Below are 288,358 nucleotides of genomic sequence, written 5' to 3' on the forward strand. Positions count from 1 at the left end.
TTCCTTTAGTCTAAATTAGGGACGGCTTGCACAGATAGCTCTCGTGTAACTTTGCGCGAAATTCAAAAACAAACAAACACGGTAGTTTGCACGTAATATATGTCAGGACCATGCACGTGGAAAGTTCCTGTCAATCACCACCAGGTTATGAACTGACACAGCTGTTCGTTATTCGCTAGTATTCAACGTTATTGTAGTGTTTGTTTCAGTTTCAGAGATGACCTCTTTATTATTACTACGTCTTCGGACGAATAATAAAGCACCTGAATTATAAAACAATGGGAAACACGGAAACACACTCATACAAAAGTCCCTGGACATTGACAGAGTTAGATTTGTAGACAACGTAAACATTATATTGTTCTGTCACTTTAAAGCTTCTTTTGTCTGGTTGATCCTGCACCAGGTGGATCTACAGTGGGTTACGTATGTTACATTAAACCGAGGTTGAAGACTCACCATATTCATGTGGCCACATCCAGTAATGTTCAATCTGATCACACTCGCATCTTCACGAAATCACCTTCTATCTTTGCTCACCACAGTTGGATTACGATTTGCTGCAGACCTTTTCCTGAATGATTCTGGTGATTTCGGTTTATCTACTTTCCTTTCTTCTACAATGGTATTAAATAGAAGGGCTATACATTGCTCGGAAATTTTTAAAACCCCAAACTCAGTATATCCTCATGGTCTAATGTGAGGGCATTTTTGGTTGCAATGAATTGATACTTATTTCTCTTAAAAAATATATTTTCCTAAAATGTTCCGTGTAATCATACTACGTACCTAACTCCAAGTAATGTCAAAATATAATTCTTATACATGCCGTTCCACAGGGACTTTATATCAACTGTGCATGCCACGTGACTTCTTGATTTGTTTATTCAAAATAATTTTACTATAATGTACTAAAATCCGCATTTCTCATTGTTATCTTGCCCAGGGACGGTAAACTATTATAAATTATTTATAAATATCTCAAATTTAAATTGCCTCCGATTGACTGTAAAGTGTTTCGCTTTTGTTTTTTTGTGGTTTAATCTTATTTCTTCCTTGCAACAAAAGTATTCAAACTTACAGCAACAGTTTTCACCTTGGATACAAAGTTCAGTTTTGGATTTTCTTTTCACATTCATTTACTTCGTGATATTTCCTAGTGTGTTGTATTGATGAATATTTTAATTCTACGCTTTAAGATATATTCGCCATACTTGGGGAAGATTATGAGTTCAGTTTTAAAACATACTTTACATTAATTTGAGTATTTAATACTGACTTAGAATACGATGATGGTTGAGTATTTAAGTACACAAACAAAGCTATTAGTGGTTGGGCTCTTATTCATGACGTTACATCCAACTAGTCATGATGACTTCAGTGAGCACAGAATTGTAGATATTAACAATAACAAATGAATTAAAATCAAAACATTATTACAGTCGAGTAGTTCAATTTTTTGAATCCTCGTTACACCAAATATATCGCCCTTTCAGCCGTGGGGGCGTTATAAAGTTACGGTCAATCCCACTATTCGTTGGTAAAAGAGTAGTCCAAGAGTTGGCGGTGGGTGGTGATGACTAGCTGCCTTCCCTCTAGTTTTACACTGCTAAATTAGGGACGGCTAGCGCAGATTGCCTGTGTCTAGCTTTGCGCGAAATTCAAAATAAAACAAACAAGTTCAGTTTTTAAGGCCCGTTCTTATTATTTAAAACCCTTGGCAAGTGGGTAATTCATATGCCATTCTGATAGAAATAAGAGAATAGACAACGTAGAGTAACTTACAGTAAAAAGCTAGTTTTTGACAACTCTTTTTGGGAGTCTATTTTCATAATGAAGTTACCAAGTATACCACATATACTACCCCTTAGTTGGTGTCTGCAGGGATGATATATATATATATATATATATAGATTAACCTGGCAATACCCCAGGTTCCGTACTTTCATTTCTCGTTTTTTTATTCCAATTCCTAGTTTGTTGAGCATGCGGCATGAAATTCATTGCAAAACACAAGTGTTGTTTTTGTTTTCTTGTTTACGTTACTGGCTGTGAAGTCATTCGAAGACATAATGAGAAATTTGGACGTTGGATTAAAATTAAAGGTATCGAGAATTCATGAAGCTAGAACATAAACATTAGTTGAGTCATAGAACTTTATCTAGGAATGTCATTGCGTGTTCGAGGTAAAACAGTGAATATTGGAAATTACCACTATAGTTAATAAGATAAGGAATGTAGCTTTTGAAAGCTGTGTTGGAAGAAAGACAATGTTTTTTATCGTTCCACTAATTTGTGTAAAATGTTCATCACTAAAGGAATGAATCATATTTATCACGAGTTTCTTGTGTACTATGTTCATTATCTGTTCTATTTTATTTTAACAGTAAGTACATGGGTTCGACAAATGTATCTTGGGTCGTAAGGTACTCAGACATTTCCATCAGGTACTCATTCTTGTTCCTTGAAACACAAAAATATAAACAATGTGCAGATATTATTGTGTATTTGTGACTCACACACGTTATGAGATGAGGGAGATAAAGTAGCTGTGAACGACGTGTTTCAAGATTTCAGTACAACGTAATGTCTTTGACCATCGACACAACAAACTGTTAAAAACGCTCAGCTAAGAAATGGGAAATGAAATAACCTTAAAATAGAAAGAAATAAGAGATGTATGCCAAATGTAACAGCTATTAGTCAGTTAGAAACTTTGGCAGTACTAACATACTTCTGATAATAGAATAAATTAATAACATTTTTATTGGAACAAAAATATTATAGATCTAAGTCGTATTTACCATGAGTGACATGGTTAAAGTATGGTGTGACGGAAGCCTAAGAAGGAGAATTGAACCGTGAAGTAATATTTCATCGCCCCTATTCTCCATCACTTCAAGCTAACGAATGTAATAACTACCACCAGAAAACGGATTTATTAAATACGAGTGACTATCTTACCATATTTCCTATGATCCTTCAAATACCAAACAATTTGGTCAACCTTGCACAGAGCGATTTCAAACAAACTTAATGTATAACATGATTAGGCTTAACAGATCAGAGATGAAGAAAAAGAAAGACAGTCTGTAAATAATCAACATATTATTTTCAACACAGATATGTACCTTATTCACATAGAGATATTCTTCACTTCACTGGTGCTGTTGAAATAAAATATTATTGAAAAATGTTTTGTTATTTTTAATGTACCTAACGAAACCGAGCGTGTTAAGGCGTGCGACTCGTAATCTGAGGGTCGCGGGTTCGCATCCCAGTCGCGCCAAACTTGCTAGACCTTTCAGCCGTGGGGGTGTTATAATGTGACAGTCAATTCCACTATTCGTTGGTAAAAGAGTAGCCCAAGAGTTGGCGGTGGGTGGTGATGACTAGCTGCCTTCCCTCTAGTCTTACACTGCTAAATTAGGGACGGCTAGCACAGATAGCCCTCGAGTAGCTTTGTGCGAAATTCAAAAACAAACAAACAAACCTAACGAAACTGTTATTTTAACGTCATCTAACAAAAATGTTTTATTATTTTAATGGTTTGATAATTTTGAATTACGCTCAAAGCTATTCAAAGGCTATCTACGCTAGTTGTCCCTAACTTAGCAGTGTAGAACTAGAGGAAAGGCAGCTAGTCATCACCACCCACCGCCAACTCTTGGGCTACTATTTTACCAACGAATAGTGGGATTGATCGTAACATTATAGCTCCCCCACCACTGAAAGGGCAAGCATGGTTCGTATGATGGGAGATTCGAACCAACGACGCTCGAATCAAGAATCGAGTGCCTTAACCACCTAGCCATTTGAATAGTACATAACGACAGTGTTTTGTTATTGTTCATGTTACTTATCGTACTTGATTGATTTTAATGTTAGCTAACAAAATTGTTTGATTGATTTTATTGTTAGCTAACAAAATTGTTTGATTGATATTATTGCTAGCTAACAAAATTGTTTGATTGATTTTATTGTTAGCTAAGAAAATTGTGTGATTGATTTTATTGTTAGCTAACAAAATTGTTTGATTGATTTTATTGTTAGCTAACAAAATTGTTTGATTGATTTTAATGTTAGCTAAGAAAATTGTTTTATTGATTTTAATGTTAGCTAAGAAAATTGTTTTATTGATTTTATTGTTAGCTAAGAAAATTGTTTTATTTTAATATTACCTAAATACATAATGTTATCAAAATTGTTAAATACCAAACTAGATATAGAAACTTGTATACAGAAAGAAGCACATTATACTAACAAAATAAGAAGTCGACTGAGAATGATTCGTAAGCACAATGATAATATCTTATGGTGAGAACACAGTACATGTTTTTGTGTAATATTGGTTTGTCTTCTTCTTCTATATGGCCCGGCATGACCAAGTGGTTAAGGCCCGCGACCCTCAGATTAGGAGTCAAGTACCTTAATCACTTGGCCATACTGAAAGGGCGTTATAAAGTTACGATTAATTCCACAATTTGTTGGTAAAAGAAACTCATTACGTTTATTAATCGTCAATTCATTATCGAATCAGCAGAACGACGAATCAGTCTATTCGTTCGTTATATCCGGTTAAGAAGCAAGTATGGTGAAACTACAACGTAATGTATACGTTTGCCATATAATCGATTCCTCCTTTCAATTCAATCCAACTTTTAAACTACCAAAAGAATCGCGCGAGAAGTGTTTTCGGTTCATTTTTGTAAAGACGAATGACAGAAGGTAGAAGTTCAATATTGGCACTGGAACATCTGTTATACTCAGAGTGATGACACATGGGGGCAGAACGTAGAGTACATTTCAGTCTTGCATATGGTACAGGTCAGAAGTATTAACTAGGTCTTCGCTATTGAAATGAGTTGTTCACAGTGAAAAGTTGCTTTAACCCTCGCCTAAGGAGAAATAGGAAGTTAGAACCTCTATAAGGTAAGACGTAAGTGATATATTCATATGTTTTTGTGACGGAATATTTGATTGGTGCGGACTATTTCATTATTGTTTAAAATCTTTCATAAAATTTGTTTGTTTGATTTTCAATTTCGCGCCAAGCTACTCAAGGGCTATCTGCGCTAGCCGTCCCTAATTTAGCATTGTAAGACTAGAAGGAAGGCAGCTAGTCATCATCACCCACCGCCAACTCCTGAGCTACTCTTTTATCAACGAATTGTGGGATTAACCGTAAATTATAACGCTCCCACGGCTAAAAGGGTGAGCATGTTTAATGCGACGGGGATTCGAGCCCGCAAATATAGTTATTCATCTGAATCAAGAAAACCTAAACCAAAATATATTTCAAAAGAAATAAGTTAGCCCTGCGTTTTCTGTTATTTTTGGTTTTCTTTAAGACATTCAAACCGTTACCATAAACTATTGTTCAGAGAACACTAGCGTCTCTTGTGAGGAAAACATTTCTCATTCGTTAACAGAAAGTTAAAAAGCAATTTATACAATCGTACACTCACAACCATACGAGAATCGTTAGAGATAAAAAAAAAAAAAACAACACGGAAAGCCATACACTCACGATCATAAAGAGGTTTACTATTTTCAAAATATTAAGGGTCGTGAGCGGTCCAGTGATTAGTGTGGTGCACTTTGGATACAAGAGTCCATGATTCGTGCCCTGCGCCCCAGAAAAATGTGTATTGCACTTTGGGTGCATTATAGGTGAGACAGTAAAACCTACTATTTGGAGGTCTATCCTTTTAACTATCTGCTCACATTTTTGAATAGTTAGCGCACATAGCCTTCGCGTAGCTTTGCTCAGATGTCCAAAACAAAGATATTCTTTTGAATTCAAGACTTTATGTTACGTTGTTAACGTTAGTAAGAGTTCTAGTAAAATAATTAGTTATTTAACATGATTAGAGTATAAGGAATATTTCTGTTTCTATACTCTATCCTTGAACACAAATCAACTTAATTATTTTGGATTCACATTTATTTCTGTAGAATATTCTAGTTCATAACTTTGAACCAATAGAAACATTTCACGGTGCACAATTATTTCGTATGTTCCAAATACTATGCGGAATTATCGTCTGTCAATTTTTAACCTGGCATATCCACTGATTTTGGCCCGACATGGCTCGACTCGTAATCTGAGGGTTGCGAGTTCAAATCCCCGTCATACCAAACATGCTCGCCCTTTCAGCCGTGGGGGTGTTATTATGTGACGGTCAATCCCACGATTTGTTAGTAAAAGAGTAACCCAAGAGTTGGCGGTGGGTGGTGATGACTAGCTGCCTTTCCTCTAGTCTTACACTGCTACATTAGAGATGGCTAGCGCAGATAGCCATCGTGTAGTTTTGCGCGAAATTAAAAAAACAAACAAACCACTGACTTTGTTAAATGTGTTGATATTCTAGTGACGTTTGAATGTGATATTGACCTCACGAAATCATCGAATATTTTCCCACACGTTATCTCTTTCCATGATGTATTGTTAATACAAGCCTCAGAAAAAAAACACCGAAAAAATGGACCGGCTTTGGAAGGAAATCATAAATTGTTTTAAAGATACATTACTTGTTTGTCGTATATTCAATAGTCGGCTTTTATAACTAACAGTTCTCGTTGTTCTATAACAATATTTATAAATTTCTTTAATAATCCACAGTTATAATCTTTAAAACATGAAACACTGAACAAGTACAATAAGAAATATACATCTGAAAGAAATATACCTAGCCTACAATGTACGTACTGTTCTCACAGTTTCGCCAAATATACTTACCCGACATCGTAAAATGATCGTAAACATTTCTTATACGATAAAAGATTAATGTGAGTGGTCAAAAGAAATGTTATGTACATTTTCCGAGCTTGAGGTTTGTAAAGATTAATGTCTTTTGTGGCTGAGGGTTAAATATATTGATAATTTACCAGTTCTTCAACTGTCATCAGGATTTTCCTGAGTGTATTCTTTAATATGTTTTTTTTTTTTTTTTTACGTGAGAAGTGAAAGGTATGTAGAAGAAAAATAGATTACAAATTAGTTGATATATCTGTATCTGTAATACTCAGAATCTTACCGAAAATTACTGGGGGGAAGGGGGGCTTATGCCCGAATATCAATTTCTAGTTTTTCAGTAGATGGTTGTTCGTTCGAATAGCCTTCCGCTAGTACAACGATAAGTCTTTGGATTTACAACGCTAAAATTAGCGGTTTGATTCCCGTCGATGGGCTCAGCAAATAGCCTGATGTTGCTGTGCTATAAAAAACACACACACATACACATTCTCGTTTGAATAATCAGTGCTGTACTTTTGTTTTTCCAACATCTAGTATATCATTTACTGGTTGTCAGTTGAGGTGAAGAGAAATATAGATAAACTTATTTTTATAACGACAAACAACAAACTTCAGTTTCAATCCTTCCCAATAAGTTGTCTGAATGTAATTTTTCAGGTCTTGGAGGGTAGTGGTCATAAGGCCATCTTTCGCTTTAAGATTTCACTTTTTAGCCTACACGTTGTATCATGAGAACTTTATGACTGAATATCGTCTGAGTATTCTTCAGTTTAAGATTTCTCTTCTTAATCGGCTCGCTAGTCCTTGAGAACCCTCTTCACTGGATATCGTCTGACTATTCTTCAATTTCAATAGGTCAGTTCTTGAGAACTTGACGTTAAATCAAGTCATGGCATGACAATTTAACATTCATAATAGTATCTTATTCCTAATAAACGATACCCACGAAACATCCAAATACAAACATATTTTAACGGTAATTCGTAATGTTTCTCAGATGAAGTGTTTGCTTGAAGTTGTGTAGTCAAGTGTTTTGAAACATTATGAGTTTGTCCACTTTTCGTGCATTGCTGCATCAGAGTTAGTTGCGCTAACCGTTTCTAATTTTGAAGTGATACAGAAGAAGGGAGAGAAATAGCATCATCCACCGCCAACACGTGGGCTACTTTTTTATCAGCTATCAACTGAATTGACCATTATATTACAGTGAGAGTACAATCGGCGAAGGGTTTCGATCTCACAGAACTAAAATTTGCAGTTAGGCGATGAGAATAAATGCACATTAACGTTAACATCTCTGAGGCCAAAGTATTGTTTGTTTGTTTTGAATTTTCGCACAAAGCTACTCGAGGGCTAACTATGCTAGCCGTCCCTAATTTTGCAGTGTAAGACTAGAGGGAAGGCAGCTAGTCATCACCACTCACCGCCAACTCTTGGGCTACTCTTTTACCAACGAAAAGTGGGATTGATTGTCACATTATAACGCCCCCACGGCTGGGAGGGCGAGCATGTTTAGAGCGACTCGGATGCGAACCCGCGACCCTCAGATTACGAGCACATGCCTTAACGCGCTCGGCCATGCCGGGCCGAGGCCAAAGTAACATTTAACCATTTGCATCTGTCCCGGAAAATTCGTAAATATTTTTTAAATGTTCTAGATATCTACAGTTGTCCAGTTGACACAAGCTAATTATTTCTTACAGAATTAACGTACTGTAAACCTAGTGTCATTCTTGAGAAGTAAAAGCCGTAAATTATCAGATATTTAAATTATTATCATTCCACACTCTACAAATTACCACCATTCTTGTAACTCACAATAATTAAAATCTACTCTAGAGCACGTTGTAGAACAAAGCATTTCCTTTCTTCTACAAGTAACCGCATTCATTCCTTGGCCATTCATTGCAGGCTCTTATGGAGAGATGTCTAGCTCATAATGTTAAGTCATGCACGATTAATTGTTCGAGAAACAATACTATTTATTCAATACTTTTATTTTCATTCAGAAAGTCAAATCTTAATGGTTTCGGTTGGCAGTTTATCCAAGGGAATATTAATAAACATTAATAATTTTGTTTGTTTCTTATTAAGTACAAAGCTACACAATAGGCTCTCTGTGATGTGCCCACTGAGAGCATCAAAAGCCGTTTTCTAACATTATAAGCCCGCAACTTTACTGCTGAGCTATGGATGAGATTAACAGTAATAACTGGCAGGAAGAAACCAAGTTCTGGGAACTATACTACGCCAAAAATTCAAAGAATTAAATATTTCATGTTACCTGGTAAATTATAACTGTATTCAATATCACAAATCGTTATTTATTAGCCATTTATTATTATTATTTATGCTCGTGGTTCTCATGTCTTGTTGTGAATGGTCGCAGCTGTTTCGATGCTTTCTGCATATACCACCCGTTTTAGAAACAGTCACTACTTCCAGGTGGCTTTCCTGTTTTTTCCCTTCCCACCCATCCCAGTGACACAGCAGCAAGTAATGGACTCATAACGTTAAAAACCGGGTCTTTACACCCATGGTTAGCACAGCATACAAAGCCCATTGTGTAGCTTTGCACTTAACTAAAAACAAACAACCAAACCAATTCTGTCATTAGTTTATTTTCTGTTCTAGTAACTTTTTAGACCACGGTTATGTTTTCCATGTACTTGTGTAAAATGTCTGTAGTTGACACGCAAAATATTTTGACAGTAGTACAGCTGTTAAAGCTGTTCGAATTTTAGAACTTCTACAAACACAAAAACAAGTTCTAAGTTGTTTTGTGAATCCAAGTCCGCAGTGACCACCACGAACCCGGAGAGGCCAACCATGCCAAATAGCTTCTCAACATGGTAGTAAATCATCAGTCCACTCAGAGTTGAAATACAACGGTTGTAGTTGGATTGTTCATAAAACGAAGCCATAAAGTTCATTCATTGGTTATTATCTAAATTACATTGAACACATCCAGGACAACATCCCTGAATGTGGTATTCAACAACGCTTTCACCCATGGATACCATGATGTCAGAAATACTGGCGTTGCGCTGACTTACAGAGAGGACACCAGTTTACGAAACATTCTGTACTGACCAATAAGATGGCGTTGTGTTGACTGACAGAGAAAACAGCAGCTTACAAAACGTCCTATACTGACTAATAAGAAATTTTGTGTTACAGAACCCTGGTAGGTACTTTCTCTGCTGTGCTCCTATTTTAACTGAATGTGACTCTTTTTGACCCGTAGAGTTATTCATATTTTAATTCTCACCACATTAATGATCAACGTATTTATTATCTTTGTTGTGGCTGTAGTTAATGATACATTTATGAAATTACCTTATCAGCTATATTATCTAAACAAATGATGGACTTGAAACCTAATATTGTGTTTTGTTGTTCACAGGATTAAACATCTTTAAATTTTAATATTTTAAAGTATTTTATCTAAATAAATATACACGATTATTACTATCCACTGAATACAGTAGAACAAGTATGCATGAAACTTCTGTTGAAAACACTCGCTCTTAAGCTAAATTCGTGATAATGTAGAAGTGGAAAGTCCTCAACTTCGGACTGTGTTACTGCCAATCAGAACGAAAGTTTAAGAGAGCATATAGCGCTTCAAATTGTTTTATTGAGGATGTTAAACCAACTCTAACTCTTCATTAAACATTATGTGAACAATATTAAATTGTAAATACCGTTGTTTCTCGTGGACTTTCTGTAATTCTTAAGTTCTTGCGTTGTTATTAAAACCACAGCTTGTAAATTTATTATGTTATTTTACAAAATAATTTAAACTACTTTTTTTTTCTAAACGAGGTCGACATAGATATAAGCGTCACGGCACATCAAACAGAATTATACACTTACAACCGACAGACATAGAAAATTATATAGAGCATACATAATAGCTAATAACGCATGTATATTATAGGAGACGAATTACTTACAATGTACGATTTGACAGTTGATTGAACTAGCACAACAAAAACTAGGCTTTTCGACATTACCTGTTTCTGGTACAACAGGAAAAATCGTGGTATAGATTTGATAACTTTGAACAACAGCATGAACGATAATTTGAAACGACTGCAGTAGTGACGTCATGAACCACGATAACGATTTATAATAGGAATCGCAAGGAATGTAAAAGAACCCTAATAAAACGTTCGGGCAAAAAAGCATATTAAACAGTATAGATTTAGTTTAAACAACACTTTAAAACCTTTACTATCGACCGCTATGTCTGTACACATATAGAAATGCATAAAACAACACTCATGTTAGACTTACAAAAAAAAGGAAATCCACTCAAAATGGATTGCTTGTAGTTCTTACCATTCTCCTTTCAGCGTACAACAAAAACAGTTTGGTATACTGAAGCTACACTTTTTATAGAACACTAAATAAGCTATTACAAAAGTTGTGAGCGTATTGGAAAGTCGATTTGTTTCTTCTATATTCTAAATAAACTAAAAACATTACACTTCTACGTAAATGATCTTATCACTACCCTTTTAAGTTAGCTTTTTTACAAATATATTGTTCTTTTAAAAAAACAACTTAAATAAAGGGTACAGGAATTACCAGCTGATGATAGATGAATATCAGATGACTGTGATGCGTAGATACTCAATGCTCTGTATTCTGTACAATCAGCGTATGTAAGGAACCAATCTCTATATTATGTATGAAGCGAAGAAGTACAATACAAATCAATACACATAATATTCAATTTTATTATATATATTCGTAGAAAAATAACTTTAAAAGACACGATGATTTACTTAAAACAATGCTTCAGACGTATATGTTTTATCTGAAAAGGCTGCTTGTCTACTGGTGATATTTTACACGTTTTTACTGATTGTTGTATGTTAGTCTAGGCATACATTTGTCCATTATTATGCATTATATATACAAAATTTATTAATACAGACACTATAAACACTCACTATATTCTCAAACAAATTTTTGTGACAACTTTTAGATGCAGCTTAACATTTTACATCGAGAACTAATGCGATCAAATAGTTAATAGCTGTAGTAAATCATCATGAACAGTATCAGTTAGCTACCAGATATGTTTATTATCATTGCAATTTATAAAGTTAGCTACCATGTCAAGTAATATTTTGCCTATAGTTGAGCATAAAGTAGCCAGCAAACAAGATAAATAAGGAAACTGGGAATTTAAAACCTGCAAATAGGGATCGTAAAAAATATATATAAGGAAACAAGGTTGGAGATACAGTGGACATTAGTTACTCAACCTAAAAAACCCTATTTTTGACTCTGTAAAACGTGGGGCTAAAATAAGGGTTTGTAGCTGAGTAAATAATGTTTACAGTATCACCAGTCTTGTTTCCCTAATTTTTTGACAATCCCAATTTGTAGGTTTTTACATTTCCATTTTTTTAATTACCTTATATCATTTAATTGTAATTCTATACAATTATGGTCTGTAAACAGTCACAACTAATACACAAACACAACAAGTATAAACGAATAAAGGTTTAACACTTCCCTTTTGCTAAATGAATTGTTGTTGTCGTTGTTTTAAGCTCTTAATCTACAAAGAATACGTTTCATCAACACATTATAACACTTTAAAGTACTTAATGTTACACAAACACTTAAGATACACATACACTTAAGATACACATACACTAATGATGTTATTAAGTGTAGGGTATCAAGGACATTAGCACAGAAGAAATAGAATTAAATGTTTTCAGATACGGGTCTCACTGGAAAATTATAATACGCTGGCTAAGAATAGTGTGAATTAATGCATTATTGTTCTTACTAATTGTTATACTTACCCACCCAAACGTTCCACGCCCTAAGGATTGTGTCATAAACGACTTTATAAATATTGCTTAAACGTGTATTAATGTTATGATTCAGAAGGCACTGTAGCGAGAATTCTCATTGTTTAATAGTAAGTAAAATTTAACATCAAATCTTACAAACTATTCTCAACAAGGCCACTTTCAAGAAAAGTCGTTTGAACGTCCAACTACAAAAAAAAAAAACACTTGTAAACTCTTAACAAAACTACAACTTGTGGTGAAGCGCTAAAGTCAAACTTTAGTTACGATCCACTTCGGATTAACAAATACGAGGCTCTCGTGAAGTCTAAATCTATATTTATCCGCGAATTTGTTCACCTTGACTGACCTAATGTGGCCAAAGATTAGCTTTTAGACCTCTCTTTCAATTGTAACCTAATCTTGTACTAATTAACTGATATATTGCTCACTTATTCAATCTGGCGTAAGGCTTATGGAAATCTGTTTCCAGTTGTGGTTTGTCCAGCGATCTAGACTCTAGTGGCTAATTCTGGAAATATGAGTTCCATAAACGTTATACGTATTACTTAACACTTCAACACGAGCCCTTATCGGATGAAAAGAAAATGAATATTTAATCGTGTTGCACGTATCGGTTATGAACCGTTCTGTTCTATATATAGGCCGAACTTTCCCTTTAAAGTGATCAACACAAGGCTACAACAACAGATCCTGGTATGCTCTGCTTAACATACCAAAACGAATTTTCTAAAAAAGTTTTTTTTTTATGTTTGAAATTCTTAAATTTAATTAATAACATTTCGACTCCATATTTGGCACGAGTTAAGTACACATGTACAAAGTTTATATACAGCTCTAGAAATTCAACAGAGTTAAGACAGGTTACGAAATTTCTGAACACTCTAAATCAATACTGAATGAGAGTTAAACTGAAGTTAAATTAGAAACGACAAGCATCGCTCACGCCCTCACAAAAACTAGACACTAGGCGAATAAACTTCACATGTGAGCCAAGCCAAGTTCATTGATATTGATAGTTTATATCACCCAAAAGTAATTACAAAAAATAAAAAATAATAAACATTGTAAACAGTAATTTATTAAACATTTCATTAAACCTGAATCATCAAAAACTCTGTATCTTGAGCTGATTTATAGAAGTATTATTAAGAAATGAGCTATAATGTAGATTAAAACTTGTAACACCAATTTATTGTGTAAGACAAATTATACACAGTTGTTGAAGATTATTCACAAATATCGCAAGTTCCTATAGAAAAAGTTCTTTAAACCAAATGTAAAAGAAACACATAAAAAAACACTATAAACTACAATATATCCTAGCCGTTCATGCTTCAGGTTTCATATTCCATTATTTCAATTCTAGGACTAATTTGCATGCGAAGTTGATATATCGCTGCTGTGTGTGTATATATATATATTTATACACACACAGAATTAATAAGATTGGTGAAACAAATGCACCACAACTATAATACGTTAAAAGCTATATTTAACTACGTTTGAAAAGCTAATAAATAACATAAGAGATACCAAGAGTAACACTTGAATGCTGTGATGTTATTTTACTGCCCACTAATGACGTACATTTGACACACGGCATTAAATGGAATAGGAAGTGATATATTCATTTGGGAAGTCTCAGCACAACACAACCATTACGTAGTGACTTCTACGCAATGAGTACAGAGAGTTGACTACGTTATATGAAAGTGAAACAGAAGGTTCGAATAATCGAATCACATGACTAAAGCAGATATAAAGGGAATGTGGAAGCTTGTTCCGACACAATATATTCATTGAAAACAACTTGTTTGTTTAGAATTAAGCACAAAGCTACGAAATAGGCTATCTGTACTTTGCCCACTACGGGTATCAAAATTCTGTTTTTAGCAGTGTGAGCCCGCAAGCATGCCGCTGAACCACTGGGGGCCATTGAAAAATGAGCATGAATGAGCTCAGGGTCTAGAACCATTTAAAAAGAGTTTGATTTGTTTGGAATTTCGTGTAAAGTTATACGAGGGTTCTCTTCGCTAGCTATCCCTAAGTTAGTAGTGAAAGACTAGATGGAAGGCAGCTAGTCATAACTACCCACCATCAACTCTTGGACTACTCTTTTACCAACGAATAATGGATTTGATCGTAACATTATAAAAACCCCAAGGCTGAAAGAACGAGCATGATTAGTGAGATGGGGATTCGAACTTGCGATTCGTAGATTGAGAGCCAAGCGCATTTACTACCTGGCTATGTCGTGCCTTTGAAAAGAGAACCGCAACAAGTTGTATCATAGCAATAGCTAGTAAATTATGACGTCTTCTAACAGCAAATTAGGAACACAAAGACCAGTGGCAAAAGTCGCTCGCGTTCCCAAGGTAACAATAACTAACATTATAAAAAAATCTCCATGTGGAAACGTGATAAAACTCACATGTACACAAACTGTTTTCATGAAAGAACTTGGAAAGGAAGACGAACTGTAGTATAATACAGTGTATTATATGTTTATTTCCACTTTCATTAACAGCGTTGGTTGTATTGCAATAGGTAGAATACCGAATGTTCTTACATTTTTATCTATTGTTTATTACTATACTTTTATTAAAGATTGTTTTGTATTTTAGCTTAAAATATGTACTTAGGACTAACTTTAATCTCATAAGCCAGCTAAACTTTAAAGGATATTACTGGGATTATGGCCGAAAATATCGCTAACAGCTCTCTGTTAAACTAGTTAAACAATTCATTCTATTTTTCGTGATAAGTAGCGTAAGAAAAATGTATTTAATCATCTATACTGATGGCCAGGTTTATTTTGAGTTTAGTGTTAAGTAAATATATTATTTTGACCAGAAGATAGTGTTATTTATGATCGCCATCTAGTCAGAAAAAATAGCAATACATGGCGAAAATCGATGAAGTTTGTACGTACCTTGAATCCATACCACCATCGAAAATGAAGACATTCCAAGTCAGTAAAGGTGATTAAACCTCCATAACCCAACCAGGAATGTTGCTGGTTTCATGGACCAAGATAATAACAAAGAGAGAGACACAGGGATGCCACCATCAATGGTGGTCAAGCAACCAGTATTTAAGAAGTTAAAGGAAACAATTGAAAAGCAGTAAAGTTTTTTACAATACCACTTTCTGTTATCAATAACTACCTAACACAAAAACAAATCCTCATCTTCAGGTGGCATTGTCAAAGTATGTATACACATTGGACCAAAGAATATGCTCTTGGTAAAAGGAAGAAAGAACAGTTGCAATGAGAACTACAATTCCGTCGTGGCTTGCATAAGAAGTATGCTGTTTGCAGATTGAGCTGACAGATACAAAAAATACCTGAGATATGATCAGGGTGATGGCTGCTGCCAATTGTAAAACAACTGCCATGCTAAAGGATATACTCATGGCTCTGAAGTTAGGGCATACAAGTTGAATATTGGGTAAAACTGTATGTGTTGTATGTTTTTAATTTAAGTGTTGTCAGTTTTATCTGTATCTCCGTGCTTTGTTATTACGTTGTTTTTGGTACGTGTACTAAACACATAACTAGTCAGAGTGTGCACACATTTGCCCACTATAATATTATATTTATGTACTGTGATTGTAAACTAATTTAGTTCCTAGTGTTGTGCATACATTTCAGAGGTTTTAGGACTGCTCTTGTATCAATGTTGAAAGTTTTAGTTTTTTATATTTTGTGTATTTTGTTAGTTATAATACTGATCAGTGTACACGGGTTTATATTGTGGTATCTTATATGGATCTTTTGCAATTTGGCTTAAGGTTTGACAATTTTTTTGTGTATTACGTCATTAAACTGGCTAACTAGTATTAAAAGATATTTTCTAAATGGCATGACTTTATGTCTAAGGACTTACAATGCTAGAAATCAGGTTTCAATATCCATGGTGGTCAGAGCATAGATAAGTTTGTGCTTAATTATCAACAAAGAAAGCTAAAGGTTATATTTCTGATTTGAAATTGAAGTTTTCTTTCCTTATTAACAAGGTTACTTAATAATGTAGCCTGTGAATTTATGGCATTGTTAAACGAATTTAACATGTTCTTATTTTGAATGATGTTAAAATGTTTCGGTCTGATATTGTGTTGTATAATACGTTGAAAGGCAATTTTAGGTTCTGATTGTGTTAAATTGTAATTGAATTGCACATTATTGTTAAAGTGTTTGTGACAATGTATTGGCTATATTTGTTAAAGTTTCATCAGGGTTAACATATTTGTGTTACATGTAAGTGTTTAGTGAAGCAAGATTAGATCACCATACTTCCTGTCCAAGACACGTGATACATAAACATACCATGCATTTCCTATCTCTTTATATTAATATACTAATATCCTGAATTTATCAATTTTTATAATTATTTGCAGTTTCCACACGACATGTGGTCAAGAAAGTTATGTAATTAAATTGGTTCTAGCTCCCGTTCTTCTTTGGCATCTTACTGACGTCACACTTCTTCTGTGATAGGAATGGCAATAACGCTGCTACTATAATGTAACATCAAATTTAAACTGAGTAATTAGCCATTTTCACGTTATATGTCTTTCGAAACTGAAGGGGTTGTAACATTGTACAGTGTTAGGGTCTAAGAAATTATCACTTTGAAAAATAATAAAGTCTAGTAAAAATACAATACACTATCCGAAGAAAGCACATACAATGAGTTTGTGTTTTTGATTATAATAGAGATTGTGATTTTGTGTTTTACATTATATACAGTCTCTTTATTCATTCACACTAATTCAGGCATTCAGAGCAACACGGTATTCTTCTGTACGTATCCTTTTACGCCTTCTGTTATTCATTATATCTATCTCATAGCTATAGGGCTAATCATCTTTACCTGAATGTTGTGCATAACATAATACATTATTTGTGTTAAACACATATATAATGTGTATAATTTAATTAATTAATAACCTAAATAAATAGATATACTTTATACATGTGGTGTGTATAATTCTTTTTTTTATCAAGATCATTAAACTCCATTGTCTATATTGGTGTTTTAGTTTTAGATAACTGAGTTACATTATTATGATCTATAGTCCGTTATAGCTTTAGGCCTAAATTGAAATACATCTACATGTAATAATTACTGTATGTTCAAACTAGAATAATCTGTTGGACGTATAATATACGTAGAATGTAGTAGCTAGTTTATCTAGTTAAGTTAAACTGCATAGAATGTACTATTACTGTATGATACATGGATCGATCGATTGGTACTGTATGAAATTACAGATACGTATAATGTATGTAGAGCGTAACAGATAGATTACTAAGTATATTGTGTTATAATTAATAACATATGTAAATGTTGTTGATGCGTATTTAAACTGTAGTATTTTAAGTTACATAGAAACCAGAAAATATAACAAACATGCATCAATACTGCATATGCACAGAAACCGACTCAATTATTTGGTATATATGGTAACAATGTGATAACACTTGACAGTTAAGCCTATATTTTTATAACATTCGATGTCTATTTAATATATCGAGACACTTCGCTGTTTTAAACCAAAACTTCAGGATAGGATAGTCTTAGGTTGTTTTAATGGTCCACCGCTAGGAGGCGGTTTACCTTCTTAGGTTTTCGGCTCATCATTGTTCCATGGTAGTATAATATGCAATAGTCATTTTATTTCTCTTGTGAAATTAATGGGCTTTAGAAAAGTGTCTCTTATATGCTCTACCTTCACTTGTGTCTGTTAATCTTTGTTTATGTTTCAGCCTTTATATGGCGAACAATATTGTCTAGTCTGCGTATAGTTAAATGGACTTTGTCTCAATGTTACATTTGTGCTAGTCACGTTTCGTGGTGTTAAGTGACATTATTCTGATGTCTAACTTACGTATTTTTGATAAGTGTAGAGTGTCACTTCAAATTTAATAAGCGCATGGTATCATGACAATCAAAATATATACAGATCAACAGATAAATACGTTTCGTAATACAGGGTGTTCGGAAAGTCACTGTGCACTTATATATTTATTAACATACAAAACTGCACAGTGACTTTCCGAACACCCTGTATTATAAATACATAGATCTGATAGTTATGTTTTATAACAATATAAATACATACAAAGAGTTGCTTAGTTTTGAATTTCAAGAAAAGCTACACAAGTACTATCTGCACTAGCCGTCCATAATTTAGCAGTGGAAAACTAGAGGGAAGGCAATTTTAGTCATCACCACCTACCGCCAACTCTTTACTCTTTTACCAACGAATAATGGGGTTAATCGTTACATTATAACGCCCCGATGGCTGAAAGGGCGAGTATATTTGGTGTGAAGGGTATTCGAACCCGATGCCGTGAGATCACGAGTCAAGGGCCCTAACCACCTGGAGATGCCGGGCTAGTTAGAAGTAGGAAATATATTTTATAACAGTATAAATATGTTCTATAACAATATACATGCACAGTTACTCTTTTACCAACGAATAGTGGGGTTGAACCTCATATTATAACAACCCACGGCTGAAAGGGCAATCATGATTAGTACGACCGGGATTCGAACCCGCGAACCTCGGAGTACGAGTCGAACGCCTTAACCCACGTAGTCATGCTGGGCCCATATAAATAAACACTGGTATGAACAGCATAAATGCATACAACTGAATAACTTATTAAGTACGTAACAAATCATTTAAAAGTCGTATATAACAACTGATCACATTAAATATTTATTCATAGCAAGAAGTGTAATGGAGTTAAAAAGGACTGATAACCGTGTGTAAATAACATTTAAGGTTATTTAAGTATGTGTCCAAATACTATAGAAACATGTGGATTTAATGACGGATGTGAATACATGGACATGTCTCATTAGTTATTCAGCACCGTTAAACAAGTTAAACTGAGAATATAATACATATATAAGTATCATAGAAATCATCTCTAACATAAAATTAAAAATTTCATTCATATGGAAACAGTATTCGTACTTCATGTGATAAAACAATTAAGTATTTCACATGTCCTACTTAATATTTCGTAACGGTTTTCTCTGAAAGGTTTAATTTGGATCCATACGAACAAAAAAGGAATATCTTTTATTACCTAACTGTGTTTTTGGGAAAATTTACAAAAATAATTATGTTTGTGAAGTGTACTTGTCCTTACACGTCGATGGCCCGGCATGGCCAGGTGGGTTAAGGCATTCGACTCGTAATCTGAGGGTCGCGGGTCAGTATCCCGGTCGTATCAAACATGCTCGCCTTTTCAGCTGTGGATGCGTTATAATGTGACGGTCAATCCCACTATTTGTTGGTAAAAAGAGTAGCCCAAGAGTTGGCGTTGGGTGGTGATGACTAGCTGCCTTCCCTCTAGTCTTACACTGCTAAATTAGGGACGGCTAGCGCAGTTAGCCCTTGCTTTGCGCGAAATTAAAAAAAAACAAACTTACAAGTGGTTTCTGTACACCTTAACCTTACAGTTTTCGTCGTTGTTTTAATCTCGTATTTGGTACCCACTTGCTTACAGTAAGTGTCTGTTGATGTTACTTTTTAGGGTGTTTTAACGATAGCTTATCTGATGAATGTTGTTGGATATAAGACAAATAGAACGTCGCTTTAATATCAATCAGGCCTGTCTCTCAAAGTGTATTTTAACGACGATAAGAAACACAAAATATTAGGTTTAATCTGATTGAAACGGTGGTGGGGATCAATGAGATGTGAAATGACTAAACATTTTTTTTATTCGTTAACTGTTGGCTAGAAATTGTCGATGTCAACTGTTTAGCTTACTACATTGCTGTGCTAAATCACAAATCACACAGGACGTCAGTATAGAAAAACGTGTTATTGTTCCGACCTTTCATTGCCCTGCGTTGTTAAATATCCGTCTTAAACTCATTTTTGTTTTATAATACGCCATCAAAATTTATATCAAAATTTCCAATTATACTTAAACATTACCACACAATCTCTCTTCACTCTTGGTATTATACTAGCAAGTTATAACACAATCTCTCTCCACTCTTGGTGTTATACACATTAGTTATCACGCAGTCTCTCTTCAGTCTTGGTGCTATACAAATATGCTATAACACAATCTCTCTCCACCCTTGGTGTTATAATTACAAGTTATAACACAATATCTGTCCAATATTGATGTTATACACATAAGTTATAACACATTCTCTCTTCACTTTTGGTGTTATACTTAGAAGTTATAACAGAATCTCTCTCAACTTTTGGTATAATACTTACAAGTTATAAAAGAATATCTCTCCACTCTTGGTATTATAGTTAGAAGTTTTAACACAATCTCTCCCCACTCTTGATATCATGCTTACAAGGTATAACAATCTCCCTCCACTCTTGGGATTATACTTTGAAGTTTTAATGCATCTTACTCCACATGAGGACGTCTATTGTTATGAACATCAAATATATTTCGGTATTAAAGCCCAGATAATTCCTGGTACCTAGTTGATTATAATATAAGCATTTTATATATATGTATACACGGATTTTAACATTTTCCATGATTTGCCCAAAAAAGCTGATCTTTTTATGATTCAATTTAAGCTATATTTTTGGGTGTTGAAAATATTTGTAATGGTATATTATAACAATGTATGAGAAAGTTTCACAAGTAGTATCAGGCCCAAAACGTTTTGAGAGTATACCTTTTTTTAATGCGTGTATTTAATATAATTATTTAACATTTCTCATGGTAATGACAGTTACTGGTACTGTATTGTAAAGACAGGTGGGAAAAATATTTTTGAAAAGTTTCCTTTTGAGTTATCAATAGAAGTAAATTCACGTTTTATTTTCAGCCAGATATAACTTGATTAATATGGATAAAAGCTAATAATTGGTCTAAATTCAAAGCAAAGTTTCAAACAACACTCTCAACTAAGGTGTTACTCAGTTGCTAATGTTTAAACTACTCAATGCGACCAGGCACAAGTTAAAATAGTTTATTTTATACTTTACAGTTCACTTCTCGTCAAAATAAATTTGTTATACCACATTTTGAAGGAACTGGAAAGCAGTCTGAAAATTATAATTTTGAAAAAACAAACAAACTTAAAGAAACTTCCTTAGGTTCCAGTTAAAAGATGGTTATTTTCTTTTAAACGACATGATAAATGTCTAGAATTAATTTCCAGCGACAGTAATGGAGGCGAACACTTTACAAGAGTTTTAAAAGAAGAATAAATGGTTTTGAGAAAAATAAAGAGTGGGTTTTAATTTTGACTTATTCCCAGGGTAGTTAAGGTTACAGGTACAGCCTTGGAAAACATAATGGCTCTTTGTCATTATGTTGTTTTGTTTTTGAATTTTGCGCAAAGCTACACGAGGACTACCTGCGCTAGCCGTCCCTAATTTAGCAGTGTAAGACTAGAGGGAAGGCAGCTAGTTATCACCACCCACCGCCAACTCTTGGGTGACTCTATTACCAACGAACAATGGGATTGACCTTCAAATTACAGCGCCACCACGGCTGAAAGGGCGAGCATTTTTGGTGTGACGGGGATTCGAACCGGTGACTCTTAGATTACGAGTCGAGTGCCTTAACCACCTGGCCATGACGGGCCTAGTAATGTTATATTGTGCACAGCTGTAGTTTCACTACATAAGATAGCATATTAACTTACTGGAAAGCGCTTAGAGAAGAACCACTAGATGGATGGAATAGAGAGCTTAAGATCATCTCTTAACTTCTGTTTTTTCTTGAGAGAAGTAGGGTAAGAAGTGATATTGGAGTAGTTTACTTGGCGCTTTTCGAGGGATCGGTATGATAACGGACATGAAACAGTTTTTCCTGAATTATGAAGACAAGATAATGGGATAACACTTATTTAACCTTACTATGTATACTATTCTTATTTAAAGGCCTCTTCTTCCATATATGAAAGTTTAACATAGTTTTACAAGTTCTTACGAATGTTTTATAATTTTCCAAGCGAGCTAAAGTTACTCCAATATGTCTTGAAATAAAACAGTGTTGCCCAAACCGTATTATTGTTTTGTTTGTTTGTTTTTCGAATTTCGCGCAATGCTACACCAGGGCTATCTGCTCCAGCCGTCCCTAATTTAGTAGTGTAAGACTAGAAAGAAGGAAGCTAGGCATTACCACCCACCGCCAACTCTTGGGGTACTCATTTACCAACTAATAGTGGGATTGACCGTCACATTAAAATGCCTTCACGGCTGAAAGGGCACGCATGTTTGGTACGACGGGGGTACTAACCCGCGACCCTCGGATTACGAGTCGAGTACCCTAACCCCTGGTTATGTCGGGCCAAATTGTGTTGTACCCAGACAAAAGAGTCAAGAAGACTACAATTTAACTACAACAATCTGGCTATACCCCTGTATAACTGATATATATATATATATATGGACGCTATACTACTATATAACTGCTATAGAAACGTTGGCATCAGTGGTAATATATCTGAAATACTCTCAGTGAGTTTCACCCCAAATCTTACGCTCCACTTGTATTTTGATTGACAGTTTATATCAGTTCGCCACATGGTGGGTGAACATAATAGAAAGTGGTTAATACATATTCTTGTCAATGAGTTTTCAACCACGCGCGTCGTTGGCTAACCAACTTACTGATCGAATCTGCGCTTATTAGCAATTGCAACAATCTGATACTTGTTAGGGAAAACACAACAAATTAAAATGGTTGAGTATCCCCAGTTAATGATGATATATTCTTGTCTCGATGACAGGTCACATCTCTTCCTGAATGGTTACATTTGACTTCATCAATTCTGGGTGGTGAAACAGCTAATGTTTGTGAACAATTCATTTGAATAATCGAGGCGTGACTAATTTGTAGACTATATTTTAATATCTGGGAATATATCATTCTAAAGTTACACCAACATTCAGAGAGATTTCCTCGAAGTTAATGACAAAGACAATAAAGTTTTGAGTCTTCCAAGTCCTCATTACAACGTTTCTAATACTAGAACAAATTAATTTAAAATCTAGATTTATGGTGGGCTCAGCAGGGTTAGCAGCTCAATGTATAGCTTAATTAATAACATTAATAACCATAATAACTTAATTATGTATATGGACTAATTAATCTATACATTAATCAGTTTGAATGTAAACTATATTACAAATTGACATATTTCTTTTGAAAAAATAAAGATATTTTTAGTTGTAATTACATATAAACTTGTAATTTCATATTTTGTGCATTTCAATTTTTATGGGCGTTTTTGCGTTTCCTTACGGTTACATATAAACGAAGCAACTTTTAATGTACTTTTATTAATCATGAATTTACATAAATTCCGTTCTGGTGACGGGTAATCGTGTTAGTGCAGTAATAATATTGTATCTTACGAAATATGTTGATGAAAGTTTTCCTAATATGTCTGTGATATAAGTGTAAGGTTATATATTTATTATGCTCACGATGTTTTCATGGAGTCCAGAGGGAGTAGGACCAACAATCCTGCATAGAAATAACAGTTTATAACATAATAGGCTCTCACACTTTAATCATGTAAGTTTAAGTTTTTATTTAATGATTACGACAGAAAGGAAGTATTTTACCTATAACGGTTCACTTGCATATAACAATACTCCATTATAGACTGATACAAGGCAAGAAGATAACGTGTCAATAATATCACCGCCACTTCTGGGATTCATTTTATTTGAAAGTAGCTACTCAATGATATCCACCATCAATACATCTATTCCTTTTGTCTGGGGACAACTAGTCAATGGTATCTACCACCAATTCATTGATTACTTTTGTCTGAAGACAGGTAGTCAATGGTATCTACCACCAAACCATTCAATTCTTTTGTCTGAAGACAGCTAGTCAATGGTATCCACCACAAATTTATCGATTCTTTTTGTCTGAAGATAGCTAGTCAATGGTATCCACCACCAATTCATTGACTCCTTTTTCTAAAGATAGCTAGTCAATGGTATCCACCACCAATTCATTGACTCCTTTTTCTAAAGATAGCTAGTCAATGGTATCCACAACCAATCCATTCAAATCAATTGTCTGAAGACAGCTAGTCAAGGGTATCCACCACAAATTTATCGATTCTTTTTGTCTGAAGATAGCTAGTGTATGGTATCCACCATCAATACATCGATTCCTTTTGTCTGAAGACAAGTAGTCAATGGTATCTACCACCAATTCATTGATTACTTTTGTTTCAAAACAGCTAGTCAACGGTATCCACTACCAATTCATTGATTCCTTTTCTCTGAGGACAGTTAGTGTATGGTATCCACCATCAATTCATCGATTTCTTTTGTCTGAAGAGAGCTAGTCAATGGTATCCACCACCAATTGATCGATTACTTTTGTTTGAAGACAAGTAGGCAATGGTATTTACCATCAATTTATCGATTCCTTTTGTCTGAAGACTGCTAGTCAATGGTATTTACCATCAATTTATCGATTCCTTTTGTCTGAAGACTGCTAGTCAATGGTATTTACCATCAATTTATCGATTCCATTTGTCTGGAGACAGCTAGTCAACGGTATCCACTACCAATTCATTGATTCCTTTTCTCTGAGGACAGTTAGTGTATGGTATCCACCATCAATTCATCGATTTCTTTTGTCTGAAGACAGCTACTCGATAGTATTTACCATCAATTCATCGATTCCTTTTGTTTGAAGACAAGTAGGCAATGGTATTTACCATCAATTTATCGATTCCTTTTGTCTGAAGACTGCTAGTCAATGGTATTTACCATCAATTTATCGATTCCATTTGTCTGGAGACAGCTAGTCAATGGTATCTACCACCAATTCATTGATTCCCTTTGTTTGAAGACAGATAGTCAATGGTATCTACCACTAATTCATAGATTCTTTTTATTTGAAAATAGCTAATCAATAGTATCGCCACCAATCCATCGATTACGTCTGACTGAAGACAGCTCGTCAATGATATCCACCATCAATACATCTATTCCTTTTGTCTGAAAACAGCTAGTTAATGGTATCCACCACTAATTCGTCGATTACTTTTGTTTCAAGACAAGTAGTCAATGGTATCTACCACTAATTCATAGATTCTTTTTATTTGAAAATAGCTAGTCAATAGTATCGCCACCAATCCATCGATTACGTCTGACTGAAGACAGCTCGTCAATGATATCCACCATCAATACATCTATTCCTTTTGTCTGAAGACAGCTAGTCAAGGTATCCACCACCAATTCATTGATTCCCTTTGTCTGGAGACAGCTAGTCAATGGTATCTCTCATCAATTCATTGATTACTTTCATCTGAAGATAGCTAGTCAATGGTATCCACCACCAATTCATCGATTTATTTTGTTTGAAGACAAGTAGTCAATGGTATTTTCCATCAATTTATCGATTCCTTTTGTCTGAAGACAGCTAGTCAAAGTATCTACCACCAATTCATTGATTCCCTTTGTCTGGAGACAGCTAGTCAATGGTATCTATCACCAATTCATTGATTTCTTTCATCTGAAGACAGCTAGTCAATGGTATCCACCACCAATCCATTCAATTCTTTTGTCTGAAGACAGATAGTCAATGCTCCACCACAAATTCATCGATTCTTTTTGTTTGAAGACAACTAGTCAATGGTATTCAACATCAATTCATCGATTTCTTTTGTCTGGAGACAGCTAGTCAATGGTATCCACCACCAATCCATTCAATTCTTTTGTCTGAAAACAGATAGTCAATGGTATCTACCACTAATTCATGGATTCCTTTTATTTGAAGATAGCTAGTCAATAGTATCGCCACCAATCCATCGATTACGTTTGACTGAAGACAGCTTGTCAATGATATCCACCATCAATACATCTATTCCTTTTGTCTGGGGACAACTAGTCAATGGTATCCACCACCAATTCATCGATTCCTTTTGTCTGAAAACAGCTAGTTAATGGTATCCACCACCAATTCATCGATTCCTTTTGTCTGAAAACAGCTAGTCAATGGTATCCACCACCAATCCATTCAATTATTTTGTCTGAAGACAAGTAGTCAATTTTCCACCACAAATTCATCGATTCCTTTTGTTTGAAGACAACTAGTCAGTGGTATTCACCATCAATTCCTCGATTTCTTTTGTCTGGAGACAGCTAGTCAATGGTATCCACCATCAATTCATCGATTCCTTTTGTCTGAAGACAGCTAGTCAATGGTATCCACCAAAAATTTATCGATTCTTTTTGTCTGAAGATAGCTAGGCAATGGTACCCAACACCAATTCATCGATTCCTGTTGTTTGAAGACAACTTGTCAATGGCATTCACCATCAATTAATCGATTACTTTTGTCTGAAGACAGCTAGTCAATGGTATCTATCACCAATTCATTGATTACTTTTGTTTCAAGACAGTTAGTCAATAGTATTCACCACAAATTCATCGATTCCTTTTGTCTGAAGATAGCTAGTCAATGGTATCCAACACCAATTCATCGATTCCTGTTGTTTGAAGACAACTAGTCAATGGCATTCACCATCAATTAATCGATTACTTTTGTCTGAAGACAGCTAGTCAATGGTATCCACAACCAATTCATGGATTTCTTTTGACTGGAGACAGCTAGTCAATCGTATCCACCACCAATTCATTGATTCCTTTTGTCTGAAGACAGCTAGTCATAGGTATCCACTACCAATTTTTTGATTACCTTTATCTGAAGACAGCTAGTCAATGGTATCTACCACCAATTCATCGATTCCTTTTGTCAAAAGACAGTTAGTTAATGCTATCCACCACCAATTCATTGATTACTTTTATCTGAAGACAGCTAGTTAATGGTATCCACCACCAATTCATCGATTCCTTTTGTCTGAAAACAGCTAGTTAATGGTATCCACCACTAATTCATCGATTACTTTTGTTTCAAGACAAGTAGTCAATGGTATCCACCACCAATCCATTCAATTATTTTGTCTGAAGACAAGTAGTCAATGGTCCACCACAAATTCATCGATTCCTTTTGTTTGAAGACAACTAGTCAGTGGTATTCACCATCAATTCCTCGATTTCTTTTGTCTGGAGACAGCTAGTCAATGGTATCCACCATCAATTCATCGATTCCTTTTGTCTGAAGAGAGCTAGTCAATGGTGGTATCTACCACCAATTCATTGATTACTTTTGTCTGAATACAGGTAGTCAATGGTATCTACCACCAATTCATTGATTACTTTTGTCTGAATACAGGTAGTCAATGGTATCTACCACCAATTCATTGATTACTTTTGTCTGAATACAGGTAGTCAATGGTATCTACCACCAATTCATTGATTACTTTTGTTTCAAGACAGTTAGTCAATAGTATTCACCACAAATTCATCGATTCCTTTTGTCTGAAGACAGCTAGTCAATGGTATCCACCAAAAATTTATCGATTCTTTTTGTCTGAAGATAGCTAGGCAATGGTACCCAACACCAATTCATCGATTCCTGTTGTTTGAAGACAACTTGTCAATGGCATTCACCATCAATTAATCGATTACTTTTGTCTGAAGACAGCTAGTCAATGGTATCCACCACCAATTCATTGATTCCTTTTGTCTGAAGACAGCTAGTCATAGGTATCCACTACCAATTTTTTGATTACCTTTATCTGAAGACTGCTAGTCAATGGTATCTACCACCAATTCATCGATTCTTTTGTCAAAAGACAGTTAGTCAATGCTATCCACCACCAATTCATTGATTACTTTTATCTGAAGACAGCGAGTTAATGGTATCCACCATCAATCCATTCAATTCTTTTGTCTGAAGACAGATATTCAATGGTATCTACCACTAATTCATGGATTCCTTTTATTTGAAGATAGCTAGTCAATGATATCCACCATCAATACAACTATTCCTTTTGTCTGGGGACAGCTAGTCAACGGTATCTATCACCAATTCATTGATTACTTTTGTCTGAAGACAGATAGTCAATGGTATCTACCACCAATTCATTGATTACTTTTGTTTCAGGTCAGCTAGTCAATAGTATTCACCACCAAACCATTCAATTCTTTTGTCTGAATACAGCTAGTCAATGGTATCCACCACCAATTTATTGATTCCTTTTTCTAAAGATAGCTAGTCAATGGTATCCACCACCAATTCATCGATTCCTTTTGTCTGAAGACAGCTAGTAAATGGTATCCACCACCACTTCATCGATTCCCTTTGTCTGAAAACAGCTAGTCAATGGTATCCACCACCAATTCATCGATTCCTTTTATCTGAAGACAGCTATTGAATAATATCCGCCACCAATTTTTGGGTTTCTCTTGTCTGACCGAATAATAATATTTGACCAGAAACCAATCTCATATCACACACATGGTAAAAATGCGGAGCACCTTTTTGTTGAAACAAATTGTGAATCACGAATCTTTAGATTTATTTTCTGGGCACATTAATTATTAATTAAGAAAGGAATTATAGTAGTGCATGACAGTATCTTTGAAAACATTTCTTGTCATTAATTCGTGATTGAATGAATATCTAATCTAATTTACATTTCTAAATGGGGAATATACTGAAAAACAGGAGAGAAACTTCAAAAGTTTAAGATACTCTGATAGATGAGTTAGCTACTCTCGCTGTTTGCGATGTTTTTTGGACTTAATGTTGTTTTCATTCCAATTTCTATAATCGACATCTTATGCAAATCTCAAATAAATTGAAACGCCACTTTTTCAATGTGCATATGATTAAAAGGAGCAAAGAGTTAGAATAACTGCTTAATAAATATTTAACAAACAAACAAATATTGCCCAACCCTAAAACGACGATGTGTTCTACGCTAACTTTGTCAGGACGAAAAGTTTGTATAACTACATTAATAACTTACATACGGCCCGGCATGGCCAGGTGGGTTAAGGCGTTCGACTCGTAATCTGAGGGTCGTGGGTTCTAATCCCCGTCGCACTAAACATGATCTCCCTTTCAGCCGTGGGGGCGTTATAAGTGACGATGAATACCACTATTCGTTGGTAAAAGAGTAGCCCAAGAGTTGGCGGTGGGTGGTGATGACTAGCTACCTTCCCTCTAGTCTTACACTACTAAATTAGGGACGGCTAGCGCAGATAGTCCTCGTGTATCTTTGCGCGAAATTCAAGACAAAGAAACACATGCTTTATAAACCCTTTGGTGTGCTTATGACTAGATGTTGGAAGAAGAATGCAAATTATTGGTATTATATAAGTCAGAACTGAAGTTTAGCTTTTTGTGCTGAGTCCCCCCGTCAAGTTTATGAAACTACAACGCTAAAATCTGGGGTTCGGTTCCCCTCAGTAATATCACATGTATCACACTGTGCCTTTGATCTAAAACTAATCCTGTAGCAGAAGATGACGTAGATCACCAGAACATATATAATCTCTGTAGGTTTGGATCATGTCCTTAATCAATTATTTTACTTGTGAAACTACTAATTCTCCAATTATTTTAATTGTGCAATAATTTTAACAATGTAATTATTTTAATTGTGCAGTTATTTTAACAATGTAATTATTTTAATTATACATGCTCCACCAAAGGCACAGCAGTATATCTGCGGACTTAACAACGCTAGAAAATGAATTTCAATACCCGTGGTGAGCAGACGACAGATAGCCTGTTGTGTAGCTTTGTGCTTAACTTAATAACAAAATAAACCTTAACTGTACACAGATCTCATTAGTGTTTATAGATGAATTAAAATTAAGAATAAATATTAAATAATTGCAATAAATTAACTATCAAGCAAACTAATTTAATGCTGTATATCTTTCTATAAACTAAATGTATTATTAAAAGGAATACAGTTTGTTTCTAAAAGGTACAAAGAAAGTAATGTTAAATGCATTTGGCGTTTCGGAAACAGTCGTTTCTTCTGAAACAGCCAGTATAGAGGGAGTGCAAAAATTGATTAGACCTATCTTTACATTGCATTTCTTGGTTGAGCCAAATATTGAATTAGAAAGTTTACCTCCTAGTAGAATAAATAATTTCTGACTGTAAAACTCATTGAAATGACAAATTAAAGTAAATTAAGCCCATCTTCACGCTTGATTTAGATACTTAGAATCCATCACTTTGAATAGAATTATAGTGGACAACTAAAAAACAACTTGATTAAGCATATTTAAGAGATAAATATATACATGTTTTTGCACTTAATTGAGTGGGAATTTATTCGAAGCCTTATACATCTGGTTTCTTATTTCTTACAAAAAAATACAACTCTTCTTTGAATACTTCATAATAATATTTTTAAGTAGAGCAAATTCAATTAATTTCATAATTAATTAATTAATTAATTTTCAAATAATATTTAAATGTTACATACCTATGACAACTTGATTTAAGGCTTTTAATAATACAAATAGATCGCAATTTCTACTTACGCTAAAAAGATAGGCCTAACGTCGTTGTTGGTATTGCTAACATATATAGAGAAAATTCCTGGATACACGATAATGTTAGTTACTTTATTCATGCCTCAAAGGCCAAAATATTTTTCTTCTGGTATTTAGTTGGCATTAAATGACTTTATATAAATTACATTATATTATTCTGGCGCTTTATTGTCAATAAAGGACTTTACATGGATTACTGCACTTCCCTCTGGTGTTTCGTAAGCAAAAAAGCTATTTTATATGAAATATATTATGAAAAATTAATATTTCTCTATTGAAAGTATTAAAATAATTCTTGAAATAAATCATTCAATTGTACTAAGCAATTATTCTGTAAAAAGTGAAATATTGGAACTCTTTAGATTCTTATATAAACCTGCATTTTGGGAACTTGTGATGGTCTGTGATACTCTAATGGAAACTTCTGAGAAAAGACGGACATAGGAACATAGAAGAAGCATTTATTTTAATTTCTTAGAACTTGAATATGCAAATTAATAAACTTACGAAAAGAACTTTTATTAATTCTAGTGGTTATCCAGGAAAAAACAACCTTGTCAGTTGTTATGTCTTAATTATTCATTTTAACTACGTAGAAAGTTTTAGGAATGCAGACTTCAGAATTATTTGATTCAAGTGATATCGTTCATATAAAACTACATGAGAAAGACATGTGAAATAGAATTAGCAAGTAGCTCCTAGTCCATTTTACTCAAATTTCACCCCGCTTAAACTGAATTACAACATATTCAAAAGTACAAGGACTGAATTATTCGAGTTTCGAAATGCGTTCAGAAAGGTTTGTAAGGACATTAATGTTGATCGCTTCATTATCTTGATGCTTTCTTCGTGAGAGAAATGTAAGTGTTGAACGTACTTCTAACGTAACAGAAGGGCCAGTGTTCGCCTATGCCCTCAAGTTATCAATCTTTGTCCTTGAACACAAAGGAAACACAAGTAACCTGTGACGTATATTTCACCAACTGTATCTCTATTCGCGACGGCACTGTAATTTGTATTTTTTTCTTATAGCAAAACCACTTCGGATTATCTGCGTTGTAAATCCATAGGGGGCGGCACCGTAATATGGTCGGGAACGTCCTTTCTTTCACTTCAGTGTATTTATTTGTATTTATATCATTGTGTTTATGGCAAAGCTATTAAAACTATTTGCTGCAGTCACTAACTGTGAACTATGGACCAGAAAAAAATAAGAAGACAAACATTCAGCGGCAACCTACTGACCATACTACGAGATTGACTGTTACTCTTATAACTTACATACTGCTTAAAATACACGAAATATTTTATGGTATCGCATAGATTCAAGCTCGACTCGCCTGCTACGAAACCCAGAGGCCAATCATAGAACCAGTTTTCACCCGGGTTTTAAAGATGTTTTTGAAACATGTTGTTTATAACACCCACAATTCGCATCTGCAACAACACCCTTCTATACTAATACAACAGGCCTGGCATGGCAAAGCGCGTAAGGCGTGCGACTCGTAATCCGAGGGTCGCGGGTTCGCGCCCGCGTCGCGCTAAACATTCTCGCCCTCCCAGCCGTGTGGACGTTATAGTGTTACGGTCAATCCCACTATTCGTTGGTAAAAGAGTAGCCCAAGAGTTGGCGGTGGGTGGTGATGACTAGCTGCCTTCCCTCTAGTCTTACACTGCTAAATTAGGGACGGCTAGCACAGATAGCCCTCGAGTAGCTTTGTGTGAAATTCCAAAAACAAAAAACAAACAAGCTAATATAACAACACCCTTCTATACTAATATAACAACACCCTTCTATACTAATATCTCCAAGTCTTCTTATCTGGTGCAATTAAACCTCGATTATTGAAAGAGGTTCATTCTGATGTTTCTACGATATTGTGTTTTGTTATTAATTCTGCCTGAAAGTAAATATGTTGTTTTTATATAAAAGTATGAGATATTTATCCGAAATACCTACTCATATAAAGTACAAACTTTTTATTTTTAATTTGGAGTTAAATTAAAAAAAACAACTAAACTGTACAGTACCCACTAGGGGTGTGTATCAAAAACCGGTTGTTTGCATTACAATCCTTCAGTCTAACCACTATGCTACTATGGGGAAGTACAAGCGTAAGGTAAAATATTTAAGTTTTTCTAAATGCTCAACAGAATCTACTCTCACTTCAAAAGACCATTAGGGCGACAGTTTAGAATTACGTGTGATAGGAAGGCATTCCGTTGACTATTTACACTGAATACTGTATCTATTTTTCTTTGATAGGTAATCGAATCATGTAACTGAAGCGTTAAAGTTTTTAATTTTCATCTATGGTAAAACAGTTGTTTATAAACAGATACGGAATATCTATGGTACGATTGTTAATCAATAGTGGCGATTAACTTCGCTCTCTAATGTCCCTTCCGCAGTAATTAAGAATGGTCTGATGTTTCTTCAAGCGTTTAACAAAGTTGAGAAACTTAGTTATGTGCAATATAAAGTTTAATGAGAACCAATTGTTTCGCAGGAGTTGTTTATAAAATTAGCCATCAGAATCTAATAGCATATCCTCTTTGATTATATCATTCTACAGTTACCATTTCGTAAGCGACAGGTCTCTTGGAAACAAACATAAAAGACGATGCTCTCGAATACGAGCCACGTCACGAGATTTGCTGATATAAAACAGACAAGAAGTGTGACAGAACACAACAAATATCTTTACATAATGTACTCTAACATCTGCGCTAGATAGCTCAAAAGGCCAATCCCAGCGTTCCTTTTTCTTTCGCTTTCTTTTACATAAGGACTACCGACATTATATTTTCATTCGTTCATTCTTCTACGTAATCTAAAGGCCTATCGGTATTCTATTTTCCTTTTAGTTAACCCCAAGGCCTACCTGTATTCTATTTTCCTTCTAGTTAATCTTAAGGCCCACCGGTATTCTTCTTTTATTATTCTGCTTAACCTAAAGTTCGTAATTAATTAATTAATTATTAATTCAGTTTATTTTTCTCTTTTTTATTTTTAAAATTAAATTTCAAGGTATAAACAGATTTATTTGCCTTTTATTATGAATCGAAGTTCAGTAATATTCATAATTCTTTTCTTCTGTGTAAACGTTAGATCAATACCAATATTATTTATCTTTTCTCTTTCTCTATATAATCGTAAGATAACAACAAGTATCAATTTTCTATTAATTCCTTTGCACGTGACCCCAGGGTAAAACAAAATATACACCTTCCATTCTGCACCGTTTTATGCATTAAAGATATGTATCACTCAAAAATTATCTAATTGTGCTTCATAAAATCAAAGGAAACCCACGGAATAATAATGTTATGTTTATATTCTGCATGCAGGAATCAAAATAATAAGTGACCTTACTTGAATTCATTACTAAGAGGATAAAAGAAAGTCTAGAAGAACATGGAATGCACTGTGAATACTAATAGCTACTCTTGTGGCTTTCGATAGACTTTTACGACATAATTTTGCAGTTTCTTTGATTAAATAGTGTCTTATTCCTAAACAATTGTGACTAAAAAACTTTTCCTCACTGCGGGTTGTTAGATTGAAGTTCATCACAATCTATAGTATTTCTCCTTGTTCTTCTAAGTAACATTAACAATTTTTAATACTTTTCCCTATTCTTCTAAGTAACAATAAGAATCTTTAGTACTTCTTAATGACGAGAAACCACTTGAAATAAAAATGTATCTCAGAATGGCTGGTATGGATATTAACACTTTTACTGATAAGGAGAGAACAACGTTTTGACCTTCTTCAAGTTACCAAAGAAAGAGTTTAAATGTCATCGTTGACAGACACATGTCCCAGGGACGAGAGTATAAACGGGTACAGGATTGTAGGGGGCGTTGAAGGTGGATGTTAGGCTATTAATTAGTATAGGTATAAAGGTGTTCATTTATATTGGTTTAATTTTGGTTTTAGTTGATGTGTAAGTAGGGATTCTCTGATTTTGCATATGCTTATATTTGTTTCCCTACTTAAAATATGGGTGTTTCCTATAGTTATGTTGTGTTTATTTGATTTGCCGTTTTCAAAAACATATGAAGATGTTTAATTGTGTGTTATTTCAATCTGGTTTCCACTTTTCTGCTTGTTTATCCAATATAGAAGTCCAGCTTTGATGTCATAAACTTATTTCCTTAAACTCCTTGTCAAGAAGGAAACCAGTTTACTGTAGAAATTATTCACAAGATCCCAAACGATACTCAACATAAACAGGAACATATTTATTCCCTTTCAATACGCAAATTGGTATTCTCTTCATTTACACGGACTTGCCATTGGAATTATGGAATAGTGGTGTTGACCGTTACATTATAACGTCGGCACGGCTGAAAGGGCTAGCATGTTTGGTACCACTGGGTATTGGAATTATATTGTCAGGCACTTTGGCCACTCTGTTCTTTTATATCACACAGAACTGCATGCCATAATCACATCTACATACAACTGTGCATTTTAGTTTGGATGTGTAGATGACGTCTTTTGCTGCTTTATTTGTCATGATGAACAAAAAACAGTTTTCACATCAATAATCTACATAAATACATTTCGCAGTGGAAAATGAAAACAACTACACGTTATATATTTTTAAAGTTAGTATGACACGAAACACATAACGTTTCACCACTAAAATTCATAGACAAAACACGTACAGCGAGAATTACATAAACTGGTTTTCTAATCATGTAATTCAACAGAAGCTAGGGGCTCTTAAAACTCTCCTAAATTAGAATACGCTATATGAACTACGGTAATCATCAATGAAGAAGTTATACATTTAAATGAATGTTTCACTAATGTTAACCAGTTTTCTACTAAAGTAGTTATATAAACTGTTTGTAAATTTACAAAAACACAAACAAGAAGTGTTTAGCAAGCAAACAAGCTCAAACACTCCAGAAAACAAAGAAAAGATAACTACTTACACCATCATATGTATAAAGAATATTAACGAACCTCTGTCAGAAATTTCAAAGAGACTAGCACATAAACATAACTTTAACACCTATATCCATTTTCATCCCTGGAATAAAGAATAAACATATGTTAAGAAAAGATTTACTAAGTACAATGTAACAGTTGTCCAGTTTTTTTTTTTACATTGGGGAAACAGGGTTTGGTTTGTTTTGAATTTCGCGCAAACCTACACGAGGACTAGCCGTCCCTAATTTAGTAGTTTAAGACTAGAGTGAAGGCAGCTAGTCAATATCACCCACCGCCAATTCTTGGGATACTCTTTTACCAAAGAATAGTGGGATTGACTGTCACATTATAACACCCCCACGGCGGAAAGGGCGAGCATGTTTCGTGCGACGGGGATTCGAAAACGCGACCCTCTAATTACGAGGTCGAATGCCTTATCCACCTGGCCATGCCGGGCCAGTAAAACAGGACATAACTTGAAGATCAGGTCATTAAAACACGAAAAAATTCCTCTGGCCCATGAGTATACGAATAAAAACAAACAGTTTTTCTGAACAGAATGAAGTGAAACATGAGCCTGACACTAACAGAATAAAAATCAGAGAAGTTTTATTAATAAAATGAGACAACCCACAATTAACAAATACCCGAGCACATCTATATATATCTATAAACATCGTTACTTCCCCACACAAGTTATGCAAATATTTTGCATAAAATATTCTATAGTTTTCTATGTTTATTTACCTTTCTACTGTTTTTTTGTTTAGCCACACATATTGCTGTTTGTTTATTTTTGTATTTTGCGCAAAGCTACAAGAGGGCTATCTGTGCTAGCCGTTCCTAATTTAACAGTGTAAGACTAGAGGGAAGGCAGCTAGTCATCACCACCCACAGCCAATTCTTGGAATACTCTTTTATCAACGAATAGTGGGATTGACCGTTACATTATGACGTCAGCACGGCTGAAAGGGCGTTTGGTACCACGGGGTATCGAACTCGCGACACTCGGGTTAAGAGTCGAGCGTCTTAACCCCCTGGCCATGCCGGGCCTTGCCATACATACATAATTTGCAAAATTGATGTGTGTCGACATTTAAATAAATAAGTAACTACAATCAATTCTAGAATTAAATACGTTATTGTATTTTGTACGTTGATTTGGATACCAAAATGTTCTTCACTATAAAACTTGTGTACTTGATAATGATCGAAACGTCGTACCTGTTCTAAAAATTAATCTTACTGTTTAAGTTGTAAGATGTAGTAGAATATAATCTATCAGTCAGTAAACTCAGTAAACCCAGTTATTGTTCATTCTACACAAACGTTATCTACAGTAGATGTACAACGGTAAATATAAACCCACTGATTGTTTAGTCCACACACATACATATTACCAATAGTGGATGTACCGTAATGAGAATAAACCCAGAGACAGAAAACTGGAAAATAAAAACAGATAGTAAGACATAAAAAACAGGCATCCAAACACAACAACAACAAAAAACAACAGAAAGTAAGCAACAAGAAATAAGAAACTAAAATCAGAGAAATTCATCCATTTCAACTGAAGAATTGTTAATAAATTACAGTGTTTAACACAAATGGGTTTATGTTAGATTAACTTTTATGATGGTGTTTTGTGCAACTTTCGTAATTTTGCACGAAAGCAGAACATTTCGATAAATTTTATAAAACCAATTGAAGCGAGTTAGCAATTTACATAGAAGAGGCCTAGATTTCCTCGAATCATTGACCTTTTCTAGGTAATAACAATATCCCAACAAAGAGATGCGTAAACGCACCATCAATAAGAAAATGAGTGTGTTTGTGTGTTTTTCTTATATCAAAGCCACATCAGGCTATCTGCTGAGTCCACCGAGGAAGAAAATGAGAGACGAAATGGTGTTCTACCAGGTCTATGACACATGCAGTTAACAGTATTTATTTATAAAATAAAATATCTAAGAACATTTCTATGGATAAAACTTTTATATATATGTTTCAGTTATCCAGAGAGAAGACCAAGGTGTTTGATATTAATTTGGTAATGATTCTGTTGCCTCGGCTTTGTATATCATGTGTTAGTTTATTAATGAATAAATATAGCTCGTGAAATCAAAACAAAAAAACTCATGCCATTGTGTTGAAGTGGAACGTGCGCAGGTAAGCAAAGTAACAAAGTAACACGTTTTCAACAAACAAACAGGTACCTAAGATTTCACACGTTTATACTAGCAATAGGAATTAGACACTCACCAAACAGATTAAGTGTTTGCGAACCTCTAATTACGTAAAGATTTACTTATACAAACAAGAAACAGTTTATCACGTGTCGATGATACAACGTATAGACATACTTACACAGGCAGCAAAAACTGTTTCGATGATACAACGTATAGACATACACAGGCAGCAAAAACTGTTTCGATGATACAACGCCTTGTCAAGTCAACAAGTTGGGTTAGTAACAAACAGAAATACGATTAAAATAATCAAATAATAATAACCACTGCCATTCTAAATGTTCTCTGCAAGTTAAGGCCCTTACTGGAGATCAAGAAGGACATATCAAGCTTTTTTAGGAGCGTATAGTTTATGAAAGAAAATATATGTAAGATATTAAGTTGATATCTTTTGTTGCATTATATCATTGAAGAGTTAGTACATTATAAAGATGGTATAAAAGATAAATGTTCTTCGTTACGCAAAACTTGAAGTTAAAGGTGCATTACAATTTACGAATACATCGTAGCATTGCGTTAGGTCAGTTGTGTAAGAATAAGTAATCATAATGCTAACTAGACCAGTCAAAATTGATTCCTACGTGTGTCTAGGAATACACTTGTATAGCTTGGTGTGTGTGTGTGTCTTTCTTACAACAAAGCCACACTGGGCTAACTGCTGAGTCCACTAAGGGGAATCAAACCTCTGATTTTTGCGATATAGCTTGGTGATCATGTTGTTAACTAGTGCTAGTTAAAATTGATTCCTACGTGTATCTATGAATATGCTTGTGTAGTTTTATAATCTTGATACTAACTAAACAAGTTTAAATCGATTTCCATGTGTGTTTCTTAATCCGCTTGTCACATAAAAGTTTTTTTTCCTACATGAGTTTATGTAGTAAAAGTTAACTTTCGAAGAGGTAACCATTGCTACCATCCATATACATGGACAGAGATTTGGACTTGCACGAGATAGTGAGATAGTTAGATTAAGAAGACGGAACTGGCGTGAAAGTTAATACTTGAAACCTCACTTTGTTTCTGATATCACTTTAGAAATTATACAAGAACAAAAAAGCCCCACAATTCGATTAAGGTGGGTGAAAGGTTTGTGAAATGAACACATTGTCATTTCAACGTTTCGAAAGCTGTACTACACATAAAGAAAACACAACACTATGAGTGATTTCAAATCCCAGTCTGCTGGAACTATATCTGTGAGAACCATATATATCTCTACAAGTGCCTCTTAGGGCCGGATCCTTCTGGAACAAGAGCAACTTCCTCTGCCGGACTTTTTAAAAATCCTCTTGGGTACTGTAAAGGTTTGACTCCGCGTGATAAGATCAATAAGCCGCCAGTCACTCTGACTGATTACTGTTGTAACAAATGGTGAACCACACTCAGCAGGAAATGAGAAACGCGTTAGGTAACGGCGAAGGGAAATTCGCTGGAAATACAACCAGTAAGGAATTTGTAACGTGTTTATTTCCGTGTACACGATATTTATTATGGGCTGTATTGTTATTTAGTGAAAGATTTATGCTATACAATGCGTAGTTTGGTAACTGCTCAAAGGACTGACGTGTCATTGCTGACGGTAAACCACGTGATACCGGGCCAGCGAAATTTCGCTCGGATGTCTGGGTTGTGTCTCAATCTTTTTTCTTAAGTGCCATTTATTTATGCAAAGTAGAGGGTTAAATACGACGAAAATATCTATTCATTTCTTTAATTATACATTGGAGTCAGTGGTCAAATTACCTGTTTACAATACGCAACACTTCGTGCTTCGTTACGTTAGGTATTTGCTGGATCACTTAGTTAAAGGAACTTGTTTAACTGCAAACGTGAGCAATTTGAAATGGATTAAAATGACAGCTGCGTATCATGTGATAAAGTATCGATAGTTTCTCGAACACCTTCCCAGAGGGAGTCCTATCCTGTGTCAGGAAGAATTTTTAAATAATCAGAAATAGCGAAATAAAGTAAATAGAGGGAAGTGTCTTATTGTGAAACATTCATAAAAAACTGATGTATAAAGTTGCTATACAATAATTATATCATTTAACTTAATGAAGAATCAGTTTAGAGTATATTTGATTAAATGACCTGTCACACCTCCATACAATTTAATTGTCCAAGTTTCTTCAGCTATGTCCATGATAATTTTAATTACATTTCACATCTTCAAACAAACCGCTTGAAATGTGCTCTGTGAACTTGTGCTCTAGAAAGCTTCACTCGTTTCAGCGATAACATAATATTACAGCTTAATCTTAAACCTTTTTCCAATTCGTTTTTTTTTTCTTTTAAATTCTTGTAAGGTTTTCTTTGTGCTTTACCATCATATGTCTCACATGTCTCGTGTTCTGTGTTTAATCTTGACACATACAGGCTACATATACATTTTTCAGATGATTTTAATTGATAGCATTTTCTTAACGACTTTAAGTTTATTAAAACACACGCGCCTTTTGGAATTTTCATTCTGTCCAACATAACGTTTGTTCGTTATATCAGTAATAAAACGGTAAACTGTGGACTCGTACAATTGTTTGAAATACATATCTAGAGATTCTTGGTATCGAATATTGTAATAAGTTAGCCAGCCATCGACACCAAACGTAGTTACTGATTCTGGGATGAGTACAATAAACATGAAAAACGCACACAAAAAAAAACGAAGGGAATTTTTGTGGAGTTCGAGTCGATATAAGATTGGAATACTAACTGGAACTGAGACCCGGCCTGGACAGGAGGTTAAAGCACTCGACTCGTAATCCGAGCGTCGCGGGTTCGAATCCACGTCACACCAAACATGTTGGCCCTTTAAGCCGTGGGGGCGTTATAATGTGACGGTCAATCCCACTATTGATTGGTAAAAGAGTAGACCTAGAGTAGGCGGTGAGTGGTGATGACTAGCTGCCTTTCCTCTAGTCTTACATTAGTAAATTAGAGACGGCTAGCGTAGATAGCCCTCGTGTAGCTTTGCGCAAAATTCAAAATCAAACAAAGGAAACTGGAACTGAAAGTTCCATAAATCTAGGTAGTTTTAAGTTTTGACAATTTAACTTTTCTGTTCCTTGAAATAAGAGTTTGAGGTCATTGGGGTGTTAGATATGACAATCGAGCTATTTCCTCTGTGATTCGTGTCACAAAACGGGAAGTTCTTTACAGAGAGCATGAAACATCCAGATGTGCATGACGCGATTCGACTTACACTTGGCTGTGTGGGTGGATGCACAACTTGCGTTCGAGGCTACTTTGTGACGCTAGCTCCGCCTTAATCGCCAGGAAAGCACCATGGGAAAAACTTCAAATGTTGGGTCAGAGGGGTGGTAAAAAAAAAGCAATGAGAAAGGGAACTTGAAGAAAACGACAAACATCTCACCTGCACGTGCGAAAGTTCTATCGTTTGTAGAGAGGCGCGTCAATAAGCAGTGCTAATTAGAGAGCTCTGTAAATATGACAACTCGTGATGGATGTGACATATACAGATAAAGGTATAGTTTTACCGCCTTTTAACCTTCTTTTATTTCGTTTATAAAATTAATTTCGAGGTCGGAATTAATTTAGTGATATAAGTTAAATAACCTCTTGGTAAGTTTTATTTTAAAACCAGTTTTATTTTATAACCAGTTTTATTTTTATTGCTTTGCTCCTTTACAGTATTCGTTATTATTGTCAGTTCTACAATGGACATACTATGTTATTCAGTTACAAATACTAAGTATTTTTCTTGAAGTATTAATTTAGAGTGTAATATCTTAATCAAAGAACAAGCTGTGAATTCGCAGTTAGAGTTTACGTCGCTGTGTTGACGTGTTTTAAAATCTATTTGGTGAATCTAATGATATTCAACTTTTGTTATTCACTTCACTAGAGTTTTTGTTATGTAACCACTTGTGTTTTTTATGGAAATAGTTCTTATTTATTTCATTTACATGGTCATCTCCTAACATTACTAAACGTACCCAAAGGTATAATAAAAAACCTATTATAATGGACTGATAGTTGTAAACTACACCCTTAAGTGCAATGATCGAATTAATAAAATGCGTATAATACTCCACGCATATAATGATCTAACATAAATGTGAAACATATCCATAAATGTAATAGTCCCCGTTATATCATTTAAGTGCATTAAATCGTTTGTATTGAACGTACAGAATATTTTGCGACATTTATTATAAGATATCCAAAATAGTAGCCCCTTCCAATGGCACAGCGGAATATCTGCGGATTTACAACGCTGTCATCCAGGTTCCGATACTCGTGGTGGGCAGAGCACAAATAGCCCATTGCGTAGCTTTGTGCTTAACTTCAAACAAACAAATCAGAACATTAATTACTTCTTAAAAAATTAAAATTACCAAATTTCCAGAAATTTGATTTCAGTTTCCATACCACATGTTTGGATTAAGTGTAGAACACTATTTTTGTTTTCGTTTCGTTTTTTTCGGAGAATGTTAGAATATATTTCTAGCATTTCCCATCGCTATATATATATATATATATATATGTATATCTTAATACTTCAAATCATGAGCTGTGTTACTAAGCTTTTATTCCATGCTGTATTTAACTGTCAAAGTTGATGTTATCTTCGTTCGTTACATTTTCGCAATTGGAAATGAAGTGTTAGCGCGATTAGCTTCTGGTTAGGAGCTGGTTTTCTTAGTTTAATTGTAAGACATTATAAGTTGGGATTCTTTCCGCAAAGGGAAGATGACCCAGAATAAACTGAGGCTAGGCACACTCTACTACTAAAACCTACAATACCAGTAATGTTATCAATAACTGTCAAAGCTAAAATATCTCACTATTAAACTAAGAAATCCATCTCTTAAAAGACGAGTCCAGCGCCACTTTACCTTCAATCTCAAAATATTAATAAATATCAGAACTGAAAATGATGGTGTAGTTAACGTTTAAAATTCAAATAGTAAAATACAAAAAAATATTGAATAAACTGTTGGTAGTTCATAGTTGAAAGCAGTTGAAAAATATAATGAATTGTCATTCGTATTTTAATTAAAGTTGTAGTTTTAGAAGCCACGTCTCGAAGCTGTGATGTTTTAAGTACTTCAATATATAAGAAACATCTTACTATTTAAACCGTAAAAATATGCCACTGTACTACTGGTCTACTTTCTGTATAACGAAAGTTAGCTCATTAGGTGGACGGAATTGAAATAAGACACGTGCCTACATTAGTTTTCAAGCTATCATAAATATATATATAATCACACACACACATGTATGGATAAATAAATATAAAAAAAAAACGTACTGACTTTGATCTTGCACAGACCGTACCTTGTGCTTACGTATTTCGTTCTACATTAGTATTCTTGGACTTATTTTACTTGGAAAATACACCAAAGTGCTACTTTAAGTTCTCTCGATGTTAACGTTTCGAACTCAACTCACAATTTTAACCAAAATTTTAAGTCAAAGAAAATATAGCCATCTTCCATAACTTCAGTGTTCAGATATGTTGATTAATACGAATCAGCTATGTTATATTAACCAAATAGATAATATATCAGTCGGTCTGTATATATTTATTAAAATCAGGTTCTGTGTGAAACTCTTTTCACTTGTAGGCCCACGTGCTTTAGTATCCATGATACCAGCTTTAACACTAATAATCTTTCATTGGATGCATGAGTTACATGGAAGGTTGAAGTACATTTTGGGATCAGCTCTTGCAAGTTCCCAGAACTGCTTTTGTTCTGTTGCCACACTTAAAAAACAGAGTCACTTCCTGTTAAACAGCCGTGTTTTAAAGATCGATACATAACAAATATTTAAATATTAGATAACACATAACAAAACAAGAAGAGTAGAAAGAACCGAAACTCAAACAAACTCGCCAATAGAAAACGCAGTATTGTTTTATTGTAGTCTCTCTTTCATTTGAATATTTTGCTGATCTGATAAACACGTAGAGCTCTGGTTAATTATACACGGACAGTAAAGCCGAAGTGAAATATGAAACTTGTGATTGTGAATGAGGTTGGGTGTAAAATCCAAGATTGTCACTGTCATGACAACATCAGTTCTAGTTATTTCATTTATACGGCCATCCCAGTGGCATAGCAGTATGTTTGTGGAGTTACAACGCAAGAAATCAAGTTTTGATACCCGTGGTGGGCAAAGCACAGATAGCAAATTGTGTAGCTTTGTGCTTAACTTAAAAGCAACAACCAAATAATTTAAACAGTTTTCCTGATGGAACACTGGTAAATTTTGCTGGCGTGCAACGTTAAAATTTTGGGTTTGATTTTCGTGATATTTTCAGCAAATAGAACAATGTCAAGATTGCTTTGAAACAACAACAAAAATAAAAGAAACAGGAAAACGATGTTTGAAGATTCCACAAATATTTTATATACAAACGAGTAAGAAGAATTTGGATCTACCGCAATGTGAAAGTTATTACAACAACAATCTAGACAAATATTTCATGGAGGCTTTAGGATCTTATTCGGAGAATTTGGGGCATTTTATTCGATCCATTTCACATACTTTTATCGACTTCTGTTATTTTTACAGTTATCCAAGAAGTTAAACGAACAATAATTGACACAAAAAGACAATCTGAAAACATATTGATGATAATGGTCCCTGATTTGAACGATCTTTTAGATATGTTTTATGCTACATATATCTCAAAACCTCATGAAAAGAAACTGTAATATTACCAAACAATAATATAAAATATATATCAAAATAATTTAAATGAAGTAATCAATGAAAGTTTAAAGTTTAAGGCACATATAATACAAAATGTTTTACTTCATCTTGACAACAAATTATTATGAGTAAAAGTATTAAAAACAACAACCTAGAACTTTGATACACATTTTATTGAAGAAATGTCAACGTGAAATGAGGTGGTAAACTACGACAACTAGTGTGGGGTTTTTTAACCTTTACAAAATGTCATAATTGTGATGTCATTACTTGTAATACCTATTTAAAAGTGATTAAAGTGATGATCATGAATGTTTAGATAAGTTGTGTTAATATTCCCTTGCCTCTGGTCGACATGGCCACGTGGTTCAGGCGCTCGATTCGTAATCTGAGGGTCGCGGTTTCGAATCCCTGTCACACCAAACATGCTTGCCCTTTCAGCCTTGGGGGCATTATAATGTGACGGTCAATCCCACTATTCGTTAGCACAAAAGTAGCCCAAAAATTGGTGGTGGGTGGTGATGACTAGTTGCCTTTCTTCTAGTCTTACACTGCTAATTAGGGACGGCTAGCGCAGATAACCCTCGTATAACTTTCCGTAAAAGTCAAAACAAATCAAACTTTTGTCTCTATACAAGTATTTATTTACTTACTGTTAATTGTTATTTTGACTTTATGTCAACTAAAATATTCAGACTTCTTTAAGTAATAACACCTTACTAACATTGTATATCATTTGAAAATCATACATTATCCAAATACTGTAAAACTGCATATCTGATAAAAACGATAAAGTATTAAGTTATTAGTAATGTTTTATAGCTGAGCTTATAGGTTATTTACTAATTTTGTTAACAATTGTATCAGACCACTAAATCTAGTATGTTGTATTGTATAATAAATGGTCAAAATATAAAGACAAATTTGAGCTGTATGCTAAGTTTAGTATGCTATGTTGGATAGCATAAATAAATGGTCAAAATATAAAGATAAACTACAGCTGTATGCTAAATCTAATATGATGTGTTGTATAATAAATGGTCAATATATAAAGAGAAACTTCAGCCGTATGCTAAATCTGGTATGATGTGTTGTATAGTAAATGGTCAAAAATATAAAGTGAAACTACAGCTGTATGCTAAATCTAGTATGTTGTGTTGTATAATAAATGGCCAAAATATAAAGATAAACTACAGCCGTATGCTAAACTTACTATGATGAAAGAATCGTCAAGACGAATACATATCTGACAAGCATTTCCAAAATAAATGTTTTCTTTGAAATTGAAGTTGATAATTTCGACACTTAATAAGATTACATCTGTAATCCTTGTGATTTTTCAGTAAAAATACGTTTGTTCCATTTATAAATGGAATTACGAATTGAATAGGTCTAAATATACGAATATTATAGTTTAACGTGTGAAGAGATTTAAGTAATAGTGGACTTAAAAATTGTTTTCACGGTTTCGAGAAAAAAAGTCCTTAAATTATTAGTGTCTAATTATCTTTATCTTCCCACAATAGTCATCGTTAGATAATAACCACACATAATACGGACTTTAACGTTTGTACGACCATAAAAGGGTTAAGAATAGTATTTCACTGACTGTCAAGTCAATTCGTACATGTGCAACCAGATGTTGTAAACGGTACAGTCGAAGAGCCAAACTGTAGATAACCTATAAAATCAAATATAGAAAAACTAAATACTAAACAATAAATAATATACAACCTTTCAATACACTTAATGAAGGTGAATTGTTTAAACTGTAGTATAGTAACATTATACTAAGATAAACCTTTGGCACTGACTAAATGAGCTTGAAATGAAACAGTTATTTCTTGAAAAATAGTTCCATCTGTTCTATATTGATATTATTGTCTAAATACATGGAGTAGTTCTTGAGTAAATATTTGAGTAGTAACAGAGAAGATAACGTATGATCAGACCAACATGTACCAGTTGTTATTCTGGTCTGCTTAAGCTATTTTGAACATTTGTTCGTCAAACAACACATACACACCTGTTTTGTATAAAAGTGTGTTTTCGATATAATATTTTTAGAATCAGATCGACGTTTTGTTCAGACAATTTCTCTGTACTTGGTATAGAGTCATGCCTTGTCACTTGCCAGAAGTTACAGGGCATGAAACTGTTTTGATTGTTCAGAAACAGTATGAAGGAAACAGACATTTCCAAAACAATAGATACCTCAAATGCACTTTATCCATAATTCTGAAGCGTCATCGAATTATAGGAAACATTGTTCCAGAAGAGCCAACTGGTAAGTGTCGAAAAAATACTGCCAGAAATGTGTTTTTATCAGGTCATCAGGTCAAGGTTTAAAGTCTTGCAACATTTTGCTACAGGAATGGCATGAGAAAGTTCAATCCAGGGTGTCCAGAAAAACAGTAAATAAGATACTGACCAAACAAGGTCATTTTGCAAGAAAGGACATCTTCAAACTAAATTCATTGCCGTCACTGTGTTACTTGTACAAGACAGCATGCCACCTTACAGTTAGGGCACTGGTGACACGTCATCTTTTCATTATTGTCCTATTGTTAAAGCTAAAGGTAGGATTCGTGTTTGTCGTTTGCCCGTAGAACAGATGAAGGAAGGCTGGCTTTCCTGCAGGGAACACTCAGGAGATGGTGAAGTACATGTTTTGGCAGCCATTTGTCATAATGGAAAAAACATTCTACCTATAGGCATCACATTGGAAGGGATATATCTGTGATAAGCTAATACAAGGTTTGACAATAACTTGTATTTCAAGATAAAAATGTAGATAAACTCTAAAACCAAATATGGAAAAATAAACACCAGAAATAAAAAATATATAACCTTTCAATACACTTAACGAAGGTAAACTGATTTATTTAAACTGTAGTAACATAACGTTATATTACGAAAAATCTTCGGCACTGACTGAATTAGCTTAGAAATAACAGTTATTTCTTGAAAATACTTTCATTGATAATATTGTCTAAATCTATGGCGTAGTTATTGTACTCGCATTGTACATGATTGTCTCGATCAGGAGAACGTTATGGGATTGCCATGGCCAGCAAAGTCTGAAGATTATAATTTCATTGTAAACTATTGGGCAAAACTGAAACAGAAAATTGCTAACCACAGCTCTAAATCAGCTTCTGTAGCTGAGCTGCAGCGCCTTCTAGTGACAAATTGGGATGAAATCAGGGTGGTTGCATCAATAACCTTATCCCAACGGCCATGTCATCTTGCAGAGGTTATTATAAAATGAGGAGGACCAACTTCTTACTGAATGTTCAATGCGAACTGATATAAGGCTACAGACACTATTTATAATAATTTGATGTTATATTTTGTTATTATATACGTTTTGGTAAGGTTTCATCGTGATAGTTGAAATGCTAAATTAAGCATCTTTCTTCATATGTCTGATAAAATTGGTTTTTTTAATAAATCGTTCATGATTCTATAGAACCATTCTTATTATACAAATTACACATGTAGATGTTTGATATAACACGTATTTTTTAGTTTGACAACGCTAAGTTTATTGGTATACCATCTTAATAAAAATGACTTTCTCTATTGCAAAATATGAAAGCATCTTTGGCTAAAACGATGTATCAGAGTTGACTACTTATAGAAAAATGATGAAATGTTAAAGTGAACTTATAAGTTTCCGTTGAATGCTATCTTTATGTAAAATGTTAAGTAACATAAGGCTATATATTTAGTATCTTGCATAATTTCATTCTAAAAACAGAAAATTTACCAAGCATTAACGACCATATCAAAGAAGAAAAGAATTGAAAATTGTCGACTTATTCAAACAGAATCATGCGAAACAACTGATGATATGGTTATTTTATCTCGATACAAATGTGTTCATACCACAATAATAATATTATATAAACACTTTTGTAACCATTAAGATTCTAATTAGCCATCCTAGTCCTATGTTTGTAAAGACAAACTAGCACTTATTAATCATGAGAATCCAAGCTAACCATCCTAACTCTGTTTGTTGTAAATAGACTTTCATTAATCAAATGAATATTTTGGTTAACACTTATACCCTAAGTACCAATTCTAGTCCAACATCTCACAAATAAACACTTTGGTTAATCACTGGGACCACAGATACCTATTATAAACCCATGTCTCGTACGTAAACACTTTGGTTAATCACTAGGACAACAGGTACCTATTATATACCCATGTCTCGTAAATAAACATTTTGGTAAATATTTATACTTTAAGTACCAGTTCTTGTTCAACGTCTCGTAAATGAACACTTTGGTTAATTAGTAGGACCATAGATACCCATTATAAACCCATGTCGTAAGTAAACACTTTGACTAATCACTGGGACCCTAAGAAACAAAATGTTCTACTTGGAAACACTTCTTTGTACTTTTTCTAGAGAAACTTGACCTTGTAAGTTTGTGGTCGAGATTCTTTCAGTCTCTTAAATATATATAATGTTTTAATTAACTTTGTTTTGTTTCATTTTAAATCGGTTTCTGTAAACTACATTGCTCCACTTCACAAAAACTGAAATAACTCTAAAAATGTGTTTGATACATTATTTACACATTACAATGTGCAAGCAACACTTACAAATGTGAAAACAAACAATTCACATTTATTACAGTATCTACCTACGAAACTTTCATAACAATATGGTAGGAAGACATGTTAAATTTCCAAGAACAAAATAATATAATGTAAGGTTTCCATGCATCTAAACTGGAGTCGCGGAATGTGTAGTGGAAACGAACAAAAAACGATTTGAGAAATCCAGTGGTTTCTCGTCACAAATTGAAGACTTTGGAATTAAGTGAAATAAATTGACGAAAATGACGTCTTTGTAATCAAGCAGTCTACGTCACACGTACAATATTCGACTTGTAGATAGTTTTATATTACGATGATACAATAGTTACAATCCGATAGTTTTCTATACACTTCTGAATTGTCTTACAAACGTTTGAATCCGACATTTTCACAAAATTTAAGGTTGTTGTTCGTAATCGTTTATTATTCCATAAGAAATAGATATAAGATGTAGAGATAATAAATATCTGAAACTTCAGCCTGTGTGTAACGCTATAAAACTATTTTATAGTTCGGAGAAACACACTATGTATTAGAAACGCGTTCAATAATTCTTAAGGGTGGTCGCATGAAAAACATGAAGACAACGTTTATGTTTGAAATATTTCTGACTGCAATTTCGTAACTAAACTTCGTAGAATATCTCTTAACTTTGAAATTGGTCAAACTTGCTTCTGAAAAGTGCCCAGCAAGGATATGTGGCTAGGGCACTCGGCTTGTAATTTGAGGGATACGAGTTTGAATCCCGTTACACTAAACATGCTCGCTCTATCAGCTGTGAGAGTGTTAGAATGTGACGCTCAATTCCACTATTTGTTGATAAAAGGGTATCCCAAGAGTTGGCGGTGGGTTGTGATGACTAGCTGCCTCCTCTCCAATCTTACAGTGCTAAATTAGGGACGGTTAGCATAGATAGCCCTCGTGTAGCTTTGCGCGAAATTCGAAACAAACCGTTTGAAAAGTAACTTTTGTATAAAGTTTTCTTCAGATATGATTTCCAGTATGAAAGATTGCTTCTTGAATATCGCATTAAACTTAATTTGTAGACCAATATTTTTTAATAGCGTATTAAGTATTGTTTTATTGTTGCAGAAGATGAATACAGTCAGTGATGGGTTTTATGCTTCCTAAAAAATAAATTTTAGTGGGAAGGGCGTCCGCATTGTGGAATGGTTATCAGTACTATTGGAAGGATATCAGTGCTATAAGAAAGGTGTCAGCAGTGTGAAAAGGTATTAGCATTAAGAGAAAGGTACAGTTACTACGGGAAGGATGTCAATACTTTGCAAAGGTTATCGGTACTATGGGAAGGGTATTGGTATTGCGGGAAGAGTATCAGCACAATGAAAACGGTGTTAGTTCTGTTAGAAAGGTACAAGTACTACTGGAGGGGTATAAACACTATGGAAAGGGTACAAGCACTACTGGAGGAGGATCGGCACTGTGGAAAGAGTATTAGTATTGTTGGAAGGGTACACGCACTAGTGGAGGGTTATCAGCATTACGGGAACGGTATTAGTATTGTTGGAAGGGAACTGGAGGGGTATTAGTATTGTGGGAAGGGGATCAGCACTGTGGAAAGAGTATTAGTATTGTGGGAAGGGTACACGCACTAGTGGAGGGTTATCAGCATTACGGGAAGGGTATTAGTATTGTGGGAAGGGTACACGCACTACTGGAAGGGTATTAGCACTATGGAAAGGATACAAGAACTATGAAAGGGGTATCAACACTATGGAAAGGGTATTAGTATTGTGAGAAAGGTACAAGCACTACGAGAGGGGTATCAACTCTCAAATAGCTTTGAGCAAAATTCAAAACAAACCAATCGAAGTTCTTCACAAAACAACCCTATTCCAATGTTAGTTTTTTTAGCGACGAACTTTTTCAACGAAAGCAATTTAACTATAAATTTTCTTACGCTTCATTTTTCATGCCCATTGATATATTCCTTCCCAAGAGAGACATAATGCTCTATATAACACATTTTGCAAACACCCGCTTCCCAGGAGATATGTCATTATTCATATAACACTTTTTTAACAACTATATTGCAGTTTTTAAACCTTCTTATTTTCCACACGTGCTTTCCACGCGCACTTCGCTTTTCCAGTGTAATTTTCAGTACATGACCATTTTACTCGAAACAGATGATGTTTAAAAATAACTATAATTCAGATGTTTTCAATCACTTCTGCTACTAGATTTGACATATAATGGAAAAGTAACAAAATCGTATTGAAACTCTGTATGATTATATCAACAGTTCATTTTTTAGCATTGAAATTAAGATTTTATAAATCGAATTTCTTGTTAAATTAAGAGGTTATAAATTGTATATATTGTTAACTCAAGAGGTTATAGGTTGGAAATTTTGTTAAATTAAGATGTTATAGACAGAATATATCATTAAACTAAGAGGTTTTCGTTTGTTTGTTTTGTTTGTTTTGGAATTTCGCACAAAGCTATTCGAGAGCTATCAGAGGTTTTAGACGAGAAATATTGTTAAACTAAGAAATTGTAGGCTGATGGCATTTTAAATTAATATAAATGGAAAATATTCTTACATTATGAGGTTATAGGCTGAAAACTTTATTAAGACGTCATAGGGTTCAGCGTGACCAACTGGTTAGGGCGCTCGACTCGTAATCTGAGGGTCGCGAGTTCGAATCTTCGTTACCCCAAACAAGCTCCTCCTTTCAGCCATAGGGGTAATATAATGTGATGACCAATCACACTATTTGTTGGTAAAAGGGTAGTTCAAGAGTTGGCGGTGGGTTGTAATGACTAGCTGCCTTCCTTTTAGTCTTACACTGCTAAATTACGAACGGCTAGCGCAGATAACTTTCACGTACCTATGCATGAAATTCAAAAGAAGCAAATAGATGTTACAGGTCAGAACTACTGTCGAATTAAAAAGTTAGAGATTATAAATATCTTCGTTAAAATATCTGAACCAAAAACTCGTCTCACATTTCAAAATATCTAATACCTTTTGTGCTTTTGTAATTTAAAAAACACATTTTTATATCACATGATTAACAAAATTAAAGCTTGCATTTTTAGAAATATTCTAAAAATACACTAGGCAGTACAAAATAACAAGAGAAGCACAAAACAAATAAATATAGGCTGTTGTTACTCGCCAGAGGGAAAATGTATACATATACAAGTTAAAGAATATGTAGTATTGATGCAACTTTATTATTAATCTGGATTATTCACAATAGAAGCTGTTGAAGGTAAAACTGACTTATCTGTTAAAAGTACACATAATTGTGAAATACACTCAAAATGTGACAAGTCTACATGAAGAGAAGATTATGAGATTAACGAATCTCCGGCATGGTTAGACGAAGTTAACTGAACTTCTATGTTGAAGGTTTAAAAGGATTCATGAAACTCCGACATGGTTAGACGAAGTTAACGGAACTTCTATGTTGAAGGTTTAAAAGGAAACTTATTGGATAGTTTCAACAGATTAGACTACAGTAATTAAAGTTTAATTCACACATATAATCCCAATAATGTCTAGTGATGATAACTTTGGTGAGACAGCTGTTCTTGAATTGGTCTGTTTATAATGTAGACATTACGTAATGTGTCTATTTTATATTCTAGTAATAAGAATTTAGTTACAAAGTCCCTTTATAACTGGTCTGTTTATACAGTAGACATTATGTAAGGCGTCTCTTGAATATTCTAGTAATAAGAACCTTGGCGACACAGGCCTTTTATAACTGGTATGTTTATAGAATAGACATTACGTAATGTGTGTCTTTTGATAATTTGATTAGTCACGTAGCACATGAGATAATTAAACTTCAAAATGTCCGATGAAAGAAAAATGTTGATAAATGGAGTATCATATATTGTAATTAAAACTTAGTCAACAGTTTTCTATACAGAGTATTAACTTAGAAAAAGACATCTTTTATCTACCCAACATTAAACTTCTAGAGAACGTTATATTGCAAGATTAATGTTTTTGAAGCTTTATTGGTTAGGAAACAATATAGATGATCTGTGTAAAAATCTTTCTATAGTTGTGCAACGTTTAATAGCGCATTACAATAATTATCTATATATACATTTGCTGAAATAGTTTCACAACGGATTGCAGTGAAAAAACATATTCATAGGGCTTTTAAGCTGAACTAAGCAGTCGAGATACAAAATGGCCGAATCACTTATTCTAAATTTTGTGTGATTCTTCAAAGTATTAAAAGAAAAGAAAAAACGTATTAGAGGTATGACGTAGACTGTTGTGATACGAGATTTCTAGTCTAACTTATGTCATTTCGGAAAATTATTGATTTTATTGGTTAAGCTCATGTTGCCGAAGATATATCGGCATGTCTTTGAAGACATATCATACTGTTGAAGTTCCAATGTTTTGTTGTTCAAAATATGCCACCATGTCGTTGAAACTATACCCCATGTCATTCAAGATGCATTATTATATTGTTGAAAATATGTCATTTAGGTGTTGAAGCTATATTATTATGTTGTTGAAAATACACCATCACGTTCTTAAAAATATACCATTATCAAGCTGTCGACCGAAGAAGCAAATACAGGCAGTCTTGATAAATCTTGAAATATAACCTAGATTATTTCTTTATGTATTACACGTACGTGAATGTATTTACACAGTAAAGGATGGACTCAGTTTTAGGATTTAATTAATCAAACCAGAGACTGTTTAAACAATCAATAACGATAACCGCGCAAACTTCTGCGCAATAGCAACCCATCATTATATAAGAAATTACTTCTGTTTGATTTGTATTAATCGATATGATAGTTTCTTTGGTCGTGTTTAGTTCGAAATATGAGGTAATATTATTACTATTATCATGGGCTCACCAGTTAATTTTATTAGCGCACAGCATCGAGATGATATGTAATATAGTAAATAAACATTAATTGATTTTAACCAAAAAACACCACTTTGCCATTAAATATATAACATTTAGCACAGTCTATCGAATTTTTCTATCAGTTAATTTTCTTTGTGATAAAACAGTTGTTGACATTTGAGATTCTAAGTACGTCAGGGTTATATTTAAACCCCCTTGACAGTTGTTAATGTGAATATCATGAATTTTATCACTTGAAGCAAACATTGTGAGAAAGGTATATTACTAATATTCTTCAAATATATGAAAACTTGCTAGTATCCATTTTTACTTCAAGGCTTTAGGGGGGTTTATAATCACGTCTGCACAGCTTTAGGTGTATCCAGTCACGTTTCTTAACCCCCTGGTGACATTTTCACAGTAATTGCTTTGGTTGACAAAAACGCCGTTTAAAATAATAGATATTTACCTTTTTTGCATGTTATTTGAAAACTCTCGTATATTTACTATATACAGTTTTCTGCGGAGTAAAGTTCATCTACCTAAACTGACATAAGTCATACAGTTAAGAATACGGCAACACTATTTTTTTTTAAATCAGAAATAAAGACGTTTTAAAAGTTATAAACTCTCGTTATCCTTAAAACTACTCAAACAGTTTTGATGCAAGCATTCACTTTGCATAATTTTTTTTAGTTTTAATAGCACGTATATGCAAAACGGTCAGGTCAGAGACCAAAGGATACAGATGTTGCTTCTCCTGATTCTAAACTACGCAGAATTCCTAATTTTTGAAGTGAATGATGGGATGACGGACCAATTTTTTAATGTGCACACAGCTAAATTTGAGGAGCATGTTCAGTGACTTCTCTTCTCCAATCTTGACCTCATGGAACCAGAGTTTAATTAACCCACGATTTTTATAATTTTGTTACATATTCGTTAAAAGATCTCGATTATTCATTTTTTTGAAGAGCTCGTGAAAAAACCTTTTTATAACAGCTCTTAACATAATCTGAGGGTCGCGGGTTCGAATCCCGGTAGCACCAAACATGCTTACCTTCCCAGCCGTGGTGGTGTTATAATGTTACGGTCAATCCCACTATTCGTTGGTAAAAGAGTAGCCCAAGAGTTGGCGGTGGATGGTGATGACTAGCTGCCCTTCCTCTAGTCTTACACTGCTAAATTAGGAACGGCTAGCGCAGATAGCCTTCGAGTATCTTTGCTGAAAGGGTAAGCATGTTTGGTGCGACTGGGATTTGAACCCGCTACCTTCGGATTTCGAGTCGAACTCCTTAACCCACCTGTCCATGCCGGGCCTCTTACCAACTCTCCTATGAAAAAGTCACAACGCTGCTGTATCTGACATTATATTATGCATGTAATAAAATGTGTACGTTAACACGAAAAGTTGTTCAAAGGTATTGACATAGTAGCCGATCGGCGTAGGTGTTGAAACTGAGAGCGAATGAAATTTTATTTTAAAATGATAGATTAAAGCCAAAGTTCTAATGCTGAAATGCACACTTAGAAAAAGAAGTGGGAAATTTCTTTCAACATTGTTCTAGCGTAGGAGATAATATTCAGTTCTGTTTTAAAAACTGATTTATTGGTGACTAGAAACTTGAGTCGAGAGATCTGTTTTTGTATTTATAGTTTCTAGAAGCAAAAATAAACAAGTTTATTTTCCAAACGCTAGAAAGAAAATCAATAACAAAGACACAAATTAGATGGAATCCACGAGCTTCTGAACTAATGGTATATTCACCGATACGCTAGATTCCTGCCTTTGGATGCTTGAATTGAACTTTGTTTCTAAGACACCATGACGTCGTACGATCCTTCAAAATTGATCTATAGCTGAGCTACACAGACCAAACTCGTTATGAGTTTCTACACAACCTTTATTCTCTAGAGAATAATAAATAATTAAAGTTAGCGAAAGGATTCTCTTGAATTCCTGTTTTTCTCGCACTACTACAGAGATGGTTTCGAATGTTCCTCCCTTCCCCATTAACAATGACATTATCAAAGTTCTTTGTTTTCCCTTACGATAATAATTCAACTCTACGTTTCCAGGGAATAATTTATAAACACTGCCAGTAGTTCTTCCCACTTATCCATGTTTTACGTGTGATAATCTCTTGCTAAATTTTATTTGTGAGAATCCAGCAAAGGTTTGTTTGTTTGTTTTTTAAATTTCTCGCAGACCTACACGAGGGCCATCTGCGTTAGGTTTCCTAATTTAGCAATGTAAGACTAAATGGAAGACAGATAGTCATCACCACCTACTGCCATCTCTCGGGCTACTCTTTTACCAACGAATAGTGGGATTTACCATCACATTATATATAATGCCCACGCGACTGAAAGGAGAAGCATGTTTGGTGTGACAGGGATTCAAGCCCGAGACCTTCAGATTGCGAGTCGAGCGCTCTAACCTTCTGGTCATACTGGTCCACCAGCAAAGGTGTTTGGCAATAAATGGCTCCAACAGTAACAACTAGGGGGAGGGATACATCCTCACTCAATAATAATGATATAAATGAGGAGTAGGCCCACTATTACTACATAAATTACCAATAGTGAACCCAACAAAAAAGACAGGACCAATTTACAATAATAATTGTTCGCATTTATTAAGTTTGGTTTAAATTTCGCGTAAAGCTACACGAGAACTATCTGCGCTTGACGTCTCTAAGTTTGCACTGTAAGACTAAAGGGAAGGCAGCTAGTCATCATCACCCCGTGCCAACTCTTGGACTACACTTTTACCAACGAATAGTGGGATTGACCGTCACATTATAAGACAGCTAGTCATCATCACCCACTGCCAACTCTTGGGCTACTCTTTTACCAACGAATAGTGGAATTGACCGTCACATTATAAAGCCTCCACGGTTGAAAGGGCGAGCATATTTGGTGTGGTGGGGATTCGAACCCTCGACCCTCGGATTACGAGTCGAGTGCCTTAACCACCTGGCCATGCCGGGCCAATCATTTATTAAATCACAATAAGAATAGTTTTACGGTGATATTATTTACACAGTTATTTATCTAAGAATATTTACATGAATATTAATTTAACAATATTTACACAATTATTAATCTAAGAATATTTATACAATTATTTCCCTCTAGTCTTACACTGCTAAATTAGGGACGGCTAGCACAGATAGCCCTCGAGTAGCTTTGTGCGAAATTCCAAAACAAACAAACAAACAAACCGTCACCCACAATTCCACCTTTTCTTAAAGCTCGAGCGTGATGACTTTTGGTAGTCAGTTCAGTCTCTGCCGAAGGTACTAACTTCACATTACCATTAACGACATTTATATATCATCATAGAACACTAGAATCTTCCGCACGTGAGTGCCATCACATCCTCTCTGGAAAGTTCTATTCTAGCAAGTTCGCTGAGCTCCAATCTGCATTCCAGGAAGTTTCAGTACTTTATAGATTTCCAGAATATTCAATAAGCTTCAGTAATTAAGGAATATTCAGTGATAATCAGTGATATTAATTATGGTAAGAATTCTGACCAGGTATTAAGTTCGATATTAAGATTCACGTTTAATCGTTAGAGAATTATTATTTACTATTAGGACTATTACTTAACACCCACCCTCACTTAACGGTAAGGATATAAATGGGAGAATGGGCCAATTGTTTTTCAACTCTAAATGTATAAATAGGGGATTGGGACCACCTTTTCTCAACGGTAAGGATATAAATGGGAGAATGGGCCAATTGTTTTTCAACTCTAAATGTATAAATAGGGGATTGGGACCACCTTTTCTCAACGGTAAGGATATAAATGGGAGAATGGGCCAATTGTTTTTCAACTCTAAATGTATAAATAGGGGATTGGGACCACCTTTTCTCAACAGTAATGATATAAATGGGAGTGGGCCTACATTTCCTTCCACTATTTTGAGAAGTGGCACACGAATTTCTCGTTCGATACAAAAATACCCGTGCTTAAGTTGAATCCATAAGGTCCCTACAACAACAGACAGACAGATAGACAAACGTACTCTACGTAATATAGATAACATTTAACTATAAAACATATATAACCTATGTCACTAGAGTGTTATTTTCATACACCATAATTTATGCTGTCTAAGAGCGTGCATACCAAAAATAGAATTGTGACTTAATTTACATTAGAAATTATTAGTTGTTTTTCTTATATACAGAATAAATAGTGCCTTAATAATTCTTCTGCTTAAGGAACCTTAATTCTTTTCAACGATGACATAAGATTACAGCTTACTTTAAGCCGTTCTGTAATCCGTTTTTTTCCTAAATTCTTTGATGGTTTTCCTCGCGGTTATCACCAACTTCATCTTGTCTCACATGTCTCGTGCTCTGCCTTTCTTCGTGACCCGGACAAACCGCATGTACATATGTCAGATAATTTTAATTGGTAGCATTCTTTCAGCGACTTTGAGTTATTCACAAGACCTTCGTTATTACATCTTAAATCTGTCCAGTGAAACAATTGGTTCGTTATGTCAGTAAAGAAATCGTAAACTATGGATCCGTAAAAATGCTTGAAATACATTTATAGGATTCTCTCTATCGAATATCGTAATAAATTGTTCCAAAGAACAAAGATATTAAATCGTCACTCAGTTAGAACAGTTCGTGGCTTTCAGTCCCGCTGAGAATATTCAAAATAAATTGGAACGTCTCATTTGTTATCTGAATCCTTTACATACATCTGTGAACGAACTAAGTAAATGTTTAAAACTGAGTAAGAGAACATTTGGAAACTTGTAAAGGTTGTGTATTGCCAAGTTCCAAGTTCGAACCTATATTTCAAAAAAATAAACTCAGCCGACTATCAGGTCTGTGTTTAAAGATAAGAGTATTCATTCAGTTTCTGTATGGATTATTATAAATTATTTATAGAAGACGTATTAATACTGGACATAAGCTGATTTAGCTGTCGTCGTTGTTTTACTTAACTTGACATTCAACCTTTCGCTTCTTCATAAGCGTTTCATTAACGTAATTTATTTTTAGAATTACAACTTTCTCTTTGAAAGCGTCATGGCATATGGTATTTCAAGTGTTTTCCTCTCTGGTTGCTTATAACGTTAAAATTCGTTTTCTTATACCGGTGGTGGATAGAAAGCAGGTAATCCATTGTGTAATTTTATAGTGAACAACAGAAAACTCAAGTGTTCTGTAATTAATTTATTTCTCAATAAACATTAATATCAGGCCTATTATATTTTAAACAGTGCATTCTATATCTAGTCCCTTAGTAAAGTGTACAATGAACATATTCCAACCGTTTTTCGTATTCATTACCGACGATGCATTTTGCTTAATCCAGAGGTTATTAGTCTAGAAGAAGCACAACAAACACAGATAGTGATGATAACCCTATAAAACCCATTTGTTACAATACGAAAGAATCATCGAAAACTGGTATGAGGAACGTTGGAATGTTGCTATTTTACATCCCTCTAAATCTTGAAATTCAATAAAGGTCTACATATAGAATGAAGCTTGGTAAAGCTATTTAACATGCACTATTAACTGCCAACAACCATAATTATTCTTTTTATTTTTTTATAATTCATACCATAGATCAATGAAAGTCAACTTTCTAACAAATTTTTGTATTTATAAAAACAAATGTGATTAGAAATGTCGGGACCACAGCTTGAACCTAGGTTCCTTGTATAGCAGGGTTAATACTCTATCCAATGGAGCTATCTAATTCTTTTTGTAACTATTTATACAGGTCGATGTTATTAAAGTCCAGTATCCAATGGGTTGATTTACCATCAACTAACGAAATCATAGGAGCCAAATAGATTCACATGTTTATTTTTATTCCTATTATCTGGTTAATACTGTGTATCCATCACTCTAAACTTTATAAGAAACATTATAGTAATTGATAAAGCCGATAAGTGAAAAGAAATGCCGGGATTGAACCAAGGATATTTGGTTAACAAGGCCAGTGATTCTTTTGACTTTTTGCTTTATAGATTTTAGCATTGTTTCTAAACAGCATTTACTGTTTTGATATAATTGTGCATTCCTTGTCTGCGACGTATCATTTTCTTCAGAACCAAATACGTCTATCGACAAAGAATCCTAAAAAAAAAACATCCACTTCGATCAGTAGTAAACAGAGGGAGTTCTTTACTTTGTCGAATGTTTGCAAATAAGAATGTGGCGAATTTCAGTAATGTTTAATATTTTATTTCTGTACTTCGATCTCTGAGTTCGCTACAAGTAATGTAGTGCTACGTGTTATCCGCACTGAAGGTACTTGCTAGAATTAGTATAGCATTACTTAATTTCTTATTAAATGTTCAGTAAATATATTTGTAGTATGTTTACAAGTAATGTAGTGTCGCTAGTCCTAACTCTCTCACGATCACAAGCGTCGCCTGTTCGAGAGTTTGCTAGGTTGACCCGTTTGACTATCTCAGTGATGTATTACGTAGTGTTCGCAAAAAGTAGTAATAACCCAAAAGTTATATACTTACTTCCTTATATGGTCTTAACAAAAAGCAGCCTTTACTTTCTGGTTCTGTACCATATATGTGTATCTTAACACAACATTTCTTCCCTTCTGGTTCTGTATCAGACACTTGTATCTAAATAAAAGACAGCTTTTCTCTTTTGGTCCTGTACCATATGCTTATACCCTCACAAAGAAAGCTCTCCCTTTATGATTCTTCACTTAATACTTCTATCCTAATAAAATAGCTCTTTCTTTCTGGTTCTGTATTATATAGTTGTCTTGTTACACTATCGGAAATCTAACACTAAACTTTGCTTGACCAATCGTTCAAAAGGGTCACGTATGAAAATACAAATTATCCTAAAAATAATAACCCGATTTTGAAAACTCAGAGCAAAGCTACTGATCAGCAGCCTCTGTGTCTTCGACAAGTGCACGTCGTGTAGTTAATCAAGGAATGTCAAAGCACTGACTTCTAGGCCTGATGAATCAGTAATAACCAAGTATGAATATTTTACGATAACAGTTACAAAAATCCTCTGATGGCTTTCTGAGGTTAAAACTAAAGTCACAAGTGTTTTATTAGAATATTAAGTGTACGTTTTAGCTCACACTAATCATCTCTTCTCTGTTTTTTATCTTACAGATATCCAAGTCGATCGAATAATATATTTGTTTTTTTCTTCACAATTTAGGAAATTATCAGTGAAAGCCAATCTTTAGCCTAGTTATTAAACTTCTTGCACCAGGTTCGCTGTAGCTATACTGATGAAGTGTCATTTTTTTTGTACAACTTTTACCAGATTTCTTAAACATAAAAACATGTAAAAATATTATTTATTTGAAGAAGTTGAAAGAGCTAATATGTTAGTACTCTTATCTAGTGTGGCTAGTTATTGGTCATCAACATCTGATCGCTTCTGGTCATCATGTAAAACTCAGCCCTGATCGAAACTGAATAGTATTTATGATGATCTGATTTACTTAGTCTAAGATAAAACAATTAACTGTGAAGTAGCTGATCCGACCATGACCAAAGTGAACAGCTATTCGATAAATCCCAAGTAACTGACATAATTGGTTTGGTTTGTTCTGAATTTCGCGCAAAGCTACACGAGAGCTATCTGCGCTAGCTGTCCCTAATTTAGCAGTGTAAGACTAGAGGGAAAGCAGGTAGTCATCACCACCCACCGCCAGCTCTTGGGGTACTCTTTTGCTAACGAATAGTGGGATTGACCGTAACCTTATAACGCTCCCACGGCTGAAAGAGCGAGCATGTTTGGTTGTGACGGAGTTTGAACCCGCGACCCTTGGATTACGAGTCGAGTGCCTTAACCAGACCGACTGACATAATGAACGGACTTATTTACTGTAACATAAATTAATAATAGGATACATATGAACTTATTAAAAATGTTTTCATATAACCTTGATAATATTTGTTATTTTTGTCCTTACAAAATATGTTTATTTTAATCAAATAAAAATGTTCTTCTGAAGGCAGTACGAGTCTGGAACTTATAAGTTTGAATTTCATTTGTATGTGTTTGTTACATCTATAACGTACATTAAATTTAGATAAGGTTTAAGAAAATAAACTTTGTTTTATGTTTAAATTATTCTGTGGTGTTTGAAATAGCCTTCAGATGTCAAATGGTGTGTCCAATATTTTGATAGCTCTTTCCATTGAAACATCTATATTCACACATTACTAGGTAAAAAGCAAATGTGTGTTTTTTTTACAGAAAAGCCACATCAGGTTATCTGCTAAGTCCACCGAGGGTAATCGACTCTCTGATTTTAGCGTTGTAAATCTGTAGTCTTATCGCTGTACGAGCGAGAAAATGAAAAGTAATCAAATAAAAAACTTCTTTACCCTCAATAAATCTACCAATAAAGTGTTGCGTTGAAATAATATTGTAGTCAGACATTAAATACTAAGACATAACCATGTCAAGGTTTTCAGAATATCATCAAATTCCTTGCTTTCTGTTAATTTACTATCAAACGACCATTTACTTGGAGTTTAGGAGTAATGCATTGTAATCGTTTATATGAATCAGGATGAAGGAATTTGTATACATTTAATCTCCTGCTATTGCAGCTGTTCACTTATGAACCGATGCGTCTGACCCAGATTACCAAATCAGCCTCGTAATACAATCAGTGATGTCGAGAAACCCACTTGTTGAGAAATTTATATGCAAAAACGGCTCGTAATACAGTTGAAACCTAAGATAAATTTTGCCCCTGGGAAAAGACCAAGACATCTTTTTCGTTTGGTCTTGAAGTTTACACCCCACGACCGATAAAATAAATAATAAATTAGTATGACACTTTTCAATTTGGGGCGGTTATAGAGTTATGACCAAACCTTACTATTTCATTAGAGTAACCCAATAGTTAACGGTGAAAGGTGTTGACTATAGTTGTTTCCCCTCTATTGCTTAAAAGTCAATGACATCTAATGTGGATAGCCCTTGTGTAGCCTTGGACAAAATCCGACAAAAATAAAACAATATTTCGCAGCCGATATGAATCTGAAAATCTTAGCTGATTCCTTAGACTCATAGCAACTTAAGCATCTAAAGAAAATATGTTTTGTAACTATAGTTTCTGAGTCATGTGATGTCGATTTACTTAGTTATTTATCAGCTTCAATGCCTTGAGTCTGTGAGTCTCGTACGTATAATACCACATCGTAGGCGGCTTACTAGTTTGTTTTTGTTTGTTTTTTTAATTTCGCTAATAGCTACTCGATGGCTATCTGCGCTAGCCGTCACTAATTTAACAGTGTAAGACTAGGGGAAGACAGCTTGTCTTCACCCCCCGCCGCCAACTCTTGGGCTACTCTTTTACCAACTGTGAAGTAGCTGATTTGATCGTGACCAAAGTGATCAGCTAGTTATTCGACAAATCTCAAGTAACTGACATAATGAACTGACCTATTTACTGAAACTTATATTAATAATAGCATAGATATGAACTTATTAAAAATGTTTTGATATAACCTTGGTAATATTTATTATTCTTGTCCTTACGAAATATGTTTCTTGTAATCAAAGAAAAACGTTTCTCTGAAGGCAGTATGAGATACTTATAAGTTTGAATTTCTTTTTCACATGTTTTTGTCTGGTAATTCTTAATTTGTAAGTATTTTTCAAGTTTTTGTTTGTTTGTTTAAAGTTAAGCTCATAGCTTCGAAATGGGTTATTTGTGGTCTACCCATCACGGGTATCGAAGCAAAATTTTTACTGTTGTTAGTCCATACACATACCACTGTGCCATTCAAGCACTAGTCTGGTACATCACAACTTGTCTCTGTTTGTTTTTCAAGTTTGGGTGTGGTACACTTAAGTTTGAGCCTAGTACTTCCATATTTGCGTTTGTTTTTTCTTTCAAGTTTTGGTGTGGTATTTTCACATTTGTGTCTGTTTTTTTCTTCAAGTTTGGATATGGTACTCTCATATTTGAGTCTGGTACTTCCATATTTGAGTCTGTTTTTTCTTCAAGGATAGGTCTGGGACTTATAAGTTTGAGTCTGGTACTTACATGTTTGAGCCGGATACAATAATTTTAAAAACAAAAGATAAATGTTCCTAATTTTTATTATGAAGTATTTATATGTATCGACTTATGAAATATACGGTCGACAAAATATACGTATTCAGTAAATATGTAGCACTGAAAATCTTGAAATATAACCTGAATAACGTAATACTTGCACGTAACTCCTACTGTGTTCGGTAACAATTTATTGTGTAGGATGTGAGTAACTTAATATTTTAGTATAAACGCTATTGAATGTAGGTGTATTAATATTAGTACTTAACAACTTCCAGGCCCGGCATGACCAGGTGGTTGAGGTACTCGACTCGTAATCTGCGGGTTCGAATTTCAGTCACACCGAAGTTCTCGCCTTTTCAGCTGTGGGGGCGTTATAATATGACGGTCAATCCCACTATTCGTTGATGAAAGAGTAGCCCAAGAATTGGCGGTGGGTGGCGATGACTAGCTACCTTTTCTCTAGTCTTACACTGCTAAAGTAGGGACGGCTAGCGAAGATAACCCTCGTGTAGCTATGCGCGAAATTAAAAAAACAAAGAAATAACTTTTAAGCGGGACCTAGATAACGTAATGTTTTGAGTACAACTATACGGGATCTGTCTAGAGATATCGACCAATCTGTACAGTTAGAACTGCTTACAAAGAACTGTTTAACTTGATGCTTCTTTCAGTCTTCTGTCTCACATTATTTTGATAAAGGGTTAATTAGTATTTTATAAAAGTTGAATCTGATTTCTTTCAGAATCAATGTCATTTTTATTGTTTTAATCGAAATCAGTTTTCAAGCGAAAATGTGGCAAATGTAGGAGGTTTAATAGTTTTCACGGGTACTATAATGTTGGTTTGTTATTAGTTAACTTTGAGTAGATTCTTTTTGGTTTTCAACTTTCAAAAAATAATGAACTTAAACGTTTCTTTTGAAATTCACGCAAAGCTATAAGAGGGCTATCTGCGCAGAAGTTAAACGTTCTAGGAACATATAATGCATTTAAAAAAATCACTCTAATTGATTTTGTGTTATTGATCAGAAAAAAAGAAAGCACATTAGTAAGAAAAATAAAGATCGAAGAAGTGGTGTCTCTGACGTTATGAGTTACTTATTTAGTTTATGGTATTCGTGGCTCGTTAATGTCCCAGTTTCTAGTCAATGACAGCTTTGTTAACTCTTTAAACGCGAAAGATTGAAGTAACCGACTTACAACACATCGAATATACGCATGCGTAACAAAGCATTTTACAAATGATACATTAATTAATGTGGTTTCTTAGTTTGAAAGTTATTTTTAAGATAATTCCACAGAACATTGTATTGTACTTTAAAATTGTTTTATCAGTAAAGTAACAGTAACCGGGTAGTTATTGATAATTTTAGGGTAAAGCGATATATTTGTCATAATGTCAATCAGTAACGTGTTGGAGTATACTTCTTCAATTAAAACAAGAGAAAAAGATTAAATCTGAAAATATATTTAAAAAAGTAGTGTAACTAGCGCATGCTATTGTTTAAAATTTGAAGCTTTCCATCTTGCCCACGTGGCTGTTTGTTCTAATGGTCTTAATATAGATTCGAATATAATAAATAAAATATCATCTTAGCAGAAGACTTTCTGTCTCTATTAGAACAATTCACCACTTAACATTAGATTATACATCGATTCTAGAATTATCTGTTATGCTTTTTTAACGAAATCGTCGAATTATTTTCTAAAGGATAAACGACTAGGCTATCAGCCCCCCACAGTATTGTGGTAAGTCTACGGATTTACAACGCTAAAATCAGGGCTTCGATTCCATTCGGTAGGCTCAGAAGCTAGTCTGCTGTGGCTTAGCTATAAGAAACACATACACACACTAAGCTATAAAACGTATGAAATGAAATTTTACAGTTTTTGGATTGGTTGTAGCTACAATGATTTATTTGTGGTTTAATAATAATTATTCGGAAAGTGGGGACAATGGAAAGTCAATATCCATTCACTGAATTAAGTTTCACTGCTTTTCCACACGAGTTTCTAGTCAAAACTCATCAGTGTTTGTGATTAAAAGAAAATTTAAAAATCTTCAAAATAAACTGTACTTTTTCAACCTAATCAGTGTAATTATTGTTAATATTAGCTGTAATATACGTAACGATTAAAAAACAAACTGTATTCAGTGGGATAAAGACTAGAAGGAGAGGAAAGAAAGTCTAGTTCTAGTTGCTGAAAGACAGCCCCAGATAGCAGTAATCAGGCACGTGAGTTCCTTTCAGTTGTCGCGTGCTCCTTCTAGGATTGGATAATTGTGATGAAATTATTAGCTGTAAAAGCGACATTGTTTTCTGTCACGATGTGTTGAACGACGGTTCGACGCATTCTCGGGTTCTATTAGAGTGTGTTCCTTTTGTGCAGACAGTCAGCCACCTGGTGATGGATCCTATATTTTTTTCGCGTGGAAATGACACAAATATGTAAGCGACAAGTTATCAATTATTCTTGGAATAATTATGTTTATAGAAACTAATTTTCCTTTCTAAACCATTTTAATATACACATTTAATTTTAATTTGTACATAAGCTCTGCATCGAAGAGATATGGACTGATTTATTCACTTTTATATTTTTTATTAAAAATTTTCCGTGAACTTTATTCGTAGACAAGCTTTGACTAGAAGAGATAGGAGAGAACAGGACTGGTTTACTCCCTTCTATATCTTTTAATAAAAGTCACCTGTGAACCTCAAGATAAGAATTTTATAAAACAACATAGAATAGACATTTCGTTCAACTAATAACAAGAACAACTACTTTCCGCTTTGCCACTTTTCTCAGAAATGAAATTAATAAAAGAGAGGGCGCTGTATGTCTACCTACCCCGAGTAGAGGACAAGTTGATGCCCTCTCTGGGATAAGTTGACATGGATGAAATTAAATCACAAACCTTACATTTGCATCAGCATATTTATTGCAGATTTAAGCAAATAAAATTAAAAACACTTTAACTGTTTCTCGCCATATTGTCACCAAACATAGATCGAAATTCAAAGTTAAGAAAAATATCACAAGAAAATAATATAAAAGGAACAGCCCAATGAGGAGTTTTTAACTCTTTCAATATAAAAAAAAAACAGCCCAATTAGGAATTTTCAAGTCTTTCAATTAATTTTTTCAACATTTTTATTTCTAATTAAAATTTACCAAATTGTATATAAATATTTTTGTACTGCATTTATCTGTTTTAAGAATACAAAAGTAATGCAAATCTTTGTTGTGGGGTTGTTGTTAATATGCGTCAAGTGAAATGTGTCAACTTGCCCCAAATTGTCCCAGTCATGGTTATCAAACAAACTTAAGTACCATTATGTAGCCGAAGGAATCCACTTTCAAACAGACTGTAATATAATATTTCTTATCAAAGTGCCCCCATTAGTACAGCGGTAAGTCTTCGGATTTACAAGGCTAAAATCAGGGGTTTGATTCCCTTCAGTGGACTCAGCAGATAACCCGATGTGGCTTTGCTATAAGAATACACAAATACAAACTTATCAATCTGTGAATCGCGAGTTCCAATCCCCATCATAACAAATAGGCACTATAATATGCGGTCAATCACACTTTTTGTTAGTAATTAAAAACATAGTTCTAGAATTGGAGGTAGGTGGTGTTGAGCAGCGTAGTGAATCACTGCTAACTTAAGAACAGCAGATAACCCTCGTGTAACCTTGTGAGAAATTCCAAACGAAAAGAAACTTCTTAGAGTGTTTTATATAACATAAAAATCTTTCTAGTGAAAAACATGTACCTACGTATGCAAAAATATCACTTTTTACCACGACCGTAGCTTCACACCACAATAAAATTACGACTGCAAGTGACGGGTGTTCGAACTCTACCATGGCTACCAACTTGAGCCTATGAAAGTTTTCGGCAATATGTCAACATACTCCTGTGAACAACCGTCCAAGGTTTCCTCTGCTAGTTCCTTCAAATATATTAACACTGGTTTCATTGGTACTTTACAAAAGCTTTCGTCCAACTGTTGAAACTTATAAGTAGTCGTTTTTTTTCTGCATTTTACGAATATGAATGACAATTTAACTATCATTAACTTCGTTAAGCTTCAATAAAATTTTAATTAACTCATAATACGAAATGCAATTAGCTAGTTTGAATCCATGCTGGTTCTTCCTATTGGTTTAATAAATAAGTAAAAAGATTTTAACAGTTAGAGCCATTCAAATCAAAGCAGAGTGGCGCCTAGTGAGATTGATGCGAATGACAAAAAGAACGAAAATTTTGTATCAGACAAAAAATGGGTAAATGGAGTTATTATGAAAAAAAAAGAACAGTTGTTAGTAAAATATTTATATATTAACAAAGAACCAACAAAAACCTATGAAACATAAACACTGAAAGTGCCACAATGTTCCAATGGGATAATGGAGTTTTTCATGTTCAATTGACAGGAGTGAATTACCTAACCAATAGGAATAGCAACAAAGAAAACTACTAAAGTTGTAGATACATAGCTTTAGCTTTAACTGTAACTCACCAGACCATTACAACATCATTTTCCTAGTTCTTTCAATAAAGATAGTAAAAGACCATACGTTTTTCAGCAAACACTATAGCAAATGAAAGAGGACCAGTGACTGGGTATAACCGTGGTTATCTAAGTAGTTTAGGTATTTCGCGATTGATGTATATAAAGCTACTTAGAGGAAAACATATTTCTATCATAGACAAAATATTAAATAACATGTACTGCGATACGTGTGTGTCAAAACACTGAGTACAGATGATATTAAAGTGTCGTAGAATAGTTATTCAGTTAATTTTATAAATGAAAACTAAAAAGAAATATCTTTAAGCTTTCTTTTTGGTAAAGTCTATGGAATCTGAAATCTACATTACGCATTTTTCTCTTGGCTATTACGGTCTATGTTGGAGTCTAACAGTGAAGCATGTAGAATTAAATAGAAAACATTAGATGCAGTATAAGCTGCTTTCTACACATAAATCTGGAAAATGGGTGAGTATCATGTTTCAAAATTAACATGGGTGTTTCTTCAAAAACATAGAACATGATGCGTTATAAGCTTTGAATTGGTATATGCAATCTGCTCATTACTTCTTGCAGTAATGTTCTACCTTCTCAAGTCCTGAAGAAGTAGTTGATCAAACCACACGTGAAGGTTGAACCCATTGTTTTCAGAAACAGCTTCCAAGTAATTAGGCCCTGAAAATCTTTACAGTTTGTCGATACTAGATTTTTTCTATATTATTTATGGTTAATAGCTCAGTAAATATATTTCTACAATAAGAATACAGATAAAATATTTAGAGTTAACAAGTATATGGACTTTATATAATTTTTTGAAACCTTCTGTTGTTTTTTTTTATAATTCAAGGGAGTATCACAATCAATGTTTCAGTGAAAGATACCAATAGGGTTATATTATTAACCTTGGTGCAGTTGGTCCTCTGTCCATAAATGATAATATGGATACTGTTGGTCCTCTGTCCATAAATGATAATATCGATATTGTTGGTCCTCTGTCCATAAATGATAACCTTGGTACAGCTGGTCCTCTGTCCATAAATGATAACATGGATACTGCTGGTCCTCTGTCCATAAATGATAACATGGATACTGCTGGTTCTCTGTTCATAAATGATAACATGGATACAGCTGGTCCTCTGTCCATAAATAACCTTGATATCGCTTATCCTATGCTCATAAATGATAACCTTGATACAGCTGGCCTTCTGTCCATAAACGTAAAAAGAAAGTAGCTTCATTAAGTATGGGCACAAGTTTATTAATTTCTTAGTAATTGATCACTGTGTTTTCAGCTAAATAATTGATATGATAATTCAGAGCACTTGGAATTATCAACATAGAGCAAGAAAACAACTTTGAAAAACAGTTGTTTTAAAGTTTTGTGAAGTAGAGAATGTAATGGGAACGTTTAATTCACATCAGTTTCAGTCTGAGAATGTGACTGAATAAGTGATAAAGAATAATATAAATGTATTTCGCGTGTGAGAAAAACTACAAAATGTAGAAGGCAAAAAATTATTTGTTACTAATATTAAAGCCCGTCAAATATGATGGGAAACTTTCGGAAACCAATAGTATTCCGTATAAATTTAGTAATGCTCAAACGAAATAAATAAAAAAATTAGATTTTCTTACTCGGAAAAAATGCTATATATATTGTTCCTAAATCCACTAAGTATAACTGAGATGCTAATAAGACTTACTACGTTTCTGTTCTTTAAGCAAACAGACAAGGATAAGTAAGTACTGAATGTCATATTGACATATCATGTAGTTGAGCAACAATCGACTAGTTGGTCTTCAGGTCTTCTCATGTTTGGACAAAAATTACAGCTCTCACTTAATCTGATGCAGATGTACTACAATGTTTACAGAAAATCGTGAAGGACGTTATTCTGCAACAACTAACACACGTAGTAACTGGTGACTGTTTATGTCTGTATACATCTGCACTAAGTAACGAAGTTGTGGCTGATCAGTCCACGTTTTTGTATGCCAGTGGCTCTAATGTTAGGGTTAATATGAGCTGTGGCAGTCCTATGCCCATAAATGCCAATGAGGACAGTGATTAGAAAATCTCAAAAGCTCTATCTTCATGTTACCGATTGCTTCTTGTTCCAGAAATCAAAGGCTCAGTAAGAAATAGGTTTTGGCAATAAGACCACTGAGTTATACGTTTCCAATTCCATCTGATGTGGTAAAGATGCTATATATACATATTTGACACTCCAGATGAGAAAACACAGTAACGGCTGTTATGGTTAGTAAATTTACCAGAATTACGTTTTAATAGATTTGACTGAGAATAAATGTGTTACTTACAGTTCCGATAATTGGAAGTTGTAGCCCTTACTTTCTGAGATGTTGGGTAGTGTTTTTGTTTTCAGAAAGCTAGTCTGATATACTCCATTATCACTTAATATATCTTGAGATTTTTAATGGCATATTCATGGTTTAGACCATGTGATACCAGATTAATGAAGCTAGAACAAATGTGGTCGTTCACATAAGATCCTAGAAAATTCTAAGCTAACTTTGACCGTTGATACTTTTCTCGAACCTAGTATATGATTAAAGTGAAATAGTTTTGCAATTCAAGTATTGGCAGACGTTTGTTTGCAGAAACTTTTTTGAGCGGCTTTATGCTTTGCTTATTTGTTGTTGAGAGCAAAGCTACACAATGAGCTATCTGCATTGTGCCAAATATGGGTATCGATACCCGAAGTTTAGCCTTATAAGTCCTCAGACTTACAGCTGAGCTACTGGGGAGGTAACCAGCAAGAGCTTGTGTTGAGTTTTTGTAAAGATCATTCATGTACGTCTGGCATATTTAATACTACTGGAAAAATTAGTAAAGTAACTGTGTTATAGCACAAAATGATAAATTGAAATGGACTTTATAACACTTGGCAAAATGTGTATAATTGTAAAATATTTTTTACTAGAGTAAAAGCCTGTCAAAAACGACGGAAAATCTCTGGCAATACACAAAGGAAATAACTTAAATAAATATAAATTTCATTTCTCAGAAACATGAACATGTTACATATTGTTCCTGAATTCAATACATGTAACTGAGCAACCATGATACATAGTTATGCCTTTGGATAAATGATTAAAACATTTAGTTATCACGTGATTACATATATGCTTGTTCTTTTCATGAAGAAAAGTCGTCCTCTTCCCTACAGATAATTGGTATCTTTAGTAAATTTTAAGAAAGTTTTTTACGCAGTAGTTCCCAAGCATGAATTTGCGCAATTTTATTTCGTTCTTACTTAGCCTAACAATGTGGATGATGTAGTATCACACATATAATACTAAGCCTGATCTAGTCTTTGAAGCTCCCTCCATGACAAACTTTTAATCAACAGAAATGTGCCGAAAGTTAGGAAACATTTCCACTTATTTTAGCAAATAAATACAACTAAAATAAAAGCAGATTTTCAAAATAGGAAGTATTATAGGAGAAAAGGTATAAATGGGCACGTGTAACTTAAATTCGTGACCGATTGACTGAACGACTAACACATGGCTTTTGTGAGTATCCTGTTTGCTTGTTTTCTATTTATTTGATGTAGTGAGTTTCGAACTCCTAGGAGGCAGAAATAGCATAAAGTTTATGGTTACTTGAGCTTGGTTTAATGGTAAAATGAAAAAATAATTCTAGTGTTGTCTCTTGTTCTATTACGTCAGATTTTGTGTGAATTCATGTAAAAATATAAAAGGTAAACCTGTTGATCGATTATGGCAGAAATCATTTGTAGTTACTTCAAAACTGGATTATATTTTATAACTTATTATGAGATAATTTGTGTATTAGCTATGTGTATTTCAGGATTCAATTTCAAGATCCGATATGCATTTTTTTTAGTTTTGTTTGACTTGTTTTGCTAGGGAAGTAGATGCTATGAACGTACAACTAGTAAAACTTTCTGAGTTAGCAGTAATGGTCACTGCTTGTAAACTTGATTTCAACGACGAATGTACGGAACCACTTTTCGTTCTCTTCTCCGTTGGAACTTGAGGCTTGCCTTAACAGTCAGGCAATTATTAAATAAATTGAAGTGTATGTGTGTATGAAATGACTATTCTTGCTTTCTCACGGCAGCATTGTTAGAGAATCAAAGCAGTTGCAAGTATCTTTATTATAAGCATAGCATGGACGTTTGATTGACTGGATATTCACAAGTGCTTGGAGCAGAGCATTCATGTTGTACAAACCAACAAATTTACTATACGGAAATTAGTGAATTTTCTCTTAAAATGCACCTTCTCAATACGATTGGTTATGAAATTTAACCATTCTTTGTCAACTACACTTACAAGATTTAGTTCCTATCTATCTATTTAAAAATTGCTTGAATTTCTTCCGAGATGAATGGAGATAAAGACCTCAGTAACTCTTAATCCAGTGACTCTTAAAGATGGCTTGAGTGGCTGAACAAAGAGGACTACAATTCTAGAACTGGCTATTCCTCCAGAAAAGGTAGAGCTGGACTAGGCTAGGCCCACTCCAGACCATTTGATGCCAGGATTCTGATGTCAACTTCCACACCGGAGTATCAGTCCAAGACAGCAGTTGGAGTTCCAGCCATTAACCTTTTCAAGAATGGTGAGGCTGTCAGTTTTACAGTAACATTCTAAAAATTTTACAACTTGGAAATGATTTAAATGCGAGTAAAAATTTTTGTATCAGGATTCATGCAATTTAGCTAATTATTTTCTCTGTGTGGACATGAAAGCTTTCAGTTGCTCTTAGTATGTACGAAATTCAGAAAGGGTCTTCATATCTTCCCTTTGTTTACACCTGATTTGGAGTCCTGGTGTCTTTTAAGTCATGTAATGTGTAAATAAGTTATAGATTGGAACCACGAGTATGTTATTCAACTTCTTAATACCACCCATTAGGATATTGATTGTAGCAGTTGAGAGCTACTGTATTTCGTTGCTATAAATATCGTTATTCAAGTAATTTTTAAAAATATTTTAGTATAGCTATTTTACAGCTATTTCACATCATTGTATACAGCTTGTTGGTGGCCATTGTATTAATTCTCACTTGTCGCTAAGATGCCATACTACAGTGGACATTCCATAGAACCTATAGCTGGCTAGTCATGCTCTGAGCTCACCATCACTATGGTGTTGCTTTGCACCAGATGTAGGGAGGATACAGAGATTTGTACAAGTCAGTATGAGCATGTAGTTAATCCCTCCTTTAATGCACTAAATTATAAGTATTACTAATATAGATGATCTACGATTGTGGAATATTATTGATGACCTTTTGATGATTTGAGTTGTGTAGACACACTATACAATCAGTTTTCGTTCATTGCAGAAGTCACACGTTTTTCTTCTTATACATAAGGGCTCAGCATGGCCAGATGGTTAAGGAACTCGGCTCGTAATCTGAAAGTCGTGGGTTTGAATTCCCGTCACACCAAACATGCTTGTCTTTTCATCTGTGGGGGATGTGATAATGTGACGGTCAATCCCACCATTCGTTGTTAAAAGAGTAGCCCAAGAGTTGGCGGTGGGTAATGATGACTAGCTGCCTTTCCTCTAGTCTTACACTGCTAAATTAGGGACGGCTAGCGCAGATAGCCTTCGTGTAGCTTTGCACGAAATTAAAAAACAAACAAACAAACTTGTTTAATACATGAGAAGTTATTTTTAAGCTTAGAAGCTCTCAATATGGAACTAAAAGGACCCCATCAGGTTTGTCTAAGAAATATAAATTGTCATTTGTTGTTTCTTTTGCACATACCCGCAGTGGGACAGTGAAAAGTCTACGGACTTAATCACTAAACTCTAGGGTTCGATTCCTCGTAGTAAACAGAGTCTAATGTGGCTTTGTTCTTAAAAATAGTTGCACGTTTGTTTAGGTGCTTTTTTCCCTCTGTTCATTTTATTTTCTCACAAATAAGTCTCTTCAATCGTTCCAATATTCCGTTCTCCCAACCCTACCTGCAAATTTCACACTGCGTCAAAACATTTGACAGGTATGTGATCGAATAGGAATAACTCCTGTGTTTCCAATGTATCAGCAATTTTCTCTTAAGAAAGGAAAAAGAAACAGTCGTTGATTTCTAGGTGTGGCTGAAAACGTGTGAACTTTTGGTTTATGATCATGTCTTGATCATCTTCAAATCTTTCTTTGTTATTTTAGAAACTTGGAAGTAAAGTGCCCAGTCTTCTCCACCACAATGGCTTTTGTATTGGAAGATTCTGTTGTGCTGCCAAACATTCACTTTGCAGATGAGAACGTTCAGTTACGATAATATTCGATTAAATTCTGTAAATTTATCTATTGTTTACTTGCTTGTTGTCTCGTAAAAAGGAGATTTAAAACAGCCAAAAGAAATGGTTAATAAGACAATGATTTCATTGCGGAAATAGTCTATTGTTTAGTTTAAATGATTTTGTAGTTTTCTAACAGGTGAAATTATCAAGTTAAAAACTATTGAAAAGTTTGATACACACGCACACACATACACACATTCTTTATAAGTAAAATCTTCTTATAAGTGTATGTAGTTCGGAGAGCATCGTTGTCCCATACACTGCTATGTGAGCTTCCTCACTTCGACAGAGAATACTGGAGTCTTCCTTCTTCGAAATATGTTTTACTTGGTCAGATTGTTCAAGTATCTCTATGGCCCGGCATGGCCAGGTCGTTAAAGCGCTAGAATCGTAATCTGGGGATCACGGGTTCGAATCCTCGTCGCATCAAACATACTCGCCCTTTCAGCCGTGGGTGCGTTATAAATGTGACGGTCAATCCCACTCTTCATTGGTAAAAAGAGTAGCCTAAGTATTGGCTGTGGGTAATGGTGACTAGCTGCTTTCCCTATAGTCTTAAACTGCTAAATTAGGGACGGCTAGCGCAGATAGCCATCGTGTAGCTTTGCTCGAAATTCAAACAAAACAAACAATTTCTGTATAAAAAATACTCTTCTTTAGAAATATTATAAGACAACTGAAAGGACTAATCATAGCCCCAAATAATTTCTATGATGTGAAATTACATCTGTTCACATTTACACTTGACTGTGTTAAAACTATTGAAACGTTTGATATACATAAACACACATTATAAGTAAACACTATCGCCAGTTAAAAACTCGTCATGTTATTCAGAAGTTGATAGTGAGGTTACAGTAACATTCTGAAAATTTCGCAACTTGGAAATAATTTAAATGCAACGGTAAGCAAAGCTGTGTGTAACACTGCGAGAATTCATAACTTCGCCATAAAACGTTCGCAATTTCTACAAAATACCGGGGTATTTATTCTGGTTTCCTCAAGCATGGATAGTATGTTATCTGATACGAAACAGAGGCCATTACCAGAGTATTAGGCTTCACATAGCACCTAATACAAATATGTCGGTCCTACGAGCAAATAACGTCTACTTAAGTTTCGCTATGTCAGGACAAATAGCGACGATTATAAATGTGTACTTAAAGAGTTCCTGGCTGGTCCTCTATTTGCATTTACCACAATCCAATAAAATCGTCTGGTAATTGTTTACTGCAAACAGAGTGACGGGTTTTAGTCGGAAAGCTTCTAATAAAATGCGCTAAGTTTGTAAAATAACACCTTGATAAAATCATTTAAATATGTACATTCTATCTTTCAAAATGATTGATTTGGTTTGAGTTTTGAGCAAAGTTACATAAGAGATATCTGAGCTAGCCGTTCTTAATTTAGCAGTGAAGAATAGAGGGAATACAGTTATTCATCAACCACCCACCGCCAACTCTCGGTTTACCTTTTTACCACAAATATTGAAATTGACCGTCATGTTACGGTTGAAAGACGAGCATGTTTGGTATGATGAGAGTTCGAACTCGCGACCCTCAGATTGCGAGCCGAGTACCCGAACCACTTGGCCCCGAACTTTCTTAAAATGTTTAACGTTAATTATTAAGATAACATTATAAATTTATTTTTGATAGTAGTAAGTATGGTAAAGTTTAGCCCTATCTAAACCAAAGGAAAAAATGTACACAAATTACAGTGTTAATTTATCTCTTTATCGAATAACAGGCAGTAATTAATAAAAGCTCAACTAATGTTAACCCTAAGACAAGTAGACTTAGATATTTCGGTGTCTGCGATTAGAATTCTTTAGTATTATTTTAGAAGTACTGTGTTTAAAGAGGTATTGCTAAAATAAATATACTAATTAGACCATAAACGTTTGGTGGACCTCTTTTAGTTTTGTTAAGTTAATAAATAACTGTTTGTTTTTGGAATTTCGCGCAAGCTCTATCTGTCGCTAATTTAACAGTAAAGAACTTAAAGGAAGGAAACTAGTCATCACTACCCACCGTCAGCTCTTGGACTAACCTTTTACCAACGAATACTGGGATTGACCGTCATTGTATATCGCCCCACTGTATATCTGTGATGGGAATTTGAACTCGCAACCCTCAGATTGAGAGTCGATCGCCCTAATCGCCTGGCTATGTCAAACCTGTTAAGGGAAAAAAAGAAATGATTGGATATCAACAACATCTTGACACTTAGATAAGCATTTTGAAATGCTCAGTTAAAGTTTAAATAACGTATTTGTGCTGGCCATCTGACAATACATGAGGCTTTCAGCTTCTAAAAAGACTGTTTATCTATGAAGTCTTCTGTAAAACCGACCATTTCTAGTTCCGTTTCAAAACGCTTTTTGCTCTTTATTTTCAACAGAGCTGTCTCCGAGAGAACTGATTTATTTAACCAAAGTTTTCTACCTTCTTTCCGAATAAACTCCTTAATATCTTTAAGGACAGTAGTAACCGTTGAAACGTATTATAATTCCCGTTTGAATCGTTTCTACGAACGATGTATTATAACTGCTCTACGGGGAAGAATAGAGTCCAAAAGCGACTGCAGGTCTTAATATTCTGACTGATATTGCCTAAAGTCCCGAGAAAGTTCAATTACGATGACATTTGTGTATATTCTGTTCGTTTATCCATTGTTTACACTGTTGTTGTTTCGTAAAGAGAACATTTAAACAACGGTTAAGAAGAAAATTGTTTTACTGCGGAAATAGTAATTATTTAGTTTAAATGTTATTTAAAAATAATAAAAAAAACTAGGTGGAAATAAACCAACAGAAAATCTTATCCACATAAGTCGTCGGTTTCGGAGTAAGCTTCAGAATACAGGAATCTATAATGGTGTGAAAATAGAAACATGTCCGGATCTGTGATCATTAGACTTGTTGTAAGCTTAAAATACAAGGATCTATACTGGTGTGAAAATAGAAACATTTCCGGATCTGTGATCATTAGACTTGTTGTAAGCTAATAAACACAGGGATCTATAATGGTGTGAAAATAGAAACATTTCCGGATCTGTGATCATTAGACTTGATGTAAGCTTAAAATACAGGGATCTATAATAGTGTGAAAATAGAAACATTTCCGGATCTGTGACCATTAGACTTGATGTAAGCTTAAAATACAGAGATCTATAATAGTGTGAAAATAGAAACATTTCCGGATCTGTGATCATTAGACTTGTTGTAAGCTTAAAAACAGGGATCTATAATTTATGAAATTATAAACATCTTCAGATTTGTGACCATTAGACTTGTGGTAAGCTTTAAAACACAAATTTTATAACAGTGTGAAAATATAAAAAATTCCAGTTCTGTGACTATTAGACTTGTTGTGAGCTTCCAACACAACATGAATCTATAATAGTGTAAAAATATAAACTTCTTAAAATCTGTGACCTTATAGGTGATCACAATAATGATTGTTTTTTTATCCAAGCCTTCTGTGATAAATTATTAACACACACTAATTATTAAATGTAAACAGCTCACCGATATGTCAAAAGACAATCGCGTACATGTAGATCCTAGGGGGTTCGTTTGACCCAATTCACGAATGGTACACTTTTTAAACGTATAAAATTAAAATTTTGTTTACTAAGAGTTCCATTTGGTGATATTTAGTCCCAACCCATACAGGTCGACTTGTAAGATACACAAAGAGTTTTTGATACACATTTGTAGTCTTTGAGACCCCATACGAGTGATTACACGATTTAATAGGAAAAGTAAATAGTGGTTTTATTTCAGTTATGTTATATTTTAGGGTATTGTCTTACATGTGCGACATTAGTAGAGTTAAGTCCTCTTTGGTCACTTCTTTCTTATAAGCACAGTTCGCCACGTTGTGAAAGGTATCAACTCTTAGATGACTATAATGACCTCTGACTTGTATTCACGTATTACTAGATACACTGACACACACGAACTAGTAAGAGTATATATATATATATATATTGTGAAATGGATCATTTTACAGTGCAAACGAACATAACGACATTTTACAAGAGTACCCTTACTCTCTAGTGACGCAGGAGTAAGTGTGAAGGCTTATAATAAAAATAACAAGATTTCGATAACTGTATTGGGCACGGAACAAATTGGCCTTTGAGTTTAACGACAATACAAACAAATGAGTTCATAAATTTTAGATGTGAAATAAGAAAACAAAATTGTCTTTCTTACAATTTTAAAAACTTAACCTAAATTTCTCCTGATGCACAAACAGCTGTTGGAAACAAAATATTTGATTTATTTTTAAATCTGTTGACCTTTCAGTTGAAGCCTAAGGATTGTGTAAGAATTACACAGTTAAAAATAAGGAAATGTCACCCCGCTGGTACAGCGGTAAAGTCTACGGATTTACATCGCTAAAATTAGGGGTTTGATTCCCCTCAATGGACTCAGCAGATAGTCCAATGTGGCTTTGTTATAAGAAAATACAATACAAAAAAGGATATTTAAACAGAAGCAGTGAGAGACGTTTAGTTAAGTCCGTCACGATCAGTGATGTAGTTGGTTTTCAGTTGATTTCTCTATATAAAACTATATTTAATAATATCTACATTATTTATAGGTTTGCACTCGTAGACATCATCTGATAGAAAAACAATTGTGATATTTTCTGTTGTATAACTCCCAGTGTTATTATTTTATGTAAAAAATACAATATATTCACATAAATTAAGAAATAAATTAGTTATCTCAGTGTTTAGATACACCAACCAATACTGTTCTGTACCTTTTTAGCTCAATCAACGTTAACAGGAGAAAACCGAATGAAAATGTAACCTGATCAAAAGCCATCCTCAGATAGGCTTCACAAGTCCACACTTCATTCTGGCGGAAAAAGTTTCTCTCTCTCTCCTCATCTTCACGGCTGAGTGAGTCTAGTTTTAAAGTAATATATCCTTCCACATCCAGATCTAATAGGTTTCACGGCTGATCAACACTACCACACGGAATAGTCCGCTCCACAGGGGGAGCTGTTAGCGGCGCCTTGCCCGTCTGAGCAAAGAAGGAGGAGCAAATATAACATCGAATTTGTTTGAGGATAAGCGGACGTGCCGGAAGGCTGACACTTCACTAACTTTGTTTCTCCTTCTCACTACAGCGTTTGAAAGTGGAGCGTCAGACTGCGCTAAGAAATCGGCCGTCATCAAACAACGGTCTGCCTCTTCTCGTGTTTGTCACACACAGAAGATGAGTGAAGAGTTTGAAAGCTTCATGAAGCCATGAGAAGTGCTAGTTTAACATGTTAATTCCAGTTTAAGTGTTTATTCTATTTCATCCTGGCTCTAATTTTCTGTTTTTGTTTTGTGGAGCATGACAACAACCTTCCATTTGAACGTAACTGACTGCATGTCGTCAAACGCCTACAGCGTTCTGCCAAACTTTTCGCTGTTTCTAAACTGTACTGTACCCAGTAATGTCGAAGATGCTCGTCTGGAATTTCCGAACTATATCCGGACAGTGGCTACTGTTCTTTGTGCTGTGTTATTAGCTGTTGGAACCACTGGCAATATTCTCGTGCCCGTTGTCGTCTGTCGGACTAAAGACCTGAGAAACTCTACCAACTTCTTTCTCATTAACCTAAGTGTGGCTGACCTTCTAGTGTTACTGGTCTGCATGCCCACTGTGTTAATAGAGCTTCATTCGAAACCGGAAGTCTGGCTTCTAGGGGAAGGAATGTGTAAGTAACCATTTTTTTTCGTTAAAAGGCTTTTGAAATATTTCTTAACTGAATTGTTGAAAATTAGTATATCTTATTTTTGTCCTGCCATGACCAAATTACTTGTTATAGGTTAAGAATTTTCGAATTTGACGAAACTTTTTTGATGTGTTTTTTCTATAATACATATTTAATTTAGGTAACGTTATGTTGTAACTACAGATCGCAAAATTATATTTAACAATAGACTTTTGATATGATTACCTTTATTAAAAATAGGTTTAATAATAGAATTTGGTCGAGATTACATTTGGTAAAAATAAGTTTAACGAAAGAATTTTCTCGTGATTACATTTAGTAGAAAATAGGTTTAACGATAGACTTTTGTCGTGATTAAATTTAGTAAAATTAGATTTAATAGTACGAATTGACCGATATCATATTTAGTGAAAATAGGTTTGACGATTGATTTTTATTGTGATTAGATTTAGAAAATATACATTTAACAATAGAGTTTTGTCATGGTTACATTTAGTAAAAGTAGACTCAACAATAGACTTCTGTCGTGATTATAGTTAATACAAATAGGCTTAACAATAGAATTTGACTGTGATTACATTTAGTAACAATAGGCTTAACGATAGACTTCTGTCGTGATTATAGTTAATAAAAATAGGCTTAACAATAGAATTTGACCGTGATTACAGTCAGTAAAGATTGGTTTTAGGTCAATATTTATTTTATAAAGTTTCGAATAATTATAGAATTTTTCGACAACGTAGGGAACACCATTATATCCTAAGTAACGTTTCTTATAATAAATCAAAGAAAGTTTACTGAAATTTTCCAACCTACGCGATATAAATATTAAAGGGAAAGCCCTCTCCAACTCGCTTACTTTCTTGTTAAAAGTATTTCGCCGTGTTTAGTTTTTATAAAGGATAAACACAAAAATATTTACAACAGAAAAATATCTCCTCACATCATTATGTGTAACAATAAACATAGAGTAGATGAAATCTCTACTAATATATTGATCATTGTTAACATTCAACACAATGCTCTATGAAAAATAATTATATGTTATATTCCACAGAATTTACTTTAAAGATATACAACTAGATCTTAATCGTAAAAAACTCTCTTTTGTGATGTATTTCTGTATATAAATTTATAAAAGTTTCAATGAAGACTAATTTTTTTTAAAATAAGTATTTGTTAACTGTTGTCAATTTGACTTTTATTAAAAAAGGCTTGAAGTAAAAGATAGATACAATGAACAAATTATTGTAAATATGTTGTGTATGTTTGTGCTTTTACAATTTTTACTGGTAGCGCTCATGCATATCACAGTTAACGTATTTCTTTATCCTGAAACTTAACGCAGTGTTTCCTTTGCCACTGGTGTGAACATAGATACTAAATTAATTATACAATCATAAGAAATATATATAATACAGGTATACATTATCCTTAAGCTTACTATTTGTTCTGTTTCTGCATCGGTTATACTTGATAAAAAAAGTGTTTGAAAAGTTATTACAAAATCTAGGATAAACGTGATGTTTCTCTTTCTTTAGTAACAAATTTTTCTTCCTTGTAAAAAGAGAAAAATGTTATTATGAAATAACTTATAACATTCAAAAGAATATTTTTGCATATATCCATGTCGTCCTTCACTTTCGATATTCTGGTGTTGGCCATATTATTTTTTTATATTTTATCTTTTGTTGCTGATACGATAATATAACCGTACTAAACTATGTTACCGTTCCAATCTTCACTTTAGTTGTTGATACGATAATATAACTGTACTAAACTATGTTACCGTTCCAATCTTCAGTTTAGTTGTTGATACGATAATATAACTCTACTAAACTGTGTTACCGTTCCAATCTTCACGTTAGTTGTTGATACGATAATATAACTCTACTAAACTGTGTTACCGTTCCAATCTTCACTTTAGTTGTTGATACGATAATATAACTCTACTAAACTGTGTTACCGTTCCAATCTTCACTTTAGTTGTTGATACGATAATATAACTCAACTAAACTGTGTTACCGTTCCAATCTTCAGTTTAGTTGTTGATACGATAATATAACTCTACTAAACTGTATTACCGTTCCAATCTTCACTTTAGTTGTTGATACGATAATATAACTCTACTAAACTGTGTTACCGTTCCAATCTTCAGTTTAGTTGTTGATACGATAATATAACTTTACTAAACTGTGTTACCGTTCCAATCTTCAGTTTAGTTGTTGATACGATAATATAACTGTACTAAACTATGTTACCGTTCCAACCTTCAGTTTAGTTGTTGATACGATAATATAACTCTACTAAACTGTGTTATCGTTCCAATCTTCACTTTAGTTGTTGATGCAATAATATAACTCTGCTAAACTGTGTTACCGTTCCAATCTTCACTTTAGTTGTTGATACGATAATATAATTGTGTTACCGTTTTAATTACCATAACTGTTCAGTTGAATTACCTTTACACAATTCCTACATAATAGTAATTACCATAACTAGTTCAGTTGAAATACCTTTATATGGCTTCCATATAATAATAATTACCATAAGTAGTTCAGTTGAGATTCCACTTTAGTAATTAGAAAAACGAATACATAAAAGTATCATAAATAGCTTCAGTTGAAATGAATATTCATGATGTGCAAGATTTAAATATAACGACAATTAGTTCATATTTAATACATTTGTTTAATTTACAATAAATCTAGATCATAATTTTTAATCCTTAATGTGACAATATTTTTAAACTTTTCAAAATTTTTTATTATTATGAATAATCTATAAAAATGCTTTTACATATTTCTATAAAATAGAACTGTCACAGCTATTCAATAAGAATTACTCTTTCAGATTTCTTTCCAGTAGAATTTTCATAACTATTCTATAAAAATTAGTTTAACATATTTCTTTCAAATAGTATTTTCATAACTATTATATAATAATCACTTTTGCAGATTTCATTACTAGTTTTGGAATACATTAACAGCTCTTCCTAGAAAACAGGAATTACAGTAACTATTCCATATGGAATACTTTCCCTAAAGTGGTTTACGTAAAAATGAACATAAGTTGTAAATTAAGTTTTCTATTCGTTAAAAAAACAAATCACAGAACTAGTTCAGTCGAAATAACATTTCCTTATTTCTGTAAAATATAAATTACTATATGTGGCACTGTATTTATTTGTACTGTCATTGTATGAAATAGAAACCACTGTAAGTGGTACTTTATCAGTTGTACTGGCATTGCAAGACTTGAGGAGATGGAATTATTATATCTGTTTCCATACCTTAAAATATACGTCTGAGAATACACATAACCACAGCATTATGTTTTCCCATAATACAAAATGTGACTGAGAATACACAAACTTTCAGCACATTTTCCCACAATACACAATGCTATTGAGAATACACATACCTATAGCATGACATTTTCCCACAATACACAATGCTATTGAGAATACACATACTTATAGCATGACATTTTCCCACAATACACAATGCTATTGAGAATACACATATCTATAGCATGACATTTTTCCATAATACACAATGCTATTGAGAATACACATATCTATAGCATGACATTTTCCCATAATACAAAATGCTACCACGCATCAATTGCGATGCTTCTTCCTTTTCATTAACTTCCATTTATGGATAAACCAATTATTGGTAAAGAAGCTTTTAAACTTATTAAATGTTTGTATTAAATGCGTTGTGAAATAACTTTTGCATATTACTTTCTGTCTCTTCTATATGACAGATACACAGTGAAAGAAGAACTATCTACTTCGTTATATAATGTAGTAATAGCTGAAACGCAGTAAAAGTAAACCCCTTGTATTACATAACTTACAGTACTTTAAAAGTTGAAATACGGAAAAGCTGATATGCTATGTTATATCTGTACTGGACAGATATGCTATGTTATATCTGTACTGGACAGATATGCTATGCTATACTCCTTATGCTTCGCCATCTATTATAAAAGTTGACGATGAGGAAACCCACGACACTCTGTTAGAGACGTGCTGGACAGGACTCACATATTAAATTGTTTTTTGTTCTTATTATACCATCTGCTATAAAGATTGACTCGCAACAGCTACAGAAAACATTCATATTCAGTTTACCTATTGTGGAAGGCCTAATTTGTCGATAACGATGAACCATGACTTTGTTGTCGTTTTAGTCATTACTTTATCGGATTTCTCTTTCTCTGACTTCACGGCATAACTTGGAATACTTAAGCATGTCACTCCCGTTATTTCCCAGCATTCTCCCTGTGAGAGTCAAGTAGGAATTATGACTTCACGGCATAACTTGGAATACTTAAGTATGTCACTCCCGTTATTTCCCACCATTCTCCCTGTGAGAGTCAAGTAGGAATTAGAAAGTATATTATTTAATTTTTTTATATTCGCGAAATATTATTCATAGAACATTAATAATAACAAAGTTTATTATTAGAACACCACACTTTCTCTGTCTGTTTTTTCTCTTTTTTTCCTCGATGTCTTGGTATTAATATGAATGGAAACCTAACTTGTCTCTCGACTTTTATTAACGTATGCCATTTTTAAGTAATGTTAATTTAATAATATGTTTTTCAAATATTTCACATATTCAGATTTATATACATAGCCATACTTCTAGTTAAAGCAGATAGAATTGATTACCTATCCGTAGTAAGAGTACTTACTTGAAACGGAGGAAGAAAACTACAACATATCCACAGCAAGACATGCCAAGCCTCAATTACTGTGTACTAATTCAATGTGTCAAAGTTGGTTGCTCCAGTTATGTTCTAAGTTGTTGTTGTTCTTTGTAATTAAGCTCAAAGCTGCACAATGAGTTATCTGTGCTCTGCCCACCACGGACATTGAAACTAAGTAGCATGTTAAAATGTTTCCGGATTCTTGAAGATTGCAATGTCAACCGAACCACAAATTTACTTCTATATAGAAGCCAATAAAGGGTTCAGGGTATGAACTCTTCTTTCAGCTCTGATTTTGTAATGTATTAAGAATGCCAAGGCTGACCGGAGGACTTGTAGTCCCACAGAGAAGACAGACTGGGAGAGAAAAGCAGATTCGGCTCTCAACTTAGAGATGTTGTTTATAATCTGTAAAACCAGGGGGATTGGTCTGGCACGTGCTGTTGCAGCCTTACCCGCTGTTTTGTTTTCCATGATGTGGACGTTTTCATAATTCAAGTACTCATCCAGATTCAATTCGTTCATGTGTAGGGTTTGAGGTGTTATGCACAATAAACAACTTTAGAAGGGAAACTCTTCTTTTTCATACACTTCAAACTAAAGATTTATTTTCTTTACTGTGACGTAGAGACCTAAAGTATTCTTTGATTGGTTGTATCCTCTGCTACGAGCTGCATTTTTGCCTATTCAAGGATTACTAGCTCAACTTTATAATTAAGATTTATTTATTCTATTGTACTTGAACAAAAATGTACTCATTTTACGCTGAAAAGATTTCACCCGAATATTTCCATTCTACATTTCCATGGAACTTGTAACTGTTGTTATAGAGTCACGTATTTAATAAGAGCACCCTATTTATTTATCTGAATACGTACCCTTATATCAACTAGGTGCACTTGTAAGGAACAGAGCTTGCAATATCGAAAAACTAACATTTATATTTGCTCTTGAATTTATGTAACAAATTAAAGCTTCTAGTCGGATGGTTCATGAAGTTCATTATCACAGTCTCTGTACTAAACGCTACGTCTGATATATACGAACAATAAATATGGGAAGTACTCTTCTTCTAATTACACTCAGATGCACGAACACATAAATAACACAAAATCTTGCTTTTGTTCTTCAGGTGACAAGCTGGATAACTTTATTACCAATTTCTGGAGATGTGATGTGTGCAAACCATATGTCTGTGATGTAAAGATTTTGATATTTGGCATCAAACGATAGCAAAACGATGACATTGGTTGTTATATTATGACCCGGGCATCAGTGTTTAGATTGAACTTTGGTTACAAATCCGGTTGACACTCTTAGACCTTGAAGTCTTTCGTCCACTTGTCTACAATAACAACTGGTGAGCAATTCTGAGAAGAAGTCGAAAGGTTATTAAAGAAGTCCAGTCAAACTAAAGCCTCGTTAGTTCGTGAGGTGGCTCATAGGTGAATGCATGGGTCTTTTGGTTTTTTCTTATTTGCACTGATTATATTGATATGGATATAATTAGTAAATCAGTCAACTCTGCTCATTGTATTGATAGGGGCAAATTATTAAATTAGTTAACTTTGCTGATTGTATTGATAGGGGCATAATTAGTGCTCTAATGATGATTTTGAGAGGGGTATAAATAGTAAATTAATAGTTTGCTGATAATATTGAACTATTAGATATTTGTAGTTGTATTCATAATGTTGAGGTGTTACAAATTAACTTAAACCAATTTGTAATTTGGAGAAATGTTTAATGAATGATTTTTAATTATAGAAAGTGCCATGTAATGCACTTGGATTGCACATGGATGTGAATCTACGAAATAGCACATCTAACGAAAAGATCTTGGTGTAATAGTGGACCAGTCACTCTAGCTGTATAAGTAGTGATGCATTTAAAGCTAAAATAATATTAAGGTGTAATTATAGATACGTGGATTATAAACTAAAACAAGTAATTATTTCTACAGAAATCAACACTTAGTCCTCACTTGGTTTTCTTTTCTCTCTCTCTTTTTTAAGATAAGATATCAACTTATTGGAAAACCTTAAGAGGAGGGATATTAAGGCGATTCCAGGGACCGACGGTTTATTTTAAATAACCATTGAAGATAGTTTAACCTTATTTTTGTAGCTGGCTTGGCTTTACTGTGGTTTCACTACTGTAACTGGTGGCCTATGGAATGAGTTGTAGAGTACAATAGAGGAGGCCACCAGTTTAAAGGAGTGTAAGAGGAGTAAGGGTGGATTTCCTAAATGAACTTTAATATTTTTACAAAATGAACTTTAATCTTTCTACAGAATGAACTTTAATCTTTTCTTTTCTGAAGGCTGCGAAAACAGCTCTGAAAGACCAAATGGCTTCTTAGTGGCCCAGTATTGTGTCATGTTAAGGTTGTGTCACATATTTGACAGCTAGTTACTGTGTATTAGTTGAGCACTCAACTGCTTTTGTGACTGTGTAAGAACCTTGGCCCAATCTGGACTAATGCTGAACCAAATCCAATATTCAACGATTTTCTTCAACTTTAAGCACGTACACGTAAAGAGTTACGTGGTTGCTATAGAGGTAATACCTATTATTAAAGGAAGAGCATAATAACAGAATTAAATACGTATTTAAACGAACGGTCTGAGTTAAATGAATGCTATAACACTATGCTGACTAAAATATGTATATTCTGTACTGTCAACACGAGCCCAATTTCGTATTAGAATACTAAAAACTAAACAACTTTCAAATATCCCATGCTATATTAGAAACGAAAAACTTTTGTGACAATGTTAAGAGAGAAGGCCACTTTTATTTGAGGCGTTAAGAAAGAATACGTTATATAACTTGTTCCACATGAACCAGGTTCGTCAAATGTAACACAAATCATATCTTTCACAGTAGTTATTATACTTCCACATCAAGCTTTCTTTACCTTTAATGCTGCCCATAAGTTAATTTACTTACAGCCTAACATGTAAATGTGATTGAGGCACTCGACTTCTAATCCGAATGTCGCGGGTTCGAATTGCCGTCACACAAAACATGCTCGCTCTTTCAGCCGTGGGAGCGTTCTAATGTGATGGTCAATCCGACTATTCGTTGGTAAAAGAGTAGCCCAAGAGTTGGCGGTGGATGGTGGTGATGACTAGCTTCCTTTCCTCTAGCCTTACATTCCTAAATTAGGAACGGCTAGCGCATATAGCCCTTGTGTAGCTTTGCGCGAAATTCAAACCAAACCAATCTCTTACTTGCTACGTAACAAAGATATATTCTTAGATAACGGTTGTTGTAGGGCTATGGCTACAACCGTCGCTTTTATTTATTATAGCCTTATATTCTTATGGTTGACTTGTTTTGTTTTGTGTTATATACCTGTACGTTTACTTACTATACGACCTTATATCCTTACACTACTTTTATCTTGCATTTAGTGCTTTAAAGTCAGTACTTTTACTTACATACAAACTTAGATTATTTTATTACTTTTATCTTGTGTTTTAGTGCTTTATGTTCACATTTTTACTCACTATACAACCTTAGATCCTTAAATTACTTTTGTATTGTGTTTAGTGCTTTAAAACCAGTGTTTTAGTTTCCTCTGTATGATGTTACGTTCCAAGCTATTCTGGCGGAACTCTGAATCCCAACTATCCGGTAGGCTACACAGTTTATGTGATTTGTGCTATGATATACCAACACAATAGAAATATAGAACCTATTTGGTAAAAACTATACGCTTCTACGTCGGTTGGTAAAAGAGTAGCCCAAGAGTTGGCGGTGGGTGGTGATGACTAGCTGCCTTCCCTCTAGTCTTACACTGCTAAATTAGGGACGGCTAGCACAGATAGCCCTCGAGTAGCTTTGTGCGAAATTCCAAAAACAAACAAACAAACAAACAAACAATTCTACGTCGGAGATGCAATTTTGTGCATGGCCGATTGAAGCCGTGGAATTTGAGATGATTGTTTGTTTATTAAGGTAATTTTATCACAGTTTCTAGAAGACAATCAGATATTTTTTTTTTTTTCTCCAGTGAAATTTCGATATTGTGTACAATTTCTCTGGTTGGGTTCCATTTCGTAACGAGAATAAAATCGTTTATAATATGTTCATATTCTATAGCGTCACTACAGTAGATTGATTTATAATCTGATATTTGGCGTTCAAGAATTACTTTGACGTAACAATATCCCTTTTCTATCAATTAATTACTGCTAAAAAAACAAAAAAATAAAATATATTGAAAGTTTTATTATTTTGTATATTATTTAAAGCCCTCGCGTTCACAATTAATACGAAGCGAGAAATATTGCGTTCTTGGATTGTGAAGTTTTTTTGCAAACTCTTTCACCAATTGAAGGTATAGAAAGAAACGTAGAAATATCTTAAAGCATTTAAATCATGTATTCGTTTCTTACACGTGTACTAACTGAAGTATCCGTTCAACAAACACGTGGGGAGAAACAGAGTCGCCCGAGTCACCTAGGGATTTTAGATCCAAAAGCAGACTCTATAGTTATTCGCAGAGTTTGATAATAATCGATCTAACAGTTCACCAGTAATAGGCGCGCGCTCACACACACGCACACAGAAACTTTTGTTAGATAATGATTCGATTAAGAAGATAAACAAATTTTTGCGTATGAGTCAGTCATTCGCCATTTCTTATTATTGGTATTTAGGTTCTTTGGGTGTACTTGAGAGGGTCGGGTACAATTTTGACCTCTTTTGTGTTGAACTTCGCGTAAAGGTACAACAGTACTATCTTCGCTAGCTGTGCCTAATTTTCCAGTGCAAGACTAGAGGGAAAGCAGCTAGTCATCATTACCCACCGTCAACTCTGTGGCTACTCTTTTACCAATGAACAGTGAGATTGACTGTAATATTATAACGACCCCAAGGGGTACGGTCACTTCGTAAACAACCATTTCTAAATTTTAATTTTGAACAATATTTACGACATCTTCAGAAATAAGAAAATTCCTGCTTTGATATATAACTGTTTCATACAAACGATTATTAGGAAGTTATTGACTTAAGTACATTTCGTCCAGAAATAGTTTGATATCAAGAAGAGAAGATTTCTTTTTGTTTACTGTATTGTCATGGTTTAGATTTTTTAAGTGAAGTTGATTTCTTTTAAGACTGGGCACTCGAGAGCAAGACGGTTGAAGTATCTATAACTTGTTCTTTTGTTGGTCTTTTGAATTTCGCGACCCTCGGATTACGAGTCGAGTGTCTTAACCACCTGGCCATGCCGGGCCGTCGCGCAAAACTACACAAGGGCTATCTGCGCTAGCCGTCCCTAATTTAGCAGTGTAAGACTAGAGGGAATGCAGCTAGTCATTACCACCCACTGCCAACTCTTGGATTCCTCTTTTACGAATGAATAGTGGGATTTACCGTCTCATTAAAACATCATTACAGCTGAAAGAGCGAGCATGTTTGGTATGACAGGGATTCGAACCCGCGTCCCTCAGATTACGAGTCGAGTGCATTAACATGCGTGTGTTCGTGTGCGTGTTTTCTTATAGCAAAGCCACATCGGGCTATCTGCTGAGCCCACCGAAGGGAATCGAACCCCTAATTTTAGCGTTTCAAGTCCATAGACTTAGACTTACCGCTGTACTAGCGGGGGGCGTGTGCATTAACAACCTGTCCATGTCGGGCCCATCTATAGCTTGACAGCTGTTAAATACGAAACGTCTGATATTGTAAAGACTGAGTAGTAGTAGTTTAGTTTGTTTGGAATTAAGCATAAGTCTACACAATGGGCTATTTGTGCTCTGTCCACCACGGGTATCGAAATCCGGAGATTTTAGCGGTATGAGTCCGCAGACATACAGCTGTGCCACTGGGAGGCGAGCAATAGTGGAATGAAAAAATGTTTGAAACTTGGCATCTGTTGAGCGCGAAACGATAAATGCTGTAAAGACTGAGCAAGATTTAATAGTAATAAAGTACGTTCAGCGTTGTTTACATTAACCAACCACTTGGTAGAAAAAGTGGTCTGTGAAACAACTTAAATATTACTATTTACCGTGTTGCCTCATTTCATTGTTTCTGTTATTTTTTGTCTATTTGAGAAATGTAAAAGATGGAACTCTCACAGATTATATATTTTCTTGTAAGATAGTGGATAAGATTAATAGAAAAGTTCATGTTTAAAATATATAATAAAATAATCCAGAGCTTTTTTATATACCGAAATATTATTCGTAGTACACTGGATCGAACCTGATTAAGTATCTAGAGCTGCTTATGTTAAACGTGAACAAAATTATAAATCAGAATTCTGTACTGCATCTAATCTAATTAAGCATCTAGAGCTGCTTACGTTAAACATGAACAAAATTATAAATCAGAGTTCTGTACTGCATCTAATCTAATTAAGTATCTAGAGCTGCTTACGTTAAACATGAACAAAATTATAAATCAGAATTCTGTACTGCATCTAATCTAATTAAGCATCTAGAGCTGCTTACGTTAAACATGAACAAAATTATAAATCAGAGTTCTGTACTGCATCTAATCTAATTAAGTATCCAGAGCTGCTTACGTTAAACGTGATCAAAATTATAAATCAGAATTCTGTACTGCATCTAATCTAATTAAGCATCTAGAACTATCTACGATAGTGAAACTTGCATGAGTGTTATGTTTGCGAGTTGTTATATTTTAGCGCCATTTCGTAACACTAAAAGTCGGAATGTTAATAAGCAGTGCAGACTAACGTTACAAAGAACCGTTAATAGTAATTGGCTTAATTCCAGTTCTTTAAGATTCATAAGACCAAGTTGCTACTGACAACGTCCTATGTTGCAAAGGGAACTAAAAATGTGACGCTTTCTACAAAGAAATGTGGTTTGTGATAAATTCCTGGCTTCTATTTTTGGAACCGTTGTATGACGCTTAAAAGAAAAGAAATAAGTTGGTGATTATTAAACCATGGAAGCGCTTAGTGAGACTACAACCCTGTCGTCATTGATTTCGTCATTTGGCACGTGATTAGTTGCATTTGGAAGCACGTGCCTCAATCTACTGTCTTTCGTATTGAATAATATCTTTTTAAAAATAATATACTTTTAGTTAGGTTATTCGAATATATATTTATATATATTTATTTTCTGAAAGCAAATAACTTAGATGTCACTATTATCGCTTTACCAATATTCTCAGTGTATTGACATTCGTGTAATGAGGAAATATTTCAGTTACTCCAATTATTTGTATATAAAAAAACATGACTTCACAAAAGTTTTATTGGATTTTACGAGAATGTGAAAGTGCTTTGTAACATTTAAGCGTTTTCTCTTCATTCTTTTGTTCGATTTCTTTTTAGATTTACAAAAGTCAAAAGCTACTTCTAAACACGCACACATGTATATATGTAATTTTTAAAATTATTAGATATGTTAAGTAATTGGTTTTATACGATTTTTAAATGTAAAATAATTACGTATTCTACTTTAAATATATATTTTGGTATTTTAACTCGAATCTCTGAATAAATAATTTGGCAAAATAGGAAACTCGAGGCACTACACCTCACTACAATTTCAAACTAAGTAACATATAAAGGAACACTTTAGGAGAACGCTAAGGTAAGTCCACCAGTAACAATATAACGGGATAACTTCAAAGAGAGTTAGTTATTATATGGGGGTCACCTATAGAGATACTAAGGGTGAGGTCACAAGTAACCGTATGGGGAACATTTGTAAGGAATATCACAAGTAAAAAGAACAACTTTTGTTTTGTTTTATCTTCCGATAAATCATGCCATCTATTCACACTATTGAATGTTTACTGCTCTAGTGTTGTTTAACATCCCCTATAATTTATTTGTTTGGTTTATGAATTTCGCGCAAAGCTACACAAGAGCTATCTACGCTGAAAGAGCGAACATATTTGGAGTAACGGGGATTTGAGCCCCGCGACCCTCAGTTACGAGTCCAGCGTTTCAACCTCCTGGCCATGTCGAAGCCCGTTCACTATAAAAGTAGGGTTTTGGTGATTATGACTTTTCACTTTTACACGATAGTGTGTGTGTGTGTGTTTTCTTATAGCAAATCCACATCGGGCTACACGATAGTATTTACACACATTTCGTTAATGTAATAAAGTAGCTATGTAAGAAACCACGTGGAGTTAAATTACACACTAACATCAAGCTGTTACCACATGGTTCCAGTCACAGCTGGTGAAGATAACTACGGATATTTTCGTTCAAGTTGTTTTTCTGAAGGGTTTCTTCACGTTTCTGTTGAAGATTTTATCATCTTTATTGTTTGTGGTATATATTATTTACGCATTATTCTGTGGACGTAGGACATACTGTTATAAAGTGAGAACTGTTCATACAGAGATATAACGTTTATGTATACGTACATATATATAGTTAGGTACACTATGATAGTAATTTGTTTGTTCAGAGTTAAGCACAAAGCTACACAATGGACTGTCTGTACTCTGCCCGCCACGGGTATCGAAACTCAGTTTCTAGCGGTGTGAGTCCGCAGACATTCCGCTGTGCCATTAAAGGACATATGTTTTTAAACGTATATAAACATTTTACTTTTACGACAACGATTTAAGAGCTGTTTATGGAGTATTCGTCGGTCAAACGTGAATTTCAGTTTTTTACAATTTATATATGATAATTCTTCAGGACCCACATGTTCTGTTCTGTTTAAGTGTCGGTAGTTAATCTACTGATAGATTTTTCTTTCGCAATTCAGCTGTAACTTCTTTTATAAAAAAGCTTGGTGCCATTTGTTATATAATTTAATGAAACAAAAGCTGGCTACAAACAAGTATATCAAGGTATATTAACTCTTCCAACCTATCGTACTAGTATCCCAAATTCTGCATTCTTTAAATATTATAACTTGACACATCGGAAATATAAATGGTGTTATCTTTAAAATTATAGACTATTAGTTGATAATTGAGCGCCACTCCACTCAAGCGATGATTTCCCGATGAATATTGTAACATATTTGCAGTTATAAGTTTATTATAATACCTACGCTTGTGTCTGTATAGTTTTTCTTTTTTGCCTCTGACGTATATTGTTCGCTGTGTATTGCGCAAGTCCTGCCTGTTCTCGGAATTTGTAGAATGTTCTTGAAAGTAAAAATCAACAATGTACTAGATGTGTAGGTAATATTAATGGCAGAAAGTATTATTGCCAAGCGAATTTTCGAGAAACTCGCATGATTTGTATAAAAGCAACGTGCCAAAACAAGATATTATTATTACTGGTCAGCTACATACAGTATGTTATAGACCGAGAAAGCTATAATTGTAATTAACGCATATTAATCGGAAAACTACTGAACTACTGATTGTTAATATACAACCGTTTTACAAACTTACAGAAAATACTGAGTCTTATATCTGGTTTAAAACTGGCTATTTTACAGATGACCCAGGTCTGAGACGCGAGAATTAATTTTGAGTTGATATTGTTAGCGTTTGTTTAAACTAGCTAGTACCAATAACTGTTATTATAAATTGTACTGCTTTATGCTTGTGTATTAAAATATATTTGTTAAAAATTTCATGTATCAATCTTGTTGGTAAATATCGTAAACTTGATATATATTTACATTTAATTATTCTTCCAAATTCAAATTTCCGATTATTTAAAATGGTAATACGTAAACATACGAAACATAATAAATCAGAGACTCGTCCGAAATAAGTTATAATACGTAACAATACATCTTCGCAATGTGTACTTTACCTGAAATGGTCATTTTGAAAGTATTTCATTTGTACGTCAATTTGTGAAATATGTAAATAAAAGTAAAAAAAAACAACTTATTATTATCAATGCATTAAAGTGCATCACTAGATGGCAGCACAGTTATACTTATTTTTCAGTTATAACTCTGGATAGAAAACGGATCACCACGCTTATGTTTCTTTTCCCCTTTTCACAAAGTTTTATGTTCGATGTTCGCGTTAGGTAAATAAACAATGTATTAATTAAGAAGCACGTTTAACTAGGAGATTTTAGTTAACCGTTAAAGTCACGTAAGAGTTTTTATGATATTTTCAAACTAAATAAGTAGCTAATTAGACTTTTTCCATATTCTGTGGTCCCTAGGTGGAATTGTAGCGAGTCTACGGACTTACAACGATAAAATCCGGGGTCCGATTCCCGTCGACAAACACAGCAGATAGTCCTATGTGACTTTTTTCTAAAACAACCAAACGAACCGTAATGTACACATTACTTTATACACATAGGTAAAGCTACATTCATACTGAGGGTGATAGGAGAAAGCTTTTCAAGCCAAGCAATGGTAACTTTCTTTTGTATTAGTTTTTAACGTTGAGTTTCAAAGATTATTTGCCGAAGTTTTAAATGGCCACTTAATAAGCTTATGTGATCATTTCTGTAACATGAAATATGTCGAACATTACTTAAAGAAACCTTCCAACGTTTACTATCCCTCCTTCCTTTGATTTCCTTCGGTGGACACAGCAGATAATTCAATGTGGCGTTGCTCCGTTGTTTAATTGTATCTATTAAAACCATGTTGTAAGGAAAAACTGAGTTTCCGGTGGAATACAAATAGTCGTATATTTTAATTTAAACTTAATTGTGTAAAAAGTTTTCTCTTGACTTTAAGTGTCAAAAAACTTACAACAGTTTGTGAAATTTCTTTTAAATCTTTGGTTTTCTTCACCATTATTCAAGTTTCCGCTCTTATTCTCAAATTTAGTTAAAACACGATTGTATATTATTTCATAAAGAAATAATTATTCTTTCCACAACAAGTAAAAATGTTTGGCGATTAGAAACAACCAATTATTGTCACTGAGTATTTAAATGTTGAATAGATCATGCAAGGAATGGACATCAATCTCAACCACCTGACATGTAATAAGTGTAAAATGTTGGTATAAAGTCAAACAATTCCTGTGAGATGCTTTCGTTGGTTGCTTTTAATCATTATATTAAACACTGGTTTTCATTATAAGTCTTTTTTCTTTCACAAGTTACATTACACTTTGAACTGCTGCTAGAAGGGTGCTATCGGTCCTTATTCGGTTCTGCCACAACATAAGACTGACTAATTCGTTATACTTCTGATACACAACAGAGCCAAGAGCTCTAATTGTCTAATTTCTAAAAAATTCTCTGAAACTGGTATACGACAACTTGGTGGAAAGGGAAAGCTTCTTTATAATGGGTGTTGCTTTACGTACAGTTTTAATTCAACCATTTCTTCGAGGACATAACTACACGAAACAGAGATCTCATTAAAAACGTGAGTACAAGAGCATGAAACAAGTGACTGTACTGTGAAATAGGTTATATCTGAGATTAAAACACTCGGTGAGAATGTTAGTATGATGGAAGCTTGATCGGAACTTCAGAGGTTATATAATATTTATATGTATATTTGTGTGCGTGTAAAGAAATATAGATATAAATACACGACATTATTTCAGTATATCATGGCAACTACCAATAATAAAATCCTAAGCTGAAATAAACACATATATTCGCAAGTTTCACCATGTTAATTATCTAGTAAAATGAATGTGTATTCTATAAAAAACACATGTTGGTTCTTACTGGTCTTAATCCGCCGGCCTGCCATGGTTAGGGCGCTTAATTCGAAATTTGAGGGTCACTGGTTCGAATCCATGTCACATCAAATATATTTGCCCTTTCAGCCGTGAAGGCGTTATAATATGATGGTCAATCCTACTATTTCTGAGTAAAAGAGTAGCTTAAAAGTTGGCGGTTGGTGGTGATGACTACTTGCCTTCCCTCTTGTCTTTAACTGCAAAATTAGGGACGGCTAGAGCAGATAGCCCTCGTGTAGCTTTGCTCGAAATTCAAAAGAAATACGTAACGCTAAAATTCAGGGTTTGATTCCGCAAAGCAGGAAGTCCAATGTGGCTTCGCTATACCACAGACACACACTAAATGAATTATGCAATTAAGTTTCTGTTCAGCGCAACATGAAGAACAGAAAATAAAAATGATGAAAATTCAATTAAATACAAATATAGATACTTTCATGTAACAAAATAGTAACATGATGAGATGTAATCCTGGCGTGTTCACATCCATCCGACACTGTAAGTATTAATTGCTGGCACCAAAGCTTTATTACTACATTTAGTCCGATACTAGCAGAGCGGTTTTAAAAAACTAATAGCAGTAACAGCTGACAGAGTGAGTGAGGTAATGTCGTCCCTCCCATTTAGGGTAGTTAATGAGATTGAACGTTCTTATTAAAAATGATAATAAAACCTCCATGTGATACTTCGTATCATATTTGCTTTCTGCATTGCTGGAGTCTAATCACGGATTTTAGTGATATAAGTTTCTATATTTATCGCTGAACCTCTAAGGCACATTTAGATTGTCTAGTAACAGTTTGTTAAGTAAATGAAAAAAGAACAACAGAAAACAGGGAAAAGACGTGTTTTTAGGTTTTATCACCACATCATTTTCATGTTTCTCATAACACGTGAATCTCACAAAAGCTGACAAGGCGTAGTGAATGCCAACACGCAAAAATACGCGAAGAAACTCCCATTGACTCTATCAATATTCATCGCGTTTCCTTATGTGTATACTCTGATGCCACATTGGACGGGTTCAGAGGTTTCTGTTGTTACTGATATAAAGCGATTTGGCATTAGTATTCAATTTCTAGTAACAGAACAACTTTACTTACAGTTGATGAACCATATATTACTTTACTTACAGTCGATGTATCATATGCTACTTTATTTACTTTTGTTATATCATTTATTACTTTACTTACAGCGACTGATAAATCAGGTACAACCTTATTTACAATTGGAGGTCATGCGCTAATATATTTACAATTAGTTTAAGAGATCGTGTATTACCTTGTTTAATGTATGTGTACGGTGTCATATAACAAGTCTCATTTGCAACTACTTTGAGGAAAAGTCTATTACTGTACTTCTTTTTAGTTAATGGATTAAATATTACCTTATATACCTCAATACTAAGGGCCCCATACTATCTAATTTATCGTTAATTTAACTGAGCACATATAGAGACTAGACGGAAACAGACGAAAGAGCAAGGCCATCACAATTCTGTCATAGACTTGAAGAGCACCGAGCACGTGTGAAACATCCCCCACTGACCCCACGAAGACGTTCCAGGATTTTCCAGATATAGGCTGAAATTCTACAGACAAAGCCACGAACGTATAACTTGACTCATATTTAGCTTGTGCTACGTATTGTTCTAGAATGAACTGGTGTTCTTTAAAAAACGAATGTTTATTTATTCATACAAAATATCTGTGTTTATTTTTAACCACTAAACTAAAGATCATAGACACTATTTGCTGTTGATGGAAAAAATGTTGTTTTATTTCTCTTTTACCATTAATTTAAGGGGTGATATTTTAAATTGTTTGCTGTTAATTTATGGAATATTATAATTTATTTACCATTAGTGCCCTCTAGCGGCTTAACCCTAAGCATAAAATCGTAATTTCGATACGTAAACATTTTTATTTATCACTGGTTTAATGAAATATATTTGTTAATGGAGAATCGTATCATAACTATAAAAGCAAAACGTCGGTCCATCAATCATTCGGTAACGCTCAATTTCTCCAAATTTTAAGAGTTAAGCGATTCCGACTTCATTTTTTAAAATAATAATTTATCTTTAGATTTTCTGTTCCTATTTTAGTTGAATTCAATAGCTAACATAGATATAAATAACTCCTAAAGTTTGTAACTTTTTCTGCTTTATAAAAGCCTGTCAAAGAGAGAGTTCCCAGGACTAGATTATCCATGGCATTACGTATGTGACACCACATCATTATGACGTCAGGCTAGGTAAGACCTAAATAGGAAAGCTGAGAAGACTTCCTTGATCGAAGACACGAAACTGCATTTGCATCCTATCAATGCCTGTGAAAAATCAGTAAAACATTAACGTAAATGCTTGGGAATTATTACAAAAATAAGTATTAAAATAGATTGAAGTTATCGATTACCTGTAGGGAATAGAAAGACTTGTCTTAAAAAACACACAAAAAACAGGTGTGTGTGTAATCATATGGTTATCGTACGTTTTAATCTTTTATCCAAAGGCACCAATGTGTATCATGTTTGCTTAGTTATATGTAGCGGATTCGGAAACAATACGTTGCATGTTCATATTCCTGAGATAGTAAATTTATATTTCTTCTGTGTACTGCTGGTTTTATACGGAATATTTTTTGGATTCCAGACGGTTGTCGTCGTTTATGACGGCTTTTACACTAGTGTATATATATATATATATATATACAGTATAATTTACAGTACACAATGTACTTCTGAAAGCGGTTAATCAGGATGGTATGTCATTTTTGAAAAATAGAACAGTTACAATTAAAATACATTGTATAAAAAATACGTTAAGCATGAGCCAATTTTTCTGAACCAATGAACATTACACTATGATTGATCATGTGAAGTTTTATCATTTCACGCAGTTCTTACGGAAAGAAAAAAATACGAGGTCTAGGGATGAGTGATGACGGTGGTCAGTTGACAAGAAAAAATGAAATAAACTCTTTACATACGTAAAAAAAATGATATTTTTTAATTTCTAAACTGACAAATACTGCGTTATTTAAGTTGCTACCTAATCTATCCTATTATTTATTTCTTAAATTCGGGAATATTATGCTTTCGGAGATGACCACCTTTCGGTACAGAGGTAAGCCTGAAGTCCTACAACGATAAAATTTGGAGTTCGTTCCCTTGGGTTGGCACAGTACAAATAGCCCATTGTGCCTTATAAGAAACAAATAAACAAACACTCGAAAAGGGGTTTTCACACGACGTACAAATTCTTTATATTTACAAATAACTGAACACCTACATACATGACTTATTTAATATATAATTTATTGAATAATATATAATAAAAACATTTCTTCTTTCCTTTCGTTTGGTATGCATGACGCGAGAACTAAATAAAATTTAATATTTTCAGAAAAAAATCAAGAATTCCATTTCTTTTTTCATGTACTTATATCAATACTGCATCCTTAACACACTGCTTAATTATAAACCCTAAAATTAACCATCCTACACGCATAGAAACGGTTCAGTACAAATATATCTTAAAACGGCTGGTACGGATATTAAAACTTTTATTAAAATAAAGTAGAGAAGTAATAAAGAAGATCGAAACGTTGTTTTCTACTTATCAATCAAAGTTTTAACACCCACACAAGCCGTCTTGAGATACATTTTTACTTCAAATGGGTTTCTCGTCATCACGAAAGGTTCAGTAGTTTTTGTTAGAAGTTTGAATATCCAAACAAACAAGTTCGAATATTTACTTTTGTTTTGTGTTTTGAAATTCGCGCAAAGCTACACGAAGGTTATCTCCCCTAGCTGTCCCTAATTTAGCAATGCAAGACTAGATGGAAGGCAGGTAGTCATCACCACCCACGCCAGCTCTTGGGCTATTCTTTTACCAATGAATAGTAGGAGTAACTGTAACATTATAACACCCCCACAGCTGAAAGGGCGAGCATGTTTGGTATGACGGGGATTCCAACCCCTGGTTTTAGTCTTGTATTATTTAGTAAGACAAGAAATACTACGAACGTTTATCTATTATTAAGTGAGTAAAGAAAAACTACAAATGTTTAACTATTATTTAATTAAAATATTATAGTTAAACCATTGATTATGGAAAAGAAAAACTGCCAACGTTTAGCTATCTTGTAGTAAGAAAATAAGCAACAAAAACTGCCAATTTGATGTTGTTACTTTCTGAAACATATTTTCCAATAGATAATTGAATTTATTCTTCATTATATAGTAATTATAGTGTAAGTATTATGTAATATTTAACTTTCTTTTGTTGAAAAGTCTGAGGTTCCTTTTTCCGATTTAAATAGTTTCTCTAACACTTAGTTTAATTATATCTCACTTATTAATCGTTAATTATGAAGATGGTGTCATAGGACACCGAAATATGTGAAGAGTCTTATATTATAGCAAGTCCCTACTTTGACAACTATTTATAGTGTACGAATTTTAACGCTGTATTTCTTTTAATTGAATATATACATGTTTTAAACTAGTGTCGTTTCAAATTATTTACTTCTAACTAGGCCCAGCACGCTCAGGTGGTTAAGGCACTCAACTCGTAATTTGGGGGTCGCGGGTTCGAACCCCCTTCACACCAAACATGTTCTCCCTTTCAGCCCTGTGGGCGTTATAATGGGAGGTCAATCCCACTATTCGTTGGTAAAAGAATAGCCCAAGAGTTGGTGAGGGGTGGACATGACTATCTTGCCTTCTTTCTAGTCTTACACTGCTAAATTAGGCACAATTATCGCATATAGCTCTTCTGTAACTTTGCGCGAAATTCCAAAACAAACAATCTGTAAACAATAAGCAAAAATTTGTTCCCCGCTGGTACAGCGAGAAGTCTACGGATTTTCAACGCTAAAATCAAGGATTCTATTCTTCTCGGTGGACTCAACAGATAGCCTGATGTGGCTTTGCTATAAGAAAAATACACACAAAAGTAAAAACATATACTGATTGATGTTATGACTCGGACATAAATTTTTGGTTAAGACATAAGCATTTAGGTGGAAATAAGAATAATAAATTCCAATAATAAACATTTCCTAGATGGATGTACGATTTGATCAGAAAGTATATTTTTGAGTGAGATAAAACAACAGCTGGATAGCGTTTGTTTTACAGCTATTATATGTAGCTGACTTTATGCTATTCTTTAACCTTAAAAATGTTTTTATAATAAAAGATAAATGAATAACAATCAAATATTTTTTTCTGATTACTTGACTGATTGTTGAGCTCAATTTATCCTCACAGTTCCATTTACTTGCTGGAGCAAAATATACAATGATAAAAGTCTCTCTAAATGGTAGCACTAATTGTATCCTAACAGGGTTCCTCTAGCTAATAAAGCTAAATGTATTCTGACAAGATTCTCACTAACTACAAGATCTAACTATATCCTAATGGTTTCTCTCTAAATGATAGAGCTAACTCTAACCTAATGGATTTCCTTCTAAATGCTACTGCTAATTGTATCCCAACGGGGATCCCTCTAACTACTATAGTTAAATGCATCCTGACAGAGTTTCTTATAACTTCCAGAGTTAAACTTATCCTTACGGGATCCTCTCTAACTACGAGGGTTAAATTTACCCTGACGGAATTAACTCCAGCATGTGATACAAGATGCAAACATGAGACTAAGCTTGCAACGTGCACGTGTGTTTTGTTTAACTCTCAAACAATGGCCATCATCAATTGATGCTACAATCTACAATATTCCCGCCGTTTAAGGGTTAATAAATTTAAATTTAATTTGAATTACAGTAAGCGCACGTTAGTGACGGGTCTTTAATTAGTAATTTATAGATCAATATCAGAATATAAGTCAGAATCTGTGATTCAGAGTTATTTACTGCGTCTTGTTTAATTATTGTAAGAATAAAACAGTTTCGGATAAATAGAAGAGGAAACATCAGACGCAAAGATATTGGAATGAAAAATTAACAACCTTGAAAATGTGATAAAAGAGGACAGGGTCAGCTATTTGTTATGTTTTCAGAAGCGAAGTACTAGATTTATAAGTGTAGAAGATAACCAAATCATTTTAAAATGAGGTTCTATTGTCCAATGCAAACCCATAAACAATAGTGACAATTCTTTTATTTACTACCTATAAGTTTGTGTAAATTAGATAATTAACTATTTTTGATAAGGCATTAAGACATAGAGTTTCAGACCTTTAAAGAGTTGTATATGAATATTCTGTTTCGTTATTATTTGTCAAACACACAACATACAGAAATGGGCTACCAAGTTTACGCTGGTTTGTAATTAAATTTCTAGAACTGTAATATATAACACTATTAGTTTTAAATCATGGCTGCCAAGATGTTAAAATTCTTGGGTAAAATATTCAATCAAGAACTTTAAAAACTTGAAAGCCATCAATAGTAGTGACTATTAATTTAACAACATTGTGCATGTTAGCCAGAAAACCCGAAAGTGACAGTCAGATAATATAGTTTGTGCAATTTTTAAATGAAAAGTGAAAAAACACGATAAGCATATTAGATAGGTTGGTTCTTTGTTGTTGTTTCATTGTTTCCTACTGGCGGCCGGGCATGGCCAGGTGGTTAAGGCACGTAACTCGTAATCTGAGGGTCGCGGGTTCGAATCCCCGTCACACCAAACATGCTTGCTCTTTCAGCAATGCGAGCGTTATGATGGTACGGTAAATACCCATATTCGTTGATAAAAGAGTAGCTCAAGAGCGTGGCGGGGACTAGTGATGACTATCTGCCTTCCCTCTACTCTTACAGTACTAAATTAGGGACGGCTAGCGCAGATAGCCCCAGTGTAGCTTTGCGTGAAATTCAAAACAAACAAACTGACACGATTACTGTTTTCAAGTTACCATAAATTATGCCAAAAGCGGGTGGTTTAATCCTTTATCTATTTATTCAAACCTGTTTTATTCTTCCAATTATTTATTTGGTTTTTGAATTTCGCGCAAAGCTACACGAGGATTATCTACGCTAGCCATCTCTAATTTAGCCCCTTGGACTACTATTTTCTTAACGAATAGTGGGAATGATCACCACATTATAACACCTTCACGGTTGAAAGGATGAGCCTGTTTAATATGATGTGGATTCGAACCCGTAACCCTCAGATTATGACTCGACCACCCTAACCATCTAGCCATGCCGAGCCAACTTCCTTGGGTATAAATAGCATCCATCACAAACAGGTTATAAAGGCACTTTACATGATGTGTTTGTGATTAGAATTGTTTTTTCCTACCTCGTGTTCTTTTGTCTGTTTGCTTTGAAATTTCCCGTTAAAGAAAGGTTAGCTTTGAGAAAAGTTTTGGATTTTACAAACAGTTCATGAGTTTAATGTCAATCAAAAATTATGTCTAATTATCAATAAATTATTTGTTTGTTGTTAAGCACAAAGCTCCATAATGAACTATTCATGCTGAGTCTACCATGGGCATCGAAACCTGTTTTTTCAACGTAATTAACCATCATACTAACACTAAGTCGTTGGGGTAAGTTATTGAAAAAAAATATCTCCTTTTTATCAACTGATAGGTAGGGTCTTTAATCAAACTCCATTTGGAGAAGTGGTATTTATTTATCTATTAATCTTTGTTGAATAACTGTCGTTTTTTATTAAGTGGAAAGATACACGAAGGGCTGTGTTCTGCTAACCACGAGTATTAAAACCCGGTTTCTAGTATTATAAGCTTAAATAGAATTCCGTACTCTCTTTATTATCAAGAAAAATAATTGTTGGCTTCGATAGCTGTTGTGATTCATAAAAATGTTCCTGACAAAGTAAAAATCATTAATTACTTATCTGAAAATTATTGTTTTGAGTGTTTCAAACTCAAAATTATTTATTTTCTTGATAAAAAATCTGCAAAATTTTATTGATTATGTTGGAACTGAATATTTTTATTGACGGTTCAGGATGGGCAAATTAATTCTATGCTAATACACATGTACACTTCTCTTGACAGGAAAGAAGCTAGCTTTTTCACATGTGAGGTTTCCCGACGAAAGTATCCGAGGTCCTCGTAGAAATACTAACGTCCTAAATTAACTCACTGAAATTTGTAAAGTTTGAAATCTATAAACGTTCTTGGTCAAATATCTGTAGTTTTCCGATTAATAGGCTTTTATCACAATTACAGCTTACGAAGTTTATACAATACTGACTGTAACGAACCAACGATATATCACTGTCTCTCCGCGTTGCGTTAGCTACCTTTTATAAGCTTTAACACGAGGTTCTTGACCTTCCAGTTGATGAAAATACTGGCAATCACTCGTATTTTAAATACAAACATAATATATTATTGATTCTTAAGGTCGAGAATATTCTACAAATTTAGAGCCTAGGCAGGATTTTCGCATTACACATTTACCAGTATAAGCTACACGTATTTCTAAATGTATATTAAACTGAAATAAACATCAATATTAAAATAAATGTATATTAGTAAATCCATTAGACAGTCTTCTGGACAGAAGGAAAACTGCTACTGGTCTCAAGCATGAGATAAACGATCATGTACCAAATGAAATAAAAATTTTCTCATCTACAGTATCAACGAGAATGGAATATTTGATCATTAAGCAATTAAAAAAAAAAAAACCTTTGCTTCGATCTCCAAATTCTGTCAAGGACTGAAATTTGCTAAAAAGTACAAAAACTGGACTGTTGATAATTATAAAAGTGTGTTATGGACGGATGATACCAAGTTTGAAATATTTGGTTTAAATTGTAGGCTGTATGTCTGGCGAAAGAAAGGTGTAAGATACCTCAGTGCTAACACCTACCATGAAACATACGGGAGGTAGAGTGATGGTTTGGAAGTATTTGTCTGCTGAGACAACAGAAGATATTTGCAAAATAGATGTACCAATGGACGAGCGCAAATACCATCAGATACTTATGCTTCATGGTATACTCAGTGGTCCTCGTATTATTTGTTAATAAAGGATTCTACTACCAAGAAGTTAATGACCCCAAACACTCATCCAACCTAGGCAGAAATTACTTAGCTAAGAAAAAAACCTGCTGGAGTCATTCAAATATGGCAATGGTCCCCACAGAGCCATGATGTCAATCTATTTTAACAAATTTTAGATTTTATAGATTAGAAACTTGACCAATCGAAAGTTACATTCAAAGAAATTTTATGGAGTGTGTTAGAGACATTTGCAACAAAATCCCAAAGGACAATTTGATTCGGCCAGGTGGTCAGGAAGCTTACCTCGCAATCTGAGGGTCGTGGGTTCGAATCCAAGTTGCACCAAGCATGCTCGTGGGACCCTTATAATTTGACGGTCAATCCCATTATTCGTTGGTAAAAGAGTAGCCCAAGAGTTGCCTGTGGGTGTTGATGGCTAGCTGCCTTCCCTCTAGTCTTACACTCCCAAATTAGGGACGGCTAACGCAGACAACTCTTATGTAGCTATGCGCGAAATTAAAAACAAACAAACAAAGAGAAACTTTGATTAACTGTGTTGTACCAATATCAGAAAGACTGTCTGCAGTTATTAAAACAAAAGAGGGACAGGGGGACACACAAAATATTAACTGTTTGTTGAACTCAAGCACTTCCAGTGAGATTCTGTTGTACCAAATAACGAATATTAATAATATTTTGATGTTTCACCCGTGATTTGTCTTAAGTTACTTTTTGAAAGTAGCCTAAAATATACTTTCGACTTTGGTTTATTATTTTTCCACAGTACTGTAGTTTTTCCTCACAGTGACTATAAACTACGTTCACACCAATAGTATATACATATATGTATATATTATAGCTTGCATTGATTAGAAATTATTGATAAATTATGACCATAAAAGTAAATATGTTTTACTGCAATTGATGGATTACCAACTTAGGATATAAATTAGATAATTAGCCACTTGCAGGCACTGTACTCGAAAAACAAACAAATATTATAATTTAGGCTTGTGCTAAGATTATTGAAACAACTTTCAAAACGTGTACAGCAGCAAATAACTTTTTCGCATCGGTTATTGTAGCCTGAAAATGAAAGAAAAGTGAGTCTTATAACGCTGAGTAACAATCACATTAGGGTAAACACGATAGTATGATTTTATTTACGAGAGGACTGTCGTTTAAACTTTGTATGTTGTTTTGATATTAATGAAAAACGTAAACTTAAAAATCTCTAATCAGTTATAATTTTGTAAATATCTTACAAAATTTCACGAAACGATATACCATGTGATTAATTTTATTCACTTTCTGTCTGTTTTTTTTTTTTTCTTTGGTTACGATAAAGAAGTCTAGGTTACGTTAGTTGCAATTTTAACGAGCGGGGTGGTGATTCCTGAACTTTATAATTTCTTTAACTTTCCAAGTACTCATATGAGGGCATTAATTTCGCTCTTGTTGAAGTGCAACTTTATAAGGATGGAGAAAAGTACTCAAAAATTAAGTACAAGGCATTCTTTATATATATGAGTATGATTAGTTGGCGTATGCTGAGAGGTTAATGAATAGAAGCAACTTAATATATATAGCTGTTGCCGTGTGTGTTAGGCTTAGAACTGAGGCAAGTAATGGAATTCTTAGTACTGACGTTATACATCACGGAAGAACATGTGGTGATGACAGTCGGAAGAAATTATTAGATCGAAGGTAATAAATCAATCCTTATATTTATGCCTAATACTTAGTTACACAAACAAAAAGTTATTTATTTATATAAAATATGGGATAGCAGGGAGGGAAAAAGGTCACTTCCCTGTAGCTGTAAGTGTGTCTTCTCCAATCCATTTAGCCCCCTAGTGGCTCAGCGGTATGTCTGCGGACTTACAACGCTAAAAACCGGGTTTCGATACCCGTGGTGGGCAGAGCACAGATAACCCCTTGTGTAGCTTTGTGCTTAATTCAAAACAACAACCAATCCATTTAGTTTTTAAAGATACACTAACATTTCATAATATTTTAATATTGATATTACCCAGTTTTATGACACCATTCATAATATTAACCTGTAAAATTATATTACTATTAGATTAATAGATACATTTCATAATATTCTAATAATAGTACTACCCTAATTAAACCTTCCACACATGTAGACAACTTTCATAATAATATTATTCTACTTAAATCATCCAGACTTATAGGTATCTTTCTTAGTATTCTGATTTTTAATATAAACCTGCTTAAGCCTCCCAAGTTTACAGATATTTTTATAGTATTCTGATTTTAATATAAATCTGCTTGAATTTTTCAGACTTGTACACATTTTTTATAATATTCTGATTTTAATATTACCCCACTTAAGCCTGTCACACTCAGAATTATTTTTTAGCATGTTTACGCTAATATTACCGTTATTAAATCTCTATGACCTACAGACACTTTTCTTAATGATATGATTATAATATTATCTTGATAAAACTTTCGATGCCTTAAGACATTGTTTCATAATACTCTAATGTTAATAGTACCCTGTTAAAATCTTCCAAACCTCCTATGAATTAATGTATTTTACATGAGAAACCCATAAAATTAATATCTGATGTTAACTACATATATAATAAAACTATTGAGGCAACTGTTTTATATTCACATATACTTCAACCCAGGAATTCATTTCAGATTTCCATCGAAAACAAAATCTTTGCATCTGTAAAATACTAAATCATTAATAGCATAACGTATAAGCGGTGTTACTTGTAACAGAAAATAGCAGAATATCAATTACAAAGTTAGATTGCTTTAGTGAAGCAAAACGTAAATCAAAGAACGTTATATTTGTGAAATAAAACTCGACCATAGTGAGAGGAAAATGTTTTTACTAAAAAGGGTATAATCTGTGACAGATTTTACTTGGCGCTACCTACATGTGGATAATCTGTCATTGTATTATATAGATTTTATACATAACAATATCTGCCAACACTTCGACACTGTATTACCAATCCTGTTGAATATATATTCTATGATTTACCATCAATTTCTTGTACGATTTTTTAATGGCGGCAATCTTTGATGATTAGATTTATTGAAAATTTGTAAGCTTATGAATTTTGATCCTTCAAATCATTGTTTATGATGCTACTAGTATCAGGATAATTTTGATCCTTCAAATCATTGTTTATGATGCTACTAGTATCAGGATAATTTTGATCCTTGAAATCATTGTTTATGATGCTACTAGTATCAGGATAATTTTGATCCTTCAAATCGTTGTTTATGATGCTACTAGTATCAGGATAATTTTGATCCTTCAAATCATTGTCTTTGATGATACTAGTATCAGGATAATTTTGATCCTTCAAATCGTTGTTTATGATGCTACTAGTATCAGGATAATTTTGATCCTTCAAATCATTGTTTATGATGCTACTAGTATCAGGAGAATTTTGATCCTTCAAATCGTTGTTCATGATGCTACTAGTATCAGGAGAATTTTGATCCTTCAAATCGTTGTTTATGATGCTACTAGTATCAGGAGATGCATAGTCCTATTGCAGTTCTTTTGTGGTCGAAGGGTTTTCTTTTGCAATTTTCACAGATGAAGACTTTACTCTGGAGTGTTGTTATTATACGTTGTTAGGATTTCTTCATTTTGTTTCCCAGTGTCACAGTGGTATGTATGCGGACTTACATCACAATAAACCGAATTTCAATACTATTGGTGAGCAGAGCACAGATAGCTCTTATACAGCTTTGAGCTTAATAACAAACGAAACTGATTTTCATTTATGTGGAGAAAACTGAAAGCTTCCTTGTTTGATATTATCATTTTGCTCAGTACTATTTAATAATCTCGCTCTAAGAATATTTTTCATCAAGTAGTTTTTTTTATATATTTCTTCATCCATATGTTTATATCCCTGAATGCCTTTAGGGATATAAAAATGTTGAATGGTCGAGAGTCCGCATTGGTGCCTCTGTGTATATCTGTGACAGATTTTCAGTTTCATTAATAAAAGCAAGTTGTTCAATTGAAGTATAGTTCACCGTTTTGAATAATTTAATACATATTTATTCATTATTATCCATTATACTTATCTATCAAACGTGGCAAGTATAAAAAATGTTGTGATACTTCAGAAGATTTGAAGTACAATGTAACAATCATACTGTAATGTAACTCTTGCTTACATGATACTAAAAAAGAACGTTTTTTATTACGCGATATGCAGTCCCCAACTTCGCGAAATTTCTATCCTGCGTGCATGTAGATTTGCAATAGGGGTCACGATTTTCCCGTTTCGCCTCCGTTTCCTGTCATGGAGATCTTTATTTTTCTCCATTCTCAGATGCAGATATAACGCCATGAATACGTCACACGCAGACCTAATACACTAGCGCCAAGGGTAATGTGCTAGTAAAGATAATTAAGTTTTTAATTACAAAGAAAGTATGTCGAGTATTGGGTTAGGAATGAAAATATTGAATAAAAATGGTAGTTATCACTATGTATATATGTTTATAGTTTCAATTAAGTTCGGCCCAGCATGCCAGGTGGTTACAGCGCTTGAGTCGTAATATGAGGGTCGCGAGTTCGAATCCCACTTACACCAAACAAGTTTGCCCTTTAAGTCGTGGAGGCGTTATTTTTAACGGTCAATCCAATTATTCGTTGGTAAAAGGATAGCCCAAGATTTGGTGGTGGGTGGTGATGATTAGCTGCCTTCCCTCTAGTCTTGCACTGCTAAATTAGGAATGGCTCTGGAGTAGCTTTGCTCGAAATTAAAAAAAAGTAACTTGATTAAATCCAGTTTATGGCGTTAAAAGGGTTAAAGTTGGCAAACAAGTGTAGAAATAAAACCGAGGGTTCAGTAAGTTAGATTAGACTCTTGATTGAAATTTCCCCCTTAAAAGTGAAAAGTACACTAATTGTAGCTGTTGAAAGCAACTGTAGGATCTTGGCACCGACAAGTGTTGTCTACATGGTTAAAAACCAACTAAAACTTCGCTATTTTTATGTATGCCGAAGAAACTTCCAACTTTTAGTGATTAATGAAATGTTGTTTGTCCAGTTGAGACTTAACTAACGACGAGTCGATGAAAGCGAAAGTTGGAAAAGCAAATCACAAAGTTATTTGATGACGTATTTACAAACTAACGTGGCAGATGTCTTATCCTAACATTCAAACGTGTGATATAAGAAAGAAAAAAAATCATAATACGCGCCTACTTGACAAAGAGTATATATAGCATTGAATGACAGGTCAGCGCTCACTATAGTCGACTCCATCTGTTGGCTGTCTTTGTCATGAGCTTTGTCGAACGTAATTTGTCCTGGAATGTTTTAAACAAATTATAGAGGATTAGAAATAACTTTTGCGAAGTACTAATTTATCAAACAGTGACACATCACTCGTAATTAGAGGAGTTATTCCTGTAATTATAATTAAAAAAAGACATTATATTCAGCCATCCAGGAGGAATTCACTATATGTGAACCTTATATAAACTTCTCGTTAAACTTTTCATTGGTAGAATTCCTTTATTGTCGCTTTAGGCCTAGAGAAAATTATATTAGTTACGCTTTCATCTTTATTTCTGGCTTGATGTGTGGCACGCCATAAGAAACTGACGAAAAGTTTTAAAATAACAGTAAAGGAGAAATAGAAAACTAGAAGATAAAACCACATTCACATTTTGTGAAGCGATAGGTAACTTTAAGCCTTCTATACGATATAGTTTATGAAAGCACAAAATATGTTGTTTTTTGAACTTCTGCTGTTGTACAGGATATTTCAAACAATACATTATTTATTTAGTTGATGCTTCAGAAAATTATTAACTTATAAAACTGCCAGAAGGTTTTGTACATTGGTAACAATCTCGTGATGTAAGTAGTATGTCATTACATTTCTCAGCCTTTATCTGTGCAGAATATCTGCGATCAGACTGCCTTCTTCTGGCATAATTTATGGTAACTTGAAAACTGTAATTGTGTCGGTTTGTTTGTTGGCTTTGAATTTCACGCAAAGCTTCACGAGGGCTATTTGCGCTCGCCGTCCCTAATTTAGCATTGTAAAAGTACAGGGAAAGCAGTTAGCCATCACCACCCACCGTCACATTCTTGGACTACTCTTTTACCAATCAATAGTGGGATTAACCACAACTTTATAACGCCCTCACGGCTGAAGTGGCGAGCATGTTTGGTGTGACGGGGATTCGAACCCGCGACCTTTGTTTTTTTTAGATAAAATTAGCTAAATATGAGTTTTCCATTTTTTACAACTCAGGCAATGCACATCAACTCTTTAATCTTTGCCTTCAGTGATTGATGTTAAAAACATAATGCTAATTACACATTTAGCGATAACATCTAATCACATTTTATTTTTGTTCATAGAAGTTTACTGTCTTTTCATTCCATTCTTATGGACGTCAATCAAACGATCCAACCAATCATAGCTATGCAAGCACGTAATGCGTGAACTGAGTTAGTGAAAAGCTATTTTCCTGACATATGGAAGCTGTATTAGCAATATTTACACAAGGCAAAAGAATTAAGTTCTTTCTAAATGTCATAAATTTGATTCTAAGTAATAAAGTCGACTCCAGTCTTCCTAGCTGTTATTTCTATAATATATCGAAGGGAAATGGATTTGTTCACTATATCTATATATACATGTATATATGTACTGTTGCTTGTCTGTAAATTATTGCCTTTCCTCTGGCTAAACTTAGTGGATATAATATCCTTCCATGTTATTCTACGTTAGAAGTTTTGTTTTAAAGGAATCAGTAACTTTGAAACAAATTCAAGTTACAAAATCTGTGTTTTGCAGTAAATGTTTATAACCATAACACATACACCTAAAAGTTAACGAAATAACTCATGATATGGAAACTATTAAGAAGCAACAAAACGATCTTTCAAAATGTTGTCACTGTGGTTTTTATGTTTTTTTCTGTGATGATTGATGGAAACAAAACCATGAAAAATAGAGATAATAAAATAAGATAGAGAAAATAAGGTAGTAATGAAAGTCAGACGTGTGGCTCAGAACTTTGTAAAAGACACGTAGATAAATATATAGGTGGTTTAAGAACCAGACGTATTTAGGATATGGAATAGAATTGATATTAGGCTTAAGATTCACTTGTCATAATCATACTACAATAATAGTTTATTGGAAGCACAGAGCTGCTAAATAAGATAATTGTGTCCTGCCCTTCAAAGGTATCGAAACCCGGTTTCTAACGTCTTAAGTCGGCAGCCACACCGCTTTACCACTTGGGATGGAGCGCTACCGTAATTTTTTCTAGTATAAGTCATGTAAAGAACATATTATAATAAACTGTATGATTTCATTAATAATTAGATAACTTGATCAAATCGCTCCAGTAATACAAACAAGTATTGTATGTCCGTTAGAACGAAAGCCCTAAAATGGGAATTCTACGTTTGTAAAGAAACGTGAATCTTTTTTACAAACTCCCTTGACGTCAGTGTACATAGTAAGAAAATTAATTATGCAATGACTACATGTTTTTTTTTCAGATACAAAGTTTAGTATTAGCGACGTCCTCTAGACAAGTTGAAATTTATCGTTTTTGCTTATCTTTAACCTGTTTTCCAGCAGAAAGTTACACAAACTAGAACATGCTAATAAATGAAGGTTGCCTTGGTGCCACTCAGACCTTGTGTTTGAAGGAAGTGTTAGCTCGTGAAGCTAACCAATAATTCATTATGGAAGGCTTGCCAAAGTAAAGGGCCTTTCATTCGGTAGTGTGCAAACCCACACACTTCTTTCAAAAAGGATCAGGTTTGGAAGTAGGTTAAAACCATAAACGCACTGAGTAGGAGAAAAAACTAAGATTTGATGGCAATAAAATCATGGATTTTATTTGTTGTTTTTATCATTTCTGTTTAAGGATGCAGAACGCGTTCGTTATTTTGACAAACGAAAAGTGCACTGGGATATTTTCCACATCGAATAGCGGTGTTTAAATGGAGTTTTATTAGATGGAATAGCGTATCTCATCTCATAAATAGAACGAATTCATTCGTTGCCAAGACTATTTTAGTTCTCTATTTTAAATTAATATCTGACCCTTTTCTAGGGATACTACTCATTACAAATCAATATGAGACCCTCTTTTTGGCACACTTTTCATTAAAAAAATAATATATGACCCTTTTGTAGGCTCAATTTCCATTACAAATGAATATCAAACCTTTTTCTAGGCTCACATTCCATTACAAGTTAATATGACTTTTTTTCTAGAGCCATTTCCCGTTGGAAAGTAACATCATACCCTTTTATGGGCTCATTCATCATTACAAATTAATATCTGACCCTTTTCAAGGCTCATTTCTCATTAAAATTAATATTTCACCCTTTTATATGTTCATTTTCCATTACAAGCTAGGATGGGATCCTTTTCTAGATCAGTTTTCCATTGTAATTTAATATAATACCCTTTTCTAAGCTCATTTCCCATTATAAATTAACACCTGACCGACTTACAGCCACATTTTCCAGTATCATTATGGTGTTGGTTTAGTGCTAAACCGCACTTAACATATGTTTTATTTATGAATATAAATGAAGTATTGCTGTTCGAAGAACAATATAAATATAAAAATTTACAACCCAGTTGCTAGCAATCTTTAATGATCTTTATTTATTAATTTTTTGGTACGGTAAATGTAAGCTATCTTTTAATCTATTATGATCCAATTACAAAATTGACTGTTATTTGTGAATTCATTTGATTTATATATCGCACTAGAAAATCTCAAAGTTTTGGGATATAAATGCATAAGGTTGGGAATTCTACTTTTACTTGATTATGGTTTTGTTTGTCGTTCATTTATTATTCCTTTTATCGTTTAGTTTATCAATGAATTTTTAGTTACATTACAACTCTAACTCTCCTTCAAGCTGATTACATTTATTTTGAGTAAATACTAAGTAATAAGAAACCGACACCTAGCGGTGACGTAGTATATTAATAATGGTACAAAATTTTATGTAATTTTATGATCAAATGAGATGTACTTTTTTTAATTATACTGCAAAAACGTATGTAAATTTATTATCATAACGTGACGTAACATAAAGTGTGACGAGATAGTTAGAGAAAACGAATTGCTGTTGTTCAACATGTTAAATTATTATTAATACGGCGAGGTAATTTTAAAACATTTTGTTTCTTCCTTCTCTTTTTGTTGATTTGATTATTTAAAATAATTAATATTGATACTTAAGATTAATTGTACATTAAAGTTAGTTTCAAATGAACATTAGATGACATAATATGCAAAATACTCAACGCTTTGCACACTATACAATCAGTGTCTTCAAGGAGCCAACCTCTATATATATATACATACGCACTTTTAAGCTATGCCTGGTATAGCGAGGTGGTTAAGGCACTCGACTTGTAAACTGAGGGTTGCAGGTTCGAATCACCGTCACACCAAACATGTTCGCCTTTTCAGCTGTGGGGGCATTATAATGTGACGGTCATTTCCATTATTTTTGGTAAAAGAGTAGCCCCAGAGTTGGCGGTGAGTGGTGATGACTATCTGCTTTCCCTCTAGTCTTACACTGCTAAATTAGTGAGGGCTAGCGCAGATAGCCCTTGTGCAGCTTTGCGCGAAATTGAGAAACAAACGTTTCAGCTATCCAGAACGTTCCAAAGTCGAAAACAGGTGAATAATCAAAACCAAGATTCTAGTTTTTATTCACCACAATCGCTTTTCAACAGGCCTAGTGCTTACCTGGTTCTTGTACCAATTATAATTTTATTGCCACTTGATAGAAAAAAAACCCAACAGTTTTCATCATCTTTAATCTATTGTTTTTCTATGAAATATTTATACAGCTTTATAATACACTGTTTAACCACTTCCAAGTGAAGTTGAGACGGTTTGGTGTGCTATGTGTGCTGGGTCAGCTGACACGTCCATTTCTATTTCTATCTTGTGTGGTTCCTTTATTAAAGTTGAGAAGTCAACTCTATAGAGCAAAAAATTAGCGATAATTTTTTTTAAAATTACACTTTTAACAAGGTTGTTCTAGGAAATGTTTTTGCGTTAAAATTGTTTCATTTATTGCAGTTTATCGCACTTCTGATGGTTTGATAACACAATTTTCATCGTATCCAACTTATGCTTAGGATAGCGAAGTCCAACTAATACCGTCTTTGTGAATTTTCTAAATATCCTTCAATGTACGAGAGTGTTCCCGTCTATAATCTCTTAAACAGATCACAGTCATAAAGATTAATATCTGGCGAAAACAGCTGTTGATATAATACAAAGTACAGCAAGTCTATCTTGTAGTTCGCTTGAAATACATTTCAACATTTCACAGTTCCTAAAAAACCTTCATAAAAAATTAACACATTGCAAGTTTACCCTCTTATCATATATGATTTGTTTATTTTTGATAACTTAGAATTTATTATTGAATCTTATCGATGGATTCTGTAATTTATTAAAAACATTGGAGGACTTATCACGTGGCCCAACATGGCCAGGTGGTTAAGGCACTCGACTCGTAATCCGATGGTCGTGGGTTCGTACCCATCATACCAAACATGCTCGTCCTTTCATCCGTGGGGGCATTATAATGTGACAGTCAATCCCACTATTCGTTGGTAAAAGAGTAGCCCAAGAGTTGGCGGTAGGTAGGGATGGCTAGCGCATATAGCCCTCGTGTAGCTTAGCGCGAAATTAAAAACAAACCAAACCAAACGTGTCTCATCCAACAGAAGTTCGTTACTTGGCAAAGAAATCCGACAGATGGGGTTGATTCTTGTTGTCTCTGATCTACGTTTCGTCGCTGCTCTTGTCGAGTTGCCACATGCTGTAAGCATTTTCTTGTAACCCTTTTCTGAAAAGTTTGTATAAAGGTATGTCATACGTGTTAGTAATGTACCATTCAGCCAACAAGATCTGAAAAGTTTGTATAAAAGTATGTCATACGTGTTAGTAATGTACCATTCAGCCAACAAGATCGTTTCTCTTCATGCTTGTATTTACGCCGTTAGCTTCAGCAAATTACCGTCAATCAATCATTATTGTTCTGATGTTTGCTGGCTATTATAATTAAGAGTTACATTTTACGTAACTTCTAATCACACATTTGGGACTATATGTCGCTGAAAAATCTTGACTTCGAAAAGCTGATGACAGTTAGAGGTTGTTTCCGTTTTCTTATAACAAATTCACGTTGGGCTATCGGCTGTGTCTATCGAGCTGAATCGAACCTCTTATTTTATCTTGTAAATCCGAAGACTTATCTGTCCCAGCGGGGTACTAAAGGCTGTTATCAAGTTTGAAATATTAGTTAAGGGGTTCGTGCACCTCAGAGTTCCTTACAACCACTATTTGAATCTTGTAATCTATATACACACGCAAAACAAATTGGTTAAACGAAGCTTGTTTAATAAAACTGTGAATTTAATTAAATCACAATTATCACCGCTTTGTGAAGCCTGTTTTATACAGCACTCTGTGTACACGCTTTGTGAAGCCTGTTTTATACAGCACTCTGTGTACACGCCTTATGAAGCCTGTTTTATACAGCACTCTGTGCAAACGCTTTGTGAAGCCTTGTATATACAGCACTATGTTTACACTTGTTGTTAAGCGTGTTTTAAATCACTCTGTGTATTCTCTTTGTCAAGTCTGTTTTATAGAACACTTTGTGTACTCTTTGTCAAATTTGTTTTGTAGAGGACTTTGTTCTGTGATAAACCATTCGTAACTTACAACTCTTCAAAGTATTATTTTACTAAATAAAATACGGTTGAGAAGTTTGTATAGAATAGTAGATAGTGCTTGAAAAATTAAGTATTTCAGGTGATTTATTTGACACTAGGAAGACAAAGGATGTCTCCATTAACAGAAAGAAGTTTTTTTTTTTTTTTTGTAGCAGGTTAACATTCCAAAAGCATCTACACACGTTTCTTTGTATCGTTATGTAGACAAATAAACGTTAATGTTTTGGAACTCGCTATAGACGTTATCAGAACTATTGATAAGAGTCTGTTTTCTTTCCTACTTTCATCTTATGAAATTCGAAATGGAATATTAGTCGCAAAAGCTACACATTTATTCGTTTATGTGCAAGGTTTTTATTTCACGTTATTTTTTTGTACACTTGTTTTGTGTCCTTTCATATTATAGTTTGCTTGTTGAATTTCGCATAAGGCTATTCGAGAGCTTCCTGCGCTAGCTGTCCCTAATTTAACAGTAACAGAAGAGAAAGAAGGGAGGTATGAATACTACCCATAACAAATTTTGGGCTAATATTTACCAGCAACTAAAACGGATTGACCGTTACATTATACATCCTACGAAAGAAAGGACGATCAATTATGGCGACTGGGCTCGAACCTGACACCGAATTGAGGCTGTTTTCATTGAACGTGATTAATGCGACAGAAGCAAAGATTTAATTTTAACAACTATCTTTATCTGAAATATAACATAACGCTTTGGGACAACATGGAAGTTATTGATCCATCTCGGATGCCCCTTCCTCTGAACTGAACCAAAACGTGAATCAATTATTATTTTTAAATATTAATTTCAGCCCTTATCATTCATATACTTATCAAGATTTCTCATAAACTCATTTAAACTTGCTGCTTCCACAACATCCGAAGGGAACCCATTAATTCCATGGTCCAACCACCTTAGAAAAATAAAACTGCCTTAGCTGAAGATGACTTCTACCAAAATTTATATTGGTATGCTAGTTCTGAGTAAAGTGAAAGGCAGCTTATACAAGATACGTATAGTGATTGAATCTTAAATGTTTTCATTGCTTGTTTTTTAACATTTTCTTCTTAAACCTAATCTTCGTAGTGTATATAAATCTTATAAAAAGATACTAAAATGTAGATAGAAATGTTATGCAAGAAAACATTTTAGCAAACATATTTTCAGTATTTTTATCTTAACATCAACGTTCTATTTGCAACTATACAATATTAAAAGTAGTATAACGTATTTATTTATATAGTTCCGGAACGTGTTGCTAGTTTTGAAGGATGGGAGTTAGTCATCTGAAAAATCTAAGCTGAAAATAATTACTGATGAATATCCTTCATTTTTTATCTAATTATTTTTATTCCCTATAAAAGATTAAAAGAAAACTATTATAGAGGTCGTGCCAAACGGAACGTTTTCAAAGGAGTTATAAAGGTTTTTCTACCTAAGCGCTTTCAAAGGGCGTAAGTTATAAAAGTCATCCTACTGAAATGTTCTCAGAGAGCATAAATTACAAAGGTCTTCGTACTGAAACGTTTTAAAAGGGGCGTAAATTATAAATGTGCTATCGAAATAATTTCAAAGGGCGTAAATTATAAAGGTCCTGCTACCGAAATGTTTTCAAAAGAACGTAAATATAAAAGTTGCGTAAAACTGGTCTCAAAAAAAAAAAGTTCAGATAAGTTTGTTTGGTTTTCGAGAAAATCTACATCGGGCTGTATGCTGTGTCCATCGGGGGAATACAACACCAGATATTAGCGTTGTAAGCTTCTAGACTTAACGCTATCCAACCAGTAGACGTTTATATAAGTCTTCTAAAAATGCGAAATCATTAGCTATTGTGAATGTAAGAATAATATTGCTTTTTTATCGCTTTACGCTACATTAGCGTAAATCTAATATCGAAATATGATCTATGACTAATTTTCTGAGTACGTGCCAACCACGAAAACCTTATCACTACAAAATTAACAGAGAGTTCAGTTCAGCAAACTGATGACGTTTGGTAATAATTAAACGGTAACGTTTCAGGATTTTCCTGCTGTCAACAACAAAATGGATTGACCGAAAGTCAACAAAATACATTTATGAAAGTATTCTTTTAGTTCTGGAAAGATTCAGAAATATGTGTTAAGAAACTTCTGAAATCATATTGACTATATATTAGTATTTGGAAAGTACTGAGAAATTATTTATTATGCCTGTAAGCTAAATATATTAAGGTACATTATGGTAAGAAAAGAAAGTCTTAAGCGGTCCTTGTGAAAATCATAATTTCTGGTTTTTTGCTGTCGTTCAGTGAAGCGGATTTGTTTGTTTTTGAAGTTCGCGCAAAGATACACGAGAGCTATCTGCGCTAGCCGTCCATAATTTAGCATTGTAAGACTAGAGGGAAGTCATCACCGCTAATCTCCAACTCTTGAGCTACTATTTTACCAATGAATAGTGGGATTGACCGTGACATTACAACACTACCAGGACTGAAAGGGGGAGTATGTTTGGGGGATTCGAATCCTCGAACCTCAGATTACGAGTCGAGTGTCCTAACCACCTGATCCCCGTCACACTAAGCATGCTCACCCACCCTTTCAGTCGTGGGAGGTGTTATAATGTTTCGGTCAATCCCACTATTCATAGGTAAAAGAGTAGCCCAAGAGTTGACTGTGGGTGGTGATAATTACCTGCCTTCCCTCTTGTCTTACATTGCTGAATTAGGGACGGCTAGTGCAGGTTGCTCTCATGTGGCTTTGCGCGAAATTCAAAATCCAAGGCAAGCCTAACCACCTGGCTATATCGGGCCACACTCATTTCAGAGTAGTGGGTGAGTTATAAGAGTGATTGGCAAATTCTACTATCCATTTATCCCATTAACCAGTCTTCTTCAGTGTTTGTCTTAACGTTTTTCTTTTACTTCATTATGCGATGTTAGAAATTCTATTATTTTTATGGACGGTTGTTCTCCTCATCGATGAATTTTCCACAAGACCGAATTTCAATCAGTTTGTAGTTTTATGCGAATGACGCCACACATCATAGGCCTTTAAGGCTGTATCGTTTATAGCTTTACTTGAATTTGATTGGATGAGAAGGAAATAACGACCAGCTTATTTCGGAAGGCTTAAGGAAAATTTCATTAACGATGCGTTTTCCCTCCATGGTGTTTGATGGAGTATGACTAATACAGACTTTTAAAACTACATATATGTTTGAGACTTCAACTCATATTCGCCAGGTCAATAAATATAAAAAAAAACTGTTTGTTCATTTGATATTTACAATAAAAAAGGCCAAAGCAGAAATTGCTGTTAATATATGTGAATACATTTTTTCGTTCTTTCTGTTATGTTGCTCCATAGGAATACGCTATAAATCCACAATAAAACTCAGGTGTAGTTTAAATTAAACTGAATGAATTAACAAGAGGAATCCACTGACTTTGTTAAATGACTTAACTCAGAACGTTATTGTTTAAGAAATCTCCGTTTTGTAAACTATCTTAACACTTTATTGCCATGTTATTCCTCTTGCTACTTCAGGTGGACTGAGTTTATGTTTTTAACCTTTGTCTGTTTGTCAGTAAGATTTCTCGAAAATGGCTGAATGGATTTGGACGAAAGTTGGTTCCGTCAGATCACAAGTAGGTTTATTGATTTGCCACATCAGAAATCGTGCTAGCATTTCGTTCACAGTAGCAACTATGCAAATATTACGTCCATGTTGTAATTTAGGCATGTGCGCGACCTACGTCAGACGTTGTGCTAAATATTTTATCCGTATCAGTTATATAAACATTTAGTTCAAATCAAAACTTGTGCTTTAGTATTCAAGGAACTCAAAGCATAAAACTTAACTGTAGATTTATTCAAGACCAGTCAAATTATTTCATATGTATATAATAACACCTTTGAAAAGATAGCGAATGTATGCATTTCTCACGCCGTACATGCACGCATGATAACTCGCATGGAAATCCAATATTTCTATTGGCTAATTATATAGTGATACTTTGTTAATTTACACGAGTGCAAAAATTAACAGTTTGATTTGTTTTGAATTTTGCGCAAAGCTACACGAGGGCTGTCTGCGCTAGCCATTCCTAATTTAGCAGTGTAAGACTAGAGGGAATGCAGCTAGTCATCACTACCCACCGCTAAGTTTTGAGCTACTCTTTTGCCAACGAATAGTGGGATTAACCGCACATTATGACGCCGTCACAGCTAAAAAGGCGAGCATGTTTGGTATAAGGGGAATTCAATCTGCGGCCGTGTATAGTATTCCACTTACAAATGCTGTATATGTGAGAAAAAAACAACTTTTGTTGTGGTTTATGTGGCACAGCATACGTTTTGTATGCACGAATTCATTCCTTTCTATATCATTTTTTTTTGTACCGAGATCTCTACTTTCTTCTCTAATTGCTCATGTACAGGGCCCGGCATGGCCAAGCGCGTAAGGCGTGCGACTCGTAATCCGAGGGTCGCGGGTTCGCGCCCGCGTCGCGCTAAACATGCTCGCCCTCCCAGCCGTGGGGATGTATAATGTGACGGTCAATCCCACTATTCGTTGGTAAAAGAGTAGCCCAAGAGTTGGAGGTGATGACTAGCTGCCTTCCCTCTAGTCTTACACTGCCTAATTAGGGACGGCTAGCACAGATAGCCCTCGAGTAGCTTTGTGCGAAATTCCCAAACAAACAAATGCTCATGTACTAACAATCTGCACGCGGATCATCCCACCTCTTCCTAGCTGGGCGTGGCCTAGTATTTGACTTGATGGGACTGTGGACCTTAAAGTGTTTGCATCCTGCTGCTATAAAAAGGAAACAAAAAGCGATCAGCAGTTTGGAGTTAAGGTGCGAAATAACTGCGACAGTCAAATCCTGCTATTCGGTCAGACAAGTGTAACTCACGTATTGGCGATGTGTGCTGTTGACTTGTCCCTTTATTTAGTCTATCAACTTAAAGTTAGGGACGTTTAGACGCAGATAACTCGTCTATATCTTTGTTCAAAAATTCGAACCAACAAACATACGAACTGTCTCTTCTATCAGGTAATCATTCTTTAGTTGTATATTTAGTTGTATGGTAGGGTCAGTTATGTTTCCATGGGGAGCCTTGACAGCGATGGAGACAGAGGAATTTATGGCCAGCAACGTGGCAAACGGACACACGTGTCTTGGAAGTTAGGAGTCTCGTGTGTATTGCAGTGTTTACTCTAATAAATCTCCTTTCGGTCCTGTAAAACTTGCTGTAACTTGGTTTAACGCCATGAAAAAAAAGTTTTAAATTATTGACTGAAGTAATAATAATAATTTTTAATTATAAGTTCAATGGTTTAATATTTAAACGGGCAAAAAAGTGACAGGGCGACTTTCTTAAGCAATCTATTTCAATGTCTCCTCGTTTGGTACTTCCAATTTAAATAATTTGCTTTCGTCTAAGAGTTTTTCATGCATATATTGTCAGAAATTTTAACATATAATTAGACAGAAATCCTAAGTGACTGGAAATTCGAACCCGTTCACAATAAACCAAAAAAAAAAAGTGTTATTCACTTTCAAGACCTTCGATAAGCTTTATTGCTTAAAATCATAACCATCGGCTTCGATCTCGGGAGGGCACCGTCCATTGTGTAGCTGCGTGCTTGAAAATTAAATAAAGTATGTAATCAGCATCACATATTTTAAAATATTTTTACAGCTCCTAAATTGACACAGCGATAAGTCTGAAGGTTTATAACAACAAAATCCATGTTTCGATACTCGTGGTAGCCTTGCGCTTAACGACAAAGAAACACTCAAATATTTTAAACTGAAACAAATACCTGAGAAAAACGATTTAGATTTGAACTGGATAGATTTGGAATCTCAATGTGCATATTCAACAGTTTGAATGACGACGTGTTTAATATTCTTTCTTAAAATGTGTTGGCTATGAGTATCATAGTGGGAAATAGACATCACCAGAAACATGTTACAAAGCAGCAACTTTTTTATGGCCAATTTAGGCATAACAAAAAAAAAACTAAATGTATAGAGAGTGTCTTCGTTTGTTGTTTTTTTGTTGCAAACAACAATTTTTAAGGCCTTATTTCTGCAAGTGGCAAAGTTGTGGAGGACCTTAATATTCTGTTATCCTATAATGATTATTTTTTCCTCATTTCTTATTTTTCTTTTTCAAGAAAAAACAACGGTGCCAAATGGCCCTTGGAAATTGCATTTCAGTTTCATAATTTTAATATGAATAACTTATCCTTCTAGTTTGACAAGTTTTAATTTATTGTTTTTTAATTAGGAAAATTCAGATACAGCCAATCGTGAAGCTTCGTAATCACCTGACTAGCTCGTGCTTAGTCTTATAAATTAATCAGCATCGCTACATTTGTAGTCCAGAATATGTTCATGATATGGAATATTGCTTAGGAATTATGGGTAAATATCGCCAACATGCAACATCGTAGTTTAAGACTGCAAAGACAACTTTTATTTTTGTATATTGTGAGAGTTTTATGTATGTATATGGGCAGGATTCTTCACAGTGAGTGTCTTTGGATTGTTGGCGATAAATTTGAACAATAAACAGGCAGTAAACAGTCCACTTGTTTTAAAATAATATATTCAAAAACAAGTCAAGCAAATATATAAATATTCATTATACAGTAAATCACCATTGTTGTATCCTGAACTTTAAATAACTCTCATGTATGTCAAACGTTCGCGCAGACTGATTCAACTATTTTAGAATCCAATTGGAAATGCAACTTATTCCCTATATCTCTGTTACTACAATACAATCTGCTATTTTACCCTTTAAAATCACCACTATATATTCTTTATTGTTAAACATATAGACACAGTCTAAATATATTTAACGACATATCTTACTAATTTGCCTTACTTCTATCTTTTACTAACGCTATTATACATGTGAAAAGCAGATTGCATTTTCTCAAAACAATTGTGTATGTCAATGCAGGTACTATACATTGCTACTCTGTGGTTATGGGCGTTCAGTTATTTAGATATCTATTGAAATAGTCATCACATAGACACGAGTGTTTGTGGATATGACAATGGACTGCAGTGCACGCACCTAGGATACGTCAAACACTGAAATTGTGTACATGTTTATGGACAGAACAATACAACCTCGAGGAAAAAAGAAGGTAGGAAATCAATGTTTGTTGTCATCTTCAGACAAGTAAACGTGTCTTCAATATTAATACTATACTTTTACTATATATAGATAAATGTTTGGAAGGAACCTTATTGGTTCATACCACAAGACTGACTTCTGGATATTAATAAGTCGAACTTAACAATGAAAGTATCTTAAAACTGCTTTCAGTATTCAAGAACTACTAAACTTATGCCATTATATCTTCATGATGGCCTCAATTTTGTACAATTTATGGAACTTAGACTGAGATGATTGCAGTTGATGTCTCCTCTGTGGGTATCATATATTTGTCTTTGTTTGCACATTTCCAGCGACAGTTCAGAACCTTAAAATGGTGTTCCAGTTCACCAAGAATTGATACTAGGAATATATTTATCCTTCTATAAGGAAGTGCTGTTTTTCTATCATATAGTTAATAGAAATGGAGAGTTCACTCCAAGGATGTCGTGCAAAGGATACAGCAGTCAAGGTCTTGCCTCTAACTTATAACTTCTAGGTTTTTCATCATATTATTTATAGCCTGTGGCCATTTTATCCAATATCTATGTTGTCTGGGCTTTTATGAAAAACAATAGTGAAGATGCATATCCTAGTTGAAACGTCAAAACAATAGTGAAGATGCATATCCTAGTTGAAACGTCAAAACAATAGTGAAGATGCATATCCTAGTTGAAACGTCAAAACAATAGTGAAGATGCATATCCTAGTTGAAACGTCAAAACAATAGTGAAGATGCATATCCTAGTTGAAACGTCAATATGAGCTTATCTTTCATAATATTTTTCAATCATTTTGCATCAGACAGTAACAACAACAGACTGCATCAGTATTGCACCTAAAAAATATCTTGCACATTATGTGGAATTACTACATCTCTTATGAAGCAAACATATTAAGTACAATATTTTTGGACCCAGTTTTGTTGGCACAAGATCATTGTAAAAATTCAATTTATCTGTTGCATAATGAAGGCTAATTCTTATTTAAATTTTATTTGTTAGACATAAAATGTTTATATATTTTTTAAATAAATTCTCTTGTAATTAGAGATTTTTAAAAAAAGAGGCCAATGGAAGACTCAAAAACAGCTTTTTTATTATCTATGTTTATTTCCTTGATACAAAACTTTATATTCACTGAAATAAATAAGAATTCTTTGATTAGTCATTATTGAATGCGAAGTTAATTAAGACTCTAAGACAGATTACTTCGTAGTGGAAATTACTTTCTATACATTATGAGTTTCTATTGAACTTTACTGTAAGACACATATTTTTACTCACCCACGTTAAATTCCTGATGAATGTTTAAAATGTACATACTTATCCCATTGGACATTACTGTCTCTTGCACGTATTTACTTGCTAGATACCAGGAAATTAAGTTAACAGAAGTAACAACTTCTGGTAAAGTTAACAACCAAATACACGAAAACTTATGGGTGTTATTGTAGTTTACTTGCTAAACACCAGGCGTTTCTCTTTCCACAAATGAAGTCGACTGAAATTTGTGACTGTTATTCTCGCGTAATAATTTGCTCATTAAGAAAGGAAAATAAAATATATTAGATGTTTTAGTTGATTTAAATAGGATTATCTGGGACTAGAAGTGTGAAAAAATCCAACTAAATTAAGACTTCAGTTAGCTGGATATTACAAAGTTTATATGCCAGACACAGTAAATTTCTAATTTCTTAAGCAAAACCTCCCAGATTTCTACTTGTCAAAATTAAAACTATTGAAATGAAAGTTAGTAAACTAAATTCAAATTAAGACTTTTATCATTTGTTTCCTTTGCAAGGTTTACTTGTTAAAACAATAGATGTTTCTATGTTCTTAATTAAAATATCCTATAATTAAATGTTATTGACAATCCATACAAAATAAATACTCTCAACTAGTTGCCTGTTACATTTCTCAAGTTAGTTGTTATTGAATGAAGATTAGAATAACAGATTGGTTATACGTTAATACAGGTTGCTTGTTAAACGTCAGATATTTCTGCATCATAAAATTAAATGAACAACAACTTTTTGAAGTGAGGATAACAAATAAAGATTTAATTAAGAACCACAACAGGCAGTTTTCTTTTTCTGAAGTTAAGTTATTATCTCCTTAAAGTTCTGTAAAAATAAATACAATATCAATAGGTTAGAGATTATTAAAAATTTTCTTTGCCGACTGAACAATGCTGGAGTTCATTTAGAAACTACACGTTTCTATTCAACTAGTCTAAAATTCTGGGATAAGAAAGAAATATATATATATTATGTTAAACGTTGAATATATCTTCTCACTTAAATTCAGTTTTATAGATTAGAGTATATATTCCACAAACACCAAACCGAATAAGCGGTTCTGCATTACTGAACATTATTTCGTAAAAAATTATATTAAATTTATTTTATTTTGTAAAATGTTTTATGGATTTTTGTACATAATTTTTAATATGTAGCAAGTTTATTTGTGGTTTGCTATTTAACGTTCTTGTTTGTTTCGTATTGAATAAAATAAAAAAGAATAATAATAATAAAAATACGACGGTTTGAAATTAATATAAATAAGCATTATTAATAAGTTTTCACATTCCTCAAACCTGTCTTTGATTTTCTGATTGATCCGTTTTGTTCCATAACACGTAAACTGATCCAATCAGATAAAACTAATACATGAACTTGGCTCAACCTCAAACAATCAGATATACAAACTGTTTTGTTTTTTACTCACCTTCAAACTTTACAATCTATTGCATCATTCTGCCTTATCCATTGTGAAGATCAGTTATCATGTCGAAAACGATAAACTTTTATGGTGTTTTGTATCCGAATCTGATTCTGTTTCATCCTAAATGCTTTTAAACTGACAAGAACTAATAAATAAATTTCTTTTAGTGACCTTTGGTTCAACAACTTTTAATTTGGCGAGAAAAACGCCTAGAAAGTCAATATCAGTATCACCCCACAGATAAAATAGTTCTAGTGTAATAATCAATACTCTCTGGAGTTTTTACTTGAGCGATGAAAAATTTCTTCTCAATATTAGTGAGAATTCAACCAGTTAAGAATCTTAATTACGAATTGAATAATTATCACAAACCCCGAAATTTTAATTTTGTTATGTAGGAAAGCGTAGCGTCTGTGAAATTAACTTATGTGCAACTCTGTCGATTGAATTTTATTTGAAATAAATTTCTAACGAATAGGACTTTATATGTGGGCGAATAAAAACGTCTGATATTTAATAAGTAAATTTAAGAAAGACCTAACCTAATCTAATCAAAGCACATCCAGATAAAGGCTCTAATTTAGTATGTATTTAATCTATATTCTCTAAAACTTTTACTTGAACGAATAGAAACGATTAATAATTAGTAAGTGAATATTAGTAATATTTAGGCGTCTGATAATCTTAAATGACCCTTCGTTTAATAACGTTTATTCCCAGAAGTTCTTGCATGAATGAACAGCTAAAGCTTTCAAATTCCAGAAGGTTTAACGTTTAAGTAGAATCGTTTTGTGCCTAATAAGTAATATACTGCAATACAATGCCGGCATAGTCACTTCTTTTAATAAACCTTGATACCAATGCTTTGTGTCTATGGTAGCGTGTAAAGGGTTAGTAACAAAAGAATAGAAATCTCTAAAAGGAGAAACGTAATCTTATAGTAAATTAGTCGTGCATTAAATTATTTTATATCACTGAATTTAACTGTCTCGAATAGACCATGTCTTCATGTCAAGATTAAAAAATGTCAAGCTATCAAAGTCTGTCAGATTTCCAAAGTATATGAATTCTCAGTCGCATGAACATCTAAAATAATGAATGCCTATTTCGGATTACTGTCAAACATGATTGATATCAATATGGATATCCAAAAATAGGAACATATCAGTCAAGTATAACAGTGGTTGATAAAGTAGGTTGACATATTGTGAGAGACAAGATTAACACGAATAGTGACGAAAACAAAAAAACGAAGCTTTCATATAACGTTTCCTCCAATAACCAGTCTCTGTCAGAATCACTTCATTGACATTTCACCATGGGGTTACCTTGGTAGACAAGTCTCTAAGAAATTGTTAATAACTCTATTAAACACAAAATTTACTTAAAACATAATACCATGAATGAAGATTAGTGAAGAACGTGGTTTTATTAGATGAATCATCGTTTATTATATTTTTATTTTATCCAGCGAACGTGTTTACTTGAGTGAAAACGAAAGGAAATTTAAAACCATGGATGTTTAGTTCCATAAGTTAAATATTGGATGGAATCTGTGATTGTATGATTAGTTTATCCTTGGAAGAGTTTAAGGCATATGATCTCACTGGAAGATTAAGTGAAACATGTCTAGATTCACTCCATTTCGAGCATTTTAAATGCAAACTAAGCCACTTGTTTTCAAAACAAAATTGCACCAATTCTTATTTCTTATAACTTGTTAAAAATTGGTTCAACGAATAGGAGGAAGAGCTTTGGCACGTGATCTTGTCGTCATAGTCACCAGATGCTCGTGTTACTATTCTTCAAATCAGACTTCCAAGTTGATTTCAGTCTCTTTAACCATCAGATGAAACGGTACCTATTAATGGTATAGAATATCAATGTCTTATGCACAACACCTCGTCGCTTAAATTTTTCGCTGTTTTAATATTGTGTTGTCTACTAGAGATGGAAGAGGAATATTAGTAAATAAAATGTAGATATTAATATGTTATTCTATTATTTCGTTCAACTCTTAAGAAATTCAAGAGTACCCACATGATTTATTTTATAAAATTTAATAGACTCTACTCCTCCTTTTATGAAGAATTATCTGCATCACCTGAATATTATCTCTAACACTGTTACGACAAATTATTAACTGGGTGAGTAAAAATATCTGCAATCGAAGAAGTAAACTCCAGTATCGTACAGCTAGTTAAACAGCTTAATTTCGAAGTTATTGAATAATTTCTAATTTCTGAAGTTTGTGTTGAGTGGGTAAAAAAGGTCCAATATGTATTGCGTATGTTTAAATAAGAATTTATTGGGTGACAGCTCTGATTTGGTCTATTTCAGTTACAAGTAGTTAAAGGAATTTTTGTTTGGACGCTAATTAAAGTTTAGTGTCCATCAAACAAATTTCGACGCACATTTGACTGAATGTTTTAATCTAACAATGTTTTATCAAACGCTAACTCCAGAAGTTTTTGACTGGATAAGTGGAAATGTTGGACATAGAGCAAATAAGTTAAAGATCCAAATAAATGAGATTTTTAATTTCTTCTCTGTTTATTTGAACTTAAGCACAAATCAACACAATAGATTATCTGCGTTCTGCCCACTGTGCGTATCGAAACTCGAATTCTAGCGTCTTCTTTCTTTAATAATCATTGGATAATTATAAGCAAACATATTATGCGCAGCAATAGAACTTTAATATAATCTAGTCCGTTAAGTTTAAATTTGACTTTTTCTGACAGTTCCAGGGATTTCATGCCTAATAAATAAATTCAGTACCAATCCAACTTATTGTCTTTATTGAATGAGCTTTATAGTAGGGTTTTAAGGGGTATATTGAAACGTGTGGATTTGCGCTAAAGATAACAGGACCAACTGAAAAAAATAAAGGAGTGTGTTTGTGTTATAGCAAAGCCACATCGGGCTATCTGCTGTGTTCACCAAGGGGAATCGAACCCCTGATTTTAGTGTTGTAAATTCGAAGACTTACCGCTGTTCCAGCGGGAGACGAACGAAACTAAATGTCTAAAATAAGGAAGTTCCAGTTTTTTTTTCTTTTTGTGCTAAACGCAAAGCTCCCGAAGGATCTATCCGTACTTTAACTACCTAAGGGTTCGTGTGTGTGTGTGTTTTCTTATAGCAAAGCTACATGAGTTGTCTGCTGTGCCCACAAAAAAGAAACTCAAAGTTCGAACCAGAACATTTGGCGCTGTGCACATTAAAGCTTACCACTGAGGCATGAAGAGAAAAGGCGAAATATGTAACATAAAAAATAAATATTAGTGGTATTCAAAAGAAGAAAATTAAAATTTAACTGACATAAATTATGATAAATGTATAAGATAATTGATAATAAATAGAACCAGCATTGAAGCAATAAGGGTTATTACTATTAACCCTAGAATTGCTTCGAAATTAAATATTATATCTGCTACTCTGTGGCTATACAATATGCTGAACTCAGTAGTGGCCTATCCAGTTTATAGATTTTTCTCACCCTTTCAGCCGTGGGGTTTATAAAGTGACGGTCATTCCCACTATTCGTTGGTAAAAGAGTAACCAAAGAGTTGGCGGTGGTTGGTGATGACTAGCTGCCTGCCCTCTAGTCTTACACTACTAAATTAGGGATGGCTAGCGCAGATAGCCCTCGTGTAGCTTTGCGCGAAATTCCGAAACAAAGCAAAAACTAACAAGCAGACTGGGAAAATTACTTGAAAAATATCATAAGTAATATACTCATAAACTGCTTTGAAGCTAAATCGATACTCCTGGAAATACAAAACTGCTTTCGAAAAACAAGACAAACAGCAGAGCACCTCATAAGCTTTAAAAGAAGAAATAAAGCTCGTCTTTAATAAAAATAACGTACAGTCGCATGCTTCTTGATTGTTGAAAAAAACATTCGCTAACGTATGGCACAACGGACCCAGGTATAAACTGTAAAAACATGGGGCTTCCAATAGAAGTTATTCGTTGTGTTTCTAATTTCCTGGTAGACACTAGCATCAGAGTAAATGTTGAAGGTACCCACTCCAAAGGCGGACGTTCCTCAAGGAGGAATACTTAGCCCTACACTCTTTATCATGTATGTAAACGGCATGCCTCTCACAGATCGAAACCACACTTTTACACTTTTTGACTGAGTTATCAGATGATGTTGTGTAGAAACCCAGTGTTTGTAAACAATTATTCAAACATGCCAACTATATCAGACAGACCTCTGGTTAACTCACTTCAAGATTATGTGTTTCCTTATAGCAAAGCCTCATTGGTTATCTGCTGTGTCTAATGAGGGGAATCGAACCTCTGATTTTAGCGTTATAAATCTATAGACTTACCGCTGTCCTACCAGGGGACCTTCAAGATTATAAGAAAAACATTAATAAAGATGAATTGATTAATAAACTAGAGATACATAATACATGGTGAACCAAGCCCTTAAAACCTTTCCCCTCTAAATATTATACGTAAGAAGAAACTTATAGGCCAAACAGAGCTAGACTAACCAAACCCTAGACATAAACGTAGGATTATTTTAAAACAGTTTTGTATGGAAACATTGTATTATGTGTGTTTATGTATGTGATTGCTAAGTGGAACTTTATCGCGATCACGGACAAAGTTAATATTGCCTTCTGAATTGGACGTGGCACGAAAAGGGTGTGTTATTGAAACTGTGGACAATGGACAAAGTGTAACAATGCGTAACAAAGGTTGTTACCCATGGTTCAGTCACAGTGCAAACAACAATTCCAAAAATGGAGGAAGAGTTCAACGCTGAACCTGGCCCCACCTGGTCCAAAACGTGGACCTAATGCCGATGAAGATGAAAAGATCGCTTAATATTTATGTAAAAACGGCTCGTTTGGGTTGAGAAAATTTTTTCCGTATACTGAAGGCCGCGGCTTCAAATGTATACATAATGTATACATAAATAATTTACAGGTATAATACGAAGCTCATGTTCATTATTAGTGTACAAAGATACTAAATGTAGTGTAGTGAAATTGGTGTTGTTATTAATTTAACTAAAGTATAGCTACCCACTGGCACAGCAGTATGTCTGCAGACTAATAATTTACAGGTATAATATGAAGCTCATGTTCATTATTAGTGTACAAAGATACTGAATGTAGTGTAGTGAAATTGGTGTTGTTATTAATTTAACTAAGTATAGCTACCCTCTGGCACAGCAGTATGTCTGCAAACTTACAATGCTAAAATCAGGTTTCAGTATCCATAATAGGCAGAGCAGTGATAACCTATTGTGCAGCTTTGTGCTTAATTCCAAACAAACTGGGGGTAACTATAATGTTCAATCCTTGTTAAACATTAGTATATAAAGATACTGGTTTTATGGCTAATGTCACGAAACAGCTTAGATATAAAATTTAAATCATATCCAGACATAACCAATGAACAGTTTTAAGCTGACCCACAAAAAAAACAATAACACGATAAACAGAACACTGGTGATCTTTCACAATAGCTCCATGCGTTATCATTATTTAAGACCCTCCTCTCTGTCGCGAAAAACATTAGGGGAAAAAAACAACGTCAGAACTAAAAAACGGATTGGAGAAAGCAAGGTTATTATATTGATTCTGAAAAATTATGGAAACGCTGAAACCTCTAAAACCATCACTGCTACATACCGCTGTATCGTGTTTCATACTTTATGGATTTCAAATCTGAAAAAAAGATTCCGAATACTAGAATTAAGTAGTATATTTTTACCAATAAGCACATTCCTGGGACATAATATTTGAAAATTTGGCAAGAGCCTAAACGGGTCGGTTTTTCTTGACCGGGGATTTTCAATTAGACCTTGAATTAACAATATCTTGGCGTTTATGTATTGTAGTATGAGTAGAACTTTGGTGTCTTGCAACAATAGGTCTACAAGAGCAACATAAATGCTCAGTAAATGGTTCGTATACATTCTTTGATACGCATTTTAGTACTATTTTGGCGTTTATTTATTTTAAGTAAAATATGACATTTGCTTCTAATCAGAGTAAATTAACTAAATAATCTGTTCCCAGCCTCTTAAGCTTATCACTTATACATTTGAACAAAATATTAATCTTTGTTTCACATATTTATTGTTATCAATGTTTCCAAATTAAATGTTTCATAATCTTTATGCAAGAAAACATTTCTTAAAATAAACGCATCATGTTCCATTTATCATCACGCATTGTTGGCCTCTCTCAGTATTAGCAGGTTTGCTGATTGGACGGTAAGATAACCTCTTCTCAGCAGAAATATTTTATTATTTTGAACCTACTGTTTCATATATTTAACCCATTAATATTGTGAACTCGATGCACTCTACCACCGTTTACTGACGCAATCTTCGTTATCTGATTCATTCATTCCTGTAATGACATCATGGTTTTCTTTTACTTATCTGATAATGGTGACCAAAATGATAATGAATATTATTATAACGCTGTTCCAATTGCACGTCTTTGGACTGTTTCCTATAATTTACGTATCATTAATATGTGCACTTCGTAAATGTTTCAGTGGGTCCCTTGACGGCTCAGCGTTACCTTGATGGGGATTACACAACTAAAATGCATGTTTCGATCCCTGTAATTAACTTATCCTGTAGCTTCATTTTAAACAAACAACCCGATTATATTTCTTTGATGTATAGTTTCCCAGATCGTATGTGTTTATGTCGTAAGCATTATGACTTCAAAATATTACACACAGTTACCATCACCAATGCCACAACGGCTCAATGGTAAGTTTGAGGGCTTATGACGTTAAAAATTCAGTTTCAATACTTTTTGTGTGAGGAGCATAGATAGCTTATTGTGTGGCCTTATGCTTAACAACAACGTTAAAAAATATTGGCAAAAAATTTTGTAAAAGTTACTAAATTATAAACAAGTATTTATACAATAAACAGATTATTTTAAAATATTAGATACACTGATTAATTATCAGAGAAATTCGTTGGTAATACTGAAATAATCAAGAGTATGTTTTCGTAGGACATGTCCATACAAATTTGTTTGCTTTGATGTTTAAATATATTTTTAAGCATTCCAAAGGAATAAAGTAGTTTGTTACACAATTATCTTTATATTCGTGTTCGGTAAATAATTTAATATACATTCAAATTATTGTTTCTTATTTTACTTAATTGATGGACACTTTAAATAAACGGAATTTAAATACAATAAACACATTAGATAACAAAACCGATACCAAGAGCAGCTGAAAACTTAAATTTTCATTCAGTAGTGGTTTAAATTCAGCGATTTTGTAACATTTGTATATATCGACAAAGATTAATAACACTATTACATAACTGTTAAGTAAATACATTCTAGTCACTGACACGTTTGTTAAATATACACAACTGCTTATTTTAATATTTATACAATAGTATTATTTATTTTATATTTGCGAACTTTAGAATGAGTTATTTTTAGGGGCGAGAGTTATAGCAAGTTTGCTGACGTAATTGTTTTTACGAATTAATTTTTGTGTAATTCTGTTGTTGTGAATTGACATCACTTTCTGAATATTTGTCGTTGCTTTTAAGTGACTATTCTAAAGTTTCCTTACATCATCATATCTCGTAGTTTGTAGAAAGTTCTAGGCCTTTGTTGGGAATATATATGTATATAGGCGACCATGTTAGTGCAAGAAAGTAGGTGAAAGTGAAATCAAAAGTAAAAAAAAAAGTGAGTTAGATTGTGACAACTGTCATAAAGAGCTACGGTGACGATTTCTAAAATTAAAGTATCACAGCTTATATTATAATAACAGAAATAGAGAAGAAAAATTCGTCGTGACATTTGTGTTCCAAGGTAACTGAAACAGACTGTGTGATCTTTTGACGTAAAAGAGAATTATTTAAGGCTCTGGATACAACTGTGGTGATTATCTGTATAGACGTTTGATTTGTTTAGAATATTTTATTTAAAAACTCGTAGTAGATTGTGTGCTGTTCTTATTGTTCAGATTTATCGCCAACAAGTCACAGGTACTTACTGTAAAGACTCCTGCCCTCACGTACGTAAAAACTGACAGTATTGTGAAAATCAGTCACTTGCCGAACACTTGAATTAAATTTTTGTTGTCTGAGTACAGTGCTGCACAGTAAGCTACATGCGTTCTATCCGCCAGGGGAATCAAATCTTTTCAGTACTTTTACAATTAGAAAGCGTTTATATTAAATATACAAAAGTTACTGGCGACATTAAAATTCAAGAAATTATCTCATCATGTCCCTTAATATTTAGTTTTCTTTATGCAGATCACAATATTTTGCTGGATTAAAACGGTGAATGATATTTATGAGTGTTAGGACTAAAAAAGTTCTAAAATTTACTCGTATATTCATAAAAAAATTGCAGAAGCTAGGCCAAGTGGTAAAGGCGCTTGATTCACATTCTGAGGGTCAAAGGTTCTATCCTCGTTCCGCTAAACATGCTCTCTCCATTGGAGAATTATAATATTACATTCAATCTTGCTATGACGTTAAAAATCTGGCTTCAATACTCGCAGTGAGCAAAGCATAGATAACTCATTATGTAGTTTTGTTCGTAATAATAAGGCCTGGCATGGCCAAGCGCGTAAGGCGTGCGACTCATAATCCGAGGGTCGCGGGTTCGCGCCCGCGTCGCGCTAAACATGCTCGCCCTCCCAGCCGTGGGGGTGTATAATGTGACTATTCGTTGGTAAAAGAGTAGCCCAAGAGTTGGCGGTGGGTGGTGATAACTAGCTGCCTTCCCTCCAGTCTTAAACTGCTAAATTAGGGACGGCTAGCACAGATAGCCCTCGTGTAGCTTTGTGCGAAATTCCAAAACAAACACTCGTAATAATAAACAAAGAGTGGAAAATAACACTAACTACGTAGTCATAACATAGTCCAAGAGTTAGCAGTGATAACTAGCAGCTTGTCCTTTCGTCTTTCAATGTTGAATTAGAGACGGCTAACGCAGATAACCCTCGTATAGCCTTGCGCGAAATTCACAACTTATTTTTTCTTTTTTAAATCGAGGCAAAATACTGGTGTTAAAGAGAAACTGGTTCAACGCCTATGTTTATGACTATGTAGTTAATGTTATTTCCCACCCAACTCTTTGCTTATTATTAAGAACAAAACTACATAATGAGTTATCTGTGCTTTGCTCATTGCGAGTATTGAAGCCAGAGTTTTGACGTCATAGACCCTTCGACATAGCGCTAAGCCTTGTAGGAAGGGGGGTGTCAACAATCAAGAACATTTAAAACTGTGGTTGAAATACGGTTCTCGTTGGAAGATGGGTAGCATAACTAATATTTAGACACGTCTAAGAATAATACGTTTATTTACTCCACACTAGAATACGGTCTCCAAAAATACGTCGGAAGTGTATTACTTTAGAACTGTTTAAACTATGTGCTTTACATTGTTAGAAGGACTGTTGATACAAAATCAACAAAAAACGTATGAATATATTTGTAAATAACAAGTGTTAGCAGCGTATGAAATTAGAAGTGCTAAGAATGTGAAACAACTCAGAAGCGTAAAAGTGTTAACAAGGTCTAAAAAAAATAACGTTCAAAACATGTAACGTTTTAACACTTTAAGAACACAGTCCCATTAAAGTGTCAACAACACGTTTCTGTAAGTTTTTTTTCCAAAGCATTTTAAGTCTTCGTGTCAAGCTCTTTATCTTTCCACAGTGAATAATAATAACTGTCAAAATTGTATTCGTACATTTTTCAACAAGGATTAATAACATTTACTTCAAACAACACAAAATCCAATTATATGATGTTGTTTGTATCCTGGAAACGTTCGTTTTACGCAGTAAATAATGTAGGAAAATTTATGTAGTTGCTCATACAAATCCAGGCAGAAGGTTCGCAGATGAATAAGGGTTAAACAAGTCACCCTAATTAGGCATGAATAATATCAGTAACTGACAGATGGATTGCTCGCTTGCCCATATAACTTCATACAGAAGATTCTCAGGTAAATAAGGGTTAAACAAAATACCCTAATTAGGCATGAATAATATCAGTAACTGACAATTGGATTGCTAGCTTATATAATTTCATACAGAGACTTCCAGATTCACAGGTGAATGAGGGTTAAACAAATTACCCTAATTAGGCATGAATAATATCAGTAACTGACAGCTGGATTTCTCGCTCGCTCATATAATTTCGTACAGAAGATTCACAGATATATAAGGGTTAAACGAATTACCCTAATTAGGCAACAATAAATACGAGTAACTGACAGCTGTAGTTTCCACGATCGATTATTTAGCCGAGACACACTGATCAGATAAAAAACTCTCTAATAACAGCTAGTTACAATCCTATCTTTAAAACGTTGTTTGTTTTGCTGGGTTCTCACCCACATCTCCCGCTGACTGCTTTCAACAACAAACAATATTTTGATATTGTTCAGATATCGAACTATCAAAATGTTGTTGATTTTACTTTTTCTATACTTCGTTCACTAGTGACTCTTTTTCTATAAGGATATTTTGATGTTAAAATATCAAACAACGTTACGAGCTTATTCTCGTGAAATTACTTACGCAATGACATTAGCTTACGTCAGAAAGCAATAATCACAACAAATAAAATATCCTAACCGATATGATGACATCTAGTGTTAGCTACAACTGCTTCTTTTCATAACTCGATCAATACATGAGCTATTTATCCAGCTCCGAACTAATAATCTAACTATTTTCGTATCAATTATAAGATCTAGTCATTCTTAACCTGTTGGAAGTAATCGTTTCGTAACGTCAATAATTAAGATAAATTAAAACACATTTTATTGGACGTAAGTAGGTCTGTCACTTTCAAAAAGTTTTAGGTCAAAATGTAGCCACTTAATGAATTTTTATATATGTAACTTGTTTATCGTGTCATTTAGGTTAGACTTTTTTGTTCATACGTTCTATCCGTGGGTATAGAACAACATTAGGGCTACGGAGATAACGTGTTCTGTTGTATCTTGAGTGTCTTTTCTAAATTTGTGATTGAACTTTTACAATTACAAAATTACCCATTTTGGGTCACTTATATGTGGTAACATTTGAGTGTCTTCAAAACGTTGTTTGTTTTGCTGGGTTCTCACTCACGTTTCCCACTGACTGCTTTCAACAACAAACAGTATTTTTATGTGTGGTAACATTTCAGTGTCCACAATAAATTTGTTATAACATTTAGCCACGACGCATTGGAACCGTGCTCTCCATGAACAAACATTTCTACATTAAAAGCTAGCCCGCTCAGTAGTAAGTCACAAGGCTTACTACAAATATCAAAATTTGATTTTTAGTGTTAATACTTGTGATGAGCACAGAGCAAATAGCCCATTATGTAGCATTGTGGTTAACTACAAAAAAGAAACATTAAAATAAGGTAATATTACATATATCACAGATTCATATGCCCATTATTTGTCATTTTTGGCTTCCCATAGGCTTAGTTTTAAGCCTAAAAACTTATAAAACTAAAATCTGTTCTGTGTTTGAATTTCCTTTATATGGACAACATAAATTACACATGTAGCTTTGTGCTTAACAACAAACAAACAAAATATTATTCTTTGTTTTTAGTTCTTCCATAACCACCTACATTTGCAATTTATTTCAAAAACTTTTGTGAAGTTTATTTTTATTAAGACTTAAATATTGACGATTATATAAAAACTTGTACTAGAAGACTTACTAAAATTCTTAAGTAATGACATTATTACAAGTAATAATAAATAGCTTTGATTATGAGTACAAGGAAAATTACAACTATCTTCTATGACCCTAGGTTGTCAGTTGGGCATCCTCGGTGCTAACGATACTTTCGGGCCTAAAACCAAGAACTACTTAGTAAGATAACCAAACACCGAAGAATAATTTACATGTATTAAACGTAATGTTCCATGACTATTATATTTGACCAATAAAGTTATTGCTATTCAAGAAATGTAATGTTATATATTGATCCAGCTACTTTAATAAGTAACCAAAATACATATTGAATTATTTAAGTCTAATGCTAGAAATTGCTCTAAATTACAGAAACACCTACGAATTTGCGCTTTATTTATTATGTGGTAAGTTCCAGCTTAATGTCCACAGAACAATTGCACATCTGATCACTTTTATTTATCTTAATCTAACACATCGTTTACCTTACTAGAGAAAGTTTGACCAATAGTCAGGTCATAAGGGAACAAATAAAAAGGGATTAATTATTAAAAGCAGAAAGATAGTTTAAGAAAAGTCGGAAAAAACTGTTACAGTTTTAAATATTTTAGTGGGATTCTTTGAACTAGCTTTGGAGTGTATATATATGAATTCGTTAAGAAGTATTCAAATTGTTTGAGTATAATTTAGATTTTCAAGTATTCAAAGTGTTCAGACGGTTGAGAACTATTCACATTGAGCAGTATTCAAACAGTATTATGTGTAGAGTTGCACAGGTGTAAGATTAGCACATCTTTGTTGATGAAATGTTCTCACTACAGAGTACGAACAAGCTTTTCGGAGAATAAGGCTTTTTTGTTTGTTTTTTTAATTTTGCTCAAAGCTACTCAAGGGCTATCTGCGCTAGCCGTCCCTAATTTCGAAGTGTAAGACTAGAGGGAAGGCAGCTAGTTACTACAGCCTACCGACAACTCTTGGGCTACTCTTTTACCAACGAATAGTGGGATTCAACGTCACATTATAACGCCTCCACGGCTGAAAGGGCGAGCATGTTTGGTATGGCGGGGTTTCGAACCCACGACCCTCAGATTATGAGTCGACCGCCTTAACCCACCTGGCCATGCCGGGCCTTCGGAGAAAAAGATAGAAATTTAAGTTATACAATGTGCAAATTTACACATCTAGTTTTAGGTTTCACGAAATTTGGAATATTCTGAAGAATAGCGTATACAGAGTTACGTATTTAACGATTTAATAAACTGACTTTTGTTTGCTTCTTATGTTGAACAGCAGCACAATCAGCTGTTTATGCTCTGCCAATCACGGGTATCGAAATCCAGTTCCTACTAGTACTGTGGGTCGGCAGACCTTCCACTGTGGCATTAGGAGGCATGACTTGAATTTCGAGCTTTTTTTCTCGTAAGCTTCCTTACAAAAATACAGTTACAATATATCAACTGTTCGTTTTAGTTCACAGACGGAAGGTGTCTGCGATATACTCACGGTGTTGCCAAAATGTCTAACAATATTGATTTTGTTAACACGAAACTCGCTTCACTAAACATTTCTCTCAAAAGTTAAAAAAATACTAAACAAAAATTATAGTTTCTCGTCATTTTTTTAATTTGCTAGAAATTCTCTATCAGATTAATGAGTTAGGTCTGCACGAACACACAATCAAAAATTCGACAACTACGCATTTAGCGCGCAGCTTTTAATATTATTACGACTGATTTTCTTGTTTTTTGTTTTGGCTTTGTTGAACTATTTTTACCAGTAGACGGCGCAGCTGGGAGTAATAACAAAAGCAGAAGTGGCGACCTCGGTACTTACGTCATTACGACTGAGTGGTTTAGTGTAACGTACCGGGAGACGTGTTGAAGTAGCTATTTCCTGGAGAACATTTTGTGTAATGTTTTTCAGATGGCAAAGTAAAGTATTTATCAACTAAACTGTGAACATTACAAATAATTAGACTGAAATTAGGTTAAAACGAAAACTGAGATATTGACGAAAATTTAAAATTAGACTACGCACGAAAGATTAAATACTACTACTACTACTAATAATAATAATACTGCCAATTCGTTAAAAATGCCTGATATTTTTGCGTATTTTTTTCTCTCTCACTTTCCAAGTCTGGACAACTGCTATGTTAGAATGTATCTGTTTTTTTGGTTGTTTTTTTTTTGTGGGGAGGAAAATATGGCCGTAAACCCGACTTAAAAAATCAATAACTGTATTTAAAACTAAGACTCACGTGTGTGATCGAATCTTACAGTCGATTGTTTGTGTTCAGTTTCTCGTTAAGCTACACGAGGACTATCTGCACTAGCCGTCCGTAATTTTGCAGTGTAAGACTAGAGGGAAGGCAACAAGTCATCATCACCCACCGCCAACTCTTGGGCTACTCTTTTATCAATGAATAGTGGTATTGACCATCACAATGCCCCCAAGTGAAGAATTTGGTGGGACGGGGATTTCAATTTACGATCCACAGATTGCAAGTCGAGCGTTCAAACTACCTGACCACATTTAATACAGACGATGTTAAACATTAGTGACATATTAAGTACTTGGTTTAAACAGGACACTGCTCAGAATAAGCTTTGATATGTCATTTTACATGCTGCAGGTTTCTAATTTTCAATAGACAATGGAAGGGAATTATGGAAAACAAAAAATAAAACAGCTACAGTTAACGCCATTTTAATTTTCATCACGTCACGAAAATATATTTATGTTTTTGATGGTTTGCTAGCATTTTACGTTTTGGGCCTGTTTCGTTTTTAAATGCTAAGTTCTTGATCTAATCCCTAATGGATTTTCAAGAATCAGAATAGTATAATAACATTATTACAACCGTACTATAATTATGATATCCATTGCCAACGATGTGTTTCGCTCAATTCAAAACACTTCAGTCAGGCTGGAATACAACAAATACAGCAGCCATTGGAAAACTATACATACATATATATATATATATATAAGGAATGCAATAGAGCAGCTTTGTAATCATTCTTCACCGCTTGTAAAAGGCGTACACACCATAATAATGGTAACATTCAAAAGTTCTTACAAGGTTTCTTAGCTGTTTAAATGTCATTAAAATGGACAGTATTCATCATAACAAAGTTTTAGTGGATATACCAATGAGACCGCGAAGAACACGAATTTGTGATAAATGGAATTGGAGTCAGTAAGGGCTGTATTCTCGGGAGGATTGATATATTGCTTACATAAAATGCCCAATACTTATCATGCTATCGGATGTCATCTGTCACGTTTTTTAACGTAACAGGTATTCCACAATTCACGATTAGCATTAGATGTAGCAATATATCTATATATTTCGACATAAAATAAGGCCAAAATCAAAATTAGATGGTGAAAGGTATTAACTTGAGGCAGCGATATATCAGTGGGGTCGCGACCGTCTGCCCTTTTCTTCCTGCTGACTCCGGTCCTGCCATTTATTGTCATGTAATCTCAAGAAATAAAGACTTCTTTTACTCGAATGATGACTACAATACACACATTTTAACGCCTTATTCTGGCCTTGGACTCATTTTTCACATGAACTCTGGTCTTTCCATCAAGCAGTATTACTGTATAATGAATAATATTCATCTTAGTTATGTTGAAACAAGACAAGAAATTCCATGTTTATTATTTTTGTCCATATGCTATTAAGTACTCTTTGTGTCTATAAGTATGTTGAAATATTTCAACTCATCATGAAAATCTTTTATAGGCTTAACTCTTCCTGAATTAAGTCACTTATTGTAACTTTATAAACTTATTCATAGTTTTGTATGATAGTTTGAACTTAAGCCTTATTTTTATAGAGATCAGTTTAAAGTTTTGATAAGTTCGTGTTAGATTTTGTTATTGACAAAGAGGATGAAGCAGTTAGATATGTGTGGATATCAAATCAAAATAAAACTGGATATTAATGGACGGTATAAGTTTGGGAAGTAAGGACATCTCAAAGAGGCCAGCCTCTCTGGTGTCTCTCGTCACTGAAGGCTCTATTTATAATAAAGTATTTTTCTGAATTCACAGTTAACATTGTTATCATAATTTTTTGTTAATAATCTGAAATAAATTTCAAATTAAACGATACAAGTTCAGTCCTTATAGCATATAAACAAGTTAAACGATATTTATCACAAAATACTCCAGTGAAAAACGTATTTCTGTGTCACGGACCAAAAAAATTACTAAATAAACATTCGACAGTGTTTGTTTGTTTGTGTGTGACGGAGTAGGCAATAACTTAAGATCTTTGTCTTCAAAGGAATTGTCTGCGAGACAAATTACTCCAGACATTGACTCTTACGGTTAGTTTCATTACATCTTTATTACTCTAGTGAAACAACATTTTACGTGTTTATGATACTAGAGAACCCACGGTTTATGTGCTTATGGTACTAGTAAATCCATCTTTTACATGCTTATGGTAATAGTGAACCCCTTTTACATTATGAAACAAACTTTTCACGTGTTTGTGGCACTAGAGAACCCAGCTTTTATATGGTTACTAGATAATTTACATTTTACATTGTGAAACAATATTTCACGTGTTTATCAATTCAGTGAAATAAGGTTTATATTGTGTTTTTCAGTGAAACTTAGGTATAGTAATATTGTAGGTTCGAGAACCTTTTGATGGATTCTGATAAAAAGATAGAGATGATGTTTCAGCTTCTATAGTCTGGAATTCATGGCCGAGTGTTTACTAACGGCACTGATCTCAGAATCTGAGGGTCGTGGGATTCAATCCCGTCCCACGAAACACGTTTACCCTTTCAGCCGTGGGGGCGTTATAATGTCACGGTCAATCCCACTATACGTTGGTAAAAGAGTAGCCCCACTGCCTTCCATTATACACTAAATTAGGGACGGGTAGCGCAGATAGCCCTCGTGTGGCTTTGCGCGAAACTTAAAAATAAACAAACAAACAAGATCCTACCGTACATAGTAAGTTGTTGCACCAGTAGTGAGTGATGAGTTGAGATTCTCCAATTTGCACGCTGAACTCACAGTCCGAGGGTTGTGGGATTGAATCCTGTCCCACGAAACATGGTCGCCCTTTCAGCCGTGAGGGCGTTATAATGTACGGTCAATCCTACTATTCGTTGGTAAAAGAGTAACCCAAGAGTTGGTGGTGGGTGGTGGTGACTAGCTGCCTTACCTGTAGTCTTACACTGCTAAATTAAGGACGGCTAGCGCAGATAGCCCTTGCGTAGCTTTGCGCGAAATTCAAAAAACAAACTGAATTGGGGACGGCTAGTGCAGATGGCTCTCGTGTAGCTTTTCTCAAAACTCAAAAACAAAGTAGGCTTTCTCCATGTTTTATATTTTGATGTATCTGGGTATAGTAGGAGAACCTTTTAATGTTTTATTGTTCTAGGGAAGTAACCCCTTACTTGTTTAAAGATCTAATGAATCAAGCTTTTTGTTGTTTATAGAAGCAGTAAAATATATTTCACGTATATCTAGTAAAGCAGCATTAAGCTGGAAAAACTGCGTATTTATGGATGTTGTGTTTAAGGATCTAGTGATAAGAATTTATGTGTGAGTTTACAGTTCTAAAATGATACAGCCTTATATGTGAGTTTATTGTTTTAAAATTATTACTGACACAGTCTTATCGGTGGATTTACTGTTCTAGAATGAGTTAGCAACACAGCCTTAGATGTATGTTTAGTGTTCCAGGCTTATTTATTAATATAGCTGTATGCATGAGTGTACTGTTATACATTAAGTTAGTAACACAGCTGATTTGTGCTGATTTATTGATACAGCTTTATGTATTAGTTTACCGTTCTAGAATGATTTATTGATACAGCTATATGCATGAGGGTACTGTTGTATACTAATCTAGTAGCACAACCTTATCTGAGAGTTTAGTGTTCTAGGACGAAAGTTCACTAATAAAAAGTGATTATTGATGGTTATAATTATACGTTGATTTGTGTTTTGAATTTTAATGTCTGGAAACATGCTACTAGCAAAAAACAAAACGCCCGTTTCTAGCTGCGGTATAGTAGCTCATGAGGTTTTGTTATTATTGGTTATTTTTTCATTCGAAACTTTAGTTCATAGCTTCATCTTCTGACTGACTTGAAATCCAGCAACAGCCGTGGCTACTGAAGTATCCCCCTTGTTTACTTGCAGCCATAATAGTCATTCAAGCTAGAATTACCAGGTGTTTCCTCATTTAAATCTTTGGTACATAAATAGTTAAAACAGTTTTATTTTGGCATTACCCAAATCGTATGAATATCAGTATACCTAAAACGCATCATGAACAATAGAATAGAAACCTAGCATCGTTGATAATACACCAAGTGACGTGATAGAGGTTTCGTGGGTATAATTAATTTGCCAACATCCACTACTACGTTTCGACCGATATCTTGCGGTCAGTGTCCCTTTTAAGCTCAAACCAATCAAATCAAATGTCTGTTTCGGTATTTCAGTCGCAACTTTATTGGGGGGGGGATCAGTTTCGTTTTTTGACCTCTTCTCCCTTCTTTAGAGTTGTTTATTTGTTCCATCCTCAGTAATGGTGGGGATCTCAACACATTGACGGCCTTAATGACCCTGGCAGTGGATAGGCCTAAAGACCAAGTAATTAACTGGTAGCATTGCAAAGCGACCCCTTCCTTCCTTTTGTCCTACTAATGGTGCACGTGAAAAAAATTCATTCCGAACATGGATTGCAGAAACTTTACAGGGAACATTACTTGCAGTATCAGTTCTCAGTAGTATTTAACAAGTTGAAATACAATTTGATTTTTTTTCAGGTATTTATTATATACCTATCTATCTCTGGGTTTTAGTAATAAGATGACTAGTTTTCAGTAACGATGCATAGTTCAGTAAAGACCATACAAGAAAACTATCTTTTGTGTCTTCAAGAAATGGACACTGGGAGTTATTGCTTGTTGAGAAACTTACAATGAACCAACCAAGAAAAACAATCGTTTTTATAATGTTATAAATAACGAAAATGTGATGTTGTTTCATAATCTTGTAAAATTAATGTTTAAAAAAGTCAGTAACGTGTATTTTATTAAATTAATCTTATGTTTGCTTATAGTAAAAAACTGTAATAGTAGGAATTCGCATTAATTAAAATAATATATTTACAGGCAAAGCTGTTCCATTTGTGGAGCTGACAGTAGCTCACGGGTCCATCCTCACCATCCTGGCCATCAGCTTTGAACGTTACTACGCTATTTGTAAACCACTAAAGGCCGGCTACAAGTGTACCAAGATGAGGGCCCTCATCATCATTGTTGTTGTGTGGGTGGTGTCTATTATGATCACCAGCCCTATTCTAGCCATTGCCGAGTACACGTACGTGGAATACGTTGACGGCTCGACTGTTCCCGTGTGTCTGACATTGGTCCAAACGTTTTGGCAGCGACTGTATTTTATCTCAATTGTTGGTATATTCTTTGGAATTCCTTTCTTTATATTGGTCACTGTGTACTCTTTCATTGCCAAACACCTGATGGTAGACGGTGGAGTAGTGTCTTCGAACACAGAACAGTCACAAGCCAAAGCACGTCGTCAAGTCGTAATGATGCTAGTGGCTGTAGTTCTTAGTTTCTTTTTATGTCTTCTTCCATTTCGTGTGTTTACTTTGTGGATTATTGTGGCTGACCCAACTGACGTCAGAAAGCTAGGAATGGAAGTCTACTACAATCTACTCTACTTCTGCCGGCTTATGCTATATACTAATTCTGCTATCAACCCTATTCTCTACAACCTTATTTCTTCCAAGTTCCGCGACGCTTTTCTCAGATCATTGGGTTGTAGGAAAAGTCGGCGACTTCTCCGACAGGTGACCTTCACTCCCACCTCCCTAACACTCCAGAGCAGCCTGAAGAGTCGTTCAAGCCACTCCAGTGGAACCTACAACACAGTGATTCAATCCCGAACTTTCGTAGCCAAAGGTCTAAACAAGATGTTGTAATATTAACACAATGAGTTTTATAAACAAATATTTTCAAGTTACTACCATAGCCGCATTGATATCTGAACAACGATCTCAATAGAATTATCTAGACTACCTTTTATTAAGTACCTTTTGTTTTAATTAGGCTTGAGAAATGACTTGCAACAACGCATTTGCTTTAATGTTGTATATTTTTTGCTTCTAAAGAAGTAACCGTAAATGGATATTCTAACCGACTTCAAACGCTTATCCCGTCAAGAATAGCATACTACTACCAAAACATTCCGACCTATAAAAAAGACCAAGTGTCAAAGCTTGTAAATTATTTAGGGGTAGAAATAAAACAAATGCGAGAGAAAATCTCAGGTTAATGTTATTTTCTCAGAAGTAATATTCTCAAATTATTATGCATTACTAACTGACGAAGCTGTTCGTGAGTCCAAGTACGTAGCTATTATTAGAATAACAAAGAGAAGTGCATGTTCGCGTGTGGTGTATGCTCGTGCACTTTTACTGTGTTTCTCAGTTAAAAGGTATGTATGTTCGTTGCATTAAGCACACGTTCGTACATAGGTTTGGTTAGAATCACCTACATTATTACGTCATGAAACCACAAAACGTAGGTATCCAAAGTTGTCATGTGCAAGATCTTCGTTCGAGTACGTCTGTTTTCACCGCAACGGTTTTAATACACAAAACTATCGAAGAAACTGTTTAAATGGAGCGAATAAGAATACTGCGCAACTACGTAGGAACAAACATTAACACAATGAAGGTATTGTTTTAGTAATGGAGACATTAATCCAAAGACTCCTGTTTCAGTTCCCCACTGAAATCTTCGGATTTACAACGCTAAAATCAGGAGTTCGATTCCCCTCGGTGGACATAACAGATAGCCATAAGAAAACACACACACACATCTGTTTCAACGTATAAGGAAGTAATATATCCAAGATTTATCATACAGATCACGCTAACTGCATAATTTTCCCCCCTCTCTACACATTTGCCATAATTTGTCCATTTTGGTTTCAAAATCAGGAGCGTATAAAAATAGCATTTCATACCTATGTTTTGCTTTTTACGACTTATACCCTGTTTCTAAGAAAGTTATATTTCTACTCAAATTATTATAACTAGTTTGCATTACCTTGCCTTTATTATTATAGTTAAAAATTATTCAAACTCAATGCTTTTAAAACTTAGCAATATCCTCGTAACAGTCAGCAACACTCAATACGTTAATACAACCATCAGATTTAAACATCTTATTTAATACTATTAATCAAATAGAGCAGTTCTATTATTAAGCCTTGAAATATCTCAGGTTGACAAAACGGATTTGAAACAGTCCTCTTGATCCTTGTCTCTAGTCATCTGCAACCATAAACATAATTAAAGACAGATTTAGAACACGGTAAGTAACGTGATGTACTTAGATCGTGAAATTATTTGGGTAATTTGGGAAAGCTACGTTAGACTTGTCAATTGTTTGTATAGTTTCAATGGTGTTAGTGGTCTACGAGGCTTAATATTCTTAAAAACGTTCTTTAATGTTTTGAGCATAATCCAAATTCTAGGTGGGTTAGGCCTTGGATTTTATAAATGTTTTTCCTAATTAAGCATATTTAAACTAAATTAACTTAACAAACAATCCTTAAAGTCAGCCCGTATCATTCATATACTTATCAAACTTTATCTTAAACTCGTTTAAGTTTACTGCATCTACAATATCTGAAGCAACCCATTCCAAACGCCAACCACCCCGTTAGGAAAAATAAAACTGTCTTAGCAGAAGATTGCTCCTACCTTCCTAACATTTCCCACAGTCTACACTTCTCTTTATCTGTTACCTCTACTTTAATTATGATAGCCTACAACTTATAAGAAATTTGCAAAAGGTTAACTTTTCAACGTCCTTCCTTTTCAGTCGCGCCCTCCATACATCCTGTGTTAAGGTGTAACAATTTAAAATGAGCACACCGCTACAATCAGGGTTAAAGAACAAAAACATATATGAGACAAAAAGTAAAGGTCAGGTTAGGTATGCTTGGGAATCTCATGTAAGTTTCATCATACACACATATATATTTATTTTTATTTACATTTTTAAGACACTAGGCCTGGCAATGCGACAGGATTGCGCTATTGAAAGGAGAAGGACTTGTGCTAAACTGTTCTAGCGTTTAAGCCAATCAAACAACGTTAAAGGTGAATTTTACAGAAAAAAGAAAACTTCGCAGTCAAAAGAACTACTCACACTGATTAATTGTGCAGGTTCACATTTTTTATAAAACATATGTACTAATAAATAAAACATAAAACTTGGTGCAGAAAGAGCCCTTTCCCAGCGGCAATCCGAACGTTTTAGTTTTTACGTTTGCCGCTAGGAAAAGTACTGTGACGTAATAGTTGCCAAACAAACCGTCAACGCCAGCGCGTTGAATGTAAATAAACATGGCCAGTGCATACGGAGAAACAGAGGTGGAGTCTGTTTTGGCTTTGTGTTCTGAACAATGTCTAGTAGCGCCATATCAATTCGAACCTACTCTGAACGAACCTAGAACAGGTACTTTTGACACAGATCTGACAAGTTCTAGTGATGAGGACAGTTCCACGAGCGAAACTAGCGGAACTGTGAGTGATACTGAAGAAATAAGATTATATATTAAAACAACATGTTTTATGAGGCTTATGAGATTTACATTTAATATGACAATGTCAAAGTACTGTGTTAAGATTAATTTTATTATGATGAGTTATGGAAATATGTTATGGAGTTTATATTTGATTGTTTACAAGTCTATAATGTTTTTTTTTAAATACATAACATGTACGTAATTACTTCAACATGTCCAAGACATAGTCTTATTTCAATTTATCTTGAAATGTTAAATTTGAAAAATGGTATTCCTCAAACTTTTCCATATGTAAAAATGATACAAAAACATCAACAGAATGATCTACCAACTTTTAAACTTGGAATATAATCTATTTGGGATAGATTTGTCCACTGTCTAGACTAGGAAATCAAGGTTTCACTGACTTTCAGGTGCCACAAATGCAAAACACGCTCATGAATGTAAAATGTGTATGTCTATTTACATTCTTCAAAAACTTATACTTTTTAAATTATTACATTATACTAGTTATTGTTTATCGCTTTATGCTGCACACATACCTTTAAGTTTGTTCTATTCGTGATGGCAAGGGATGGCCTCAGAGGGGTGGAACCTGTACGCTGCAGACTGAGATCAGTTCTCAGCTCTACACGAGGAAAGATGGTGGAGTCCCCACCATAGTCCATCCAGGTTAGTCCATTCTGTCTAGTGCCGATGGTTTTTAGTCTCAACCTGTCTGGCTTGAAACCCACGGAATCCAAAACAGTGAGATCCGACACAAAACATGAGCGTTCAAAGTGATCTTGACAAAGCTTTGCATGGTGTGAAGAAGTCCAGTTTTTCATATTGACCATCCGCACCCACTGTCGCCACCTTGTCGGTTTCTTCTCCTTGCACGGAAACGAAAAGAAGCTTTTTCCCGATGCCGAATCGTTTTTACAGCCATAAGCAACGTAGTAAACCATGTTATCATAAAACAAACATAAAGTAGCAATATCAAGACAAAAAATAGTCTCACAAAGTATGTAATCCGAAAAACGCACCGATAGATTCACATAAAACACGAGCATTGAAAGGAACAAAATGATCAGCGCGCAACGAAGCGTGTTTGGCAACTATTACGTCATAGTTGTAAAACGTCACGGAAACAGCCGAACGACCGAAAGGAACTTGAGTTCGAGGACCCGCATATTTTGTTTCATTTTTTACTCAAAAACTAAAATGTTTAAAAATATGGCAACCACACTGGAATTATACCTAACCAAAGTACAGTTTATAAGGCAATTATTAAATTTGTTGAAAATTCACCTTTAAAATAGTCTCTAGGCCAACGTAAGGAGTTTAAGCTCACGCAGTAAGTACTAATCACATGATTATGTAAACATTTATTTACATAGTTACCAAATGCTAAGTTTTTGGTGCAAATAATATATTTCTTGTTTTCAATTCAAGTACAGACTAGAAAGTTGCATGTAGGCTTAGTTTCAAGCGTAGAGTTGGTTTTGTTTTGTTTTGCTACATACGATGTTACCGTGTATTTAGTTCCAGGTATGGTGCAGCGTTACTATGTGTTGATTGTAGCTCTTGAGTTTAATTTTAACTTCATTAGCTTTACTGTTAGTACAATTACTGAATTACTGAACGTTTGATGGTGTTTGGTTTTAGTAGGTGTTCAACCTTGAGACACCTTGGATCTACAAGTTGATTCAATGTTTAAAATATAGATCAAGAAATCTTTACCATACGATAATACTAGAGGCTGGAAACAACATGGATATGTCTATTTACTAATTCTATCCAGGTCCTGCACCAGAAAGGCTTCTTGGTGGTAGGTGGGCATATTTATACCATACTTGCTAAGTGCATCCATTTCAAGAATGGCGGCCCTATTCTAACAAACTGCTACTAGTCCACCATTATTCATCTGTCTTATTATGGTAGATAGGGCAATGAATTCAGAATAATGAGCGGTTAATATACTACCTATGAACAATAATGCATGAAAATGCAAAATCAACTCATGCACTTGATTGTTCATCGGAAGAAGGAGAACATAGGCATTAAGGCTTGAACACCAAGCTGTTAAATATTGCATACGTAAAACATTGCACCATACTAAGTCAGTATCACATTTTGATAGCTTGTTGGAATATCACGGATATTAAGAAAAATAAATTCTGAGAAACTCATTATATTTTATGACGTTATACTGTTAAAGAAACTAAATTGTTAGACCTTCAGGTGTCCATTACTTTTAATTTAACTTTATATCACATTTGATTGGCTAATAGGTATTTCATGAGACAACCGTCGGATATCTGCTGTACAGTCAGATAATATATCACCAAATTTCATATATCCCCATGTGGAATAAACATCTAGTGGCACTGGGATCTGTGAAAATCAAGTCATAGAAAATGTAGAGGTATGGCAGGAAAAGCACCCATTTAAAGACCATGGGTGATGTCTTTCGTCGTCATAGCCACAGACACTGATAGAACTAGTGAAATAATTAAATTTCCCTTTGGCATCGTAAGAATGGAGCTGATGCCATAAAAGATGATCTTTTTCAAGTTGCAGAAAGCAATAAACAGGAAATAGAAAGTGCAAGAAGTGTACGTAATGTTTGTGGCTGATTCTCAAAACGCATTGTGTAAAATTCAGAGTGATTGCTCACCCCCCCCCCTTCCAGATAGATAGCAGAAAGCAAATCAACAGTATGATAAGACCATAGATGAATTATGTTATACCAGTTAGGAGTAAAGCTGAATAGCAAGCTGACAACAGAAGGCTCTGTATTAAAATCAGCATAACTCTATAGGTAGGAAATTGACCTCATCTGGCTCAGGAAGACACATAAAGCAGTCATGGAAAGTCTTCATCGGATTTTAGAGGGAATGAGACTTCTATGAAGCAAATTACTGTATGGTTTGGCTTGGAACATCAAATAAGAGTAATTACATAATAGTAAAATTTTGATCTGGAAATTCCCTAGTAATATAAGTATAGGAGATCTCTCCTACCTCCTGCGAGGCAGCTAGCCTCCACATGAAGGATCAGCACCTGTTGTTACAACACCTGGGATTGTCATTTAGTAATCAACTCAAGAATAACTCAACTCTGTTTTGGTATTAATCTCTCCCTCAATTCTTACAAATCATATGCTATCTTTTACATTTATCAAATATCTTTATTTTGGTTTTAACAATTATGATTTCCTGCCAATTATTATTTTACCCTTTGCTTTGTACCAATTATTATTTTACCTTTTACTTTGTACCAGTTATTATTTTACCTTTTACTCTGTACCAGTTATTATTTTACCTTTTATATCTATAAAATATCAGTATAACTTTCTACTTATACAAAGTACCACTCTAACTTCTGGATTTACCAGTTATCTCTGTACTTTCTACTTCTGTAAGATATCACTGTATCATTCACTTCTAATAAGAGTAAATCTGATTCCTGATTTTACAATTTAGAACTCGAACAAATTCTGCTCTAGATTCGATTCTACCAAATACAGATCAGCTTTCGGCACCAACGAAAGCTATTCGAATCCATTTACGCTCCCGTATACTTGTCGGAAACTCAGAGTTTTGTTATTATTATTGCTTATAGTTTTACCCGCTACAGAAAAACGGCTATGGCGCTTCACTGAAACTTGGTAATGAATGCGGTATTATGTATGACTTTCTTTTTTGTATCCTTCTTTCTTCACCACGTTAAGGATTCATCATTTCTTGAGTTTGCTGCTGTACTTTGTCTCTACGTGATTTTCTGCTACTATTTCATGAGTTTTCTAACATTAACAATCACCATGCTAGATTTCTCTATCATTGTGTGTGGTGATATATATTACTGGGCTATGTTTAGGACGTACTTTACTATTATTTTATTCTTGTTATTAATATTTTTGTTTTACATGCCTACAGCAAAATCAACTGGATATTTTGCCTCAAAACCTAGACAGATATATAATATAACGTACATGACTTTTTAAAAATATTGATCATTTTTTTACTTGAAAGTTGATTTACATGGCTATAAATATACAGAGTATATGCGATATTGTTATGAGCGACTACTTTTGTACTCGACGCTCGTTAAGCACGTGCTTTTACAAAGCTTCAGACACAATATCATCTGATTCAGTAAATAATGACTGGGTGGGATAAAAAAAAGGCATTGTAGCAGTAAAATTTTGTAAAACATGTGACATTTAGCAGAATGTATATACACGTATGTACATTAGCATTTATTATCCACAAATGAACGTAGAAAAACAACTTACGAAACGAGATAATTAAAAAAAATGTTTATTTAAAGATGGGAAGAAAGAGTAGTAATTGTTTGTTTAGGAAATTAAAAAAATAAAAGCTGGGCAAGATATAAACGCTATATATATATATATACTGATATATAAACGCTATATCTTGCTATAGAAATAGTGTCTACATTGTTCCCAACGTATTTTGTTTATTTAAAGTCTTAGTTGTAGGCTAGAGAAAATAATCTTTACAATTTGATTCAGCTTCTTTCTATTCATTTTAGACTATCCTTATTCCCCATTTTTAACTTTACAATTTTTAATTATTTTGTGCTTTCTGTGATTAGGTATTACCAATTCTGTATTTTAGTGCTAACGAGTATCTTTCTACCTTGAAACATGTATCATTTTATTTTTCAGTTACACCAACTATCAAACAAGTTCCAAATACTATCGTGCTTTATTATACATTTTATTTATACAAAGTATCATGATATGTTAAGGCTTTAAGTATCATTTGTCAGTTCCCTTATCTGCTGCTTCTAATAAATAGTCTTCTAGTTCTGATAATTGTCATTCCACTTGCTCTTTTCTACTGAATATTTGCTTCCCCAGTGGCACAGCGGGATGTCTACCGACTTCCATCACTAAAATCCGGATTTCTACATCCGTAATGGACAGAGCACAAGTATCCCACGGTGTAGCTTTGAGCTTAATTACCAACAAACATACTGAGTATTAATTACTTTATATGTATGTTAATAAACAAACTTCCTTCCACTTTTACCAAGTATCAGCCGAGCTTTTACATCTAAGAAGTAAAAGTGTAGTCTTCGTTAGTTCTAACATACATAAGAATGTGTTGTTTTTTAGTGCATATCGGACGTCTTCCATTTTGTACAAATAAAATGATTTCTATATGAATTACTGCAGACATTAGTTCGAATATGAATAGTATTCTATCGTTTATCTATTATAATGTAAAGAAATTCCTTGCTCTTCTTATACGTGATGAGTAATTCTTCTGTGTCCCTGAGGTGTAATGACAACTCTAAGGGCAACCAATAATAGCATAAAAAACATACTGATGACTGCTCTAAGTGCAACCAACAACAGCATAAAAACATACTGTGTAATGCAGTTTTGATATTTTATTTTTTTTACGTATGGAAATACATCGTTTACTTAGTACAGACACACACACACACACACATGTGTATATGGTTGGGAACTTTTTTTTTCAAATCTAGATATTAGCTAATCCATTAGTGAGCTGTAATTTTAGAGAGTTAAACATAGTACATACGTATATGCTAGTGAACTGTAAAACATTATGTTTATCAAAGTCTCTGTGCAGAAAGTCCCTTCGGCATTTCTTTCCATTTGGGTGATTAAAATACCAAGCGGAAATGTTTATTTCTAGAAGAAAAGCTTGCTATATTGAGCTTTCACGATAAAAGTTAATAAAATGAATCAACTCATTACGCATGAGACAAATATGCAGTAGGATTTAAAATAAAAAAGTATGTCCACGAATTTCTCAAAGCTAGATATTTAAAAATCTTCTCAGTGTTTATTGATTAGTAATAAATATAGATATTGTTTTACTGTCACACATTCGTTTGATCTCTGACCAGTTACACTGGATGTATTTCACTGTTACGATCAAGCACTACCGTTGATAGATGACCTAGTGGGTCTCTTAACTGAACTTAGTGTACTGTTGACTTCACACACACTAGTAGTGACCTTTAACCTTCTGGATAGGATTGAATTAGAGCAATACTGCAATTAGGCGTGTGCATTGACCACTTTGTGCTGACCTCTGTAATTAAAATATTAAGTACTATATGTTTTGAATTATTTGTTTGTTTGTTTTTGAATTTCGCACAAAGCTACTCGAGGGCTATCTGTGCTAGCCGTCCCTAATTTAGCAGTATAATACTAGAGGGAAGGCAGCTAGTCATCATCACCCACCGCCAACTCTTGGGCTACTCTTTTACCAACAAATAGTGGGATTGACCGTCACATTATAACGCCCCCACGGCTGAGAGGGCGAGCATGTTTGGCGCGACGGGGATGCGAACCCGCGACCCTCAGATTACGAGTCGCACGCCTTAACACGCTTGGCCATGCCGGGCCACTACGTTTTGAAGTACACCTTAATATTTGTCCTTTAGGCTTCTATAGTTGGATTTAGTAAGTGCTGTCTACTGATGCAAAAGATGATCTTTGACCTTTATGCTTCTATAGTTACATTTAGTATGTCTACTGATGTAAAACTTGATCTTTGAACTTTTTCTTTCTTACACTGTCGTATCATGAAACCAAATGATTTATTTCTAACCATAATAAACTGGACATTAAGAAGATTTGAGACTTTTATGATATATTTGTTTTTAACGATGAAGAATAAATTTAACAAAATTGATAGAAGTAGACGTTTCACATTTCACGACGAATCTTATCTTTAAAAAATAAAGTTTGGATACGGCTTGAATTGTTAGTAAAAAACAAAGAAACTTTATTACAAATGTACGCCGTTTCGACAAGACTGTATCATCATTAGATATAACCTGTTAACACAGACGCAATAATGTATATCTACACTATGAAAGAAAGAGGCCACAAAACCGTAGATTGCTTAACAGCTTAGAAACATATATTGGAACCTTGGGGTATTGGTTCAGAGTAGAGTTATTTTGTTCAATTTAAAACAGCTTTCTTTATCTTATATTTGTTGATGTTTGATTCTTTGCCTAAAATTTTTTATAGATGTAATACTGGTAAGCTGTTTTATTGTTTTTGGTGAATCTGGTTTTTAATATTCTTCCGGGTTTGTCCGATATGCAATTCTGGACAAATATTGCACATTATTTTGCAAACGACGTTGGTATTGCATGATCTTATCGAATTTTTATTTAATAAAGATTTTAGCTTAGGGCTAGGTGTTTGAATTAATTATAAAACAACAGGAATTTTATGTTTAATGGGACTTTTTCTATAAGTGTTGGGTTATTTTTTTAACTAATTTCTGAAACGAACGGTAAACTGCAGTGTAATGTTATGTTTCTGTTTGGTGTCACAAATATCAAACAAGTCGTCAAGGTTTACCCATGTTCTGTTATGGTTTTCGCCGTTATTGGTCAACCCGACAAGTGCGTAATAATATGCATCTTATTCTGTTCTGTATGAAATGGATCCAGTTTTGACCAATGAGCATTCAAACGCTATAATCCTACTTCTACACATGAATCCTACCTTTAATTCATGCTTTTTGTGACCGGGCCATTCGATGCTGTGGAGAATGTGAGCCTCTGTTTGAGTGACCATTACATCACTTTACATCAGTTCTGACCTTTCTCTTTCCATTTTGCTGCCAGTACTTGTGTTTAACTTGGTGCCAACTGAGATGTAAATGGCCTCATAGAAAATGCCTTGAAAATTATGTGAATAACTACTCCGATGATTAATAGATCATCCAAAAATCATTATTTGTCATGACTGGTAATGTCTCCAAATGGCGTCATCACTGAAATATCATGTAAAAGGTTCATTGGTCAACTGGGATACTTGATGAAAGAGGGTGAACGTGTGGAAGTGAAGTGACCGCAAAAGTATATAAAAACGACATACTAATTAAATCAAACTGAATTTGTCGTTATTTATAAAAAGAACCTTGAAGAGGTTATGTAGAAATAGTAGTATTTAAATATTCATTTTTTTAAACACAAGTATTCAATGGGAATAGCGTGAGGGATGGGACCATGATACCTAGCGGTACACCGATGAACTTGCTGAGAGACAACTACACAATTGAAGAAAGGAAAGTCTGTGCTTTGGCTGAGTAAATTATTTACTAACACACGTGTAGAGTAATTGATATTCAGTAAAAAAGAGTGGAGTGATACCTAGAACTAGAAATCTATTTATTAGAAGCAGCAGGCAGGTGTGGCGACAAATGATACTTGAAGTCTTAACATATCATGATACTTTGTATAAATAAAAGGTATAATGAAGCACGATAGTACTTGGAACTTGGATGATAGTTTGTGTAAGTGAAAAATAAAATGATATTTGTTAGAAGGTAGAAAATACTCGCTAGCACTAAAATACAGAGTTGGTAATACCTAACACAGAAAGTACAAGATAAGTAAAAATTGTAAAGTTAAAATGCGGAATAAGGATAGTCTAAAATGAACAGAAACAAGCTGAATCAAGTTGTAAAGATTATTTTCTCTAGCCTACAACTAGGGACCCTAAATAAAGTAACCAAACTACGCTAGAAATAGTGTCTATATTATTCCCTCAAGCAACAAACCATGTATACAGTATTTATCAATTTTAGTGGAGTCAAAACAGATATTTGAAGCTTGAGAAAATAATGTGGACACTTTCCTTGAATAGTTTGTTTTTCTAAATCCCTATTTGTCGGCTTGAAAATATAATGTCCGTCTATTGATTCATCTTGGTTTTTTAACTTTTTTACTACTACTTTTTCCCATCTTTAGATAAACAATTTTTTAATCATCTCGTTTCTCAAGTTGTATTTTATGTCCATTTGTGAATAGTAAGCGTTAAGGTACATACGTGTATACACATTTAGTTACATGCTACAAGTTTTTCAACATTTTACTGCTACAATGCCTTTTTTCCACCCAGTCATTATTTACTGAATCAGATGATATTGTGCCTGAAGTTTCGTTTAAGCACGTGTTCAACGAGCGTCGAGTACAAAGGAAGTTCTTCATAACAATATCGCGTAGGCATCTAGTTATAGTGTATTTATAGCCACGTATATCGACTTTTAAAGAAAAATAATTAACATTTCAAATTGGTCGAGGAGATTGGCAATGTTTTATATTAAATGTCTGTTGGTTTTATGAAACAAACATATGAACAATTGTAATAAAATAATACTAAATAATACAGTTTCATCGAAGTACAAAAACATCTCTTTCATGAATCAACATAAAAATAGCTCTGTGACCTGTGCAGGAGATGTTTTAGTAGGATTTTTCAGATTTCAATGAAATATTTATAGGCTCTGTAGGCCTGTGATACAAAACTTATATGAAAAATAATAAGAACATGAAGGATGAATGGATGAATTTTGTCTAACTTAAAATAAACTTTATTCGATATTATTTTAGGTATAGTTTGAAAAGTCTGCTTTTCAAGATGTTTTTGCCAGTATGTTTCAGGCCCGGCATGGCCAGGTGGTTGAGGCACTCGACTCGTAATCCAAAAGTCGCGGGTTTAAATCCCTCTCACACTAAACATGCTCGCCCTTTCAGCCATTGGGGCGTTATAATGTGACGGTCAATCTCACTATTTGTTGGTAAAATAGTAGCCCAAGCGTTGGCGGTTGGTGGTGATAAGAAGCTGCCTTCCCTCTAGTCTTACACTGCTAAATTAGGGACGGCTAGCGCAGATAGCCCTCGAGTAGCGTTTCATCAAAATTGAGAATAAACCACAAGAAATTAAAGCTCAGTTCTATCACATTAACCATTACGTTGTGGAAGTCTGAATACTGTTTACACTAACAGAAGAGCAAGAGGAGGTTGTTTTACCATGTCTGGTTGGATATATGCCATGTGTGGTTACCAGTCTCATTTTTCGTAAGTATACATGACACAACCATTTCTTTATATAGCTAGATTTGCTGAAAAAGCTTATTCTAAAATCATGCCAATTGTAAAAAGGTTTTACTTCTTTACTTTATAGATTTAACATTCTCAGTCAAAGGCGATATATATATATATTTCTAGAGTTTCGTAACGTGCTTTGTCAGTTCCAGAGAAAATACGAACTGTGAAAGGGACTTAAGTGAACTACGAAATTTGACACTGGAAGGGCGAACCTTTTTACTGAATACTTGTCATATTTCTACTCCAGAGAATTATAGATAATATAGTACCACATGTCTTTTCCTCTCTCTTGGTTTAAGTTAGTTCTATTAAATAGCGAATTGTGACTACTTTCTGGTTTATAACCAGACATATTAATTTAATTTTTTTTCTAGTTCGTATAACTTATGAAGTATAAAATCTTATACTAAATGTTTTCTCCTTGATTTAACGTATGACAAGTCATAGAGCTTTCTTCCAACATGTCAAATCATCTAACATTTTTGTTATTGTGTTAATGAAGCATCTGTGTTTATCTCATTTTCGTGGCCTTAGGACAGACACTTCACACCACTTGAGTGAACATTTCACATGTTGTGGTACTAATAGTCAGTATCTAACCTTTGAAAAAGTACTAGTCGTTTAGTGTTTTTTCCTCCTTTCTTGTTTCGCGGCTTTGTGCGAAACTACCTGAGTAATTTCTTTTGTCACCAAGCAAATATATGGCAGAGAAAGGTAGAGTCATGGTGATATAGTAGTGAGATCAAAGAATAATGATGGACACAGTCAGAGTGGCCCAGTGTTTGCTGGTTAACTTTTGTGATATGATACGTGGTGCCAAGGATATCTTGGAATTCGATCAACTCGGTAGCTTTGAAGTTATGGGTGTGAACTTGGATCACCATTTTCAACCAGTAGAAAATAAAGCCACCTATCAAGGAGAATTGAAAGAACATAACTGTGTTCCCCATAAAGTTATTTTTTGCATACACTGATGGTTATGTGGATGATTTTTGTATAATAAAGCACTCTCTATCACAGAAATAATGAACAAAGGGAGGTTTGTGTGACTATTAGAAATAAGCTTTAAACTGAATACATGTTTTTGGATTGAAGCTCAACCAAGAAGCTAGAACAGCGAAAGTCTGTAACATTCATTTCAATGGCTCCACTAAAGATATAACCACAAAATCACTAATAACACATTATAAGAAACCTTAACAGCTTTTATCACACACCATACACCAAGTGATTACATGTTTTAACATCTTGCCTGAAAGTTAAAAAGAGTATCACAAACATAACAAGTTCTTGCTAAAATTCAGATTAGATTCCCATCGGTGGACTCAGCAGATAGCCCAATGTGGCTTCGCTATAAGAAAACACACACACACACCAAAATGTAGGTAAAATAAATTATTTACAGCTGTGAATATATTCATCACTGATGCCCTTTTCTTCTCTCTGAATGGAAACCCATGAGTCAATAACACAAAAACAAGCTACAAACTATATCAAGCTCACTCACTTAAAACTATTGATCTCAAGTTCGAGTATATTCATTTTTATGGATTTATCATTGTTCTCGAGTTTCGCGCAAAGCTAAACGAGGACTATCTGCGCTAGCCGTCTCTAATTTAGCAGTATAAGACTATAGGGAAGGCAGCTAGTTATCATCACCCACCGCCAACTCTTGGGCTACTCTTTTATCAACGAATGGTGGGATTGATTGCCACATCATAACGTTCTCACGACCGAAAGGGCAAGCATGTTTGGTGTGGTGGGGATTTGACCCCGCGACCCTCAGATTACGAGTTGAGCGCCCTAACCATTTGCATATGCCGGGCCAATTTATATGGAAGAGAGAAGTTATATGTCTGGTCTTACGGACACAATGGCTGGTTCAACATGTATTTGACGAAACATTATTTGGTATGTGTCTATAAAAATACATAGATGGAAAGTTGAATTTTTAGCTAATGCACGGGTAAGCACTTGAATTTGTGTTGTATTCCTCACAACTATGTAAACTAATTACAGACAGAAAAATCAAAATTATTTTTTATAAACACGATAGGCTTGCAAATTGGAGAATCTCAACTCATCACTCACTACTGGTGCAACAACTTATTATGTATGGTAGGATCTTGTTTATTTGTTTGTTTATTTTTAAGTTTCGCGCATAGGTGCATGAGGGCTATCTGCGCTACCCGTCCCTAATTTAGCAGAGTAAGACTAGAAGGAAAGCAGCTAGTCATCACCACCCACCGCCAACTCTTGGGCTACTCTTTTACCAAGAGACAGTGGGATTGAGCGTAGCGTTAACGCCCCCACGGCTGAAAGGGCGAGTATATTTGGTGTGACGGGGATTCAAACCCGCGACCCTCAAATTACGACTCGAGTGCCTTAACCACCTGGTCATATCGGGCAGGGAGAATTTTTATTCCAGCAGGTAGCATTCTATCTTTTGACACACAACAGATATAATAGTTAAACTGTCTTTTATGGTAAGACTATCATATGCCAACACGAAAATTATGTACAAAAATAGTGAATTGTGTGAATTTATATATGTCATTATGTTGCCTTTACACCTATTGCACAAGTACTGGTTTATGTTCCTGTTTTTGAACAATATTGAAGTTTAAACATTAGTTGATGATGTAACATTAGCAATGTTTAAAATACACTTTTTCTTGTCATCTCTCGGAAAGTACAACTGATTTCATTTGTCACTTTTTCATATTGTAACATTAAAGTTACAGGCTATAATAACTGTTAGTAAGGTGTGAAAATTAGAAATAACCAAAACTGGCAGCATTACTGATGTTATGTCTCCTGTATTACATTAGCATGGTCGCTAGTGTATCTGAGACCGTCTATTATTTTCAGAAAAAAAATTTAATACTATGTGTTGACTCTAATAAATAATAATTAAATATATACATTCTCCTATCGCAGAAAATTTTCAGATATAGGAAACTAGTAAATAAAAATAATTAGTTCGATATCTCAATAAAAACACTGACATACGTAAAGCTTGGTCTTAGACCTACCGGACGTGTAAGTGATAAAGAGTTTCCATTAAATCTTACGAGATCTATTTATTATCTCGTACGGTTTTGTTCTAGGTATATGTGACAACGCTTTAGTGGCATTAAACCAAGACATGGAGTCTTGTAGCAATATCTGTGCTATGTATTATTTCTTGCTGTTTCGTTCCGGTGTTTACGAATCCGTAGCATGTAACTTCGCTGCTATAGGTTTTCGTCCCTGTAATTCTGGCTCTCATAAGATTAATTACTTCTTCCAGTGAACTAATGCAATAAGAAAATTAAGCTTTCCTTTATCCCTCGAAGAGCACAAAGTGTTTCCAAGTTGGAAAGGCGTGTTTGATGACTTTTATTTATCCTAGAATGAACTTTTGTATTATCGAAACAAGTATAACTTTTATTCTGTATAAAACATTTTTCCCGTTTATATGCAGTTCTCTGTTGTCTTTACTTCTAATTTCTTCACACTATATATACAAATTTTCTTTCACTGTTTTAAGAGCTGAGTCGAGCTCCTTTTCTTAATTTAGTTCTTAAGTGGTCTCCCTTTTGCTTTACCTTGGCGGGAATTTCAGTTTTAAAACTATAAGTCTTTAAACTTGAAAAAAACTCGTCTAATCGGGGGTATTAAGAAAGATGTATTTATCTTAATCTTTACCCTTACTTTCTGAAGCGACACCTTGTTTCTCGAAAACCTTTTAATTCATGTTGGTATCTAAAGAGAAACATAAGGGATTTTTGCTATATTTCTGATCTTCTAACAGTAACACTAGAAAACTAGCATAACCTATGATTGTATGTATATTAAGGTGTACTTAGGTATTGTTAATTAAAATCTGGAACTGCATCGCATATAACGATGACACAAAGATGTCGTACTTTCATTTATTTAATTTTTTAATTTCGCGCAAAACTACACGAGGGCTATCTGCGCTATCCGTCCCTAATTTAGCAGTGTAAGACTAGAGGGAAGGCAACTAGTCATCACCACCCACCGCCAATGCTTGGGCTACTTTTTTACCAACAAATAGTGGGATTGACCGATCTTTATAATGCACCCACGATTGAAAGGGCGAGCATGTTTGGTATGACGGGGATTCGAACTCGCAACCCTCGGATTACGAGTCGAACACCTTAACCCACCTGGCCATGCCAGCCTCCTACTTTCATATCATTATACGAAATAAATAACACTTCGTTCCCCTTACAATCTTTGTTCATAAAGCATTGCGTTTCCTGCATCTATATGTATTATAAAATGATCTTCTCCTACTCATATTGTATCCAAATACTCTGCACTGACAACCAGTTCATTAATAAATGGAATTTCGTGAATCGTTCAAGAATATTCAGTCTTTATTCGTGTAAATAATAACGCCTTGTTTCACGATAATCAGAATGAGTCCAGATTGATCGAGTATGCCTTATTGTGCACACCTGAAGAAAGAACATGTCAGTCAATAGATACTTTTCCATCAACAGTTTACGTCATCCTACCCGCTGAAGCTTATAAGCACTTAAGCAGTAGAAGTGATATAGTTTCGGTTTTCGTGACATTCTCACTTTCGCCCCTTTTGTCTGCGAAGGAGTATTGGATATTATGCAGAAGCAAACAAAATTTTTTTAATGTTTTATACCGGAAGTAAAAAAATACCCGTGAGGGTCAGAGCGTAAATAGCCCATTGTGTAGCTTTGTGCTAAACTACAAACAAACTCAAGTACCAAAACTCATGTCCTCATGTTAGGATGGCAGTTCAGACGTAATTACGTAATACATTCTGACCTTATCTGTCAATGAGTTGTCGTTCACGATTCGTTTGTTGATAAATATTTTGATAAGTAAGGCTTTGCATCCAGGCAGTTTATGAAATTTCTTTTTGATTTGAAACAATCCCCCCCCCCAAGGACAGCAAGGATAGCTTGGCGTCGATGTTGCAAGTTTAAAAGTAAAGTGTTCATAAGGTCTTAAAGTATCTTCGATCACACCACCGGACACAGCTGTCTCCAGAAATTTCTACTGTCTGACGTCACACTAGGGTGTTTGTTAGCTTCACCAAGTGCATGAAATACACGATAGATAAGACAGGAACTTTTAGCTCACCAACTCGAGTTATCACTGTAGAAATTAGCGTTTTCGTCAGTTAAGCGGCTTATTGCATTAAAATATGAAGCACAAAGGGTATAAGGATATAATTTGTATAGCTTGTTTCATTAATAGTATCATTTCACAAAACATAGAAATGGTTGCTCATCTATTCCCGCGTTACACATCTACCACCATCAAATTCACCTTTTTTTTTTTTCTTTTGTTTCTATGGCTCCGGAGTTCCTCCAAATTGGCACGTGTTTCTAAAGAGACAACGATATTAAGAACGAATTTAAGATAAGAATGTTACTGTACTTTTATATCAGTCATCTAGATGTATTCTCCTAATAACCACAGCTGAAATTCCTTGTTTTTTATAAGAATGATCTTAATATATAGGTCAGACCTAGTCAAGTCTGTTTCTAACCGATTCTATATACACATGGCGTTCATTTAGGTTCCAAACATATGTTCCAGTCACTTTTAAACGTGTATTTGAAGTTAACGTATGTGTTTTGTTTTCTTTTGGGGTCATCGAATACGAGTGGTCGACTTACTTCCTTATTTTTCTTTCATCTTTGGATTTTTTAATTTTAATATATTTCTTCATTTCAGTTTGGTTTATACTACTTTACATCATGGATTATAAAATAATTTTAAGGAACAATTTGAAATAATATTCTTCAAAAGCTTTGTTTTTAACTAAAAATTTTGGTTTATTTTGAATTTCGCGCAAAGCTACATGAGGGCTATCTGCGCTAAAAAGTTTGAACACAAGTTTAAATAAACACATTTGCAGAAAGGAACAACACTGAGGTAGTGTGTGTGTGTTTTCTTACAGCAAATCCACACCAGGCTACTTGCAGAGTCCACCTGAGGGAAATCGAACCCTTTATTTTAGCGTTGTAAATCCGCAGTCTTACCGCTGTCCCAGCGGGGGATCGGCCCGGCATGGCTAGACAATTAAGGCACTCGACTCTTAATCCGGGCGGCTGTAGGTTCGAATCCCCGTCACACTAAATATGCTCGCCCTTTCAGCCCTGAAGGTTTTATAATGTTAAGGTCAATCCCACTATCCGTTGGTAAAAGAGTAACCCAAGAGTTGGCGGTGGGTGGTGATGACTATCTGCTTTCCCTCTATTCTTACACTGCTAAATTAGGGACGGCTAGCACAGATATCCCTTGTGTAGCTTTGCGCGAGATTCAAAAACAAAACCAACCCAATACAAGACCAATATATTATTATACTAAAATGGGAAAATAATTACGCCAGATAATATAATCTAAGAACTGAAATTACAAAAAATATGAAAAACCAGAAAGTAATTGAAAGTATAAAAAACAAACATTAAGATATTTCTTCTGTTAAAACATTTTCGTAAAGGAAAACAGAGTTGACTAATAATTGATTAGTTAAACAAAACCAATTTTTTTAAATTAATCTTCCAAATGTCATTAGCCGTATACATCACTAATTTATAACTTTTGTAAAATATGTGAGGAATCCTTAGACCAGGTAGGTAAAACGTATGTCCAGAGCGCAGATGAAACGTGACAAATGTGGCGTGAGTCATCTATCTATCTATATATACATACTAGGCTCAAAATACGATAAAGAACTCGTAGACTCGCCAGTAAATACCAATAATAGAACATAAGTTTGATGTTATACATTTCTTAACATTCTCCTCAGTTGAAAATAAAAATAAAATATAATGTTACTAAACTTTACGAAAATCTCAGAGAATATGATTATATTTATAGGATAAATGAATTTCGTTTGTTTGTTATATTCTGGAGATAACAGGTCGAAAGGATAAGAGCTGAAAAAGACAAGATAGGGTCCAGCTAGTGGCACGACGGTGTGTCTGCGGACTTACAACACTATAATACGGGTTTCGATGCCCATGGTTTTCAGAGCAGAGGTAGCCCATTGTTTAGTTTTGTGCTTAAGGACAAACAAGAACCAGTTAAGATAGTTTTTTTGTTTTTGACAGAGTTTGATAGAGACCGGGAATTTACAAGGGTTTAAAAAATTCCCTGAAAAATGGAAGCTGATTTTATTTTCTCAACGTGCTTGTGCTTGTTTGTTTTCTTATAGCAAATACACATTGAGCTATCTTCTGAGTCCACTGAGAGAAATCGAACCACTGTTTTAGCGTTGTAAATCCGTAGACTTACCGCTGTACTAGTGGGGAACAGGTGGTTGTGTAGGAACAGCCTTAAAATGCTATATGGTTCTTTGTTGTCCCTATAGTATTTCATATCGGACACAAAGTTAGCTCAGAAGACATTTTTAAACCTAGGGGTTTTGGTATGAAATAAGAAAAGACAAACATTACAATAAACACACGTTCATTCTTGTGGCTCAGCTTACCCCTGGTGGCTTATAATGCTAAAATTCGGGATTCAATACCTGTGGCAAGCACAGTACAGATAACTCATTATGTTGCTTTGTACTTGATAAAAAACAAACACACGCTCATTTGAGATAATATTAAGTCTAGTTATTAATATTATTTCTGATCCTAATGACGTAATCATATACATATTTATATATAAGGATTTGCATTATTCGATAATTGGTCAGTTGAGCTGGGCCATCATAAGTTCACATTTTACTGAAGTAACATTAACATTTTTATGGAAGGAAATCACTTTGGTGCTTTAGACGATCAGTTTCTATAGTTACCAGGACAGATAAGATACTGAAGTATAGAAAGGATAATTCGTTGAACACATAAATGGTTAGGCTTCGTTTGGAATATTGTTTTCTGTTTTGGTCTTCTCATGTAATTGTTGGAAGGGTTCAAAGGCCAACTACTAGAATGGTACATTGGGTGTAGAAGTTGTCATACGAAGAAAGGTTAAAAATTTTGAATTCTTTGTCTCATGCAAATGGGGACGTAGATGGAGTCAAATAAAGATGTTTAAGTTTACAAAGGAAACTTATTGTTGGTTTATTTAGTGTTCTATGTCACAAAGCAGCTAGGCTATCTGCGCCAAACGTCCGGTAAAAAGGTAAAAGTAAATTCAGTAAAGTTCATAAAAGGAAATTAAGATAAAACAAAACAAAGTTAAAAAATAAATAAATAGTATAAAACCAATGTTTACATCTTGTCTACAACGTCAAGAGAAAAACTACAGTAATTCAAGTTGTAAAGAACTTTCTGTAGCGTGACTGTAATTATCATAACTCACCTGGAAGATTAACAGGTAAGTATAAAAACCACTGTGAATCACCTGAAGTTGGCCTTTCCAGTCCTGGTTTCGAGCTACTTAATGTTACGGTCAGTTTCTAATTTCAAATCGAACTAGATGAACTGTGATTTTTAAAAGGGAGCCACATTAAAAAGTGCAAAGTATATTTTAAAAAATTAAATGGCATTAAAAAGTTTAATGGCCTTTAAAAAACTAAAAACATTACCAAGGTGGACAGTGTCACCATCACCAATAACACTGTCCAACGATATGGACAAACCTTGGGACAGAGAATGCTTAAAATGGTGCCGTCGTTGTGAATCATAACGATGACAAGAAAGTAAAATGTGGCTTATTGTGGCATAAACTACACATTGGTGCATCAGTTCCAGATAAAAGGAAACGATGATTTAAAAAACTGTGCCCAATGTGGAGTGTAGTTAGAGCAACTTCCTCTTTCCGATTCTTACGGTAACAAGATGGCCAAAGTCCAATACAGGGTTTTATTTGGAAAAGCTTGTTTTCGCGTTGCTCACTCCAACTCGACTGCCAGCTGGCACAGAGCCAAGCCTTGAATACACATCCATAGTCCATGTATGGAACAGGCACAGCGGTGATAGTGCCAGAACAGATGGATTTAGCTGCAGTGTCGGCGAGTTCGTTCCCGTGAATACCAACGTGGTCCGGTATCCAGACAAATTGGATAGAAGCAGATGTTGAATAGAAATGGGCCAGTCGGTTTCGAATATTGGCGAGAACAGGATGTGAACCAACGTGAAGCGATTCCAGGGCCAGTAGAGAACTAAGCGAGTCAGTATAAATCGTGCAATTAGAGTACCGCTCAGCTCTATGTGATCCAGGGCAAAAGAAATGGCATACAGTTCACCAATGAACATAGAAGCTGCAGAGGGGATTCTGCGCGCAACCACCGAACTACAACAAACCATGGCAGAGCCCACACAGTCACCTGATTTTGAACCATCTGTATAAATAGGAATGGAAGAATGGTTCGAAAGATGTTCAGCAAATAGCCGACAGTATTTCCCATCAGGAGTGTCTATTTTTCTCAGATAACTCAAAGATAGGTCAAATTGGGGACTACGAATTCAATGTGGGATGGGCTGACCAGTGGATAAACCAATGTTATCCAAGGACAGACCTAATTCATCTAACTGCGCCTGAATACGAAGGCCAAAAGGAACAATGACAGACTGTCTAGTCTGAAAAAGCATGGCCCATCGAGGAAGGAAAAACACAGTCCCAGGTAGGATGCTTTGATAAGGAATGAAGTTTTAAAGCATATAGTAAAGACAGTTACAAACAGCAGAGGTGCAAAGAATTTGTTTGTTTGTTTTTGAATTTCGCACAAAGCTACTCGAGGGCTATCTGTGCTAGCCGTCCCTAATTTAGCATTGTAAGACTAGAGGGAAGGCAGCTAGTCCTCACCACCCACCGCCAACTCTTGGGCTACTCTTTTACCAACGAATAGTGGGATTGACCGTCATATTATAACGCCCCCACGGCTGGGAGGACGAGCATGTTTGGCGCGACGCGGGCGCGAACCCGCGACCTTCGCATTACGTGTCGCACTCCTTACGCGCTTGGCCATGCCAGGCCAGGTGCAAAGAAGGTTCATGAGATTCTATGTATAAGCTCTGAACTTGTGAAGTGTGGAAAGTTCCAGTGCATTGCCGAAGTCCTTGATGATGAATAGGGTCTAGCATCTTTAAGGACAATGGTCTGACAGAGCCATAGACCAGTGATCCATAGTCGAGTTTCGATCAAATAAGAGCACGATATATCTTTAGCATAGAACGTCGATCCGCTCCCCGAGTGGTGGTAGAGAGGACATGGAGGATGTTCAGTGCTCTTGTACATTTTACCCTAGCTGCTTGATGTGTGGTATAAAGGTCAGCTTACAGTCAAAGATAAGCCCCAAGAATTTAGTCTCAGAGACCACAGGCAGCCCAACTTTACCGATATGGGGTTCAGGATCAGGGTGAATACCCCGTTGGCGGCAACAGTGCATGCAAACGGTTTTAGAGAGAGAGAAGGTAAAGCCGTTTGTCGTGGTCCACTTCAGTAAACAATTGAGGGCATTCTGTAGCTGCTGCTCAATATACCTCATGTTCGACAACTGACATGATATGTGAAATTCAGCGACATAGAGCCCGTTTACAACAGTGAAAGGGAGTTGTTTAGTGATGGCATTAATTTTCATACTGAAAAGTGTGACACTCACAATACAGCCCTGAGGGACTCCAAGTTCCTGTAGAAAAGAACGGGAAAGTGTCGAACCCACATAAACTCGGAATATCCACTCCATTAACCAATTTTTAATAAAAATGGGCAAATGGCCACCCAACCTATATATATGGAGGTATCGCAACATGCCATACCTCTATGTTGTATCATAAGCCTTCTCAATGTCAAAGAATATTGACACAAGATGTCGTTTGAGAAAGGCTTATCTGATTGACGTTTCAAGTCGAATCAGATGGTCCATGGTGGAGCACTGTCGTTGGAACCCACACTGAGTGGGCGAGAGGAGGTTGTTTGATTCGAGGAACCAAATAAGACGAGCATTAACCATCCTATCTAAGGTTTTACGGAGACAGCTCGACAAAGCAATTGGACAGTAGTTTGAAGGAATCTTGGGATCCTTCACAGACGTGGAGAAAGGCAGGACAATAGCCTTGCGCCAGGCATCAGGAAAAACGTTCTCCTGCCAGAGCCGGTAAAAAAACAACCAGAAGAATAACAAGAGAAGCAGGGGATAGATAGCGCAGCATCTCATAGTGTATATAATCAGGTCCAACCGATGTACTGCCAGACCGATGAAGGGCCAGTTTGAGTTCTACCAGTGTAAAGGGACGATTATAGTCATAGAGACAATCAGCTAGAAAAGAAAAAGGTGATTGCGCTGCCCGAGTCTTGATGGCTAAGAAGGTGGAAAAAGAGGCAGAAGTGCTAGATACCTGGCAAAAGCTTTCACCTAGAGTATCGGCGATGCTCTGGGTATCAGCTACTTCCTGGCCATCATAGAGCAAGATCGAGAGGAGGACAGAGTGATATTGCCCAATGACCTTTCGAATCTTGTCTCAAATGACTTTGGAACTGGGGGTAGAGGATATACTGGTTGTGAACTTGATCCAAGATTCCTTCTGGCTATGACGTCTTACCCATCGAGCATGTGCACGGGCCCGCTGGAAAGCGATGCGGTTCGAGAGCGTGGGATATCTAAGGAAAGTATCCCAGGCTCGTTTTAGAGCCTTCTGTGCCATGTGGCAGGCAGGATTCCACCATGGACGAAAATATAGTGGAAAATGTGTCGAGAAGCTGCTTGTATAATACAGTCAGTTACTGCTGCCACACAGTCGTCTATTGATGGCTTACAGACAATGGCAGGATCAAGTTCTTCGAGAGCAGTGAAATAGGGCCAGTTTGCTTGATCCAGCTTCCATCGGGACACGCGGGTCGGGTGGCATCGACCACAGCTAGTCTCTCTCAAGATTATAGGAAAATTGTCACTGCCTCGTAGATGCCATGAAAAATAGAAAATAATGAAGGGGAGCAAATTGAGAGATCAATAGCAATAAAGAAAATAAGTAGAAAAACCAGTATTGAATAGAAGGATGGTTGTGATCAGAAAGCATACGCTCTACAGAGCGACCCTTCCTATCAATATCAGCACTTCCCTAGAGGGATGATGTCCATTAAAGTCCCCCAGGATGAAAAAGGGAGACTGCAACTGCTCAATGAGGTGACAGATAGAGAGAACAAACAGTGATGGTATGACCCAAGGAAACACGGATGGCCACGGCCTCGAAGGGTGTGTCGAATGGCAAAGATAGGGTTGGCATATGCTGATCAACCAACAGTGTTAACCCTCCATGCACGCATCCATCACACAGCATGTCATTTCTGTATAAAGAAAACCGACGAAAGGTGACTGTATCAGCAGGTTTCAGAAATGTTTCCTGTAAGGAGAGAGAAACAGGATGGTAGGAAGCAATCAGCGTTTTGATGTCATCCAAATCAGAACGTAAACCTCGACAGTTGTATTGTATCAAGGTGGCCATTTTCATTTACGTGTAGGCGAATTGGACGGAGAACCCTTTTGTTTACGACTACGTCTTTTTTCCTTACTTTCCTTATTCGACGGAGGTCTATCGACCTCCATGGATCCTGCCCTGTGTCGATTGGGCAGGTCTTTGCTGTTGGAATGGGATTCCAGAGACTGAGAAGTGAATGAATGATTGTTTTGCATCTTGGGATGAGAGAGGAAGATGGATCCGAGAAAATGCTTGCACCTGGAACCAAAGGATGTGGATCTTGGGGTTTGATGGAATGTATATCAGGGACAGAGATAGGTGTCGAAGCTAATTCATCAACTTTTTTAACCATGGAGGTCAGAAGACATTTTACATTTGTTTGGAGAACGATTCTTTAGAAGGCACACAGAGATCTGCACTCTCACAGTAGTTGTGGAAAAAGGTGCAACAGCATACGTCCGAGATGAGGTGGTGGGCAGCAATTTTTGAGCCTCAGGATAGGTAATGTCATGAATCGTTTTCAAACGCTGCAACTCTTTTTCTTCCAACCATTTATGACAAGAATGAAAGTATGAAGGGTGAGAGCCATTGCAATTGATGCAATGAGGGTCCGTTTCACACTCATAGGCATCATGGTCCTTATCACTGCTACGAGAACACGTCAAGGAACCCTGACATGACGTCTTTGAGTGACTGAACCGTTGACACTGGAAACATCGGAGAAGGTTTGGAATGTATAGCCGTACCTTACAATTAAAATAACCTGCCTTGATGGTGGCAGGCGGATGTGGTGACGTAAATGTCAGAATGAGGACATTGATCGGCAACATAATTCCATCTTTGCGAGTGGAGATAAGCCTCACTGCAGAAACTCCTTGGGTGGAGAAACCAGCGAGAATATCCGACTCTGGGAAGTTTTTGAAATCCCTCTCAACAATAACTCCTCGTGATGAATTCAAAGTAGCATGAGGTGCAACCTCTATAGGTGTATCCCCAATTGCCTTTGAATGCAACAGGAGTTCATTGTGTTGAGATGTGGATGTTTCCACCAACATGTCACCAGATCGAAGCTTTTTTACTGACTTTGGAGAGCCAGCAAGTCCTTCTATTCCCTTCTGAATGAAAAAGGGAGACATTTGCCCTAAAGGTTTGTCTAAAAGTGAGTGCAATATAAGAAAATAAGGTACAACAGGTGGTATGGATGGTGAGGATTGCTGCTCAGAATCTTCAAGACGTGGTCGTTTACCTATAGACTGTATAGGTAAATCCACACCGAGGGGAAATTTGTTGTCAACCTAACGTCCATTTTCTATTTAATTGATAAAATATTAAGAGACACAAAATTAAATATTGGAAGAGATCTTCAGCTTAGAAAATTGTACTTTTATAAACGGACGGTTGGCCTTTGGAATTGGTTGCCTCCTGATGTGACTGGTGTGGTACATTTAAGGAAGCTCAAGGGAAAGCTCGAGTAGTATTTAAATTATTAGGATTTAATATCAGTTTACATATTATCTTGGTAGTGGATGGGACAACTTAGATATCTTAAATGTTGCTCTTTGTTAATATGAAGTTTACCACGTTTAATATTTATGTATTATAAAGAATATTCGTGATTATAATCTGTATCAATATATTATACATCATAATCCAGATCTCAAAGACCTGGCATAACCAAGTGGTTGCGGCACTCGACTTGTAATCCGAAGGTCACGGATTCGAATCCCCGTAACGCCAAACATTTCAGCCGTGGGAGCGTTATAATGTGACGTTCAATCCAACTAATCGTTGGTAAAAGAGTAGCTCAAGAATTCGTGGTGGGTGGTAATGACTAGCTGCCTTTCCTCTAGTCTTACACTGCTAAATTAGGGATAGCTAGCGCAGATAGCCCTCGTGTAGTTTTGCGCTAATCCAAAGCTAGATGTTTTAAGGTTGTAATTTTCTTTAATTTACCATAGTTATAGTGTATACAAAAAAGAACGAAAGAAAACAAACGGTAATCTGTGTTTGAAATTTGAATTTATTAAAAAAATATGTGTGAAATATGAGATTTTCACGTAAAAAAATCAATGATTTATTTATGATTTAATGACTTAGGCTTAGAAAAAATTGTAAGACCATGTAAAAGAAAACATTGTAAAAATAAACATTCTAATCAACAACATAATACTGTAATAAGTGAAACTGGCAATATTAAATCAACTCTTTTTGCAAAAATAACATGAAAACCATTAATATACTTATGGTTTTATAAATGCTAACAAAAGTATAACACATATGTTAATGACAGAATATTTAATAACGAGAAACACCAGCGAAGTTTTCAAATTAATGTCTTTAATTATCAGATTTCTTCTTCTTTTTATAATTTTCTCAAATCTAATGAGTAATTCATGTTTTTGTTGTTTTTACGAACAGTTTCTTTGAAGTGGGGATAGCTTTGTTCAAAAATTAGAGTAGCAGGCTAAATTAACATTAAATATTGACTTTCACTTATCTTCCTTATCAATAAGATGGACAAATAACTCTATTACAAATAGGAAACAAATAATTAGAGTAACAACGTCGTATTAAACCACTCCATTCCTCGAAGAACAGTTTTAAATACACATCTGTTAATTGTATCTGCTAACAATACACCGTGCATTTTATTTTGTACTAAATATTTAAATATTATTGTATCTCCTAACAATACTTCACACATTTCATCTGATACTAAACATATAAATATTATATCTGCTAACAATACTTCATACATTTCATCTGATATATAAATATTATTGTATCTGCTAACAATACTTCACACATCTGATACTAAACATATACATATTATTGTATTTGCTAACAATACATTGTACATTTTATCTGATACAAAACATAAATATTATTGTATCTGCTAACAAAACATCGTACACTTTAATCAATAATAAATATATTAACAAACTTAATATGAAAATTATTTTAAATGTTGAACATACTCGTCTCTTGGTTCTGTGGTAATTAACAATATTCAATTCGTAATTTATTTTTGTTGTTAGACAATAGTACAGTTCTTTTAACAAATACGAAGCAAAAAAAGTTCATACCTTTCAAACAACAACCCAATGGGTTAGAAGTTAGTTGATTGAATTACAGTGCTGAAATCCCATAGTAGACAGAGCATAAATAGCCTATTTGTGTAGCTTAACGCTAAAGCAAACAAATTTTTCAAAGTTATTAAAAATAAAACGAATTATAAAAGAATTGATAGGTAAAAAGTCTCAGCTTCTAGTATAATGTTTTTTTTATTGTATTTAACTTTGTATTTGATTTTATGTATTTTAAATGCTGTTGTTATACGGTTTAATTATTTCTGGATGACGAGAAACCCTAGTCTAGGTTTCTAGTGTTCAGTAACTCTACATAACCAGTGGTTCTCGTCTACAATAATTCTACAAAACCAGTGGCTCTAGTCTATATTAATTTTAATTAACCAGTGGTTCCCGTCTACAGTAACTCTACATAATAAGTAATTCTAGTCTACATTAACTCTGCATAGCCACTGGTTCTAGTCAATAGTAAACCTACATAATTAGTGGATCTCCTCTATTGTAACTTCACATGACAAGCGGTTCTGGTCGATAATAACTCCACATAACAAGTGGTTTTAGTCTACAGTAACTCTACATGACCAATGGTTTTCGTACACAGTACCTCAACATTAATAGTGGTTTTAATCTACGGTAACTCTATATGACCAGTGGTTCTCGTCTGCACTGTCTCCACATAACCAGTGGTTCTAATCTACGGTAACTCTATATAACCACTGGTTTTCATCTACAGTAATACTAGATAACCACTGATTCTATTGTACAATAACTCAACATAACCTGAGGTTGTAGTCTACAGTAACTCTATATAACCAGCAGTTTTATTCTACAGGAACTCAACCAGTGGTTCTAGTCCAGAGTAACTTTACATAACATGTGTTTCTAGTCTGCAGCAATTCAATATAACCAGTAGATCTAGTCTACAGTAACTCAACCAGTGGTTCTAGTGTATAGTAACTCTACATAACCAGTGGTTATAGTGTAGAGTAACTCAACTTAACCAGTTGTTCTAGTCTACAGTAACTCTACATAAAGAGCGGTTCTTGTCTGCAGTAATTCTACATAACCACTGGTTCTCGTGTACAGTATTTCTCATAATGAGTTTTTCTACTATACAATAATTCTAAATAAACAGTGTCTATAATCTACAGTAACTTAATATAACAAATGGTTCTATTCTATAGTAACTCTATAAAACCAGTGGCTTTAGCCTACAGTAACTCTATATAAACAGTATTTCTCATATACAGTAACACTATATAACCAATGGTTCTCGTCTATAGTAGCTCAATATGACCAGTAGTTCTCGTCTACAGTAATTCAACATAACAAGTGGTTCTAATCTACATTAACTCTACGTAAGCAGTGATTCTCATCTGAAGTATCTCTACATAACCACTGATTCTTTTGTACAGTAACTCAACATAACCTTTGATTTTAGTCTACAATAACTCTATATAACCAGCGGTTCTCGTCTCCAATAACAATACATAAACCCTGGTTCTCTTCTACTGTAACTCAACCAGTGGTTTTAATCTAAAGTAACTCAACCAGTGGTTTTAATCTAAAGTAACTCAACCAGTGGTTGTGGTCTAGAGTAACTCTATATAACCAGCGGTTCTCGTCTACAGTATCTCTACGTAACCAGTAGTTCAAGTCTTCAGTAGCTCAGCATTACTTGTAGTTCTAATCTACAGTAACTGTACATGACCTGTGGTTCTCGTCTACACTATCACCACATAACCTATGGTTGTAGTCTACAGTAACTCTATATAACCAGCGGTTCTCGTCCACAGTAACTCAACCAGTGGTTCTGGTCTATAGTAACTTTACATAGCATGTGTTTCTAGTCTACAGCAACTCAATATAACCAGTGGTTTTTGTCTACGGTAACTCTACATAACCGCTGGTTCTCATCTGCAGTAATTCTACAGAATGAATGGCTCTACTATATAATAATTATGCTTAACTAGTTGTTCTAGTATGCAGTAACTCTATATAAACAGTGGTTCTAATTTACAGTAACTCTAATTATCCAGTGGTTCTTATCTACAGTAACTCTACATAACCACTGTTTCTCTTTTACAATAACTCAACATAATTGCAGTTTACAGTAACTCTATATAACCAGCGGTTCTCGTTTTACAGTAATTTAACCATGATTCTAGTCTACAGTAACTCTACATGACCAATGGTTCTCATATACAGTATCTCAACATTAATGGTGGTTATAATCTACGGTAACTCTATATGACAAGTGGTTCTCGTCTACACTGTATCTACATAACCAGTGGTACTAATCTACGGTAACTCTATATAACTACTGGTTTTCATCTACAGTAATATTAGATAACAACTCATACTATTGTACAATAACTCAACATAACCTACTGTTGTAGTCTACAGTAACTCTATATAACCAGCAGTTCTATTCTACAGTAACTCTATATAACCAGCAGTTCTATTCTACAGGAACTCAACCAGTGGTTCTAGTCCAGAGTAACTTTACATAACATGTGTTTCTAGTCTGCAGCAATTCAATATAACCAGTAGATCTAGTCTACAGTAACTCAACCAGTGGTTCTAGTGTATAGTAACTCTACATAACCAGTGGTTTTAGTGTAGAGTAACTCTACATAACCAGTGGTTGTAGTGTAGAGTAACTCAACTTAACCAGTTGTTCTAGTCTGCAGTAACTCTACATTTTGAACGGTTCTTGTCTGCAGTAATTCAATATAACCAGTAGATCTAGTCTACAGTAACTCAACCAGTGGTTCTAGTGTAGAGTAACTCTACATAACCAGTGGTTCTAGTGTAGAGTAACTCTACATAATCAGTGGTTGTAGTGTAGAGTAACTCAACTTAACCAGTTGTTCTAGTCTGCAGTAACTCTACATAAAGAACGGTTCTTGTCTGCAGTAATTCTACATAACCACTGGTTCTCGTGTACAGTATTTCTCATAATGAGTCTTTCTACTATACAATAATTCTAAATAAACAGTGCTTATAATCTACAGTAACTCAATATAACAAGTGGTTCTCGTCTATAGTAACTCAACATGACCAGTAGTTCTCGTCTACAGTAATTCAAAATAACAAGTGTTTCTAATCTACAATAACTCAACATAAGCAGTGATTCTCATCTCCAGTATCTCTACATAACCACTGATTCTCTTATCCAGTAACATAACCTTTGGTTTTAGTCTACAATAACTCTATATAACCAGCGGTTCTCGTCTACAATAACTCTACATAAACCCTGGTTCTCTTCTACTGTAACTCAACCAGTAGTTGTAGTCTACAGTAACTCTATTTAACCAGCGGTTCTCGTCCACAGTAACTCAACCAGTGGTTATAGTCTATAGAAACTTTACATAGCATGTGTTTCTAGTCTACAGCAACTCAATATAACCAGTGGTTTTTGTCCACGGTAACTCTACATAACCACCGGTTCTCATCTGCAGTAATTCTACAGAATGAGTGGCTCTACTATACAATAATTCTACTTAACTAGTTGTTCTAGTATACAGTTACTCTATATAAAAAGTAGTTCTAATTTACAGTAACTCTACATATCCAGTGGTTCTTATCTACAGTAACTCTACATAACCACTGTTTCTCTTTTACAATAACTCAAATTAATTATAGTTTACAGTAACTCTATATAACCAGCGGTTCTCGTTTTACAGTAATTTAACCATGGTTCTGGTCTACAGTTACTCTACATGAACAGTGGTTCTCGTCTATAATAACTCAACCTCACCAGTGGTTCTAGTCTACAGTAACTCTACGTACTCAGTGGTTCCAGTCTTTAATAACTCCATAAAAGCAGTGGTTCTAGTTTATAGTAATTCTATATAACCGGTTTTTTTAGTGTATAGTAACTCTACATAACTGGTGGTTCTAGACTCTAGTAACTGTGTTAACCATTGATTTCTGTCTACAGTAACTCAACATAACCGTGGTTTTAGTCTATAGTAACTCCTTATAACCAGCGGTTCTCGTCTACAGTATTTCTATATAACCACTGATTCTCTTGTACATTTACTCAAACAGTGGTTCTAGTCTAGAGTAACTCTACATAACCAGTGGTTCTCATCTGCAGTAATTCTACAGAATGAATGGCTCTACTATACAATAATTATACTTAACTAGTTGTTCTAGTATGCAGTAACTCTATATAAAAAGTAGTTCTAATTTACAGTAACTCTAATTATCCAGTGGTTCTTATCTACAGTAACTCTACATAACCAGTGGTTCAAGTCTTCAGTAGCTCAACATTACTAGTAGTTCTAATCTACAATAACTCTACATGACCAGTGGTTCTCGTCTACATTATCTCCACATAACTTATGGTTGTAGCCTACAGTAACTCTACATGACCAGTGGTTCTCGTCTACACTATCTCCACATAACTTATGGTTGTAGCCTACAGTAACTCTATATAACCAGCGGTTCGCGTCCACAGTAACTCAATCAGTGGTTCTAGTCTATAGTAACTTTACATAACATGTGTTTCTAGTCTACAGCAACTTAATATAACAAGTGGTTCTAGTCGACGGTAACTCTACATAACCACTGGTTTTCATCTGCAGTAATTCTACAGAATGAGTGGCTCTACTATACAATAATTCTACCTAACTAGTTGTTCTAGTATACAGTAACCCTACATATCCAGTGGTTCTTATCTACAGTAACTCTACATAACCACTGATTTTCTTTTACAATAACTCAACATAATTGTAGTTTACAGTAACTCTATATAACCAGTGGTTCTCGTTTCACAGTAATTTAACCGTGGTTCTAGTCTACAGTAACTCTACATAAAAAGCAGTTCTTGTCTGCAGTAATTCTACATAACCACTGGTTCTCGTGTACAGTATTTCTCATAATGAGTTTTTCTACTATACAATAATTCTAAATAAACAATGCCTATAATCTACAGTAACTCAATATAACAAGTGCTTCTATTCTATAGTAACTCCATAAAACCAGTGGCTTTCGCCTACAGTAACTCTATATAAACAGAATTTCTCATCTACAGTAACACTATATAACCAATGGTTCTTGTCTATAGTAACTCAACATGTCCAGTAGTTCTCGTCTACAGTAATTCAACATAACAAGTGGTTCTAATCTATAGTAACTCTACGTAAGCAGTGATTCTCATCTGAAGTATCTCTACATAACCACTGATTCTTTTCTAGAGTAACTCAACATAACCTTTGATTCTAGTCTACAATAACTCTATATAACCAGCGGTTCTCGTCTGCAATAACTCTACATAAACCCTGGTTCTCTTCTACTGTAACTCAACCAGTGGTTCTAATCTAAAGTAACTCAACCAGTGGTTTTAATCTAAATTAACTCAACCAGTGGTTGTGGTCTAGAGTAACTCTATATAACCAGCGGTTCTCGTCTACAGTATCTCTACGTAACCAGTAGTTCAAGTCTTCAGTAGCTCAGCATTACTAGTAGTTCTAATCTACAGTAACTGTACATGACCTGTGGTTCTCGTCTACACTATCACCACATAACCTATGGTTGTAGTCTACAGCAACTCTATATAACCAGCGGTTCTCGTCCACAGTAACTAAACCAGTGGTTCTAGTCTATAGTAACTTTACATAACATGTGTTTCTAGTCTACAGCAGCTCAATATAACCAGTGGTTTTTGTCTACGGTAATTCTACATAACCATTGGCTCTCATCTGCAGTAATTCTACAGAATGAGTGGCTCTACTATACAATAATTCAACCTAACTAGTTGTTCTAGTATACAGTAACTCCATATAAACAATGGTTCTAATTTACAGTAACCCTATATATCCAGTGGTTCTTACCTACAGTATCTCTATATAACCACTGATTCTCTTCTACAGTAACTCAACATAACCTTTGGTTCTAGTCTACAATAACTCTATATAACCAGCAGTTCTCGTCTGCAATAACTCTATATAAACCTTGGTTCTCTTCTACAGTAACTCAACCAGTGGTTCTAATCAAAAGTAGCTCAACCAGTGGTTGTGGTCTAGAGTTACTCTATATAACCAGCGGTTTTCGTCTACAGTATCTCTATATAACCACTGATTCTCTTGTACATTTACTCAAACAGTGGTTCTAGTCTAGAGTAACTCTACATAACCAGTGGTTCTCATCTGCAGTAATTCTACAGAATGAATGGCTCTACTATACAATAATTATACTTAACTAGTTGTTCTAGTATGCAGTAACTCTATATAAAAAGTAGTTCTAATTTACAGTAACTCTAATTATCCAGTGGTTCTTATCTACAGTAACTCTACATAACCAGTGGTTCAAGTCTTCAGTAGCTCAACATTACTAGTAGTTCTAATCTACAATAACTCTACATGACCAGTGGTTCTCGTCTACATTATCTCCACATAACTTATGGTTGTAGCCTACAGTAACTCTACATGACCAGTGGTTCTCGTCTACACTATCTCCACATAACTTATGGTTGTAGCCTACAGTAACTCTATATAACCAGCGGTTCGCGTCCACAGTAACTCAATCAGTGGTTCTAGTCTATAGTAACTTTACATAACATGTGTTTCTAGTCTACAGCAACTTAATATAACAAGTGGTTCTAGTCGACGGTAACTCTACATAACCACTGGTTTTCATCTGCAGTAATTCTACAGAATGAGTGGCTCTACTATACAATAATTCTACCTAACTAGTTGTTCTAGTATACAGTAACCCTACATATCCAGTGGTTCTTATCTACAGTAACTCTACATAACCACTGATTTTCTTTTACAATAACTCAACATAATTGTAGTTTACAGTAACTCTATATAACCAGTGGTTCTCGTTTCACAGTAATTTAACCGTGGTTCTAGTCTACAGTAACTCTACATAAAAAGCAGTTCTTGTCTGCAGTAATTCTACATAACCACTGGTTCTCGTGTACAGTATTTCTCATAATGAGTTTTTCTACTATACAATAATTCTAAATAAACAATGCCTATAATCTACAGTAACTCAATATAACAAGTGCTTCTATTCTATAGTAACTCCATAAAACCAGTGGCTTTCGCCTACAGTAACTCTATATAAACAGAATTTCTCATCTACAGTAACACTATATAACCAATGGTTCTTGTCTATAGTAACTCAACATGTCCAGTAGTTCTCGTCTACAGTAATTCAACATAACAAGTGGTTCTAATCTATAGTAACTCTACGTAAGCAGTGATTCTCATCTGAAGTATCTCTACATAACCACTGATTCTTTTCTAGAGTAACTCAACATAACCTTTGATTCTAGTCTACAATAACTCTATATAACCAGCGGTTCTCGTCTGCAATAACTCTACATAAACCCTGGTTCTCTTCTACTGTAACTCAACCAGTGGTTCTAATCTAAAGTAACTCAACCAGTGGTTTTAATCTAAATTAACTCAACCAGTGGTTGTGGTCTAGAGTAACTCTATATAACCAGCGGTTCTCGTCTACAGTATCTCTACGTAACCAGTAGTTCAAGTCTTCAGTAGCTCAGCATTACTAGTAGTTCTAATCTACAGTAACTGTACATGACCTGTGGTTCTCGTCTACACTATCACCACATAACCTATGGTTGTAGTCTACAGCAACTCTATATAACCAGCGGTTCTCGTCCACAGTAACTAAACCAGTGGTTCTAGTCTATAGTAACTTTACATAACATGTGTTTCTAGTTACAGCAGCTCAATATAACCAGTGGTTTTTGTCTACGGTAATTCTACATAACCATTGGCTCTCATCTGCAGTAATTCTACAGAATGAGTGGCTCTACTATACAATAATTCAACCTAACTAGTTGTTCTAGTATACAGTAACTCCATATAAACAATGGTTCTAATTTACAGTAACCCTATATATCCAGTGGTTCTTACCTACAGTATCTCTATATAACCACTGATTCTCTTCTACAGTAACTCAACATAACCTTTGGTTCTAGTCTACAATAACTCTATATAACCAGCAGTTCTCGTCTGCAATAACTCTATATAAACCTTGGTTCTCTTCTACAGTAACTCAACCAGTGGTTCTAATCAAAAGTAGCTCAACCAGTGGTTGTGGTCTAGAGTTACTCTATATAACCAGCGGTTTTCGTCTACAGTATCTCTATATAACCACTGATTCTCTTGTACATTTACTCAAACAGTGGTTCTAGTCTAGAGTAACTCTACGTAACCAGTAGTTCAAGTCTTCAGTAGCTCAGCATTACTAGTAGTTCTAATCTACAGTAATTCTACATGACCATTGGTTCTCGTCTACACTATCACCACATAACCTATGGTTGTAGTCTACAGTAACTCTATGTAACCAGCAGTTCTCGTCCACAGTAACTCAACCAGTGGTTCTAGTATATAGTAACTTTACATAACTTGTGTTTCTAGTTTACAGCAACTCAATATAACCAGTGGTTCTAGTCTACGGTATCTCTACATAACCGCTTGTTCTCATCTGCAGTAATTCTACAGAATGAGTGGCTCTGCTATACAATAATTCTACTTAAGTAATTGTTCTAGTATACAGTAACTCCATATAAACAGTGGTTCTAATTTACAGTAACTCTACATATCCAGCGGTTCTCGTTTTACAGTAATTTAACCATGGTTCTAGTCTACAGTTACTCTACATGAACAGTGGTTTTCGTCTACAATAACTCAACCTAACCAGTGGTTCTAGTCTACAGTAACTCTACGTAACTAGTGATTTTAGTCTATAGTAACTCTACGTAACCAATGGTTATCGTCTTCTGTAACTCTACGTAATTAGTGGTTCTTGTGTACAGTAGGTCTACACAACCAGTGGTTGTACTCTACAGTAACTCACAATGCGTTTTTCTTTTTCCTGCACTTAGTTTTCAAGAACAACGGGCAAGATTTTTTGTTTATAATTTATACCTCTAGACGTGTTTTAATTTGTGGTATTTTACGTTTGATCGTGATTGAATAACAGAATTATTTAATGTTTTTTGAGAAAAAAATTATTTTATGTCTAGAATTATATATTTTACTAGGGATATCTCGTTATTGCAAATTATTTTTTCACTAACAGACATCTAGTGAATAGCGCCATCTGCTAACTTTTTCATAACGGAATTACAACATTTGACTGTCACTCTTTTAACACAGCCAGTGACCCAGTAAATAAGTAACTAATCCCTTTAAATAGTTCTTACAGAATCTTTAAAAAGCAAGAATGGTTTCGAAACCTTAGTTTGCTCTCCCTAGCGGCAACGATAAAGTCTTCTAATACTAAAAATCCAGTTTCGATAACCCTGGTGGGCACAACGATTTTATCTTTTTTGAAATCAAAAACAAAATATATGTTTACAGAAAAACCAACAAACTCAAAGATCAAAATTACTTTCCAAAAATATTTAACTTTGCTGATTAAAACTTCGGAGAGCGAAACATAATATTGTCTTTTAACCCTAAAGACAATAACGAGTTTTCATTGCGAGTGTTGTAACAAAAAAAAAAAAAGATACGTTGGGGAAGAAAACCCGCCAATAACAGTTTATCATGCGATTCATTTTAATATGAAAAGTGTTGGATGAGAAGTTCTAGATCTTGCTAGATTGGAAAATTGGAACACCATTACATTCCATTAAAAAATAAACCCTATACTCACATTATGATTAAGTTACGGCGAGTTCACAAGTCTCGAACGATCGATATACATTTTTGACGTAAAATAATGAAAAATGAAGCACAATATTACAAACAGTAAAAAATATGATATTATAATTATGAAATAAGCAGATCTAATCAAACGTCTCTTCAATTTAGTCAAATAACAATTGTGAAGAACAATAATTATTCAATGACGTAACTTTAAAACCACCAGTCAGAAGCGATGTTGTGTGTACCATAAATTATAATAAAGTATATAAACGTTAACACTGTTATTCTGTAATATATATAATAAGCATTCTAAGAGAATCTGCTGAAAACGTTTCCACTTTGAAAATTTTCTTGTTACGTTTTCTGAAATTCACCTAAAGAAATATAACAACGGGGAATTACGGAAAACCACATTCATCAAATTAAGGCAGTTACTGTTGTTGTTGTTTTCTACCGGTGAAAAAATGGTATTCCGGCAAAAAATAGGATGACGCTGAAAACTTACGTTTTGACAAAACAAAATAGAAAAAATGTAACATTACTAATTAGAGGCGTAAAGTTAAAATTCGTGGTTGAATTAAGGTTTCTTAGAGTTAATAATGTATAATTATCCAGCTTAGAAAACAACAAAATTTACACGTTAATGGCACTTTTGAGACTTCGTCGGACTGACCTATAGTACTTCAGAAGGGGTGGAAGGGAAAGGAATCAAGCTGACCAGGAAAATTGTAGTAAAAGTTTTTTCGTTTCTTTTTAAATAATTATATTTTTGAAATACATAATATAACGTCACTCACACAATTTAGGGAAGTATTATTTTATAGGCCCTTATAAAAACAAACTTCTTTGAAAAAATATTAATTTTCTATGATATCCAGAAATCAAACGTTCTGAAGTATCAGCCCTCAAAGTAGCTACAAAAAATCATAAGTAATTCTCTTTTCAAAATTTGCCAAAATTGTCATCATTATAAGAATTATACAATTAGTTTAAGAAAAATTCTTTCTGTGTGAAAAGACAAATACATTAATAACGTGTAAGTAGAAAGGAACTTTTATTCCTTAGGAAAGTTTGAAGACTATCTCCGATGGCCGTCCCTAATTTAGCAATGTAAGACAAGAGGGAAGACAGCTATTCATCACCACTCACCATCAGCTTTTGGGCTATTCTTACCAATGAATGGTGGGATTGATCGTAACATTATAATTCCCCCTCGGCTGAAAGGACGAGCATGTTTAGTGCAACAGGGATTCGAACCAGCGACCCTCAGATTACGAGTCCAGCGCCTTAATTGTTTGGCCATACTGGGCCATTTGAGGATTTGGTGGACAGTTGAGATTTTCTTTTATTTAATAAAATAAAATTACCCTACTTCTGACTATTTACAAACATCACACAAGTTCTAGGACTAGTCCTCCTTAGACCAGACGATTAAAATGAAACCTACTAGGTTTGTGAAGTTTTCCAAATTTTTACGTTACCATCATTGTAAGGAATATATGTAAGTATATATTATTTAATAAACATTACCTTTTGTGTTATCTATTACCCCAGTGACTAACTGGTGAGTCTGAATGCTTATGACGCTAACAACCGTGTTTCAATGCTCGTGGTTGTAGCATCGTAAATAATCCATTGTGTAGCTTTATAGCTAACAAAGTTGTGCAGCTAACAAAGAAACAGATATTTTCATTAATAATACATCGAATTCAAAGATCCATGACATGTAGTTGTCCACAAACAACCTTTGTTCTAAACAGTATTGTCAACTCAAACAACATACAAGGTGAGTAACGAACTGAAACTAACAACTAGTGTTGATTTCCCTACGGCTTTCAGTTGTATCTATACTGTACTGATGATTTTAAAAGGGGAAAACTTTCATTTAGTTTGTTGTCTGAATTTTATCAAATCAGCTTAACTGTAATTCATTTAATTTTCTAGTTTATTGGTAACACTTCAGGGCCAAATCGAAAAGTAGTATGTTGCCTGAGAAATTAATTTGTAACATAGTTAATCCTATGTTAGTTAATACTATGATAGTTCAAAACCTAAAACTGGGGTATTAAAAGTTACATTTGGTTATGGTTTTCATGTAAACGTCTTCCAACGATTTTGTTTGGTTGGTTCAGTTTGTTTCATTGTCATGGTTATCATATAAGTATTCTTTTCATATTCTAATTCGATTGGTACAGTTTTTTAGGACTACGTTTATCGTATAAGCTTTCTACAAATGTTCTAATTTTGATGGTACAGTTTTTCATGGGTATCCCATAAACGTTCTCTAAATCTGGTTCTTACATTTTTTAGGGTTAATGACTAATTATCGTATAAGCTTTCTACAAATCTCCTAACTTTGTTGATACAGTTTTTTTATGATTAGGTTGTAAATGTTATAATTTCGTTAGTACAATATGAAAGATGTTTCAATATTTGAATACATCAATTTTGTAGGGCCCGCCAAGTAGGTTAGGGCGTTCGACTCTTAATCTGAAGATCGCGGATTCGAATTCCCGTCGCACCAAACCTACTCGCTCTTTCAGCCGTGGGGGCTTTATGATGTGACGATCAATCCCACTATTCGTTGGTAAAAGAGTAGCCCAAGAGTTGGCCGTGTGTGGTGATGACTAGCTTCCTTCTCTCTTGCCTTACACTGCTAAATTAGGAACGACTAGCCTCCATGTGGCTTTGGGCGAAATTCAGAAACAAACAAACATCAGTTTGGTAGCTTTACAAACTTAAAATGTAACATCTTTATTTTCTATTGGATTTAATAATAGTTCTATTCTGTTATGACATTGAAATGATTTTATCTGTTTAAACATGTTAATGGTTATCAACTGATAAATCTCAAAATTACTGAACAAACAATGAGTTAAGGATTGTTACGGTTACTGATAAACAAGCATGTTTCACTTATTATCACCTATGTGATTAGTTTTTGTAGTAAGGTCACGCAATGAGCTCAAATCTTTATTTAGTTGAATAAAGGGAGAGTACCTGAAAAATTTCATTGTGAAATAACCCATTATTCACGCTTGTCTTCCTGACTTTCAGAGTTAATCAACCAAACAAATATATCTATTTGATTCTCAGACTAAATAAACCAGGCACACGTTTCCCTGGCTCTGTGATGGAATCAACCCACCAAACCCGTCTTCCTAATTGTCAGTTTATTTGTTTGTTTTGAATTTTGCGCAAAGCTACACGAGGGCTATCTGCGCTAGCCATCCCTAATTTAGCAGCGTAAGACTAGAGGGAAGACAGCTAATGATCACCACCCACTGCCAACAATTGGACTACTCTTTTACCAGCGAATAGTGGGATTGAACGTCCAATCATAACGTCCCCGCGGCGGAAAGGGCGAGCATGTTTGGTGTGACGGGGATTCAAATCTGCGACCTTCAGATTACGAGTCGAGTGCCTTAATCATCTGGCCATGCCGGGGCCCTGATTTTCAGACTTGGTATTAAGGTAAATTAATTAAATGTTTCAGTATTATCCGGGCTTGTATAGCTTTAATTAAACAAACTGTATCAAACTGTCGATCATATTGAAGTTAAAAGACATGTTATGAAGGCCACTTAAAATGACACCAAATCTCATTAGGAGACAACAAATTTTCCTCTTTTACATTTTTCAAAGATTTTTTTTTTTTTTTTTGCGATTCTGCTTCAGTAAAATTTGTGCAATACCTTTCCTACTTTGTACCATACGTAAAATATTTCAAACTATGATAAGACTTAACACAAAATATTGTCGTAAATAGTGTAAAGTGACAGTCTAAAAATTATTCAATTGTTAAGTAAAGATTTATAAATTCATTTTTAAAACCAAATTTTCTAAATTTTCGCTGTGCATTAACATTATACAAAGATAAGCATAATGCTATAATAACAAATTATTTTCAATTTCAGAGGACATTTCTATCTTATGGTTATAACTAACACAAGATATTGTTCTCATATACTGAAACAACTGAGAAATAACCGGGTGAATTGTAGTCAAGGAAAACTTGCGAACCCTGGGAAGAAGAGCTATAAAAAAAACTGATTCCAATAATTGTCACGCAACTTGGTCATCAGAGAACAAATATATCACATTAGTTTTTTTATTTCTTATAAACGATTATAATAAGGCATTTATTGCACTTAGTAAATGCCTTTCTGTTATAGTCACATGATTTTAGAATTTTCTTCACATGTACGTTCTTTAATTTACGTATCTTGACATTTGTTACTTTATTTGAGCTTATATTTTGTATATTCTAATGAACAAATCACATTTCTTGTTTTATACGTACCATTTAAAGACTATTGGCCCATCTAGACCTTCTTATCCATTAAACTAAACCTTAAAATAAACTCCCAAAACCAGCCCTTATCATTCAGTTATTTATGAAAGCTTCTCTTAAACTCCTTTAAATAAATTACATTCACCACATTGGAAGACATCCATTTCCAAAAGCTGACAAACCTCTTAACAAAATAAAACTGTCTTATCTGTCTTAGTTTTATTCTGCACACTGCTTGGATGGTTTAATAGACTGATCAAACAAAATAGAAAGATCTTTGTATACCATAAAACTCATAATTCAAATTGTGGTATTTCATCCACATATCACCTTGCATTTATCACAACCATCCGCCAGTTATTCTCATAACTCACCAATTAATCCAAGTCCATTTTTAATGCAGTATCATCATTCTTACAGCCAGAAACTTAACATAATCAAGAAATGTAATTAATGTATTGACTGTTCCTTCTTCTATGTGATTTATTGATGTAAACTAAAAAGAGCAAAGAGCCCTGAAGTACCTCACTAGTGATATTAATTCAAGAGCCCTGAAGTACCTCACTAGTGATATTAATTCAAGAGCCCTGAAGTACCTCACTAGTGACATTAATTCAAGAGCCTTGAAGTACCTCACTCGTGACATTAATTCAGTTTAACTGAATTACATTTAAAACAGTTCTCTCCTTTCTGCCATATAGACAGTTTTATATCGAATGAGCGAGAACCTACAGAAATAATTTTTAATTTGTCAAATTCTCAAATGATTTCTAAAAATCATAAGCCACCAAATTTACGTCTGTCCGCTCATTTATATATGTAGGAACTTCTTTAAAGGATCTCCGAAGATCATTAAGGTGAGATTTTTTAGCCAACAAAAGTTTAAACTTTGTTAAATGGATTTTGGAAACCATCTTTTAACAGACTTTCTAACATTCATCCGAGACAAATAGACCTATAACTACAGCGACAATTTTTGTCATATGTTTGGAGAAAATGAGTTACATTAACCAAATACCAACCTTCTGCTACCTGCATTTACAAAAACCTCCTTTAAAACCATTGGATTAATTTTATCTTGTCAAATTAGTCTCAAGCTAACATATAGATTATGTAAGTCTTCGATAGCCACAAGTCGATTTTTATTAGATTAATTTTGGTTCCCCTAATTTTATTTCAAGCGAGATTTTGTAACTCAAGGTAAAACTATCTAGCTTTTAGTGTTTAGTGTTTTAACTTAATTTTAACTTAATTATATTTAGATTCGTTTTTGCGTTTAGAGACAGAACTTTTCTTTACTTTCAGTCAAAATATTTGTAATATTTTATAAAGGATCATTATAATTTTTTATCTTAAGATCATTAACAATTTATTTTAATGCTATGAAATATAACTCATTCCATTCGCTACTTCACGTGACTGTGATCTGAACCTTGTTGTTACAGTCCTACACGGAAAAATTCCACTGATATTGACTGATAAGCATCGGTTACTTGCCCCGATGTCTTTCTGTACAGAATTAGCTTTTACCTGCGTGATCGTTATCTTAAACCCGATCCATCAGTAGTTCAATTTGTCAATAAAAGAGGAAGGACGTTAAGAATCGTGAATGTTACGATAACTGTTCGCCATCCATATTACGAAGTATTCAACGCAAGCTGACGTCCCCTTTTGTCAAACGCGAAAGAAATCGAGGTACCCAACGGTGACATAGGGAGTCCGGTTCCTACCGTGACACACCTTACGTGACTCTTTTGCAAACTCTAAGTGTACTTGTCAAGTTTAGCGATGATCGGTTAAGCAGTTTGCCGGTCATAAGTGAACATACAACGCAGGCCTTTATTAATTAATGGTTTAGAGATAACTAGCTAAAAAATTGAGGACAACCAAATAAATCGAGTCTGGCTGACGACGCTAGGCCTAACCATAGAGGTTATGAAGGAGTCTCTCTATACAATAAACAGAGTTGTGTCTTTGAGTAAAAGACAGAAAACATGTTTATCTATCACAGAACTTGTAAATTAACCTATGTAAATAATTTGCATTTCCTTCCCAGAGGCGACCGATGTTTGATGGTATCACATTACGCACAAGATCACAAAACAAAATATAGTTGTGATACATGCAGTTCCACTCAGAATTTATATCTGCTGTGGTTGTACGTGACTTTCTAATCTGCCTGTTAAAAATCTTTTCAATATAGCATATCGAACAGGGCATAGAACTTGAGGGAAAAAAAAACGGTTAGCTTCTATATAAGTAACCAGCTTACAATTTAACCACCACAGGGTGGGAATAATTTATTTCAACACAAACATCATAAAAAAACTCTCTAGAAAATGGAACTAGCTAACAATGCGAGAGAAAGATAGTTAGCCCAGTATAGCTGGCTATGAATAATGAAATGTAATCACTACGAAGTGGAACTGGCTGAATATGTTAAGAGAGAAAAATACGTGAACTTTAAGAGACGATAATATTGTGAAAGAGTTTCTGTAAAACACAATTAACTCAAAATTAGATGAAAAAAAGTGTAAGTTGATATCAAACTGAAGAATTAAGTTAATACACTCTGTGAATTGTGTGCTGCTATAAATACTAACTGTCGTTGCGAAGCCTACGATGCTAATGCATTACCGGTGATTTTTTAACTAATTTATCAGATGGCGCTTGTTTCCTTTCTAGGTAGCCGTTTCCGCGGCTCATAATCAACATCACTGACCGCTAACTCTTGGACTTTTCTTTTACTAGCAAATAGTGGGATTGACTGAAACATAATATTCCTAGAGCTGAAAGGACGAGCACGTTTAGCGACGGCTATTCTAACCTGCAATCTGCTGGTACTAACATTACTTCATTAAACTGAAACATTGCACTCAGACAAAATGTAATGGGTTATGAGAGAGAGAATTGTGAGAACAACGCCTGTTGGACTTGTTTCTCTTGTCAGGTCGGGCGCTGAAGTGACGAACATTGTAATTTCATCTCTATTCGAATAAACAGACGCTCAAAATCTTTTTACTTCCATAAATAGACGTACAAAATCTTATTTTTCTATTTCCGTGAACAGATTTATTAAATCTTATCCATCTACACTCATATACAGACTCACTAAATCTTATCTTTTTACTTCCGTGAACAGACCCACAAAATCATATTCTTTTATTTCCGTGAACAGACTCATAAAATCTTATCTTTTTACATCCATAAAATTCTTCGTTTCTTCCTTTCGTAGAATTAGCAAACAACAAGAACATTAGGGCGCATGTAGCCTTCTTGTAGCTTTGTCTCAAATTCAAAACAAACAAATAACAAGAACATTAGGGCGCATGTAGCCTTCTTGTAGCTTTGCGTCAAATTCAAAACAAACAAACAACAAGAACATTAGGAGGTCTAAGCATACACTTCTCATTGTTAAAGTCTGTTTGATTTGATGTTATCGACTTGCTGTCCAGGAAACGCTGACAATATCAGTAAATGAACTTCCTGTCTGGAGTCATGATGTACTGTCTAATTCTACAAACTAGCCTACATTAATTTTTCTATAAGAAATGAAACTGTTGTTTAGAATCCACAGCTCACATTATATTGGTTGCAAGACCGAAACTCAGCTTCAATCATGTTTCCCCTTTCAGTCGTGAGGGCGTTATAAATTTATGGTCAATCACACTGATTGTTGGCGACGGACATTGCCAGCCGACTGCCTTAATATAATCTGTAATTTAGATTTAGATATGTCAGTACATAGCCTTACTCACTTTGCCATTAACAAGCCAAAACAAACAAACAATAACAACAAATAAAGATAAGAGTTGAAGTCTCAGAAAATCCACATTCTCACTAAACATATTCCTGGAAACATTTTTCTCAGGGGAAAGTATGTAATATAAATTTTCTGGTTGAGATAATAAATTCAGGAGAAAAAAAAACATGGATTAGTAACAGACAAAAAACATGATCCAAATCTGACAGAAGAAATGTATTTTGTTATGATACAGAGAATAATGTGAAAGAGAAAATATTTCTTTACCAAAGAACTCTAAGACAAAGAATTGGCAGCTTTATTCGGTTAAGTAAAACAGCATGAGAAAAATCCAATAACTGGACGAAAGAAAATAAAAATTTGGCAAATAGCCAAAGTCAAATTCCTCTTTGCTAGGTATAAGATAAGTTTAGCATTACTTGTATTGGTGAACAAATTGAACATCTTCGTTTGTGTGAGACTATTTAGATTTTTCTAGACGTAAATACGAATTATTTGTATTTTTTTATGTACTCACGGTTATGTTTTGAGGATTATGCCGATGTTAATCAAGACTAAATACATCCATGATTCAAAATCACTTTGATGCATTAGCGAAACTAGTGAGAAAAAAACACTGTAGTAGAAATACAAACACTCAACGAGAAAATACAAAACGAAATTATAAAATGTCATCTGTTATAATAATATCAAAGCGAAAGCTGTTACGGAAAAGAAAAGCTAACATGTTTAACATCACGGTTTATCTTATTAGAACGATGAATAGTGGCATTCGTTCAGGCTTCAGTGTCTCGTAAGGCAATTAGTTAGATATGAAGTAACACAGTAAGTCAAACGATTTCAGTGTATGTTTTTCAATGGCTAATTCTAAATTAAGATAGCGAACAGAGGTAATACAAATATTGGCCCTAGCTAGGGTTAAATGTAGTTCAAAGAAATACGATCCGTTAAAAATGCGTCATTTGAAAACAGTGTTGCTAAAAACTTTATGGTTCTATTAGTTTGAATGAAAATATTTAACTATAAATATCACTGAAAAAGGAAAATGTGTTTAGATGGTTTGAACTTCTCTGTTATTCCAGGGCGTATGTGCTCATCAACAACCGATATAAAGAATGTGGCAAAAAATAGAAAAGATGTTTATACTTCTGTTTATGGATAAGTTTTACTTTTATCAGGAATCAAACCAGCCGGAGTTGAGAAAGAGATAGTTTAGAGTGTAGACTGTTAGAATTGTAATAGTCACAAACTAGAAGTATACCAAATTTATTTGAGAAAGAAGTGGTTCAGAGTGTAGATTGTTAGAATATTAACAGTGTTTACAGGAAAATACCTTTTGTAAAAAACTGAATCTTTAATGTACTTTTACAAGACACATAAGACGGTGCTTTGGAAATTCAGTTATGATGGCACAAGCGAATAGGAATGGTAACCAATCCATGTGAACTAGAATGCCAGTCCATCGCAGATTTACACCCATTTAACAGTTTGATAACCATCGTACAACTGAATAGACTCAACAAAAACGACACAACAGCATGATACGAGTGATCACCCTACTAAGAATCCAAAGCGCAAAGCCACTTATCTACGCCGTCCTGGAAGATACTGGATATGAAAACAGGATTGGAGGAAGCTGTCAGAAAAATATTTATTTAGTTAACACGAAAGTATCACAAAAAAGAAAAGGATGTGGTTCGAGAAACTGACAAATCTCTCTGTTATGGAAACAGTTATGTCCATTTTCCTCAAGAGCCACAGTACGTACGTTTGTGTAATTTGTTAAGTGATTTTTTTCTGAGCAAGTACAAATATTGGTTAATAAATAAAAATATATAAAACCGAACGTAGCAAAAACTGAATTGGATGCCTTGGATAAAGTGAGAGAACATACCAATATTTTTATTTTGAAGGCTGGTACAAGTAATACTGTTATAGTGATGAATTGTTGTGACTATTATAGTAAAATAAGCGAATTACTAAAACCCAAGATAATTATAAACTGCTAACTTACAGCTTTAGTAAGAGTAGAGAAAAATTAAAGTTATTTTCACTAGACTTAAAGAAGAATAGTCTATTAAATAATTATCTTTATATATATATGTATATCTAACGACAGTGAAACACATTATTACTTTTATGTTACGAATGAGATAAACTGGTGTAGTACTTATACCTATCGCCTCAGCCATAGAAGCCATTCATTATAGGCCCCGGCGTGGTCAGGTGGTTAGAGCTTTCGACTTACAATCTGAGGAATGCGGGTTCGAATCTCCGTCACAGCAAACATGCTCGCCCTTTCAACCGTGAGAGCATTATAATGTGACGGTGAATCCAACTATTCTTTGGTAAAAGAGTAACCCAAAAGCTGCCTTCCCTCTAGTCTTACACTGCTAAATTAGGGATCGCTATAGCAGATAGCCCTCGTGTAGTTTTGCGCGAAATATGAAAACGAAATAAAAACAAACAATCTTTACCAGTAGTTTTCACACACCATAGTTTCTAGATCATACAGATGTTTTACTTCGCACGTGAAGAATTAATAGTACGACTTTGTTCTTAGGAAAAATAATTTCTAAGTAGTATTTTTTTATTTTTAGAAAGACAGTATTTCTAAACGGTTAACATGAGATTGCTTTATCAGCAGTGTTACCTCATATTGAAAAAAAAATCACGGATGTTTATTCATGATCTGTGGTAACGATATAGGGGTGTCAACACTATTACATCATAGTGATAAACAAACGAGTAATAAGAAGAATTGTTAACGATCTCTGGTAAAAACTCGTGTAGCTTTACCCTACTTTCAAAAACATACAATCAATCAAGAGCCAATCAATGAAGCTGTTGATTGTGTTCATTCCAGTCCAATGAAATACAAGAACACTGTTTTCTCTAGTCCTATTGAAGCAAATTTTAAAGTGAAAAACTACATCAACCACAACTGATCTTAATGATGTGTCTTATAACCTGAGAGAAAAAAATATGGAAAGTACATTAGCGTCCGTTCTTGGTAGCATTGTTGGGAACATGCTTGATTATAAAGTTAAAAGTACAGTTAATTTAAAAATATGATTATTTATGAGAAATCTTGATAATATGTTCCTTGGCTTTTGGACAACTGGTTGAATGGCTTTAAGAGTATTAAATTAATTAAATCCTAACATTGAGTTTCCTCGTGAGAATAAGAGAGAGTGTGTTGTAATTTCTTAATCTCGTGATTAGCAATACTTATTACACTTTTAAAACAAAAATTCATGGGAATAAAAATATAAACTGATCCGTTTTTGAATTGGACGTCGGTTCATCTTGAGATTCAATTAACGGAGTTTATGAAAACTTTATTGGTTATAGATAAGGGTTAACTGTAGTTCTAAACGACAGTAGCCAAATGAGGAAATGCAATACATAGTAAATGTGTTAATAGAAAACAGTGATTATCTTGCTGGTGTGGCTAAAAATAGTCAAGCTCTGAAAATATTACAAAGTAGGGATTTGTTTGATTTTTTTAATTTCCCGCAAAGCTACACGAGGGCTATCTGCGCTAGCCGTCTCTAATTTAGTAGTGTCAGACTAGAGGAAAGGCAGCTAGTCATCACCACCCACTCTTGGACTACTCTTTTACCGACTAATAGTGGGAATGACCGAAAATTATAACGTCCCCACAGCGAAAAGGGTGATCATCTTTGATGCTAGGATATTCGAACCCGTGACCCTCAGACTAGGAGTCGAACGCCTTAACCACCTGGCCATGCCGAGCCGATACAAAATAAGGATATAAGACGGTTTGTTTTATTATATTTTTCTCTCTGTATATGGCTGGTCAACTGTGATAAAAAGTAATGAGATAAGTAATAGAAGAGATTTGTAAACTTGCAATTGTACATGAATTCTTTTATTAACCAGGTAAAAGATTTAATGGATTCACTACGAAATAGAATTAAATGTGTGTGTGTGTTTGTGTGTTTTTATAGCAAAGTCACATCAGACTATCTGCTGAATCCACCGAGAGGAATCGAACCCCTGATTTAAGCGTTCTAAATAGAATTAAACCAATTATAAGTATACAGGGCGTAGCTTATATTCTAGGTTGTACGGACTGCTGTAGTTCCTTATTATAGGGGAGACAGGAAGAAATTTAATTACAAGAAAAGAATAGCGGAACATGAATGTGCTCCGCCTACATTTTAAAGACACAGAACACCGCAGTGATACTAAAATTGCCGCAAACCTAGTGCTATCACAACAAAATATATTCATAATAAATAAACTGTAAGAAGTAGGTTTATCTTTATGGTGAGGTTATAATCATTACGTCATAATTAGGAGTATTTAATTTGATGTGTTCTGTTGTGTTATTTACCTGATGACGCCTCGTTAGCAGTGGTGAAACGTAGTTTTATTGTACAACTGTTCGTAATGTTTGCTGGAGATTAGTTGTTTTAGGACATCAGTTCCAATGAGAGAGTGGTTAGTTGCTTTATGATGTCAATAACAAAGAAGAAGGATCAGTTGCTTTACAATTTCATTAACAAGAATTGGTTGTTTGACTAAGTCGACGAAATGCCAACAGCCCTAACGCGTGATGATGAGAAACCCACTTGAAGTGAAAATGTATCTTAAGACGGCTGGTATGGGTATTAACACTTTAATTAAAATAAAGTAGAGAACAACGTTTCGACCTTCTTCAGGTTAACAAAGAAAGAGTTTGCAACTGACCGTTGCCGGGCACGTGTCTTAGGAACGAGAGTGTAAACGGGTACGTCACTGTAAGGGGCGTCGCAGTTGGATCTCAGGTTATTAATTAGTATTGGTATAAAGGCGTTCATTTATATTGGTTTAATTTTGGTTTTAGTTACTGTATAAGTAGGGCTTCTTTGATTTTGCGTATGCTTATATTTGTTTCCCTACTTAGTATCTGGGTGTTTTCTATGGTTATGTTTTGTTGATTTAATTTTCAGTGTTCAAAAACGTGTGAATGTGATTTTTGTGTGTTATTTGAATATAGTTTCCATTTTTCTGTTTGTTTCTCCAATGTAGAAGTCGTGGCAGTTGTTGCATTGTATTTTATAAATAATGTTGGTGTTGTGTTTGTCAGTGTACGTTTTACACAGCATGGACTTTAGTTTTGTACCTTGTTTTTGAATAAATGTGATGTTAACTGGAATGTTGTGTTTTGTTGCAAGTTTTTCCAAATGTTGGTTATTTTTTCGCTGATGAACATATGGTATGCAGTAGTATAAGAATTTGTAGTTTGTTGTATCTTGGGATTTATTGTTGTTTGTTTGTTATCGGTCTAGGTGTGTGCGTATAATTTTTTCCACGTTTTTTGGGGAAAATTTGTTGATGTTGTTGAAGTGTTGTTTTATTTTATTGATTTTACCGTTAATTTTATCAGGTGAACATAGTTTTGTTTATTTGGTTTCTTATTATGTTGAGTTTTTGTTTTGTTTCATGTGCTGAGTCTCAGGAAACGTGCAATGCAGTATGGGTGATTTTTCTGTGGATTTTTGTTTTCAATTGTGTAGCCCTACTTATACAACAGCTAAACCGAAATTAAAACAATATACAGGAAACCTTTATACCTACACTAATTAACAACCTAACATCTAACTGCAACGCCCCCTACAATCATGTACCCGTTTACACTCCTGTCCCTAAGACATGTGCCCGGCAGCGGTCAGTTTCAAATTCTTTCTTTGTTAACCTGAAGACCTAAGAAGGTATAAACGTTGTTCTCTGCTTTATTAGTAAAAGTGTTAATACCCATACCAGCCGTCCTCAGAGACACAATAGCCCTAATTGTTATGGATCATTTATCAGATATCAAAGCACAGTTCAGTTACTTTCGTGTATGTGTTCACTTTTTCTACGGGCAAACATATTTGTTTTATGTTGTTACAACATATCTGTTAACAATAAGTCAAAAGTTGTGAGTGGGCGTAACTAAATGCTTCGCTGAAAATTGAAATATCGGAGTTTTTAAACTAAAGGTAAAAAACTGTTTGTATTCAGTAATATATTTGAATATTTGGTTTATTTTTGTAATGTACATTATCGGTGCATAAGAATAATTTCCATGTGCTTTTATTTCACTTTCAAATCTTTTTTTTTTTTTCAGTTTGAAGTGGCAGATTAGCTCTTTTTTTCTTTCTTAACAAAATAAGATCTAATACATGAATATATGGTGTATTTTCGATAGAAACTCGGTCTTCTGTAAAGTATGTGATATACTTCGTATTTTAATAGGCTAGTGCTAAAATTCAAGGCTTGATTCCTTGCCATGAACAGTATGCAGGTAACTCGTTGTGTGGCTTGATATTAAGAAAACTAACAAATCCTATTGGAATTGTGATGTATTTAACTTATTAGGTTTTGTTTCTACTTAATTAACTTAAAGCATTTTTCATTGCCATAATAATTGAAGTTTTGATCATTCTTTAACTATTTAAGGAAGGTGTTTTTATTTATTGATTTATTTTTAGTTGAGCGGTTTGGTCTAGAAACTAGAAATTCTCGAGGCTTCTTCGCTTACTTGAAGAATATATTTATTATCAATCCAAGTGTGAATTTACTAATTTTTGCATCATTATTCACGTTAAAGCTACTCAGAAATTAAACGGGTAAAATTTGAGAACTGTCACGTTTTCTACTCACATGTACAACAGAGCTGAATCAGCTTCAATGATAATATATTGCTTGCCACAGCTCGCACATCGTAAAGACCATAAAATTCAGACTTAAAGTCTAATTGAGTTATCTTCTCTGAAAGAGCCAGACCTGGCATGGATTGGTGGTTAGTTTGTTTGGCTGAGAACCTATACTTTCAGTCGTGGGGGCGTTATAATGTAACAGTCAATTGCACTTATTCATTGGTAAAGCGTGGTCCAAGAATTAGCGGCAAATGGCGTTGACTAGCTGCTTTCATATTTAGTTCATCCCTTCACAACTAGGGGCGCCTAACGCAGACACTCCTTGGGTGCTTCGCGGAAATTCAATCCAAACAAAAAAAAACAGTCTTAAAGATTCACATTTAATAAACGTACAATCAGAAATAACCATGGAAACGGTAACTAAAAGAGATACAAACGGTAAATGTTACGTGAATGCCACAGTTTCCAAGCACGTAAATTAACTGCGACAGGGTACAGTCACATACTGGTGGTTTACATTGTCGTTGGTTACCAAAAAATAATTATAAACAACAACACATGTACAAATCATATAAAGTACAAGCAGTCGTACTATGTCCAGTAGTAGTGGAGTGATTTCAGTCATAGCACGCAAAACTAAAATATCGCATGATACGTGCGAAGAAATCAAATATTTAGATGATCAAAGATAGCTCACGTGAAAAATTGTGACGAGACTTCATATTTCAGTTAGAGGGTGCGTAAAACTGGCACTTTTAACAATAGAAATGGTTGAGGTAGGAAACAGGTTTCAGAAATGATGTTAAACATCTCATGTCATGTGCTTTAAAAGACAGGTGACGATGAGTGGAGTCTTTAAAATTGCTCTTGATGTAAATATGGGTGTGAATGTTACACGAATGAGAGTTATTTGGGTGAAATGGTCTAACTGAAAGTTGAACTGTTAGAAACCTGCTGCTGAGAAGAGGTTTGGTTTTGATTTTCGCGCAAAGTTACACAAGAGTTTTCTGCGCTAGCAGTCCGTAATTTAGTAGCGATAGACTATAAGAAAAGCAGCTAGTCAACATCACCTATCATCAACTGTTGGGCTACTATTTTACTAAAAAAAATGGTATTGACTGTTACATTATAACGTCCTTACGACTGAAAGGTTGAGCATCTTCGGTGTGACGAGGTTTCGAACACCGTAATCTCCAGGTCATGCGGGGCTACCGAGAAAATGTAACCAGATAGTGAGATTAAAATGGACATATGGCTATACTCTGAAATTTATGTCATGCAAGCAGCTTGTACATTCCAGAGTTTAATAGCTGTTCCAGGTAAAGAACATTTTAGATTATAAGTTATGTAGTGGTGGTCACTAGAATAACACTTGCCGCCGATCTTTGTGTTCGTCGACTATTCCCTGTTACCAGACGTCACGTTGTCTTTTTTCTCACCTCAACTTTGGTACGTTTGTTAAATATCTTATTGTGGGTGGTCCCGATACTCCAAGGTGTTTAATATTACTTTAACCCCCCCCCTTCAATAGCTCAGCGGTATATCTGCGGACTTATAGCACTAAACATCTAGGTTCTATATCCATGGTGGGCACATCACAAATATCTCAATATGTATAGCTTTCTGATTAATTACAAACAAACAAACAAATAATTTTCCCTTATCTTCCAATACCATTAGTTACGGCACTGCATGGCCAGGTGGTTAAGATGCTCGACTTTATAACCTGAGGGTCGCAATTTCGAATCCCAGACACACTAAACATGATCGCCCTTTTAGCTTTGGGGGCATTATGATGTTACATAGAATAACACAAGAGTGGGTGGTGATGACTAGCTGCTTTTCTTATAGTCTTACACTGCTAAATTAAGGACGGCTAGCGCAGATAGACCTCGTCTAGCTTTACGCTTAACTAAAAAAACAATAATTACAACGAATATACCCAAATTTTAAATCCAAGAACTCTTCACGTCTGTTTGAAGAGATTATATATAAATATTTTTCGTCAGAAATAGCAGTTTCATAATATTTCCAAAAGTAATAAATTTTCGGATGCATCACGTTACCTGCGTCACGACGCACTGTTTCAAAATTATGTTTTAATGTATATAATGTTCTACCATAACTTTATATAAGATACGGTTCTCCCATGACTTTGTGATTTACATATTCAGAATCGTTTTAATATAATGTATTCAGCTATATGTACATGAATAAAGATATGTTCTACATCAGTTATCGTGCGATGTCATGTGGTTTGACCAACTGCGCCACTCCTTCTTCCTCTTGTTCTATTCCATCATTTTTACTTAAGTTTTTAGTAGAAGTTGATAAAATCCAGAAGCCATGCAACCAACTCCAGGTTTAGTACATTCAGGTAAGCCATGATCAATGTGCTGTAGAGGAATAGATCATGTAGCAGGACCACTTCCATAAAGGTTTCGTTTTCATGCTCCTATAAACTAATAATTGGCACATAAAACAAAACACATGGCAAGATATACAAACGACTATGGTGCCCCATTGCATATGATGAAGACAGAAGCAAGGTATTCATCGAGCAATGATATTAACCAACATGACCATAGAGACATACAAGAGAAACTCGAGTTACAGTAACCTTATCTGAGCTACAACTACAAGCATATATGTAAACTGTGGGCACAATACACAGAACAATAAAAAAATCTAAATACAGATCTTCAACTCAAAATGTTGTAATGAACTTCACCCTTAATAACCTTACATTTGCCAATAACAAATCCTTACCCAAGTCCATGAAAGATCATTCTTGTAATAAAGACCATCAAGTCATCATCCTACAACAAATATTTTGACCATCTGATAAAGGTCTTGCCCATCAGGTCACCATCATTTTACACATGTCACAATGGAAGAGAAATCTGGTTCATTATTGCTTGGTTCACAGCTAATACGACAGAATACTTTGAAATTGGTCATAAATTCAAATCTGGACAATACCTAAAATTGAGTTCAGTTGCCAACCCTTAAAATAGATATCAATGTATTATATGGAATATTAGTCGTATTAACTACCAAAAGATGTATTGCAAAGTATGGAATCTGGAATCTGATAGGATTTCTATCAACACTGATTTGTTTCAAGGATCAAGTCTCTCACCAAACCATCAATATCTAAACCTTGGACTAAGTGTGACTCTGAGTGTAGCTTCAAAATGGGCAAATGAAGAAAAATATGAAAAAAAAACATTCACACTTTAGTTGATTTATACAACAATTTTAAGTATGATAGTTTCTTTTGTTTTGTCAACCTTCTACAGTAAAACCATTTTTAACGTTGTTTTTATAGATTCTGTTATTTAAGAGCTGAAAAGAATCCGTAATGGCGAAATGTTGGTTTGATTAAGTGAGTTATTTCTGGAGTAATATTGTCGTTTTTACATTTTATAGGTAATTCAGTCATGAATAAGCCTACTAACGTACTACAGAACATATATCTCTAATACTATATAATACTATGAACAATGTCCCGGGCACTAAACTACCAAGGCATCAATGTTATTTAGTGTTACCTATTTATTATGAATTGTACAATCGAAGTAAATTGATCCAAGTTGACTTTTGGAAGTTCCAAATAATTTGCAATAAATAAAACACTGAAGGAGATTAAGTACAAAATTTTAATGAGCTTAAATGAAAATAAAATTATTAAACTTATCATCGAAATTCTGAAAATATGGCACTAAACATTATTATATTGTTTGTCATGATAAAGATTGGTTGAAATTCAACCAAGGAAATTTGTACAACCAGGCCCAAAATTGCCCTAATATCGTTCACTAGTAATTTTGTTCATTCGAATCACGATAAGGTTCATACATTTATTTCTTTTTAGGCAAAATGTTTGCTCCTGATTTTCCAGACATGAGCCAATTGATCATTGGTAGGGACTATTGTTGCTACGATACGATAATAGATGGTGCCGCAATACCATATGTATCTAGAGCAGAAGCTTTACCAAAGTTCAACAGTGTTGACAATACAATTTAATTAAAACAAATACATAATTTTAAAATATTTAAGGTATTTATTGTAAGCAAATGTAGTTTTCTGCAACAATATGAAGTAGTTCTAAGGAGAAAAAAGATAATTTTGATTCATTTTGTATTTTTTATTATGGTTACGAAGTTGGTCAAACTAACCGACTTCACGTAAAATTGTAGTATTAAATATAACAGATAAAATATAAAGATTTATTTTTTAAAAAAGTTAAACATTTATTTCGAAGATTTTATAGATTATGCAAAAGAAATTTATTAATTTTTCATGGAGAAAAGTATATTTAATCTCAACATGAAAATCGCTTAACACCCAAAGCAGTGACTATTTTGACTCTACATATTAAAAATTAATTTTTAGCAAAACTACTTTGATAGAAATGCTAATTTTTTCTCTACTAAAGTCTTATAATGTGTACTGAAAGCTTACCAAGTTATCCAAAGATACGAAAATTGTATCAGATGATGTATGGATACAATCTTATCGCGGGTTTCGACGTTCGCCACATCCCGAGTACGGATACAAAATCTCCACTTACCTGTGGAAAACTCTAGACCCAATTGATATTTATAGAAATTTCTTGTGAGCCAGCAGCTCTCCTGAAGATAACATTGAATCCATGGATAGTGTATAACTCTATACCGCCATGTTGTATATATAACAGCCACTGTATAGCATAGTTGACCATCCAAGATTTTGTATAAAATATTTGTCGTCAGCATTGCACATAAAAGACATAATGTAAAACTATCTACGTGAGGATTTGAATACATCAAATTGAGCTTTGTTTCTGTTTTACCACATTTGGACAACTCTGACATTTCCGTTTGAAATTCTCCACTCACTAACAAAAGATAGCTTACCAGAAGACTTTTTATAAACATCGGAGGGATCATTAAAAGGTAAATTCTTTATCAACCCTGAAGTAGAAATGGGTACAATAAATAAAAGCAAACGTGCTTCCATGCCTTTGAAATTTAGTGTGTATACAGTTTGTGAAATTATACTCAGATCTTTCTTTCAGACCGTTACACTCAACATTTAGTAAATAAAGAAACAGTTGTGAATTTATATAGAAAGTCTAGTGTTGGCAGTGACTTCCTTAAACATAGTTCATTCACATTGCATTTATTTGTTACTAGGCGGAGCCACGAATCACCCTTTCATAAGAAAAATAGAAAGTGAATCTCAATTCTTGAAGAAAAAGTTATTATTTTTATCTCTTTTCAACAAACCTTGTGATAAGTAATTAATTACTACTGATAGCTTATGCTAACGCTTCAAAGTTCATTAAGTTTCCACATAAATTAGATTTATACTCAGACTCTATTAACCTTCACAATATATGCTTGAAAACATTTTTATTTTTTCGCTAGTTTGTTTTTGAATTTCGCGCAAAGCTACATGAGGGCTATCTGCGTTAGACGTCCCTAATTTTGCACTGTAAGCCTATAGGGTAGGCAGCTAGTCATCACCACCCACCACCAACTCTTGGGCTACTCTTTTACCACCGAATAGTGGGATTGACAGTCACATTATAACGCTCCCCTCAGCTGAAAGTGCAAGCATGTTTGATGTGACGCGGATTCGAACCCGCGACCCTCGGATTACGAGTCGAGTACCGTTTCTCGGTTTTTAAATACATGCTACACACCATAAAATTTAATATAAAACGAACCGTCTGTAGATACACTGCAGTGATTATCTTTTCCTTATGCAAATGAAAAAAAAACAGCAAAATATTTTGGTGATAATAATATATCCTAGCTGACGCATTTATTCTAGGCACCAAATAATTGTAACTCAACATTGTCATTTTCACTTAATCTCAGGATTTAATTAAACACATACGACAGTCACTAATAAGGAAATTGTAATAACATAAATTAATATCTAGTTTCAAATATCCAATAAAAATTATTTTTTTGCAATCTTAATTTTAACTTATTGAGATAATATAAGTAAAAATTCGTGAAAGTAGATTACATTTAATGAATCAATAAAAACGTATGATGTCATCACCTAGTGGTCTCAAAGAACACTATCTGTTATAAATTTAGTGGTTGTTACTTAACTTTTGGTACCCTGTTAGTTTATTGCTCGAACCGGTTACGAACTTTTCTTTTCTGTAATAAAACTTAACGAAGAAACACATTTTGAAAATAATATTTTCATTATTAGTTTCTTTAAATGACACCCCCCCTCCATTGACTCGAAAGTAAGTCTAACAGCTTATTGTATAACCTTTGCTTAACTACAAATAAACAAACAAAAAATTTAAGCTACTAATATTTGAGACGATTAACAGTCAAAGTAAAAATCTAGTTATGAGAAGTGATAAAATAACGTCCCCGCTGATCAGCGCTCAATCTGCGGCTTTACAACACTACAATCAGAGTTTCGATTCTCTGCGGTGGTCACAGCAGAAATAATACACGCGCAAAAGAAAAAAAATAATTTGCAGCTTTCGTTCAATATTAAAAACAAATGGATGTAGAGAATAAAAGTTTTATCATTAGATTACAGAAAGGTTCAAATTAACGATGGCACGACAGTAAAATGTGGGCTATTGTGACTTGAGTGTCACACAGACCACACACTGGTGCATCAATCCCAAATAAAAGAAAATGACGAGTTAAAAAATTGTAATCATTGCGTAGTCTAGTTAGGACAACCTTCTCCTTCCGATCCTTACATAAGCAAGACGGTCAAAGAGCAACAACAGGTTTAATCTGAAAAAGCTTGTTATCACGTTGGTCACTCCAAGTCGACTGCCAACTGGCGCGGAGGCGATCCTTGAATACAGGATCGTAGTCCATATGTGGAATAGGCACGGTAGTGATAGCACCAGAGCAGACAGACTTTGTTGCGGTGTCAATGAACTTGTTCTCGCGAGTACCGACGTGGCCCGGTATCCAAAATAACTGGATGGAAATGGATGATAAAGAGAAACGAACTACTTGGTCTTGAATATTGACAAAAACAAAGTGAGAACTAACGTGAAGTAATTCCACGGCCAGTAGAGAACTGAGCGATTTGGAATAAATAAACTACATAGTTTCTACATGATCCAGGGCAAGGGAACTTGCGTACCGTTCAGCAGTGAATACAGAAACTGTAGAGAGAATTCTGTGGGCAACCATCGAGCTACAACAAACCATGGCAGAGCCCACACAGTCGCCTGATTTTGAACCATCTGTATAAATAGGAATGGAAGGATGGTTCAAAAGATATTCAGCAAATAGCAGACAGCATTTCCAATCAGGAGTGTTCGCCTTCTTTAGGTGACTCAAAGAAAGGTCGCACTTGGGGATGGTAATAAACTATGGTAGGATGGGCTGACCTGTTGATACAGTAACGTCATCCAAGGACAAACCAACTTCAGCTAATTGCGCCTGGATACGAAGGTCAAAAGAAACAATGGGAGGCCGTCTATTCTGAAAAAGCATGGCCCACTGAGGAAGAAAATCACAACCACAGATATGATGCCGTGGTAAATATCGAAGTTTAACAGTATACAGTAAAGATAGTTGCAAATGGAGGAAGTGTAGAGAAGGGTCATGAGATTCAATATACAAACTCTGGACTAGAGAAGAGCAAAAGCCCCAGATCCATACACCAGAGACCCATAGTCCAGTGTCAATCGATGAGGGCAGGATAGATCTTGAGTATAGAACATCGATCCACTCCCCAAAAGGTGGAAAAGAGGACACAGAGGATGTTTAGTGTCCTTGTACACTTGACGAGTATCTGCTTGAAGTGTGAAATGAAAAAAAAAAATACTAAACACAAGCTACTATAAACCTATTACATAATCTTAGACTATTAAATATCTCTTTAGGTAGCTCATCAATACGTTTGAGATGTAAACCACTGAAATTTAAGATTCGATTTGACCTGCTTTACGTTCATCAACAAATTACAGATTATCTACTGTCAGCTGTAATTGGAACTATTGAGATTTTAATTAAAATTAAGCAACTGTAACTACCAATAATACCATCTCTGATTTTCAGAAAATTATTTCTTTAGCCAGCAATATGTTACACAATATTCCGATCTCGCAATTCAAATGGTTTGAATTTCGCGCAAAACTACACGAGGGCTATCTGCGCTAGTTATCCCTAATTTAGCAGTGTAAAACTAGAGGGAAGGTAGCTAGTCATCACTATTAGGTCTTGGACTACTCTTTTCCCAATGAATAGTGAGATTGACAGTTATATTATAACGTCCCCACGGCTTAAAGTGCGAGCATGTTTGATGTGACGGGGATTCGAAGCCGCGACTCTCGAATTAGAAGTTAAGTACCTTAACCACCTAGCCATGCTCGGCCTCTCAGCGATTAGTTAAGCTCTGATGTGATTCTTCAGAACAACTTTAAGTATCGTATTATTCGTTTATGCTGTTTAGTAGACAATTAAACTCTTTTCTGATTTTAACGAAGTACTTTTTGGGGGAGGGGATATTCCTTTTATTGATGATATATTTTATACATTTACACCTACTGATTAAAGCAGTTCTTTTCTAAGCTGTAGGTAAAATTAACTTATTTAAAAGAAAAAATATCACATTTCAAAAATCTACAGTTCCCTGTAGAAAACTATGTATTTTGTAGTTGACATTCAGGCTAACAGCATCTTTCTGGATTTTTCATCTACGTAACGACGACTTCTTTGGCGAAATGAATTTATTTAAAACTACACGTGATTTGAACATAATTCAGGCAATCTCAGAAATATAATTGTTATTGTTAATGTATATCTTGCAGTAGCCGATGATGGAGAAACATCGTCGTTGTTTTGCTAATGACATATTGTCAGAACAGGTGTGACGTATGTGGCGCCGCTTGTTGGTTATCTAGTAAATTAACAAAAGCTAAAGAAACAAACAGTAGAAAAAATAGGACAGATCAGTAAATTTTAAATACGTTTATCAATTTGATGAAAATCTATAAAGGTTTCAAAACAGATGCCCTATAGAATTATTTAATGTTACTTAACTTGTAAGCTTAGTTAATTATTTGATTATTAATAGCCGTTAATAAAAATTGAAATTATCTAAAAAGAAATGCCTCATGGAATTATTTAACGTCACTTAACTATCAAGTTATGTTGATTATTTGGTTATTAATAGTCGTTAACAAATTAAGAACATTTGAAAAGAGATTCCCAATGAGATCATTTAACGTTAGTTAGCTATTAGGTGAAATAAATGGTTTGCTATTAATAGTTGTTAACTTTTATTAAAGACGTAATTTCTTTGATTGAAACAAATGTAATTCACAGCACTTATGATACTGTGACTGAATCAGTTAAGAAAACGATTAAACTGTTGGTATAATCAGAGCATCAGAGTCCTAGTCAACCATTCAACAATTGAGGATTTGGGCCAGTGGTATGGTGATACTGGAAATTCAGCCTGAAGACCTGGCATAACTACCCATCACCATAACCGATGGATCTGACTTGTGCATCTGTGCAGTAGATTCCCTCCTTCTACCAAGACAGCTGCTGCCATTACTGAGACACAAAACAGATCTGTAAGTGTCAGAGCGTCTGCGACATGTTGTAATCTGACCTTACCGTCTTTACACAGGTTTGGTCCTTACCATACTTCATCAAAAGAACAAAGTCCAGTGGTGCCACACTCATCTTCGATGGACGCTGAAACAGTGGTCAGTAGTCGTTTTTAGTGAAGAGAAACGGCTCCAATGTTTCAGAGCCGATGGAAGAAAAAGGATGTACAGGAGGCAAAACACGAGATAAGCGGCTCCATGTGTGAAACAGATGGGCAGATGGAGAAGTATAGGTATAATAGTATAGACCAGTCTACAAATCGCTGAACCGAGCTTCAGTTTATTGAAGGGAATTTGATTTTTCAAAAATATTGGATTGAAATTCTTAAGGCAGTGGTTCTACATTTTGTAAATATATAGCTACGTCAAGTTTCTGAAGAACAAAGAGGTTAATGTCCTTCATTGGTCAGCAATGAGTACAGATTTGAACCTCATGGAAAATCTATGGGATTTACTGAACAGACATGTGCGTCATCTTTCCCCTACCCTTCCAGTGCAACAGCAACTCAGAGAAATTCTGAGGAAAGAATGGAAATCTATTCTGCAAAATCAAATCAGAAAGTTTTGTTGATCCATGAAGTGTAATTAAGGTAAATGAAGGACACACACGCTATTGAACAAAAACCAAATTTAGTTAAAAATCGTTTTATACTTCTTCAGTTTTATTCAGGCGTTTAGAACAAATAGGGACGATTCAAAATGTTGTGTTATTGCACTGATGTTTTACGGATGTGTCCAAGAAACAATTAATGTATGATTTCTTGATGACAAGAAACCCACTTGAAAAAAAAAAGTATCTCAGAACGGCTGGTATGGGTATTAACACTTTTATTGATGAAAAAAGAACTTAAAACCAGCCGTTCTGAGATATATAATGTATGATATGTGTTACTTATGAAGCAAATTTGACAAATAATGGTGAAACATGAGGTAATATATTTATATTTTACGTTAGTATATATTAAAATAATTCGTCCAGAATGCATGTGACACCCAATATCACTTAATCATCCCATAACAACTGTATAGAGTACACCTCCTCTAGGTATTTCTAAATCTGTCCACTATTGATGTCACTAGAGTAGTTATGTAATTATCAATATAATAAGGAATTTTCCAGTTACACCTTCCATGGAAGGATATACTTAAAGAAAAAGGGAAGAATGGCAGCAGATAATGTTTGGTTAGCACGAGAAGATATCACATTTCTTATCTAGTTTTACTACGTATTGTAAACGCTACGTATTGTAAACACTACATTGGTGTATTATTTTACTAAAATTCGAGTGGAAAAGAAATGCTCTCTTGTCTAAGTTAAAATGGAAAAAAAATGTATGATGTTACTTAAATATCATATAATATCTCTATTTCGTTCTATATGAAATGTATATAAATATGCAATATAAAAATGTCCTTTAGCAACGATTTAACCAGCATTACACAATACATATATAACAAAAATATTGTTTCACAAGAAGAGCTCAAGTATTTGTATATAGATACATACCTCTGTTTTGAATAAAAATGTACAAAACTATTTTACCACAGCAGCACAAGAAAAATATTATTTCAACAAATAAATTAACCATGACAAACAATATGAGTTTTTAAAATTTTACGCTGAGAGGTCTTAAAGAAACTTTTAAGGTGAAACATTGGCAAAGTAACTTTTAATCGCTGAAAATATTTCTTAATTATTTAAAAACCAATTTGAAAACAATAATTCATTAACAACTACAATAAATACTTCAAGAGATTTGAAAAGTAAAGCTTTCAATAACTGTTTCTTGTTTAACTCCTTATGAATTGAACTCAAATGTTAAAGTCCTTTAGAGCCATAAATTAAAAGGGCATATTTTACAATAACAGTTTCTTGAGCTTTTAAAACCCCGTTTGAAGAAAATTAAGTTACTCACAATAACATTAAATGGTACTCATTCAGCTCAGGATGCGACTTCTTCAACATTAGGCTTTTCAAGGGCAATAAATGTTTTATTTGCAGAAGTAGTCTTCTGTAGAACGTCTTTCACTTTTGTAATATCCCATGGACTGACCTTTATCAAACCAAATCCTTTTTATTTTTTCTCCTTGGTTTGGTGAACTCTGCTCTGTTCCAATAAAACGTCTTTGGCTATCTTGTATACATCATATCCTCGTGACCAACTGTTTGTACTGAAGTCTCTGTCCTTTTCATCATCTGTAGATGGCAGTGGTGTTCGATTTTCGTAGTTGTCAGGAGCTTTGGGTTTTGCTGAGGTCTAGGTCATAATGATGTTTTGAAGTCCAGTTGAAAGCACCAGAATGAATCCTAATGCTCTAGCATCAAAGATGGCTGTTGTCGTTTTACATCCTTTCCAGAATTTTATGACTATTTTGTTAGAATTTATCATTAGGAAGGTTTTAAAATTTTGTAATACTGTCAGAAGTACACATGTCATCCATATGGTAGCACGTTTCCTTCCAACATCCATTAGACGTGATTTCTAACTTTATTTGTTTTCTTTCTGGTGAATGTTTCTCCACTCTAGGGAGCAAGCACGTATTGCTCCATATGATTAGCATCACGAAACACTGCTGCTAACTTTGGACTTGGTGAGATTGCTATTATTAGGTTTCATTCGAATTCATGTAGAAGGTGTTTATAGATTGTCTCCTATACAAACACCATGATGTTGAAATCCACTCCTGGCACCTTAGGATTGGTGATATTCCTACATATTTCCAAATCAACAAAAAAAAATTTTTAATTGTAATGGTTTGCTTGGAAGCTTGCGCAACGCCACAGAAGTGCCATCTGCGCTAGCCGTCCCTAATTTTACATTGAAAGGGTAAAGGGAAGGCAACTAGTTATCAACACCTGCCAACGCTTTGGCTACTCTTTCATCAACGAATAGTTGGAGTGCACATCACATTATAACGCCACCACGACTGAAAGAAAGAAAATGTGTGGTGGAAGGTAGAGTCGAACCCGCGACAAGCAGCCTACGAGTAGAGCATCCTAACCAACTAGCCATGCTGAGAGTAGAGCGTAGATGAATGGTACGTAACTGTAAAATTTTAGGAATACTCTTGAAAACTTCATATGGGGAAATATTTTTTAGAAGAGCTAAGAGTTTAATTTAAAGATACAACATCAAGTTTAAAACATTTCTCAACTCAATTTCTAGAAAGTTATACGTTTAGATAATGTATAAGTTTCTAAACGTATAAGACTATAGTTACAGCTACAGTTGTCCTAATATTAGATATTGGCATGTAGTGTTTAATAGATGCTCTGATCAAGTGCCTTTACTACACCTATATTGCTTAAGAAAATGAGTTACAAACATTTGTGGCCCAGTATAGGTAGATGAGTAAGGCATTGAATTCGGAATCTTAGGATTGTGGGTTCAGATCCTCGTTACACCAAACATGCTCGCCCTTTTAGCCGTAGCGGCGTTATAATGTTTCGGTCAATCCCACTGTCTGTTGGTAAAAGACTAGCTCAAGTTTAGCGGTGGGTGGTGAGACTAGCTGCCTTTCTCTAGTCTTACACTGCTAAAGTAGGAACGGTTAGCGCAGATAATGGACTAGAGTATTGTGATAGAATCCGTGTGTGAGTCTGTCTGTGTTTCTGAGGGCGTATCTAGAAAACTAATGCAAACAAAAAAATTACGTAACATGTGGGATATTCCTCCCTAAATTTAGTTTTGATCTGCATTATGGATCACTTTGAAGTATTTCTGTATAATACGGATACCAGATTTTTGTGGATTAGTACCAAAGTTCATCTTTATCAATGAATCCAACACTTTCACATTGTTGAGCCACACTTCAACTGGTTTGATCTTTTCTTGTTCGTCGATCCGAAATGGCCAAGCGTGTTAAGGCGTGCGACTCGTAATCTGAGGGTCGCGGGTTTGCATCCCCGTCATATCAAACATGCTCGCCCTTTTAGCCGTGGGGGCGTTATAATGTGATGGTCAATCCAACTATTCGTTGGTAAAAAAGTAGTCCAAGAGTTGGCGGTTAGTGGTGATGACTAGCTGCCTTCCCTTTAGTCTTACACTGCTAAATTAGGGACGGCTAGCACAGATAGCCCTCGAGTAGCTTTGTGCGAAATTCAAAAACAAACAAAACAATCGTCAGTTTAAATCAATCGAAGCTCTTATTCATTAAACATAAATAGAAATAAATGTGAAATGAATTACGTTATGTAAGGAAAGTGTCATATTATTCAGTATTTTTATTTAAACGTGCACTCTTTCTTTTTCAGGCCAAATGTTTTGCATACACAAAACATGTATACCATAACTACACAAGGCTTGTCGGGTTTAAGGTTTAATATGGAGTTGGAAGTTACATCTTTTAAGTTATCTAACCGTATAAATGCCAAAGTTTTATTTTTTAAAAGCATCTTGAAAATTTCACAATCCTGTCGCAACTTCGTGCAGGCAAAGCGAGAGATATTTGTTTGTTTAACGGTACCCCAAAAAAACAAGAATTCATGAGATATCAATTTACATTACAAAAAAACAACAACTTTTGGAACGACTTGTTTATTTCAAAGATAAAAATAAATCCTAACATAGGAACAAGGAAAACTATTTCAATAAACAATTTTAGCGCTAACTGTGTTTTTGTAAAGATTACAGTAGTAGTAATTTTAAAATTTTGGCGTTTCGAAAACGTTTCATCTGTGTCATTTAGCATCTGTTGATCGAGCATTAGATATTTCATCTGTGTAAAACATACAATGATCTAAAACTGTGGAAATAAAAAATATTATTTCCATATATAAAGGATTATACAAAGGATTATAGTAGCAAACGGGAAGTTTAAACGAATTCACCACTTTCAAGTTGGTCCAATTATTATTAATCGTGCAAACACTTTGTTAGAAGATTTGAGTTGATTAAACGGGAAGGAAGGATGACCTCATCCCGAGTTGGTCTAAACATACTGTAAATCATGTGATATCAGTTGCGCTGACTGGCCTTGAGAACTGCGCAATCATTTTTGGATGTCGCTGCTGCTGACCTCCTGCTGTCCATAAAACCTCGATCTGATATTCCCCAGGACTGTTCTGAAAGGCTTAGAAGATGATAGGGTTTCTGGTTACCATCTGCTTGCTTTTATCGCTCACTGGGTAAGTTATTTAAATAATTACAAAATATTGTATTTGGCATGCTTTTGAAGCCAAATAAATCTCTGTTTTGAACAGTATTAATAGTTCAAATAGAACATGTAATAAAGGTTAAATATCTATTACAATATATTAAAACTAAATTTAAACGGAACTATTAACGTTACGACAAAACGTAAAGTGTTTGTTTATAGTTTAATAGAAATCTATACAATGAGCTAGCTGTGCTGTGCCCAACACGTGTATGGAAGTTTGGTTTTAGTTTTATAAGTTCATAAGCTTGCTGCTGATCCACTGGGGTAAAACGTGATTTTTTTTTGTTTGTAGTTAAGCAAAAAGCTACACAAAGTGCTATCTGTGCTCTGTCTACCACGGGCATCGAAACCCAGTTCCTAGAGATGTATATCCGCAAACATGCCGCTGTGCTACTAAGGGCACATTTTTTATAGTTAGATACAAATGGCTATCTGTGGTCTGTCCACCACGGGTATAGAAGCCCAGTTTTTAGTGTTATAAGTCTACGGACTTATCGTTGAGCCACTAGAGTGCAACATGAAGTAAGCTGTGATTGAAATAAAATTTTTAAATAAAGTCAGTCAGTGAATCTTATCTCAGTGTTGAGAAGTTAATTTTGTAAAAATATTTTCAATTAATGATACTTAAAATTGGAGAAGAAAGGTGTTAATTATGTTTACAATTCGTTACCATATTGTTTATATCATTCTGAGGCTGTACAAACATTATACCTCTTTATTACAACACGAGGTGTTAATTATGTTTACAATTCGTTACCATATTGTTTATATCATTCTGAAGCTGTACAAACATTATACCTCTTTATTACAACACGAGGTGTTAATTATGTTTACAATTCGTTACCATATTGTTTATATCATTCTGAAGCTGTACAAACATTATACCTCTTTATTACAACACGAGGTGTTAATTATGTTTACAATTCGTTACCATATTGTTTATATCATTCTGAGGCTGTACAAACATTATACCTCTTTATTACAACACGAATAGTTTCACACATTGTGATCGACAGTTGATAAATAGAATATTTGATGTATCGGTTGATAGTTCGGCTTTAATTAAAGATCTAGTCTCGAAAGTTACTATTACAACTGTGAAAAAAAAGCGTTTATTGATTTCCATATTTTAAGAGGCCAGGTGGTTAAGGCACTCGACTCTTAATCTGAGGGTCGCGGATTCAAATCACAATCACACCAAACGTTATCGCCTTTTCAACCGTGGGGGTGTTCTAATGGTCGGTCAATCCCACTATTCGTTGGTAAAAGAGTAGCCCAAGAGTTGGCGGTGTGTGGTGATGACTAGCTGTCTTCCCTGTAATCTTACACTGCTAAATTAGGGAGAACTAGTGCAGATAGCCCTCGTGTAGCCTTGCGCGAAATTCAAAACAAACCACACCGATCAAAGTTAGGGACGGCGATTAACCCTAATTTAGTTTTTTTTAGTAAGATTGTGATACGCATGGACATCAAAAGCTTAACTTCTAAATAATATATCTTAAGCTAACTACTATTTTATCTCCATATGAATATGGCTACATTTTGTAAATTTTAATCTACATTTTGTTCAGTTACCAGTAGCTTAGCGCTAAGTTTGTAGATTGTTAATCAAAAGGTCGCGCAGTGAACTAACCCAATCAACGGATCTGTAGAGACAAGTTATCATCAATAACAGATTTACTTTGGGTTCATCTGATTGCATAGCAGTAACGTGAAATGGTGGGAGATACATAACTGTTGTTGTTCTTGTAATATGACGTAGTTTAATTGTATCATCGTGTTTTTTTTAAATAGATAATTTTGTCTTATTAAAAGACTGATTTCCTTTTTCGAGGGCGAATGAAGTATCGTAGCAGAGGTCAAGGTTACGTGTTCGTAACTCGTACAGCTTCTGTCTGTTTTCAGGCAAAACGTCGTTAGAACGTTCACTTCCTAGATAACCTATTAATGATTAGAGAAACTTTGTCTCCTTTTAAGTATAGTCTTAAAACGTGATAGATATTTTGTATCTCTAATCACTTCATTCGTTGTTTTATATTTTTTTGTCAACTGAGAGAATTTGTGAAATTTGAGAAGTTGGAAAATGTTAACAATAGAGGAGAAAGAAAATATTTTAATACTATCGTTCAAATCATTGCTTTCTGTTTATTTGTTTTTCCCAAAATTTATTTACTTTCAAATCATGGGCTGCGATTTAAGTTTATGGTATATAGGTTTAGCGCAAGGAATCGAAACCAGGATTTTTAGCTTTGTAAGACCATAATCTTACCACTGATTCACAGGAGAACTGGGTTAATTAGATAACAGTATAATTATAAGATCAATCCGTGTGATGACGTAAGTTTAATCTATTTAATTTAGGTAGACTATTTTATTTATTTAGTTTAGTGAGTTAGATACTTGTATTCAATACGGACGCATTTATGTGGCTTAAAATTTCGTCTCCATAAATGAACGTTAAGAAAAACAAAATATTTTAGAAACAATATAATTAAAAACTGTTAATTTAAAAATGGGTAAAGAGATCGTCACAAAGGTACATAAACAAGCTGAATCAAAATAATTATATTAAATTATCTAGCCTACAACCAGAAATTATAAGTAAAATAATGAAACTAGGCTAGAAATATTATATACATTATTTTCTCAAACTACAAATACATATTTTGAATCTACTAAAATCGATAAGTGCTGTATAAAATGAGTTAAAATATGGATTTATAACTTGAGGGAATAATATAGGCACTGTGTCCAGCGTCGTTTGTTTACTTTATTTACAATTTTCGGTTGTAGACTAAATAATATAATCTTTACGTATTTATTCAACTTGTTTCTGTACATTTGTAACAATCCCTTTTTTCTACTTTTGAAATAACGATTTCTACTTATATGTAAAACAAATGGTATTGGTTGATTCGTTAGAAATATTAACTAACAGAAATACAAAACATTTTTTTTACCAGTGTTGTTATTATGTTATTTCATTGTTATCTACAACGCTAAAATCAGGGATTTGATTCCCCTCGGTGGGCTGAGCAGATAGCCCTTTGTGGCTTTGCTATACGAAAAACACACAAACACACACATTGTTATCATTGCGGTATAAGGGTTATTATTGTAATATTTCATTGTAGACGGCCCGGCATGGCCAAGCGTATTAAGGCGTTCGACTCGTAATCCGAGGGTCGCGGGTTCGAATCCCGGTCGCACCAAACATGCTCACCCTTTCAGCCGTGGGGACGTTATAATGTGACGGTCAATGTCACTATTCGTTGATAAAAGAGTAGCCCAAGAGTTGGCGGTGGGTGGTGATGACTAGCTGCCTTCCCTCTAGTCTTACACTGATAAATTAGGAACGGCTAGCGCAGATAGCCCTCGAGCAGCTTTGCGCGAAATTCAAAACAAACAAACAAACAAATTCCATTGTAGACATTATGGTATCAGTGTTGTTATTACGTTATTCCATTATTGGCATTGCGGTACAAGGGTTATTATTGTGTTATCCTATTGTTGACATTACGGTAATAGTGTTGTTGCTGTAACGGACCTTTATTGATATTGAGATGTGTTTAAGACCAAATGATAGGTTTGGTCTTCAACAGTAGATTGTTGATTGTGGTGTTACTTTATTAAAATGAACATACTTGTAATGCCGAATGTGAGTTTCTTCACAGTAAAGGTTGTATGTGTTAAATGGTTCCAATAAAAATTTACGATAACTTTGTTCTGTTAAAATATTTGAGAATTTTCAAAATGAAATATTTTTGCAACTCATGCACGATTCTTCTTGAATAAAATTCATCTACGTATGATACGATCTGTAATTTACAGCGAAGGTTTTATCATTAGTTTAGTAACGTGATATCACGCGAAAACGATAAGATAAAGGCTATAAATAGTTTGTTTTTTGAATTTCGCGCATAGGTATGCGAAGGCTATCTGCACTAGCCGCCCCTAATTTAGCAGTGTAAAACTAGAGGAAACACACCTTGTCATGATCACCCAACGACAACTCTTGGGATACTCTGTTACCAACAAATAGTGTGGTTAATCGTCATTTCATAACGCTCTCACGGCTCAAAAGATGAGCATTTTTGGTTTGACGGAGATTCGAATCGGTGCTGCCTCAGAATGCAAGTGGAGCGACCCTAACCACTTAACCATGCCGGGAAAAATGTATATAGAAGAACTAGTAATATTCTTTACAGCATTTGTGGGTCAATATTGTCTCCAGCTAGTTCAAATGTCTTCCATATTTATAAAAAGAAAATGCATTTTTCTATTTCTTTCATTTTTTCCGGGTTATAAATATTTTCTAAGATTTTAGTTTTACAGTTTTTGAACTTAAGAATTTCGATTTGTTACGTAAAGCAACAGATAGAAACAAAGCATTCGTCCTTATCTCAAGCTTAAAGATGTTGATATAACTGTAATGTATGTAATCATTGTTTTATTTTATTTTCTACTTTAAGGGCGGAATTATCTGAAGAGTCTGCTCTTCTTAGATCACTTGTTGATCCTTCGAAATATGACAAAAATGTTCCGGCTAATGGTGAGTTTATAAAACAAATATTTCTAACGTTCTTGTGTGTACTTTAGTCAGGAAGGCTAAAGAGTGCCTACAATTAATTGAACAAAGGAAAGTGTTTAATTTGTTTCTCTAAGATCCTACCCTTCAAAACCCCTGAAGGAAGTAATCGTTTAATGTATTTATTAATATCATCCCCATTCCTCTAAAATTACTTAGTTAATGAGACGATTAATTCTAAGTTTCAGCTACTATCAACTAGCAATATATTCTTATAGTTCGATAAATTGTTATCACAACTAGAACTCAACTTGGAGTTTGGTATATCGTTATCATAATCATAATTCGAGCTGGAGTTTATTATATATGTACCACAACTGAAACATTACTTGTAGTTTATTATAATGTTATCACAACTGGAAAACTATTTGTATTTTAATATAATATTATCACAACTTATGATAATTTGGCCGGTCAAACACGTGGTACTAAGCCTTATTTACGTGTGATGTTGGCCAAATCTCCTTTGGTATAATACTGTTGTTGTCAAATCTCTCCAGTTTTAAATATTAGAAAGAGAAAATAAAGACATTTAGTAACAGCAATTTGTGGTTTACGTTTATCTGTGGAATACTTGCAAAGAAGTATTTTCATTCAAATTTGTGTTTATACTGACGGTGTTTATTGTAAAAAATCGTCATCATGACGTCAGAGCAACAGTAAAAATAAACAAGTAAAATAAGAACACATTTTGACATCTGTAGAAAAAACATATCAGTAGAAAACTTTAATGAGTGACATTCTAATACAAACGAAATTTAATATATACATATATTACCAGCGAAGATTTCGCTTACAAATAAACTACAACAGAATCAAATTTCATAAATGCATTACACTAGAGCTTTGCCATAGAATACAAAATAACAACTTTGAAACAACAGTAGTGTGTATCAACGTCTTAAACACACACACTAATAATGTTGTATTTTAAAAATACATCCTGGTAGTAGGCCAACGTCGTGTAGAAACAGCAGAACAAATGAACTTTTTGTACACGTATTATGGTACAGTAAGGTCCAAGAGGCAGAGTCGTGTGTTACAAAAATAGTATAACAGATGAACTTCTTGTACATGTATTAGAGACATATAATCTTAGATACAGCCAAGCAGAGCCATGTCTTACGAAAATAATACTGTAGACACAAAACCTGGTAAACACAGTGCTATAGAGCCAAACATTGTAAGAACAGGACTTTAAACACTCTACAAAAGAGGCATGCTTTATGAACACAGCACAGTATAAAATGCTTTATAAACACTATACAGCAGAAATATGCTTCATAAAACACAGTGCTGTAAGACCTTACTTTATTAACACAATACAGTAGGGTCGTGCTTTATGAACACCGTAATGTAGAAGCATGCTTTATCAACACCGCACAGTATAAACTTATTTTATAAACACATTACAGTAAGACCATTTTTTATAAACATAATACAGTAGAACGGTGCCTTATGAACACAGTACAGCAGTATCACGTTTCATAAACACCGTGCAATAGAAACATGGTTTATAAACGCAGTACAGTAGAACTGCTCTCTTAACGCTGTAAATACTGTTTCACGCGCTAAACACCATTTTAAGTATTATTGTATTAAGACAAAGATATGCAAAATGCTATAAAAATAGTTTAATGTCTAGATTTCGAAACCTCAGCGATACGGTTTCGAAGTAAAATATTTATATAATTGTGTATTCCTCTTCCAATAACTGATTTTATGTCATCGTTTCTGAGTATCGATAACTTAGTTATCTAAGTCTTATTAGAAAGGACTGGTTTTACTGGAGTAACTTCACCACGTTTTGAGCTTTCCATGTCTTTACTAGGATGAGTGTGACATAATGATTGTGTTAACTGTGCACTGAAGATTTCATAACATATAATCTAAAAAAAAGTATGTTCTTTAACCCAATCACTATCAACATTTTAAGAAACATAAGTTTCATGGATAGTTTTGTGCAACATTCAGAAACTCAAAAAGTTATACAATTATTCTTCCAGCATTATCTTTGTAAGAAACATAAGTTTCATGGATAGTTTTGTGCAACATTCAGAAACTCAAAAAGTTATACAATTATTCTTCCAGCATTATCTTTGTAAGAAACATAAGTTTCATAGATAGTTTTGTGCAACGTTCAGAAACTCAAAAAGTTATACAATTATTCTTCCAGCATTATCTTTGTAAGAAACATAAGTTTCATGGATAGTTTTGTGCAACATTTAGAAACTCAAAAAGTTATACAATCATTCTTCCAGCATTATCTTTGTAAGAAACATAAGTTTCATAGATAGTTTCGTGCAACATTCAGAAACTCAAAAAGTTATACAATTATTCTTCCAGCATTATCTTTGTAAGAAACATAAGTTTCATAGATAGTTTTGTGCAACATTCAGAAACTCAAAAAGTTATACAATTATTCTTCCAGCATTATCTTTGTAAGAAACATGGATAGTTTCATGGATAGTTTTGTGCAACATTCAGAAACTCAAAAAGTTATACAATTATTCTTCCAGCATTATCTTTGTAAGAAACATAAGTTTCATAGATAGTTTTGTGCAACGTTCAGAAACTCAAAAAGTTATACAATTATTCTTCCAGCATTATCTTTGTAAGAAACATAAGTTTCATGGATAGTTTTGTGCAACATTTAGAAACTCAAAAAGTTATACAATCATTCTTCCAGCATTATCTTTGTAAGAAACATAAGTTTCATAGATAGTTTCATAGATAGTTTCGTGCAACATTCAGAAACTCAAAAAGTTATACAATTATTCTTCCAGCATTATCTTTGTAAGAAACATAAGTTTCATAGATAGTTTTGTGCAACATTCAGAAACTCAAAAAGTTATACAATTATTCTTCCAGCATTATCTTTGTAAGAAACATAAGTTTCATGGATAGTTTTGTGCAACATTCAGAAACTCAAAAAGTTATATAATTATTCTTCCACCATTATCTTTGTAAGCAAAATGTACAAAAAATGCATATTAACAATCATTCTATGCAATGAACCGACAAATTAATATTACAACACAGACACGCTTTTCATCTTCATTTCTTTCATGTATTTTGTAACTTCCAACAAAATGTTTATGTATTCCTTAACATTCTATGAACTGTTTATCTAGTTCTCAACTTACCGTAAACTGTTTATGTATTTAACAACTTCCTGTGAGATTTTATATACATTTATTAACTTCCTATGAATTCATGAAAGTACTCTTTAATTTTCTATCAACTTTGTGTATGTATCTCTTCATTTCATATTAACTTCGTGTATGTATTTATTAATTTAATATGATTTTCCTTATGTATTTCTTATTTTCCTATGTACTGAGAATATTTATTTATAGTATTGTACCTTAAGAATTTTGATGTTTTTTTTTTTTTAATTTCTTCAAGTCTCATGCTGGTATTTACTATTTTGCTTTCTTACACATTATTAGCATATGAAGCATCATGTTACTGTTAAAATATGGTTATTTAATATAACCTATGCCGGAGGAAGTAATTTTGGGCTAGTCACAATGAGACACACAATGTGTGAAAAACATGCTATTTCCAAGGGGAGTCTGGGAGCATTGCTCCTCTTCTCAGAAAATATTTGAAAAAAAATAGTATGAACTTGAATCTTGAGCCTTTGTAACAACTACAAGTATGTAACATAATGTATTGAATCTTGAGCCTTTGTAACAACTACAAGTATGTAACATAATGTATTGAATCACAATAAAAAATAGTTTTAATACTTAAGTTTTATCTATACATGCATTGAAAAAGTGACAAGACCAGTTTGATTTTACTGTTTCCTTCAGCCCTGATAAACTTGTTGATTTAAATATTTAAAAAAATGTCTAATATTAATATTACTAACTTATTCTTCTAGGCTGCATAAATTTTAGCCAGTAAGAATTGTGAGTTCCAGTTTATGTTTGGACTCTCTGAGTGTCCAAACATAAAATATAATACTTTATCTTGTTTCGCTTCTATGTTGAATAATTTAGAATAACAAGTTATTAGGACTAACTGCAATATAAATGTGAGTTGTTTGCGCAAGTGTAAGACAATAATTACATCCTACGGGTGAGTCACAGAACACCATATCGAGAGAGCTTATTTCGTTCCCTTCCGGTATTCCTGAAAAGGACAATATTTTCCCAAAATCTATTTAACTCAAAGGCAAGTGCAAAGAAACTAATTTTTCACGGTTGATATTCATTGTTTTTCTGCAGCTCTGCAGAAGTAAACTTAATCTAGCTCAGAACAATTTAAATTATTTCCAGGTGTCAATAAACATTTTTTTACTACAATGTAGACTGTGTAGTATATGTTATTGTTTTCATTCACAGTTTAATCGTGAATAATATGAAAATATATTCATTTTCAGGTGAGCCTGTCGAAGTCAGCGTTCAGGCTTATATTAGAGCCATAGAAAAAATTGACGTCGATGGAAAGGTAATGAGTGGAAACTAGGACATCTATGTTATTTGTCCTATCTCGAGTGTAATTTTTAAGAGTACAAAGTGTAATTTTATCTTATTTTTATATAAGGTATAATGTATAAAACTAGAAAGTGTTATTTTAGCTTGTTTCTATCTTAGATATAATGTACGACACTACAAAATGTTATTTTACCTTGTTGCTATCTTAAGTATAATGTATTAAACTACAAAGGGTTATTTTATCTTATTTCTATCTTAGGTATAATGTATGAAATTAGAAAGTGTTATTTTATCTTGTTTCTATCTTAGGTATAATGTATGAAACTCCAAAGTGTTATTTTACTTTGTTGCTATCTTAGGTATAATGTATTAAACTACAAAGTATTATTTTATATTGTTTCTATCTCAGTAGCAATTCTTAACGTTTGTTTATATTACTGTATGTAGATATATCGTAGATTAAACACACATATTAATAGTGTTCAACACCAAAATCAACATATTTTAACATATATACAAATCTGAATCTATGGCAGCTTTAGGTTCCTGGATGTGTAGTGTCTGTTTAATGTTCAGTGTTCCATAAACCTTCCTTGACATAGTTGATAAGCTTTCTTAAATCGACGTCCCACAGTTCACTGAGCATTGTAGAGCGTAGTTTTACCTTTTTTGAGATTTTCTTTTAGTTTTTAATAATGATACACAATGGTTTAGGAAAAATTAGGCGTTGATGCATGAAAAATAAATTATCCATATGATATCATAAGGTTTAGAGAATCACTTTTGAAGCTCAGACACTGGGTTGTTTGTTTTTCTTCTTTTTACTCAACTTTTAACATGAAACTCCTAAAAGTTAAGGACCAGGAATACAAAATAGAACAGGCTGTTTTGATATAAATGTATAAGTAACAAACAGGAATACAAAATGTTATAGGTAGTTTTAATTTCGAGGTACAGGTAACAAACAGGAATACAAAATAGGACAGGCTGTTTAATTAAAAGGTACAAGTAACGAACAGGAATACAAAATGTGATAGGATTGTTTCGATATATAGGAGCAGGTAATCAATAGGAATACAAAATACAACAGGCTGTTTTAGTAAAGGTACAATTACCAAACAGGAATACAAAATACAACAGGCTGTTTTAGTAAAGGTACAATTACCAAACAGGAATACAAAATACATCAACTCATTTGCTCAGTCTCTGCACGTATTGTTAATCATCATATTGAGAAGTGCAGTTTAAAATCTCATTCTTCACTGTGTGCAGAAGTTATTGGTTATCCATATTTATTAATGTAACTAAAACTCTTATTTCTCCATCTCTGCAGAAGTTATTGGTTACCTATATTTATTAAAGTGAATTAACCTCTCATTTCTTCAATCTCTGAAGTAATTGGTTATCCATATATATTAAAGTGAACTAACTTCTCATTTCTTCACTCTATACAAATGTCATTTGTAATCCATAATTATTAACGTGACTTTACCTCTCATTTCTTCATTCTATGCGTATGGTATTGGTAATTCAAATTTGTAATGTGACTTAACCTTTCATTTCTTTACTGTCAGCACAAGTTTTTGGTTATCCATACTTATCAATGTGGCTTAACCTCTCATTTCTTCACTCTGCGGATGGTAATGGTCGTGCATATATTTATTAATATGACTTTACCGTTCATTTGCCCCTCTCTGCAGAAATTTAAAGTTCAACTGACGTTCCGACAATACTGGATGGATAAACGCCTCAAGTTTAGTTCTCCGCGTATCAATTATTTGAGTGTAAACGATCATGATTCTCTCTGGACCCCTGACATTTTCTTTACTAATAGTTATGGTGGAGAAGCCCTCAACCTTTTATCAGCAAATAGCCTACTACGTATCATGGGTGACGGAAAAGTAGTGTACAGTCGAAGGTAAGAACTTTTGTTCGTTTTATCACAATTACAAGTTTTTTCTTCTTCACACAATTAGAAGTAATATCGAAATTATTACTTTTACTGCTATTTTTACATAGTTGAAGTAATAAGTATGTTAGGATAAAAAAATTGTACATTATCAAGCTATAGAAAAGTTACACCACCATAATGTTTACAGCTGAACTGCCCACCATCCTGTGATTAACTAAATATATTATATCTATGAAACAGGCATTACCATTGTTGCGTTAAATAATGGTTTCTACTCTTAATATCTGTCTTTCTGTCAAGGTGTGTTTGAATATGAACTTGCCCATTCCGTGAACTTTCAATCACCATCATGTTTTATTGTCTATAACTTACAGTATAACGAAACAGGCTTCGTTAACTGGTAATAAACGTGACAGTACATCTGATTAAAATTAATGATAATTACCATCAGTGATTTTAAAGTATCGACAAATTAAAGTGCAATTTTATAAGAGTTAATCAAGCTATAATTATGATTACCATATTAAGTAAATTAGCCTTGGAGCTAACTTTCCAAAAAAAAAAAAAAGTTTGTTTGTCGTCTAATGGGTTTATTAAAATATAACCTAACTTTGTTGTTGTTTTTCAATATTTTATTTACCACAAAAGATTGACATGAAAACACTTGAAGTTTCGTGGGGTAACCTTCAGCTTCTTCTCTCTTGTTCATATATTTTTAAATTTGACTTACATAAAATAATCTCTTGTGTACATAAACTTGCTTCTAATAATACAAATACTTTTTTATTTTTCAAAAAGAGAATACACGTGCAGGTAATAAGCAGATTAAATAATCAATAATTAAAGGTTATCTCAGGACACGAAAACAAGATTCCCTTATAAGAAATTATCAAAAAAACGCCCATAAAACTGCAAAAAGCAAAACATAATATCAAACCTCAAATTTTCATGTATCTATGCATAGACTCAACGAACCTCCATATCCAATTTATTGATGATATGTCTACGGGAGGCAAAATAGTGGTAAAAAATAATAAAAATCGCAAAACTGAAAATTTTTAGGTAGCTCCGCATGGTCCTAATGAGCCTCTGTACCAATTTTGTGAAAATCTATCCACACCCTGCGAAGTATTAGCAAGAACATGCAATGGATAGAATTATTATATTCTATGATGCCTAAATAATCATTCTCGTCTCAAATGTAATATTTATGAGAATTCTGTAATAATGAAGTTTTTATTCCTGTTGTTAATCGTACATAGTACGTCATGTCGTTGCTTATAGCTGCCAAGTGTCTTAATACCAACATTTTGCAAAACCACCTACTGATTTGCAAAAGCGAGTTAACTAGTGGATTACTGTTATTTTTAAATTGTCAATCTAATAGTTTATTGTCATGCTATATACATAGAATCAACTTGGAATTATCTTGTGAACGAGAATTAGCCAAGTTTCCCTTGGATACCCTGACCTGCCCAATCATTCCCGCTTTATGTAAGTATGTCAGTAATTATAAGTGTCAATAAGTAATACATTCTCGTCAGTAATTAATATATATGTAATACATTTGTATTAGAAATTATAAACAAGAAAAATAGGAAAAGTCATAAAAGCCAAAATGAATTTAACCAGATAGAATAGTTTGACTACTATTTGTCCATTATGATGTGAGGAATTGGCAACAAAACCTTGTAAGTGTAATGGGCGTCGGTTAAATAAGTCTAAAGTGAAGACATAGTGTGGGATCACCTAGCCTAGAGAAAAGTACATGAAATTTATCATAAAAGTAAAAACTATCGATTCACTATTAAACTTAAATTGTTTCTGAATTAAGCAAGTTTCTGTTATATCAACAACGTTTATATAAAAAGAAACTCTTTAAGCAACGAAAACTAATTTAAGAAACCATCAAATCAAGTCATTTATTTACTTATTTAGATAAAGATAAATTGAAATGGTGAAAGACGTATTTAGGCGGCTTTATAATTACAGTAAGGCTTACTTTTGCTCATCCAATACTATGAATTAGTCGTTGTTAATATTCAGACATTTTAAAAATGATTTCAAACGGGCGATTTTTACGTCCACCTATTTGTTTCTTCACAATTCCCAATATTAAGTACTACAGTACTTAGTGATGGTTGGGCATATCTTATTCTTTTTAGCAAGAGAACGTTTGAATGTGTAAATCTTTCCAGTTGTATCTATTAATAAGCAATTTATATGTATGAGGTCTGTTCAAAAAATACGCGGACTGTTTTAATAGTGCGGCTCCAGTTGGTTCCAGGGGAATTCGCTTGGTGTCGCTAGGTTTGCACATATCAGCTGATTACGACGCCATTTCCCGATTGCAGATATCTTCATTTGTTTATTAGCTACGCGGTTTTAAGTGAAGTGCAATTTTTTCGTTTGGCGGATTTCAGAATGAATGACCTGAAGAAGCAACGACTTGCTGTAAAATTTTGTGTTAAACTTGGAAAATCTGCGACTGAAACTTTTGCTATGCTTAACACGGCTTACGGTGATGTTGCTATGAAGCGTACGGCATGTTTCAAGTGGCATGAACGTTTTAAGGATGGTCGACAGTCCATTGAAGATGATGAGCGTCCTGGACGTCCTTCCACGTCAACTGACGACCCACACGTCGACAAAATCAACACCCTGGTGCGGGCAAATCGACGTCTGACTGTCAGGGAGCTTGCTAAAGAGTGTGGGATATCAGTTGGATCTTGTTACGAGATTTTGACCGAAAAATTGAAGGTGCACCGCGTTGCTGCGAAATTTGTGCCTCAGAACTCGTGAGTTTTTGGCCAAACACTCGATCACTGTTCTTCCCCACCCCCCCTACTCACCTGATCTTGCTCCTTGCGATTTTTTCTTGTTCCCAAAACTGAAAGGAAGAAGATTTGAGACGATTCCCGAGATTAAGGCAAATGCGACGGAGGAGCTGAAGGACATTACAAAAGAAGCGTACCAGGACTGTTTCAACAAGTGGAAACACCGTTGGGATAAGTGTGTGCGTTGGGGAGGAGAGTACTTTGAAGGGGTCCCAGACCTGTAACTTCTAAATAAAGTAATTTTGTTTTATGACGTCAGTCCACGTATTTCTTGAACAGCCCTCGTATTTCTGCAAGTTTGTGATCTACAGTTTGAGAAATATTCAACAAAACGAAGAGACATAAGCCTTACTAAACAAATTTGAGCAGTCTAGGTTTCTAAATTAACAGCAAATGTATTCTATCAAACCAAGCATACAAAACTAGTGCTAAATGTAATCGATAGAACTAGGTAATAAAACCAACAGTAAATGTACTCTATCAAACCAAGCATTCAAAACTAGTGCTAAATGTATTCGATATAACTAGGTAATAAAATCAACACTAAATGTATTCTATCAAATTAGATAACAAATTAATTATAAACGTATTTAGGCACAGTAGGTAGTAAAATTAATGCTAATAATATTAGAATATATTTCAGAGGCTTCAATTCAGAGGCTACTTACATTAAAGCGATTTTGAAGCCTCACCTCATCATTATAGCTCATTTTAAGATATCCAATGATACTGTTTGTGATGATTGTGCAACTTAAGTCCCATTAGCAACACAGCACAATGTCAACGGGCTCGAGTTTCGTACCCATTGTGGGCACAGCACAGATAGCCCAATGCGTAGCTTTGTGCTTAACAAAAAACTAACAAGCGTATTTACAACAACAAAAAGAGCTTCGTCAAAAATCTGTCATGATCAAGGCAAACTACTCCTTAAAACTTTCCATAATCTTTCTAGTGTGCATGGCGGAAGGCTTTCCCAGCCTCCATTTTAACAATCTTAGGCAACTTCATTTTCGTTTCATTTTTCACCTGCTCGTGGTAAGCAGCAGCTGAATAGATATGTCGTAAAAAATATTGACATATGATGTATCTCGCTCTTAAGGCATAAATAATTCTTCATTATAAGTTGTGTATTGTTGTCTTAGACACATGCGCAGCTATTACCTATGGCATTTATGTGTTTATGGATTCTTTGTTACATAAAGATGTCGCACTTTTTTATCATGGCTAGGATAAGATTTGTTGCAGGTCTCCTTTATGGTGGGTCAGACATCATGAAATAATCCATATTTCTTTGTTTTCAATTCAATTAATCACAAAAAAAATCCCCTTCTTGGAAATTCTAAGTCTTTTGTTTATACGCATTATTTTTCGGTGGCAAAGTAATATTAAACAACTTTTCAAAATGATGAATTTTTTATGGTATCACACCAACAATGAAACATTAGCCAATGAAAAATTTAGTTCTGATACACACCGTTCCACCATCATTTTATATCGGCTGTGGTTGTCTCGTGACTTGCTGATTATATATTCAAAATCGTTTTCATATAATGTACTCAACTTTATAGAAAGTATAAGCTACTGTATTGAATTAGATTAGTTAAGAAATCAAGTAGTAAGCGTACTGAAGCAGACCAGCTAACAAAACCAACACCAAACATATTCAAGAAAACTACCTATATAACAAAACTAGGTTTCTCAATCGAACGGGAAAACAAACCTAATACTAAGTGTATTTGATCAGTAAGTAATAAAACTACTAGTAAACGTATTTGATCAACAAGTAATAAAACTAATACTAAACAATTAGGCTAAGTAACAAAATGAGTATTAAACGTATTCTTTCCGATGAAGTAGCAAAATCAGTGGTAGACGATTCTATCGGACTAATTAAGGAAAGTATAACACAATACGTATCTCTAACTGTATCAGAAATATACTGACGACAATGTATAAAATGGTACTGCTAAGATTCTGTTAACCTTTTGAATAACTTCAGATGGCTCCACGACTGACAAAGTCATTCTAAAGTGGAAAGACGTAAACCCTGTGGCCTTTAGGCAAAACATGGACTTTCATGGATTCACCCTCAAGTCAACTAAACAAGAATCCTGCACTGCAAAAACTAACACTGGTAAGAGTACCTCAGCTTTGATCTTGGGACTTAATAACTGATTTAAATACATACGTTCATCAAATCATTTGAGTGTATCACAGACTTCAATAAACCATCAGTATTACACAAATAATTATTTTTTATTATTAATTTATTTCATTTCAAGGTTCAAAATCAGCTATAGTATTAATCTGTTAAACCTAAGTCGAAATAATATTGTTTATGTATATATATGTGTGTGTGTGTGGCTGTGTCTAAGCTAAAATGTTTGGAGTATAACAATACTTTTATTTTGCTCAAGTTTATCTAAGTCGAAAGGTTTGGAGTGTAACAGTACTTTTATTTTGCTCAAGTTTATCCTTATCTACTTCGAAAGGTTTGGAGCGTAACAATACTTTTATTTTTGCTCAAGTTTATCCAGCGGAAAGGTTTGGAGTGTAACAATACTTTTATTTTGGTCAAGTTTATCCAAGTCGAAAGGTTTGGAGTATAATAATATATTTGTTTTGCTAAAGTTTATCTAAGTCGAGAGGTTTTGAGTATGACAATATATTTATTTTCTCCAGTTTATTTAAGTCGAACGGTTTGGAGTATAATAATACATCTATTTTTCTCCAATTTATGTAAACCGAAATGTTTGTCGTATGATAATATATTTGATTCGTCCTTTACGTAACTAGAGACTTGTACTTTATAACAGTTTAAAACGGAATTAATAACTTCCTGAATGAAAAAAATGGTTTGTTTAATATTTGCTTTGCCAATACAAGGTTGTAAAATATTAATTAGCAAAGAAGAACCCAATATAGTAATAATATTTAATAATAACTGCTCATAAAACATGCAAATACGACATGAAGAATAAAGCCCTTCTAATGACATATCTGCGGACTTGCAACTTTGGAAACCGGGTTTCGATGACCACGCTGAGCAAAGAACGGATAATTTATTGTGTAGCTTTAGGCTTAACTTTGCACAAAAAGCAAACAAAGTACAAAATGTAAAGAGAAACGAATGTTTAAATGTAAAGCCAAAAATATATCAATAAATATGTCGTCTGAGTTTTAAGAGATTTCTCTTTTTTAATATCAAAATACTTCTAATAGCACCACGACACTAACACAACTTCTTCAGTAAAAACTATCAACAAAGGAGAAAAATTAATCTACTATTTAATCTGTCATCAGAGACATCTATATTCAAAGGGGACAGTAAAGATTTGTTTGTTTATTTCGAATTTCGCGCAAAGGTACTCGAGGGTTATCTGCGCTAGCCGTCCCTAATCTAAGTTTAGTTAAGTCCCTAATTTAAGTCCCTAGTTTAAGTGTTAGACATTTTTTTATTTTTGTTTTACGTAGTGCTTGGTTTACGTCTAGTGAATAAAACGAACTAGAATGAGGATTTAACATTAAATGTGACTTTGATAAAGAGATAATGAAATATTTCGAATCTGTTTAATTATCTTTATTTTATGTAATTTACAGACTTTTGATAAGCGATGAGTTTATGTTTTGTTTTTAATACATTTTTAGGAAATTATGGCTGCGTAAAACTTATATTTCAATTTAAGAGAAACTTCGGGATTTACTTCTGTCATCTTTACCTCACCGCTTTACTGATGGTGGTTCTTTCGTGGTTGTCATTTTGGATCCACTATTCTAAAGTTAGTATACGTTCTTTCTACTTGGCTGTGTTGCTTTTCCTGGGAGTTGTTTCTACTATATACGCAGACAAAATGATCCCAAACTCTCCTGGAACTACAGCCTCTGATGTTTGGAACGGAATCTGCTTCCTGTTCATACTTGCTACTATCATCCAATTTGTTCTACAGCACACAGCTGCAAAGGATAAGTCAATAGAATTGAAGGACACTGAGGTAAGCTAGAGTTTACGGCTATCGTTTGACTTTTAACATTATTTTTAAACGTTTACGAACCTATAATGGATATTAGAAAATGGCGGGTGTTCGAAGGACTCTATAAAACTAACCGTGTTAGATATAAATAAAATATTTTGTGAGAATACGTCAGAGTTAATGGGAAAAAAAAATTACACTGCTTTCCGGAAATGGCACTAAGGGGCGGAGCAAACGATTAACTATAAAGTAGGCTGACACTGTTAACTCACGCTGAAAGGAGCAGCAGGTATTCTGTTGATAGTACTGTAATAGAACGTACAGATCTGTGTAGAATTTCTAGAAACTGATCGTGGTGACGAAGTTGTACAATCCAGTACTGGAGGAAAACACTGGACGTATCACCATGGGACAAACATAAGATTTATCACAAAGTTCCAAAATACAGGAAGAATAGTATATCATCCAACGTTCTACGATATTAGCGGATGCTGTTTTAGAAGTACTTCACAAAAGCTTTCCATCAGTATGATTTCTTTGCACTGTCTAGATGGTAGAGAAGTTAGAGTGCTTTATTAAGAACCCAAAAGAAGCTTTACATCATGTTTAGTAGTGAGTGAAAATTATTCTTTATTAAGAACCCAAAAGAAGCTTTACATCATGTTTAGTATTGAGTGTTACACATGATGGACACTGCCCATAGTTCGTCTTAGAAAACCAGTGGGCTACAGCAGAAACGTTCCTTGGATTTCTCATAATAAGTGTGTACTCTTGGACAAAAAAAAAAATATCCCATGGGCTTCAACAGAATAACTCCTTTGATTTCTTATAATATGTGTGTACTTTTGAACAAAGAAAACCCATGGACTTCAACAGAATAGTTCCATGGATTTTTCATAATAAGTGTGTACTCTTGGACAGAGAAAACCCGTGGGCTTCAAAAGAATAGCTCCATAGACTTCTTATAATAAATGTGTACTCTTGGACAGAAATAACCCGTGGGCTTGAAAAGAATAGCTCCTTGTATTTCTTATAATAAATGTGTACTCTGGGACAAAGAAAACCCATGGGCATCAACAGAATAGTTCCTTGGATTTTTAACAATAAGTGTGTATTTTTCTACAAAGAAAATCCATGGACTACAGCAGAAGAACTCCTTGTATTCCTCAAGAATGACCATGTGGTGCGATTTAAAAGCTCATTTTATTCTTGGGTTATTCTTCTTTAAGGAAAAGGTCCCATGACTTTTGGCCACTGACTGGTCATTGTTATTATGAATTGTTTTATACTTCTTTTGTCACAGCAGAACTTCAACAGCATCGATACGTTCAAATGACCACATTCTTGTAAGGCGTTCCCAAAGATTTACTAATTGTTTGGGGTATAATATGGGCTGCAATATCTAATACTACTGTCAAGATATATATGCAATAGTTGAAAGAACTAATCACAATGTTAAACAATGATTTTAGCGACACTTTCTTCGTCGCGTACAAAACCTGGGAAACGCAATTACAGGGGTCCTTCATGGATGAATGCAAAACATTTGACCTATATGTTACATGGTTTGCCCTATAGAAGTCACTTCGGAAACTCATAATGATTTTATGATAACGTTGTATATAAAGATAGTCCGATAAACGTGTTACATAAAGATGACGTTAAAGAAAACCTACGGTATTTATTACTATGAGTACATTCATAAATAATTGTTAGTTATTAAAAATCACATATCAATCCGCCAGTGGTTCAAGACAAACATAAAAACGTAAATTAATTCCAACAGTAAAAGTGATAAAGACGTGTTTTTTTTTTTCACACAAAATGTAGACTGAACACAAGATGTACAACTCTACCAAGTTAATTTAGTCTAGTCGTAGGTTGAGCTCTGCATAAGGGCTGTAAACTCTAATTTATTACTTTAATTTTATCAGTTTAGATTTACCGTTCTCCGTAAAATAAATACGGAAAATTACTGTAATGTGGTTTGGTTTGAAATTCGCACAAAGCTACTCGAGGGCTATCTATGCTATCCGTCCCTAATTTAGCAGTGTGAGACTAGAGGGAAGGCAGCTAGTCATCACCACCACCTCTTGGGCTACTCTTTTACTAACGAATAGTGAAGCTGACCGTCAGATTATAACGCCCCTACTGCCGAAAGGGCGAGCATGTTTGGCGTGACAGAGATTCGAACCTGCGACCTTAATATTACGAGTCGATTGCCTTATCCATCTGGCCATGCCGAATCTGCTATGATGTGTTGGAAATTGTCTAACAAAAATTTTCGATAGCTCTAATACCACCAGAAAGTATTCAGTAAATAAACAACAATAATAATGTGCAATGTGAAACCAACATTTCCAAAAGTTATTGTTTACTGTAACAGCGTCCCGGCATGGCCAGGTGGTTATGGCACTCGACTCGTAATCCGAGGGTCACGGGTTCGAATCCCCATCACACCAAACATACTCGTCCTTTCAACAATAAGAGCGTTGAAATGTGACGGTCAATTCCACCATTCGTTGGTAAAAGAGTAGTCCAACAGTTGGTGGTGGGTGGTAATGAGTAGCTGCCTTTTTTCTTGTCTTACACTGCTAAATTAGGGAAGGCTAGCGAAGATAGCCCTCGTGTAGTTTTGCGCGAAATTCGAAACACATCAAATCAAAACTGTGACAGCATAGAAAATGTGTAATCTGTTTTAACCATAAAAGAACATTGAATTTTCTCTACTGTTTAATGTAACATTTATGTCTTTAATATTTTTTAGAACGCTAAAGACGGCGAAGAAAAAAATAAGATAAATATTAAGTTTATTCCACTGCCAGTTGGGCGTCTGTTCAACAGAAATGCAAGCAAGGCTGACATGATATCTCGTATTGTCTTTCCCATCCTGTTTCTTCTTTTCAACGTCGTCTATTGGCCAATCGTATCCGCTTGAAAAACCATGTCCATTGTATAAAAAATACCTGGGAAAGTACACGAAATGAAAACTTATAATCAAATAATTTGAAAATTACAAATATTTTAGAAACAATTTATTAAAAATCGAACATAATTGTAGTTATAGAATTATTTATATATATGCGTATTTTCTTTTCCGCAAGCCCAACATAGACACATTCCTAAGGATACGAACTAAATTTCTGTAACTACTTAATATAGTTTGTTTGTTTTTATCGACCCTCGATTTTGTAAAACAAGGTTTCTCTTTTACAGACAAAATATACACAGATACAAAAAAACACTGTTCTGTGATTAAAAAGCCTCAAATTCTAGTAAAGAAATCATCTTAAACCTAAAACCTATAATTATTTAGGCCTAAGACCTGTAATTCTTTACACCTTGAACCTGTAATTTTTTAAATCTAGAACCTGTAGTTCTTTAGACGTAGTACCTGAAATTCTATAAATCTAAGTCCTCTAATTCTTTATACTTAGAACCTTTGATTATTTAGTCCTATAACCTACAATTCTTTAGATCTAGAAACGATAGCATGTTAGTATTCCCATAAAATGCTGAACAAGTATGGCATATATTATCTTTGAAGATAATTTTCAACATTCTAAGTGATAGCAAGCCAAGTTGTATTTCAAGTCTTTCCCGGATATTCCCTGATACTGGCTTATCTGAACAAATATTTCTATGGCTATTGTATCTAGATGAATAATATCATAGTCTGAATATTTACAATCAACTATTATTTTCTTGTTTCTATATTTAGCTGATGTATTATTGTATTACTTGTTCAATATTATATTGAGTACTTTAAGTACCATAGCAATTTACATAACCTACAGTACTGTGACAAAGCGTTAGAACAAAGTCAAAAATTAGATTTCAGACTGCTTTCAATAGAGCAATCAAAGGTAAATCACGGGTGAAACATTATAATATTATAAATGTTCATATTTAGTAGAATAGAAACTCAGTGGAAGTGCTTAAGTTCAAAAAACAGTTAATATTTCGTATTTCCCCCTTTTGCTTTAATAATCGCAAACAGTCTTTCAGGCATCGTTGCAACATATTTAACGAACATATCTTTTAGAATTTTACTCCAAGTGTCTCTAAAGTTTATTTTTAAATAACCTTTGATTTGTCAAGTTTTTGATCTATCAACTTCCAGATTTGTTCAATGGGGTTGAGATCAGGGCTCTATGAGGACCACTGCATCATCTCACTGATTCCAGCAGCTTAGCTGAGGTTGAATGAGTATTTGAAAGTAGAATCCTTTAGCAATAATACGCAAACTACTGGATATTACCAGTATCTGATGGTACTCCCGTTATTCAATTATTCAATCTGTTTTGGAAATATTGTCTGTCGCCTCAACAGACAAACACCCCAAACCATCACACTACTTCCTCCATGCTTCATTGTTGGTACTAAGCATTGAGGTATTTTTCAACTTTCTTCCGCCGGATGTACAACCTATGCTTTGAACCAAATATTTAAACTTTGATGTATCTGTCCATAAACCCCTTTTCTATCATTAACAGTTCGGTTTTTGTACCATTAACAAATCGCAGTCTTTTGATAATATTTGAAGGTCAAAGTAAACGTTTTTGAAACTGCGACACGACCAAATATTTCATGAATTTTTTTTAATACTGTAGATCTGTACACTTTTCTATCATTTGGTACATGGTAATTTATCTCACGCTTGATATCAGTGGAAGTCTTCCTTCTGTCCTGAAGGCTACATAAACAAAGACACTTAACATCAGTATCACTGAGATTAAGTGTTCTGTCTCTTCCTTTCCTAATTTTAAGTTTACCTGTCTCGCTCTCACGATCTAGTGTTTGGGGAGCATTTCAAGTCTGTAGCAATTTGTCGGAGAGTCCAACCAGCATCACTTAAAACTTGTATGCGAACTCTCTGCTCTACTGAAAGTTCTCGATACTTTTTAAGCTGTGGTATGACAACAAAACGTAATTTATAGTGTTAAACGCTGTCCATTATTTGTGGAATGTTATTAGAATGATTTCTTTTGTCACAACGTATCTCAAACTTTTCCAACTTGTGATCGGTTTATTTTTGTAAGTTTCTCATGAGGCCCTGGGGTCCCAGCATGACCAGGTGGGTTAAGGCGTTCGACTCGTAATCTTAGGGTCGCGGGTTCGAATCCTGGCCGCACCAAACATGCTCACCCTTTCAGCCGTTATAAAGTGACAATCAATCCCTCTATTAGTTGGTAAAAGAGTAGCCCAAAGTGATGACTAGCTGCCTTCCCTCTAGTCTTACACTGCTAAATTAGAGACGGTTAGCGGAGATAGCCCTTATACAGCTTTGCACGAAATTCAAGACAAACAAACAAATAATGAGACCCTGCCTTTTCAAATACCTAATTAGATAACCCGCTATGGCATAGCCAAGTCTTAACATCAAGCTGGAAGCAACAGTTCCATCAATACATTATCGATTATGAAATGTACAGGTGCTTTATAGTACTACTGTGTAAAATTATACTTCATTGTTATTTAATATTTACACTAACTGTATATTTATTAATGCACTTTAAAAATAATTTACTTAATGAAAATGACGATAATGCTTTTTTTATCAGACAGCGACTTCAAATCAGGAAGAAGAGACTTAGTTTGATCCTCAAATCTGGATCGACATCTAATCTTTTTTCTATCCTTCTTTTTTTTAAAGAAAACCAACGTTGAGAAGACTGATTCACATTTATAAGTCGTGACAAAAAGCTTAAGCAATCTCACTGACTTTTCTGATAAATTTGGATACTCAGCACGACAGCTCAGCCAAAAACTCATTAACGATACTAGACTAAATCGGCCTCTCAGTGCAGTGTCACAGGACAGTTCAATAATAAAATCAGTTTCTGATTCACTAAGTTGTAATCTTTACTCATTTTCCGTGTCAACAGTAAAAGGATTCCTAATCCACATTTTACTGCTGATAACACCATGTAACACAAATTTTGTTCTTGGACAGTATGTGTTATTTCTTTTATTTCTTTATTGCTTATGTTGTAAAAGTACAGAAAATGGTCGTTATTCCCTTCAAACTTCGCTTTTATGACCTGGATAATGAAATTTAGAAGTTAATCTATTTTCTATGTAAAAATGGGCAAATTTATACATTTTCATTTACATGAGGTCTGAATAAAACTACATATAAATCAAGATTTACATGTACTTATACTAAAGTTATGCAAAAATGTTTAGAAATGAGTAGTTTTTCGATATTTGCGACTAATGTAAATCATTTTCACGTATCAGCCCCCAAATATAGTCTCCCATCACGTTTTCGTTATACGTTTCCAGGTCACAAAAGCAAAGTTTGAAGAGAAAAATAGGCCTTTTCTATTTACTTTAGGCATAAGCAATTGATAAATAACACTTTCTGCCCAGAAACGAGAAAAAGTAAAAGTTTTTTTGCATAATGTAATTGGAAAATAATATTCCTTCAAGCATACTTTTAACTCCATCATCTGGAACATTACCTTCTTTGTAATTCTGTTAACGAAGAGAAATACTCATAATTACTTTTCTTAGCTCGATATACTCACAAGTTAATTTCTTTTATAGCTGCTTCTATCTTTTCCTGGACTTTAAAAATATTTATATTAGCATCTTGTAAATTGAGATTTAACGCATTTAAGAAGCCAAAAATGTCACATAAATTGGCCACCTTAATTAACCAATGTAACTTATGGCTCTAAACATAAACATTGCATCCTTTGCTGATGGTGGATGTTCCTCCAAAAACAAGATAACTTCATTCTTCATTTCCGTGAGTCTTTTAAAGACATTTTCTTTTCATAACCATCAAACTTCACAATGTAATAGGAGATACTCGTGTTAACTTTACACAAAGAAGTAGAGACTCCGGAATTCAACGATCTAGTTTTTACATAGTTTGTGAATTTAACACATTCTTACATACTTGAATTCAACAGTAAGGGTATTTTCTTCAGAGTTAATGTACCCATTCACGGTTTGGTACCACTGCTCAGATCCTCTGGAAAACTCCTGTATGGTGCCCTACCATTGAGCGAGCACCATCGGTACTCAATCCAACACATTTTTTTTCTATTGAATACCACTCTGAATTATAAAATAATTGATTAAATTAAAAATTTCGTCAGCCGTTGTTATTGATGGAAGTGTTTTACAACACAATAAATATTCATGAATTATGTCCTTACAATCGTATCTTTCAAAGCACATTAAATTGGCATAAACTGTTATGTCTGTGCTTTCAGCCACTTGTAATGGAAAAACTGACTACAATGAACTCGACGTATAAGAGTTTCTCCTATATTTTTTGCCCTATCTACAATTCTACACTTCACTGTATTATTAGATGGGAACAGTAAATTCAACTGATTTTCTTGTTTTAATGAAAACAATGTGTAATTATTTTTACTGCAGGAAGTAGTAATGTTTCACCAATAGTATGTGGGTGACCCGTCTCCGCTATTAGTTTTGAAATTTCATGTAAGGCCATAACCAAGTCTTCATTGGAAGATCTCATGGAAAATGGGAGCGAAATTATTTGTTTGGAAAAAAAAAGGATTTCATTTTTCTTATTTATGAAACTATCTATTGGCTTACTTGAGTATTCTGAATATCTGATATCCATGTGGCTTTTTAGTTTAGATGGTTTCATGCTCTCATCTGATAATGTTGAACAACAAAGAACATATAGTGGCAAGTTATTATTGCTACCACCGCTTATAAAACCATACTTCAAATACTTCAAATATTCATCACAATACTGTCGAGTCCAATAGGTTTTTGTTTTCTTTTCTTTGCTATCAAGCTGCATATTACTTAAACGTTTATAATTAGGCATATTATTTTCACTAACTTCAGTTTCATTAGAACTAGTCTACATTTGTGCATCACTTGAGGTTTTCTTGTGTTATGCATGTTTCTTCAGCCATCTATCCATATTGGAGGGTTTTTTTTTCTAAAAATTAACAACTTAAAATTTTTTGTTAGTACAAACTAATTAATAAACAATTCTCTCTCTTCCCAGAATAAACTGACACTTTTAGCTCTGGCCACCAGCAACTTGCCTGCTGCTATCTGGTTCTATCAGATGTAAGACTCAGGTTTCACATGCCTGTCAACTTCCTTTAACGGAGTAAGCAAGTTTAGCACGTTTAGAATAACATTTCTAAAAAATTTGGTGTGGAAGAATCGTTTAACTTGAACGAACAAATAGTCCTTTTATATGAGACAAAATCTCTTGATTGATCGTACCTGCAGACTGAGAAAGATCAGCTTGGACTCAGCAGGTGACGTGTCTAGTTAATATATGGTTCAAATGTACTGCATTTCACAAGAATCTCAAGTTTAACAACTCTGTAAAACCTAATCTTAGGCTCTCTAAATTGCATTAAGCGAGGACACTTTAATTCCTGAGGGACTTAAGGTATAAAAGCAACCATCAACTTGTGAATTTTGTAGTTTTGTACAAACTTTCACTTTTATTTCGTGATATACTTTCTTAGTTGAAATACTGAGAAATCCAAATTAGATGAAATGAAAGTTTAAATTTTAATGTACTTGAAAATATTAATTTTATTAGAATATATTTATAATAATTGGATTATTACATTTTTCTCAATATAAAACAAGGGTGTGAAGAAAGTTTAAAATGGCGATTGGTAGTGAGAGGGTTAAAATTAATTTAACTTAATTTTTTTAGTTTTCTGCAGATCGACATTTTTTTTTTGTTGATAAACCGGTACCGGGTCACGGACCACACTTAGGGAAACGCTGTTCTAGCATATATTGGTACCATATAGTAGCTTTTTTTCTATATAATTAAGATACTGGCCCTAAATTTCATTAGTATGCTCATTCAAACAGAATCCTTATGTTATTCCCTTGGTACAAGTGTATGGAAATTCTAAAGAATAATAAGTATTCTCACCCTGGTTTTAAATTGTCAGCAGGGATCAGTGAAGCATTACATAGTGTTGAAATTTACATTCTATAATGACATGGAGGAATCAGCATCATAAAATGAAAAGAATGACAAAATTTCTCTTGTCCTAACAATTTTGCACAGTACTGTATATGGAACTGTTATCATATTTTGTATATTTTAATGTGATTGAGGTTTGATTACCTTTTAATTTGTTTCAGGTTTGTATAAAATATAATAAAAATGCTTTGTTTTTATGTTGTAAACACTCAACACAGTACAAACTTGAAGAAGTTGCAAGTTACTGCTTGAGCATTGTTGGCTAAAGTAAATTTGTTGTGGTTCAGTTTTCTTCTATCAGCAATAAAACAGTTCAAACATAAATTGTAACAAATACCAGTCAAGCTGTAGAAAACTCTAAACACATATAGCTACACCTAACATTAAAACAGTACAAAAGGTAAATATATAGAGCGACACCTAGCATTTAAACACTACAAAATCCCAAACACATATAAAGACACCGAGCATTCAAACTTTACAAAAGTCCAAACACATATACCGAAATCTATTGGTCAACTTATAGTAAAGTCCAAACACATATAGCGTTTTCTACCAATCAAGTTATAATACAATTCAAACACATATAACGACATCTACAAGTCAAGTTATAGTACATTACAAACACATATGGTGACCTCTACCAGCCAGCTCTCTGATGAGTGAAGAAAAACACCCCTCTTGACAGCAATCGGCAACTAGTTTTTAATATATTCTTTAACTCCTTTTGCTGCCATGTTTATATATAAACAACTCTCTAGGGACCTTGTTTAAATATTCTGATGCTTGAAACTGGTTATATTTGTGACGTGTGAAGGGAAATACTCCATCTTCGTTGTGGTACGATTTTCCTGAACTTCCACATGGAAGGGTGAAATGAAGAAAAGTTAAATTCAATGTGAAGGTTCGATACCTTCATTTAAGTATTCCCTTAAACGAAAAAATAAGAAGAACTGTAAAAAGCAGTTCGTGCTCAGTGTTTCGACATGCATTATTCCTAGCACATAAACATGAATTAGTAATAGTATTGAAAATTCCAACTAACTGAACGTCGTAATGGACGTGTATGTGTGTGTGTATACCTCCATGAAATCATTGAACATCGTAATGGACGCATGTATCTTCATGAAATCGTGAGAAATAGCTCAACAGTTCTTAATGGAAAAGTATACACTAGAGAAACAGTAATAAAATAGGCAACTTTCAAACAAAGGTACAGGATTTGGAGATTAAGAAAACGTTTTAAAATACAGCTTTCAAATAAAGTCACTTCATAGTCATCCAAGTTATTTTCAAGATGGAGATAGATGTAAAGAAAAAAGGTTTGATGAATGGTTTACAATAATATTAAATACATTCATTCAAATGTAGAGTTCAGTAAGTAGGGTTAGTGTGAACAAAAATATAATGAGGTATAAATCACAAATTAGGGAAAAGTCGAGTTGGTGTTAAGTACATTGAAAGTTATATTAATGAAGCCATATAAATGTAAGAGTCTCATTTAGTTCAAAATTTAGGTGGCGCATTTTAAATAATATACAATGAATATGTCAAATCTCACAGGATATGTTAATGATTGTTTAGTTTCATAAAAAGTTAAGTAAATGATGTTATGTTTTATTATCAATATTCACAACACTTTTCCTTTTATAAAAAAGACACGAGAGAATCTTCTATAGCCACGACTGTCATTATATCTCAAATTGATTAAGAGATTGAGTGATGAACTAAAAGTTTCTACTTGAAAAAAGCAAACTTGGAGCCATTCTATAAGCCGCTATGTCGTGGCTAAAACGTTTGTAAATAACTTACATGACTGAGTTATTTACCCGCACTCGATACATATGTGGGAAATATTGCCATAATCCAACAATATCAATGGCTGAAATATATTCTCTAACTAATAATTTATAGATTTCACATTAGGCCTCACGGAGTCGCTGGGCACTATTATGTTGTAGTTACCAGGACCATTAACTCGTTGATTAAAAAAGTGTTTATTAAAAACAAATCTCTAGCAATTATCTAGAGAAGATAAGGTAAGTCAGTACTGGACAACAGTGTTTTAAAAATTGTACTCACAGCTACAAAAGGGCTACATGCGTATAGCCTTATCTAACTTTGATCTCTTGATTAGTAAACAGCGACCACTGGTAACTGTTGGGGTATTCTTTACTTGAACGAAATAAATAGTGCCCTCACAACACCAAAGTTTCAGACGCAAGCAATGAATTCTCGTATGAATTCACAGTCCAGACACCTTCTAACCACTAACTCACGCACAGCCCATATACATAGCCCACTGAGAACGAAAATGTTTAACAATATATGAACGGAATATTTGGAAATCTAAAAGGGTTTATTTGATTGGTTGGTTAGTTGATTTGGTGTTTTATGGCACAAAGTAGTTAGGCTATCTGCGCCAAACATCCGGTAAAAAGTTAAAATTAATGTAAATTTAGTAAAATTCATAACAGGAAATTAAGGTAAAACAAAACAAAGTTTTATCAAAACATCAATTTGGTTTCTTTGATTATTTGAAGTTAAGAACAAAGCTACACAATGGGATATCTGTGCTCTGCCCACCACGGGTATCAAAACCCGATTTTTACTATAAATATAAAAAGGTACTGCGACAGCGTGACAAATGTTTACTGGTTAAAGTGGTAAAGTGTGCATTTGGTTTTACTGCACCGAGTTTGATCACATACAACAATCAGTGAGGTCTTGTAAAATAATTTATAACTTAAATTTGGTTACTTTGAAATACGTAAACCTTATAATAATCTCACCTGTAAATATTTTTTGTATCTAAATGTTTATTAATATTAAGTTTACCTTTTAGAAAATATAATGAAGGATAATTATTCCTGTCACAGTGCATATATAACCCATACTTGGTCCCTTAGTAACAATATCTCTGTTTCAGAAGGACCCAGGTCATTATACTGTTTCAACAGAGCAATCCTTTTCAGAATGTACATATGACCCATGCATGGTTCCAAATTAACAATATCACTGTCTGAGAAGGATCCAGATCATTGTACTGTTCCAACAGAATAATTCTTGTCACAGTGTACGTGTGACTCATGCTTGGTTCGAAAGTAACAATATCACTGTCTGAGAAAAACCCAGATCATTGTATTGTTCAAACAGGATAATCCTTGTCACAGTGCACATATGACCCATGCTTGGTTACTCAGTAACAATATCAGAAGGACCCATTCAAAGACCAAATATTAATGTAAATCCGTTGTATAGTTTCGACACCAACAAATACTTTGATTACAGTTTTCAATCGTCTAGCCTTGGTCTTCCTTTTAAAATGACAAAGGAGACAAATAGCTCCATTAACCTTTCAAACCTCACCGGGAAAGCTCTTCACATCAATTACTGAAGCTTTGTTTGTTTCATTAAAGTTAAGCACAAAAGCTACACAATGGGCTATCTGTGCTGTTATTGAAGAAAGTGTACTTTTAATGTACTTGACTCACAAAAAGTAAATTTATTTTTTACTTAAAATATCCCGTAAAAATTTTAAATGAACCCAACACAAACAAAAATTGAAAATTGTTTTCCGTTCTTTCTCGCATGCTCGGCACTCGACTCGAATCTGAGGGTCGCGGGTTCGAATCTCCGTGACACGAAACATCCTCGTCATTTCAGCCGTGGAGGCGTTATAATGTGACGTTTAATCCCACTTGGTAAAAGAGTAGCCCAAGAATTGGCGGTGGGTGGTGATGACTAGCTGTCTTCCCTCTAGTCTTACACTGCTAAATTAGGGACGGCTAGCGCAGATAGTCCTCGAGTAGCTTTGCGCGAAATTCAAAACAAACCAATCTTTCTCGCATATAGTTTACTTTTTATTTGATAACCTGAAAATAAAAGAAACTGTGATATGTTAATTAAAAACAGAATGTGTTTTAAGATAGTAATAACTAGTCAAAATGAAAACCGTTTCTTTTATTGTATAACAAATTACTAGTTTTACAGTAAGGAAGATTTACTTTCAGAACAGGTATGATCATTCTCGAGAACATCACTGATCGAAACGTCGTACGTGTTCTGAGAAATAAAGTTTCCTTACGGTAAAAACTTAACTTGCAATAGAATAACATTTAATCAGTTAGGTAAACTCTAAACAAAACTTCTGATGAAGCCGGTGCTGATATTTTTCCAGAAGAGATCGTGTATGATAAATAGAGAGCTGAAAGCTTTTGTCTTTCCTTACCAAAACAGATTATTATAGATAAAGTTTGGAGCTCGTGCACAAGGGCTATTTGAGCTAGCCTTCCAATACTTTAACAGTAAAAGACTAGAAGAAATTTTGGTCTAAGTTAAGCGCAAAGCTACACAATGGAGTGTCTATGCTCTGCCCACCATGGTTCTTTAAACCCGATTCCTAGCGTTCTAAGTTTCCAGACATGCCGCTGTGCCACTACGGGGCGACTAGAGGGAATGCAGCTGGTCATCACTATCAACTGCCAACTCTTGGGCTACTCTTAAACCAACGGGTAGTAAAAATGAAAGTCGCATTACAATATTCCTCCCCCATGGCTGAAAGAACGAGCATGTTTGGTGGGACGAGGATTCAACCTTCAAATGTTTGAATCCATAATTTTAAAGGCACTTAATATCTTTATTTCTCTCGTTACAATTTAAAACTTGGTATTAAGCACTTTAGTAAATGAAAATAATACTTATTAAATATTAAGTTGAATACATTAAATGATTAAGGTCTTCTACCACTAATCTGTGTTTCTCAAATTCGAATCCCATCCCACCAAATATGCTTACCGTTTCAGCCATGGAAGTGCTATAACGTTACAGTCAATCCCACTATTGATTGGTAAAATAGTAGCCCAGGAGTCTATGATGACTAGCTAATGACTTTCTTCTAGTCGGCCCGGCATGGCCAAGTAAGTTAAAGCATTCGACTGGTAATCCGAGGATCGCGGTGTCGAATCCCGTTCGCACCAAACATGATCATCCTTTCAGCCGTGGGGGTGTTGTAATGTGACGGTCAGTCGTACTGTTCGTTAGTAAAAGAGTAGCCCAAAATTGGCGGTGGGTGGTGATGACTAGCTGCCTTTTCTTTAGTCTTACATTGCTAAATTAGGGACGGCTAGCGCAGATAGCCCTCGAGTAGCTTTGCGCGAAATTCAAAAAACAAACAAAACAAAGAATCCTTCTAGTCTTTCATTGCGAAATTAGAGACGGCCAGCGCAGATAGCTATGTGTAGCTTTGCACGAATTTCAATTCAAACCAATCATTACGTTAAAATATGTCACAACATTATCATTCCAGTCACTTTTACATGGATGAATATTTTTTCTTCAAACCATGAAGTAAACTAACATGGTTTAACCAACTGTATCTACCACCAAATTTTATTTATAATTCATTGTACTTCCTCTAGAGAAAGATATTCTAGTGGCTCAGCGGTAAATAGGTAAAAGGGTTTAAAATGCTATAAAGCGGGTTTCGACCCTCTCGGTTGGCATAGAAGAGGCAATCAGTTATGTTGAACATCAAACAAAATTTTTTAAAATCCTGAGAAATTAGACAAAAGTTCTTAAACCAGTAACATTTCCATACTAATTACACACCTGTAATTCAATCATCTTTCTCTCTCAAAGATGTTAAGAAGCTAATTAATTTCACAATAATGTAGTAACTATTGTTATAAATTTAATAACTACGACAGTGATTATTAAAAACACTTGCCTTACTCTCTCCTTGGTAGCATAAGGCTCAGTAGTGGCTCGGTAGTGGGCTTATAACTCTAAAAATCGAATTTCTATACTCATGATAGGCACAGCACAGATAACACATTGTATAGCTTTGTGCTTACAAACAAACAAATAAACAAAGGAAACATAACAACAGATGGATTCAAATAAAGTAGAAACAGATGGAGAGATAGGTGGGCGTGTTTTCTTATAGCATAGCCACACTGAGCTACCTACAGTGTCTACAAAAGGGAATCGAACCCATGATTTTAGCGCTGTAATTCCGTAGACTTACTGCTGTACCAGCGGGAACCGAATAGCTAGGTAGATAGATATTACAAAATCATTTGATTAAATCATGGACAGTTTACAAATCAGCATACGTATCAATGCGAAAGGTTTGGTTTGAACTTCGCGCTAGTCGTCCCTAATTTAGAAACTGTGAGACTAGAGGGAAGGCAGCTAATCATCACCACTGACAGCCAACTCTTAGGCCACTCTTTTACCAACGCCTAGTGGGAATGACCATCACATTGTAACGTCCTCACGGCTGAAAGGGTGAGCATGTTTGGTGTGACAGGGATTCGAACCCGCGACCCTCCAAGTGACTTAACCACCTGGCCATGACGGGCCAAATGCGAACGGTTTTATCATGCATTGAAAGTAGCACTCAATTCGAATATTACTGATGTCAGATGACTTACGGGCAAAAATAATGACGTCAGTTTGCCTTCTGTTATAAAAGTTTTCTTTTTAGTTTTTGATTGAAAACTTGCTGACGTTAGTCAATAAATGTACGTCTGTTGAAACCCTGTCTTTTCTCTGGATAAAAGCCAAATCTATTATTTTACTTGTGGTTTTATTAGACGTCGCGTTCGATAAGGATACATGTCTACGTTCTTAAATATAGATTTGTATCAAGCTCCATAAAAGGACACCTACCTGAAGTAATCAAGATATTATGGCTTTCTTTCACTACTTGTAACGAGTTTTTATATCCTCGCTAATGTTGCGTTGAAAACCATGTAAAGATATAAAAAAGAACCTTCGTTATTTACTTTCTTTTGTAAACGTGATTGGAGTAAATTAGTCTTTGAGACCTTTTTACTAATTCTACTTTTGTGCGCCAGCAACACTAAGCGTAGATCGCGCGTATATCCGATTAGTGTTTAACATTAACCAGGGTCTCTGCCAGCCCACCCTCGAATTGAAATTATTTCAGGCAAAATTAGTGTAAATTAATCTATGAGACATTGGGCATGGCCAAATACATCACGCTCAGCATGACCAGGTGGTTATAACACGCTAGACTCGTAATATGAGGGTCGCGGGTTCGAATCCCCGTCACACCAAAAATGCTCGTCCTTTCGACCATGGGGGCGTTATAATGTAATGGTTAATCCCACTGTTCGTTAGTAAAAGAGTAGCCTGAGAGTTGGTAGTGGGTGGTGATGACTAGCTGCCTTCCCTCTAGTCTTACACTGCTAAATTAGAGACGGCTAACGCAGATAGCCCTTGTGTAGCTTTGCGCAAAATTAAAAAACAAACAAACAAATACGTCAATCGAAAGTATTCGACTTTCTGAGTGCAAATTTGTGAATATATTTCAAATGGGGCAAGAGATAACGAAGAAATAAGCTAAACGTTTGTACTTGAAAAAAAAAAAGGCTCAGAACCGTTCTGTGAGCCGCGGTACCGCTGGTTAAAAATCTGATTTTACAGTATGAAACTTTTATAGGGTATTTATTGCTACTCCTAGTTTCTCCTACAATTTTATATTCAGTGAATTATTTATCCAAACACAAAAAACAAACAAACAGAAATCTTTTTTACATTTATGCTGAAACAGTGTGAACATTAACACTACACATAAAAATTTGTAGCAAGAGAAAGCAGCATTTGCTGAAAAAAACCCTAGAGAAATCTGTTACTTGAGCGTTACCGTACGATCCGAAAGAAAGCATATGACAAGTTACCGGACTTATCAATCCGATAATATTAATCTTCTTTTAAGACTCGCTCTTCTGCTCCAAAACGTTTTTATGCAATACCTGTTGTTAATACTGTAACCATCTCCTGATGTGTAAGCTTTTTGCTCTTTGTCACAAAATGTTCAGACTGTTATAACCTTTTTAAAAAAAAAATTCGACGCTAACAAGCCACAATTGTGCTTTGCTCGAGATTCATTCCGGGCAGAGCCACACGACCGTCTGTCCGCGCTCTGAATAGCGAAGAAAATCGAACCCAAATTTTAGCGTTGTAAGTCTTTAAATTTACCACAGAGCCAGTGGGGGAGAACGTTATAAGCAAACTTTAGAAATGCTTGGGTGTAATCGACATAACAAATACTAAAGAATTTCCTAATTGTTATTACCTTCATCTTTGTTTCGAAATCTACCATCAGCAATAAACCAGGGGAAGGGGTTCTGTATCTTTGTTTCGAAACCTACCATCAGCAATAAACCAGGGGGGGGGGTTCTGTATCTTCCATCATTAGCAGAAAGATGGAATCTAATTAATAGCTCGAGCTTTAAACAAAACATTTATATTTTCAGTTTTACAATAATGACTATCAAATTGATTTTCTTTGTCAGTTGGCAGACCTAACTAGAATTCTAAAGGTTTGACGAACCCTCTTCTCTACGTGATCTTAAACAGCAAAATATATTATAATAAAACAAAAGCATCAATTAATTCTTTCTTTATTTCATGTGATAATAGCGGTGTTTTATGTCTTTACAACGTTCAGGCACTTTCCACTGTATTTTTCCTACATTCCGTATCCTACACTAAAGATGATCCATTATGTGCATGCATGTGTGTATTAGCATTCGTCACAATGAGTTGGTTAGCTCGATTACCTTTAGTTTTTTTGTAGTGACTGGAAACTATCCAACGGTGTATATGAGTTATTTGTTTTAGAACTCTTTATGGACTTTTAGATTTAAATGTAAAAAGACACAAGTTATTTATCAGTTCAAGATTAAATTATTCCCTTCAATTAGCGTCTAATGGGGTCATTGGGCATTTAATAATAAAACACAGAAGGAAGAAGATATTCCCTACAATTGTCTTATGTAGAAATTTTTACTTGCTTCATTCTTCCTTTTAAGGAGGTATGTTTTTAATAAAATTATTTCACGTGAAAATCTCAGAATAATAACTTAATCTGTATAAGTTTTAGAAGTTCCTACGCGCATACCTCTATGCAAGTTGCTTTTGTTTTTAAGTAATAGGGTACGCTCAGCTAATTATATGAAATTGCGTTACTAAAAATTCGGCTTCGAAAAGTAGGCTATTCTACACGTACTGTAGCTGATTTTGTAGTTTCAAAAATAATTGGACATTTCTATAACTTATATTGACGTTTCCATTCTTCCTATGTAAATTATAAATGTGCAAAAATTGTCGAATACTCATTTATGGAGGCTCTGCATGGCGAGATGGTTAAGGCAATCGACGCGTAATCCGAGGGTCACGGGTTCGAATCCCAGTCAAACCAAACGTGCTCATTGTAATGTGACGGTCAATCCCATTATTCGTTGATAAATTGGTAGCCCAAGTGTTGGCGGTGGGTAGTGATAACTAGCTGCTTTTCCTCTAGTCTTACGCTGCTAAATGAGGGACGGCTAGCACAGATAGTCCTCGTGTAGCTTTGCGCAAAATTCAAAAACAAACAAACAAGAGCTTCACATGAAATTTTGCTTTCTTGAATTAAAACTAGTCTTTTGAGAAAATACGAACAGGATTATAACATTAATTTATAAAATAAAACTAGTTGTCTGAGAAACGTATTAGGGAATTAGAAAATTAATTAACAGTGAAACTGTGTTCGAATAAAGAATATTCGATTAGAAAAATATGATGATGTTCATACCAGGAAATCCACAGAATTTGTAACATCATTCCTGATGACGTTCAGACCAGGTAAGTCATTGAATTCGTAGCATCATTCCTGATGACGATCAGACCAGGTAAGTCATAGAAGTTGTAGCATCATTCCTGATGATGTTCAGACCAGGTAAGACATAGAATTTGTAACATAATTCCTGATGATGTTAGATCAAAAGACCAACTACTACGGATGTCAAAGAATAATCTTCTAACCAACATTATATTCAGTGACTGTAGCACCTTACAGCCTTTTATCCCAGAGAATGACAACCAGCGTGGTAATCAAGACAGGACCCAGAGTACACTACGCCAATTATTTCAGCCATATATCACACTTCTGGGATTCTCTTCCTGTGCTGATATCACATGTGCATTTACCCACTAGATATATTTGGTCAGCTAAAAAAGCATTCAAGTAATAGGGAAAACATTCTACAGGTCTCCATATAGCGACTTGTTTATACTTATCTCAGCCATTCAGTTTCTTCCATTGCTGAATTTCGTGCAGAACTACACATGAGTATCATCTGTGCCATTTCTAAATTTGAAGTGATGGTGTAGAGAAAAAATACTAGTCATTTCCATCCGCCAACTCTGGAGTTAATCTTGTATAAACTGATTGTCTTATAATACATAGATGCAAAGCTCTGAATTCAGTACGGAGCCAGTTCTTTTTTTTCCTGGTAGTAACAGGACACGTACCATGAAATCTGAGGTTGAAAGTTTAGTGCGATAACTACTAGGCCAAATTCGGCCAATCAGTTATTCAGAATAGTTTCAATTTCCTAGTTTGGTGGCTTTTGAATAGTCGCTTTATATATGTGTATATATATCCAGCAAAGTAATTCGGGAGAATTTGTGATACAAAAGCACTATAATATCAATATGAGTTGAAGACTCTAACTCTGTTTTCCACGGTGATACAACCTGCACAAGTAACCCTGGAAATTCATCTCCATGGAGAAGTAGTTTTGGTTATTTTTTTTCAATTTCGCTCAAAGCTTTGATTTGGTTTGTTTCGAATTTCGCGCAAAACTACGCTAGGGCTAACTGCGCTAGCCGTCCCTAATTTAGCAGTGTAAGACTAGAGAAAAGGCAGCTAGTCATCACCACTCATTTTTGGGCTACTCTTTTGCCAACGAATAGTGGGATCGACCGTTACATTTTAACGCCTCCATGACTGAAAGGGCGAGTATGTTTGGTGTGACGAGGATTCGAACCCTTAGATTACGAGTCGAGTGCTTTAACCACTTGGCCATGCCAGGTCTGGTAGTTTTGGCAAAAGATGGAGACGGAAAGTGTTATGATTGATTAAATACCCACACTTGAAATATTTTTAATATTTTATGTCTTTGTTGGTTGGTAGCAAAACACAGAGCTACATAATGTACTATCTGTATCGAAACCCGTCTTTTAATGTTATAAACTTTGAAACTGAGTCACTGAGAGGAGGAATTTAATATTTTTAACTTCATACATAAACTAAATTGATTGTTTAATTAAAAATTATAAAACCTAAAAACATAATAATCTTTAAGCGGCATTATTATTTATTTGTTTATTTAAATATGCTTCTTTTGATTAGATAATGAAGAAAATTTTATTGACATTGCAAGACGTTGTTAAATCATTGACATCACAAGACGTTGTTAACTCTTTCCGACTAATTAATCTTAAGTAACACGAACAAGGGGGCGTATATACATTTCTATGAAACATTAATGGTTCTCAGAGAAAATAAACAAATTACCTCCAGTTTTATACGTAAAAGGGAAGAAAAACGTCAGGAAAACCTAATTACCTTTTTAACGGTTCTTATTTAATGTTTTCATTACGATTAAAGAAATAAATGAAATATTTAGAAGTTTATTTCCGGGATATGGGTTTAAAAATTTCGAAGAAATATTAAAGAGTGACTTTACAATAACAAGTCGAATGCATAATGTGTATTTTAGAAGTATTAAACGAAGTGATTATGCAATCAGAGCTCGAACTCATAACGTGTAGTTACACTACTGTAACCTACGAAGTAATCCATAAAAGCGTAGCCAATGCAATGGAGGAAGTCACATGTTGACGTGTTAAATTTTTTAAAATAAAACCATTAATGAGTTGTCATATTTTAATACCCTATTGACGCAATGTTGACAGATAGGGCAGTTCGACAGACATCGAGATATTTGAAGTATGCGGAATGAAAACGAGGGCTCATCTGAAGACGTACATAGTTATTTGATCTCTTAATTTTTTTCTCATACAGTATATAATTAATGTTTAGTATCATTTATCATCCTAGCTTTAGTACAGGCTATTTCACGTGAGAAGAATTTGAATTTTTAAATTTTATTTTCACTTTCTCCGAACAAAAGTAGCTTCAACAAGATTTAATCGATATCTAACACTTATACTTAATAAGTCACAATTAATTTTATCTGAGTATGAAAGCACATTATGCTAACATTACAATAAGTTGGCAAACAGTAATGAAATGATATAGTTTGACAGGAGCGTACAACGTAATGCTTCATACATCTTTCGGCAGATCATTGGTCTATCTTTTTTATATGTTTTCATCTAATTAAAGGACCGGATTTTTCACAGTAGGTGCGTGGGACTTGTTTATTTCAACAAAAAACGTATCGCACACTAAATAATATTTGGGCAACTTCGATCGACTGGCTCTAATACCATTGTCATCCATGAATCCTTCATCCTTCTTTTGGCTGAGGTCTGAAATCTCAATGTGTGCTCTTATTCTTCCTAGTTATAGCTCATTCTCTCACTCAATATGTTCTTCTCGAATTGAATTCCTTTCCTTTCTTCTCTGTCTCTTGTCCTCTCTACAGTTCTTGCTGTTGCTTAGCAAACCCTCGCAGTTTTCTATCTTTCAGTCCAGGTCGCTCACTTCTCTCTATCAGTTTATCAACATCCGTCGTTAAGTAGTATTATTCTAGTCTCTATACTATTTTCGCCACCATTACACTTGTGCATATATAAGCCTACTGACACTGTCATTTACCACTTTATAATCCTCGTTGGCTCCTCTGATTTCAGGCTTTATTTAGGACCATGTTCTTTATACTATGTGCATGTGAATTTCTGGCGATAAATTTCAATAATAAACTAACAACTGCCAATTCCTTGGTAGTTTCTGGGTTAAATTATTATTTCGTTCCCCCGAAAACTCTTGCTTATCTTCACCCCACACGCGGCTGGAGTTAGTTTAGTACATAATTTGAAACTTATTAACTGAATTGGAGTGAAACTTATTTATTGAACTAGAGCGATAGAAGTTAAAATTACCATGGTTGTCGTTGACAGGTTATGTTCTCTTTGATACGAGTCGGTCGAAGCTATGAAAAGGGGTCGACGAGCCGGCAAGCGTGTGATGACTCAGACTAGCAAATACAGCATACATTCTCTCGACAACATCTGTTGTTGTAGTTGTGGTCACGACGGAAAGAGCAGAGAGATAGATGCACAGTTAACACACATGATTATAGTTTACGAGAATTTAGATACTTACAGACGGGACTCTTTTCAGGGCTAGGATCAATAGATCCACTGAAACTGAAATTTTGCTGTGGGGAGGGGGAAACGGGAGTACCCCGAGAAAGCCCACTTTCACGGCCAGGGCGCTAAATAAAAATGCTCTGACCGTGCCCAGAAGCAATCTGCAGAGAAAAGGATGCAAATACTAACACAAGATAACTGGGGTACATATCAAACATCAAATATTATTGTTAGAAGAGACTTGACGGGTGTAGAAAATCAGTAAGGCTAGGTTCAACGGGAGCGTCATTGGCAGCCCTGCTTGGTGAGATCAATATCAGCCTCTTGTAGGAGGCTGTTGTTTCTGGGAGAATGTGTGGATGTTGTAACTGGTAGAGTTGGCTGAGTTTTTTGTGGAAGTTTACTAGAGGCTCTGGTGAGTCGCTTGTTGTCTACTTCAGTCTAAATTGCTTGGTGATTGTTCGCGATATTGGTTTGAGTTTCTTTGCTTTTTGTATAGAAATGTTCTGTAGAAGTTGAGGAGTCACATGTATTGATATCCAGAGTTGTAGTCTGAGTGCTCTGTGATATTTTACTGTCGGAGTCAGTTTGAGTACTCTTGCTGGTTGATTGCTTCTTGAGTGGTGGTGGATGGTCGAATGCCTTTGGTGAGTCGTTAATTGATGGAGTATTTTGTGGTTGACTGTGGGGTTTAGGTATCCTTGGGTTGATTGAGCGACTGCGAGGGCGCTCGGCACTGAAATTGAATATATGATAATAACATCCGTTGTGTAGAATGGTGTCGGCACTGTGCTTGATGGTTGTAACCATTTTGATTAAACTGGTAACTTGATTGGTGTATTTTGAGAAAATTCGGTGAACGTAGTATATCTCCGACTTTCTTTGTCTTTCAATGGCACACTTGATTTCGTTCAGTTGAATGGGTGGATCTAAGGAAAACAGAGAACAGGTTGGTGGGGCTCTTGGTCGGTGAACAACTAACTTTAATTTCTGTATTTCGAGGCTTACATAAGTATGATAGGTCTGCTGGTGTAGAAGACTGGAAGAAAATTCTGCCTCGGCGTAGTATCCGGGTTTTAAAAGAGTCTATGGTTGCACCAGGCTTAGCCTGGGCGAAGACGTGGCTATTTGTAGCGGCGTGAGGTGCGGCGGTAGGTCATCGACGATTACTGGCGGGACCGTTGGAGAGATTGACGAGGTTGGTCCAGGCAATGAAAACATCGTGTTAGCAGAGAAATTCAGCACGTCTTGCTAGCTGGGCGACCAAACCCAAACTTTGTAACTTTCAACTTTTCCGAAACTTTCCAAAAATTATGATTTGGTTTGAATTTCGAGCAAATCTACAATAGAGCTATCTGTGCTAGCTGTCAATAATTTTGCAGTGTCAGACTAGAGTGAAGGCAGTTAGCTAATCATCAGCACCCTCCGACAACTTTTAGGCTACTCTTTTACCAACGAATAGTTGGATTGACCGTCACATTATAACGCCCTCACGGTTGAATGGGCGAGCATGTTTGGAGGGACGGGGATCCGAACCCGCGACCCTCAAATTACGAGTGAAGTGCCTTACAAACTAACCTCACACAATTCATTTGTTTTAAAATAAAATATCTGAAACAACCCAAACGTATGTACAAATGTTCGCTACATAGTAAACCACCACAGTTGTATCTAGGGCTTTAAATAATTCTCTTTTGCTTCAAAAGTCCTTACAAACACGTTTAATTACTTTAGAACACCCTTTGACAAGACAAATTATATGTTATTTCAATACAAGTTGTGATGCATTCACTATAGAAATCGCCAAGATACGCTATTGAAGGCTAAAAGAATTCACTCTTTTGCACTTTCACTTTCTTACTAACAAACTTACTTGCACTAACTTATATGTTGCCTGGAATATCTTACAAACTACGACATGCTATAATGTAACAATAAACACTTAAGTAACGAAAGAAGTTTCGAAAGTTCAAGTAACGAACCACACATTTGAACTACACAAAAAATGATTCGTAAATATTTTCATAAGTAAACCTGCAGTACTTATCAAATCTAAAAATAACTTGCTCATATATTCGAAATCTAAATTTTAAAGTTCACTTTAAACATTAAAAACCAAATGTAACAGTTAAGTATATCCAAGAGCTATGTAGAAACATGTAGTATCATCATCCTCCAAAATTAATCACATCAATATAATTATTTGCAGTTGTTTGCCAAGTTTTGTGATATAGTTATATTTCTTTTAGTATTTGATTTAGATGGCCTACTAGTCCATTCAATAGTAGATAAGTTTCTAACCAAAATTGTTTCTTTGTTTGTGAATTTCGCGCAAACGACATGAGGGTGACCTGCGCTAACAAGAATTTATCGGTCGCACATCCAACAACGAATGTGCAAAGTTCTGAAAGAGTTCCAACGTTAAATAAAGTTATTTTAGCTCTACTGAGTGAGAGAAAAGCAATATTTTTGTTAGGTTTGTTTCAACTGCAAAATATTTTCGTGGAAGCATATTTGCAGTTCACAAATATTAACCAAATGTTAACTGGTTAGTCTTTAGTTCAGATCTAGTGATTTTACTTGAACGTGGCTCTGAAAAATCGAATATTTTATTGACAAATGTGTAGTCCAGTATTCTCTGTGCAGTCAAGTATTCTATCTGCAGTCCAGTATTTTATATGCCAGTGGTGCACAAACTTTTTGAGTCAGGGGCCACAAACAGACTTCTCGTAACCGTTGGGGGCCACAAAAAAGTGAAGATTAAAATCGTCTTACAGTTATTTTACACAAGATGAACATCACATTTAAGAACACACAAATAACGATTACATCAAAGAGTTTGCACATTATTCTAAGAAATGCTATGACACGTCAACTGTCACAAAGTCAGTGCGATGGATGGTGCTGCATGTCATCTACGAGCTTAGAAATGTCCGGCTTGATGTTTGACGTTGAAAGACGCAAGACTGCTTCCAAATGATCATCAGTAAGCTGATTGCGAGTGTTGTTTTTGTTCAGTTTCATATGTGATAAAGCCTGTTCGCAGCAGTACGTGCTGCCAAGCATGCTGGTGTGGACAAGTGCGTTCTCTTTCAGATTAGCAAATGTTTCAGGCAAAGTTTTGTAGAAGTCAAGCACACTGTTTTCTCGGTAAATAGCACGCAGTTGATCAGATGCCTGAAGATCAGGAAGTTCGAGCTGCTATTCTGCTGACAAGTCATCCACTGACACACTGAATGGATCAGCAAAAAGTTTCATCAACAATCTGCATTGGTCAAAGTCATGAAACAGTGAGTTGAAGGATTGAATCAAGGTATCTAGCTTCACAACATAAACTTGTGTATCAATGTTCTGATTCTTCTGTAGCTGTAACTGAAAAGTGGGAAAGTGCACGAAGTTGCCTGATGCGGCTTGCTGCTGGAACAACTGCACCTTTGTCCTGAAAGCTGAGACGTGATTTGCAAGCTGACAGACAAGCTGCTTTTTGCCTTGTAACTTCAAATTCAGATCATTCAAGTGTTGTGTCATGTCGACCAGAAAGGTCAAATCAGCTTGCCATGCTGGATCAGTCATGGAAATCACTTCTGTGTCTTTGTTCTTGCTTTTGAGGAATTCTATTACCTCATCAATCAACTCCCAGAATCTTCTGAGCATCTTCCCTCGACTCAGCTAGCGTACTTCACAGTGATAAATAAGGTCACCATACTCTGAATCAATTTCTTCAAGAAGACTTTGAAACTGACAGTGATTAAGCCCTCGTGATTTGAAGAAATTAATGGTTTTCGTCACTAATGCCATCAGTGCCTGAAAACCAAATTTTTTACTGCACAGGTTCTGTTAGTGAACAATACAGTGCAACTTCACCATGTGTCTGTTCTGCTTTCCTCGATGCTTTATCAACAGTGCTACCAGCCTGCTACTTTCTCCAGTCATGGCTGGTGCTCCATCAGTTGTCACATTTACCATTTTCGTGAAATCCAATGAAACACTACTACACAGTCGCACTGTCTTCTTGAATAGAGCAGACCCAGTCGTCTGACCCTTCATGGAACCCATGCCGATTAGTTCCTCTGTAATATCAAACGATAACGACACTGATGTCAGTCAACTAGTCTGCTGAGAGTTGTAAAATTCTTCGTTGAACTGTTATACGATTCAAAGCCACCGTCTGTACCTTGTGAACTGCTTCCGGACACAACTTTTCCGATGCAGTAATCATACATTGCTTGACAAAATAAGTGAACGGTCGGCCAGATTTCGCAATCATCAACGAAATATCGTGACTGACCTCACATGCTGCACCTAAATTTGCTGACTGTTTTAAGAAAACGTTCTGCTGGTGATTCAGCGACCACTGCAGAGATTTAATTCGAGCTGTTCGTTCATCACCGACAACGTTGTGGAAATCTTTATGCTTCGACTCATAATGACGCTTTATATTGGATACCTTTACTACTGCTACTGTCGAATGACACAGCAGACAAATCACGTTCTTCTGTTGTTGAACAAAACAGTATTGAGCAATCCAATCATCATGAAACTGCCGGTTTTCGTCGTCAATTTTTTTTTTTTACGATTAGCTGCCATTTTTGTTACGAAATAATATCAAAATAGGGCTCGTAAGAAAATCTCGAAAAACAATTGGAGCGCGTGAGATTTCGTAATTACTGAAATACTACGTAATTGCACCAATGATTAAATGCCTATGCATTAACGAGATTTGCTTATTAAATTTTCTTTATTGCTCGACACAAATATGGAACCATCCAGTATCTAATCTAATGCATATTTTTCTGTAGCGCTTAATCTTCGCGCAGGCGCGAACTCTCTATGTTTGACTTTCCAGTTGGACATCACGGGCCAAATTTGGCCCGCGGGCCGGACTTTGTGCACCACTACTATATGCAGTTTTTATTCAATGTGCAGGCCCCTGTTTTAGAATAAGACATTTCTACGTCTTACAGATAATAAATTCTATGTTTATACAACTACATCAGTGGAGTAGGTAATAAAGATTAAATTAAATATATATATATATAAGCATCTAGAATGAGCTCATATGAAGTTAATCGCGCTCTACAGTAAACAAAAGCTCTCTTAATGGGAATCCGTGTTGAACAACAAGTATTTAAAAAAAAACAACATTAAAATTAGGTTTACAAACAAGGTTAATTTAATATTTTCTGCTTAATAATACCACGAAAGAGAAATTTGTTTGAATGTTTTGAATTACGAACAAAGCCACAAGAGGGCTGTCTGCGCTATCGGTCCCTAGCAGTGTAAGGTAGATATTCAACACCACTCAGCTCTAACTCTTGAACTACTCTTACGAACGAATAGTGGGATGGTCTATATAATTAAATATAAATTTCTTTAGTGTGAAGACAAACCAGTGACAAAAATTTTAATATAATTGACAACAAATAAAAAAGTGTAAAGTATGAGAAATAGTATCAGGAAGTGATAAAGAGTACTGTTATAGTATACAGTATTTAGTTTAGTTAAACTGACCCTATTTTGTTGAGAAACAGGTGCAAGATAAAACTAACAGAGCACAAGATTAAAGGAAGATAACAGATATGCAGTTGTTTTTGGTGCATGGGCTAATGATGTAGAAATATAGGTCAGAGGAGCTAATTAATAAGTGCAAGGGGTTCATAAAGTCATTTAAAGAAAAGTCCATAACTTTATATTATCAGAAATATTGCCCAGAATTATCTGTCCGGATGATCGTATTCGTTCATCACTAGGCCTAAATGCGAGGTTCAGGTTATTATGAAACTATGAGCATATTGGCTGTTTAGGCTCATGGGAACAGTTCAGTGGAAGAAGAAAGCCTTTTTGGAACAGATTATTTACATTTGAATAAGGTAGGAACTACCTTGTTTGCTAGGGCTATTAACTCGGTTTGCAAGGGGAGTAATAGACAGTGGTGAGGACCAGGAAACTTACTGAAAAAGAATAAAAGGCAGAGAAAAGTTTAATATATGAGATATATACAGAACTAGTTATAAGGATAGGCTTAGTTATGACTATCGTAATGCTAGAAGTATAAGAAAAAAAAAGATTACTTTAAAGCATTAGTAGGAACAGAGGATTTTGATGTAATTGGAATAACTAAAACATGGTTAAACGTATATGATTTTGATAAAAGAAGTTTATTTGAAATACAGGGTTATAGGCTATTTAATAGGGGCAAAGTATTAAAGAGCGTAGATGAGTGGCTTTATAGGTAAATTAAGACTTACATAGGTAAATTAAGACACTGAAGTTGAATATATCAAAGATAACAGTAAGGAAAGTGAATCCATTTGGAATTATATTATTGGATATTAAAGGAAAAGGCTTTTAGTGGTAATTTGGTGCAGACCACCACATGGTACTGAAGAAATTACTAAGAAACTAAAACATTGCAAGACTTGTTACAACCACCAAGGTATACACACTCTTTGTTAAATATCATCACTGACCTTTGTGTTTGTGGATTCTTACCTGTTGCAAGACACCACCTTTGCTTACAACTCCTAGGGTACGTCTAGTTACAAATCTATTTCTGCATAGTCCTGACGCCCCAAACTAATCCGCATTCCTTTGCTTTCCAATTGAAATAAATATAAATGTGATATCCGTCTTGTAAATTCTAAATAAGCAATCTGAACAAAGCATTTTGCTCTATAAATTGGTATCACACTACTAAAAAAATGAGAAAACTTGTCAAAATATAGTACTGATACATTTAGTTCCACCGTCAGCATCGTGGAATCAGTAAGCCTTATTCTCTTAGTTCTGAAAGCCATTTTAATAATGGAACTATTCTCATATATTAATATATTTATTACCCAGTTGTTTAAGCAATAATATTTGACGTTGTAGCATATTTTGTTGAAACAGTTTAATGTTACCCAAGTGTCAATCAATTATGTTCTTACTTCTAAAATTATAATTGAAGCCAAGACAGAACTCTTTTAGTTGATGCAATTTCTTCATCTGCAGATTCGTCTCATGTGAATCTCAGGGGGATATTCTAAAGTTCCGTATTATACGTTTTAACTTTATGGTTAAAAATAATAGTCAAATGTTTTAATACTCTTAGCTTCATGGTCACAGTTAAGTAATTGGTGTAATTTATTTATTTGTCCGTTTTTACCATCATAGGAGCACGAAAACATATACAATAACTTTGTTTCCTCAAAAAAACAGAATCACCGTCAGAAAATATGTTAAAGCTTTATCGTAAATATTAAACTGTTGGATATACGAGATAAGATATGATGATTTATTTTAAGACATTCAGTTTAGGACTCAGAAGATAGCCGGATGTGGCTTTGTTATGAGAAAAAACACACACACACATTCAGTTTAAAAGTAACACATAATGTAAAAATTCTCGAAAATTTGTAGATTTAAAAGTTGTAGATTCAGTATGAAACACAACTTCTAAGGGTAAGTTAAAATATGAGATATGAGTTTTAGCCATTCACATGAAACGATCTTTAACTTGGGTTACAAAAAAGTCTGGTATGATGGTATGTGACGTAACAAATATAAATTTCCTGACGTAATCTCTACCTATAATTTATTGGCCTTTATAATTTATTAGCTTGTCACTTGTGAACTACAATGTTCCCTAACTTCCCAGTTTTTGGTCTTATTATCCTGTAAGGATAGATTTTTATCCTATCACGTGAATTTATTACCCAATCAAGTAGGTAAGTACTATAAACATATAACTATATTACATATAGCTAAGTGGGCGTATTATTACTTCTGCACACATTTTAATTAGTTTATCATGTGGACTTGTTTTCTGAACATACACATTTATCAATCTGCCAAATGAATAATGTATCTATATTCAACAGTCTGTCAGATGGACTTACTATCTCTACAAACGCATTCGTTAGATTATCAAATGGACTGTTATCCTCAATATAGACTTTCATCAATCTGTCAAATGGACTTATTGCCTCAACATATAGATTTACCAACCTTTTGAATGGCCTTATTGCTGTAACACATACACTTATCAGCCTCTCAAATGCCTTATTAATTCGACACATACAGATATTTACCGATCAAATAGGTTTATTACTTCGATATATGTATATTTATCAACTTACCAAATGGAGTTATTACCTCGACATATACAGGTATTAACCTATCAACTCGACTTATTACAGCTGATTCCTTAAGGTTTTTAATTACACTACACAGTACCTATTACCCAGTTAAATAGTTTTAGGTTTTACACAGGACTAAATGAGACTCATGTTTCAGAGTTTACGCTCCATTACCAAAAATAATAACACATTTTGTTCTTTGAGGCCCTAGATGCGTTATAAGGGTGACAGTTAAATACAACTACGCTGTCTTACGTGAATAACCCAAAATCTGCTGCCGTAAGATGCTAATCTATTATTCCAAAATTACTCCGGTATATCTGCACTAAATCACAAATGTTTATTGGAAAACATTTAAATACACTTCTTAGAAATACTACTGTACATTTAGGAGTACATAAACTGAATCGAGTTATTCGAGCATCACGATTGAAGTAAAATTTTTAAAACACGTGCGTCAAAACCTAACAATATTCTTAAAAAGATGTTAATCAGTAGTGCGACGGCTGAGTTATTACCTTATTTGCGTAACAATTCATTTCTTATTTTATTAAAAGATGCAACCAGATAAAACTAGATAAAATTACAGTTGAAGAAGATGAAACTATGACAATAAAAACGCCCTTCGTACTCAAATACAATGGGATCTGTGGGCTATATGAGGTTTCCTGATTTGCGACTCGTTGTCCCAAAAACGCACACCGCAATCTAGGGCTGTTGATGGGCTCTAAAAGCAAAATTCAAGTCCCGCTATTTGTTCAGTTTATTTTGTGTTAAGAACAAAGTTACACAATGGACTGTTCTGCCCACCATTGGTATCAAAATCCGGTTTCTTGTGTTTTAAGCAAGCATATCGAGGGCTATTTGTTCAGAAAAAGTGTTACAAGAGTTGATGGTGCGTACTGTTTCGTAAATCATTCTCTCTGATCTGTCACTTCAAAATCATCATTGACGACTTCAAGCTAAGATTGAAAGATTAAAAAAAAATAATACCTACGAACACTTCCATATGTTGTACAGACCAGCTTTTTCCCAGTAAACACCAACCTGGCTGTATTAATTTTACTTCATACGAAATGAAACATGTCTTTCACATCTGTGTACGTCAGTTTCTTCAAGTCAATCTTACTTTAGCTACAGAAGAAAACATTACATAGGCGAAGTCGAATATCACCAGTTTTGACAATAAAACATAGACTACACAAGTATCTTATAAGTCGGAATATCACGATGGATTTTTTTACGCTATTTTCTAAGGACATTTTTCTTCGGTTGTGAGGAAGAACAAGGATTTTTGTTTTGGCAAAAGAAATAATAAGAAAGAAAGAAAACCAGTGTAACTGATTCGTTTATGAAACAGTTAGTTAAACAGAATATGTAATGAACCAACTTCTAAGTGATTTGGGACGAAGATGAGTCAGATCATGAAATTAAAAGATGAAATATTGTGGCGAAATGATTCGTAACAACACGTCACCATTATCCACAGAACAATATTGTAATATAAGAGGCACGGGTATAGAGATTGAGGAGCAAACTCTACTTATAATACAAGATACATGGGTATAGAGATTGAGGAGCAAACTCTACTTATAATACAAGAGACATGGGTATAGAGATTGTTGAGTAAACTCTACTGATAATATAAGACAAATGGTATAGAGATTGTGGATTGAACTCTACTTATAATCCAAGAAAAACAGTATGGAAATTGTGGAGTAAACTTTACTTATAATACAAGAGAAACGGGTATAGAGATTGTGGAGTAAATTCTACTTATAATACAAGAGAAACGGGTATAGAGATTGTGGAGTAAATTCTACTTATAATACAAGAGAAACGGGTATAGAGATTGTGGAGTAAATTCTACTTATAATACAAGAGAAACGGTATAGAGATTGTGAAGTAAACTCTACTGATAATATAAAATACATGGTTATGGGATTTCTGGTGTAAAATCTTTTTATTTTTTACAGCAGAATGTGAGGTAAAATGTCTCTAATAATAGAAGTTCTGCTGTTAGTCAACAACGTTGTCTAGAAAAATATCATAATTATAAAAGTTGCGAACATAACATTTGTAGTGTAAGCTCATCTTCCATCGTATACTGAAGTGCAAAGGTTAAGATAATTAATTATGTAATTTGTGGTCTTTGATTGTCGTTGTTTTAAAAGGCCCTGTATGTAAGCCCATAAATAGAATAATCAACTATTAATTAATATTAAATATAGAGTAAATAAAACTGAAACAAATATTCATTTCCAAAATAATCTGTAAGTGTAAGAGCGTATACATAACAAGAATAAAAGGAATATGAAATAGACCTGCTTACTAAACGAGACCCAAATCACGAGCGGTTTCGAATATTCCACTCTTCTTTTCTAATACAGTCAGCACTTGAAATATAGGAACTGTGCATGTGTATTTTAGACGTGAGAGAGTCGGAAAAACCCATAGTAATTGATTTTGATGTAAAGATCTTTCCTTTAGGAAATTACATTGGTTTAAGTATTGTTTGTTGAAATAATTTTCAAAATCACAACTAGAGATCAAAATCGAAGCCACTCAGCGTTGTCTCATCTAAAAAAAAACTTGTTGCATTAAAAATTTTGTTCAAGTAAAACACAGGTAAGGTGTTCTAATTAAAAAACCAACGTATAGCCAGGAGTCCTTGGACAAAAACCTGCTTAATGATATGAAACTGTGACGTTTGATTGAGATATTTGCGAGTAAAGTTCCGGACAGACAAACGCAAGAGTGTTATTTACACAAATCTTTGTGTTGAGAGGAGAGTGTCCAACAGTAGATTCTATAAACATTACGTTATTTAAACGTTTGACAATATTAGAAAATATAACTCATTCTTTCAACATACAAGAAGGGATTTTACAGGTCAATTTTCTGTAATGAATTTTAAAATCTGGGCTTTTCTATTCAAGTATGACAAAGCACTGTTGGCTCTGTTGCACAAGGAAAAGAACTAGACATCACAATCCCCCCTCGCCAGAAGCAGATAGAGGTGCACATTGCATGATTTTTGAAGCATCCATTTTCATCCATTTATACTTCATAAATGTTGATGGCTGATAAATTTTCAAAAAATGGCTATCCTGAGGAAGGTTACTTCTTTTTACCTCAGCACTGAAAGTTTGTTTGCTAATTTGTAAAATGGAGAACTCTATTTCATTCTCCAATTTTTTTTTATAACATTGAGAGGTATTTCCAGTTACTAAAAATGTTATTATATGAATAATAGCATTATAGCTAACTTCAGGTGAATTCTTCCTTCCATTCTTTCGCATAGTAAGGATTTACACTAGTCATTTCATTTCAAAATAAAACGTTTTTCCTATGAGGCACATGCAAAAACAAATTAACCGGGGTTTCGGACAGGACACATCTTATAACGTGATACTGTAATACAGCTTTCGTAGCTCTACACCATCCCAGCAAACAAAATTTCTTTAATACCTGTATCTATAGTGAGTAGTATATTACAGTTTCTTTGTTACCTGTATCTATAGTGAGTGGTATATTACAGTTTCCTTGTTACCTGTGTCTGTAGTCAGTGGTATACTACAGGTTTTTGTTACCTGTGCCTCTAGTCAGTGGTATATTACAGGTTCTTTGCTTCCTGTATCTGTAGTGAGAGGAATATTACAAGTTCTTTGTTACCTGTGCCTTTAGTCAGTGGTATAGTACAGTTTCTTTGTTGCCTGTATATGTAGTGAGTAGTATTACAATTTATTTGTTACCTGTATCTGTATTGAGTAGAATATTACAGTTTCTTTGTTATTTGTATCTGTAGTGTGTGGAATATTCAGTTTCTTTGCTAACTGTATCTGTAGTGTGTGGTGTATTACAATTTATTTGTTACCTGTATCTGTAGTGAATGGTATATTACAGTTTCTTTGTTAACTGTATCTGTAATGAGAGCTTTATTACAGTTTCTTTGTTACTTGCATCTGTAGTGAGTGGTATATTACAGTTTCTTTGTTACCTATATCTGTATTGAGTAGAATATTACAGTTTCTTTGTTACTTGTATCTGTAGTGAGTGGAATATTACAGTTTCTTTGTTACCTGAGTCTGAAGTGAGTGGTATATTATAGTTTCTTTGTTACCTGTATCTGTAGTGAGTGGAATATTACAGTTTATGTTTTGCCTGCATGTGTAGCAAATGGTATATTACAGATTCTTTGTTACCTGTATAGGTAGTGAGTGATATATTACAGTTTCTTTGTTACCTCTATCTGTAGTAACTGGTTTGTTTTTTTCTTACCGAAGTAACTCTTTGAAATTCTAAACGTTTTCATAGTTGAGCTGTTAAGCTCCACTGATTAAGAAAGCAGCATATTTTAGTAAAGCACCAAATGCGTGAAAGAATATTTTATGTTGGTTCTACTTAAGCGTCTCCTGTTGGTACAGCAGTAAGTCTACGGAGTTGCAATGTTAAAATCAAGGATTGGATTTCCCATAGTAGATTCAGTAGATCGCCCCATCTGACTTTGCTATAAGAAAAGCACCCACAGACAAACACACCCTACTTAAGCCGATACAAAAAAGGATGTATTGTATTACAAATACAAATAAAAACCATTAACTTATACTGAATTAAGAATTATTTCTCTCGCCACACACACGTTTTAAAGCAGTCTTAGTGAAGACTGAATAATGCAATAGTTCCATTACATCTGTCTTTCAACATGTTAACTTCAGATTTCCAAAACCGTCTTTGTTAGATCGATAAGATTATATACATTCTTATCTCAGACCGGCGTGGTTCGATTACTAGAGTAACCGTTATCTGAAAAAAAACAACACTTTCTATATTTTGAGACTATATGTGGTTTTAAAAGGTGAGGATCAACTCTGACGATTTGTTAACCCAAAGTAGTCAAGTTGTTGCTTATGGATGCTGTTTATTAGTGTCTTTTCCTCTAGTCTATCAGTTCAAAGTTAGGGATGACTAGCTGTACGAGAATACTGTAAAATAATTAACAAAAGTCACAGTGAAAGCATTACTATGTATTGTCAGTTCTAAAATGTGCTCCACCCTAAGGGATTGTATAGTGATAGCATCCTCAAAAATCGTGGGTTACATACGGAGCTATCATGACCACGAATTACACGAAATTCGAACAGAATTTTCGAGTATAAAGCACCTCAAATAGTAAAGATTCTGTTCAAACAGCACTTCAAAACTTTCACTACTGACCTGCTAAAGCTGTAAATATATCATAAAGCACAAGTTAAAATTACTATGAAAAACACTCTACTGAAAACGGCCAGTTTGTAATTCTTTTCCGTTTTATTATTATTCTGTTGCCAGCCGATAACAAGAACAGTTTGGTACATTGTACCGAAACATTTTGTAAAAACTAAATATGGTACTTTAAAAGTCGTAGGAATGTTGAAAAGTCGTTGTTCCTTTAAAAAGGTTAAGTAGAGGTTCAAATGAACGTTAGATGATTGTGACATGTAGACAATCAAAGCTTTGTACACTATATAACTGATGTTAGTAGGGAGCCAACCCTTGTATTATGTATACTATACAGTGAAGAGGTAGGAAAGACTGAATAAATTTAATATTAAAATTTATTACACACTTCGTAGAATAATTATACTTAAAGACACAAAGCTTTATTTTAAAAATATATTTTCTTGAAAAGCTGATTTTGTACCCGCTTAGTGATTGTTGTGTCTTAGTCAAGACACAAATTTGTCCATTTCTATGCATTATATGCGGGGAATTTAGTTACACAGAAACCATAACGTCACACTGTATTCTAAACAAATATCTATGACAGTTTCCAACCGAAACTTAGCATTTTACATCTCTAACTAATGCGGTCAAATAGTCAGTTTTCACGAACAGTATCAGCTATATTTATTATCACTGCAATTTATAAAGTTAGCTACCATATCATGTAACATTTAACCCATCGTAGAGCATAAAAAAATAACAACTAGCAAACAAGATAAATAAAAAAATGAATTTAAAAGTCTGAAAATGTGGATCGTAACAAAAAAACAAGAGAATAAGGCTAAAGATGTTGTAGTTATTTACCCAACTACAGATCCCTGTTTTCACTCCACCGAATTTAATTCTATGTAACCCATAGAACGATAACAAAGATTTGTAGTTTGAGTAAATAATGTCTACAGTATTTCCAGACCTTCTTCCTTGTTGTTGTTTTTTACGATCCATATTTTCAGGTTTTAAATTTAAATTTTTTTATTTACGTTTTATTAACGTCTGCTATTGTTAGGAAATCTTACATAAGATTCTTAGGAACAAGAAGAGATTGTTAAATGTAAATTAAAACATTTTAATATTTACGAGAAAGGAGAGAAAAATTAAGGGCAAAATCGATACTTGGAAATGTTATGAAAAAGTGGATTGCCTTGGATCAAGCAAATAGTCGAATGTTTTCAAATACGATGAATAAGAAATGTTTTACACGAAATCATTAGTTTTTAATCGCTGAATAAAAAAGGAAAAATCATTTCGTTTAAAACTGACAGTTTTAACTCTTATAAATAAGATAACGCTTAGACCAAAGCCAACAGTTTTAGTTCTTATGAAGAATAAGAGATTAATTAATATAAAATTAATAGCTTTTTAATACTTACGAGCAAGGACAGAACACATTACGAGATACATAAGTTTCAAAGTTCCATGAAGAAAGCTTTGTTTGTTTTTGAATTTCGCGCAAAGCTACTCGAGGACTATCTGCGCTAGCCGTCCCTAATTTAGCAGTGTAAGACTAAAAGAAAGGCAGCTAGTCATCACCACCCACCGCCAACTCTTGGGCTACTCTTTTACCAACAAATAGTAGGATTGACTGTTACATTATAACGCCCCTACGGTTGGGAGGGTGAGCATATTTGGTGCGATCGGAATTTGAACCCTCGACCCTCGGACTACGAGTCGAATGCCTTAACACGCTTGGCCATGCCGAGCCTCCATCAATAAAGCAGATCGATTAGTATAAGGTCAATACCGTCATCTCTTATGAACAAAGACAAGTCACTGAGAAAACATTCAATAGTTTTAAGCACTTATGAACAAGGATAGAACACTTAGAGCATTTGTTTGTTTGTTTTGGAATTTCGCACAAAGCTACTCGATGGCTATCTGTGCTAGCCGTCCCTAATTTAGCAGTGTAAGACTAGAGGGAAGGCAGCTAGTCATCACCACCCACCGCCAACTCTTGGGCTACTCTTGTACCAACGAATAGTGGGATTGATCGTAACATTATAACGCCCCCACGGCTGGGAGGGTGAGCGTGGTTAGCGCGACGCGGGCGCGAACCCGCGCCTCTCGGATTACGAGTCGCACGCCTTACGCGCTCGGCCATGTCAGGCACGCTTAGAGCAACATTTAGTTTTAATTGTTACGAAAACGGATAGATCGTTTAATGTAAAACCAATACGTTTTAACTCTTATGAACAAGAATAGGTCGTTTAGTGTAAGACCAATATGTTGTAACTGTTATGAACAAGAATAGGTCGTTTCGTGTAATATCAATACGTTTGTTATGAAAAAGGATATGTCGTTTAGTGTAAAACCAGTACGTTTTAACTGTAATGAACAAGAATAGGTAATTTAGTGTAAACCCAATAAGTTTTAATTGCTGTGAACAAGAATAGATCGATTAGTGTAAAACCAGTACCTTTTATCTGTTATGAACATGATCAGACAGGTGAATGTAAAATAAATGGTTTACAGGACTTGTTTTATTTCATTTATGATTGCAGTAAATATCATGCTTGGAGAACATTTATCCTTTTGTTCTGGTACTTTGTTACGACAGGTTTAAATTAAACAGTTCAAGCGTTTTCGTTCCTTACAAAGTTAATATTGACTAGAAGTTATCTCCTACATTGAGTTTAATAAACAGTAACGAACAAAGTATAAACAGTGGGCTTAATTGGAAATACAGTCATGTGAAAAAGTTAGGACAACCAATGAAAGCCTGTGTATTTTTTTAAACATTTTTGGATATATAGATATTTAATCTCAATTTCAACAATACTGAGATATTATAGGGATATAACTGAACAATTAAAATTGAAGAAAAGACTTTTTAAGATCTTCTGTACATGTAATTCTACAAAATTGCATATTCTAACTGAGGAAAATGTTAGGGCACCCTACCCCCTAATAGCTAGTATTACCCCTTTGGCTGAAATAACTGCAGTGAGACGCTTCTTGTAACCATCTACCAGCCTCTGACATCGGTCTGAAGAAAGTTTGCTCAACTCCTCAGTGCAGAATTCTGTCAGCTGTGAGATGTTTGAGGGGTTTCTTGCACGTACAGCCCGTTTCAAGTCACCCCACAGCATCTCAATGGGATTAAGATCCGGGCTTCGACTCGGTCATTCCAGGACTCTCCATTTCTTAGTTTTCAGCCAGTCCTTGGTGGATTTACTGGTATGTTTTGGGTCATTGTCGTGTTGCAGGGTCCAGTTCCTCTTCAGTTTTAATTTTTTACAGATGGTCTCACATGATCCTCAAGCACCCTCTGATACACAGTAGAATTCATGGTAGATTCTATGATTGTGTGCTGTCCAGGCCCTGTTGCAGGAAAGCAGCCCCAAACCATGACACTTCCACCTCCATGCTTCACAGTTGGTATGAGGTTCTTTTCCTGGAATGCTGTATTTGATTTTTGCCAAACATGTCCTCTGTTCTGGTGTCCAAATAATTCAATTTTGGTCTCATCTGTCCAAAGAACATTATTCCAGAAGTCCTGGTCTTTGTCTACATTCTCTCTGGCAAACTTCAGTCTGACCTTGATGATTCTCTTAAAGAGCAAAGGTTTTCTCCTTGCACACCTCCCATGCAAGTTACACTTGTGCAGTCTCTTTCTGATTGTAGAAGCATGCACATTTACATTAACAGTAGCCAGAACCTGCTGTAGGCCCTGTGATGACATGCTAGGGTGTTTGGAGACCTCTTTTAGCATGTCGGTCTGCTCTCGGGGTGAACTTGCTTGGACGACCAGACCTGGGCATGTTGGCAGTTGTTTTGAAAGCCCTCCACTTGTTGACTATTTTCCGGACAGTGGAATGGCTGATTTCAACATATTTTGGGATCTTTTTAAATCCCTTACCAGACTCATAAGCTGCTACAATTTTCTTTCTGAAGGCCTCGGACAGCTCTTTTGCTCTCACCATTGTGCTCACAGTCAGGAGCACACCAAACTAAATGTCTGAATGTTAAATTGGGCAAGCCTCATTCAAAATGCTGAGTAACGATCTTCTAATCATGTGCACCTAGTGTGATACATCTGTGTGTGAGTTTAGCCATTTTAAGTGGGAATAAATATGGGGGGTGTCCTAACTTTTTCCTCAGTTAGAATATGCATTGTTGTAGAATTATAACAGTATATAATTATATAATTAGTAAAATTATTTTTCGAGAAAGCGGACAGTTTATGAGGAAAATATAACACTGAAGACTGTCTAACGGAAACATCATTAATTTTTTACTAGCTGGAGCACTCGTACCCTGGACAGAAGTTATGTAAATTTAGGATTAATGAAAGGTTATCTTAGGACATGAATTGTTGTTTCATTTATATGTAGCTTTGAAAAACCCCCAAGACTTTCATAAAAAGAGCAAAACAGAAAATATGAAGCTGCAAGTTTGCATGTTTCTCTTCATTTACTCAACAAACCTTCATGCCAGATTTGGTGAAGATTCATCAACAGAGATGAAGAAATGGTAAAAGAAAAACACCACAGAAATGCTCATAAAAAGATCAAAATGTAAAATTGAAAATTTCTTTATACTTACCCATGGATCTAATGAGCCTCCATATCTATTTTGGTGAAGATCCATGCACACTTTGCGAAGTAATTACATGGACCTACAATAGGCAGTACTATTAAATTTATATAGAAGGCGACAATGCATTAGATCCGCATGTCACATATTCAGAACGTCATGTCTGCACCCTGAGTAAAGAAAAAAAATTAAGTTCTCCTTGTCATAAACGGAGGGGCAACGGGAAAATCGTAGCCCCTATTGCAAATCTACATGCACATAGGATAAAAATTTGCGAAATTGGGGATTGCATATTGCGTAATAAAAGGTTTTGCCAGTATCATATAAGCAAGAGTTACATTATAGTATGATTACGTTTAGATAAATATTTGTCAGCTAATTTCAGATTTCACCAGTAATTACATCTAGTCGTCCATAAATGTCAGATATCACTAGTAACTACATCTATTGATTAATAAATGTCGTAGTCCACCAAAATCTACATCTCGTCATTAATAAATGTAATATATCACAAAAATTTGGACTCAGTAGACAGCCCGATGTGGCTTTGCTATAAGAAAACACATATACAATACATATAAGAAACTACATTTAGTTATTAATAAATTTCAGATATTACAGGAAACTACATGTAGTCGTTAATAAATGTCGAATACCATCAGAAATCACATCTAGTCGTCAGTAAATGCCAGATATTACTAACAACTACATCTAGTCGTTAATAAATGCCAGATATCACTAGATACTACATCTAGCTATGAAAAATATCAGATATCACCAGAAACTACGTATAAACATTAGATATTAACAGAAGCTCTATATGGTCATCACAAATGTCTGATATCACCACTAACGACATATAGTTGTATTTAAGACCAGATATCACGAGTAATACCTGTTCTATCATCTTAAATTTGTCAAAATTAATTGGTAAATTTATGCAGACAACTGTCTCTCTATATATATATACACACGCATACCCAGACACACTTACAAACACATAGGTTTTATGGCCTATACAAACTTATATATATATATATTGGCACGTTGTTTCGTTCAGAAAATAATCAGGTTAACATTAATATTTATTACTATTATATATTAATATATTCGTGAAACGTCTACCATACCGTCCTTTTACATTGATTTCTTCATTTGACAGCAAAAAACATAAGTTTCATTATAACATCATAACTGCAGTTAATAAAAACAGCTCAATCAAAACCCACATTCCCCAGAGAGCCAACTTCTGTATCATACTTAAAACCAAAACAGACACACAGAAAAACGATCTGAAAATTCGATTTTGCGTCATATCCGCTTGAGGTATACATCCGTGTTGCCATAGTGATGAACGAGTACCATATAATTTGTTGAAGAGGAGGACCCTTCCATAACAACCAGCAAATCACTGTCTCTAGTGGAGAAGGAAGAAAGGTGAGATTAGTTGGAAGCGAGTATTTCACCCCAAAGTAAGTACTGTCTGTATAAACAGTGGTTTGTATTCCTAACTGTTAACACCATGATACTACGTAAACAGCGCAACACTTTTATACCTATATACCTAGTGACGCATTTGTCGCATGGGGGTAGTAAGTACCCCTCTTCTTCTTCTAGTGAGCTTCATACGTTTCAAACCCTTGTAAGATTGTACCTAGGTGTGCAGCCGGTTTCTGATGTGCCTAAAACGGTCTGACTTTAGTGCTAGGACTTACTGAATTAAAAGCGCTCATTATTATTTCTAACCAAACTATCAATACGTTCGTGGCAGACCTGGACCACCCCGAATGGTAATCTGAAATGTGTCACATGATTGTAATTTCCTTATACGCAAAGTTGACAAAATCTGTTTCGCTTTCATTGAGATACGGGCAAGTCTGGTTCCTGAGCGCCGTAACTCCTTTCTCTAAACCGAAACCCGGTTTGTACAGATGTGCTTGGTTTCGTATCCAGCAATACGTAAACGTTTGTCCTTTATGGACGAAAACGTCAAGCGATCGGAATACATTTTATCGAATGAAAACCTCAATTTCAAATGTCCAACGGTTGAAAATTATGTGTTAAGCCCTTCGGTAAGTTTTATTTACATATTTAACTCATATAGTATTATACATACATCTACACCTGGGCTCACAGAAAACGTTTTCCTACAGGTCACAAGTTACGGCTCCTAACAAAGCAGGTTGTATCCACACGCCGAGTGTCGTTTCACATTTAATGAGCTTCTAGAACCCAAAACTCTAAAACATAAGGTTTACATACCTTTACAGGAAAGTTGTTATGTGAACAACATTTAGTTCGATGCCATCAATGAACTAACCTTAAGTTCTGTACTACTTGTATAAATTTAGTTAACCAGCTGGCCACAAAACTAGACAAACACGTTATTAGCTGAAACCAACTTCGAGATGATGACGTAGTTCGCTGATAGTTCACGCGACTTAGCGTGAAACACCATAAAAACAGTGTAACAAATATAGTTAAGTGCACAATTGTTAGTGCGTTACGTTAAAGGGTTGTTTTCTCAATACAAATCTATATAATAGGCCATCTGTCATTATATGTTCTCTCTGTGTATTGTTATGACATATATTTGTAAAGAAATGCGATAATACCTTCACTATACCGCTGAAAAATTGTTTAATATACCATACTAGGAACTAAATATTTCTGTAACATTGTGATAACGAATTTTCTTATGCTGTTGTGATTGCGTGAATAAAAATAGTGCTTTACAAATATAAACTCGGGTGTGGCGGCATGACAACTTTGGTACACCATCAAAACCAGGTTTTATCTAACAGTTTCACACGTAAATTCTGGTCAAGAAGTTAGCACATTGGATCGTATATAAAAGTTGTAACGGCCTTTCAAACGAAACCCGTCCCTCGCTGGGACAGCAGTAGTTAGTTTACGGATTTACAACGCTAAAACAGGGGTTCGATTCCTCTCGGTAGACACAGCAGATAGCCTTTTGTGACTTTGCTATAAGAAAAACATACGCAAACACAAATGAGACTCAAAACTCGCGCGCTTTTGGATAGTACATAAACCAACACACGTATGCAATAGTGTATATGTGTGTTGGTTTATGTATGCACACACTTGTACGTACGTATACAACAATTGGTAATTTGTATAGAACTTATTCAATTAATCCTTAGCCTTAGATTTTCGTAGATCATACTAACCATAACGACAGTTGATGTCCGATCACCATTGCCTTACCGTAAACACAAAATATTTGCCCATTTGTTACACAGTTTGATATATAAATTCTTCAAATGTCACTACTAACATTATAATACCTTGTACAGCGTTGTTTATTTGTTAAATCAAAAATACGGAGTGTATTTCGCAGTAGTAGGATAAAACATATGGCTCATACTTTGAAATAAAGTCATAAGTATAAAGTTGCTCTAATCGTATTCACGAACAAACTAAGTGTTGGAACCCACATAACCCGTGACATCATTTGACAATGTTGTAGAATCTTGTTATTTCCCTAGAGTACCGTTAGAGGGCAAACGGTTATTTTATTCTGCTACCGTAAGACCTAATATTTCTTTAAATGCGTTAGACAGTGCAATAAAATTATATCTGGTGTCTCTAGGTAACGTTGATATTAGATTCAGGAAATCTTTGACTCAAAGTCACTTTAATTTACATATAACTGGCTTTCCTGAGGACGACGAGCAACACATTGACTCAAAGTAACCTCAACCTTTATGTTGCTAACCTTGTCGAGGTCAGTATGAAAAACTTGCCTCAGAGGGACCTCAACGTATATAAAGCTAACCATATAGAGGACAGTAAAGAACATATTGGCTCAGGGTGGCCACACACATGTTCATAGCCATGTCGAAAACAATAAGGAACACATTGATTTGATTCAGATTGGCTTCATAGAACATATAGCTGCAAGGAAGCCTATATTGTAAAGAGGCTATTAAGAAAGTTACGTGAGTAGCGACATGAAATTTTGAGATAAGTAGGCCTAGAAGATGGTGTTGTTTACTGAAACGGCCAATTTCATCATGTTAGGCAATAATCGTCGACAATGTGTTTAGAGAAAGACACAATGATCACTATAGATATACAATAGTTAAAACGAAGCACATGGTGAATCTATGAGGATTAAGGGTTACATCTCCTTCAATGGTATCAGAAATCTAGTAAAACTTGACAGTACCTTGATAGCAGCGGTGTAAAGACAGACTCTGATATACCACAGTATTCCATCATGAACCTGGATAACTGGCCAGATGTGTACGATCAATGGTATTCCATCATGAACCTGAATAACAGGCCAGGTGTGTAGTTCCAACACCCTGAAAACCTACCAGGTGATAAAGAGGCAGTTGGAATATTGGAACTCCTACTTTAAGCTGCCCAGGCAAAGTTCAGAAGACATTTGTCGTTTGTGAGTTATGCTATAGGATAACTGTAGGAACAATGGACGTATATGGATGTAGATCAGGTTAAGAGGCACCCAGTGAATCATGTAGTGCTGTGAGTCATGTTATAGGATAATTGTGGGACCATTCTGTGCATTTTGAGCACTAAACTCTATGACCATATGGTGACCAGTTGATGACCACACACTAACTACTGTGGCCCGGCATGACCAAGCGTGTTAAGGCGTGCGACTCGTAATCTGAGGGTCGCGGGTTCGCATCCCAGTCGCGCCAAACATGCTCGCCCTTTCAGCCGTGGGGGCGTTATAATGTGACGGTCAATCCCACTTTTCGTTGGTAAAAGAGTAGCCCAAAAGTTGGCGGTGGGTGGTGATGACTAGCTGCCTTCCCTCTAGTCTTACACTGCTAAATTAGGGACGGCTAGCACAGATAGCCCTCGAGTAGCTTTGTGCGAGATTCAAAAACAAACAAACAAACACTACCTACTAATGTATAAAGACAGATATTTATGTTTTTCCTTACGGTTGAACTTATTGTAAGTCTTTATACTTAATTAGGTTTTATACTAATGTCAAACAAGCTTTCCTTGCGATATGATTTGTTAAGGGGTGTTTCTTTTCTATTTCTACTACTGAAGTTAAATTATCTGAGACGAACGTGACAAGTTTTCAACCATCCAACTTGTTCGCTACTCGCTACTGCAAACTAGGTCTTTCTTTAATACCAAACTCAACAGACAAGAAATGCAACACATGAAGGTCCAGTATTCTGGTATTGAATGATAGGCCTCGTCGGAAAGGTTTTCAATGTTCTTTTTATTGGAAACCCACGGTGTAAGACCGGTAAAGAAATATTGGCTAAAAACTGTTATCAACTTATTATGATGTAATGTCACAAAAACTACCGACAAACTTACGCGGGTTTGTGCGATTAGTAATAACTATAACATTATTGCACATCTGCTAATTGTGTAAACCCTGTGCTAATAAAATATTTTCAAATAAAATTAAAAATCAACCATGGACTTTAAATCTACGTTGAACTTACGTTTCATGATTACTAACAAATTTCAAACACGTTTGTGTAACTGTGTTGTCTTTTCAAACACGATGACTAATCTACAATAATGCAATTATACGTGAACAACTAATTATCCACTAATAAACAAAAGGGTTTCAATATCATTTGGTTTGGTTTGTTTTCAGTTTTGCGCAAAGTTACACGAGAGCTATCTGCGCTAGCCGTCCCTAATTTAGCATTGTAAGATTAGAGGGAAGGCAGCTAGTCATCACCACCCACCGACAACTCTTGGGCTGCTCTTTTACAAACGAATAATGGGATTGACCGTCAAATTATAACGCCTTTACGGCTAAAGGGCGAGCATTTTGGTGTGGCTGCGTACCTGGTATAATTAGAAAGATCAAAAAATTCTTACTGAAACAATCACATGCGTCATTTATCCTATTCACAAAATGGATGACGAGCCATATGAGTTAAAGACTTCTGTTAACGGACAAACAGTCTTTAATAATTTGATTTTTGTGAAAGGAAATTATGAAATAAATACTAATATAAATTGAAATTCCTGGTTATCTGTACACGGAAGGAATGAAATAAGTGTTTTTTCAGAATTTGTAATATACTCGTACATGGACAAAATGATAATTAGTTTTAAACCGCATTGCGGCATAAAAGTTTTATTTATTTGTGAAATTCATCTATTACTCTAGATAAAAGCCATAAGAGTACATATTATGAGTAACTGACAGATAAAAACTTTCGATTACAGTGTAATTATTGGAGTTTGTGATGTGAAATAATCTATTTTGTTTATTTGGTATAAGCACAAAGTTGCACAAAGAGCTATCTGTGCTCTACCCACGGCAGGTATAGAGAATCGTTCACACTGCTGTACCATTGGGAACATATTGATATACTTAACATTATCTGTAAATTTCAAGTTTTTATTATCTTAACAAATGTTTTAGTATTAATTATGATAGTTTCAATTAGAGTCCATGACTTATAAACAATCTCATATACGACAAATTAAATATTGTTTATCACATTACTAAAGAACACGTTAATTTATATAGGTGTTCTCAATGTTCAGATGTAAAGAAAGTTTCAGTTCAAATGCTTTTGACGGAAATCGAATCTGAATATACTGTTTTTAAATCAAGTTAAAACGTACGAGCTTACATTTTAAGCTCGTATGACCTTACTTATATACCAAACTGTATTTAATGTTTAAAGTTACTGCAAACTACTGTTGTGGCGTTTCACAAAATAACAGTCTGATCATATAAGGTGCAAAAAGAAGTACTATATAATATGTTTTCTTAAGATACGTATCGGGCGGACTTCACGTAACTTGCATATAATTGTGGATCATCGAACAGTTTAAGGTTCGATAGGTAACATCACTGGACTATTCCACACTTTCAGTTGTAGATACGTCACACAACAGTGGTAAATTGTGTTATTTGATTTAAAGAGTCAAACCAATCTCATGTGGACAGCGGGTGCTGATAGTTGGCTACATTCTCTATGGTCAGTACAGAAATAGGAATGGCTCAACGTAAACCCAAGAGGTATTTGATCTGGCTGCTTAGCCCACTTGTACATGAGTTAAAAGTAGTTTAAAAATTCCACATCCGAGTAGTTTATTTTTGTGTTTCCTTATGATATACTTTTATATATCTGGAGGCAAATAGAAAATATATAAATGTTATTGCTTATGTAAATAATATTATTTATTAAGGTCACTTAAGAGCCAGTTTCATCTCTACGCAATCTATACAATCGTTTGACTTCATCTAAAAAACAATAGCACACAGTTCAAGAAAGTAAAACAGTCCTGGCGTATTATTTTCAAAAAACATTGTTTGTTTATTTGGAATTAAACAGAAGGTAACACAATATGCTATCTGTGCTCTGGTCATCACGGGTGTCCAAACCCGTTGTCTAGGAGTATGAGTCCAGTTGCAGACGTACTACTGTGCTACTCGGAGGCTTCAAGAACGTATATCATTGTAACAATAGAGAATAGGTAGGCAATACTTGGACTTTTCGTAAAATACAAAACACTTAACTTCACTTTCAAGACAGAGGTACAAAGACTAGTGTTATAAGTCTCACATAGTAATACTAATAAGCATATATAAAGGCATTTAAATGGTTATGTGACACGAGAGAGCAGCCATTATGCCACTTTTATAGACATTGTTATACCTTGTTACATTCCAGAAATATTCACTATTTAGAGGCATTATTAGACCTTGTAACATTCCACAAATATTCACTCTTTATAGACATTGTTAGACCTCGTATCATTCCACAAATATTTACTCTTTATAGACATTCTTAGACCTTGTAACATTCCACAAATATTCGCACGTTGCAGACATTGTTAAACATTGTAACATTCCACAAATATTCACTCTTTATAGACATAGTTAGACCTTGGTACATTCCACAAATATTCACTCTTTATAAACATTGCTAGACCTTGTAACATCATACAAATATTTACTCTTTAGAGGCATTGTTAGACATTAAACTAATTCAGAAATATTCACTCTTTATAGACATTGTTAGAGTTTATAAACTTTAACTAATATTCACTATTTAGAGGCATTGTTAGCCTTGTAACATTCCACAAATACGGACATTTTTAGACTTTGTAACATTCGATAACTATACACTATTTATAGATATTGTTAGACCTTGTATCATTCCACAAATATTCACTCTTTATAGACATTGTTGGACCTTGCAACATTCCACACATATTCACTCTTTATAGACATTATAGTTCTTGGTACATTCCACAAATATTCAATCTTCAGAGGCATTGTTAGACCATGTTACATTAAAGAAATTTTCAGTCTTTAGATGCATTGTTAGACCTTGTAACATTCCACAACTATTCAATTGTTACATACATTGTTAGACTTTGTAACATTCCACAAATATTCACTCTTTATAAACATTGTTAGACCTTGTAACATTCCACAAATATTCACTCTTAAAAACATTGCTAGACCTTGTAACATTCCACATTTATTCACTCTTTACATACGTTGTTAGACCTTGTAACATTCCACAAATATTAACTCTTTTGAGGCATTGCTAGACCTTGCAAAATTCCAGTTTATAGTCATTGTTAGATCTTGTAATAGTTCCACCAATATTCACTCTTCAGAGGCATTGTTAGACCTTGTTATATTACAGAAATTTTCACTCTTTAGAGGTATTGTTAGATTTTATTACATTCCTCAAATACTTACTCTTTATAAACATTGATAGACATTGTAACATTCCACAAATATTCACTATAAAGAGGCATTGGTAGACCATGTAACATTCCACAAATATTAATTCTTTATAGACAATATAGATGTTGGTTTATTCGACCAATATTCACTCTTTATAAACAATGTTAGACCTTGTAATATTCCAAAAATTATCACTCTTTACTGATATCGTTCGATCTTGTAACATTCCACAAATATTCACTTTTGACAGACATTGTTAGACCTTGTAACAGTCCACAAATATTCATAATATGGAATTATGGTTAGATATTTTCACATTCGAAAAAATATCCAGTCTTTAGTGGCATTGTTAGATGTTCTAACATTCCGTAAATATTTACTCTTTATAAATATTGTTAGACTTTGTTACATTTCATAAATATTCGATCTTTAGAGACATTGTTAGACCTTGTAATATTATACAAATATTCACTCTTTAGAGGCATTGTTAGGTTTTGTTACCATCTAGATATGTTCACTCTTTACAGACATTGTTAGACCTTGTAACATATCACAAATTTTCATTCTTTATAGACATCGTTATAACTTGCAACATTCCACAAATATTCCCTTCGTAGATTCATTGTTAGATCTTGGAAAATCCACAAGCATTCACTCATTATACACATTGTGAAACCTTGTAACATTTCACAAATATTCAATCTTTAAAGGTATTGTTAGACCTTCATACGTTCGTGAAATATTAACTCTTTTGTTGCATTGTTAGACCTAGTAACATTACACAAATATACAATCTTTAAAGGCATTGTTAGATTTTATAACCTTTCAGAAATATTCACTCTTTAGAGTCAATGTTAGAACTTGTAACATTTCACAAATATTCACTCCATACAGACATTGTTAGATTTAGGAATATTCCCAAAAAATTCACAATTTAGAGGCATTGTTAGACTTTGCAATATTCCATAAATATTCACTCATTATAGTCATTGTAGATCTTGGTATATTCCGTAAATATTCATTCTTCAGGGGCATTGATAGAAATTGTTACAACCCACAAATATTCACCATTTATAAACATTGCTAGACTTTGTAACATTCCACAAATATTTTCTCTTTTGAGACATTGCTAGACCTTGCAAGAATCTAAAGTTATTCACTCTATATAAACATTGTTAGACCTTTTTACATTCCACACATATACATTCTTTATAGACATTGTTAGACCTTGTATCATTCCATAATCATTCACTCTTTTACAGCATAAATATACCTTGTTATATTCGAGAAATACCCCTATTTAAAGGCATTGTTACACCTTTTTCATATGAAAAATATTCAGTCTTCAGAGGCTTTGTTAGACATTTTAACATTCCACATATACTCACTCTTTAAAGGAATTGTTAGATTTGTTACTCCCAGAAATATTCACTCTTTATAGTCATTGTTAGATCTTGTAACAGTTCCACCAATATTCACTCTTCAGACGTATTGGTAGACCTTGTTATATTCCAGACATTTTTTGCATTGTTGGACTTTTAAAAATTCCACACATATTCATTTGTTAGAAGTATTGTTTGACCTTGTTACAAACGACAAATATTGACTCTTTATAAACATTGCTTTACCTTGTAACATTCCACAAATATTCACTCTTTGTAGACATTGTTAGTCCTTGCAACATTCCACAAATATTCACTCTTTATAAACATTATTAGACTCTGTATCATTCCATAAATATTCATTTTTAAAGGCATTGATAGACCTTGTTACATTTGAGAAATATAATGTCTCTATAATAATGGTTAAACCTTTTTACATTCGAAAGAAATTCAGTCTTTAAAGGCATTGTTAGACCTCGTAACATTCCACAAATATTCACTCTTTAGAGGTATTGTTAGATTTTATTACCTTCCATTAATATTTACTATTTATTTTCATTGTTAGATCTTGTCACACTCCACAAATATTTACTCTTTATAAATATTGATAGACATTGTAACATTCCACAAGTATTAAGTATTCAGAAGCATTGTTAGACCTTGTCACACTCCACAAATATTTACTCTTTATAAATATTGATAGACATTGTAACATTCCACAAATATTCACTATATAGAGGCATTGGTAGACCATGTAACATTCCACAAATATTAACTCTTTATAGACAATGTAGATGTTGGTTTATTCGACCAATATTCACTCTTTATAAACAATGTTAGACTTTGTAATATTCCATATATTATCACTCTTTACTGACATCGTTCGATCTTGTAACATTCCACAAATATTCACTCTTGACAGACATTTTAGACCTCGTAACATTCCACAAATATTCACTCTTGACAGACATTTTAGACCTCGTAACATACCACAAATATTCACTATTTAAAGTCATTGTTAGACCTTGTTATATTCCATAAATATTCTCTCTTTATAGAAATTGTATATCTTCGCACATTTTACAAATATTCCCTCTTTAGAGGCATTGTTAGATCTTTTAACATTCCACAAATATTCACTCTTTATAAACATTGTTAGACCTTGTATCATTCCATAAACATTCACTCTTTTACAGCATAAATATACCTTGTTATATTCTAGAAATATCCCTATTTAGAGGCATTGTTACACCTTTTTCCATATGCAAAATATTCATTCTTCAGAGGCATTGTGAGGCATTGTAACATTCCACATATACTCACCTCTTTAGAGGATTTGTTAGATTTGTTCCTCCTAGAAATATTCACTTTTACAGTCATTGTTAGATCTTGTAACAGTTCCACCAATATTCACTCTTTATAAACATTATTAGACTCTGTATCATTCCATAAATATTCATTTTAAAGGCATTGATAGACCTTGTTACATTTGAGAAATATAATGTTTTTATGATCATTGTTAAACCTTTTTACATTCGAAAAGAATTCAGTCTTTAAAGGCATTGTTAGACCTTGTAACATTCCACAAATATTCACTCTTTAGAGGTATTGTTAGATTTTATTACCTTCCAGAAATATTCACTATTTATTGTCATTGTTAGATCTTGTAACATTCAACAAATATTCACTATTTAGAGGCATTGTTAGACCTTGTAACATTCCACAAATATTCGCATTTTATAGATATTGTTAGACCTCTTATCATCCGTAAATATTCACTTTTTAGAGGCATTTATAGATCTTGTAACATTCCATAAATTTTCGGACTTTACAAGCATTGGTAGAACTTTATACATTCCACAAACATTCACTTTTTATAGACATTGTTAGGACCTTGAATCATTCCACAAATATTCACTCTTCATGAGGCATTGTTAGCCCTTCTAACATTCAATAAATTATCATTCTTTACAGACATTGTGAGACCTTGTAACATTCAGAAATATTCACTAATTAGAAGCATTGTTGGACCTTTTAACATTTTACAAATATATATTATTTAGAGGCATTGTTAGTCCTTGTAATATTCCACAAATATTCACTCTTTTTGAACATTGTGAGACCTTTTAACAGTCTTCAAATATTCACTTTTTACAGTCATTGCTAAACCTTGTAACATTCCTCAAATATTTTCTCTTTAGAGGCATCGATAGATTTTGTAACATTTCATAAATATTCACTTTTCAGAAACATTGTTAGACCTTGTTACATTCTAAAAATTTTCACTCTTTACATACGTTGTTAGACCTTATAACATTCCACAAATATTCACTTTTTAGAACCATTGTTTGATTTTTTAGATTATTCAAATATTCACTCTTTATAGACATTTTTTCTTGTAATACATCACAAATATTCTTTCCACAGATACATCGTTAGATATTGTAACATTCCACCAATATTCAATCTTCAGAGTCATTGTTAGACCTTGTTACATTCCAGAAATTTTCACACATTTGAGGCGTTGTTAGACCTTGTTACATTAAATAAATATTCACTCTTTTTACGCATTGTAAGACTCTTGTATCATTCCACAAATATTTATTCTTTAGAGACATTGTTAGATTTTGTTACTTTCCAGAAATATTCATTCTTTAGAGTCATTGTTAATCTTGTAACATTCTTCAAATATTCACTCTTTATTGACATTGTTAGATTTTTTAACGTTTCAGAAATATTCACTCTTTAGAGGCATTGTTAGATCTTGGTAAATTCCACAAATATTCACTTTTTATAGACATCGTTAGATCTTGTAACATTCCTCAAATATTCTCTCTTTAGAGGCGTCGTTAGACCTTGTAACATTTCAGAAAAATTTACTTTTCAGAAATATTGTTAATCCTTGTTACATTATAAAAATTTTCACTCTTTAAATGCATCGTTAGACCTTCTAACATTCCACAATTTTTTACTAATTAGAGACATTGTTAGACCTAGTAACATTTCACAAAATATTCACTCTTTATAGACATTGTAGATCTTTGTACATTCCACAAATATTCACTCTTTAGAAGCATTGTTATACCTTGTAACATTTCACAAATATTCACTCTTTAAAGGCATTGTTAGACCTTGTTTATTGGAACATATTCATTTTTATGAGCATTGATCAATTTTGTAACATTTGACAAATATTGTCTCTTTGTAGGCATCGTTAGACCTGCTAACATTCCACAATAATGCACTATTTAGAGGCATTGTTAGAACTTGTAACATTAGACAAATATTCACTCTTTATAGACATTGCAGATATTTATACATTCTACAAATATTCACTCTTTAGAGGCATTATTAGATTTTGTATCTTTCCACAAATATTCACTCTTTATAAACATTGTTAGACCTTGTAACATTCCACAAATATTCACTCTTTAGAGGCATTGTTAGGCCTTGGAACATTCCACAAATATTCACTTTTTATAGACATCGTTAGATCTTGTAACATTCCTCAAATATTCTCTTTAGAGGCATTGTTAGACATTGTAACATTTCACAAATATTCACTTTTCAGAAATATTGTTAGACCTTGTTACATTCTAGGAATTTTCATTCTTTAGATGCATTGTTAGACCTTGTAACATTCCATAAATATTTACTCGTTAGAGGCATTGTTAGACCTTGCTTACATTCCACAAATATTCACTATTTATAAACATTGTTAGAACTTGTAACATTCCACAAATTTTCACTTTTTACAGATATTGTTAGTCGTTGTAACATTTTACAAATATTCACTATTTAGAGGCATTGTTAGACCTTGTAATGTTCCACAAATATTCACTCTTTATAAACATTGTTAGACCTTATAACATTCCACAAATATTCACTGTTAATAGACTTTGTTTGGTACATTCCACAAACATTCACTCTTTAGATGTATTGTTAGATCTGTTACATTTGAAGAATGTTGAATTTTTATATTCCGAAATCTAGTTTTGAAACTTTGTCTTGAGAGTTTCTTTGTTTTGTTGTGAAGTACAAAGCTAAACATTGGGATATCAGTTCTCTTTTTAAAGGCTATTAATCTAGACACTAGACTTTTCTTAATGTAATTTCCTTTTAGAATCAGAGTACATCTAGTTTGATTTGAAAATGGCCGTAACGTTAAATAACTCGAAACCAGTACTGAAAGGCCAACTTCAGGTGACTAACGTTGCCGTTTGAACTACAAGTTAGTCATCCTGGTGTGATGTAATTAAATTTTGTTACAAGTCTTTTAATACTTTTATTACTTTACTTTCTGAAAATGGCCATAACGTCAAGTAACTCGGAACAAAGGGCTGGAAAGGCCAACTTCAGGTGACTAATGGGGTTTTGAACATACGTGTCAGTCTCCTGGCGAGTTATGATAATTGCAGTTATGCTACAAAGTCCTTTACAACTAGTATTTCTGTAGTTTTCTCTTATCACTATAGACTGAATGTAAACGTTGGTTTTAATGCTATTTATGTTTTAATTTTGTTTTGTTTTACCTTAATTTCTTTTTTTCATGAATTTTACTAAATTTTCTTTAATTTTAACTTTTACCGAATGTTTGGTACAGACAGCCTAACTACTTTGTGCCATAAAATACCAAACCAACCAACCTGTTTATACCAATGGTTCGGAATCAGGTAACTCTGTGGGCTCTGCGATGGTTTGTTGTGGTTCGATGGTTGCACTAAATCCCTCTACATTTTCTGTGTTCTCTACTGGACTGTATGTCATTTCTCTTGCCTTGGATTACATAAAAGTTGAGCAGTACTTAAAACACACTATTTATACTGACTTGCTTATACTGCTCTGGTATCGCTTCACGTTAGTTCTCACTCTGTTCTCGCTGATACTCAAAACCGATGGCCAATTTCACTTTAACATGTAAAATATCCACTTTTGATGAACACCAGGCCATGTTGATATTTGTGGGAAGCTAGCTGACACCACAGCTATATCTGTCTGCTCTGGCATTATCACTGCTGTGCTTGTTCAATACATCGACTATGGTCCTGTATTCAAGGCTCGGCTCCATGTTAGTTGGCAGACGACTTGGAGTGAACAACGTGGAAAAAAGCTTTTCCAAATATAACCCTCTATTGGACTTTGGCCATTTTGCTTTCTTAAGGATCAGAAGTTGTCCTAACTAGACAATGCATTGGTCACAGTTTTTAAGTTATCATTTTCTCTTATCTGGTACTGATGCACCAATGTATCTGCGTAGCACTCAGATGACAATAAGCCACATTTTACTGTCTTGTAGTCGTTACAACTCTCAACTAATGGCACCATTTTAAGCATGTTTTGTCCCAAGGTTTGTCCGTTAAGACTGTTAATGACACTTTCCATAGAAATGTTTCAAATTTTTTGAAGGCCATTAATCTTTTAATTTATAAATTAGACCTTTTTAACGTGATTCCTTTAAAGAATCAAACTTACCCGTTAGTCATCTTGGCGAGTTATGATAATTATAATTAGGCAACGGAAAGTCCTTTACAGCTTGTATTATTGTAGTTTTCTCTTACCACTGAAGACGAAATATAAAATTGGATTTAATGCTATTTATGTTTTTAATATCAAAAATTAAACCTTGTTTTGTTTTATCTTAATTTCCTTTTATGAATTTTAATAATTCT

At 34.4% G+C, this 288,358-nt stretch overlaps 2 protein-coding genes and 1 long non-coding RNA gene across 4 annotated transcripts; 2 read left to right on the plus strand and 1 right to left on the minus strand.

Annotated features, from left to right (window-relative positions):
* The first annotated feature begins 41,521 nt into the window (after window positions 1–41,521).
* Window positions 41,522–147,752, plus strand: LOC143257511 (growth hormone secretagogue receptor type 1-like). 2 transcript variants are annotated; one of them, XM_076516282.1, is made up of 4 exons: window positions 41,540–41,714; window positions 73,419–73,618; window positions 80,102–81,044; window positions 146,881–147,752. In XM_076516282.1, the coding sequence occupies exons 3-4, from the start codon at window positions 80,678–80,680 to the stop codon at window positions 147,708–147,710; spliced, it is 1,197 nt and encodes a 398-aa protein (XP_076372397.1). In that variant the 5' UTR covers window positions 41,540–41,714; window positions 73,419–73,618; window positions 80,102–80,677; the 3' UTR covers window positions 147,711–147,752. The 2 variants fall into 2 exon arrangements, with proteins under 2 accessions (XP_076372396.1, XP_076372397.1); XM_076516281.1 differs by lacking the exon at window positions 73,419–73,618 and having other exon boundaries at window positions 41,522–41,714.
* Window positions 147,753–214,643: 66,891 nt separating this feature from the next.
* LOC143257512 (glutamate-gated chloride channel-like) lies at window positions 214,644–241,775 on the plus strand. The gene is made up of 8 exons (XM_076516284.1): window positions 214,644–214,798; window positions 219,303–219,382; window positions 223,812–223,879; window positions 225,567–225,784; window positions 227,190–227,272; window positions 230,615–230,749; window positions 232,264–232,607; window positions 235,354–241,775. Exons 1-8 carry the CDS (start codon window positions 214,752–214,754, stop codon window positions 235,522–235,524), a joined length of 1,146 nt encoding a protein of 381 aa, XP_076372399.1. The 5' UTR covers window positions 214,644–214,751; the 3' UTR covers window positions 235,525–241,775.
* A 19,404-nt stretch (window positions 241,776–261,179) lies between these two features.
* On the minus strand, window positions 261,180–274,979 carry LOC143258264 (uncharacterized). The gene is made up of 3 exons (XR_013032243.1): window positions 274,872–274,979; window positions 272,619–272,779; window positions 261,180–261,285 (listed from the first exon to the last, which is right to left on the minus strand). It is a non-coding gene; the product is annotated as an uncharacterized LOC143258264 (long non-coding RNA).
* Between the last annotated feature and the right edge of the window lie 13,379 nt (window positions 274,980–288,358).

This window comes from Tachypleus tridentatus, chromosome 7 (genome assembly GCF_004210375.1).
Source record: "Tachypleus tridentatus isolate NWPU-2018 chromosome 7, ASM421037v1, whole genome shotgun sequence".
Classification (NCBI taxonomy): domain Eukaryota; kingdom Metazoa; phylum Arthropoda; class Merostomata; order Xiphosura; family Limulidae; genus Tachypleus; species Tachypleus tridentatus.

What these genes read in the sequence shown, in the direction of transcription:
- LOC143257512 (XM_076516284.1), top strand. Translation starts at nt 214,752, where the DNA reads ATGATAGGGTTTCTGGTTACCATCTGCTTGCTTTTATCGCTCACTGG. An exon ending in CAAAAATGTTCCGGCTAATG is followed by an intron (nt 219,383 to 223,811) that starts GTGAGTTTATAA and finishes ATTCATTTTCAG; the next exon opens with GTGAGCCTGTCGAAGTCAGC. An exon ending in CCCAATCATTCCCGCTTTAT is followed by an intron (nt 227,273 to 230,614) that starts GTAAGTATGTCA and finishes GAATAACTTCAG; the next exon opens with ATGGCTCCACGACTGACAAA.
- LOC143257511 (XM_076516281.1), top strand. Translation starts at nt 80,678, where the DNA reads ATGACAACAACCTTCCATTTGAACGTAACTGACTGCATGTCGTCAAAC. An exon ending in GCTTCTAGGGGAAGGAATGT is followed by an intron (nt 81,045 to 146,880) that starts GTAAGTAACCAT and finishes ATATATTTACAG; the next exon opens with GCAAAGCTGTTCCATTTGTG.